Source organism: Poeciliopsis prolifica, unplaced genomic scaffold (assembly GCF_027474105.1).
Source record: "Poeciliopsis prolifica strain line A6 unplaced genomic scaffold, Auburn_PproV2 SCAFFOLD007, whole genome shotgun sequence".
NCBI classification, from domain to species: domain Eukaryota; kingdom Metazoa; phylum Chordata; class Actinopteri; order Cyprinodontiformes; family Poeciliidae; genus Poeciliopsis; species Poeciliopsis prolifica.
In genome coordinates this window covers 14,932,069-15,149,665 of record NW_026562382.1, presented here as the reverse complement: position 1 = coordinate 15,149,665, position 217,597 = coordinate 14,932,069, and the positions used below count along the sequence as shown (strand labels likewise).

General features: G+C 36.8%; 1 protein-coding gene across 3 annotated transcripts; it reads right to left on the bottom strand.

Moving 5' to 3' along the window:
• Window positions 1–16,744: 16,744 nt before the first annotated feature.
• Window positions 16,745–115,753, bottom strand: epha3 (eph receptor A3). 3 transcript variants are annotated; one of them, XM_055031568.1, is made up of 18 exons: window positions 115,483–115,753; window positions 106,277–106,341; window positions 97,835–98,495; window positions 57,933–58,088; window positions 54,382–54,741; window positions 48,965–49,089; window positions 42,426–42,588; window positions 40,968–41,073; window positions 40,471–40,535; window positions 39,573–39,698; window positions 37,495–37,680; window positions 33,200–33,261; window positions 30,496–30,705; window positions 28,061–28,210; window positions 27,357–27,550; window positions 21,934–22,089; window positions 19,142–19,260; window positions 18,207–18,317 (listed from the first exon to the last, which is right to left on the bottom strand). In XM_055031568.1, the coding sequence occupies exons 1-17, from the start codon at window positions 115,574–115,576 to the stop codon at window positions 19,179–19,181; spliced, it is 2,961 nt and encodes a 986-aa protein (XP_054887543.1). In that variant the 5' UTR covers window positions 115,577–115,753; the 3' UTR covers window positions 18,207–18,317; window positions 19,142–19,178. The 3 variants fall into 3 exon arrangements, with proteins under 3 accessions (XP_054887540.1, XP_054887542.1, XP_054887543.1); XM_055031565.1 differs by lacking the exon at window positions 19,142–19,260 and having other exon boundaries at window positions 16,745–18,317; XM_055031567.1 differs by lacking the exon at window positions 19,142–19,260 and having other exon boundaries at window positions 16,745–18,317; window positions 40,968–41,070.
• Between the last annotated feature and the right edge of the window lie 101,844 nt (window positions 115,754–217,597).

Genomic DNA, 217,597 nt, shown 5'->3' with positions numbered 1-217,597 from the left:
TTGTCCAGAGTTTAGCCTCCAGAATGAGAAGAAATGTGTTGAAGTTTAGCCCACAAGTGGGAAGCAGCTGCAGCCTTTCTGCTGCCAGGATTTCGTTTCTTTCGGCGCACATCGTCAAAAAGTTCAACAATTACAGCAGAAAGCAGATTGAAAATATGATTACCATGGATCCAGATAATAATGGCTTTACCATGCAATTACAACAAAGGGGGAATTAGACAGTGGATGGGAACATTGTTGCCGAGGAATTGAGTATGACGTTTATATTTTATATTTCGATGAGTCCTCATCATCCTTAAATTAGGTGAAAGATATATGAAAAAAATACATAGACATATAGTATAAATCAAAAATTTTATTTGATGTGAAAAGTTTAAATATAGCTATAAAAGCACTAACTAAAACAACTGTTTTAATTTACATTAATTTAACAAAGTAAGAACTGTACAATGCACTAAATTACAATTGATTGGCCACAAAATTCCATGTGCCATACGTTCAGACTTTCCTTGACACTAATATATTTGATATTTCCATTCTATGCCAAGCTGATTTGACATGAAATCATTCACTTATATCATCATCTACTTAATTGTGAAGATCCCGCCAAAGAAAAATAAGTAAATAAAAAAACATTCACAAAAATAAAAATATGTGAAGATATTTAAAGGTCTACAGATTTGTCAGGCTTCTAACAAATTTCAGAATTCTGTTAAAGCTTTTGTCAGTGCCATACTAATTTTAGTTCATAGTTTTAGTTCCCTGATTATTTTTGGGCACGTACGCTATTCACAGAAAGTAATGAACAGTTTTTAAAGTTGCAAACACACCTTAAATTAAATGCCTTTAATATTTAGCGTTGTACAATTTGTTTTTCTCATAACAACCTTTGAACCTCACTGTAATTAAACAGATGTTTTTAATGAATAAAATCTGAGTATAATATACTTTTATAGTTATTGCTCTCGTTATTGTAAAATCAATATATGCTACGCAAACCAGTGCACAGGGATTTTACCTTTCATTTTTTGATTAAATTATATAAAAAGTATCTGAACCTGTGAAAGTGATGCACATAATTAGCGGACTTATGGAATCTGGGTTTCACCAGCAGAACCTTCTTCTAAAATTTGCAGTTTGGTACCTTAGAATGACGGCTTGGGGAGCTAAAACATAACTTATGACTATTGCCCGGTAATGCACCGCATTTATATAGTTTTGTCAATTGTTTTCACCATCAATGCGTCTGCTCTCTTGTACTGGTATTCAGCTACAGGGCCAACCCTGAGTATAAGCTCTACAGCTTGTCTTGGTGTAAACAGATGGTCTGAACTGTGATGACTGGTCTCTGATTTCAGCCAGATAGGGATAAAGGCTGTCAGCCGAGTTTTCCAAGCTCTGCAGAGGTAGAATGAGTGAAACAGTTTGAAATATGTGACGTTTAAATAAAATCAGAGGTCCAGTTTCATAAGGGAAGGGATGTTTAGATATTTTCAATTCCACTGTGAAGAGTGACAAGCTGAAATCTAAGAACTCAAGGTTTTATGCTTGTGTGACTATCCACCATTTTGGCCACCATCTATGCACGGGCTAAATTCCATTCGTATAGAATTTACTTCAATTTCTACAGATATGACAAGATTATGTAAATAACTTATAAGTGCCTTTTAAGATACCCTAGTAAAATAATATTGTGTCATTCTAACATCACATTCTAGAAAAAAATTCTTGAAGTTTGTGACAAAATGTGAAGTAGTTCAAGCAGTATGAGTCCATTTCCAATGACCTGTAATACACAAGTTTACCCACTTTCTTTTATCTCGTATGATTTGAATAGCCTTCCAGAAATGTACCTTTGAAATTGTTCTTTAAGCCTCAGAGTTCATTTATTTATTTCATTGTTATTGTCTTGTAAAATATAATCGCTCGTCATCCGAGATGAGAGTCCATATGATCAGATATCTCTGGCCTTGGTTCAAAATGTCCTCTTATCATGACACACTAAAATGATTCTTCCATTTTCTGATGTCAGTGTGAGATTGATTTTCATATCATAAATAACACAAGAACTCTTTCCAAGTGGGATGACGTGATGAAATTTTAACAGAGCTCTGCAAACCTGCTGAGAACTAAAGCTATGAAAAGAAGCTGCCTAACATGAATTAAATGTTCCTTCTGATGTTACCACCTCCTATTTCAGATGGCAGGTGGAAGCATGCAGTTTATGTGGGTTTCATTTGAACAGATTGGAACTTTACAAGAATGTCTTGTCATATTTTCCATCTGAAAATGCTGGGGAGTTAGCAGACCATCACATTATTACAAGACCTTTGATAAGTATACCTCTGTTATAAGGGAAAGTCGGCAAGATGCCCTCAGTCAGTGTGAGATTTTCTGTTCCTCATTTGCCAATTTATTCCATGTCGACTTGCCAACATGCGCTCATGAAGAATTGTAGTTTTGGTCATGATTAAAAAAAAAAAATTACATTCATGCCAAATTGTTATTGCATGTTAAACAGACAATCATTTGTTCTTACAATGACATAAAGCATGCAAACATTTGATGTGAACTACAACTTACACAACTGTCTTATATAGGTCACTTCACAGTCCTTTGTTAAAGCAAACTTATTTTCATGTACCTGGTCAGTGAATGTTTTCTTCAGCTGCTATTGTTTAGTTTACTTAACTGAATTAATTGAGATAAGACTGAGGAAAGAATTTTATTAAAGGTAAAAATATTACATTTGAATTAGAAGTCTAGGACACTTTGAAATAATATGTTATTAGCTTTAAAATGATTGATTGCTGAATGTGTCAATAGTACACAGTGAACTCTGTGTACTATTAAATTAAGTGAGTATGTGTTTGAGATTACAGGATTCAACCGTCGTCTAAATATGGGAACTTCACACCCACAGACATGCAGGATGGATCTACAAGAGCTGAAACAGCAATAACTCTAACCTGAAGTGAGATACTTTGTTCTGTTTTATTGTGTTTTTTGCCCGATATTGACAGAGTGTTCATTTCTGATTTAAATAAATTACACAAAAAGCAAATACTTGTAGCTTTTCAAATTTTGCATTAAGATTTTGTCTTTTTTAATGGCACGTTCAGCATTTCTTGGCAATTTAATTAAACTCAAATAAAACAAATACACCTGATATGTGAACCATACAGAGTTCAATTAATACATAATGTGAAATTAACATAGAAGCAAAGACATACAGTATGTTTGTTCATCCTTTGGTCGATTAACAATAATAATGTGCCATTTGGGCACAGTATGATGTTACAAAATCAATACAAAATGTCTGACAGTTCCCATGAGTCAGTCTGTCTGTCTGTCTTTGACTTGCTCACTGTTCATGTAATTAGTACATCATGGCAGTCGCTTCCCTGAACTGCTTGGCCAGCTGTAAGTGGAGAGGAAGTCAGAATCACAGAGCATGAAAACCCAGCCCATACAGCTTGACTTATAAATGTCTTTTTCCCTCTTATGACAATCATCGGAAGTGGAAAGGTTTTATAATTCCTAACACAATGAGTTCCCCGTGGTTTTATGTCAGTCCTCAACGGGCTGGCAAAGTGTCTTTCAAAAAGCCTGCAGGTGTGCGTGTTGACAATGACAAAAAAAACCCACCAAAGTCTCCTTCACAAGCAATCTGGGCCCTGCTAGTATTTGTTTAAACCTGTGAAATGGAAGCACAAGTTTGAATTGTATTTCTGCACTCATACTTTTCTTATTCTGCACACCCCCTCAACCATACACACACAATCTATAAGGCCCCTGTGAAAGCAGGACTGAGATCTAAGGAGACCTAAACTAGGCTTGACAGTCAACAACGCTATTAAAGCAAGACTCGGCTGCAACCAAACACTGTGGTAATTGTAAATGTCAGGCAGGATTAACGCAGAAATAAATACCTCACTTTCCTTGCATGTTTATGTGACGCAACAAAAAGAGTACAACAAATGCCAGACGAAGAAAGTCAATCATCAGCTAAAATCAGAGCATTCATTCAAAATTTTAATGATAGCCAGAATATTAATACGCCATAAAAATGGTAATAAAACTTGAACCCTGCCACATTTATAACTTTTCATCATAATACATTTGCCATGAGAAAACTCTACACAGAGGGCCTGGAGCCTATCTCCAGGTATCTTTGTCACCACGGGGCCCTGGACCAGGCACACCCCCCACCCCCAAACACACACACCCACACACACACACACACGCGCACACACACACACCCACACACACACAATTCAGAGACCAATAAACTGAACAGTCATGTTTTTGGACAGTGGGAGGAAGCTGAAGGACCCTTGAGAAAACCCACACGTGTACAGAGAGAAGAGCAGTTTGTTCTTGGTTTCTATTCACACTGTAATAATAGAGGATTTAGAGTAATTTTATGCAGCATTACTATCATCAATTCTGATAACAGTATTGATCTTGGTCAAACTCCTTTCAGTGTTGGGTGGAGCATACTCTTGCTGTTCTAGCCTGGTGAGTCATTGGACACTATTTGGCATCTTGTTGATGCCTCTTCCTTGGTGTGCTCATATGCTGATGGTTTCCAGATGTCTCCTAGTCTACCTCACATTTTCCAAAGTGAATGTCATCCATTGCTTTTCTTCATCTCATTAAGCTACCTTTTTGATACATTCATTTCTTCAGATCCAATCCATGAAATTGGCTGTCCACACTGTGGGAAATCAAGTCTCAAAGTTTAAGATTTTCCATCATTTTATCAGTTACTACATAGTTTTTTGGGTGACTCTCATCTTGAGAGGGCAGAAATTAGCCAACAGATCTAGTAGCAATAATCATCAATTCTTTAATCTCAGTAACATACTGTAGTTTCTTGTGTGTTTCGAGTCATTCAAGTGTTACGGAAATATATATTAAAAACATGATTAACAGTAACAGTAATAATATAATAGAAGATTATAACTTAAAGAAAGTGTGGAGATTTTACAATAGGGATATTATACAATCCAGAGGATGTGCAACTGGGTGAAAACTGTAACAATTCATTGTATTGTCTTTTATCACCTGGAGCACCTGAAAATGAAGTTGCAACAATATTGCAACCTACTTTCCGAAAATATGAGCATGCCTTATTCACTGTAGCAGCTGGAAAGGATCGACTTCAACATCCTATGCAATTTAGTTGTTTAAGGAAATGGTGACACTAACATGTGGCCTTTCCATTCACTGAGGTCAAGCTGAGCGAGAAGGCAAGAAAAATGTGGGGAATAACAGTGGTCAAAGCAAAGGCTTGTCAAAAATGTATCTATGGTCTGTGACAACGCTCATAAAACTCTCAGACACAGAGGAAGCTCCCAAATAAATCGGCCCATGTGCTGCGTCTTCCAGACAGGGTTTGATACAGGTGATATATGGTTTTAATAAATTGACAGAAAGATGAACCAGTGAAGAAGATGAAAAGCAGAAGTAATAAATAAAAATAAAAACTATTTAAGTTCTGTGAAAGTTTGTCTCAGGAAAAAAAATTATCAACAACAAAAAAAAAATAAAAAATACAAAGGTAATTTGGCTACAAATGTTCATCTTGATACAACTACAGTGAAGCAATTATTTGCAATGAATTTCAACCATAGATACATTTAAGCATTTCAAGTGAAGTAGTGCAATCCTAAAAATCTTTAAAAAAAAGAATAAACAGCACATGAAACTTTTCTGACACGACTAGACATTTCCAGGTGAAATTGGTTTTGTTGCTTTTGATTTTATCCTGTAAATGGACTTGAAAAAGTGAAACGTACAAGCTGTTGACATCAATATGTCTATTAATGCCAAAATATTCTTGGAAATGTGGTCATTGTTCAGATGTGACAAGCAAGCCTAACTTTCAATGTCATAGTTTAGACAAAATTTACAAGGACTTAGAATATATAACTTCAATTACTCAAAACATTTTCTTTGTTTTTTTTTTGCAGATTTAACATTTGTGTGGACGGTATTCTAGCGCACGAATCCAATTAGCAGCCCTACATTTATTCATTCACTAAGTCATAGATGCTGGATTTTATACTTTATTCTGATTATAAGTTGGCTGGTTCTTCAACAGTTTTTGTTATTTTTTTAATTTGCCTAAAGGTAATAGCATTTTACAAGAACTTACTTGACAGAAGTACTGTTCACATCACGGTAATATTAAAGAGACTTAGCTCAGACATGATGACGTGCGTTCTTTATGTGAAGAAGGCAACACTGATTTGTGTTCAGTGAGTCCTTTCAAAGCACTTCAGCTCATGCTGTAATTTGCTTTGAGGAGGAGGCAGAACAGCTATTCAAGTGGAGCTTTGTAATTTGACCAAATGTTAAGTGAATAAACCAGATTTATTTATTTTTTTCATTTGTACTATGCATCATGACTCTTTAAAGTTCTGTGCACACAGACTTTTATAATTAAATATGCTGTAGCTTGTAGTAATCCTTTTGGCAGTCTTAGCATAGGTTTCTGTATTCAATTTCAGAAAAGGTATGTATTCGCCAAATAAAAAAGAAGTAAATGGACAAAATTTCTCATGCTTTTTACAACACTCACAAACACGCATGCATACAGATAGTGATAGGCTAGGCTGTAAAATAGTGTAGTCAAAGGTCCTCAAGGTGAACAAAGAAACAGCATCACCCACCGGTTTCGGATTCTTCTGATGAGTTTTATTTAATACATTTGCCTCAGACATCCAACCTGAGCTTCGAAGAACTCAGTGTTTTCATAGCCAATTGGCAACACACCTCAGTTGAGTGGACCAAGCCACAATTAAACAGGTCAAAATAAACCACAAAAAACAAACAAAATCTAAAAAACAAGAACATTATTAATCTGATTTACAAACTCATCTACAAAATGAAATAGTCTGAAAAATAATAGAAGATAACTCAAAAAGTTACTTCAAAGAAAAAACAAAGCAATCCTTCAAAGAAAACTCTCTAATTGGTAGAATCCACAAAGGACAAACAATGGTGAGAAAAAAGGAAACCAAATACCATGAATATACTTTGAAACAAAATAAACAAATTTAACCAATAATCCAGAAGTAGTCATTTTAACCTAAACATATAAATAGATGGAAACTGCAACATAATGCTAACACAAACAAGCCCGGGACAGTAAGTGAAGCAACGTTGCAAAGTAATGTTTAAATTTAAGCATTATGACCAGCTACAGAAAATAAATTAATCAAAACTAAGATTAAGGGACAAGTGGTGAACACAAACTGAGCCACTTTGTCACATTGGCTAAGATCAAGTGCCTTGCCCAGGGGCACATCAACGTGTGGCAGGAGGAAGCTGGCATGGAAACATAACTTTGAGTGAGAATGTGAATCTCTTCATCAAGAACAGCATCCAGACTGCTAATTTTCACGAAACTAATTATTTTGTCCTAAAGTTTCTTATTTACAACCTAAATTTTTTAGGTCATTTTTGTAACCTGAAATGAAAAAATATTGATGTGCACATTGCATTAATTAATAATGTCCTATTATGAAACATGTCACGTGAAACTAATGCGCCTTGGCTCTTCCCTTTATAAACTTATCATATTTTTTATATTCACCTTGTGTTCAAAGTTATTCAGTGTGCAAATTTTTAAACAAATCAACAACAAATTATTCTCCCTTCAGCAGCAATCTGAGCACAATCTAAAGCAGTGCTGTAATAAAATAAGGGCCTGAATATTTAATGCACTAAATATAGACAATTCCATTCAACTGGGGAACAATAGGTGAATGATGCAAACACGCACAAATGGAGGAAATGAGTCTTTATCCCCTTTTCTCTGTAACTAATTTTCAAGATTTAAAAAGCATATGTTTGTTTGCTTTTCTGCTGAAAGTAAACTGTTTTCATTTGGCATATTTCTTCTGATGTTAATTGGTCAAAATTAACATGAACTGAGAAACAGGAGAATGAGAAAACAAAAAGTTAAAAGTTCCAGGCACTGAAGTTTCAGGGAAAGAGACAAAAACTTAAAAAAAAAAGATTGCCGATAAAAGAATAAAAAATGAATTGAAGACGGTGTAGAACAGGGGGTTCAAATGAGAGATGCCAAAGTGCTGACATTACATTGGCAGCAGTCCCACTGCATTACTTTGCTATACTTTTATGGAAGTTGTCAATTGTCCTTAAAACAGTGCCAACAACAGCTAAGAAAAGCCTCTCCATCGCCTTTTTATTAAGTAAAAAACAACAATCTTAACACCACTAACAGAACTTTATTATCTTTATGAGATTTTGTCTTTGTGATAGTATTTATAGCCACATTGCTTTCTCTATGTTAGTATAAATGCTGTTTATCACATTGTTTTCCACTTCACCTCTTTTGTCAGAAATTTCGGCAACAGTTTACTTGACAGGTTGTGAATAAGACTGTCATGACACCATCAGAAACATGACATTAAATGAATTTTTTTTAAATCATCAAAACATTAAAATCAACCTTTTCTTTTCCTCTGACCAAATGTTTTGTGTCTATAAATGAGTTTTTGTCATCTACAGTGTTTGTTTTTAGACGTCGGGTGCCTCAGATGTCTATTCTACGACCCTTTCTTTCCTCTGGTTTTGCTGCCCTTTCATTTTGAGGACATTTGGAATTGTGTTTCAGTGTTATGCTGATGATTGTCAAGTCTACATTTGAAAAAACAAATGTCGACCGCCTGAGTGAAATTAAAGACTGAAGATTTTGATCTACAAAAGTGGCCCTTGCAACACCCAACATTTGAATCATGGCTTGTTGACTGTATGTTTGCGATCCACTGCCATCAATCTGAGTAAAAGCAAAGCAGGATTTTGAAACAATCATTCACATCTTTATTACCACATGCCTTAACTATTGTAACACAGTTTACTTTGGGATCAAACTGGCTGCACTCTCTTGCCTTTGGCTTGTCCAAACCGGGACTTGCTTCACCTGTACTCTCCTTCTCGGTCTCTAAGTTCAGATGACTAACTACTCTTGGATTTTTTTTAAAGACAAAGCTGAAAATCAGAAGTGATCAGGCCTTTAAGGTTGCTGTTATGGAACAGTTTGCCTCTTTTTAGTCTTCTTTTAATTCCTTTTTGAAGACTTTTATCCCTGGCACTCAACACAGTGTCAGATGTTTGTTCTCTCCATAACTTACCACACCAAAATATAAATGCTACTTCCAGTCAGTTCCTTCAAATGAGAAAACATACGGGTAAAATATGTGGTTTACCACAATAATTTGGAACAGTGACTTTAATCTCATTGTAGCCACCTAAACAGCCACTCATTTTGGAGGAACTCCCTTCTGGTGTAGGAAATTTTCCTTCAAGCTATACCAGAAATTAAATCAGCTCTGAGTAAATACTGTGCTTTTAAAACTATAATCATGACATAGAATTTAGGTTAAATAAGCTCACAGTCAAAATTACAGGTTTTGCATGAATTGCTTAGACTGACACCACCTTGTTCACCAGTGTCATTGTTTCACTCATGCCCACATGGAAAATCAAACCAGTTTAGGACATTTTTAGATGACTCCTGAGCATCTTGGCCAATAAAAGAAATGAATACAATTCTTGGGTCTGGGACCAATTGGTCATGAGAGAAAACTTACATGAAGCTTTAGTGTTCCCACACTTTAGACTAAGACAAAGCTGTAATTAAAACTTTGGGTCTTGGTTTTGTGCACAATCTGGATTTCTTCCTGAAATGAGGACATAATTTCTCTATGAGTCTCTTTACCATTTAGCATTTTATGACACTCTAGTTGATGCAAAGCCATTATTGACCAAACGAAGGGATATTTGAGTTTTTCAATATTGAAACGTTCATCGTATTTACTTTATTTATTTCACATGGTAGTCCATCAAAGATTAAATCCACTGAGAGAGTTCCTATAAAGAACCCAAGCCAAAAGCAGACAGTGTTTGATCTTTAAGTGTTTTCACATGTACACAGTACCGTGTAGTTTAAAGCTGTGACAGGTTGGTGCCCCTTGCAATGTACACAACGAAGTTATGTGTTTGCACTTGCGTTCTGCACCACACTGGTAAGGCAGAACCATTCTTCCACAATTTGCCACTGCAGTAAGACTAACATGGTTTGAAACATAGATAACCAGCAGATGACATCTTGGCCCTTTATCAGTGAACTCTATTTGCAGGAAGTGATTTTACAAGACTGACATCCTCACAGCAGGCAACAGGACTTGCTGAATGAGGCATCAGAAGTTTGTCATCAAGCCACGAGCAGCAGCTGCACACAGCTTGGGGCCACTTTTTACTGGAAACCTAAAGGAAAGAGCAGGGAGATAGATGGACGAGACCACAGAGCGTGCTTCAAAGACAGGAGATGAATCTTCACAGGGAGGAGATGAACCTTCACAGAGAGGACGGGATGTGGGTATCTGTCTGCATAGCTTTTTAAAAATAGATTACTTCTGTCATTGTGTGTATGTAAAAACTGTGCATATTCTCAATAATATACTCAAAGCTTTTTCAAATAAAAACACTGGCCTGCAATTTACAGAAAATATAAAGTTTTGCCACAAGGAACTCACATCATTCATTCATGAAGAGCAAACGGAGGAATGAGTAACATTTATGCTCTAGTATCTTTCAAATCTAATCCCACTCCTGGAACTTTACCACAGATTTCAAAAGTACAGCCACAAACAGTGAATTTTATAGAACTAATAAACACAAGCATGTCATAATTTTTGACAATACACATCTGAAAAGTTTCTAACTTTGTTTCTTTGACATGAATACTGATTTTTACACGGTCTCCAACCAGATTGAGTTTTAAATATGTAAAACTTCTTCATTGTATATCTAATTGCAGGGAAAGGTAGTTGAATCAGAGCTAAATACAATTGCACAATAAAAAATAAATAAATTGCATTACATTCAATTTAATGCATTACGATCAATTAAATGTAACGCACCACCTGTGAATTACATCAATAAAATTACAAGTTGATTATAAAGTGACAAAGTTGGAATATTAAATAGGCGAGCAAGCTTACATGGTTACCTTATGCATACAGTCTCATTGCAAAACTATTTTAGTTGGTAGCATATCTTGCATGGGTATTATCTATTACTTTCAGTTAAAAACATGTTCTCTGTTTATGCTGCTGTATTAAGTGTATGGAAAAACAAAATAAATGGTGCTAGGCTTATATTACTCAGAAAAGTAGTATATATATAAAAAAGAAGGTTACCTTCTGCAACAAGAATTACCTCTCCAACATAGAGTTCATCATTCTTTAAGTTTCACATTTCCTGGACTCTGGAGCCACCCCTTCAGCTAGCCTTCTGTTTTTCCTATCTCTCCAGTGGTTTCAGTGCTGTGAGGTCTTATACGTGAAAATAAACCAAAGTGGTGGAGGTAAGCATACGGTCTTCATTGTTTTCTGACTTGAAATGGCTAGTACAATTTTTCCCTTTTTTTTTCTCTGTGCACATCTGCCTCAGAACATCTGGTTATTGTCAGAATTTGGACATTGGGCTGAGTCATCACCATTTTTTCCCCTCACTTGTCTCCCCAAAGGAAACAAAAATAAAAAGAAGAAAAAAAACCCCAAAAAAAACACAGATAATCTACTTTAAAGTCAGACAACAAATCAACTTTAACCATGGATGATCGGAAACAAAATGCTTTATTAGATTCAGACAAGGAAACAAGGAGCAGAGTGGGAAGGTTTAGCAGTAGAGGCTTAACTTGGAGCAGATGTCAAACATTTGTGAAAAAAGGAAGGTCTTGTAGAGGTAGATGAGTTGTGGCATAAAATGTCAAGAAATGTGCTGTGGAGATGCTAAACAGTTTCTAGGAATCTTTTAAATATTTAACATTGTGTCATTTTCACATGTATATAGTTGTATTAAACTGATTAACTATTTGAAGTAGAAACCAAGGACTTACCTTTGCTCAAATTTATTCAGACCAAGTATAACAATGGCTAAAAGCTAAAGAGAAATCAATATTTAAAGGTGCCGTTTGTCAGATTTAGCATACCCTATTCAGAGACTCTGCAGTCTTAAAAAATATGTAATATTAGCTACACATGTACATCAGAGTCAACATTAGCAAAATGTGTTGGGTTTCATTGTCATCTTTGGTGTTTTGCTTGTTTGCTTCATATAAAGTGTAGACATGGGATTTTTCTGAAACAGCCAATTGAAACAATTCTGTAGTAGTAGAGTGAAAATCCATTTATATTGGGCTAAAATGATGTCAGCTTAAAGTGAAACTGAAAAGAAGTATTGGAACTGAAAAATATAATTTTAAACAACCCGGGATACTTTGGATCCAAAAATACAGCCAACTCACAACATTTCTGGTTTAGTCTTTATTTAAAAGGATTATTGCAGTTCTACACACTGGATTGCTGGAACCATTAAGAGATCTGCAACAGTGAGGCGAGTAACTGAGACAGGATTGTTTAGCAAAATCTTGCCCAGAATGGGAATGACCAACCTGTTGAGATTATTGCATATGTGATGGAGAAATCCCAGGAGAGATGTGGCTGAAGTTATGGTCCATGTTTGGTGACATGGGCACCACTCTTCAACAGGCTTAAAAATCCAGCACAAAGAGAAGAGTCAAAAATCAAATGAGGTTAAAAATGAAAGAGCAAAACCTAACCAGACAAAAAGCCAGCAAAGAGCTGGAGATGAGATGACAGAAACAAAAGTTGACTTACTTTTAACTTGGCTTGAAAAGGCTTAGTGCATCTAGATGCAGGTTCTGATAATTTAGCACTACTGCTGCGGCTGGGAGAGGCTTATATTCTGAGCAGCACAGGTGGAGATAATTAGGCACAAGTGAGCTGGGTTTGGAGTGGGGACTCAAAGGTTCTGACTTTCTCGTTAAAAAAAATCAGCTGGAATTTGACTTCCCATTGTGGGACAAACTCAGTCTATCCCCAGTCAGAATTTATAAACGCAACTTTGCGTTTCAATATGGCTGTTCTTCACATCAAAATCAATAATTTGTGGTGAAAGCATATTTATCTTGCAAGAATCTATCTAAAATATAAGCTGCAGAAACATCTCAAGGATGATCAGTGAAAGAAGCTTAATTTTGAGCTTCATGGCAAAGGCTATAAATACTTATGTAGGTGTGATTTCTAGGTTTTCCATTTTTAAAAAATTTGAAAAAAATCTCAAACATTATTCACATTGTCATAATGTGTGTGTAGAGTTTAGGGGAGCAATCAATTTAATGCAATTAGAAATAAGGCTTTATCATAATAAAATGTGGAAAAAGTGAAGCACTGTGAATACTTTCCAGATGCACTGCACCAGAGAAAAGCTTGGTTTGTTCAATGCAAAATCTATGACAGATTTTCCCATCAACACTGGAATAAAACATTAAAGTTGGCACAAAGCTCTTTAAATAAGTATGTGAAAGAGTAGAATCTGTGTATCAGGAGACCTGTTTAATGGATACCTCACTCAGATCTTCAAGAGGAAGCACATGCAAGCCCACCATCATTGTTTGCAAGGAATAAAAACATAAATACATGTTGAACAGCCAGTGCTGTCGGCGTTTACATTCTTGTACATCAAATTCAAGAACAAAGTCAAAAGAAAATGATCAAAGCCATTCTTTCCCATGTTGTGAATGAGGAAGTTGATATATAAAAAATCCATTTGAAGTTAGCAAATTAATACTTTTATTCTCTGTACATTACTGTTTTTGTTCTTTTTAGTTGAAGATGAATGTAAATGAAACTGAAGAAATGTAAACACATGAGATTTAATTTTACGGAACCTCCTAAAAGTAAGTCTGGAAAAAAATATTTTTCCTAAGGCAACGTCATACATGTTGAACCATCGGATAAGAGAGATGCTTATATGGTTCTACACTGAACCACATTGACGTTTTCTTTTTTGTTCTGTTGATTCCTAAAAGAAACTTGTTAGTCTAAATGTTCGTCATGATCCCCCATCCTCCACACTCTAATTTCACAGTGAAAAGCAGTCAGTCTCATTTTTTCTCAGTTATTCAACTGCAATTCTGCCACCACAAGTATCAGTAAAAATGTCCTAATGTACTATAGCATTCTGAACTCCTTCCACTGGAAATAAGCAGCTGAGCCAGCGTTTGAAAAACAACACACAATGATGCCCTTTGCACCAAACTTGGCACAGTGTAGCAAAACAATTACTGATCTACTGAGACCTGCCAAATCCCAGATTTATTGCACAGGTGACATGATGCTACCAGGCTGGAGTTCCTCAGCGTGGTCCATTCTTTCACAAATGTTGGTTTCAAAGAAAATTTGGAAACGTTGTCGAACTTATCATCAACGTAGAGACGATCAGTTGTTGCTGGTGCCAGCCCAGTGTTGACGTGATAAACTTGTCTTGGCCAGTAACTCCTGTAACTGTATGGCTGTACTCACTGTTTAATTTGAGATTTTCCTTTGAGTAAAAAAAAACAAAAATTTTATAGTTCTTGGATTTTTTATTACTTTCCCCCTTTACTATTAACAAAAATCTTGGGGCAAAAATTGTGCATGTAGCCCACATCTTTTTTTACATCTGTGGGAGTGGGCACATGTACTTCCTAAACCTAAATGTTACTGTTCAGTTTACTTTTGTTTTTTTTGTGGTGTGGCGCTCTCTTTGTAAGTTAAATGTGGCTGTGCAGTGAAGCTAGCTTCCACTTTTGTTGCTGTGGCTTATTTGTGAGGTTTTCAGCGCCACACACACAATGCAAGTTGGGGATGGAGATGTGCTCATGTGGGTCAGGGTCGAAGATAGTGTTGTGTGTGTCCGATAATAACCTGCAGGCGCCCCTGGTCATGGCATTGATCCGGTATGGACAGTCCTGCTTCAAATTTTCTGATGACCAATTCATGTTTGGTTGAATGTGGGCTAGATACCATAAGCTGGTATATGGAGTACATTCTCAGGACCTAAAATGCTGCCATCAGATAAATAAATTACAGTTACTTCCTTCCAAAAGTTTTATACATCCTCAAAGCAGTTGGGGAACTCTCTTGTATAATTATGGGACATGGGGAGAGCGCTCCATTTATGATACACCCCAGAGGATAACATTCTAACAGATATTGATGCCTTAGCCCAATGAGACAGGGCCTGGATTTTGTGAGTTTTATGTTAATCATCAGCTGTTAAGAATAGCATTCTACAAAAAAAGTTTTTTTTTTTTTCAATTTTGGTTTTCTAGAGTACATGTGAAATAAAGCACAGGAGCATTTGTGTAATCATTCATTTTTTTTGAAAATATTTTGTGAATTATTTATTATAAAAATATAAATGTTTTCACTACAAACCATTTTACATTAGTAGACAAGGCCATCTACATTTGCAGACAAACTCACACAGACACACATGTCAGTCTTTAGACATAAAATTAGGGATCTGTATAGGGTCTGTAACAATATTGCTCTCTCCGATGTCTCAGGTTTATGAAGTTTGTGTTAAAATCATATCAAGACATCACAGACACATAACTTAATCTACGCTCAAAAATCATCAATGCATTGTATAATGTTAGCAAATAAATAATGTAATCATAATTGCCTTTTTATTGTAGAAAAAACTAACAAGTATGATTCAAAGTAGGATAAAATATAATACAGATGATTTTTTTCCTCAATTTTAATTAAAAATGTTGCACAATTTTTATTCAATCATTTATACATACAAACATTTGTACAAAAAAAATGGATGGCCAGGTATATAGTGAGATCTGGAGTGCTAGTTGCTTTCTTTATGATGGTTTTACATTATGTACATGCTAATTTCAAACACATATCAGCAACAGCAGCATCCACAGGTAGACCAAGTAAAGGAAGACAGAATTGACACACTGAACAGGGCTGGGTTTCCCAAAAGCACCAACAGCACCCCTGTGCTTTAATCAAGCTTAGTCTACAGCCAAGGCAAAAACGTTGTCATTCAAAGTGCTACAGTAATGTGTACCAAGTGCTTAAAGAGGCATAAAGACAGCATCTTCATTGTAAATATCACGCGTTCAAGAGCACAAAGTACCAAAGTGCCAGTTCAAAAATACTGGGTAAGTGTTGCACTGAGGGACCAGCTGGGTGACATCAAAGCAGAAGACTAGCATCGTTAAATATGTACTCAATTTACATAGATATTTTAAGGTGCCTTTAGGAAATCCCATGATGGACGTGGCATATCGGGTTACTATTTCAGAAAGCAATAACTTATTGGATGTATTGCATTGTTAACAGAACATTTTAATATTGAGTCAGACTGGGGCAATTGATGATTGAGCTACACTCTAAAGAAAACACGAGAAACACTTACTTTATTACATTAAACTAAAATAAATGTTTTCTTGGTGATTCCACCATAATCAAGACCAAGTACAGGAGGCACTCTATTTTTTTGCTTGGAAAACAACAAGATTCATTAGTTCGAAGTTAGTTTTCTGTATTTTTTTTCAGTGTCGTTCAAATTATCTGAAACCAAAATTTAAAAAAGAGAGAGCTTTTTCACATGGCTTTATTCAGTGAGTTATTGTGTGAAATCTTCAGATTGACCACCTTGTTTACATACTTACTTACTTACTTTACCCATCCTAAAAATAGAAAAAAAAAAAATCAGCTGTTTTGAAGTCTTGGCGCTAACTTGTCTTTCTTAATCTCACAGTCATATTTAAAAACAACTCTGCATCACAATAACATTTCATACCGACAATTGGGTTCCGGGACTGTTCATACCGACAATTGGGTTCCGGGACTGTTCACCCCTTTGCCATTCTGTACCTCCATATCTTAGCTATGTATTGCTACTTAGTTCTTTCTACTTCCAGTTCATACTTGTAAACAAACCATTTCTTATCCATAAAATTCAAATATTGCTTATCAGTATTTTTAGTACATTTATTAATTAGTAACATAATTCCCTCTCAAGACATGAGGAAATCTCCAGAATAATTAATCTTAACTGTATATTTCATGAAAAATATTTGTACTACACCATATCCCCATCTATTTATCACCCCTGATCAAGCTACAGTAGCTCTGACTAATCTCCTGCTGGGTGCCATTATAAAGTGAAGTCATAAGGGATCACTTTAAAATAAAAAAAGTGAGTATTACTTAATGGATGATAGGTGCGAAGAGTCAAAGAATAGATAATGCTGTTGTGAACCCAGAACAGCTAGGTTTTGAACAACCACAATTACAAAGGTATGAAATGGAACAGGGTGAAATGACCAACAACTGACAGATCACTTTTTTTCTGTTTTGGGCTCCTTGCATTTGCTTTGCTCTAAGTATTTCCTTTTCACCTTCATGTCATTAAATTCCTTCCATCTCAGCTTTCCACCGGTTTCCTGTTGTAGGAAAAAAAACAGGATATACTCATCCTGAGATTTCACATGAAGGTGGCGGGTAATAGTAGGTAACATTAGCACATGGAACAAAGATGTCACAATAATGAAAATTCTGGGTGTGCAGTGTTATGGCCAGTCTGTCTTCAAAGCACAGCATTTAACACATAACACATGTAACATACCCATGGCTTCACCACGATGAATGGATTTGATGGATTACAACCTTATTGCTTTTAGTGGCATGTCTACTGAATGCAAATGCTTTATGTTACAGCTACAGAGTCAAACAGTTGGTGAGTCCATATGAGTTTGGCCATGTCTTGGACTGAGTACTGAATGTAGGTAGCTGCAACTCATATCCCAGCTTCAGACTTCATCAATCCAGATGAAGTCAACTGTGGATGTCTGCCATGCTCTTCTACACATGGCATATCAGCTGTTCTCTTCCCTTCGGAAGATGCCAAGGACAGCTCCAGCATTTTGTCTGTCCCTGCTATGTTTTCCAATAACGACCAGGCTTGCGTTCCTCGTAATGTCTTTCTGACCTCCTTACCTTTTGTTTTCTCTCTCCCCCCTCGACTAGTCAGTAAGGCATCTCGATGTGGGCATGTAGGGAGAGGGGTGAGCCAGTCAGCTTACAAGGTAGCAGGTCAGTTCTGAACCCGTTCCCACTTCTCTGTTAGAAAGCTTTCAACAATGCGTAAAAGACATCACATGAGATATTTCTTTTTTTGTTTTTTCCATCCATTTGCATCTCCATATTATTTAGATATGTAGCCACTGTGTTAGTGTGTGTAAACACAGACCAACAGAAAAGTCTCTGGTGGTTTTCATTTCTTGTTATTGTTTTTAAACAGGTACTGGACCATTCTTGGTATGGGATTCTAGGGCTTTCAGGCTGCTCACAATCTTCTTTTGCGGTCCTGCAATAGTCACTCCAACCTTTTTCAGATCCCTGGTGTTTGAAGAACATTAAGAAAAAAAAAGAAAAAGAAAACAATCAGATAAAGAGAAGAGAGGAGATAAAGATTTAGATGAAAACAGTCATACCCATCCACTTTTTACATTTTATCTGACTTTTGTCAATTGCATCACATTTAGCTCCATCCATTCTCAAGAAAAGCATCCCCATGACTAAGTTGCTTTAATCTTTACATACACAGTATGTATTTCTAATTTTTGATCTTAATTATTGATTTTATGTATAATAAATACATAAACATTTGAGCCTGCAGGACAACAAAATGTAAAATATGCAAAGGGTATGACTTGCACAGTATAAGAGATTGTGAATGCAGTAGTTGTTAAATTTGACAATATGGCAGAGATGTCTGGTTAATATTTTTTGTTGCACATGCATTCAGTGAAAGAGCAATTATCCAAAAAAATGTTTGGGACACTTAGATTATAATTGTTAGGAGCGTTAAGTAGCAGAGACCTGAAGGAAAGAAACACAATTAATTGTTGTTAGCAAACTCTGTAGCGACTGGCAATAATTTTGAAATACATAAATTACTAAAACTACACAAACAAAACCCTTAATGTGACAACAGTACACACAAGGCAATGCTACATGTCAAAAAAGTGACTTTTTTGTTATGTTTTCCAGAGTAGGGAATTAAATTAGTAGAATCAGTGCAGTTACATACAACATTATTGCAGTACTACAACACAAACTTTGCCATTATTAGATTGCAAGTTGTGAGAGGAAGCCCAGCAGCAGCTCTGGAGGTAAAGCTTTGCTCTCAGACAGGGCCTGGGCCTTAGTCCTTAACCCACCATCCAGAGCCTTTTTAGGGTGGAGAGGAGCTGGGCGTTAGAGGGTGGTGATTCCCATTGATGGCTCCCATTCTGGGCATGTAGCTGGTGTGATGTGGACCTCCGTCAGAACCACTCTACTGAAAAATAGCCAGGCCCATCAACATGTTATACAAGGTATCAATACGTGTTGGTACATCCGGGATAAAATCCAACACTTAGTGTATTTTAACAGATTTTGCAAGAGATTCACTTGAAATGAGTTGATTGCTATTAGACTATTTGTCTCTTTCAGAAATTCCTTTATTTGTTGAATTAACTCACATGACATTACACAGTATTTTAAATTTAAGGCACCCTAGTTAAAGGTGTGTAAAAGACCTCAAGTTAATCCTTTTTTCTTGTGGCTGGATGATTTCACATTTGAAATGTGTCAAAAAAATCCAACATTTAACTTGAGTGCATTTCAAATATTTAAAAACTAAAATTGTAAGCTAATTACTGGCTGTTGGTCCATCTACAATCTTCATGACATTTAACTTTTTACTTAAGCATAAAACCAACTTAGGTTTACTATTTTCAACTAAGTCAGAGCTAATTTGTGACTTTCTCTCTTCCCAACATATGAACATGATCTTGACCTGACACAAAAGAGGCTTTTCTTTTTTTTAGATCTTCTCCAGAACCCACATTGAGACTGCCATCAGGCACAGAAAGCAAGGTGGTGAAGAAGTAAAAACTTTATTTTCTGAGACTAACTAGAACTGTGAATTACTCAAGCTAGCCTAAGATTGACATTTTTGGAACCAAACACTTTGGGTGGGTCTCGGTTTATGAATTCATGGGCCTGTTTTTCCTTCTAATGGCCTGGGAACCTTAATAGAGAGCATGGCATCATGAACTCTTTGAAATACTAGGAAATTTGTCATACAAATCCATTAGTCTCTGACTTGAAACAGATGACAATTAGTTGCTACAGGATAATATTACAAAATATATGCAGGACTCAACACAGATATGGTTGCTCCAAAAAGCTATCAACCTTCTTATATGACTCTTTCAACTTCTTCAAATAAAAAAAATGGTAAAAGAAATCACTCTTTCAGTGAATTGTTATTGGAGAGGCATAATCGATTTCTGTTCTGTTGGCGAAAGGAGGTTAGACAGTACTGAGGGCCAATGACTCACTAATTTCATGACACCGATTTCTTCCCTATTTAATAGAGTAACACAAATTAATTTAAGAGTTGATTTTATGATGTCTGAAGTAATCCCATTTATGGCAAACAATTTATTGTAGAATTTCAGTCCACGGTGCAAAATAAAATTTTACACATCAGTATGCTATTTCGTGTGCTGTGCAGTTTAAGTAGACATTTTTTCACACTGACGTTTGCTGATGGAAAATATGCTGTTCCAAAGTGGTCAGTATTTTTTCATTGGTCTATCCCATTTTTGAAAATGGGTTAATCAATTACTCCAGCAGATGAGTCAGCACAGTGTGCAGGAGTATGACTGTTCATCTAAGGTCAGAGCATTGCCAAGCCTTGTGCTGAATGTCAAGGACTAGATTAAAACTGTACAAATCAATAGAGTAATCTATATTGAGCAATACATAATCTGAGCCAAGGCTCTTAGCCTTGTAGCTGAGCTTGGTGTCTTAGATGGAGTCTTCAGTGGATGAATACCACACTGATCCAATCAGACATTTACCAACAGGAAAATCACTGAGGACCAATCCAGTTTTTTTTCTGTGTGAGATTATTATTTCCATCCACTGCCAAAGAAGATGATTAAAAAAAAAAAAAAAAAAAAACTTTCAATATTTTAACAAAATCTATTGAGTAAATGGCTATAGATAGCAAACCAATGAGGTTTTACAAACCATTGGAAATGGATAAAATTAATAGAGGGGACAAGAGCCAGACACAAAAAGACTTCTTCAGAATAATGATGGCCAACTGGTGAAATCAGCTTCATAAACCAACATTATCTAATTTTTTACAAACTTCTTCCATCTAACATGTTTAGCTCAACACTAACGACTGCCTGTTTTTAGAGGACTCACTGAAACCAGATTCTTTAAAACTCAGTTTGAGTACAAGTACTTACATTTAAGTATGTATGTATTTGTTATTCATTTTTTATGTATGATTGAAGGTGTTTTACATCACAGACTTAGTTTTAAATATTCTGCTATTAATGTAGAATGGTCTAATACAGATTTTGGAGTATTTTAATTTGATTAAAGATACTGAGTGTTGTGAAAAATTAGGTGTATTTGTCCTTTAGCCATTTCCCAAATCAGAGGCTACAGTTGCAGGCCCACTTCAGATTTATGCAATGTTATGTCTGCCGTGTGAAGATAGTAAGGAATCTCACATGTCAGCATATAGAGAAGGCATCAAAATCCCAAATTCTCATCAACAGATAAAGTTAATTGTCGTCTTCTTGTCATGTGACTCATGTTCAGTTGATGGTGCGATACTGTTGCTTGCCGGGTTAGAAAAAGTATATGCAAACTAAAACGGTATCAGGGCCTGTATTGTCAGAGGACACACACACGATGTCAAACAGATATTTGTAGTGACATCTGTGAATCTCTGAAGAAAAAAAAAGAAAACAAAGAAACAAAACAAGTGAAGGACTGGGTAATGGCATTTGTAAAGGATGTCATGACCTATACTTTTTAGACCCTAAATGGACAAGAACTAGCTCAAGTCAGAGCTGTGAACCTAGTACAAAATATTTTGGTGATGAACTATGAAGATGAATCCATCTGGATAGTTTATCTGTTTGTTTTGGAATCTTACTCTGTAGATGTCTTGGCCAGGGTGTCACAGGAGCTGTAGCTGACCCCTGAGAAGGCCTCCTTGCAAGGCAAGGTCCTCATGGCATCCATCCAGTCACCCATCGTCCCCACTGAGGGAACTTCTGCACTGCTCCTGTCCAACAACAAGTTCGCTGGTCTAAGGGACAGAAGAGACACAGGCGGATGACCAATAGAGAAACAAATACACAAAAATGCCACATGATCTGTAAGTTTTCATAACATTTAATAACATAAGAATTCAGAGCATCATTTCAGGAAAACAGGTGGATAAGCATCACCTCGGTCATGAACTGACAAACTGATATACTGGCTGACAGGTGCTGTCTGGCTACTATTCAACCACAACTTGTGCAAAGCAGCTTCTGCTATGTGATTTAAGTGTGTACATAGTTTATATTGCTGTCGTGGCTCCAAGCTAGTCCCGTAAAGCATGTGCCATGCAAGCAAATATTTGAGTGGGGTGTGATTAACAAATATTTCCCAGAAGGGAAGACGAAGTTCAAAGGTGAAGACAATGGGGGCTCCAAATCTCCCAAAATCTCACTGACACTTATCATCTATTTTCACAAGGGTACTGTAGAAGATAGAAAGATATACATATATGTGATACATTTTGAGTGGTATAGAAACAATGACATTCAGAGGGTTAATGACGATGCTTTCAGAAACCATTTAAATTCTTGATGCAAAAATCTACAATCCCTTTATGACACCTAGTAAAGAACATATGAAATGCCAGTTCTTTCATGGAAGTTAACCAAGAGGTTTTACATTTTCCATGACTGATGGTCACCTTTACACAGCATTACATTATAGCTAAGAAAAACCTAACAGTTGTGCATGCGTGTCTGTGTGTATTTGTGGGAGTCAATTATTTTCATTATATATATTTAGAGCCAAGATTGCCATCAAAACCAGCATCCTGTTTCTGTTTAACTTCGTTACCACTTCCTGCTGAGCATGTACTCTGTAGCAGAATGCAAAATTGGATTTTATTACAGTGGATGGTTCAAATTAGATCAAATGAAATGTACCATGTTGGCTGGTGCTCAGTACAACAGCCAACTAAAAGATACGGAAAGAGGAGAGGAAGCTGAAGATGACAAATGAACACAAGTTGATAGGACATCACGTTTTCAATGTCACTCACGATGCTAAAGCGGTGTGGCTTCGTTCGCAGTTGGGGAAACTGGATCACATCAACGCAGTGAATATGAAACCAGGTCAATCTATCTAGAGATCAAAGTGGAACTAACGATAACAGCAGAGCACTTTGTGTCCTTTCTTACGTTTTAAGGACATGCTCCACCTGTCTTCCCAAAAAGGCATCTGTACCGAGACAGGACAAAAAAGAGTAATGGAAAGCAGGAAAGTACAGCACCAGAGAAAGAGGTAGAGTTCCCTGGGGGATACTATTCATAGCAATGTAAACAAACTCATTAGAATACCAGGAAGTCCACCTCTTTCTGACAGACATAATGCCGCTGAGGGGTTTGAGGCAATATCAGTGGTAGTTTGTGTGATCTGGGGAGATGCAGCTCAGAGATAAATGCCATAATAGAGATCATAATAGAGACGTTTGAAAAAGTCAAGAAGTTTATCATGTTTCAAACAGAAGGCCTTTACACAAAATGTGTTTTAGTTTCCATTCACTTTCAACAAGAACTCCCAACAATTATGCATGTTCTCTGCAGTAAGCGTGATGCTGAAGTAAGGATGGCTTTAAGAGATTCAAAATATAGTCAAGAAAAATTTACCAGTCTGCTATTAGACAACGCCATCAAAAGCACCACACTGAGGCGAGGCAGTATACTGAGAGAAGAAAAGAGACATGGGATCCTCTAACGGAGACAGTAGGAGAGAAGAAAACGGTGGAGGGAAAAAAAAGATGCTCTTGAGGTGGTGGAGTGGGTGTTTTTACAATGATTGAGTCTTTTCCTGCCAGATCAGAGGCCTGTCAAAGTGCTGAGGGCCCCCCAGGACTCTCTGGAAACACTGGTTTGCCTGAAAGGGAGGGACTTTGTAGCTGGATAGAGGGGGTGGTTTGCTTGAGAGGGGAAAAGACAAAAATATGAATATTTAATTTTTAAAAAGTTTGTTTGTTGTTCTTTTTCTTTTCTTGCTTCTTTTTATTTAAATAGATTGATTTTAGTTTGCTTTATATTGTGTAAAAAGCAACTCAGTTGCAAATTATATATTAAATTCTGCCAAATTATGCTGTTATAAATTATGGAGCTTTGTCTTTCTTGCAAGACTATTGATCTTTTCCTCCATCTTCCACCTGTACCGATTGCCTTCGTGTTCCTTTATTCTCTTTCTATATTCTGCTTACATTTCCCCCTCTGCTGAGTCCACTGGGAAGTAAACTGCAAATGACCTTGTTTCCTCCCTCTTATCATTTTTTTTATTTCCTATGTTGTTACATTTCTTGCGGCAACTCAAGAGACAAGATTATTGGTGAGGAAAGAGAATGATGTGATGCAAGGGGATAAACAAAGAAAAAGGAAAAGAGAGCATCTGTTTGATGCCAGAGGATGTTTTTAAACCCTCTTGTGGATTTAGCAGCATATAGAAATGCACAAAAATCCCCTGTTTGAGCAGAAGTAAGCATAAAACCACTGCAGAGAATTAGTCTGGCCCCTTTATTGGTGTCAGTTCTTGTGCTTTGTAGTCTGTCTTTCAATTTTCCAGGCTTTCAAATACCACAGTTATGTAGCTTTTTTTCATGGAGCTCACAGAAGAAAGAGAATAGCTGGATGAGTGCAACTTTAACAGATAAAGTAGATGTGGAAAGGGCAATGAAGAGACAAATGACCTCACAATAGGTAGCAGCGAAGGGAAATCTGAAAGTTCAGAGATTCAGCTTAACTGACATTTTTAATGCAGGATGTATATCTGTTTAAAAAACTGTGAAGGAGGACAACAATTCAGAACTATTCTGATTCCTGTAAAGCCCACTTTGCTAGAATTTGGACAGCCTCTGCAGAGAGATTTCTTGAGAGTTTCTCCCATTTATGTGTGAGGGACTGTGAGAGTTCACACTGTTCTCTGAAGGAAGACATGTGGGAGAATGAGAAGTTATTTATCAGTGATGTGCAACCAGAACATTCTATTTAAGAGAATCTGAAACAACCAGCCTGGCTGCATTACCAAACTTCAGTCATCCTACAACCACACCAGCATGGTGGCAATGAAGTATTTCTTGTAATACACAGATTGGTGCAGCTGCTATGCATGTTGCTTTGGTGTCCAATAAGATATCCAGGCAATGGAATAGATAATCAACCATACCCACTATTTATTTACAGAGCTATGTTTATTCCTTTGCACAAACAGATTGCCATGCTCTTGGTTAACCCCTTAACTGTCATGACATTATGTCGCTACCAAACATTCTTAGGAGCTTTGACTGAGAAGTAGTTTGGATGATAAGCTCAGCACAGTCCCACCAGGTGTTTGACAAATGCTGCTGCTACTGCTAGACTGGAAGAGCTGATAGGTGGAGGAGAGGGCTGCTCTGTGAAGAGCTTCGTGAAAATAGGCGGCACTGGTTCTGTGTGAACCAGTGTGTAGACGCCCCTAAATAGCTCCCATGGGAAATTCAAGAATTCCTCAAACATGCAAGAAAAAAAGCAATTCTCAAGGTATGTTTTTGATTAGGCTATAGCTTTATAACATGATGTGAAATTTTAAAAAGTTGAGGTTTTTGCTTGATGGAACAACTGCAGCAGATTCAAGGTGGCTTGGCAGTCTCACCTAAACAGGGACGATAAACTTTTCCAAAATCACCATCTGAAAATACCAGCTGTTTCCAGACAGTGGTTTTGTGTAAACAAAGCCTCAGCTCGGTTAACGTCACGCAATATTCGGATTGAAAGAAAAAGCACCTGCAGAAAATATATAAATACATGAGGGCAGCGTGACAGACTACATAAAATGAGATTTGAACATATTTTTCCTATCAGGCAGTATTCATATTGCACTACAACCTTTCAACCAATTATATCACTAGGTTAGATTTTTTTGCCACTGCCACACTTTTTTGATCAAAATGAACAATGTCTTTTCTCAGAAAACACAAAAACCTACAGTTTCATGTTTTAAACACCTTGAAAAGCAATTTTGACAGTGACCTCCAACCCTGATTGGACTCCTGTTGGCCTATAATTTGTCTCTGACAGCCAACCTTGGCCTAGTGACCCCAACTCTTTTTCCATCCACATGCAGAGACAGTAAACTCTAACCAACTTCCACCTCCCAAGTCTCCAGATGCTCGACTCTGGTCGCAGGCTTCGGTCCGGGGTTGGGAGGGAGGGGGGGCAGCCTGCCAGGACAGCCCTGAGACAAACGAGGTGTGTTGAGCTGAGAGCAGCTGCTCCTGCTGTGCAACTGCCGCTGCCACCACACATTCTCTCCCTCGCTTCCACATACACACAAACAGATCCGCACTAGCAGTTCTAATAAATCACCAAGCAGGACTCAGTTGGCCAGGCCGCGCTCACCCAGTGTTAAAAGCCAATCAAGAAAATTACATGCAAACTCCAAGGGACCTATTTTCACTTTCTTAAGAAATCATTAGTCAATGTTATGAGCTCTGACATCTCCATAATACCGTTGCCGTCTGCTGTAGACCCAACGCCCGTCTCTCTCTCCGCTCAGAACTGACAACTGTACATGTGCTGCCCTGCTTCCCCACGGCCCCCTGGGAGAATTGTCGCCCAAACAATAGAGACAAGCCCAGTGGAAGAAGAAAATAAGAAGGAAAAAAACACAAGGAGAACAACAAAAGGGGGCAGGAGGATGAAGAAGTGCTGTTAAAGTCAAACAAAAACAAAAAGTAGTGTTTTTATATATATATTTTTTAAAGTTTTGCCAGTTCTTCTCCCAGAAGAGCCTTTCTTTACAAGTTTTGCATTATGCACTGTCAAGGTGAAATAAACTGAAAAGAAATGTTTTCACTTTCACAGATTGTAATACTTTCTTTTGTATGTTTATATTGATTAATTGAACCTTTATTCACAAACAGTAAACTTTCAGTTACCTTTAAATTGATCATTTAAATGCCTTTGAGTCTTTCTCAAAGGCAGGAGGCTTAATATATTAGTAGAGAAAAAATATGATTCTGTACATTTAGGCTGGAGCAAGAAATATCACCACAGCTTATAAACACGTTTGACTGCAAATCAAAGCTGAAGAAAAAAAAGAAGAAATATTTCTTTTGTTCAAACTGCATTCACATTTCCCAGAATTTACTCACGTAGATGATTGTAAAATATTGTTTGTTTTGGAAGATCTGGCTTAGCAAATGATGGTATATCCTTTATTGTTTGTTTTTCTGTGCTATTTTCTCTATGTGCAAAATCCCGAATGAAGGAAATCAACGATTCAGTGTACTGTTGATACCTGGATGTAGTGTTGGCTGTGATTTTGAGGCTGCAGGGGTTGCGGATGAGTTTGTCAAGGATGCTGACAATTTGGTCAAACTTCGGACGGTTATTCCGCTCCTTCTGCCAGCAGTCCAACATGAGTTGATAGAGAGTGGCAGGGCAGTCCATGGGTGGTGGCAAGCGGTAACCCTCGTCTACAGCTTTTATTACCTGCAGGCAAGAACAAATTAGAATTAATTTATGTAAAGTTTCCATAAAAGAATTGTTTTCAATTGTTCTGGACTAGAGATGGTTGAGTTATTAGGATCAACAAATCTATTCTTATAGTACATTTGAAATCAACAAAAGTAGACCAGATAAAACAAAAAAATATAAAAAATCAAACAGGTTTTTTTTTGCATATTGATAACTGGTTTATGTTTTAATAGAAATATTTGTTCAGAGTTTAGGTTGCTTTTTTGTTTCATATAAAACTCTCCAACTGTGGGAATGTAGGTCATTCAGTTTGTTTCACAAAACTAAACTCAATCTTTCAACAGGGGTAGCTGGTTTTGAATCATTTAGTTTTTGCAAAGGTTCTGAAAAGGATGCGAGAAAATCTGGATGAAGCTTGAGCGAAGCTGCCAACCCTTTTGGTGTCGTGGTTGCCCCACACCACACTAATAAGAGGTTTAGTTGTCTCCCCTTCTTAAAAAAGAATAGAAAATTGGCAACACTTACATCCTGATTGGACATCTCCCAGTATGGCCGTTCTCCATATGACATCACCTCCCAGAGAACGATGCCATAACTCCAAGCATCGCTGGCTGATGTAAACTTCCTGTAGGCAATTGCCTCTGGGGCTGTCCACCGGATGGGGATTTTTCCTCCCTGTGATCAGTAAGAGAAAGAATTATCATATCATATGATTTTGCTTTAATATTTTGTTTTGTGGATGAATCCTATAAACATAAGTCAGAAAATATGTAAGACAAAAAAAGAAAAAGTGTGTTGCAGACATTGCTGGCTCTTGGAGGCGTCATGGAATCAAATCTGGCGCTACAAAAAAGTGTTAGTCAAGTGTTGTTTTGCGTAATTTGTGACCTTCATGTGCATAGATAAATTACTTGATAGCAAGACAATTTTCCATCCTAGGCTGCAAACCTATGCCTTTCCTTTGCCTCCCTATTATCTCCCTAACACTACTGTGTCTGTTGTTTCAATGGCTGTGTTAGTTCATAAAGCTCCATCACTGCCTTCCTACACATTGTTGGACAAATTAAAAAGTTAGACAGCATGAGTTCTGTACTGCTACAGCATTTACTTAACTGCAACTAAAATATGGTGGAAATTGCCCAACAGCAACATTTCTTAACTTCATGCAAGAACGTACAGATGCTCTGTCTGCAGCGATGAGACAACTTATCAGTTGTCTTAGCATGCCAGATCCTTAAAACTAAAAGTGTAACTGACAAGATGACTGTCTGATTCATGCAGCAAACTATTATCTAAAAACTTAGAGGACTCACAGAGTATTGACATTTATTTCCAAGTATGGAAACATTTATGTGTTAATGTGTTATACCCACTCGCAATTTAAGCCTGAAGCACAGAAAAAAAAATACACGTACTTAAACATTTAGCAATACTTAACATCCAAAAAATCTACCTTTTATCCCTCACATATAGACCAATATGGCAAATGTTTTCCAATATACAACGATAAAAAGCAAATTAGAGATGTTTTGAGATTTCTAAAATTATTTCTTATTAATGCAAGTGTACTCAAACCAGTTTAAAGTAGAAGATGTTTGAATCTAAATTTATAATTAATCAAAGAGAAGCTAAACCAAAATAAGCCATCCGGTTTATAAAAACTTGAAGCAAAAATATTGACTAAGAGAATTAAATTATAACAAAAATATTTGAACAGATTTAGTCTTAATCAAGATTAATTCCCATCAACATTAAAGAAAGGAAGGGAAATATAAACCAAATTATATTCCAATGTTTCCTTTGTGCAACAAAATTTGTTTTTCTTCCTGAAAAGCAAGACAAATGAAGAAAATAGTGCTAAAGAAAGGATGTTGATATTGGCCAATCATAACAGAGACAAGCCAAGTCAGTTCGCCTTTGCTTTGGAATGCACAGTAATACAGACTGTTATCTAAAAAGATCTAACATATTATGCTGTCTACTGCTGAGGGAAACACTGGAAAATGCAAGACAGTGAGAACACAGACAAATGGTTGCACGAATAAACTTATAAATCTCATAAATATGACATCTTCCTAAACTTATGCTCTATTAAACTCTCAAGTGGTGGCAAAAAGACAAAACAAAAAAAGTCTAAACATGCATATACGAAAATCAAAAGTTTATTCAAGCACAGACAAGAAACAATATAAAACACTTCTAACAAGCCTTTGAGTCTCATGGATGATGGAGTCGTGAATCTGTGTTATTATTCCACTTTATTCATTTTCTGTGAGAAAGGCAAATGCCACACAGACTGTTTATTTGAAAAGCAATTCTCAACCAGCAAATTAAACCCTGTTTTAAAGAGTTGCATGCATAGTTTAGACCAGAAGACGCTATGCTGACCACTTATGCACATACACAAGAGAAAGAAAGACAGATGAACGTCTGGAACATGACACGGCTCCTGCTATGTTTCAGTTTTTGACAAGAGCATCTACTGAAGAAGTAAATCAAGAACAAAAAACACAAAAATGTTAATGAGGTAAAGACATTATTTTCATCACAAATCCTCTTTTATGTTGCTTTTTTGGAAAATTAGTACGTGTCTGCATGTAGAACTTGTAGATCTACAAATTTCCAGAGTAATCTCAAAACTGAACGAAGAAAAACAATATCTTCACGATGTTTCACACTTTTAAACAACATATTTTGAAAGAAATAAATCTGCTTTAAGAGAAGAAAATTCTGTTAAACCTTAGTGTGCAGTTTGATGACAAAACACTACATTATATCTGTCAATACTATGACGTGCAAACATAAAAACGTACGCTGTGTATCTTGCTATGATCTTGGCAAAGTTGTTTTTATTTTAACAGGCACCTAACAAAGAAGAATAATGAGCCGCAGGACCTTTCTCAGTGCAATAATTCATGTAGTTTATTGTGTTCTTGATTTGCCTTTGTGGCCCGTCTTACCCTGGTGGTGTACGCAGCCTCCGGGTCGTCCTCCAGTACTCTGGACAAGCCAAAGTCTGACACTTTGCACACCAGATTGCTGTTGACCAGAATGTTTCGGGCTGCCAGGTCTCGGTGAACATAGCCCATGTCTGACAAATATTTCATGCCCGAGGCGATACCACGCAGCATGCCGACCAGCTGGATTCCTGTAAACTGGGCATCATGTTTCTAAAAGAAAGAAAAACAGGAAAGGGAGAAAGAGTTATAGGAAATGAATGGACAAAACTGCAAATGCTGTACTTTTTGAATATAAATAAGAGAGGTGGAGTCTGACCTTTTCTCATTAGCATTTGCAAAATTTTCATTAACCTTTAAAAAACACCTCTGACATTCCTGTACTCAATTTTAAGCTTAACTGAATCCCAGGGCTATAAAAATGACTGGATGAAAGTTAAATTTAACAACTTGAAGAAGTATTCATACACCTTAAACATGTTTGGCACAATACAACCGCAACCATTATTTGGATTACAGACAAGGAACCAATGGACCTCCATTCTTGGCTTCCTGTAGCCAGTAAAAAGAAATGACTACAGTATCTTCTAGAACCAAATGTGTCCAACATTTCTTGTATGTCTCTGTTTTGTATCAGTGGTCATCTGCGGGTTTCCTCTTGCTCTGCTTCACCCTCTGCTTGTCAAACACCACAAGGAGAACTAAGAGTAAGATGAGTTTGTATGATGAGCGTGTTTTTCTTTGAAAACCAATCAGACCCACTTCTTCTCTTATTTCATCTGGACCCTTTATAGGCCAGGCCACCTGGTTTAGTCACTTCAAAGCTTTGGTGGATGCAGTATGCTGACATAAGCTGTGATGCATAACACAGAGAACATGAATGTGCGTGTATTTGTATGTGCGCCCCCGTTCTTGGTGATGAAGAACAGGCCTCCGGGAAAACATGAGGAAATAACAGTTATAGCCGCCATGGGTCTGTTTGGATACAGTACAGACATGGAAAAAATGTGTAAAACAGGCATTGGCACTCATGCTTTCAAGCCAGTAATGCAACTTGGCTGATGCACTTTAACTAATTTCAGTGAGTGGATCAATTCTTCAGCAAACAACTGAGCCATGAAAACAGTAAAATTCCAGCTGAACTGCAAAAGCAATGAGAATACAACTGAACAAATACTGATATTTTATGAGATTGATTAAAAAAAAAACATATTTCCAAAGTTTTTTTTCTTCTTTTTTTAAGGTGTGTTGACAATTTAAAGGCAAAGTATGTGAAATATGGACATGAACCTTATGACAAATTACACAATATTTATTTGGAATCAGATGTTTCAAATAGCACAAAGGAAAACAGAAGTAGTTTGCACTACAAAATAGAACTTGTGGCATATAATGTGTGAACCTCATCAGACAGAGTAGAGCTAAAAGTAAAAAAAACAAAAAAAACAAAAAAAAAACAAGATAGGAATTAAACTGAAGGGATTCTGAGTTCATAAATAGATTTAAACATATTTTGTACATTAAATTATTATGTAGGTGTACATTTTGTATTCCTTGTGCTTTGGTAATTAAAATAAATAAACATAAGTACTGAATTTCTAACTGGATACCTCCTACTCCTGATCCAGCAACAATTTCATAAAAAAGAAAAAAAAAAGACAGCAAAATCCAACCAAAGTATTCTCCAATGTCATATGACTCTCTTTTAATTTTTAGAAAGATTTCCCACATGTCTAATAATAGGTTTTTGTATGATAATGGCAACTATGACTGGACCGTATGGCGTCTGCAATCATTCCACTTGCATGAGTTTAGTTATGGATCGATTGTTTTTTCTTCTTACATAGCAAAGAAACGGATCAGAAAGTGCCCAGGAAGAAAAAATTATTGTTTTCAATAGAAAATAAGTTGTTTCAATTAAACATATTGAATACATAGATATATACTATTTCCCTTCCAAAAAAAAAGAAACATAAAAGAATTTGCCGGCTTGTCTGTTCTTTCTCAACAACTGTTCCATCCATCAACTTCGATTACAGCTGCTGCGTTGCCGTCATTCAAAAGAATGATGGTTTCATTTTTAGAATAGCACTGGAAGTTATTTAGAATGTTGTTAGAAACACAAACCATCGCTCAAACAATGGTCTTGTAGATCAGTAACAATGTTTTAAAATGCCATCTTAGATTACCAACATTACTCCATCACTTTGTCCCTTAACTTGTCCGGTTAGGTAAAATACAGACATGATGAGTCTAGTTTATTGTGCAAATTCATGAAAAACGTCATGTCCAGGCACTTTACAAAAGCTAAATAATTAACCTAAATATAATACTGGATTTAGCTACTCAAATTCAAATTAAGTTACATACATTCTAATTTGATTCTAAGACAAATTCAATTTATAAAATTTAGATGCCCAACGGATAGAATCAGGTCAATGACTTTACAGCACTACCACCTAATAAGCAAACATGTGGTGACAGTGGCAAGAAACAACTTCCTTTCAACAGGAAGAGACGTCTGACGGAGCCTGGCTCTGCTTGTCATCTGCCACACTCGATTGGGATTCTTAAAAGAACGCAGATGCGGACAACAAACTGTTGAACCTTTGCAACACAGATATTGCTTCTTCATTTTTAGTATTTTTATGATTCATCCTTCTAACATGCATAATAAGTGAATCCATGTGTTTGTGTAATTACTTACTCTTAGGAAGCTGTCGAGGGATCCGTTCTCCATGTACTCAGTGACAATCATCACGGGTTTACCTGGAAGTTGAAAAGTTCTGTTTATGGTTGTAGTGTCTACAAACACAGACTGCCACACTACCATGAAACTTACGGCAAGCATTTATTAGCAGAAATGAGAAAAGTCTAATTTATTCAACGGTGTGGTGAGTTAAACTAAAGTAAAACTAAAAGCCCCATTATAGGGACTGGACTGAAGAATATTTTTATTTTTTAATTCAAGTCTCGGTTATGTCTTGTCACAGGTTTCCTATAGGTCAGATGTCAAATAAACGTGTTTATTTCTTTGGATCATCTGATTGTAAAACCATGTTTCCTTGTTCCATCTGTATTTGATCAGTCATTGGCCAGGGAATGATTGGGAATTGCAGGGAATGTAAAAAAACAAATCTTCAGATTACCCAGATGTTGACTGAAGAGAGTCAGAGTAAGGACTTGTTTGTGTCCCAGATACGTTCTCTGCACGTCACTCTTGACTTAACTGTGGTTTGTGCTTCTTCTCCAGTTTGATTCTGATTTATGTGCCCTGCTTCCCCCTGTCCCTTTTTATTTCTGACCTACCTTTCCTTTGTTACCCCGTCCCTCGATCTCTTCTCTAACTCTCTTTTCTATATTGTTGAAAATATCTTTTTTTAAAGGACTTTTCTGTCAAAAAAAGCTGAACTAAAATAAGAATCTAAGAAAATCACTGTGATAACATTATTTAATCCAAATAAAGCAATTTTGAGTAAATTGATATTCTATTGGAAAATACTACCCATATTAAATTTAATGTAGTAAAATTGATCTATATCTACAAATGACTTCAAATTACTGTGGAATTTCTAAATTGTACTTTTATTTACTTCCCATAAAACCCTTTGAATTCAGACATTTGTGCATTTTTGTTTCTGTGACTATTTAATTAGGAAGCATGGATTTTGCCAGAAATTTCAAAACTTTCAACAATAACTATAGTAAAACATCTCATCATTCAACTAAAGCTGGTGTAAAACAACCTCCGCCCACACCCACTTCCTAAAAGGCTGTGATGGATTGTTCCCTTTACCAACAAATGACTTTTATAGTGGCCGACAGGAACACACACACACACACGCACACACGCATACTATCCTCCTGCTTGTCCTCCGCCCTCTTCCCTTCCCTCTTTCTCTCTATTCTCAACTTTGGCAGTAAAGATAAAGGCCCCAAGGCCCCTTTGTTCCGACAGCTAAAGTGCGAGAGTATGTGTGCAAATGCAGATGTGTGTGAAGCGGTTTGAAAGAGAAGAAAGCACATGTGAGCATGCGTGCGTGTGCGCGCGTGTGTGCGTCTGATCCTGCAAACATGCAGCCCCTGGATCAGCCAAAAGCAGCAGCAAGGTAAATGGGGTGTGAAAGTCTCAGGATTATTAAGAATTAACAGGAGCAGCTTAATAAATCACCCTCCAGCTGTGTGTGTTTGGGCGTTTAGGTGTGTGTCTGCGTAGGGAAGCATATCAAATGGACCCTCTAAAAAGTAGGCCCTGCACTTGTGCTGCTCTGACTTATGCACATGTGTTCAGAACATCTCTACAAATGTCATATGCACACACACGTGCACCCGATGTGTCTTCCAGTCTTAGTGCAACGACTGAAACTAGTTGTGACAAAATTCAATGCTGGTTCATTAACTGCAGAAAGAGAGGCATCATTCTCATCATACATTCGGCTTCAACTTAACATAAAAAGATCATCTAACATAAAAGTGTGTTTCAGTTAGTTAGAAATCATTGAAAAATCAATCTGTTTCAACAATTCAGTTAAAAAACGTGGTGGTTATGACCATTTCTTTTTCCCCAAATATAAAACTACACAATACCAATAAAAAGCATTTTTAACATAGTAATGTTGTGATATTGCCTACCCAGTCATAGATGAGACAGTTGACTTGATAGTTTTCCAGCAGACAGTGATGCCCACCAACAGCAGGGTAAGCCACAAAAAGTCGTGGTTTGAGAATCTGGCTGTTCACATGGTGCGCTATCTTAAAATGTTAATGGAAAGTTGAGTGGATTAAAAAAATGTCCCATCCATGATTCTAAAGCAAAGCGTATTCAAGATTTCGGGGGCAGTTCATGAGCCAGCAGTTTATCAAAATCCAGATGAGTAAAAGCCGACCACAGATGCTTCACAAGCTTTTCATCTTTATGTCACACCACATTGAAGAGAGTGCATTTCTGTATTTAAAAACACTTTTCATTGACCTGATATTACGTTTTTACCAAAATTAACAGAATTAAACACTTGACATATCACTCTGTGTGTAAGTAAACGGTTTGAGTGGTGCAGTTGACCCTGTCATCAAGAAGGTTTCAAATCAAGCTCATCGTTTTGCATGAAGTTTTATTTCAGTGTTATTCTTGCAAAAACACATGCAGACGGAGATAAGAGTGATAAGAGTCAAGTACGTGAAATCAGTCTTGGTCCCTTAGCCTTCAGCCAAGGCAACAAGATTTCTTTTAGTTAGTGAAAATCAGGGAAAGTAGAAATAAGAAATAAATGTGAGATAAACAAATCTGAGAAAGTAAAGTCAGAGAAATTTCTTCAGGTATTTTAAGAAAAACTGTAGAGGTTGAACTACTTAACTAGGCAATTGCCGCAGGGATAGTAAGAGGCCAGGTCTTTTTTTTAGCGGCAAAGTTCAGACTCATTATTTTCCTCTTTCTTCAGTCGTTCCCTTTTAAAGAGGTCTTGTGTGTGCTAATGATGGTCTTATAAAGAGGCCCAGAGGGGTGCAAGTCAGAGATATGGATTTATGGATTTAATGCTTGTGCCTGACACAGACTTTGATCAGAGCACATTGATCTGCAGAGATTTATACCACAGCAGCTCAGTAAAAGTCATTGCTTTTTACACAGAAGTGTCAGGCATTTGTGGAACCATTTGTCATAGACAATTGCAAATCCACAATTGGTCTAAAAAAATAACAGACCAAAAAAACAATAATCCTATCCTTGTAAGGAAAATATAGAAACCGTGTCATTTTCTGGTCAATGTGTTTTCTGTTTGCAAAATGTTTCTTTAAACAATAAACAAAAACATTTAATTGACCTGAATTCTGGGAAATCCTACATACTATACCTTATAAAAGTATTTGTTACCTGAAATATTTGTAAATTTTGTAACAATGCAACCACAAACTTTAAGTGTATTGCATTGGGATTTTTTGTGATGTATGAAAGTTGTGTATAGTAGTGAAGTGGACCATTCAGCCAACCTTCTGCTGCAGTTACAGCTGCAAGTGGAACTTCATATTCAGTATTGAAGGTTTTTCAGCTCATAATTTTTTTTGTTTTGTTTTTGTCATAATTTCTTTCCAATGTTGCGTCAGCTCTGACCAGCTTCTCCATATCATGATGCTGCCACCACCATGATTTGTGGTGGGATGATCTATTCAGGGAAATGTGCAGAGTAAACTTTCTTCCTAGCAACATTTTGCACGAGGCTAGAACTTTTGAATATAAATGGACCAATGGATCTTCTTCTACGGGTTTGCTCTGTTCCCTACTTGGCTTAAAAGCAAATGCACAGCCATATATTATTTTACATTTGGAACAATTCACTCTGAATTTTTATTTATATTTTTATATATATGTGTGTCTTTTGCATTCCTTGTTCATGTGTGTAATTTTAAACTATTATCACGTTCGAAAAAAAAAATATATATGCAATATATCAGGCTTATATTTTACATGTTTCCTTCAATGCTTTTTTTTATGTGCATCATGTGCACACTAGAAAATATTTATGGAAACACTATAATTTGAAATAATTTACTCAATTTCTCAAAAAAGTTTTTTAGGTCACTTGAGGTGGTTTTTGGCTTTTCTAAAAAAAAAAAAAAGAGTTAACGCACAAAAGGGAGATGGAAGACGTAGGAAAGTTTCCCCTTCAGAGCGCGGTCCAAACCAAAAGCTCGGGGGTGAGAATTCTCTCTGTTTTTCTGAGACATGAGATCCACACTAGTTTGCAACCTCTACTTCTTGTTTACTACAGCCATGTGTAACGTCAACATCTAAGAAAATTATCCTGTGTCTAGCCTGGTTTATTTGCAAACGGTAAAATGTCTTTGTTTTTTATCCCTTTTTGAAACTTGTCAAAAGTTTGCTTTAGATTTGTGTGCCAATATAGCCAAAGACTGACACTTTAGATATTCACTGAACAAAATTATTTTACTGAGAAAAGAAATATTTCTGTGTCTATAAATGTTTACATGGATTATGAAGGCACTTACTGCGTGTCACTACGCCCTCCAGCCTGATGATATTGGGGTGATCAAACTGTCCCATGATTGATGCTTCTGCAAGGAAGTCCCGCCTCTGCTTGTCTGTGTATCCTCCTTTAAGAGTCTTGATGGCCACACAGATCTCCTTCTTGCTGGGCAGTTTTAGGCGACCACTGCAAACTTCTCCAAACTCACCTACAGTTAAGATAACATATACACAACACAAATCACTTGTTTGAATGCATATCATTTTTGATTTCTATCGTCATATAACTTCTACCTATATTTTCAATAATATGTGTTTCAAACCTTTGGTTGTCTGGAGTTAAATCAACATTTTAAGAGCTTATGGAGCTTTATTTAATCTTGAGGAGATGGCTGTGTTTTGTCCATCCTAAGATAAACTGAGAAAGTCTGTGGAGAATGTGTATGTTTTTGTAAGGGAGTGCAAGCTTTTTAGGTAGTCCAGCCACTTCATAGACCCAAGTGACAGACTTCTGGCTAGACTATACAACAACTGTAGTCTGGTCATACTTCTTTGTGTTGTGTTTGAATGTGTGTTGAGCCTAAATGCATGCACACCCTAAAGAAGTTTAGGCGAGGTGATGTCAGAGCTCAGACGTGCAGATCTTTTTCTTAATCCAGTACACTTGTATCCAAAAGCAGCTCTGGATCAGAGAGTGTGGGTCAAACAGTGGACATGAAGCAACAGTCTGGAATGACTTAAACCAGAATAATTACAACCTGTCTAAATACCAAAAAGTGTTTCTGGTCTTTCCTGGTTTGCTTCATTCCCCTGGCCTTCAGCTATGCACAGAAAAAAAAGAAAAGAAAAAAAAACAGGCAGAGGCACTTTCTTCATGTGGTCACTCTCAGAAAGGGGATCCTGCTCTAATAAGGCTTAATTAGGAACACTCACTCCTTTCCTGTTTTAGGAGAACCATGGTGTTTAGATTTGATGCTGAGGTCTGAGCGATCTAAGAGGACTGGCAAACTGTGTTGTTCTTGCTTTATAACACAAGTTCACAAGTTGCCAACAAGATCAAAGTCGACTTAACAATCAGAGGGGCTGAGGCAGAGTCAAAGAAATATGCGGTTTGGTTTTGTGTCCTCATTAAAGTTTAAAATTTGGATAGTTGGCAGGATACAGTTAACAGACAACAATGTTTGCATTTGGTAAATGTAGGTGTAAATACCAAAATCAAACTCCACTTCCGTTTTTTTTTTTAAACATCAAAGGAAAGATCTGACAGTTACATCACATATTTATTGGAGACTATAAGGTTCTTGTTTTTGGAATCACCCCTCTAAATAAAAGCAGCGTCTCGTCAGCCACTATTTTCCCAGGTCATCCCATCAGTTTTGCAGTGTGAAAGTCTGATGGGACTGAACTTGTGTGCTAGAGGCTGAATATATAGATTCTGACTGAACTCGACATGAATCATAATTGATCACTGTCCAGTCTTCACTACTGCTCAAGTTATCAGCTTTACCATATGGGAAGTGACGGGTGGAAAAATAACAAGACAGGGATTTTATTTTATTTCTACAAAAAGGCCCGTGGTATTTGCTTACGGGTAGCCTCACATTACTTTCTGTTCTCCTGTACTATAAGTAACAAGTAGAAAGATAGATGGAAGTAAAACCAAAACATAATATTTTTCTTATTGTTGTATGTAGCACAGATATAACTCATCCAGACATTGCTTTGAAAATGTTGATACATGTAGAATTTAATTTATTCCTCATAAAGTACTCTTGTGCCGTGTAGATTAATTATAAAGAAGTAAGAAAACAAATGGCATTAATGGTGATGTAATATTGAGAACTTTTTCTGCATTATTAATCTTAATTAAATTGCTTCAACAGGTCATTCTGAAATCAGGGTCATGAGAAAATTTCTAAATTACTCATTGATGCAATTAAAAATATTGGTGAGTACAAAGGGGGTATATTTTTACAAGTCTAATTAGAACCTAGGAGATGATTATATTCATTCTTCAAGTCCGGTATTACTAAAAACCTGTCCAAAACAACCCACATCTTGCATGTGTGACTAATGCAACAGTGTGTTTCCTCAGCCCTACCTGCTCCCACGACTTTATCAATAGCAATGCAGGAGGCGTCAAGTTCCTTGGCAAACTCATGAACAGCCTGGCTCGGATCCTCGTACGTGTGGGGATCCACATAAGTCCTGATTCCTGGCAGGCGCACTGCAGAAAAAATAAGGAGAGGGGATCAGGGATCAGTAAAATATAAAAAAGTAACCTAGGGAGAGGTTTTAACTTTAGAAAAGGGTCACCGTATATAAAGCTCTGGAAAAAATTAAGAAACCACTGCACTGGACCCCATTGGTTATTTCACCACATATTCACTTCTGAACTCTTCCTAAGTTAACACATTTGTATTGCTGTTTCTAAATGAATATATGTGAAATTTATGTTTAGTAACTGACCCAAACAAATTATTCACAATGTCGCAGAGTCTGATTGGTGCCTGGGAAGTTAGGGGCTGATGCTTGGATGAACGTTAAAGGTACAATAATGTCAAATAAACATAGTTGCTTTAAAACGCTTTGAGAAAAGCAAGAAGCAAAATGTAACCCCCCCCCCCCAAAAAAAAAAAAACTTTTAATAAAGTTAATTTTAGTTATTATCAAATGGTATTTAATAGAACTTTATTAAAAGCTAAAATCATTAACTGTAAGCTAATTCTTGTGAAGAAAGAGAAAACTGTAACAGATTCTTGAACTTGTGGTTTCTCTGGACACAAAAACTTTTCCATTTTGTAAATTAACACATTTTTATAATAACATAAACACATCCTTTTTTGTTAACATTTAAAATAGTTAACATGGAATGAAGTTGAGCTCAGCAATAACTGGGCTTAAGCCAGCATTGTCCAAGACGTAATTCTGCAGCTACATTTTCAAGTTCATGAAACGACAGGAAATGACATGAAAAAGACAGTGCACAGCATACTTACAGTGGCCATTGCCAAAGTGAAGTCTTTTCTCATCAGGATGTTTGGATTTGCTGCGGCAACAAAACCTGCCAATTCAGAGAGAAAAATCCAAACTAGAGCCACAATTTCCAGTAAGACTTCACCCAATGGCTCAGCCTGGAGGCTGGTGAGAGCTTTGTGTGTGTGAGAAATCAGCTCTTATAAGCCTAGTGAGGATAAGTAAGTCTTGTAATGTGCCATGGATTTACAGTGTGGTCTGTCTGAAGACTCCTGTCAGCCAACTTGAGCCACACGTCTGCTTGCAACCACCACACACACAAAGACACACAATATATGGACAGCTCAAGCGCAGATGTTTTGAATATAAATTTGTATTGTGTGATGCATGAGGTAAATAAATTGTTTTAAAAAGACTTATTCAATTAGTAATCATTTCCAACTGAAAGCAGAGAGTAAACAAACGGATGTGATTGAAGGAGACTACAATTTAAAATCCAGATGACTGATTGGGGACAGACCTTCCAATCAGGACATAGAGCAGCACGGTGAGCAGAATGATGGCCACCGCACAGGAAATGGCAATTAAGACAACCTGGCTGTTCTCACTGGAGATTGAGAAGGCTGCTGAAAGAGAATCAAGCATGTGTTCAGGAACATCAAAAGACATATATCATCTGAAAAAAGATAACATAAACAGTGTATTGTGGTAGAGTTTTTTTTTATATTTTGTTGCACCACAACCATAAACATTGATGTATTCTTATTAGACTAACACCACCTAACAGTTACGCGGTGAAAGAAAATTATATTTGGATTTAACTTATTTACAAATGAAAAATTCAAAAGTATTACTATCCATTTTTATCTAGTTTCCATGAATCATTATTTGTGTAATTACCTTGAATACAGTGGTTCAAGCATCACACATCTAGAATCTGAAATTGTTGCCTATTCTATGCAAAGCAACTCAATCTGCCCTATCTTTTGTAATTATTCTTTTTAAAATTTGGGTGGAAATCTTACCACAGATTTTAAGTGATGCCTACTGATATCAAATGAGCCACACACACATCAGTGTGACTTGACCTAAACCTCATTCCAGTTCCAGAAGTACGTTCAGTATTATTTTCTTCTTGGAAGGTGAGCCTCCACTAAAGTTTTAAGTGTTTTTCAGCTTCTAGCAAGTTTGTCTTGTTTTTTTCGGAAACTGTCCTACATTCAGTTCTGCCTGTATTCTCTGACTTACAGATGCCTGATGCTGCAGCACCGTGGTTGACTGTAGAGACTGAGTGTTCAAGGCGATCTCTCGTTTTAGTTTTTCACCTCATATTCTATTTTGGGTTGAAACCAAGGCGCACAACCTGTTTATAGCTATTCCTTCAACATGTTTGCTCTGTCTCCTGCATGGTTTGTGTCACAGTGCAAGCAGAGCTTTCTGGGGCTCTCCTGCAACAATGTAATCCTGTTGTCTTTCTTCCATAAAAGGCAGATTTATGGAGCACACACCCAATAATTTTCTGTTTTACTTGTCCTGCCATTTCTTGGTATTTTCTAGATTTTTAATTACACAGTGGATTGGTATTGTTTTATAACCTAACCCTGCTTAAAAGTTTTCCACAACTTAATAAACTTCATGTTTGGCCTGTACTCTCCAATGTCCAATATATATAAAAAAAGGTGATTGAATTACAATTTACTTTCAAATACACAGTTGGTTTCATTGGATCTTAGGTGTATTGGAGTAAATGAGGGTATATAAATGTGTCTGTCAAACTTTTTAGACTTCTATTTGTACAAAAATAAATAAATAAAAAACAGCTAAACCATTAGCTTCCACCTCAAAATTACAGACTATTTTATTTGTTCTGTAACTTAAAATTATGTGTTGTTGTGGCAACAGAAATGGAAGAAAAACTATTCTTGCACAGCACAACAGATTTTCAGTTGGAAAAAAATCCTCTGCATGCTGAGCTTACAGTCAGGGCTGGTTTCAAACTGGAAGCTGGGGCTGCTGGCTCCATATCCAGCAGCAGTGCGGGCTCTGATCTGGAGCAGGTAGGCTGTGTTGGGCTTCAGACCATTCAGGGTCACATTACAACCCCGAGCTCTAAGAATGGTATAGCTGGTCTCCTGTTCTTCCTGGAAGACAGTAGAAAATGGTTGAAAATTCTGTATATATAGTAATAATGTTCTATACTCTCTTTATGTTGGTGCCATAATGGAATATAGTTCACTTAGTACACAATGTTTAGTACTGGACACACCATATGCATACCCAGTTTTGAATACATGCACACATATACCGGAAAAGGGAGGGTAGAGGATTTGACAGCTTCCTTCTAAGGTTGATGAATTATCCTTTTTATATTTTATGACTTCTTTCCTACTGATCTCTAGTGATAGGACAACAGGTAGATTTACACACCAGGTCTGCATTCGATTCATTGTTTCCAGATGTGAAATGGAAGAAAGGACGGTGGAAAAAAGAGAACAGAGCAAAGGTTGGATGAGGAAGAGAGGATATACAACATATCCATGTGTATATTTCACTGAGTTTTCGTAAGGACAAGACGAGACTCAATTTAGATGTTAGAAAAAGAAAATGACTTTAGACTGAAACTATTTACTACAACAACGAAAAACCAAAAGCTCAGAATGCCCCAAAGGTTCAAATTCTTTAACTTTCTTTATGTCTAAGATTATGTTGTCAGTGCATGGCCAACACAAAATTGCAAACACACTATTGTTGACCCAGTTCTAAGCAATGAAACATGGTTTTACAGATAAAAAACAGCACAAGCCTGACTTTAACCCTAATAAAAATCTGTTGCAGATGACTTCATCATCAATCCCAAAACTGAGTTATGTTTGGAAATGTTGACAAACTCGTAAAAGTCAGTCGAGACCAGAACATGTCAAAGACTCTTTTTATTGACCCAATTTAATGCCAGATGTTTATTTGAACAGGCAGTCATCATAGGGTCTTCGAGACATACAGAGATGAACACACAAGCCTGTGTAGTCAGTGTCCAGAGGAAGCTTCACGCTTCTTCATGGGGAAGAGCTTTAATGGTACGCAAAGCTTTTCAAACATGTACGTGTCTGAGGAGGAAACTGATACACCAGACCTGAGCTGAAACGACTTTTCATCACGACTATAAATCTTAGGCAGCCTGTCACAGGGCAGGCGATTGAGACAACATGTGATCCCCTGAAAATAAAACACAGGTGTGATGAAACAACAAGAGAGGGCGGGAGACTATTTGCATCACACAATATAGCCGTTTCACTAAAACCCTGTTTGGTTTTAACAAGGCCCCTGTGTTCAGCTTTGCCTTGATAGTCCAAACAAAGCTGCAGCTAATTACAGCTCTTATGTGTGCACATGCAGTCATGGATGCACAACAGAAGTCTTGTAAATATCTGTTATAACAGACATTCCTTATGTTTAAGGAGTCTTAAGACTACATAAACAGCTTCAACTCGATTGGTTTTTAATCTATCCCTCAGCTTTTTACATTAGAATAATAAAAAGTGCAGAAGCAGTCAGAAAATTCCACCCCCACAAATTATGTTTTCACAAAGTGCCCTTGTGAATGCCTGAGTAGCTGCAGAGCGCCCCTTTTCGCCAGTGGAACCGACTGACAGATCATATAGATCATACAGGTCTACTGAAGATGAAACATCTCTTTTCTTCTGGGAAGCTTTCTGGTTGGAAATTCCCAAGAATATCACCAAAGCTGTGAGGATCTTGCTACGTATGGGATAGGAAATGACCAACACGAGGGCTCTAACACGTAGGACATTTGAGCTGGTAGTTCCATAACTGTGTGACATATAAGTGAGGTATGTAGGGTTGGAAGTTATTTTAGAAATTAAAACATGTCACAGACTGATGCTTGGCCGGAAGGATACCGCTTTTAAGTTTGATGCCAGAAATTCCTGATTAAACGTCTGCAGACCAGAAATGCAAATGCGTTACAAAGATAATCTTTAAAAAAAATCCCTATGAAATGTTTCATTTATGTCCTTTGCTGTGCCAGGTGTTCCATTAACAATCAATCACTTTAATGAGCATTTTGTAAATTTTTCTCATGAACTGTTGCTGCTTCATTAACTTTTCCAAAATTTATCAAATTAGAACCACAATTTTTAATGCAATGTACTGGAATTTAGAAGTCATTAACATTGCAACATGGTGAAATGGAAAGGCAATGATAAAAGGCTTACAAATTCAAATTCAAATGAAGATGTGAAAATTATGGTATCTGTATTAGTTCTGCTTTGTGTTGGTTTATCATATGAAATGTGTGGTTATAATGTAAAAATATTTCAGATTACACTACTTATTATCTATGCATATTATCTTATGTTTATTTTTTTCTAAAGATCATATACACACAGGTAAAACTAGATATTTGAGACATTTAAAGTTTTTCACAATATAACATGAATTTAGACAAAACCTTTAATGTTCTAGGACATGCTATGATAATCAAATTTATTGCTAAATGCTGAGTTAATCCAAAGAGATACAGAGCAATCATCATTGCAATATTCTTATCACAAAGGACAGCTGACAGTGCAATAAGCACTGGCAAAAACAGTATAGTGCCAGAGTTATGAGTTTGCATTTTACATGCTGATGAAATATTTAGCCAGGTGGAGAGCCTGGCAGAAGCAGGTACTCTTACCAGACACACATGACATTGCTCAAAAATGCTAAATGTCAAAGAGTGATGGAAGCACTGAATAAATAGAGAGGAAATCGGCACATATTACACCTGATAACATCACAATATCTACCAATACTATCATATCACAAAATTATCTAATATCCTTCTACCTTAAGTAAATCATGTAGAGAAGCCCAGATGATGATGTTCTGATAGGTTGGTTGAAAACATGTGATTTAAATGGGGGCATGTATCTGGATAAACTTTGACCTTCAAATCTTCATCATGAGATATCATGATACAATAAAAAGAAATCACACAAAATAATATGTTTCATTCTTGTGCACAATTTCCTGATTGATACAGGTGCCATATTCATATGTTTATCAATTCTACATTGTAGCGCTCAGAAAGGAGATGGATTCTTTGTATTGGTGGATAAGCGTAGATCAACCTTAGAAAATCAATAAAAAGCTAAGTGCAGATGCTGACTGATACTGGAAAGAGAGTGTCATTATCTACAATGAAATATGTCCTGAACTGACATGGAATAAAAGGCCATTTATATTGGAAGAAGCCATTACTCCAGGAGCAACCTGGAAAGCCAGCTCACATTTTGCACATGTTGTGAGAGACAAATACCTTAACTTATGGAGAAAGGTCCTGTGGTCTGATGAAAGTGAAAGTGAAGAGTCATAATAACCATAATCACATTTAGAGGAAACAAGGGGGATGCTTTAAAGTCTGATAACACCAATAGATCTGTAAAGTCTGATGGGGAAAGCATCATATCATTTGAGAGTTTTGCTGCAGGAGGAATGGGACTCTTGACCTTCCCAAAATACCTGGAGACACTTGAAAAGAACATAATGAGGAAATGTTAAAGCAGCATCTCAAGACAGCCAGGAAGTTGCAATTAGCACGCAAGCACATATCCTGATTGTACATTGATACTGATCACAATGTAAAAGTGGTGCAAGAACAACAAAGGCAACGTTTTAGAGAGGCAGTCAAAAAGTCCTGATCTCAATCTCAAATAATGTTTGAAAGTAACTTTAGATGGTATGAGAGAAAATGATAACATTTACACAACTTTACATGAATTCAAAATAAAACAGTACCAACTGCAACAAGAAAAGGCAAAACTGCAAGTCAGCAATCAGAGGAAGCTTGATGAAGAATACAGAGCATGTTTGACTCAATCGCACAGTTTAAAAGGCAATTCTAGAAGAAAATCAATGTACTCTTCTAAATTTGAAGATTGTTAGAGTCAAAAAACAGATTTTTCTCATTAAGTTTAACCTCATTTAATATTAAATATAAGGAAAAGAAAGATTTTGCCTTATATTAGATGTAAACATAGGATTTTTATCTCTGCATTTCTATAAACTTCAACGCTAAATTGAAGTATAATTTTCACAAAGAAAACTTTGTGTTCAGATTTATGGACCATGGGTCCTAATAGCTGGTATGCTCAGTCAAAATCTGCATGCTACACAAAAGGGCCTCTCTCTTTCAGCGATCTAGGAGGAGTCTTGTCTAGTGGGTTGAGTTCTGGTTTTTGGAAGGGAGAGCTTTTTGACAAGGGATTAAAATCCTTGGGTTGAATATTTATTTTTCTTGAAGGTCTTCAAATACTTGGACTCGGTGCAAAAGCGTCAAGATTCTTCATTCCGTTTATCGTCTGAACTCCATAACAGTTCTGCTTTTAATTATCAAGCGTTTGCCATGGCAGCGCGTATGATAGAATTTCAGCAATCCCAGTTTACAATTAGACATGCAAAGAGATTTGACCCTTTGTTATTAACTTTTTCTTGTTTTAACATCTAAGAAAAACATATCAAAGAAGAGAACAGAGTTCAGGAACCAAAGAGCTTCTGTCAGGTTACTAATCAAGACATAAAGGGCCACCATTGGCATTCAAGCAATATGATCCGAGTTACACTGATGCTCACACATACACATGCATTAATACACAGAGAATAGGCCAGACTGATTAAACTTGCATCCACGGCTAATTACGCCATCAAATGTCAACCTAGCACAGCATCGGCGCTGAAAGCCAGTGTAATTCGTTCTGCACTAATTTCCCTCACAGAGAAATGAGGGGCCCCACAGATGCATTTACTGTCTGCCATAAAACTTGTCTCCATTAAGGAGCTAACTGCAGAGGAGAACAGCATGAGAGATTAAGGAAAAGACGGAAATGAAGGATGAAAAATAAAAATGTGTTCAATGTAAGAGGAATTTGTATAAGACATAAAAAAATTAAAGGAGGACACAAAACAACTATGCCATTTATGGTAAGAAATTGGTTGTTTTAAAGTTTGAATTAAAATGCAGGATCTCTCTTTGAGCTGAAAGCCATTAGGCTGGATAGTGAGACTGCCGAAGTGCGGCAAATATATTTCCAAGCTCAAATGCTGATACAAGACCGAGAAAAGTATGAGTACAGATTCAGCTCAATATTTAAAATGTTATTTAAAAAACAGAAAAAGCACATTCCTTGACATGTGTTTAATGAATTTAGTTAAACTTTGTGGGATGGAAAATGCTGAGCATTAAATCTTTTTCAGACATTAATAATAAAAATCACTATTTAAAAAAAAATAAAACACTGACACAATTTCCCTAAGGACAGAGCTTAAAATACTGCCATTAAATAAAGCTAGTACTGTTCAAGAAACACTTCCTGCTCTAATTGTGCTGAATCTGCAGTGTTGTCTGCTTCACTTTCATCCACTTCCTCAGTGAGTCACTCTTCTTGTCAAGAAGATTACATTCGGGAAGCTCTCTGTCGTTTTAATTATATTATGTCATTGCATCCTGTTAAAGACTGTTGTGTACCAATGGATGGACAAAGACATAGTCGCCTTTTGATCAGTATCTCATCTCTGTAAGCTGGAATCAAGTGGTGGTCTTTGAAGTGGTTGATATTCACTCTGAGGACAGAACACCCAAACCCCCCCCCAAAAAAAACAAAAAAACACATAACATTTGTATCTCAATTTTTTGCATCGATTGTTTGTATTGATATTTGCCATGATACTGACTCAAAGTCAAGGCAAACCACATGCTCGAACATATGACAAATGTAATTTGATTAGATGTAACAAATTAACTCCATTTCTTATAGTTGGAGCTTCATTCTCTTTTTCCATTGATGTTATGAGTATTTACTGTGTGCATATAGTCATGCGATGTGTCTAGTGTGTGACAAAGTCTCATGGTGCTTCATGGCTTTGTTATTGTGTTTGAAAACTCTTGATTTCTAAGCACACTATTTCATTTTGCAGCTAATTGGTCGTCATCATTTCATGGGAAATGCCATAAAGGAGTGTTTTCATACCTGAGGTGTTCTTTTAAACAAACTATAGTTAGTTTCACTCTTTGGTGCAGATCATTTATATAAACGTGACCACAGCAATAACACTAGGGTATGGAGAAAAACAACCACACCAAGATCGTTTGGATGAGGTGATTTCAGTTCGGTTCCAAAGTTTAGAGAAGTTCGTTTGTGGTGTGAATGGAATCTGACCTCAGTCAAACAGAGCTTTCAGGTGTACACTAAAAACTTGAGTCAATGCAGTAGAATAAACAAACTCATAAACAACAGTGGAGTGTCTTTTTCTTAAAGCATACTAGTATGTGCTATATGCATTTAATTGCTTCCATCAGCTCTGAGTAGGAAAAATCATTCAACATATTTTTGACAATGAAAAATGTCAAAAATATTTTCCACTTTGCTTCTGGGAGGGAAAAAAGAGGGTCTATAGATCACCCTTCCTTCTTCGAAGACACATGGACTAAAGGTTTACGTTATTATGACCTCCACCAACCTTTTCGTAGTATTTAATCTCATAGTCCAGGATGATGCCGTTGGGTCTGTCTGGTTCCTGCCAGGACAATGAAACACTGTTTCGAGATGTCTTCTCCTTTCGGATCACTGTTACTGGAGAGGGAGCTGGGCCAGCGACATGGACAGACACAAGGTGTAGGAGGGAGAGAGAAGGTTCTGTTAATGTAAGGTTCAATGGAAGTTCAGGTCCTGAATACTGGAAACTGTCTGTAGCCCCTATTAGCCTAATTCAGTTTGCTGAATTGTAAGGGTGAAACATGGACAGAATCAAGACAGATTGATTAGATAGATAGATAGATAGATAGATAGATAGATAGATAGATAGATAGATAGATAGATAGATAGATAGATAGATAGATAGATAGATAGATAGATAGATAGATAGATAGATAGTATAATTAAAGTTATTATACTTTGAAAAACAAAGAACATAACCCACAGCTCTGCCTACAGTTTTTTATACTCTTACCAGTACCCTGTTTTATATTAACATTCTTTCAATTGAGGGAGTTATTAGAATATAGAGTATGATAAAATGAACAAGGCTTTAAAGACTCAAATATACTTCCAAACATTTCAGGAAAAAAACAAAAAAAAAAACAAATAAATAATACGCCCAAAACGGTAAAGATCCAGCAACTAGTTAACTAAATAAGTTGCACATTGTTTTTTAAAGTATAGTAAAAAAATATTCATCGTCTCATTGACCAAACTTTTACTGCAGTTTCTTTTCTTTCAACACATTTTTGGAGGGCCCGAGATTTTTTTCTGTGGAAACATTGGGAACCTTTTACTTCCTTGTCTCCCTCCACTGTCCTCGTCTCTTTTGGTTTGTTGAGCTCTTCTCCTTGCCAATTTTCCTTGCCAATCCTTCACCCATGCATCACCTTGCCTCAGGGAGTTCACATGGTCCCAATCTAGAGATTCTAACACATCTCTCCCTTTATCAAGCATTGCTTTCCTCCCTCATTCTGCTACTCTTTTTCTATCTCCCCGTCTTTTTCTTTCTTTCTCCCTCTCCCTCTGTCTTCTCACTCCCTCTCTTATTTCCCTTTTTACTGCTCTCTAATTGCCAGGCAGCTTCGGGCCCAACTCAGCATCTGAGGCATGGACTTTTAATTTTATTAGACCACAGGAAAAAACATGTTTGTCTTTGAAATGTTCAAGCCTCTCTTGATTATGATTATATGGCCACAGAATGCGTCTGAGTGTGCATATGTATGCTTGTGTGTATTTCTGTGGGAAGTTATTTTTTCTCCTGTAATGAATCCAGATGGGTAGAATCTGTTTCTATACCCCCATGCGCCTCCTTCCCTCCTCCTCACCCTTTGGCTCCGACAGCGGGGTGAGGCTGTGCTTTTTATTGGCTCTGTGGTTTATGGTGGTAATGATTTACTGAGTCTGGGTCGCTTGGAGGCAGCTTCAAGTTCCTCTCCTCCTTTTTTTTTTTCCACACCCCTCTTCTATCTCTCTTTTAATGTCTATCGCCAAGCACTTAAATTCCTGTCACTCTCTTTTTCTGTGTAAGGCAAAACTGTAAAAGTGACAAAGCATGGATATAACGGCTTTCAAAACTGGCAATTCATGTAATTCACGTGAGGAAATAACATACAACAATCAGGGGCAGTGGGTAATGATTGTTGATTGTGCGTACTTTTAAAAATTTTGTTACCATTTTTAACTTTTGCATATTTTCTCATAATGATACTGTAAAAAAGTAGGCAGTGCAGGGTATGTACCTCATACATGTGAAATTAAATAAAATTGTTTTGCAAATAAACACCTGAAAAGTGGGATGGTCATCTTTGTTTGACCTTTGTTTACTGTGGTAATCCTATGATCATACTGTGCTAGTGTTCATGTATGCAATTTATATCTCAGTATTAAAACTTGCTGTTATTTAAAAGCCTCAGAGGAAAAAAACAAGATAAACAGCTGTTTTTGAACATGCAAGACAGGTCAGTGTTCGTTATGCAATGATATCCCAAACGTTCAACTGTACAATCAATCATCTGAAGAAAGAAGTAGAGTACATCTGCAAACCTATCAAGACATGGCCATCTACCTAAACTGACTTGCTGGGTGAGGAGAGCATCAATCAGAAAAGAGCTCGGAAGGCCTATAGTAACTCTAGAGGGACTTCTGAAAACCACAGCTCAGAGGAAATCTCTGAGGATCTTCACTCCGTAAATGTGATCTACGAGGGTGAGTGGCAACCAGAAAGACAATGTTGAGGGAAAGCTTTAGGAAGTGCACAACATGTAAGAAAGGTGATTTGGCAACATGAGATCAGATTCAAAGTTTTTGTATATGATGCAACAAGCTATGTGTCAAGAAAGGCTAATGCTAAACATTGCTCCAAACAATACACTGAAACATGCTAGTGGAAGTGTCATGTTGTTGGAATGTTATTCAACTCAATGAACATGAAAGCTTGTCATGTTTTTTTGGAGTGATGAATGGAGAGAAATACATGGCAATACTGGAATACCTGATAGAGACTGGAAAAGACATGAAACTGAGGAGATGATCGCAAAGTGAGAAAACTTTGAAGGAATTTGACTTGTGAAGGTATTTTTAGTCTTTAAAGTAATCAATACAAAAGCTGTGACACAAACAGCCATGTTACGTCAATACAGTAGTTAAAATTAGTTTTCAACATGTATCAGTCCAAATATGATGCTCCCATGCTTTTTTGTAACAACCCTGCGTGGCCAAGTTCAACTGCAGTTACGTCTCACCAACTGTATTCATGTGTGGATCACAGTTACTGTGTTGTTAGCATACTTATGACTGCAAGTGGAGGGCAATGGAGGAGAGAGGAGGAGAGCTATCTGACAGCACCTTGACAGGCCAGCCAGGACACACAGCTCCTTCCCAGGGAAACACTTAATCCAGCTTTTAACAGCTTTGGCATCTATAGTTGTGTGTGTGTGCGTGTGCACGCATGCATGTGTATTTGAGAAAAACCAACAGACGGATGGGGCTGGTGCCCTGACATACCTAATCCTTGTAAACTCTCAGGGTTGATGGAAGGTGTGCAGCTGCAGTCTGAGATATTTGTTAGAGAGCAAGAGGTCTGTGTGCGTCTGTTTTGAACCGTGGGCACAATGTTGAGGTGCGTGCTTTGTGTTTTTATGTATGTGCTGCCATGTAATTTAACTCTGTGTTTGCTAAGTACTGATAAAGGAGCTGATCGCTCAAACATTGGGTTGGTGTTTAAAATTCCTAACACATGCAGGCCCCTTAGTAGTGATAAGCCTTCTCTAAATCTAATATATATGCACAATGAGGAGAATACCCTGACTAACAACACGGATTATGAAGCTTGCTAAAGAAGGTTTTAAAGCTTTACTAAATTACCTCGTCATTCTCTGTTGAAGTACTTTTTTATACTTGATTTTTAAACCCAGCTGACCTTTATCCTTGTACCAATAAACTGTTTGTCATTTCTTTGAACTCATCTGCACTAACACAACTACACACTCAAAATATATATATTTTTTTCTATGACTCAAAAGAACAGCTAATTGATAACATGTTCTAAATCCACTTGCAGCAAAAAAACAATGAATATAAACTTTTCCTCAATGTCAGCTACCAGGAATAGGGTTTGTTATTGTTTTTATACGAAAATGAGGGGATGGACAGCAGAAGTTTGCTTTTATATTTTGTTATCAGGTAATTTAAAAATAAACAATTGCAAGCATGTCCTAAATTGCAGTGAAGATCTCCAAGAGCCTTCAGTGTATCCATCTTTAAGAGGACCCAAATATAAAAACAGAAAAATAAATTTAAGTTTCAAGTTCCAATTAATCAATGTAATAGTGTCAAACCAAATTGATTCTGAGTTTTAAAGCCATTTTGAACAAGGAAAAAAATGCCAGTCATGAACTCATGAGATGATGATAAAGCAGAATATTCTGCATTCTGTTCTCAATACTTTCAGTCTCAAAATAAATCACAGCAGAAATTCTAATAAATGTTCTGATCAATTCATGGGTGTTTTTATTATCTGCAATCAATCTGGTCTACAGATGGTTCACACACATTAAAAAAGAAACTAAAGATTGAAACAAAAGCAAGACAAAAATAGTATTAAGCTTCAATGTAACTTTACTCTGTACATACAGCTTTATAGCAAAGATCTTGCCTTTTTCCAATGATTTTTATTATGATGAGTTTGATGTCTGTGCATACTCGATCACCTGCCGATTGTTTCACAAAGAATTCCTTTGTGTGAGAAATGTCTTTAACATGTCTCAAAAATAAAATATCAGTGCAAAGGGACAGTTAGAAAGAAAAATCACTTCGAACAAGGGAGGAACTTCACCAAGAAGGACCAGAGGCGTGGGAGAAGAAACTATCAAGCTCCTGGCTGCACATTTAAAGACTGTCTGTACAGAAAGAGGGAAGAGGAAGTAAAAAGGAAATACAACGTAGCGAACTAGAGCTAGATCTTTATGCATTCCTTGCTCGAGTCAAGGATTTCTGAGGTTTGGCACTAGATTTATTTCATCCGTGGAATTTCACAACAATGGTTCTCTTTGCCTCCTTGTTCTTCAAAGAATGTGGATAGAGAAAGATGTTTGTATGAAAAGATTGATGGGAGATTTAGGAGGTCATCCTCATGGTATTAGAGAAAAGACAGTTCTTTAGAAAAGAAGGAGGTTATATGATGCTAGTCGTTAAACAAGAGAAATGCAGTTGGGGAATAGGCTTGTAAATGTCCGGATCTGATGGCTTGAGTACATATGTTTGGAGCGTATCAAATTTAGGTTGTTATTATATGATAAGAATCACAGGATATACGGTGAAATGTTCTTCTGTTCGTATATAATGTCCTGCAGCTGTTAAACATTCCTTTGTTTTTTTCAAGAATCTTGTTTTGTTTTACCTTAGAGGATTAAGAGCAAATCCACAAAAAATGTGCCAGATATCACTTCTAGATTTCCTTATGAAGCAATCAGCTGAGCATGAAATCCTAATCTATAAAGCATCTTCTGATGCTTACGTCCAGCGGCATAATTCATTATGTCCCAAAGTTCAGATCATCTCAATTTGTTTATTTGAACATGACAATGAGTTCACTGTATTCCTCTTGCTTCCATAGTCTGAAATATTTCACTTCACTAGATGAATTTGCAATGTGGTGGAAGAAAACATCTTGTAGCTGTCAAATATCTAGCAACTGCTTGATGCTTTCATGTCAACATGGACCAAATTAAACACATTGTTAATTATATGCCACAAAGAATTAAGACGTTTCTTTTTTAAAACTGATGCAGCTCTAATGGCAAAGGGAATCCAATGAGGTACTAGCAAAGCGTCCTTAATACAATGACTAGTGAGTGGTTTAAAGAAATTAGTCAGTCTAATTTTTTAAATCATTCCTACCTGCTTGATTGGTGGTAATGGTAACAGCAGCATATTGTCTCATTTTGGGTGCCAGTGATGATACGCCATTCTGTGCTTCAATCTCAAAGGTGTAATTGGTATGAGCCAACAGGTCACCCACTGTCACGGTGGTGTTGTGAAGACCAGTCGCTCTTGGCAGAAAGCGGACGTTGCTTCGACAAGGCTCACAATTCAGAGTACCGCTGGTGCTCCCATTGGCAGCAGCACCCCGGCAGCGTTTGCACAGGACATTAAAAGTGATATCCCTACGTCCTCCTGTGTCCTCCGGCCAGCTCCAGTCCAGGATAACTGAGGTCTCGTTGATGGAGGAGATCACATTCCGGGGAGCAGAAGGAGGTCCTGATGGGAGGATAAAGGAAGAGGTTGTGGCAAGGTGGAGATGTCAATTCGATTTACAGAAGGGAAGAGAGTTTGGGGTAAAAAAAAAATGTATTACAAACAGCATGAGGGGAGTAAAATTGTTCAGTATGCACCAGCAATCTAACTATATAAGTTAATGTTTCACTAGCAATTTTATTTAAACAATGGTAATTAGATTTATGACAAATGCTTTGGCAATACAAGCGATGACAATGTTTTGTTCATATTTGCATGTTTTGTCATTATTATCCTCTTTTATTGTTTTGCTTTAAGACACATTATGTCTCCCTAATAAAAGGATTAAAGTGTGTACAATAACAATACAGTCATTTCAAGTTCCCTTTTTGAAAGCCTGACAAATATAGTTTGTAGTCATACTTCAGCTGGAAGTGTGAATACAACAGAAAATAACTCATATCTTCCTTCAGTTCCACCTATGCGCAATCTGGAGTTGTGAGCCCTATTCAGTGAACAGTGAACACAGCTTATTATCTCTCTGTGCAAGATGCCTGAAGATGGCACTGTGTTTATTGTCATGGAGAGTGAATTTGGATTTGAATTTGATTGTTCATTTCAGTTGGTTGATAAAATCCTTTTGCCATTTCAGCAGGAGCAGTGGTGGGAAACAATCCTCAAAGAAACTAAGCCTCCCAGTGCTTTACACTGAATAACTCAATCGCTGCAAACCTGATGTGAAAGGTATTGAAGCCTTGGAAGAAGGTCAATGTGGTCAGTTCTATTTAAAATTCCCTAGAGACCTGTCCACAGCGGTTCACATCTGCTACCAGGTACTTTCACACAAGACCAAGGACTAGACAGGAACCAGACTTTAAGCTTTAAATCTCGATTTAAATCAGAAGACATTTTAAGAAGATTTTTGGAATGCAACCGCCATGTTTCAGATGTGGCAAAACACATCTTTGAACAGTAAATCAAATATGTATTTTGTCTCAGAAACAACATGCATTAAATAAACAAGCAAAAGTGTTTCACATTTTAACTTTTGAATTAATACTGGTCAGTTTGTGCCAGTTTTCTTCTCTGAAACTGCAAAAAAAGCAGGGTATGTCACAGCATCTGAAAAAAAGCAGTCATTCTTGACGGACATACAAAAGTACAACGCGCTATTACAAACAGATTTCCAGAGCCTCAGATCAAATCTGTGAACAATGCACAGAAGACAAAATAAGACTGACATATAACTCAGTTAAATAGTGTGCAGGCGGGGGAAGAAAAGGGAAGGAAATGAAACATTTGGATTTGGATTTTGAGGTAAGATAACGTCCTTTGTTTAAACAGTTTAAATAAATTCTCCGGCTAAATTCGGTTTCAGATTATTTATTTTTTGATAGTTTACTTTAAAGTAAACATATGGAAGCTTAAAGTGAGCCTTTTCAGTATTTGCAAGTCTAATAACAATCATTTGTGGTGCAGGTGTTACAGGAACTCCAAGATAAACAAAAAAATATAAAGGCAGATTCCAAATATGATAATAAGCAAACACTATTAAAAATGGGCCAAAAGTGTCAGAGCACAATATCTACAGTTTAGTTCGACACAGACATGCATATTTAAAGTAATGCAAAAATGAACTACTTTGGGTAACAAAGCTGCTAAGACTCACATGCCTAATATGTTTGATATTAAACAATGAAGAATGGTACACTTTAGTATTTCTCCTCATCTGCCTGCGCTAACAGTTTAATTTTCCCTCTGCCCCTGATTTTTTTTTCTTCCAAGAATGTACATTTAATTTTCCGAGTCATCTTGAAACAACCTCTAGAAGGCTGCTAACAGTAAATTTCCTCTCCTGAGATAATCACGATCATTATCTCTTAACAACTCATCAATTCATTTTCAGCTCTTGCGATGCTCCAACTGTCCCAGTGAGGTGAAATTTGCGTAGTTGACAAGATGATGTTGAGATAATCACAACGGGGACCTTGCGTGACTGTCTTTCTAATTAAGATTCTGTCTCTGACTGTGGGCTCTGATTTATACTTTCTACTGTTCTCCGCAAAGCCCATTTTGTAACGGATGCATTCATAATCTACCATCAGGGAATGGGGTGATTTATAGTTTGGAAGTGAAAGCATTTTGGAATGCTTGCAGGAGGCACCTGCATCTGTTAGCCAACCTCAGAAATTTCTATATTAATTTCTCACTTAACTTGAAAATACTTGGATATTTTAGAATTTCACAAATTCATAAATTTGCAAGAAAAAATCTCTGATTTTTTATGATGAATGACACAGATTTTTAATAAAAAAAATTGCTAATAATTTAATAAACTTAGCATGTTGTCTGACATTGTAAAGTCAGAAATTTGTAAGAAAGGAACTCATACATTATGGTTTTTAGAAATAGATCATTTCTAAAACGCATCACAGCTGGATTTGTTTTCTGTATCATCACATATCATCACTTGATGAAGTGATGTCGCAACTCTGTCTGGATCTGTTTGAGGTGTTCATGGCAAATGTTCTGACACAGGAAAAGACCCAAGATGGACCGCTCACATGTAGAAGATATTCTGATGTGCATTTCATAATTTTACCAATTCAATATTACAGGACATTCGGGATCATTCATCACAAATTTCAATAAACTTCCAAGTTTTAATTGAAATGTAAAATTTTTTCAATGTCAGAGAATTAATTTTAATTAACTTTTAATATGATAAATGCATGTTTTAATCATGTTAAACAGTTTTTTTCTCACATTTATGGCTTCTTGACATACAATATAAAAGTTTTGTACTGTAATTATGTGAAATTAATCTAGAAATGTCTGAGGTGTTTTAGGTAGAAGTGTGGCCACATTATTTCTGCTTTTATTTATATTGGCCGTTATACTCCCACTTCCATTACTGTTTTGAAATACTTCCACAGCTGGGCCTCCAAGTAACTCAAATGTTGCAATTTAGCTCCAGGAAGTTTGCAAACCCATAACATAATCATCTGGGGTTCCCAAAATGTTTAAAAAAATTAAAATCTTAAGAGTATGTGAAACTGAATTTGAAGGCGGTAATATAAAATATTCATGTAAAAAATGCTGATATCTATGTACTGCTAGAGTAAAAAGTGGCTTGTTCTGGAAACTACACATATCAATGTGTTTTATATTAACCAAAAATGTTTATGCTAAGAAGAGTCTGAACACACACTTACGTGTACATGCCATGGAGGCAGGATCCCCTTCAGCCCGGAAATAATTTTTCTCACAGCCACAGTGCAATGACCCCTCATGGTGGGAGAAGCTATGAGGCGGACACTTTGAACACTCTATGTTGCCGTGGGTAGATTTGTAGAAGCCAGCTCTGCACACTGGAAACAAAAGAACACAGACAGATACGTGAGCATCATGCTGAACCAGCACATCGACAGCTATATAATAGCCTGATTCTTCTGCGGGGCAACTACAACAATAGCAAGTGCAAAATGAAAGATGGGGAGTGTTTAATGCAGTTTGTCTGTCACACACGCACATAAACATAGTGTGGGAAAAATACTGAATGTACTGTAAATCTGCAGTTATTGAACCAGGAACCTGCTGAATCCTTGTAAAACAATATTTTTCCGAAACATCTTTGTCTGAGTAGCTCTCAGAATGCACAACATGAATAATGCAAATTGTCCCCTTAGATGAAAAGGATGTTCTCTTTAAATATCTGTGGTATTAAATTTGCACTCAGAAGCTCTTTTAACTCCTACTCAACAAAAAATATGTTGCAATCCGCCCAACTGGGGTGACACTTCACCAACCTATATTGAATTTGAAATTATATGGGTGACGGTAGGAGGGAGAAATCAAGGGGAAGTGGAAAAAAATAAATCAGATGTTTTATTTTTTTTTCCCCCTGTAAATTCTTCTCCGGCTTTGTTTCACTTCTTCTTGTTCTCTGCTTCTTTCTTCTTCTCAAAAGATTTAAATCCCTATTATTCTGTGTCCTCCCACTCTGAGATGAAGAACTTCTTACTGACATACCTAAGCTGCTCTGTTATGTTAACCTCAAGATCACTATGACTCTAAAAACTAAAAGCAGGCACTCAATCCTTTATAATAAAACCATGTTAAATCACTTAATGATTTAATAAAATTAAAGTGATTCAATCACAAGTACTTAACAGTGATGTATGTTGACAAACAAGCATGTTTTCTTTCTCACAAACACACACACCCGTGTACCTGCACACAATATTAAATAAATGGCTAACAGCAAAAGCAGCAAGCCAGCAGAATGTGTGGGCTCAGCAGAACAGGCCTGACAGATCCCAGTGGTAGACAGCGCAGTTCTGCAAAAGCCAACACTGCTGATATTACTCCCATATCCATCACTGACACTGCCACGCCAAGGTCCCCACGCTGCACTAAATACTCAACAACGCATACATGTGCAGGGCTGCGTGGCAGCAGGTATGCTCCACTGTGTGCAGGGTAACAGAAGGAGGAGTGGAGTTTAAATAGTTCTGTGTGCTCCAGCAACAACAAAGCTCCCTGACAAATGCAGGACAGACCACCGTGATTGGAAAATACAGTGTGAAATTAAAAATGACAGCCAGCATTCCTGGCCAATCAGGTAGTAGAAACTTTAGTAGATGCTGGGTTGTGGACGTAATGTTCCTGGGATAGGAAAAATACATCAGAAGAAGAAGGTCAAATAAGATGTCTGAAGTCCAAACAGCCAGATAAGTTCAATCTAACAAATATTCAGAAATAAAATTTGACATGACAAGTCCAGCCCAAGCATTTCATCGCTGCATATCACTAATCAAAATTGCCAAATCTATTTTAATGAACAATAAACCACTTGATTTAGCTTCAACTAAACTTATTGTAACACTACGATACGAGGTAAATCTGTGTTACCATGAAATAGGAGGTTTGGGTGGAGAAAGAGCAGAACACTGAGAGGGAATAGCATAGCTGTCCAGACAGAATCTGCATCTGCCCTTCCTAAAAAAGAAAAAAACAACAAAGAAGAAAGAACCCTAAGGCGCAGCACAATTCCTTAGCTATGGATCAACTTTAGTACGTAACCCATCTTGTATGTTACCACATTAATTGAAGGGTAAAATAATCATCTTACATTGTCAACTAATTTAAACTTTTTGTATAAAAAATTGTAAGCCACTCAAATGGAAACATTAAGATTTAGATATTGACGTTGATAAAAAAAGTAATTCAGATTTGTGTTTTAAATTGTAAAACGTTTTACTTTCAACCCACATGGTAATGGCCTAAATAAATGTGCATTTTTCCACTTCAGCTTTTTGGACTTTAGCAATCTGGTTTTAGCTCTGAAGCCAAACTTACTGGCTCCAAGATAAATTGAAACAAATCTCAAACACAAATGTCAACATATGGAAAAACATCACAGATAGGAATATGTTGCTGTTGTCTCTGCTAAATTGTTACACTTTTGGAGGATATTAATGTGTTTGGCTAAAAATACCTAAAATGTATCTATAGACCAGATTATTGCTTTTACTCAATGCTAAACATTGGGAATAGAGGGATGTCCTTTTCTTCCATCAATAGCTCTTAGAAGCGTTATTTGTTCCAAGAACACCTCCTCTCTTAACACTTCAAACATGCCAAACTCACACATAGTTTCCACTTTCAGTTGTTATTTTTGTACTCCTGATTTTCTTTTGGAAATATAGCAAAACTGAAATGGGAAAAAAAAAGTTTATTTTCTTTCTTAGTGAACAGTGCCTAGTAGAAGTATTCACACTACCACATTTCAACACCAGACTTTTTCCAAATTTTATTAGGATTTTATGTGACAGGCAAAGACAAAGTCATCATAGCCATAAAGTAGATGGAAAATATCTGGTTTTGAATTTTTATTCAAAAGAAACTGGAAAAGTTTGAATTTGCTTTACTCTGATATTTTAATCAAATCCAATGCCTTTATAATTTATCCATCTATAATATAAAGTCCACAACTCTGTTTACAAGACAACAATTAGTTATGCATTCCACAAATTCAGTCTTTATGGAAGGTCCATCTATTGATTGTAAAGGTGGTAGAGTGATAGGAAAAAGTAAACCTACCAAGTATTGACAGAGGGAAACTGGGTTTCAAGTGATTTTAGCATAAAGTCACCTGTGACTGGTAGCTCCATTCACTAGTTAATCAGTATTCCTGACTTCCATCATAGCATAGAGACAAAAGACACAGCAAGCAAATTAAAGAAAGGTTATTGAAAAGTATAAGCTAGGGGATGGATACAAAAAAATCTTTAGGGCACTGAGCATGAAGTGAACTCCTATGCGTAAATCTTGCAAGATCAGGACATTTTCACAGACTGATTGACTGTGCAAGAAGGTCACATAGAAGAAGGCTTATCTTTAGTCAAATTGATTACTTCAAGAGTGTCGTCTCAGATCTGCCAAAATAGGCAATCAGACAGCTGCAGTTGATCCGGAATGCTGCTGCATTTACATTTGAATTAATGGAAATTAAAATAGCATAAAGCATAGCAGGAAAAAGATATTGTTTGAGCTCTCAGATTACTTATAAAGTTGATAACCAAAACTGGTGTTTTTTTGTGACATTATTATGGTTTATATGGGTTTTTGTTACCACAGACCTGAAACTCTTTTTACAACTGTTGGAAATGGATATTATGGCTCAATTTGAAACAGCCAGGTTTGTCAGAGTAAAAAGACTCTGACTTATGCTGATGGTAAAATCAGATTTTGCTTGCATAAGGTTTACTCTTCATCTTGTGGAAAGTCAAGATGCTTTGCCGTAACATAGCAGTGTGGGGGAATCTGAGCCGAGAGTACGATACCATTTGCAGAAAATTTTTGTTTTGTGTGTGGCCCTCTTCATCATTAAGGGTGACAATTTAAAATCTGTTCCTTTTTTTCTTTTAGTCAAACCATTTGATCTAAACAGTCACAATTTGGGAATTAGTCTTTTATGCAAAGCTATTTTCAGTCTTAATGCCGTGAACAAACAGGAAAATAAAAGAAAGCGTAAGCCCAAATAACACGTGTGGACCGTCTCACTGCCACTGCACGTCCAGGAAGCCTATAACACAGTGATCCATTACCAACTGTACAATATAACATGTAACATGATCGTTTCACTTAAGTGTGTGATGTACAAACATATCTGAACACATGATATGGTGGTTGTAATATAACTGGGGTTGCAATTTGCTCAATCAATGACTTGGGACATTGAACACCCTATCAATAATTAATATTGCTGCAAGGTGCTTTAGTGGTAACATGAGGTCTCTCTTTTCAAGACATATAAGTGATGACCTTATCTAAAGCATGATATACAAAGTACATTGTGTGTCTAAGATGCTATTCTTCCAACAGGTTTGATCATAAGTTTATATACATTCAGCATCTGCATGAATATCAAATTAATTTAAAACGTTTTTAGAATTTGAGGGTGACTGACATACAACGATTTTAAAAGCAGCAACATTAAGTGTTTGAATATATTTTGTATTTGGTCTGATTTATGTAGATACTTTTTGTAGCCATCAACGGGCTTCTGAAATAACCCTGGCTGGATATTTAATCATTTAAGAAACAGTAAAGCCCATATTAATTGGTTATTTTCCTGATCTGGACTTGGCTTTCTGCATAGTCTATAAATTTTTAATAGGGATCTTTCTAGAAGGGAGACTGCTGTATGTATTATAAAACCTGTTTTGATGTGTTTGGGATAATTATGCTTGACTGAAAAGTGAACTGGACCCGTGTTTCAATCATCTAAATGTCGATATGAGGAAAAGTTGATGAATTCGGAGGTAGTCCGCCGTCTTCATTGTGTTGTCCACCACTTACTGTGAAAAAAGACTATCAAGAAGATCCTGTTGGTAGCCTGTGTATAATGTATGCACCCACATATTCAATTAATTAGATTATGTGTTCTAAAGAGTATTTGTTGAAAATAATACAATCTCACATTTCTATTTTTTAAAAAAATGTTTTTCTACTGTAACTGGAAGTAAACGGTAATATCAGTTGAAAGGAGAAAAATAACATCATAACTGACAAAAATAAAAGCTTAAAAACATCAGTCTGTGAGTAATTACTCTGCATATATTTCACTCGTGAATTGAGCTGCTGGAATAAATTAACGTTTCCGTAACATCATTTGGTGAATGGCTGCACATTGCCCATGTATGCACATTTTTTATCCTGCATGAATTCGAGAAAATCAGATATAATTGAAACTAATGTCCCAAATTCTTGCTTGTGAAAATCACCAAAATTCACCATATTTTTCTGGACAAAAATAAAAATAAAAAAATACATAAATGCTTGCATTGCTGTTCAGACATCAGCATTGCTATTTGAACAGCAATGCTGCAAAAAAAAGCCAAACTTTTTTTAAATATAATTTAACCCATCTGCTTTTCTGCACTTTTTGCTAAGCCACTCAGCAACCAGTCATTTTGATTGTTTCAGTGCATTTGCGTTCTGATTGGGTCAAGCATGACCACGTCAAAGGAAGTTAACATAAATGTTAGAATTTGTCAGCCAAATGGAAAAATATTGCAGGCTACATTTGACCCAGCAACCACAAGATAATCACTGAATCACAATCTAATTAGAAAACTATATATATATATATATATATATATATATATATATATATATATATATATATATATATATATATATATATATATATATATATTTTTTTTTTTAAAGCATAGTAATAAGGGTCATATCAGCCCATTAATTCTCACGTGACTCTTGTCCATATGTCATCATCACTTGTTGACTGACTGATGATGCAAAAACATGTCTCCTCTGTTCCTGATCTTGTTCGTATCTGCTTGAGTCACACAGTCAGGCTTGGTCTTGATTTTCTTTAAATGATTTTCTTTAAACACAAAAGGTTTAGTCTCATAAAAAACTGTGCGAGAGTAAGGCTAATTTCCTGCTTCCATTCCTCCCCCTGCCTGTTTTCTCTTTCAACCAGCAGGCTTGCGATGACTTTTTCACTTTCCTTCTCCGCCCCTTCTATTTCACTCCATACCCACCTCCTCCTTATCCTGCTATCCCACTTCCACTTCTTTTCTGTTTGACTCCCCCTTCTCTTTATGTTGCTCCGTCCTTCTTTTCCTAATTGAAATCACTCTCTTTGAAATGGAAAACTTATGTGCTTTGACAACTCAGTCTTTTGGCTGGCAGTCTTATCCGGAGCCACTTGTAACAGTGTTGGAAACATGGCAACAGTAAACATCAGACCCCCTGCAATGAAACCGCTGTTGGGGACCGCCGGAAATCCATTCAAGAAATCTAAAAATACACATAATTGTATGATTTCTGTTTATCTTATAATATTTATGCCATCACAATCTCTCACTCATATATAATTTGAGCAAATTAACAAAGTTAATTAAACAAGAACACCCATAAAAAGAGGGAAAGGTATCATTGGAATGAAATATTGTCACACTTAGATACACTGATTCATGATGACAGGACTCTAGACACAAAGTGACACCAACATCCATTATGCTGAATTACAATCAATTTGGTGAAGCTAATATGTCGACAACCCAGTAAAATAATTTTTGATTTGTTAGAAGTATAAATGAAACCAATAATCAGACTAGCTGGATCGTGTCTTGGGGCAAATACCCATGTTTCCATCTGAGTTAAGTTTATTATGTCATTTTCCATGACAATCAAGCTGGAAAACCAGTAAACCCACGTGCCAGTATTAACTAAAGCAGACCAGTGCGCTCATGCCTGCCACTCACAGGACAAAAGTTAGCCTCAAGTACCCTCTAAGTCTTAAATTCGTCTAGTGGAGAAAACATTAAAATTTCCAAACTCAATCCTCAAGTTTCTTTTGATGAATGTTATGACATGCAGTGAAGCAAATTGTAAAATAGTGATACAAAATAGAGCCTTGGCATTGTATGGTAAAAATTCCCACATCTTATAATGGAAAGTGTGAACAAACAATCTTTTATTTTGCTTTATACGCAATCCAATACATTTTTGCTTCCCAAGAGCAAAGCATTTTTTTGCTCTTGCTTCAGTTTGAATTTATGAAGTCAAAAACTTATCACACACTTTTGAACGTCATAGCAGAAATTTAAATGCATACTGACACTATAAAAATACAAAAGACCAATAAAAAGTGAAAACGTTCTTACAAATAAAAACCTGAAAACTCATTATATGAGCCACAGTTAGGTCTTCATTCTTCTGATACCTCTAAACAAATCAAGTGCAACTCATTTATAAACAACTTCTATCATGAAGACCAAAAAAACCAAGAAAAGTCTGCGAGAATGTTACGGAGAAGCTAAAAAAAAGTTAAATTCTAAAACAATATCTCAAGCTTCGAATAGGACACAGAAGATTGTATAATCCAGCGTGATAATTGTGGGACAACTGGCTGTCCAACCAAGACATGACACTGTACCAAATCTATGAACGGCCAAGTACAGCATTGACCAGAGAAGCAGCACAGAGGCTTAATGAAACCTTAGAGGAACAGCAGAGATCCACATCTCAAGAGAGAGAGAAAATCTTTTTTAGCAGAACTATTGGTCATGCATTCCACAAATCCTTAGAAGAGTGGCAAGAAGTCATAAATGCATTTGGAGTATCCAAGACACTGTGATGGAACTTAGAGGTGGCAGCATTATGCTCTGGGGGTACTTTTCTCAGTAGCCATAGCAAATTTGAACACAAAATGTAAAGTCTTACACATAGGTTGAACAGAGTACATCAAATTAACATAAGTGTCTGGATGATGCGTTCTTTTTAGCAACATGAGTTCTCAAGTTGTATTCTTAGCAGAAATATAAATAAGTTATAGAGTTGGCTTGATTAAATGAGTGTTAGAAGGCTTAAATGCCCAGCATGCTCTGCGAAACCCCTCTGACTGCTGCATACATCATGATGTTTTGGCAAAAATAGCTGTGGTTTAAAACAGTATAGTAAACACAGTCATCATGGCAAAGAGGAACAACATTAATGAGTTCACCAGATCAAAAGAAGGAGGAAGTAATGATCGGCAAGCTGATTTTTCTTTCTTTCAATTTTATCAGAAGTCAGTAAAAAGATCTGTAGGCTGGATGTTCTTCCGTTGCATCGAACCAGAACCGAGCTGGGGAAGTTTGATGTTTTGGTCCAAAAGTTGCAGCAGATGGATTGAGAGAAGTACATCGTCTACTTTCGGGTGACTGACACCCGTTTTAATGACCTCATTCGTTAGATTACCCCATTCATCCAACTCACATGCTTGTCTTTGTTAGCTTCTGGGAGCTGACAAACTGCTGAAGCTGCGAGTTAAAATTTAGGAAAATGTCACTGCTGGGCCCTGCCCTGCATAAATAAACCTCCATAAAATTCTAGCCAATCCCATAATAGTTTCACATTCAGAGGGAGGCAAAGCGTGGGCCAGAAGTGTCGAGATAAGAAGAGGTGGACGACAAGAGGTTGAGAACAAAATTACACGATTTTCATCAAGTAAATGTAGTAATGAGAACTAAATACAGCATGTTGGCTAAACCACACTGGGCTCTTTAGCTAACTGCAGACTAGCTATCCATCTAATTGAGTTTGTTTATCTTAACTGGTTTAAATAAATTCTTCTGTTCCCTAAATGCCTTGTTTGTCTTAATGTGGGCCGCAATGCAGACGTCCATTTGCTAATTGTCACCACAGCACCATTAACTGTTTCTTTCTGCACAGGTGGGGAACAAAAAACCTTTCCATGATTATGTGAGTAGTCTGCGTTCCTTGTGCATCTGTGTGGGTGATCCTACACACACACTGGCACAGTAAAGCTTAATTAAGTGGTCAGATCCACTCCTGATTTGCATAATAAAGCAGCCTGATGAGGAGCATGCTGCAGAAAGAGGAGCCTAAAAGGAGGGAGAGGGAGATGAAAAGAGCTGGAGAAGAAGTGGGAATGTTGAAAGAGAAGGGAAGTAGGAAAGGAGGAAGAATTAAGTAGGGCCATCATCACTGACACTATAGAGACATGAAAGCAAGAGCCATGAGTGTTGTGGCAGTTAATATGAAATAACAACAAACGCGATACTGTTCTCACATTTCTTCAATAATTCTGTTTAAGTCCATGTGGCCAGGCTTTCCAAATCCACTCAAACTGTTAACAAAGGGTACATTTTCAGAAAAAAATTATGATACAAAAATAATTTTAGATAAAGGCAAATATTGACCATCATATGAACATCTAATTTGCATATGGAGCAGGACTGGATGAAAGGAGAGACCTCCCATTTTTCTTCTTTCCTTTTTGTCAAAGCTCTCATGAGCTCAAGAGGAAATTACTAGAATCAAAACAGCTGATCCTTAAAAGAAAACAGACTGACTGAAAAGATGTGCTACAGCACTTGGCATCTCTCCAAACATGAGAAGGACTAAACAAACTTTAAATCTGACATGTATGCATGGGGTGCTTCAAACCCAAACATATCTCTTTCCTCTCTATTTATTGCAAAAATCTGCTTCTGAATGCGTCAAACTTCTTTTGTTTAGTTTCTCTGCTTCTTCTTTGGGTCTATGAATGGCATCAGATCCTTTTGCCTCTGTCCTTTTCTTGTCCATCAGCAATATGTATGTACAAAGCAGAAAAAGATAAAAAGAGAGAGAATGAAGGTGTGGATTCAAATGAGAATCAGGTGTTAATAGATCAGCTTTGCTACCTGAGTTGAATTAAGCATAAACCATACTAGTTATCAAACTTTCTTCCATAAGTTTGTTGTGTCCCCTGCAGGGACTGTGACAAACTGAAATCAAAAACCAGGTTTTTTGTGGGCTGTTTGCAGAATTGTTTTATTTTTGCCAGTCTTTCATAATGGCTCGATTAAAAGTGCAAAACTAATAATATTTATGTCAGTAAATTTCCTGCACCTGAGTTTTGTAACTCCTCCTGAGTCATTGTGGCCTGCTTCACTACCTCTCTGATTTACTGTCTCTTGACCTGCTACATCAGTTTATGAGGAGAGCAACCTACTTATCCACTTTAATCCATCTCTCTTATGGTAGCTGTAACAGGCAAATATGTGATTAATGCTTCACTGAGATCAGGTACACTTGCTACCAAACTCAAATCTTATTGGGTAACATTGCTGCTATCTATCTACTATCATATCTCTCTCCTTCAAATCTCCTTTCAAGTTCTGTCATACTTGAAAGGGCACTTCAAGCAGGTTACAGAACATCATTCACCAAATAATCTCCTTTGACCCAAAATCTGGGTTTTAATGCATCCTAATGCTTTTTTTTTTGTCCTCTAGCAAACATCTAAGGCCTTGTATTTGTTTATAATTTCCCTAATTGAATATCTTTAAAAAAACACCCCAAAAAAAACAGTTATAGGTCCTGCTCTTAACACATAATTAACAGAGAATGGAAAGGTAAAACAGCATCCAAATGCATGTGGGCATCTGTGTGCATGTGTAAAGCTGCTATGGCGGACAATAAATTGGGACAAAACATGGCAAGAACTGTGCAAACCCCTTTCACAGAGAAGCACAGATCAACTCCCTGTTGTACACATTAAGGATGCAATTACTGTTTCCTAAATACTTCACACTCCAGAGATTAGTCAGGTCACCAATATCCAGGCCATCCAGCACACATGTCTAAATTCACTTTTGGCAAACACACACAAAAGCTGGCATAGATTTAATTGTATATGGAAGACGTCAAAGTACATGGGACTAAAGTATAAAGACTTGGGAAGGAAATCCGATGATTAACACTATTTCCAAATAGAGTTATGGCCACTGGTTTAAATATCCGCTGAGGGTTTTCTACGTAAAGTTACCTTGTAACATTAAAATCTCACATACGAAGGCAGTCAGTGTCCCAAAGATATCTTTGCATGCCACTGATCTGATACATTCAACATACATGAGCAGAAATACACATATGTGAAACAATATATGTCCCTGTTTCCATCTATGTTTAACATAATGTGATGTGATGCGATAGAAATATAATAAATATGGAAGAAATAAGAGAAAATATTGAACCTGAATTAGAATTTTTAAAACACTATTCATCAAACAGCTTTGTATGTTATTTCCAGTATAATGAGGCTCAGTGTAATACAAAGCCTTCCATACAACAGATGTAGATAAATAAATGCAAACTATTAGAGAGAGATGTCGACAACAGCTACAAGATGGGAAAATATGAACTTACTTACACTGAAAGGATGCAAAATCAGGTCACACCTTAAAATCATAAATGCGAATAATTTATATGTTTTACCTATCATAGTGAGCTCTCAAACTACTTTCCACTAGATTTATTTTCACCCTCTTGAATGTGAATCAAATGAATGACTTTGATTCACCCAGTTAGCAACATAAAAGTGCATATTTGTGTGTAACACAGGTGTGCACACATTTATTCGCTGGCACAAAACGAACTCTTCCCCCTGAGCCATTGTTGCCTGTTAGGCGTGTAGGGTGTGGCAAAAAATTGTGAAGGGACAGTGTTTGTTTTTCCAGGCACATAGTGCCACTTTATAGCACAATAAACATTCAGTTGTTATTAAAATGCTATTTATATAAAATTTGACTTGAAAGAAATTTGACTTTGTAATTTAATGCTTGAAACTGGGCTTCTGTCTCTTCACAAACGCCTGCTATTTCTGAAAGTCCATCATCAGGAAGTGATCACAACTTCTCTCCTCCATCAACCCTTCAATAATGTATTCAGCAGAAGCTCGAAAGTTTAGAAACTGCAGCTCTGAGGAGGAGCTGCACCTCAAAGGCATTTCTGGGTCCACAGGAGAATAAAGAATTTCTCAAACATTCATGAAAGAATCAAGGCAACACTCCAGGTATGATTTTGATGGAGGAATAACATTATTACATGACGTAAAGCTAAAAATTTTATGATTTTACATAACACTGTCCCTTTAAAAAAGACACTAAGATATTCTGAACATGATAGGACCCTTTGACAAGTCAGAACAGTGGTGATTTCATGCTGCAAGCACTACATCTAACCCACATTCCATGCCATATGGTGAAAATGGACTAAGTTGATTAATGCGTGAAAGGTGACCTAAACTGGTTTGATGAGGTCATTAAATAGGTTTCAATGTTTGCTTTGCTACACCACTACAGTTCTCTTCCCAAACCTAGCCACAGCAAGAATGTCAGTATAAAAGCAAAAAGTTCATAAACATAATTTTCATCTGACTGACATTTATTTTAGCACTGAAGAATTCTTTGAGGTCTGTATCTGGTCACGTTGTACATATAGACGTCCATGAATCTGTTTCGTACAAAGATGTGTCAATCTTCGCAACTCTGCACTGACCCATTGCCAGCAGCATTGTCTGTGTTGAAAACACATATTGTGTTGTGATTTCACTTAGCATTGTGAAGAAGCCACTGACCTATTAATGGACCCTGACATCTACTAGAGCAATCACATTCCTGAATTTGAAACCCAGGATACAGCACACAATCCAAACCGACTTTACGCCTCTTTGTCTCTGTCAGTCCTTTACACGTCTTTTATCTTTCTCTTTACTCAACAGATAACCAGTCATGTACACCAGATGCCTTTTCACACAAGGACATTAGCTGCCTTCAAATTGGGGATTTAACAGGCCAGACCATTGTCCCATAATCCTACATATGACAAAAGTATCCAAAGGCAACCAGCTAACACTTGATCAGCTCATGCTGATATGAGAAAACTAATAAGGAATCCGTTTTGATTCATATACTTTGCTAAATATTTCTTTCACATGTGCACACCTGCTAATTTGTAATAAATATTTAAAAAGTTAGCCAGTGTCAGAGGAGATATGTGAATATTATTTATCGGTAGAATATTCCTAAACTACATTCCATGTCATATGATGGCAGTGCATTCCTTCATGTTTATTCCTTCATCATATCATAAAAAATTACAATATGATGGCTCTATCTGTACTACTTTTGATATACAATATTTTAGCATTTGTACAGAAATAAAAAATGCTTAGAAACAAATAAAGTCTTTTGAACTTTCAAAAATCAAATCAAAATCAAATCAAATTTACTTGTATTGCACATTTCAGCAGCAAGGCATTTCAAAGTGCTTTACATCATAAACACAAAAACACAAAGTCATGCAACATAGAATAAACAATACATTGTTACATATTACATTTCAAATACAATTCTAAACAGGTGTGTTTTTAGTTGAGATTTAAAGGAAGTCAGAAGTTTGTCCCAAATTTTTGGTGCATAGATGCTGAAAGCTGCTTCTCCTCTCTTGGTTCTGGTTCTGGGGATGCAAAGCAGAACCAGAATACCTGAGAGGTCTGGAAGGTTGATACAACAACAGCAGATCTTTGAGGTATTGTGGTGTTAAACCATTCAGTGATTTGTAAACTGACAACAGTATTTTAAAATCTATTGTTTGAGCTACAGGGAGCCAGTGGAGGGACTTTAAAACTGGTGTTATGTCTCTATCTTCCTGGTTCTAGTGAGAACGTGAGCAGCAGCGTTCTGGATCAGCTGCAGCTGTTTGATTGATTTGTTGGACAGGCCCGTGAAGACGCTGTTGCAATAATCAATGCGACTAAAGACAAACGCATGAATGAGTTTCTCTAGATCTGGCTGAGACATTAGTCCTCTAATCCTGGAGATGTTCTTCAGGTGATAGAAGGCCGACTTTGTAACCATCTTTATATGGCTCGCAAGGTTCAAGTCCGAGTCCATCACTACTCCCAGGTTTCGGGCCTGATTGCTAGTTTTTAGTTGTAATAACTGAATCTGTGCATTGACTTTGGATCGTTCCTCTTTAGGTCCAAAAATAATGACTTCAGTTTTGTTTCTGTTCAGCTGGAGAAAGTTTTGGCACATCCACACATTTATCTGCTCTAAGCATTTATTCAGTGATTGGATGGGTTCAGTCACCTGGTGACATCGTAATGTAGAGCTGAGTATCATCTGCATAGTTATGGTTGCTAATATTATTTCCTGTTATGACCTGAGCTAGTGGGAGAATATAAATATTAAATAAGAGGGGTCCTAGGATTTAACCTTGGGGTACCCACATGTGACCTTTGACCTCTTTGATGAGAAGTTTCCAATTGAAACAAGAAATCCCTGTTCTTTAGGTAGGATTCAAACCAGTCGAGCACCGAACCAGAGTCCAACCCAACTTTCAAGTTGATTCAGTAATATGTCGTGGTCGACAGTGTCAAAAGCTGCACTGAGATCCAACAGAACCAGCACCGTGGTTCTCCCACAGTCCGTATTTATATGGATATCATTGAATACTTTTACGAGGGCAGTCTCCGTGCTGTGGTGAGCACGAAAACCAGACTGGAAAGAGTCAAAGCAGTTGGTCATCATGAGGAAACTTTTTAATTGTTTACACACAGTTTTTTCAATAACTTTGCTGATGAATGGGAGGTTTGAGATTGGCCTGTAATTCTGCAATAGTGATTTGTCCAGATTGTTTTTTTTTAGCATTGGTTTGATAACTGCTGTTTTCAAAGTCTGGGGGAAAACGCCTGATGTGAGCGATGAGTTTACTATTTGGATCAGATCAGTAGCAATAACAGGCAGGACTTTCTTAAAGAAATGTGTGGGAAGGACATCCAGACAGCAGGAGCTTGAACTTAATTCACTTATAATTTCTTCTAGGGTTTTATAATTAAATAGTTGAAAATGGGTAATTATTTCTGTATTTGTTTTGTTTGGGTACAGCAATGGTTCTGGCTTTGAAGTTGATGTGCAGATTAATCCTCTTATTTTTTTTTTATTTTCTCTGAAAAGAAGCTGGAAAACTTGTTACAGGCAACATTAGATTGGAGTTCAGGTGGTAACGTCATAGGAGGGTTTGTGAGCCTGTCAACTGTTGCAAATAAAGTTTGAGCATTGTCATTGTTTTTGTTTATGACATCTGCAAAGAAAGCCTCCCTTGCATGTTTTAGTGTTGAGTGATAGTTACGTAGTCTTTCTTTATAGATGTCATTATGAACGTGAAGTTGAGTTTTACGCCGTCTTAGTTCTGCTCTGCGACAGAGTTGTCTTGCAGATCGAACTGTTTGTGCTTTTCTCCATGGAGACTTCTTCTTACCAGTCACAACCTTTACTTTAATTGGGGCAATAGAATCAGTGATATATGAAACTTTAGACTGAAAATCATCTTTGAACCTCAGACTGATCCCCTGCCTAAATACAAAAGTGCATTTGAAGCCATTTGAAGGCATATTTTAGCATTCCAGGTTTTTTTGTAGTGTAACGGATATGTTTTTGTGAAATATTTTTCAATGGCTAAAAGTATTACAGCCATGTTTGAATCACATTAAACTATCACAGTGTTCTTGAATATAACATGGCAATTTTTGGGAAATTATTTATCATTTCAGTTCTCATCTTAGAAGGGAACAAATGGGTCTCTGACTCAGGACTGAAGGTCAGAATGTCTGAGTGGCACACAACTTAGATGGCTAAATGGATTTTCTTACACGCCGCTGGGAATACAATGAGAGGCAATTTGATCATGGCCCCATGTAACTAAATAATATTAATAAAGTTCACAGCTTCATGCCAGTTTGTAGTTTCCTACTCAGCTCAGTCAGATCAAATACCTTTGTCCATTTTCTCATGTTCAAGAAAGAAAAAAAGAACAAACAGAAAGCAAACGATGCTGATTTTTGTGGGTGACTTGTGTGTACAAAAAAAAAATCAAAACTTTCTATAAAGTTTTAGACTGATTGAATTTGTTATTGTTCTATGATGAAATTTCACGCTGTCTGTGCACACTGACGAGTTTTGATCAAAAAAGGCTCCTGAGATTGAATCTGTTATTTCAATGTACTTAAGACCATTTCAATTTTACTTAAAGACAATCATTTGGTGACTGCTGTATATGTGTGCAAATATTTTATGCTTTTATGCACATGTGTTTTGTAGGTAACAAATATTATTAAACTGTTTAGCAATATTAATATTGATTTTAATATCTTCTTTTTACAGCTATGCTATAGTATTATTTTTGCACATTAGCCTTGTGGTTCTGTGTAGACTCCTGCTGCAGTGAAGGGGTTACCAGCAGGGTATCTACAATTACTTTTACAAGAAATACATAAGTGATTCATCCTTTCAGAGAAGATGTTGTAAAACCTGTGTTTTGGTGAAATAAATCATATTTAAAATTTTAGGATTATCATAGGAAGAGACATAATTCCATTGGCTAGATTAACATATTTATTGCTTTTTGACTATTTTAGAAATTACCTTGACACTTAGCTGATAGAGTAGAAACACTGCAAGAACCATCATCCCTGAATAGAAGGACGAACTCTGATATCAGTCCTCACAAAAGTCAATGATGAAGTGCATTTGCTCTAAAATGGATTAAGTGGCTTATGAAACTTGTGGAATTTATATCTAAATGCTTTAAACGCTGAGCTGTATTGCTTTGCTGAAACAGATAAATGGAGTCTCATGTGCAGGGGAGTGATGCATGAGGTGGTAATAGTAGTGCTAAACTACTTTTTGCAAATGTGTCCATCATATGCGTGTGTCCTTGATGAGCAATGCGTGTGTACATGTGTCTATAGGAGAGAGAGCTGCGGGATTCCTAGGGCAGGTGTCTCAGCAGTGGTTAGGGCAAAACAGCACTAAATCACTCCTCAAATGACACACCTCTCCACGGGTGTCCTACCATGTGTTGCTGCTAAGAAAAAACCCCAGAGAGTTACTGTTTCATGCAGCGACTGAGAGATATAAAACTCTCTATAAATCAGCACTTTGTGATTCTGGTGACAGGCACAGATTATGTATGAATATATGCTACCTTTGCCCTTGCTGAATGCAAGTGAGTGCAGATTTCTCTCAGTTTATTTGTAAATGTATGTGTGCACATATGTTTATGCGTGTATGGATGACAGACTGGCGCAGGTGAACCACAGACAGGGCCAGACATCCTGGCACGATCCAAATACACATCAAGACTCTCGCCTTACACCGTGCTCCCTACCTTCTTGTTCGCTCCTCCTCCTGAGACTGAGATTGGCCACAGCAGCAGACGCGCACACGGAGGTGTTTAGACAATTAAGTTACTGATTAAAAGGCATTAAATTGTTGTTTGCATTTATCATTTATGACTCATGTTGAGCAAGTAATCTATATAATGCATTGGTCACAAGAATTTTGAAAAATAAATGACACAAAGAAGACTGCAAATAAAAACAAAGGATTCCTTTAGGATGCATTTACAACATGTAGTCTGTCTAGCCTCTGTTGTGTAATAACTCATCACTGATGACAGAATCATAGATGTGATTCACATGGGTCTATTAAACATAAACTCCCTGAACTAATTTTAGAAAATGCCCAATCACTAGAGATGGTGAAACAACAAAAGTGAACCAAAATAATAAAAACTCAGATGACTAAAATTAATATATGAATATGCAATAACTGAAACAGAGATAAATAACATGTAAATATATATAAAAAGTGAAGCTATACATTCAAATAATTGATACAAAGGGTAAAGGACTTTTTTTGTGGTTTCAAAAACACAATAAAAGTCATCATCAATGACGTGGTGTTTTGCCACTGATAGCTTAGGAACTATTACATTTTATCTTTAGATTATACATTAATTTCATACTAAAATTTTGAGAAATAAGAAATAGTAAAATGTATGAAAAGTATAAAGTGAAAGAGAGCAGTATAAACAACCAATATTTTATCAAAATCTCAAATTGAAGCATATTTGTAAAAAAAGACACCGATGCACAGCATTTATATCATCAATAAAACCTTTCACAGAAACATGTTGTTGCAATGACTGGGTGTTTGGGACACCTAGAAAAACACACATTCAGCAGAAGTTTATTTCCAGAGTAGAACCCTGCAGAGCTAATGTTAGTGTAGTCATGTCCGAAATGTCCCAGCTCAATGTGGTGGAACAAAGATGTTAAATTATAGGGTTTCTTCTTGTCCTCGAGAAGCACCACTCACAAATTTCACTTAAACTTGTTCCAAGAGCAACCACCCATTGTTCTGCTGGCAAAAGAACCACTTAAATGGATGGACAAACTGATCCTCTCAACACAGTCACAATTAATTTGGTCCAAACTTCATCGAAATGCAATGCAAAAAAAGTAATCAATTTACTTTACATGTAGCACAATTAAAAGCTATCCCTCAGTATGAGCAAGCATGTCATTACAGAAGACAGTTGATATTACAAATTATTGTCTTCTGCTTTATGTCCTAAAACATGCTTGAATTTCTCACTCTGTGTGGAAGATGCACTTTTGCCCTTGAGTCCATTTTTAAGTGCTATTTTATGACCAATTTTATTGTTTTGACATTAGAAAAGGACAAATTTAGTTTTTTCATTCATTTTCTGAGATCTATATTACCTTTATTCCTGGTCCTTTTGTCTCTCCCACTTTAAAGAGTTGCTGAAAGAAACCGCTAAAAGTTTTGGCACAGACATCTTTCTCAAAAAATCTGTTTAATAATCAGACTTTTCATACATTGTGTATAAGTAAAGTAATTTAGTTTTTTTGAACAAGCCTTTCTTTTCCAATTGTAGTAATAATATCTCATGGCCTTTTCCACAATTTAACCAATTCACATTCCAATAAATTTAACAGGCACAGTACATGCTGTAATAGCTGCAATATTAGTTTAGTTGTGTTTTGTTTTTAGAATAATTAAATTGTATACATAGGATTTTCACATACTTTGAAGCAAAATCTCTGTCTTATAAATGAGAATCTGGTCTTGATCTGGTCTTACTTCTTTGTCAACCGCAGTGAGTGAAACCAAACGTGATACTCTGTAAAAACCGCAATGAAACCTCCACTACTCTATTATAAAAAGAGCGTTATTGTCCCACAATGGTCTAAAAACACTTTAACAACATTTTTTTTCTGCCCTAGGTGGAGTCGTTGGAGTTTTTTTTTTCTTTACAGGTGTGTAAAACATTTTTATTAAATTGTAAGAAATCTTATAGGTTCTGGCATGCTAGTAAAGACCAACTATGCCCAGGCCACCCTGGGCTAGATATAAAAAACAGAACAATTAATCAAGCTCCTTTTTTTCCACAGTTCACATAGTTTGTTGACACTGTCACTGTTATTAACTGTGAAACTTTCTATAAGAACCAGACACCAAAACATCCAATCAATTAAGTCTCACTCAAGGAAACTCTGTTCTCTTTGGAAACACTGGTTAGCATTAATTTAGGTTGTTGTTACGAGGAATGGCAAGAGCGAGAAAGGCTTTCACTGTCGTCATTCATCGCAGGAGAAAGTAGACATTCATCATTAGGGCTGCCAATGCATGTTGAAAAGAATGAGCTGCCATGGCCCATTTAGGTTCAAACCACAATTTGAAATCCTTTGTGTATTATTTTAGTATTAGGCATCAATTATTAAGACCTAAGTGTATCATTCTTTCCTATTTGGGAAATTATTTGCAATTAAAGTAAATGTGATATTTGGAAAATCGCATAGCTCCATGGACAGTCTCTTTTTCTTTGTATCACTTGTAGATACATTGGAGTTTCTCCCCAACACTGGAGCCAGTGTCAGGCTGAAAGGCGAGAGTGATGGATGGGCAGGGCTTAATCACCTTTAATCAGCTCTATCCCTGAATAATGATGAACAGCCCTTTTTATGCACGTATAATGAAGAGAGAAAGAAAAGCTTTGAGAAGAAATGCGTATTGTGTATATTTTATTGGACTCATGACCAGTGGCAGATGCTGTTTTCCTCTGTTTTGTGGTCACTACGTTCTTCTCCTTTGGAACCTCACACAAGAATTTGTCACATCGCAGATTTACTAGTGATGTGCCGACCAGGATTGTTTTTCTCTTTTTCCCACAAAGCCCACTTTGACTGAGTCCAATTAAAAGATCAGTAGGTTTTAAGTAAGACAATCTATTGCAACTTTTTTTTCAAGTTAATGATGTGCACAAGTAAACTTAAGCTTTTAGAGAATAAAATTACTTGATAGATTAACAAAATAATGTGCAATTCTTGTAGTATAGTTTCACAAGTTTGGACCACAAAATAGGTCAGGAATTAAAAAAAAGAAACCGATGTCACATGATTTATTGAGGGTTTGCCAGGCATTAAATCTCAGGCAGTACCCAACATCTTTTAAAAATGCATGAAATGGGCCCCACTAAAACTTATTGGAGTTGGAGTGAACTTTTGGGAACCTCACATCTGGTTCTCTCTGAATAATATACAGTTCTAAACATGTAGGGGTACTGGGATAAAATCACAACATTTAAGTTGACCAGGACAGGGTGCACTGCTTTTCCAAAGTTCATTTGATGCCAAAATCTATTTTTTTCCTCAAAATGTAAGAATCCACTGAGTCGCATAAGTTCTTACAACTATCAAAATGCATTACTTGAAGAAATAAAGTGAGTCACACTGTCATAAACTGCATTACATAGCTTCCTTTGTTTGAGCTGTTTTGCTACATGCATGTTGGCCATACAGTAGTGATTGGGAAAATTAGATTAAATTGATTCTCAATAGCCAATAGTCCAGACCTTCTGTAAAAAGCAAGTGCTGGTTTTTAACAGGTTTGAAGTCCAATAGTGCAATAAGGGCATTTACTTACCTCTCAATGTCAAATACAAGCTAGCAGACAAACCAGTTATTACTGAAGATACCAACTATTTTATGATAAATGATTCGTAAATATTTTCTCTTCAGGAAGATTCTAGAGCATCTATTAATCTGGATACACTTTAATCCAGAATGTGCAATATGTCTTTCAGTAGCAATCAGTGTTTGATTAGAAATATCCACTGTAAAATAGCATGTGTGTAAACAGCAGTTGCAAGTGACCACTTAACAGTGTTTGCTTCATCCTCGGCCCCATTTCCCCCATTCCTCCCACTTTCCAATCACCCTCTGCAGCCTTGGTGTGGCTGACAGGCAGCTGAAGGGCAGCGCTGTCAGGGAGGCCAAAGGCTGAAGCGTGGGGGGCCTGGTGGGGTATCTGAGCCCCAGCACAATGCTATTACAGTGGGAAGAGAGCTGAATGAATGACCTGAGGAAATCATGGGGCCAGCAGGAATGTTCCCCTGCTGAGCAAACACATGGTATTGCACTCTGCTGCAGGGCGATAACCCTCACTCTGCCAACAAAGAGTAGTCCATCATCAAAAAGAAACCTGGTGAAGAGCTGTCATTGCAGGCAGATGTAGGACGTGTCGTGGTTACATGTAAACAAACACACAAAAGTGTCGGAAAGTTCATGACCTTTGTGCTCATCAAACTTTTAGATGGACACATATCCACAGAATGCAGACTCTTGTTTGTGCTGGCGCTTCTAAGTTTTTTTTTTTTTAATGTTCGTAACCATATATGATTTTGTAATGATTATTGTACAATTATACATAATTCTGACACTGTCAAAAGATTTAAATCTACAGCTTTCCTTTGCATTATTTGTGAGGTTAGCAATCAGTGAAACATTCTTGGTTAAGTGGAAGCTGGAGGCAGTGAAACATAGTTTGTAACTGGCCTCCAATTCAAAGTCCAGTCACAACATAAATAATGTTATTTACCCTGTGCACAAATAAGTGTCAAGGTTTATGATTCTTAGAATCTCAGCAGCATAAGTGAGATACATATTATTACTGCTACTCAGGGATAACAGTAAGGCAGAAACATAACAAATCTCATTAGAACTTGATAGCCATAAGCAGAAATCTGTGACCAAATGCATAGCATGTAACTAATGCCCTGAACTGAATTAAATTAAAGAACTTCACTGAAGAAAGTACATGTATATCCTGCTTTTTTGACTGAGGACATGAGCTCAGCTTCTCCCAAGAAGGCTTTGAGATTGCTTTGTAGCTCTTTGTTTGATAAAGTCGGAGCATATGTAGGCATTGACACCTGTGTGCCATGTGTCTACACTGCCAGTTCACAGCAGAGTTTCTGCTGCTGCTGAATACAATGGCAACGGAAAACAAATGTTTTTTTGTTGTTGTTTTTTTTTTTTTTACCAATACTGGCTCAGCAGAAATAATGAAGTGATGAGAATTGCCAGTCAGTGAAAACAGTAAGGTGAGCCTTTACACAGAGTGGCAGAGCTTTGAAAGTGAGGAAACACCATAGCAGCATATAGCTTCAGGCGTTTTTTCAACTCAAATCACAGAGAAACAAACGCATATGGAAGATGTATTTAAAACTCAGCAAGTGCCACTTGACACTGCGAGTCTGAAGAACAGAAATGGCCATGAGAAGTTACATAAGGCTGTGCTGCTCTTGGCAAACAAAAAATGCTTGTATTGTGAAAATGACAATATTGTTGCATGTCATTAGGTAGCTTTGTGTATCTGCAATCAGAACTCAGATTTAGCATTATGTATATTATTTCAGGATGAAGAAAAAAAGGTTTCCTCATTAAAGATTTAAGAAGGTTATGGTTTCACCAGAAATCTGGGATATCATATTGGCATATCAGATGCTGATTTCTAGGACAGCTGTCAGTCACTGAGTCACCTATAAAATTCTTAATTCCTTTCCTCTTGGAGAGAAAAAACCTGCTGTTTGGCAAACAATGTAAAAAGTAAAAAGAAAGAATAATGATAGAAATAATCTATTCATTTTACTGACAGTCAAAATTAGACCAGCTTAGATGTTAGCTGGTAATGACCGAAAATCAGAAAAAAGCTCAGTGAAGCTGTTATAGAGCACTTTTTGATTTTTACGTATACTGCGTAATTTTGGCTGTATTAATTGAAAATTAGTCAGTGCATCATTTGTGTGTTTTTAATCTGACATCAAATGTACCTGATTTTAGAATTTGGAGAGAAATAATGTTTTTTTTTGTTGTTTTTTTTTTTTACTAAAACCTGATTTACGAAATGTAAGAGTGGAGGGAAAGCCTCCTTAATCTTTTCATGACTGTACATGAAACTGTTCACCAATGATAAACATATGTCTGGGGTTGAGTGCAATTAACTGAAATCAATGTGGTGTGCTCCCTCTAGTTCAACAAATCCTGAAGTCTCCCATGCATTGGAAGTATCGTTTGTGCCAGTAAAACCCTTCTTCTTTTTCCCCTATTGTTTTTATGGGACCATAAATAGTCCAACCTAAATTAATGAGGCCACAGAGACAGTGATGGAGGACTGAGGGGATAAAGGAATGAAGACATGAAAGAAATGATAGATTGCATCATTATAATGCAGCATATCTTACTTAACAGTAACTGTTAGCTTTGGAAGTTGCATGTTTCAGCATGTGCTAGTTTCAGCTTCAAAATGTATGCTATTACACAAACACAAAGACTGACAATGTTTTCGCATCACATCGCCTTGGTGAAACTTAAATATGCATTCACAAATGAACACAAACGCTAACTCAAGTGCAACACATAAAATCCTGCTTAGATTTAGATCCAACATCACCTGCAGTTGCAAGAAATAAAAATAGAGTCAATTTTCCCCACCTGTGGACAATTTATTGAGTATTTTGTTTAAGCTAAGAGCATCTGTAATCAACACTAAACCTCACTTAGCTGACAGCAAATTGCTCACCACTCCGCTTTGTTTTACTTAAAAACCACACAGACCTTTTGTGAATACAACAATGAGTTATTATTTCCTAGCGTATCCTCAAGCTTTGTTGAAAACCTAAATTAGCAAGGAATCAAAAGTAAAATACACTTAATATGATTGCTTCACATTGAATCAATTTCTGTGCCACTTTGAACTAACAAAAAAAAATTGCTTGAATTATTATAATGTTTTGGCTTTTTCAATGAACTCTAAGAAAACTTTCCAAAATCTTTCTTCGTTTTTACTTCAACGTCTCTTAGACCGCAATTTACTGACGACAGTTTGAAATGGGAAAACTACTCTTTACACCTAAAATTTCTCTGTGCAGAGTGCTCAGATATAACTTGACAACTAGAGCGAAACTGTAGCGAAAAATTGTCTGGTGACCAGAAACAGCTGAGTTTATAAGCTCACAATTCCTCCTCATGAGGAATTACAAATCTGTGGAGGGCTGTTATTTTTACAGGATCTTCAGCAGCTTTCCACACCAAATTATTATAAGAGCCTTTACTGACAATGAAATAAAAAAAAATTATTAATAAAATGCAGCAATACAAAAACAACAAAACAAGAAAGAAACACTGATGAAAGACATTTGGATCATAATTACATGTGTTCACCTGCGGTTGAGTTGTGGCGTAGTAATTTACACCCTGTTTAACTGATAATGCAATGCAGTGCAATCTATCAACCAACAATCAAGCAGTCTGGAGCTATATTTGTCACACAATCCATCACACCTCCTCCCCTTAAAATCTTTATGTGTGTTGATTTGTCACTCAGAACAGCATTAGCATGGTAAGTACATGCAGATCCAAACCACAACCAGTAACCTTTCAGGAGCAATTTACATGTAAATCGATGGATTAATTGGCTAAAGCTCATTAGAGTTGAGCTCTCATCAATACCTTACAGCTCAATTAACCCAGACTTTGAACTGTAATTTCCACCTGGCCAAACACGCGCACACACGCAAACACAGGCAAACACAGGCAAACACAGGCAAACACAGGCAAGTAGAATTTATGACAGAAAAACCACAATGGATATATTTATTGGTAAACTTAATACTGATGTTTTGAAAATACACACGGACTCTTTTTTTATCTAAGCTACCATCCTCTTTGTCAATGCACCCACAAGTGACACAAATTACAACAAAAGTGCTGTTGTTCTTTAATAAGCAGTGGTGTAACCACCACACATTCAGTTTGTAAGACTGAATTTTATGGCTTCATGAGGAGAAGACAAGATCTTAGTGATATTTTTGAGAAACTTAAAAACTGTGAATCATTGTTTCATTGTCAAGTTTTAACACAACTTTTCTCAAAAGTGTCATTATTTACCGAATAATGCAAAGTTGACACTTTTAATGCAACTTAACAAAAACCATTTAACAAATATTAATTACACATTTTTTCCCTCAATTATAACACAAACCTATCTAAAGTGACCTTGAAAAACCAAAAAATGGGTAGTTGTGGAATTGTTTTAAGCAATTTTTTAAGCATTTCTCAAGATTCTGAACTTTGACCTCACCTTCAGGCTCTGAGATTGAACCCTAAGAGTGAAAGACCAGCAGAGCATAATGAATGGAAAAATCAGTGTGTTGTATCTCAGGGCGTGGACCATGCTCCCTTCACCTTGAAAAATGTCTCCTGCCACCCATTTGAACAGAGAGGGGAGGAGGGAAATGAATAAGTGAAGGTGGGAAATCTGTGGATGATGAATACAGTAATCATGTCGGACACTGCTGTCTGCCATTTTGGCCGGCTAATCTTCTCACTGCCTCTAACCTGCCATGCATATATGCGGGATGGATATGTGAATGTGTGTGTGTAAAGAAAGGTCAGTGCTCATCTCTGAAGCATCCTTCAACCTTTAAAGGTTGGGTCCTTTGTCCTGGTAGAAATGACACTTCATTCAAGCTGTCGTAAGAGGAGAGGCTGAGACAAAGACTGATATTGAGGGCTTCAGTTTGACAGAAGAAGCAATTTTGTCAGTGCAAATGCTTTCTGCTACAAAGGCTCCTATTAATGAAAATTGACCTTAAGGGTTGATGGGGTAACTAAAACTACTAACCTGTGTCAGACTAAAGGCATGTCAAGAAAAATAATTAATTTTGCAATTCTTAAGACATAAATATGGCCACATATGATAATAATTTAAACATATTTTTAATGTTTTTCAAAGCCAGGAAAGTAGTTATCACCTAAGACGAACACAAAAGAAACATCGGAATAGGAAAATATGCATGCACAAAAACATCTGTAGGACGTTTAGGTGGTCCTCTGTGGTCTTAGGCTGGAATGTCCGTATTTGGCTCTACTGAGAATGTGAACGGTTGAAGAATGTACCGTGCAGGGAACGCTAAAGGTTTGACCACTGAGGCCTGACTGCGTTTAATCAGCACTTGCAAACTGATACACACATGCATGTCCGCCCCCAGCAGAACATTTATCACAAGCAAATAACCTACTCCTCTCTCACAGATTGTACACACGCAGACACACCAAACCGCATTTTGTTCCATCTGACATCATTTCAAAGTCAACCGACACAGATGAAGGTAAAATGTCACCACTTGGCTCCTCGTGGGTGGATAAGGATCACTCAACTACTCCATTTCTGAGTGCAGAAACCTTTTACTTCATCTCTATCAGCTGTGGCAGCAGGCAGGATCACGGATGCATGGAGTCAGAATCTATAGATCATCTTAGAAAGATCGGTTGAGATCTGGGAAATCACAGATGTTTGAAGGGGTAATATCTTAAGTAAAATACAGTGTGACATTAGAAAAGGGAGTGGATTGTGTGTCTTAACTATTACTCAGTAAAAGCGGCATTTTTTTTTCAGGATTCTCTCACTGCCAAGAAAGCAGAGATAAATTTTCTGTCTGATGCACATTAAGTACAGTTAAAATCAGATTAAAGTATTCAAAGCCAGTTATCAAGCTCTCATCTCTGAGATTATGTCAGACTATTTTGTCATCCTTTTATTACCTGATAAAATGCTTGTTACAGCAGGCATATTTTCTAAAAATGACTCTTACCCAAAACTGCTTTTGTAGTGTGCATGGGCGTGCACACTATTGCATTCAGGCTATTTAAGGACCTGAAAGTCTGAGAAAATCAGTTGTGCAAAAGTGGGTTGTAAAAGCTTTTCTTTTTTTTTGTCAAAATTTTCTCACACCCACAAAGTGTTTGTATTTTATGTGACACACAAACACTAAACACTGAATAGTTGTGAAGTGAAAGGAAAATAAATTAAGTTTCTCTTTCTTTTTTAGCAAATAAAAATCTAACAATATAATGTGCCTTTGCATTCTACCCCTGTTAGTCCATTGCAATCAGAACCAATAGTTCTAACGTGGCTTGATGTCTCTTAATTAGTAAGCTGAGTCAAAACTCAGCAGCAAAATACTTGAGAATGAGAGGGGAGGTAAACAAAAACGTGGAGTTGTGACAGAGCAGTTAGGATCGAAGAAAAATGTGTCTTTAGCTAAATTAAACTGAGAACACTTGGAAAGATTTTAATATTACTATTACCAGACAGTTTTAACACAACTTGAACTTATTTGTAAAGAAAGTAGTAAAAATGTAAACCTCTACATATGCAAAGCAGGTAGAAACACCAAAAGACTCAAATAGGAACCACAGAAATGGAATTTATTGTTTTCAAAAATAATGCCAAAAACCATATACTCTTTCCTTTTCAGTTCACACTTATTTTCTACTTTGTGTTGGCCTATCCCATACAGTTCCAGTTACATTTCTATTGAATATCAAAGCAAATGTTTAAAAATTTCATTATCAGAACATGCAATAACTATGCCCATCTTTTGCACTCCTCAAAAGTCAACAAGGATCCCAGAACACCCAACAAATAAACTACAATACACCATATTCAAACAGCGTCTCTACAGGAAGATCAACAAATAAACCATCAATGAAATGAACACATTTGCAATTGCAGAGTGCAAGTCAAGGCTAAAGTGTTAGAGCAAAATCGAAGTCAATGCTCAAGTTATTGAAACATGAATAAATGAATGTACGTCTTCTGAATGAACCGAAGATGATGTGATTTTATTTTGATATTTTCAGCTGGATGTTTCCCTGCAATGACAGATGCATACTTTCACAGTAAAACATCAGCTGAATAACAGACACAGGCCTCCTTTCTCTAATCATTGCATGAGGTAAATCTCTTACAAGACTAAATCAAGCCTGAATTTGCATGACTTTATTTGGATTTACAAAAATGAGCAAACTTGGCCAAGTCCTAAAATACTTCAGTGAAGCAATTAACATTGACATTAATACATCAGCATTGGTCCAATAAGTAAAACAGGGCAAAAGTGAACGAGCAATGTTTATTTAACATCTAAAAGTGAAATAATTGGCTTTACGGTTCGGTGGCCAAGCTATAGATTTAAGTATTTAATGATTACAGAAGTATATTTAAATTGTCCTGTATTTATTTGGTTACAGTTTTAACATGCCACTTGTTGATTTACACAAGTGACATAAAACATTATGTTAAACATTGTAAATGTTATTTTACTTTTTTACCCCTACCATATATTTTATGTTCAGTCCCACTTTAGTGAGCTTCCATCTGGCTTTAATAACCACAGCTTTGTACCCTCTAAATAGTGAAAAGACCAGTGGAAACCTGTGTGTGTCATAATTGTTGCAGCATTTCAACTGAAAAAAAAAAAATACTTTGCTTATCAAATGAAAAGCTTGTAAAATACTGACATCTGTAATGGAGACGGCCATTTTAAGAAACATTCAAGTGGTGACACAAAGACTTTTCATGACTCTGCAAGGTCTCTTTTCACAGTGAGTCCATAATGATTCAGACAACTATATGCATTATTACACATGCCTGTAGGATGTGTTTAGATTAACTGAGACACTTGATAGCAGCAGCCCTAGAAGCACCTAAGGTTACAGCTTGGGCCACAACTGTGTATTTTACACCATGTATTTCACAACATATTGAGTACGTGATAAAAGTATTACGTCTTAAATGCATTGTTGCTTATGAATATGACACTAATTTAACCTTAAAATGACACAGTCATTTTAGTCCAGAATTGTTATTAGGATGATTGAGTAGTCTTTGTGTGCTGGCGCTTCCTCTGAGAGAAGAGATCAAAGAGATCCACACTAACTAAAAACTTCAAACATCATTATTCAATGACATAGTCATGATTAAAGGTGCATTTTCTGACAATATGTTACGGTGTATTAAAGCATAGCAGACAAATAATAACAGTAATCAAATCAGTATTAGTAAGGAAGAATCAAAGCAGCAGAGAGACAAAGAAGCCTTTTGATTCTTAAATATCAGCATACAAAGAGAACAAAACCAGGATGAAGAGTTTCTTGAGTTGAATCATTTGGTTTGAGTAGAAATGATGAAGTGTGTCTCCTGGCTAACAGATGCAAATCTCATCAAAGTGAAAAAAAAAAAAAATCTGTCAGGAGAGAAAATTTAGAATGATTTCCAAAGATACTCCACTGACCACATCTGACAGGCCAAATCTTCTATAAATCAAAGTACCTTTGCAAGGTAAAAATGTTTTTTTTAAATTTTTTTATTGTTATTTTATGTGAAATGAACAAAATGATTCCTAGTGTTAATATATCAATAACGTTGGCAAAAAGAAAACCTCACACAAAATACCTGGTTTTCAGCATGAGCAAAACAACAGACATTTGTTTTGTTTCTTGCTCAGATCATGTCAACTTTTTCCTTCGTCTATCCAGCTTGCCTTCTCTCATTTATCACAAATGACAAACTAACTCCCATGTTCTGCTCCGACGTTTCTCCTTCCCTGGCTCTTACATTACATGTGTATCCAAACATTCATTTTGTGACAAGGAAGACGTTTCCTACTGTTTTCATTCTCCTGTCCCTGCCTGTCGCAGAGCGTGAAGAATCCAGTCTCAACAGAAAAGGTGCAACACTGTCAGATGTTGTGATGGACATACTCTAGTGGCAGATCCCTGAGAATGTAGAAATGAGGCAAGAAACATGGAGGTTTTTGTGTGTTTTACACAGTGGACCAATGTGGCTATTACCTGTTTCGGACGGAAACATGCGACTTGAAGCACAATTGAGTTATATCAGCAACAACAAAGTTATGAATGATAAGTGAACACAACAAATAATTTCTTGAATATATGTAAACATAAACATATTCAGGCCTACTGGACTGTTTTTCTCATTTTCTAAAGTATTTTAAAGGGCCAGCATCATGTATTTTTCAGGCACATTGTGCTATTTCTTAACACAATAAAGTAACTATGTAACTATTATGTTGTCACCACAATGCTCCTCTGTGAAGCTGTTTTCAAGGATTCTTAGGAGCAATGGACTGAAGGAGTCCATATGATGAGCTCAGCAGACTCACAGTTTGCTAACTGCTGCTGCCGCTAGTCTGAAGGGCTGAGAGGAGAAGGCTGTGCTCTTTGAGGCAGAAATTCAACTGAGGACTGCAGTTCCAAGGAGGATCTTTGTGGAAATAGGAAAATTTCCACATGAGATTCAACGTTAAAAACGTTACTCGAGAAAAACGTTACTCGAGGCTGAGAATCAGATGACTTATTTTACACACTATTAAAACTACGTCACATAAATGTTTACACTACAGGGCAGTTTCTCCTGTTTGAATCTGCAAGGACAGGGTGAGATGTGGCTTAAAGAAAGAAAGAAAAACCAAACGTTGATTTTTTTACTCAAACATGCATGAAGGAATCAAAACAACAATACAGATATATTTTTGAAGGGGGGGGGTATTTTACATAATACCCTCCTTTTACCTGATTAAAGCTTAACTGCAGACTGGTCATGTGGAGCTTCCATGCATACATTGAGATGTCCCCAGGGGAAATAATTTTAAAAGCACAAACTTAACTTTTTCCCAAAGTTTCTGGAAGAAAATCTAGAAAACCTAGTTAAGGTATTAATTTATTCGTGGGGAGGGGGAAATTATGTTAAGAAATACTTGCTGAAACTTAATAACCAACGCTACAAGTTTTGGAAACCCTGCAGGTAATTATTTTCATAGCTCTATTCCAAAAAGGGCAGCACTTAGTCTTCTGACATATTTCACAAGGCTGAATCATGGAGAAGGATGGATTGAATTTTTCTATTATTTCTCATATTTTTTCAAATCAAGAGGTCCTTTTATGCTCATTTCCCTTCTGCGCACCCTATAGATTTTTAGTAGTATTTTGTTCTGAGGAAGTAGGTTGATTTTGTGTCTGGTGAACCATTTTCGTGTCGTGTTATTGAGTATCACAAATCCTCCAGCATGTTTAACAGCTGGCATGAAGAGTTTTTACACATATTCCTCCTGTGCCACACTAGATCTTAATGTAGTGTTTGTTGCTGAAAAGTGACACATGTTCAGTTATTGTCACACTCAAGTTTAGCCATGTTCACAAGTGTAAAATTGCAATGGTAAGACAAAACAGTTCTTCCTGCTGTTACGCTAAGCAACTGTTTTGTATGTGAAAAGCGTTTCATGGTTGTGATGGAGACTTGGTGACCCCCACAGTGAGCGTTAAAGATTTTGTTTTACCTTCTTCACCACCACTTTCACTGTGTGTGGTGGCAAGATAAATGTGGGTCCTCGTCCTTTCTAGCAACCAGCAGCTAAGTGAAATATGCCTCTGTAATGCTGTATTTCTACCCTAGGGAAACAGAAAGCTTTGCATTACTAATAAGTTCCTAGTATACATTAAAATTATGTTTCTGTTACATTTGTTTCAAAAGGATTTGAGTGGTTAAGGGTCCCAATAATTGTACCACAGGGAATTTAGTTAAAAACAAGTAATTTCATTAAGGTTTATGTTTATTCCACCTCAAATAAACAGACACACATTAAAGGTTGGATTTCTCTAAATTTGTATGTGTGCAGTTATGGAGCTATTTCTTGCAAGTGTTTTTAAACAACTATAAAATGGGTGCCAATACAATTGTTTGTATCTATCAATTGATTATACATTTGAAGAATCTACTGAAGATATACATGCAAAGACACACCACACATACACACATAAACCTATAAATTACCTACTGTAAAGATGCTCAGTCAACTAGCAGGGCCTCTCAAACAAACAAACGCCCCATGCATTCAGACCTCCATCAGTCTCCTGGCATCATTCTGTTTCTATGCATTGGTGTATATGCGTGTGTGCGCGTGTGTGTGTTTGCGTGTATGTGTGAGCCTCAGAGTTAAGTTGAATTCCTGAGCCTGTGGTTACCAACAGCTTTGAAGTCCCAGCAGCACCAGGGCCCCGGGGTGACAGGCTTTACCCGCTGCCCCCAGTCTGCATTGGAAGGCCCACAAAAGAGAAAAGCAAACAGGCAATAATACTCAGAATGAACAAACCTTTTCTGGGTCCCTGGCTACAGCTTCCTTTGCTATCCAATGCCAGAAAGACATTCACACACACTCAGAAGCACTCACAAAATCCAGTGGTATGAGCCACTTTATGTGTGCAAATACAGATGAAGAAGAACCTAGTAAATTAAATGGGGTTGACATACATTGTATCAGAAAACATATGAAACATTAATCTCATATTTTATGTGGTAGTGGTGGCTCAATTTGTGATGGGTAGATTTCAATTTTCTCTTACTAATGTACTGTATTTGCTTTAAGAACATATGAAATGATTGTTTGTTGTGCACTGTACTACTTTAGGCTGAATTTGAAAGTAGTATATAATCATACTCTATGTTTTGGTTATTGGGACTTCTTTCCTTTAGAATGACCACATAACTGTTCTGCTGCTTTACAGAGAGAATAAATATGATTACTGTTATGTTCTCAGCATGGCAGCCCTAGCTCCACTTTTTATTATGTACATATATATACACACACACAAGTCTAACAAATTATAACAATCTAACAAATCCTGTTAGTTTTAGGGCAAAGTTGATCCAGGACACACTAGACAATATTGGTCAGTGCCATCGAGTGATGTTTTCTTTTTTGTCTTTAGGCCAGTGAAATTCCACAAGCTTTATATTGATCAGCACTGATTTTAGGCCAATCAATTGGTGCTTCCTGACAAGTTCAAACCACTTTGACCATGAAATAAAAGCATCATCAAAATATATGCTGAGACATCATTTTTAAATGGTCATTTGCTTAGTCGTTTTCAGCTTTGGGCTTGCAGAATCATGACTTTAATCTGCTACATTTAAATTCATACATTATGAAAATATATATATATATTTTTTTCTGTCACATTATAGTCAAATCAATCAAAGTGACATATACAATGGCATGTTGGAAAACAGAAGAAGTGAATAAATCTAATCTGTTACATAGCTTAGAATGACAGGAAGAGAATGTTATTTTTAAATGCAAATCAAAAAAAGTATGAATATCGGCAAAAGTTAAACTAATTATTACTGGGAGTTAATGTAAAATTTGTTCTTTATATCATAAACTAATGAAAAATGCACAGTAGATCATGTGATTATTGATTTGCACAGACAAATGATGCAACCATGTCAACCATCCCAACATATTTGTGAAACAATTCTTCTTAAAGGTCCAAGCATGACATTTTTCTAGCACTTTCAGAGTCAGGACTGCATCTCTTATTTAGATTAAAGGATGTTTAAACAAATCGCGAATCATTTTTTTTCTGTGACAAACTTTAAGGTTTGAAACAATTTTTGGTTGCTGATCTAACCCAAAAGCCCTGTTGTTTTCAAAGCAGGAGGCTTTACAGTGCAAATAGATCCGACACAACTTTAGACACAGTACCATGATTCCTTATGAGATCATAAAAGTGACTTTTAATCTATGAAACATCTGACCAATGCTCTAAGTCGAAAGAAAACTTCTCCAGACTGAGGTCCTATAGATGTCATTGCAAATAGAATACACTGTAAAACCATTTCTGTAAAATCTACAGAAGCTTTCTGGCAGCTGGAGGCCAGGAAATTCTGTAGGTAATTTTTTAAATTTGTACGACTGTATGTATGATTGATTAAAGAATGTTGTATTTTAATGTAGATGTTTGCACATAGTTTCCGAGGGGCAAATGGCTCAGGTTTTCCATTCATCCATTTTCTATACCAATCTAATCCTGTTCAGGGTCGTTGGGGGTTCTGAAGCCTTTCAGCGGTCAATGTGAGAGTAGTGGAACCCATCCTGGACAGATCACCAAGCTATTATGGCAAGAGGGCCCAGGTGTAGATTTGAACATGGCAAATATACTGTTAACAATCTGGTTCAAGACCTTTCTTATGAGAACACTCAATTCAGGGCTTGTCCTTCTTTTCCCGCCTCTGTTCTTCTTTTCAGGTCCAAGAGGGCTAAATGCCAGGGAGCACACAGCCAAAGAGCTGCAGCAGCAAAAGCCTCCACTCTAAGCTAAACTGACAAGAGAAGAGGAGAGGAGACTTAAGCAACAGAACACCAGTGTTACAACAGAGCTCTGTACTGTATCCTTGGTTCACCCAAACAAGCACGCACAGGAAAGATTGAATTGATCTGACTGCCTGGATTCGGTTTAGAAATTTGTAGCGGAAGTGTATGATACTCAACCGTAAAGAGTGAAGGTGCCCTTTAACATGGAATTTCCACTAGGAACAAGCTTGCATTGCCTGTCTTTCACCCATTGCGAGTGCAGCCAATACAGACAATGCAATGAAAAGGGTAACAGCTCACATATATAAATGTACAGTATGCAAACACATGCTTGGGTACAGAGCCAAAGTAACTGAGTCTTTTTCTTCAGTCCTGGACAAGAGGAAGACATTGTGCTTGCTGCAACTCATGGGGGATAGACAGCACCACTGCTGTATGTGTGTGTGGATTTCAAAGGGGTTTGTGAGTGTGTGTGGAACTGACGTGTTTTTGTGAGAGCCGGGTGGTTATATAATGGCCAACAAAAACAAACAGAGTCCTTCCAAGGGGACAAGAGGAGAGCCAGCAGCCCCATGTATTCACAGCACTCGATCTCAACAGTCTGGCAGACAAATATACAAAAAAAATGAAGTTCAAAGAGCAATGTGTTTGATGAAAATCATGAGGAAAAGAGTCAGCACAAATGTGGGAGCACTGCAGTGACGCATCATTTTAATTTATTAATTCGAGTAAAAAAACACACCACATTATAATGATATTTTCATATTTTATCCATTATTGTTAAATGTACTATACTTTAGATCTCTAAAAAGGAACAGTGAGTACAGTAATAAAGAAATCTTTATTGAATCATAAAATAGAAGTTGAATTATATAAATTTGATTACTTCAGACTCAAGAGCAAACTTTTTTTTGAAACATCTGTGAGAAAGAGAGCAAAAATCTATCTGTGTGCTCTCACCAGATTCTACATCGAGGCAGACTCGCTGCCACAATGTCATTACAGAAAATCATTTAATTCATTGCGTGAGCGCACAATATTGCTGAACAGAGCTTTGGTTATTATTAAAAGCAAAAATAAATCAGCTCAGGCCCAGCCTAAGTATATGATTGGTCAAGTTGATGGAGGCTCGCGTGACAGCCTCAGTGGAAGATGTATAATGCGAGTTCAAAATGTCTGCTTGAGAGCGAAGCAATTCTGTGCACAAGGGCAGCCGCTAAATCACTTAAGCCAGAGAGTGAAGAGTGATATAAAACATTTGACGTGATATGGACCAAGTGCTTTGAACTCGGCAGCCAAGACCATCAGGCAGTGGGATGAGAAGAACGTGTGGGACGAAAGAGAAGGAGCAATCGCTAGACATTTTTGTTTGATTTTGGACAGCTAGAAACTAACACACACACGCACACACCCCAACACACACACACACACACACACACACACACACACAAAATAATAAAATCTGAGTGTTTGTAGATTATTTGTGTTTGTGTTTATATCTTATGGATGATGTCTAGCTAACATGTGAACCAGAAAATTTGATACATTTATATTAATATTAATAATAAATTAGAATGTTTATTTATTTACAGTTATTTGTTACTTTTGAAGGATATATAGAAAAGCACTTTATATAATATTTAATTTTATTTAATCAACTATTTTTTAATTAGGTTTCCTTTTTTATTGCTGAGAGGAAAAACATGTTAATCTGAACATTTCAAATTTACTACAGTTTAGTCAGAAGGATGAATTGTAATTAATGACTGAGTAAATTTAAAAGAAGTTATTGGTAAAGTGCCTCAAGATGACATTTATTATGAATTCACACTATATAAATAAATTGCATTAAATTAAATACTAATTATATTATTCAATTTCCAGGTAAAAGTCTTGTTGAAATTAAAATGTTTTTTCAAGACTGATTTAGACGTGGCTGATGTAATAAATCAAGTCTGGGTCATGGAGGTATGTTATTTATGTCTAAAAGGATTAAGAAAAATAGGAACAATATTGAAAGCGGGAAACTGACAAAACAAGACATTTGTGTATAAAGCTAGACGCTTCACTTCAAATAAATGAATGAACAATTCCAGGCAAGTGATGCATATGAGTTTGAAGGAGATTCGATAGTGTGTATTTGTACAAAGATTTTTTTTTCTGCAGTACAATGAATATTGTGGAGCTGGCTAGTTTCAGGGCTTTGTTTCTTGATAAATCCAGCAAGAATGTAAACCTGGATCTCCTCTCACCGTACAGCAGAACAGCTGCTTGCCCATGCAACACATAGACGCACACATCGACACACAATCCTCTTTACACACACATGCACACACGCAGTTTTCACAAACAGGCCGCCGTTAGCTGTTTTAGGATCAAATTAAGGTTGCAGGAATTTCACACTGATGGTAGATACGAGTAGGTTCACCTGCTCCATTTTGTTGTATTGACAGATGAAAGACGGACTTAGCGAGATTAGATCATGCTTCACATTTGTGTGGAAAAGCTGAAGGCTTCTTGCAAGATATACAGTAATCCAGATGAGTGACACCACTATGCATGTTGGACATTTCTGATTACCCTGCATCAGCGCTGAATTTCTACATGACGAATAAATCAATTGACACCAGATGCTTTGATAAGGATCATATAACTAAAATATGTTCACATAAATACTCATTGAATCGTTTCAGTGATGCACTCAGTCTTCCACGAAAACAAATATAAATTTAAAAAATAAAAAAGCACATGCACTCTCATATATCTGCAGCTTGGATATGCACTCTCACGGCCTCACCCAGGCAGAGTGTGTTTTCTTTCAACGGCGCCACTGAAAAAACAGTCTGACATTTAACCAGCAACTCTGGCCTTGTGCACAAGCAAACAAACACGAACCCAGAATTACAGCCCAACAACACACTAATTGTCTATTACTAGTGTTCATAATTAAATAATTAAGTTAAACATACTTTAGAGTCTCTGGAAACAAAAACAACTATTCTCACACTCCCACAATCCCACTAATAAAATATTTTACTGAAATAGAAAAAACTATATTAAAGTAGTGAAAAAAAACTGTTTTAATAATTTCACCACTTTTTAGTAAATCGCTCTCCTGTCTTCTTTCATTTGAAAATATACAATGATGTGAAAAAGTATTTAACTCTTTCCAGATTTTTTTCCATCGATGCTTCTTTGTTTTCAGATTATAGAAAAAAAAAAATCAAAGACACCCTGAGTACAAAAAAAAAACTGTTTTTAAATTATGATTTCATTTAATGTAGGGAGACATTTTATTCAGACCACCATGACATTTTGTGAAAATATGAATGCGCCATAAACCTAGAAGACATGCGTTTGAATAAATTTGGGACACTTTTGATGAACCGAAATAAATCTCGGAATAGTTTTGGAAGGTCACTCTGTACAGATTTTTCCCCGGATCATGTTTTTTTTTTCCAATTGTAGATGGTGCCTCTCACTCATTGGACTCTCAAAGCTTAAGGAAATGCATGACATGTGCCTTTTTAAGATAATTTAGCCCACTTTATGTTGTCAGGGAGATTGTTTTGAGTGATTCTTCAGCACAAATAGCAACCAGATCTAGGTGTGGCTTGTAAAGTTCAACAACAACGTCCAAGACATAAAAGTTAATTTGCAATTTAAAATGGGGGAAAATGTTATTTTTGTGGAGGCTTGTGTGGACAGGTTTTTTTCTTCTTAGCAATAAAAATGTAATTTGAAAACTTACATTTAAAAAAACAAACAAAACAGAAATCCAATGGCAATGGTCCAGTTAAATTTTTACAGCTGATTTTGCGGGTTTAGCTCAGAAATAATAGACATTTTTAATAGATTTCTCAATTTAAAATCACAGTAGATTGTGCAAATACAATTAAAGGTTTTCATGTCCACTTACAATTAAATTTAAAATAGATCACAGACTAATGCGATAAAGCATCACACAATGTTCCGGCTTGAGCATCTGTAACATGTCTACACTTGATAAACCATCTGTTTCGATCATTTTTCTCCATGTGTGCAGCCTTGTAAATATGTTTTCCTCCTCTTTATGGTACCAGCATATATGGTGACCTAACGCCATTTGGCCATCTATCTGTTAACACAGAGGGCCTGGTGAGCGTGCGGCATGATGGGGGCCCCTGACGGCTGCTTGCAGGGGCCTCTTGGTGCAGCTGTCCCACTCCGTAGTAACACAAGACCTTATTAGAGTCCATTAGAGCACTCTGAAACTAATAAGAGATTGTCAAATACATCCAAACATTCACACAATTCACAGAGACGTAGGAAGCGAATGGAGGGTGACAGCGAAGCGGGAGGGGTGAGGGGCTGCATGTGTGCGCACGCGTGTGCATGTGTGTGGTTGTGTTGATGGGAGTGCAACCTATATGTCCATATCATCATTCCATTATGTCTAACAAACTTGTTCTTTTGTTACATTTTTGAAAAAAAAGCCTGAATAACAGAAACAAAAATGCAACAAAAATATGACAGGTTATGTACTTTTTCTAGGTTTTGAAATGCATATTAATTTGATGTGCATTTCATTCCCGGTCTCTTGTTTATTACGTTGTTTTTTTTCTGACTTTATCCAGCCATGCTGACTAAAATTATCCTTGCATCTGGGCGATGAGAAAATGCTTGTCTGGAGTCCAGAGTTCCAGAAAAAGAGCGTCCCCTGGCCCTGACAGCAGGGGCTTGACCTAGTAGACTGCCTTTGATCTTTAATTAACACCGGGCATGTCTCTGGAGAGAAAAGCACTGATGAACAAGGAACCGATTGGGACAAGCTCCAAAAGCCGAGAATGCAAAATGGAATATTCTTTGCCGGGATCCTCAGTGTTGTTTCTGCTTTAAAGCATTGTAGGAAGTTTTTACTGTACTTGCACATCCAGAGACAGACATTGGAAAAACCCCAAGATCAGTAAGATTATGTTCTCTGTCTGAATCTCGTCTTTTGCAGCTTCTAACAAGTTTTCTCTCACAATTGCCCTGTTTTTAGCTCCATTTATCTTCCCATCAACTCTGACCAGTTTCTCTGTCCCACAACAAAACATTGCAACTACCATTCTTCACCCTGAGGATGGTGTAATTAGGGTTCCGTGTGGTTTGTTTCACACTCTACATAGCATTTGGCGTGAATGCCTAAAAAAATATGCTTATATCACTAAACTAGAGAAGACATTAGAGCTATGTGGCTGTGACCTCTACAAGTTTCTTCCAGGTTTCTTGTGTATCCTACATGGACTTTGACAAACTGCAAACAAAGCTTACTTTATGGCTTTCTTTTATACATTGCTTCTTATTAGCACATCTCTGAAGACCGGATTGTGATCCACATCAAATGACAGATGGATATCTGCCTCTGCTCCAGAGTTTTAAACATTTAAAATTGATAAATTACATTCTCCTGCTTCAAATCTACATTGTAGTTTGTGTTGGTCTGTAAGACATTTTTCCAAGGAACTACAACAAGAACCAGTTCCCTTTCAAAACATGTGTGAAGATTGTGCAAGCAGCAGAACAGTCATGATGACCAGACATTGATATACAAATATATTCACATCAATCTCAGTTTAACCTCCTGCCATACTTTCACCCTCACCCACAATCATCACCACAGCTATTTCGTTGTAATCCACTCCAGTCTACTCCCTTTATCGGACCTGTCTTTGCAGTTCTAGCTAAAATCTTCCAAAGATAATGATGTGTCAAAGAAAAGGTTACTACCAAATCACTGCCGGCTGCACCCGCCTGCTGACGCACCTGGATAACACATCGTCTACATATAGAGACATACATGTGTACAGCTGGACAACCTATCCAAAGACACCTCAGGAGCCTTGGATTTGTTTGAAGGTTTTCCAAACAAAGACCAAGTATTTCACATTAAAGCCCTTAAACTGACAGATATGAAGTGTAGAAGTCTTTCCATCAATTTGTGTTTTTGCAGCCTTGGAAAGTACTCAATAAGATCTCAATAAGCCAATATCTCTTCCACATACAGGAAGAGAAGAGACATTGGATATTAAAGTATGCAAAACATTTTTAAAAAGTTTCTTACTTTGGCAAGTGCTGATTCTCTCCTCGTATCCTGGGTTACAGAGACACTTCCCAATAGGGACGAGCCACTCCCCCTCTGTGCTGCAGTACATTCGTGGAGGTTCCTCCTCTTTTGAGAAATTGACACACAAGCCTTTGACCTCAACCAGGGACTGGGAATCCATGGGCACAGTGTCAGGGAAGGAGGCCAAATTCTTCACAGTTTGTGGACACTTTTTAAAGTAAACTCTGACTGAAACTAAAGCCACACAGGCACCCACGTCCTGGAATGCCAGGTAGAAACCTTTCTTGCTCAAAGGGCCCACCTCCCGCACCTCAGTGTTGAGCTTGAGGATGCGATCTCCAAGGTCTGTTTGGGTAAAGCTCTCATCGGCTGCAATGGTGTCAATCTTCTGAAACTGATGCTCCCTGAAGTGGCTCCCCTGGTCATCGTCTGTCTCCAGGTAGAGGAGGTTAAAGGTCTCCTTACATGTGCCAAGGACCAGTGGGATGGAGTTGCAGTCCCGCAGGGTGAACTTCAGCTCCACGTAGATCTTCTGCGCCGACTGGCGAGGGATCCAGTTGGTGCGAAGCCAGTTGTTCTGGCTGTACTCTATCACGTTGCAGACCTGGAAGGTCCTGATGGGGGTGTAGTGCTCGTCCACGCCGCTGATCTCCTCCCACTGCAACAAACGAAAAGAGGGAGGGGTCGAAAGGAGAAGCAGAGGGAAGCAGGAAGGAATAAAAGAACAGGAATACAGCGAATAAAGAAAGTAGTGAGAAAATTAGGAAGTGAAAATGGGAGTAAAGAAGGTGAAAAGAGAAGAAAATAGAGGCAAAGAGATTCATATAATGTTGAAGACAATTAGGGGTTTAGAATTAGAGGAAAAAAGAGGGAAGGAGGGGAGATAGAGAGAAAAATAGTTATCTCCACCCTGTAACCATTTAATGATGAATTATTTAGATCCAGTTTCATTCTTTCTGAATACTAAACATCTAATAAACACTTAAGGGTGAAAAATATCACACTACCAGATCTTTTGTAAATGATTCAAATTAATTAAAAGCAAACTTGCTGCCATAGCCAATTTTTCTCTATTAGGATGCTGTGAAAATATCTCTAAGATAAGCCATGAAGTGTGATGTTTCCATCTCAGTTGCTCTAAATTTGTGTGAAGCTGCATAAGTAATATCAAATATTAACAAAAATCTCATAGTGTTTTTTTCACCCTTACACTAACATGATCTCTTTAATTTCTCTAATAGTGAGGAGTTTCAAGCTGTAGTCTTTGTTATTTGCATCACAGAACTACTTCTACTTAAAAAAGAAAACGTGCTGAATCCACTAAAAGAAACAAAAAGAAGCTACGAGGTATAGACAGATGTGAGTGTATACCAGGAACGTTCGTGTCTATCTTACATTTTCCCTCCACTGGGAGAAAGCAAAGAGAGGAGAGGAGAAAAAGAGAGCTGGGTCATTCCTTTTGAATTCAACACAGCGGGAAGACTCATTGATCATGCTCTTCGGCTTTGCTGTCCAGGCAAATCAACATTGAGTCACAGCAATGAGGGATGGACACCTGTAACAGTGGGCTTATAATGGTTAAGATGAGATAACGGGTGTAAATGAGGAAATGGTTTTTCTTTTTAGTAAAATTTTAATAGAAATTTGCCTAAATTATAAGTCATTTTGTTGTATTCAGATATGAAAGAGTTCATTAATTCATGAAGACTTGAAAAATTATTAGTACCGATGTAACTTTTTCACATTTTGGTGCATTTAAGATTCTATGCAATAGACCAACATAAAGAGAAACTATTCTTATGCATTAACAATTCAGAACTGTACTGTCCCTCTCAATCATGATGTAAAACTCCATTCCACATGCATCTATGGCTGCATGTGTTTTGGGGGTAAAGTCTGATATTTCTGTCCATTCTTATTAGAAAAGTATTACAAGTAACTGGATTCTACCTCCATTCTACCCATTCTACCTCAACTCTGTGCCTACATTTACACAATTTCAAATGTAAATCTTGCTGTATACTTACTGTGCATGTTCCCTAAATTTAGCTTGATCAAATGTTACATCAACTCTGAGCATTCATATCCATATTGAGATTAAAATACATACGCAAGGACTCTATTTCATAATTATGCAACCTCTGAAATCTATTGGTTAGACTGGACTAACGGTGTTCAGAGTAAAGAGGGCAAAATAAAAAAATTACAAAACTGTCTATGTTAAAACAAACAAAAAAAAAAAATCATTGAAGACTTTGCATCCTTTTTCTTTGCACTTCGTGGTTGAACGTTGTGTTGGTCATGTCTCATAAAATCACAGTAAAATACACAGAGGCTTTTCAGGCCAAATAAAAAAAAATTAAGGGGTATGAATTTTTTTGGAAGGCACCGTAGACAAAAGTAAAAGCCTTAAAAAGTAAAAGCAGAAGTAGTAAAAGAGAGGGACATAATTAAAGGAAATGTCAGAGGGAGAGATTTCGTTTGTGTTTAGTCTCTCCCGTCATGGTTCCTTTGGCATCGCCTCATTCATCTCAGAGCAGTGAACGGTCCCTGAAGCTCTTGCAATAACAGGGAAATGATGGGAGAATTCAAAGGAGTTAAATATAGAGGTGAAACTAAAGTTAACATTTCACCTGACTGTACTCACAGGTTTAAATGCTCAGCTATAAATACAAGCACAAAATGATGTGATGACAAGCCAAAAAGGGTTGCTGACAGACTTTAACAGAGCAGAAACCAAAAGGAGGACTAGCTTTGTCACAGTGATTACTGACTGCTGACATTGTGTTTGATAAGAAAATCTACTTGTTTGAACACACTGACAAATGTGCATGCTTAAATGTGTTTTTCCATTATCATTAAAGATTTTGGTGTTCGTTTGCATTTTTAGGTCAACTTATATTGATGATTTTTTTTTTTTTACAGAGCAGCAGGTTCCCAATTTTTCCAGCAATTCACAAAAATATGTTTACTATGTCAACAAGATAGTGGTACTAAGTGAACAATATACTAATTAAACTTTAAACAAGAGTCTGGATATTTAAATATTTTATTATTTACAACTGAATTTTTCATTTATTTTAACTCTAATTTTATGTGTTGAAGTTAAATTTGTGAATAACTTGTTCCAGATGCATGTCACCCCTGTTAAAACATGTTGGTTCTGATTCATGAATCACTTTGTGTAGCATACAAACTTGAGTCTACATATTCACTAGTATTGAAGATAACTATTTTAATATTCATAAATATTGCAAAACCTGGCTTTAAATAGATTATCACCAATTATGGTGATTTAACAAATCAATGTTTCATTTGAAGGAAGTCATGGCTGTCCTATCTGGTAATTTTGATAAAAATCAAAGAGGTTCCAAGATGAATGCATGAATCAAAGCATAACTTCTTCCTTAGAGCTTCAATAGACTATTACTGAGTTTGAGATTTTACAATTTACAAACACGATAAAATTAGTTTGAAACTGCCTCCACAAAACAGAAAGATTCACGATGAGTTAAATTTGACCACAACTTTGAGGTAATTATCTTGTTCTGCTGCATTCAGAGCATCTGTTTTTCTGTTTGAAATGCTCCCTGGATTTTCTACTCTGACTTCCTCTGCATGTGTGCATTTGTAAAACATCACAACTGTGTGCTGACTCTAGAGCTCAGACCTCAAGACCACATAAAGGACTTCATTTTGACAGCATACTCTTACATTTCACTTCACTCTGCATGTCTTCATGCATCAGTCCCACATTTTAAGACAGTCTACATCTCAATATGTTTATTGTGAACTATCCAAGCGAGTTCAGACTGAGACATGTATTTCTTTAGATAGGCCTATTCTGATTCAGAAAGACACAAATGATAACACAGATAACACGGATAACACAGTAGGTGTTATCCGTTGCAGGTAATATATAAGGTTTGAATTTAAAACTAAATACCCGCTTTAAACATGTGTCAACCTCTTACTGAGACGATGAAACTTTTGGACAGTTCCAGGTAGAGGAAATAGCAAGATTATCCATCTTTCCAAACATTATTAGTTTTATTTTATACATCTTTAATATTTTTTAGAAAACTAAAGGTGGATTATTTGCTAATCAGGAAAAAGAAAGCCATCACCTTATACTTCTTCAGCACAACTCTCCTCCTCGTTGTACTCTAATTGATATATAACAACATAGTGACCCTACACTAGTCTGTTTGACCTCTGACCCTGACCCTTAACGGTCGCAGCTGAGGCACAGGTTGGTGTGATGCTGCCCTGGGTTCTCTGATCTGTGCTGTAGGTGAAGGCAAAACGGACAGTAATGAAATGTGGTAACTTGAGCTGATCAACACATAGCTATGGCGACAGGACCTCCTCAAAAGCACCTAGTCAGCACTCTAATTCACCTAGTTCAAAGATGTTAGGGCCTTTGGTAGTTAAAGGGGGGCTATATAGGGTGACAAAGCACTTAGATGTAACAGTGACTGACAGATTTTGGAGAAAGTAAAATAGATCCACACCTGCCAGGAGTATAAAACACATTTTTTTCAGAATTAACTTCATCATTGAAGAATATTCCACATTGGTGCGTTCAGATCTGAGTTAAGAATGTATTTTGATCAAATTGGCCGTGAACCAGCTTAGTGTTGGGTTTGAGGATGATCTGACGAAGGGTGTTCTTTTTATGGCTTAGGGTTATAAAAGAGCTTGAGTCATGCATGCATTTGGCATCTCCATCAAAGACACGGCCTTGGCCTGAATGCAAGATTTGTGCAATCATATATGATATCACTAGTTCAGAAAACATAACCTGATGTGCCAGATGGTCTGCTTCATGGAACCATCTGGAAAGTTCTTCTGGAGTTTTAACTATGCTCAGAAAAAAAACATAATTGTAATCATTAGTAAAACAAACAATGTTGCATGAGTAAAGTATTGACTGATGATATTGCTAGTGAGGACTGCTCTTAAAAGCTGAATTACCTATGACAGGTCTGCACCTAAAAACAACAACCGGGCAACTGCGTGGCTATTTCATCAGCCGAGCCTCGAGATGAGTGGATGACTCTTAATTTGGTGAGCCTAGTTAATGCTTTTAGAAATATTAAAAAAAAATTGCTATGGGATGCAAAATTTATCGGAGTTCTCTAAAAGTTTGTGTTAAAACAGTTTTTGAAATATTAATATAAGTGCTATCATTCTGAAACATATGGATTATCATTTTTATTTTTGTAGATTGACTATTTTCCAAAGCCAACTCATCTCTTTACTTTAGCAATAATGATAATAAAATGAAAATAAATATTGACTTTCAAAAGCCCAGAGTTCTAAATATTGAATCAACAGCAGCGGCCCAGCCCAGATCGGCTCTTTTCTTTTGAATCTAAGATATTGAACACATAAGAAAATAAACTTTCTGACTTGTGACTCAATGCAAGAAAATTATGAAAACAATGTGAATCCCTGGTGTAATACTTTCCTTGTCATGTCTTGTCAAGCGAAGCTCCTCAAATGTACAAACACATTTCCATACCGCACTGCATGTGTGAAAGCAGCTACCTAAACTTGCTTCAAACAAATTAATGTTGGTAGCCATGAATGATGATTTGACATACTGCAGCAATAAGCCAAGTTCCTGGCAAAGACAGCCACGTTGTATCCCCCGTTGCTTTGAAGACTGTACTTCACTTTGTATGTACCCATTAATTCTATTCTGCATGCAGAGCCGGTGTCTGGGGTCTTGGTTTGTTGCTGAAGAATGCTTTCAAAGCATGCGAGAATGTAATCTTTAACAGTCTTTAGTGATGGGTTAAGCCCCCCGGACACTGCAAAGCAATCAGCCTGCCTCCCAGACAGATAACAGTATATCTGGATCAAACACACTCAAACACACAGACGCACAGCCATCAGTCCATTCGGTGGCTCCCGAGTGAACATCCTGGGGAGGCTAAGCTCTTAATTTGTTCTGACCAGAGCACGTTGCGTCTCCGTAGGCCAATAGTTGAAGCTTCTCTATCAGTGTGAATGAGTTTGTATCTGCGTGTATATGCGAGGGAGGTAGAAAGGGTTCTCCGCTGTAGCCACACATTTGGAGAAATCATTTCTGAGCAGCGGTCTCCGAGGGGCATGCTGCTTATCAGAGCGAAGTCAGTGGATGACGTGAGTAATTACAGATGATTCACCTTGAGGACCTGATCATCAGCAATATTTATCTGTGTCTGTGTCTCTGACTTTCCCCCCTCTGAGCTTTTCCTGCTTTCTTCACAGCCTTCCGTTCACCCTCCTTACTCATCTTTTTCATCTCCCTGTCACTCATTTCTCTTCCAGTCTCAAAAATGAAGGTTCTCCGGTCAGACGAGACAGGCAGCATCATCCTGTGGGAAGTCTTTCTCACGAAAGAAGAATGGGTTTTACTCAAATAAGATGAAAACTGAACTTTTTATTCAACATACAAAGTGCTATGTAAGATGGAAAACTCACATTGGACATCTCCCTCAACACATATCTAGTGATATATCACAACAGAGGCAAATACTTTACAACATAAGCCTGATTATTGCCAACATTTATCTGTCTACATCTCTGTCATTTACTCCTTCTCTCATTTTCAACACCCCTCCATCTATTCTTTCTCCTCATCTTTTCAACCCTTAGCTAATTCCCTGCTCATTCTGCTTGGAAAGGTTCTCTGTAGGGAAGCACACCAACGGTCATTCTCACAGCACTTTTACAAGTTGAATAACCACAAACTTGTTATCAAAACTAGTTCAAAGAAGAAAATGTGAAATAAAACGGACATTTCTCTGCAAACTGCATAACCTTTGTCGCACATTCCAATGGCCAGGGCTGTATCACGTACCCGTATCAGTGCTCATTTTCCTAGTTGCTCTCACGCAAATAACTTTAGCCAGCACATCCATCTCTTCCCTCAGTTAGTCGCACAGTTGCAATTGTGTAGTCTGCAATCGTCTGTAGACCAAATGGATTTTAAAGTGCATGCAGTTTTTTCTGTGATTCTTATTTTTTATTTTTTTCATTGCGGTTGATCCTCTTTGGAGAAGCTCGGCATACTCCGACAGTGCCAGCGCTGTATACGGCCGAAGGAAACTAGGTTTGGCAGTCCAATGGAACAAATGACGGGATTACCTTAAGCTACTGCCAAAGAGTAATTCTAACACTTAATAAAGGAAAAACAGGGAATTGTGTATGTGTGTGTGTGAGAGAGAGGGGGAAAGTTTGTGTGAGTCTGTGTGAGAGAGAGTAAAAGAGAAGTGGGGGTGGTGGGTGACAGGAGGCCAGCCCAGAGGCGCAGGAGTCTAACTAGTTAGACAAATAAACACTGAACAAGAGCCCACTGGAGGGCTTTGGTGGAGAAAGACAGACTCGCAGATGATAGAGGCTGCATTTTCTTTTATATTTCACAGCTTTTTCCTATATCTTCTTTACATGGAGTGTTGCACTATTTACAAAAATGTGATGTGTTTTGAATTTAGTAGGAAAAAAGGACAGTTCAAGATTTTTCAACATATGTCCGAGCTGCAGAATGAGCAATATGCTATGTAAACTGTATTTTACTCTCATTCATACATCGGTTTCATGATTGTAAACCAGAACTCAAATTTTTAAAGGGTGACAATGCATGGAATTTTTTTTTGAACCACACAGAATTCAAAAAAATCTTCAAGAAAATAAGATTGTGATTACTATTTTGTGGATGTTGCAATTAAATAAATTAAATTATTTTACATTTTACATTTTATCTCTTCTCCTAATTGATTAGGAGTACCTTACATTGGTTTCCAGATATTTTTTTTAAATGATTTTATAAGAATAATCAATACTCGTTCAATTCACAATAAAAAAAACATACTTTTTATTCTATGGTAAAACCTTGTGAACAATAACATTTGTTTTAAATTATGTGCTAAACCTTTTCCTACAAATGCAAATGTGGTGAAAAAAAAACGTTTGATATCAAAATAGAAAATGCTGTGATTTGAAGTAACTCAAATAATGTCCAACAAATGAGACTGCTAAGTTTGCATGCATTATATAAACACCATCAATGTTGTTCTTGTGATATTTTCTTAGAGGTAGTCATTTTATATCTCTTAAAAGGATCATCTAGGGCCAACAATCTGAAGCCCGTTGATTCTTTAATTTCTTTTTAAACACACAAATATTCAAATGTTCAAACAAGAGCACATGAATGCCGTACAGTTTCCCTTAAGTATCTCAAACATATGGCACACTGAATACTTAACCTTTGACCTGCAAGATGAAAAACAGGCAAAAACGTCTGAGAGAGTGGGTTAATCTACACTTGATTCTGTTTTCCAATAAGAGGATCAATGGAGACTAAACATCATGATTTTTGTGGTTTAAGTCTTCATGCAGTTCAGGCATGATTAAAGTGGTGAAGGTAAAAGACGTAAAGATACTCACCCCATGTGACGGGTAGGAAATCCATCCTAGCTCCCCTTGGCTTGCTTTGGAGTCTAACAGGTTAACTGTGGTAGGAGAGAAAAGGAAAAACAGACAGCATATGAGTGACCAGTTCTTGTTAGCCCCAATTAGCCTTCATTTAATCCCAAAGGAGAAATCTCCAACCTCAAGGACTGATTATTTACTCAGCTGCCACACACTGTGACTCACACGATGGCATTAAATGGCTCCATGGCTAACTTCGTGAAGATAGTGATTCAAATAAAGACTCTTTGTTTCTGTTTTAAGCCTTTACTGTTATTAAGACAGTATAATGCTGTGGAATATTTTGTTTTCAGGAGCAAGAGGCTGATTGAACAGAGTTGACTGGAAGAAGTTGAGTCAATTCAAGCCAACATCTGAAAATAGAAAGATGATAGGATGAGATCAAAACTGAACTTTTTGACTTACATGCATGATGGTCTAAGATTTTTTCAACACATTATCCCCACGGGAAAAAAACCCCAACACAAAACATGGTGTTGGCAGCATCATGATGTGGGGATGCAAGAACAAGTATGCTGGTCAAATACAATGGTTTAATACAATGACTGGGTCTAAATCTGTTTTAAGACATTAAATTGTAATAATGTAAAAAATGATGTGTATAAATTATGAAAAATTGGAACTTGTAATTTCATTATTTGAGTGAACTGCAATATAAACTTGATCAGGATATTAAAAGTTTCTAAATGGATATGCGAGTGCTAAAAGTTGACTTTCACAGTAATAGAAGGAGCAAACCTCTTATCCATGTGAAAGGGAGAACCCAATGCTTCAAACCCGCAGAATGTTTCAGGATACTGACAGAGATGCTGAGATGTTAAGATTGTTTAAGCTTATATTTAGTAACTATTAGGTTCTAGGTTAATGATCTTGACTGTTTGATTGTAAGCCTTGGTAATAGGTTTACATGAAAGAATTAAATCATGCATCTCTTAGCATAAGACTTTGAAAATTTAGCATCACTCCTCAGACATTCTTCTGCCTCTGTGGAGTTTAAGCCTATGAATATGTTTTACAACTAAAATAACCCTCCTTTTTCCATTTAAGGCAATTGCTGGATTTTAGTTTGTATTAGCTGAATATGTTTTCTCAACTGTGAAAGAGGTTTATATTGCCTGGAAAACTACAAACACCCTGCATAAGACACAGATAAACACAGAAAGCATATCTTTCCTTGCAGGTATTGTGAAGGTGGTGAACAAAAAATACAGCCAGGATTTAAAGAAGCCGAGAGACAAGCTTAGTTTCAAAGAGTCATGCTTTTGACCCATTCAAGCACCAGCCTACCTTGCTGCACACTCATTCATGGTGACAGAAGTGTAACCAGGTAAAGCAAAAGTGCTTCAAATCAAAATTTAAATGCAATCACCACTTTCAGAGGTTGTCCAAAATTCCATTGGCCACACTATGACCAAAATATGAATCCATTTAGAAAGAATGGAAATGTAGCCTGCATGTGTGTGTGTGTGTGTGTGTGTGTGGTGTGTGTGTGTGTGTATGTGTCTGTGTGCTCAAGAAGCTGCTCTTTTTTTCAAAAAGGCATTCAACAGCAGATAGAGTAAATCCATGTCTAATAGAGGAAAAATGACATGGGACAAATAAGACAAGGAGCTCAATGGTGCTGTGATGGAAGCTGGGACACTGGAAAACAGTTTTCTGTGGTAAGTTGATGTCATAACCTTGTCAGTGGAGCAGAGAATCAGAGTTTTATTTTATTTTCTTAATTCTCCAGCGCTGATAGAAATTCTATGACCAGCAGTGCAGGTAAATAGTACTATTGGAAAGTGTCGTTCCTGCTGATGGATATGTTGAACAAATTACCTCTGACATACAATGTATTCCTTGAGCTCTGAATTGAATTGGAGCATTTTTTTTGCTGTTGTATTCTCGCAGAGTGAAAGATTGCTATTGAAGCAGGCTGTCAGTATAGATCACGCAGAAAGAAGGATATTGAGACGGCTTATTTGCTTAACATAAACTTGACTTCGGTAGGCAAACTGTCACTAGCAGAAACACAAACTTGAGATACAAATCAAACATCCAAGTGTTGGACCTCCAGCCATGAAGGAAAATTAATCCCACAATGCACTGCATCAACCCACTTTGAGATTCAACAGGAAGAGGAGGAGTTTTAGGAAGGAAACTGTGCGGGGTCGAGGTCTATGGTACACCTTTGGAAAGGTTGATGTAATGCATCCGTTGCCAGGTAAAAGCCACAGATCACCGCTTGATGCTGCTTTACCATTGCTGGAGAGCCATGCCAGTCTGATGCTGATCTGAAAGCGCCAGGTTGTGAATCGGTAGTACAACATGCTGCAGCTGCTGGCCGATATTTTTCAACATTTATTTAAAAAAAGTTTCCTCATTTGTTCAGAAGCACAACTGAGAACCTCATCTGAATTTGCAAGTGTCATGCAGAAGGCAGAACTCTAAGCTGTAACTCAGTTTGCCAATTTTTGGTTGAGAAAATGCTCATTAGTTTAATGTTTTTATTAGTGAGCTAAAAGACTTTCCAAAGCAGGTTTTTTTTCTTCTAAAGCCACAAAAAATCACAAAGCAAAGCAAAAGAAATCCCTGAAAGGTTACTCTTCCCACAAACTTGACTCATCTCTATAGTTCATTTCCTTCCAAAAGCAAAGCGATTTAGATCCAAGCACGTACAAACAAGTAATGTGCACACACCCATAGCAGAGTGAAGCAGCAGTGCAACTAGACCTTACAGCTGTGACCTCAAGCACTGCAAACACACACTCCCTGGATCCTCCTGGTAAAACTAGCATTCTGGATCCAGTGATGATTTTTTTCCAAATGTCATCCCAGGATAGCTGACAACAATCTAATATGTACTAATATAACAATTTTCCTTAGAAATATCCGCAGATGTGGCAACAAAGGAGTTCAAAAAGGAAGAGACAAACAGAGACTTATTATTTACTTCTGGTTTTTCAAAGCTTCTAAGTCGAGCCACAGCAATGCAGCAGCACTCAAGCAGTTGAGTGGCAGAATACACATTACTATTAGAGTCTAATGAAGCTATCTGTTCATGTCAGATAATAGCAGCTCTGCAGCCAGGCCCATTGCTTCCAATTTACATTTCTCAACAAGCCAAGCCCACATCTCAAATTGAGCTGAGCGAAGGAATTTGAGTGCAGAAAATTAGACAGCTCTCATATCGCAGGAAGAGAAAAAAAGGGCCCTTCAGCTGCACTTCGCTTGAGGAATCAGCACCGATGCACATACAAATAAACGCAAATAAATTTCCCCATCAAGGAAACAATGGGAATACACAAGTAGAGATGCACAGATACCAGCTACAAAAATACAATAAATATACACATAAATAGATAAAATGATGCACACAGCTTCATTGTTGTTGTGTTTTGTGGGTGTGTCCTTTGTTCCTGTGTCAGTCAGTTAGTCTTTGTTCAACAAAAATTAATGAAAGTGAGATATTTCTCATGTTGTTTGATTTACTTAAATGTCTGAGTCAAATGACAAAGTTGAAAGGATTTAAATATCAATATATATTTTATGAGGTGAATTTGAATGGAAACACTCAGATTTTATAAATTTTTCTCACTCAAAATTCTGTATTTGAAGCTCTTTTCTGGTCGTACAAATCTTGCTGGAAATAATAAATGCACTCACTATCCATCCACCTTCATGAGGGATGGCATGGAGGCAATCAACTCGCGGCTCTGATGTGACGTTAAGGAAGCCCAGGTTGTTTTAATAGTGGTTTTCAACTCCTCTCAATTTCTCTGTATTGCTGGTTCTGATATCTCTTATCTTCCTCTTCCCAAAACTTGACAGATTATGGGTTTTGGTGAAGTTCATTCAGGTTTTCTGGCCTTTCAAATAAAGCTTTGCCTAAGTTCCTCAAGCAGATGTCTGAACTTTGACAGTGCCATCACGTGTCAAGTCCTTCTTAAAAATAAACATCTGAAAGTTTGTCAGCAAAGGTACTCTTGAAATGTTTCAAAATGTTCTGGTTGGTAGCTGAGCTTACTTTGGACTTGATACAAAACTATGAACCAACAAAGTAGATTATGTTCCTCCACAAATAATTATTAACTTCACAACTCTTCATTGGGTGTGCTTCAAATCTTTTTAAGTTTGATTATCCCTGCCCCTTGTGCACATTTTCTACTCTACTTCTTTCCTCTATTTAACTTTTTATTGATGTGTTTTGATGCAGCAACCTGTGATCCTGTAGGTATAACTCTCAAGTCAGTGGTCTTCTGTATGATTGTGCAGACCAAAATTTATTTTTAAAAATTATGTCATTATTATTTTTCTTATATACTATTACTGTTTTCCTAATAAACAAGATTTTTGGGCATTGTCACATTTGAGCCATTGTCAAATTTAAACACACCACTGTCAAACACATGAGTTTCCCTGCTTGAATTTGGTAATAAACATTGAGAAATATTCAAATACATCAAAATGTACAAGTAAATATGTGTGTATATTGTTACCATTGGCAATCAGGTACTAGATAAAGTTCAAAATTTATAAGGTACATATTGTATGTTCTTGTATGCAGTTGTGCCCAGAGCTACATGTGCATAAATTTCGCCACAAGTTTTCTGCTATGATTGTGCATGAACCCTCAAACTAACACAAAATTAGACTGTACACAAAGATTTGCTGACAGTCTTTGCGCTCTCTCTCTTTCACACACACACACATAGATCCACAGAGTCAGTTAGCAAGCTAACGTCAGCCAAGAATATGGCCCCTGCCCCATCAGGGAATGCTTCTAAACGGGAGTATTAATAGCAAACTCAGCCAGCCTGTCTGAGAGGGCGCAAAACATCAGAGGTGGAAACAGGTGAATCAATATATAAAAAGCAAACCAAGACCACTGTCTAAAAACCCACAGTGTGTAAGCTGAACCTGACAAATGGAGGCGGTCAATGACACTAGATATATGATGATTGTGAATGCTGTATAATCACATATCTGGTATTGCCCGGCGTAGCATATGTTGAGCAGGGAAGCGCAGGCACGTAAAGGGGGAGAGGGAGAGCTCATTTTGATGTTCTCATAATTTAGAGCTGCTGATTTTTCCAGCACACATTTTAATTTGAGCTTCCCCTGCAACTAGTGCACAGCTGATGAACATGCAGAGGCAGACTAAGGGCATCAAGATGTTGATCAGGCGCATAGATTGGAATAGATTAGAATAGAATAGAACAGAATAGAATGTTTCTGTGTAGGATGTGAGGGCTGGCAGGCCGCACTGCAGGCAGAGCAAGGCGACTTGTGTCTGTGTTAAAGGGTGAAGTGTTCACCTCCCATTATGAATTATTCAAGAGCAAAGTCGCTCTGTCTGATGTTGTTGCTACTTGCCCAGCCCCTCTGTCCCCATTCTTTCTTTATTTCATATTCTTTCCATCTTTCTCTCTCTCTCTCTTTCTTTCTTTGATCCCATCTGTTTTCACACTTTATGCCTTATATTTTTTGGCCTTACTGTGAAAACAAAACCACTAGCACTGACATAAGTATGTTCCTCTGCATACTGTGTACAGCATGGGGACATGCAGTTTCTACATAATCGTTAAGTTTCACTCTGATGTTAAGCTGACGTTGCCAGTCTTCCTCATTTGGTGAGCACACACAGTGGCTTACAGCACACACAGAGAAGCTGGAATTTATTTATTTATTTATTTATTTATTTATTTATTTATTTATTTATTTATTTATTTATATTATTAGCCTATTATTATTATTTTGTGAGTGCACTAAAATTTCCTGCAGTTCTGAAAGGTACCATAGCTCACAAACGTTCACGCGTCCCAGAGGGACCGCAGCTCTGGGCTCTTCGGGGCGAGCAGCTAAAAATACCCGCGGCCTCCAGGCGTCCCGCAGCGGGCCTGTACCTCACACCACCTGAGAGGACAAGCTGCGCCAATTCACAACTTTTTCTTTTTTTGTTTCTTCTTCCATCAGTGATGAAAGAAAGAACCGCGACAATCAAACGTGGCCTACAACTTGCATTGTTGAAAAATAGATAAATAGATATCACCTTACAACTACGTCGAAAGGTTTCAAGGAGATCGTCGTGACCTACTAAAGGCCACACGAGTCCATGAAACAAACCAAAAAATAAAAAAAAATAAAGAAAGAAAAAGTAAAAAGCGGTCGAGCCAAAGCGGGACATGGGGAACGAAATTAGAAAAAAAAAACTTACATTTTCTCTCAAGGAGGAAGAACTAAATAAATAGAAAAGGTTTCATTATCGTTTGCTTAATCTGTGATTACATGTGGCTTCCTGCATAAACATGTGTATTTCATTTGGAAGTAATACTGCAACACTTCGTAAAATCTGTAAAAAAAAAAAAAGGCATTTTCTAAAAAAAAGAAAAGGTCCATCCCTTCTAGACCTTTTGTTTTTATTTTTATTATTCTCTACCAGCTAAATTGCTCAGTAACTGAGAGATCGCGGAATATTGCTGTATAACAGGCATATTTAAATGAATATCCAATCTACTGCAGGCAGGATATGTAATTACCAGCGCGATGACTAAACACTAACTGCCCAAATATAAAAATAAACAAAAGCACCTCCTCACAGAGGCACACGAAACAATAGAAAAGGAGAAAAAAAACTTTCTTTTGTGATATGGCAAAAGTGAAATTTTAGAATTTCTTCATCATATTATTCAAAGTATTCATAAACAAGGTTTATATTTACTAACATAATTATGTTTTTTAATTTGCAACACTTTCCACCTCTATCTTACATGGACGCAGCCATAAGTAAGGTGAAGCAGCTTGTAGTGGTTTTGTTGTGACTTTGGACCATGAGTTTGGTTACTCATAATGTTAAGTCAATGCTGATCGTGTGCTTTATGAATCAGTGGCATGCGTTCATCACCTCTGCTGCGTGTTTTTGATCGCTGGGCAGTGGCCAGATCCGTCGTAATGATGGACGCTGTTTTACATTTTGCACTTTCACTGTCGTGAGCTGCTTTTCGTGTTGAAAATATGTTTTCACCCAAACCATCAGCTCCTGATGTCTGCGTGTATTTCTGTAAGGACGCAGCAGCTCCACGCTGACTCGCCCTGGCAGATTTATGAGATAGAAAACTCTGTTAATTGACGTAATTGCCTAATTTCTGGCATGTTGTGCTTTTAACTCTCCACACTCTGAAGGAGTTGGCTTTGATGCGTTTATGTGTATGCGGTTTTTTCCACGAATACCGAATGCTAAAAGTGTCTTCTCAGGAAAAAATAAATATATAACACACACACACACACACACCCCTCCCCCCACACACACACACACCCACACACACACACACACACACACGCCCTCCACTGTGATATATTGTTCTTATATTTTGTGGAGTGTTAACTCAGTTTCACTAACGTCAATACATCTCATGAACACATTTCAGTACTGATATCTTGCGCCATTGAACAAAGTTCCTCGCGGAGTCTGAGCTGTTTGCTGTAGGTCTGCACAAGCGTTTGGTTTTTATTCCATTTTGTCACGCAGCATATTCTCCTAACTCACGCCGTCAAGGAGCGACCATAAATTACATCTAATGCTCTCTCCTCTCCTGCACTGCTTCATACAAACGAACCAGAGTCCGATCGCCCCTGACTCTCTTTTGTATTTTCTAAAAAAAAAAAAAAAAAAAAAAAAAAAAAAAAGTTTTATGACATTTCAAAGCGTTCAAAACCAAAATCAGTTTCGGCGAGATGTATCTGTCTTACAGACTAACCTCGGACTTCACAGGGAGACTTTGCCCAACTCTTGAAAAGTACATTTTCAAGTTCACTCACTTCACAGTGATCTCAAATAGGGAGACCACTGCGTGGCCTCAAACTGGAGTTTTCAGAGAGCGACAGAAAAATAAAACATCATTTGTGAATCTCTCTAGATATGACTCGTATATCTGATACATTTGCTTTTTTTTGTCTTTGATCAACCACTTTCCTATAAAAAGTTGAAACTATCTGCACTCATTTGAGACAACATTGAGTTAACTAAACAAAGCGGTATAAATACAGTGCATAATTACAGTATTTAAAAACTCTTAACCAACTATTATACGTTGTCCTGCTAAGATTGCTTTCCGACTTTAAAAGTGCTGCGAGATGAGCATCTTCAATAGTTGTCTGACTTTAGCTTCTCTGCTCGGCACAGATAGACATCGGACCAAAATATAGCATTTTTGAGAATATACACTGTTTTAAGAATTTTATAAAGCTTGCCAATATAGTAAAAAATCAGCAATTGACCGTTTTCAAAGTCTTTATTTTTGCTTATGAGCGTCGTTTTTCAGACATGGGGATGAGACAGTGCAGACTTATAGGACCCGTCTCATAACGGGCGATAAACTTTCACAGGGACAACTGAGCATTAACGAGTTTGATGAGAAGGTAAAATCCATGTGAAAATTTTAATTGTTGCAAAGCCTTTTAGCTGTTATAATGTATATGTTCACAGTGGCTTGCAAGTATATTTTGGGATCAAAATATGCGTTTTTTTGTCTTTTTTTTTTTTTTTTAAGAACAATCCTGTGCGTTTTTACGCACACTGCGACTGTGCTCATCCTCTGCTTACTGTCCGAAAATGAAGTTCGGCTCACAGTTACCCTGTAACTGGGGCGTTTACCCCAAATGGATTAGTGGGTAGGCAGTAACCGACAGTTAGACACGAAGAGTTCCCTTGTATCTCCGTAACAACTCCCAGAGGTGCGCATTGTGAGCTTTTTCAAAAACTGACCTTCAATTCATGTCGATTTAAATCGACATGAATTGTTATTAGTTTTGAGACTAATAACAGTCTCAAAACTGCCTTTCACGCCCCCTGGTCGAGATCTATGTTCAGTTTGAACGTCCGTACACAGTTTGCGAGTTAAATGACGTCTCGTGTCTGTTGATGCCACACTGTCACATCCGTGCGCTTTGGATCATCTTCCTATTGTTGTCGCAGTTATTTGAACAGTGATCCGCGACGGGCGCATGGCATGCTGAGATCAGTGCCGAGGGAAGCGCACCATTTAAACACACACACAACACACACTCTCTCTCTCTTCCTCTCTCTCTCTCTCTCTCACACACACACACACGCACACACAGACTGACTGACAGAGTAGCGAGCGCTCACGTTGATTCAAATGTCCGCAGAGTTGCCTTACCTTCATTGGGGGGGTAGATGATGAAGAAAGCAGGGACAACGCAGGACATTAGAAGGTGTAAAATGAAAAGAAGTGATCGCGGATTGCAATCCATGGCGGCGGATCAGAGGTACAGAACTCCATGAAGCCACTGACTGGTCTGGGAACGTCTTCTCTCCACTCAGCTTTCCCCCCTCTCTCCTGCTCCGGCTCCCTTCAGCAAGAGCAGTTTTCCGCTGGGTCCTACAGAGTCAAACCGACAGCAAAACACAGCGCTCAAGTTCATCACAGGTCAAGCAGAAACTGAAGTCGAGAAGGAACGTTTTTTAGTTCTTGGTTTTATTTTACATTTTACCTTCATTTTGCATATTATGTTTTTTTTTTAAATGTTTGAATCGACCTAATAAGAAATACAACCTGGGATTCAGAGACTAGCTAAAAAAAATTGGAGTGACATTGGGATTGCATGATGCTGTTTTCTTTTACTGTAGCATCAATTTGGTGAGATTAGTGAAATGTTTAGTAATTCTAACTATGCATTTATGTTATATTATAGCTTCATGAGGTTAAGAAGGTTAATGCACAGCTAATGTCATAATATTTTGTGACAAGTGAGAACAAAAAGTCAGAGGTGGACTGCAGAAAATTATCATGAAATGTATCTGTCTATAAATGTAATGTTCAATCTTCTGTATCATTTAAAAAAATAATTCTAATAGTAAATATCAACACTCTAACTGAACCCCTAAAATTTTGGTTATTTACTTTAGTGAATTTCTGTGTGATTATTTGTGGCTACCGTCTTAATACCCCTTTGGAAAATTTCTGGAGGCAAAAGATCCAATAACCCCTGGATCTTTTGCCTTGATATAGGAATATTTTAGTCTGGCCTCATCAAATACATTAAGCATGTAGAAATGATTCTGACTTATAAATTAAGTTTACCAAAGACTAAATCTGCATAGAGTTATTAATTTATTTTTATTCATTTACTGGTCTTTATTTTCTTAATTCAAGGAATTTACCAACACTAGGCAGCAATGAAAAGGCAAGGGTGAGGACCTGTCATGAGGGTAGTGGTTGGTAACATTTTTGCATTATAGAAATAAGTTTAATTTGCTTAGCAACAATGCCAAAACTAGTCAAACCATGACGCAGATAATAAAAAACGTGTTTGCAATGGTGACTGTAGAAGTTCGCTAATATTTTAGTCCAAGTTAATGCTTTAGCTTAGCAGCTAGCTACTGTTAAAGTTAAACTTCCTAGCAGACTAATCAGGTGATATTCATAGTCATTTATGTCAGTAATAATATTTTGTAGTCTAGGGGCCATTTAAAGGCACAGCAAAGCAGCAAAAACATAAACACAATCACAGAACTGAACTTAATATTCAAAGAACAACACATATTAGCTGCTGTAACGCTTTTTTTAATTGAAATTCAGATATTTCACTGGTGTATTTACTCTGTTAAACATATTGATGCACTTCAATTCCTGCATTATCAACAACAGAATTCACAATCTTACGGTTAGTTTTTTGCAGTGACTGTCTGCTTTACGTTTTTCAACCCAATACTTTAACTTCTGTACAGTTGAAGGTTAAAAATAAATAAAATCTAACGAGTGGCTAAGGACTAATTTTAGGACTTTTTAGAAAAATAAAAACCACTATGTTATAGTTGTTAAAGTAACAACTACCTGTAATAAAAGTGATCCCAAAAAGTTCTTAATACATTTATTTACATTGCTATTTCATGAGATGTTTTGCTATGTTGAATCTGTGATATAAACTAAATTAACAAAGTGAAGCTGATATTTTAATTTTGTATTGGATGCATTTTTCTTACTACCAAGATAATATCTTTTTACTTGTCATACTAATTTCATGAAGGAACAACGTTTTATTCATTGCTATGGTGAAGGACATGTGATATGCATGTGGTCAGGTCTACTGTGGACAATTCTTTGAGAAGACCATTAGGGGCCCCCAACATCACAAAGCTTGATGTATCCTGAAAGGCTTGGGTGGCAGTATAACGTCAGGGCCCTTGCTGAGACACCAGCTGTTGTGGTTGGGGGTTGGAGCTGGAGGTTAAGGCAAGGCATGTGATCTATGGGAAAAGTTAAAGGACACAGCACACTGTGAACACAACAATATAGCGCCATTTGGACTTTGAGAACTCACTCCAAAATTCAAATGATTTCATTAGCTTACATATGGACAAAGACCACATATTTAACCACATATTAATCAACATTACATAAAGGATATTTTAATATATATATATATATATATATATATATATATATATACACTGTGTTATAAATATATATATATATATATATATATATATATATATATTTATATATATATATATATATATATATATATATATATATATACACTGTGTTATAGTGTTATAACTTAACACAGAAGTACATTTTTATGCTTTTCTGTCACATGTGTAGCATGACTGTGTGATAGATGCAGACTACTCCATACATCTAATTGTGCTGCGACAAATCTTATACTAACCATTATATTATAAATTATTTAAGGCTTCAAACAAGTTAAAAATCCATCCAATTTCTTGAAGATGATTGCTAAACCAGTTATGCAATTTTAAGCAAACAGTCCATGTTTTGAAATGTTCAGTTTTTTGTTCATCATCTGTGTATCCTGTGAGGTCAACATGTTCAAGCATTATTTATTTTTAACTGCAGAATTTTTACAGTGTATTTACTGTAAATCCTATAGACCAGCTACCTTAATAGCCAACAAAGAGCACCGACTGAAAGATTCACAGCTCTTGAGCTTGTGGTGAATGCAGAGAAGAATGATGCGAGTGCTCTCCTTGCTACATTATTAAAAGACTATGGCATGTGGATTTACAGCAGGTTTTAGACACGCCAGCCTTTGTCATACATCATCCTCTACATCCTACTAATTCACTTATTACACAGAGAAAAAGATTAATATGAGAGGCCACACAGCTAACAATCAATTCAGAAGATTGACATTCTGGCAATGAACGTGCCATGATTTATTTTTACAAATATATTATAAATGTAAGCAGAGAAAAGATCTCGATGCCATTGTAAGGAAAGCTATAGTGCACTGTAAATAGTTTCACACTTTAAGTTTTTCGCCAAATAGCTGTTATTATAATTAGATTATACAACATTCGGATGATTTTTTATTCTTTAGCTTTGAGATCACGATCGACCCTGTAGGTCGATTGCTGAACTGGATCTTGTTGGTAGGAGAGTAAAGGTGGGCTGAATACAAATACACACTCTTACTTTCTTAGTTCTTGTTCTTTTAAACTCATCATTTGTTATTACATTAAAATTTTGCACTACGTTGTATTTTGTTCATAGTAATATACATAAGTATATTGATATGTGGCTTTATGTCAAAATGTTAACATAGATTAAAGGGATGTGATTACTATTGCACTGTTCTTTAATTTAGATTTAGTGATTTGTTAGGATAGTTTTACTGTTTAGTATCACAAAAAGATTTGAGGTAGTTAAGTAACTGGAAATTGTGATTAACTACAATGTAGAAAATCTTTTTGTGACTCAGTAGGAAAGATCATCCCCAGTCATTTCTGATAATACCATACGAGTGACGTGGTGTGGCGCTGCTTTGAAAGAACTTTGAGCTGACAGCCAAAGATAATAAATTGTAATTGTTTTTCTTTGGTTGTCTGAGAAGCTATATCAATGCTTTTAGTCAATAAACCAAGTCAGTCCCAACTAATTGCTGAAAATCTGTTTCTTATTGCGGTGAATCAGAAGAATGTGATGGGTCACTCCCATCTACATTCACTCCAACATTTTCTTTTTCTACTTTTCTCAAAGAATGCTTGTCCATCCTGATCTCCTGCCAGTGGAACAATCAAGTACGAGAAGGAGGAAAATATTGATTTACAGCCACAATTCGAAGTCGTGGTGTGTCCCGACAAGGCTGAACAGCGCTCCAGACTCATGGAGCAGATGTTGTTTAGAAGCAGCTTTGAAGCTGCCATGTCCTGGCCCTCTTACACAGTAACGCACAAACAAACAAACACATAAGCTGAGTGTGTTTACTGCTCGCTGTCAGTGCTCTCTTCCTCCCTGCGGTTCTAAGGGCAGTGCATTCCTCCATACTTGCGGGGTTGCGAAGGAGGAGAAGCCAGCAGGCTGCTGGCATGTAACACTATCCCCCCACAGCAAACATCGTACTAGGAACGCTTTCATATGTTTGTCAGCGCCACAACTCTTCACCCATTTTTCATCTTTTCTTTTCCTTAAAGCACTATAGGAGATTCCGAATCTAAACAAAAGTCTAGAAACCATCACACTATTCAGGACTGGAACAATAAAACTGCTATAATGCTTTATGGGGTAATTTCATGGGAACATGTCTTGGTTAGATAAAAATACAAGTTTACTTCCATTTGACATAATGTTAAACTTATCTTGTTCAAAATCAGCTTGACTGAGTGTGACCGTTTATACGGAAAAGAAAATATTAAGTGCCCCTCTGTTTTTTGTATTTGGACCAGTGATCAATTAGGTTATGGTTCATGAGCAAATCCCCTCAACTCAGTCACTGAGAGATAGTCTTGACAGGACTGAACAACCAGCCATATCAGGGCCGGACGCAGCCAACTCTTTTCCTGCGACATCTCATCTCCCAAAAACCACATCGTATTTTTACACCTCGACTAGATTTTAAAGTTATGGGACTATTACTTTAATAACCAAAGGCTGACGGAATGGATTACCTACGCCAAAAAAACCCCAGCAAGGATAATCAGTGAGTGTTTGCACTTTTTCCATTTAGTTAATTATTGGCTTCTTATGACTCAAGAGGCAAAACACTTGTTTACATTGCATACGTCTTTTTTTAGTCACCATGAAATGTTATTTCATGTTAAAAAAATTTATTGACTTAGGTGCTACTTTTATCATGACATATTTATTACATGAAGGAGCCTTAAAACCAAATGTTAGAATCTACATTTAGTTACTATTTATTTTTAATGTCACTTTATGGTGTTATTTTAAAAATATATATCTCAGATCAGTGAAAGCAACTATAAAACAAAAATAATTTATGCTTGACCAGACTTTTTGTGAAATAATGTCAATTTTTCTTTATTAATGACCAGCATGAAACAGCATCAAGTGAAAAATTGGAAAAAAAAAAAAAGAAAAGGAAAGAGAAACACAACTACAGCTGTTGTAGAATTTCTGCTACTTGTATAATGGTCAAGTTAACAACAGCATAAAACTTTTTTTTTCTCTCTTCAGTTTGAAATGTTGAAATGTTTTTTGCCGTCCTTTTGTGAAATTTTAATAAGGTGTTGTTCTACTAAAGCTTGCTTGAAGTACAATAGTAACGCATCTTCAGAATAAATTCATGGTAACATTGAATATTTTACTGCTCTGGAACTAGGAGGTAGCTGGTAAGGGGTGCATGGCGCACAAACAAAGCAAATGACTCCCACCCAAGAAACCACAATTTCATTTTAGATTCCTCTGTGTGATGAGGTTTAGGTAATAAAGCTTTTTTTTTATTATAAAAAGGAGACATGAATGAAAAATATCATAAAAATCCAAATAAAAAAATGTCCCTTGACTATCTGAATTTATAGAAGACCGCAACTTAACCTCAACAAAGTTCTGCCAATAGTAAAGTGGAGCTATAAAAAATAGGCTCATTAATGGCTTATACGAGGAAGTGGGCAAAACACTGTAATGCAGGGGTGTCAAAGTTATTTTCATTTTGAGCCACATCAAGATCATGAACATTCTCAATGGGCTGGTTATGGCAGAATGCATTGATAAAACTACCTTAAACAAACTGTTAAAATGTCATAACTTTATTTCCATTTGAAGTAGTTCTTAAAATTAAATACTTAAATTCTTTTCACACTGTTATAATTTGGCTCTACACAAATAAAAACTGATTTGATTTGACTGGTGAATTTATATTCAGGCACACGACAGTTATCTTAAAGTTTATTTATGTGGCCTTCTAGACTCTCGAGAGCCACATAAATAGTTATGGTGGGCTGGATTTGGCCCGCAGGCCTTGAGTTTGGCACATGTGCTGTAAAGTGAAATCATATATTTCAAGCTATGAGAGGAAAAGCAAGACACATTATGAAATCTATTGCTTTTGAATTGCATAGGGTGAAAATGCAAACCGTCATCCTGGTTAAGATGAGTAAAAAGTCTTTAAAAAATTACATTGTGGAGCAACAGTGTAGTTTCCCTTTTAAAAATCTCTACTAGCTTTCTATGAATAACAGACAGATGCTTTTAATATTGTGACTAAACAAGTGGGAGACAGACTTCTCTTGTCTTTGTGAGTCTACAACTCAAACCAATTAACCAGCAAAATGACAAACAATCTACTTTGTTCATTGGGACACTTGATTCGAAAAAGCAGTCATGAATTCTGCTCACTTTTTATTTAAAGTACATTTCCTCAATGAAATCACATACAGAAAACATTTACCATTTCATCTGGGAACATATTAGGTTAACAAAGCCTTTAACTAAGGATTATGTGAACCGTAATCAGACAAAAAGTTTCTTTTAGTGTGGTAAACAAACCAATCTCAACCTCACCATAAGAGCTGGTAATTACCAGAAACAGGGGACAAAATTTGGTCTCCTTGATGGTATTGTGGCTAAAATTTACAAGCAAAACTACAAACATTTCAAAAGGAAGTCGTATTTTATTTTTTGTACACTCACCCTTACACATGCAAACACACACAACTGAAAAGTGGGAAATAAAGTTCTGAGACATTAATTAATTAGCAAATTCTGAGTAAATAAATACAACTATAAATTTTTTTAGTTATTAATATGAACACAGACATCATTTTACTCTTTAATCGCTATGCTGTTTTCTCTTTATTTTAAATAAAACTGAATGAACCAGTAATCTGAGCCTTGAAATGTGAAAGCATCGTTCTTTCTTGCCTAGAAATGCAGCTGCTTGAAGCAAATGGAAGATCATTAGTTTTCCTGTGTTTGTTTCGTAATTTCACAGATTTGTGATATGGGAGTCATGGCCAAGTGCTGCCAAAGATAATCAGCAACAGTAGAATGAAGGCATTGTGTTGTGGTGAGGACATTCTCCCTTCAAACTCTGACATATAATCACTTGCTATCTATCTTTGAAGGTTAGCCTCTGTACTCTGATGTCACCTCCTTTGCTGTTCCTGTTACCAGACTAGAGCAGGATACATTCCTTCCGCAAAAAGATTAAAGTTATCCAGTCCACCCAGATTTCAGAACAATATCTGACACATGAAAATGGATATTTTTATACCCAATCACATTCCAAATCCAGTATATTTGAGCTGTAATAACAAGCTGTTGTAGACAAAACAACTTTTTGATTTCTGTTAATTATTTATATATATATATATAATTTATTTATAAGAATGGGCTTCTTGCAGAATTTTATAACCCTTAAAATGTTTAGATAGTTTATTTTCACATTAAAAACACAAATGTCAATGTGGTTAATTTTGACTTTTTTTTTGGAGGATTAGCACAAAATAGTTTTAAATATATGTATAATTTAAACTATTAAAATTGAATGCTGTGGCCTTATGTTTAGGCTTTGTGTCCAGCCAGACAGTGAATCTATTCCTCAGTCTTCAGTGCTTTCCAGGATCTGACAGGTTTTCTTCTGTAGTAAGCTTATATTTATCTCCAAGCATCAATCTTTCCCTGCAATTGTTCACAAAAGTATACCGACACCGTGATGCTGCCACCATTTTGTCTGAAAAGGAGCATCTCATGCTAAATGTACTGCATGAGATGCTCCTTTTTTGTCAATGTGAAGTAATGTAATAGCACTTTCTATTGTTTTTTTATCCATGCTCGGGAAGGAAGCTTGGTGAGTTGCTACACTGTTGCAAACACATTTAGCTAAAATATTCAGAAGAAACATACCATAACCGTACAGATAATGGAGTGCAAGCCCCGAAGTAGAGTGTGTTAATATCACAAAGCTTTCACATAAGCAGCCAACTGGCCAAAGGCTCCCTGGATCGCTCACTCTCTTTGCAAGCATCTGTTCTGACTTGATTGTTGCTGTTCTTTTCAACTATACATACTCCTCAACACCAGCGCATGTAACCAGACAACCTGCATGTATGTTTATTTCCATATTCTACATTTGTGCAACATATTCTATATATACAGATGCATGTATACAATGAAACTGCTATTCATGTCCAGATAAACAAAGTCTTTCCTTCTGGTCTTGCAGGAGAGGAAGACGACACAAAACAGAAGACGTTTTGAGTTCAGGAAACACACAAACATACAAGCTCACAGACAAACACATACACATGCAGTCATAGCCTGAAATGTACAAGTTAAATTACATTTAACTTTGCTACATGTACTGCATTAGATTAATGCAGTACATGTAACACTCTGCTGTGAACAAAGTAACCCTCTGAGGAAGAGAGGGTCTTAGGTCAAAATAGGTAATGTGAATAATTTGCATTATATAATTTTAATGCGTTAAACTTTTTAGATTAAGCACATGCATTAATATTGACAGCCCTATGTACTAAATGTGTGTTCAGCCAATGATTTGGCCCTGAGCAACAGTCAGGGTTGCTTATGTGGTCCTTTTGGAAAAATTATTTCCCAGCCCTGCTTTCATTGTTTTGCTCTAAGCATGTTTTTCACTGAAAGATCAATGGTAGCACACTATTTCTGTTGGTGTGCATATAATAAGAGATCTCAATGAAAATAACTACTCAATACAGATTAATAATAGTTTAAGATTAATAAAATAGTTTTTGTATCAACTTTAAAATTTTTGAGACTTGGATTATTGAAGATGGTGGTCTGATTTGGTCTTCACCCTTGTGCTTTCTGTTAACCTTATTTAAAGACCAAGTTAGCCAAATTTACACTAAATTAAAAACTGATGCATTTGTTACAGTTCCCATATGTTGATTTGAATTGTTCAGTCATTGCCTTTTAGTTCTGCTTTTGCAAGCTTCAAGCAATTCAGCAGTCATGCTGAATAAAGAAAACCATGGGTGTGGTGCATTACTTCCAGTCTTAAATCCAAGTACTTTAGTAAAACGCTCTATTGAAACAAACAGAGTCTGGGTTAAGCTCAAGAAGGATGTTTCATTCTTACTGGAATGCTGCTTTGTTTGTGGCGACACTCTTTAGGGTGCTGCTATGCAAATTATGAAAATTACAAGCACACTGAAAGCACAAGTAAGCATTTTCTACAATGCAGTTATTCATTAGTCACTTCGTGAGTCAAAGCGTTCAGCCGCAAGGCAGTTTAACTTTAAAACCATGCTCAAAAGTGTTTTCCTTTGTATTATTTTTAAACTGACTCAATTAAGAAAATCCTTCTTTTTTTATTGGCCAAACAACTGCAATTTGTACTTTTTAGGTATGAATGAACTAAAGCCTCAAAAAGATACATTTTACGTAATGGGAGCAGCTATGAGAGCAGCAATAAACACAATTTTACAAGAAGCTTATGGGAGCTTTAAAAGTTTATAGAAACTGAAGTTGATCATGGATAAGCAGGCAAGACTCTGTCGCGGAGCTCACAGGAGAAAATGATCAAGAAAAGTGAAAAGCTGAACTGCTGATTTGAGTAAGTGAGCCACTGTGTGCCTCTTAGACTGCACGTGATTGTGTTTGCTCAGTTGAAAATAATCGCATCAACTCATAATAAGAGGTTGTCACGCTAATGATTATACACTGTTGCTGATGTTCAAGATGCTTGCTCATCAAATTAACTTGCACACATAGACAAAAAGTAGCTAAAAAGAAAGGTAAAACTATTTTGATGGTTTCCCAGATGTAGTGTCGTGAGATGTGCTTGCTATCTTCTAGCCAAAGCAATGGGTACAAAAGTATATGACACAGTGGCAAAGATCTGATCGTTTTGGTTGTGTTGAAGGAAGAACCTGAACTCATTAATTTCAGCACCATTCACCATAGGTAGAAAATAAGTAGCCAAAATCATCTCAATAACAACAGACACTGAAAAAAAACAAAACAAGAAAATCCAAAGAAAATGGTTGAAAGCGGAAAGCTAAAACAACCATGCGATTACTGAATGTGCTACAAGTGCAGATGGAGCATGAACTGGGGTATTGAGGGAGTATGGAAACAGGGACCACACGGAAAATTAAGTATTGAAAACAGTCACAGACGAACACGGATACAATTAACGATAACTGGAACCACAGAAATCTTAAAAAAAAAAAACAAGAAAACTATTTAAAACACATTTTGGGTGAATGGCCAGGAGACTTCCCAGATCCCAATAAGGTTCTATGAATGCTTTCGAAAAGTCAAATATATTATCCCAAGAAAAACTGCTTGAACTTCGAAGATACTGAAATCATCATCATTGGACTTCAAAATACGATAGACACATTTGACAAAAAAACCCAAAAAACTCTCTCAGCTTCAAAACATTTGGGCACAACTATTGTATTGACATTTGGGCACAACTATTGTATTGACAGTTTGCTTGTCCAGACGACTGAAAACGTGAGTAAATCCTATAGAATTACAACAGCTCTTTAAAGAAGGCAACAGCAGTTGATCATTGCTCACCATTTCCAAACGTTGTTCCCATAAACCCACATGAAACTCCATCATAGAAAAGGTATGCTGGCATTCATTAGCTCATTATTTGTCAGCATCATCTGAGAACGAACATCCTCTGGAACACATGGATATAATCAGAACAATCCGGGCCACAAAACCACAGTGTTAGTCTAATCTCTAAATACCATGTATAATGGGCTGTGTGTCATTATGCTGCTTCCTTTTATGACACACATAATGTCCACAAAACAGCAGTGTGATGAATTGTATGTTTACGTAGAATCCAACCAAAACAGTGAATAACACAAACCTCATCAGGTGTCAGAGAGGGCGTCTTTCAAGCCAAGGGTATTTGATTCGTTTCCTAACATGTTTTAGACGTTTTAAAACACACTTGAGAGGGATTCAAGAATTTTTCTAAGAAGCAGAAGGCTCGCTGACAAAACGCTTTGATTTGTTCCTGTAGGTTGTAAGGTTGAAAAGCCTAGACATTTGGAAAATTTTGATTATCCTGTCTTTGCTGTCTTAATCTCTCTTTCTATGTGTCCCCCTCTCACTTTTGCTGCTCTACAGGCTTCCTGAGAGCAGAGGGATTACCTCCATTTGTCTTCATTAGCATATTAGCTAACAGGGTTTCATGCCAGAGCCCGTGGGAAACTGCTGTAATTGCTAAGATAGCTGTGGACTAAACCACTGAGCTTGATTCAGTAATGGAGAGATTTTAGAGAAACGCTTTACCTTGATGCTTATGTCTCATACTCTTTTCTGTTTTCTTTCCATGTGTGTTCTGAAGAACGGGGATGAAACAACTGAGAAAAAGACGGCAAGTCAAAAAATTACTCTTTGCAGCCAGCTGGTTCCAAAACTTGTCACAGGAATTCAAGAAACATAATCGGGGTGCTACAAGCATTTTTTATGAAGAGAGTCATCACACAACTGTCAGCCATGCTTTTGGGATCCAGCTGCTTTATGATGAGTATTTTTAACCTTTCATTTCATCCAGATGAAAGGAGCAATAAATTATTAGTGCAAATCTGAATCTCTTTTGGAAAAGAGCTTGTTTGATCCATTCTTGCATATGGATGGTTTCAATACACTTTGATTGCTCTCACTTCAAAAACTTCCTATACAGCCAAATAGGCTGACGAGATGTTTTTAATTGCAAGGCACAAACAAACATAAAAATTACAGCAACTGAGCCCAATTAGTGCATGCTTTTCCATTGCTTTCTATACCTTTATGGGGTATTATGTGCCTGTTTATTTAATTAGTTGGCACTGTATATTGTGGAATTTCAAAAGCTGGGGTCAGAAGTTGAATATGAATTGAATCAAAATTCAAATGTTGTAACATTATGATCACATAAGCTGGTTTAAAAGAAATAATGAATGTTTATTAATATGAATGATTACATTGTGAAAAATGTGAATTTTAAATAGTGAGGATTAACAGTATTGTACATCACTAAACAGTTTTTCTTCCCTGCAAAACATCTTGTTTGTGTGAACTCAATGTATTGTACTTTATGACACAGTACTGAATTCAATTATTAATGCTGGATTTGAGCCAGATAAGCCTTTTTTTTTTTTTACTTCAGTTTAACCATGCACAACATTTGTGTCTTTTTAATTGAAACAGGTCAGTGGAGAGTCTAATCAGCGTCTGTGAGATGCTGATGCTTTGCCAAAATTCATGTAGAGCTGGCATGTTTATGTAGCTCCTTTAAAAAAAACAGAAATAAGTAATTGGACAACCCAAGACATATTTTTATATGAACAAATAATAAACTTTATTTAAAAGGGGACCGTGTGCAGCTCAAACAAATGTCACAAATTGATTAATTAACTAATTAGCATCTGCAATCCCAATTAATAGCAATACCATTGTCTAAATATTAGTACCATGGACAGATTAAAAAATGCATTCATATTAATCACACTCTGTCTAACTGTAATTGCCCATTTGGCACATGTCAAAAACCACCATTCTATGCTTCTTTAGAAAAAAGGAAAATGTTCTAATGTCTCAAACCAAACATGTCTGAATATTCTAAGTTGTCCAGGTTTTTAAATTCAGGTAGGCTTCAAGGAACTCATTTTATTTTAAACATTAGTTTCAAAATGTCCCTAGCCATTCATTTCCTATGGAACTTGTGCAATAAGACAACCGTCACTGTCCTCATCCAGCCAAGCGACTGGATTTTCAAGCTTATACATGTAGATGTTCAACTTTGGATTCGGAAAACTTCACCTTTTGTTGTTTTTGTTTGTCACTCTCCATGTGTAACAAAACTCATAATGTGCTAGTGTGAATTAGGTAACTCCCAGGTGGAGAGAGGTTTTTAGGTTAAGCTTTAAATTAGGTGGGTTGAATAGTTTTAACACCTTCAAATTTTCTGATGTATGCGTTAATGTTGACAGCCTTACTAAATAATCTTGACATGTATGAAGCCAAAGTATATTCCAGAAACCTGACAACAGTTCCTGGAATATATTATTACCTTGTCCAGAAGCCTCATGTTTTCTGGACAACATAAGCTTGAAATGTTACTTAGTACGTTTCAAGAAGATTTCAGAGAATAATAACTTAGTTCTGGGGGCATTTGAGTTGTGGTATATACTAACAATTATACGTAAAAATATAAATGTGTGAGCAAATCAATAAAAATTCTGTCTGTCCATTTTTATATTTACAAAAAGCAACTTTGTGCTTCAGTTACATCAACAGTCATGTAGACCATGGTAGTAAATTGAAAAGTGATTTGGTTCTAATATTGCCCCTGGTGGTACTCTTTGTGAAGAGGATTTGCTATTGAGAAATGATCACTTCCTGGAGGCATGGACTCTGTTGAAGTTTTAAATGCTACTCAATCGCTAATGTATCGTCATTGTGTATTTAATGCATCAGTTAGACACTATGAAGCTTACAGAAAATGCACTGTAAAGAGTCATCACTGCAAATAGATTAATGCCGAGTCAAATGAGGTAGTTGTTAATGTTAATAATTGGAAGTGTGGCCGACAGACTCAAGGGGTTTGTTCCCTTCCTCCACTTACATTGCTAAAACTACAGGCAGACTACAATTCTAAAACAGCACACAAAATCATTGTCAATGTTCACAACTTCTCCTTCTGTTTGTGGTTTAGAAAACTTACTTGAGGGAATCCAAGTGAAGGGGAGAAAGCCCAGACTTAGCTGTAAGCGAGAACTAAATAAAACAGAAAAGTGCAGGAAGGCACTGGCCAGGCTCGTTCGACCAGGTAAGAAACCAATGGATAGAAATAATGTGTTGAACTGACTATAGAGGACAGATTGAATGTTAATGGATATGCCTACATACCTGCAGGAGTCCTTAGGCCTCATTTAGATTCTGCTCTAATTGCCAATATGTGCAAACTTGGACTTACTGTCTATCCCCTTGGTTATGGGGCATACCAAGATGGGCATTTCCAGAAAAAAACATCATTGCAGCTGCACTAAACGAGAGGAGATTTTAATTAAACTGTCTTTTTTTTAAAAAAAAAAAAGCTAGTTTGTTAGTTAGACTACTCTTTTATTATGTCTCTTTTGCTTTACTTTTCCAACTCTCCCCAGTCTATTTGTCAAAGCCATGGTCATTAGAAGACATGCCTGGTCAAAGAACTCTGCCGCAAGTTAGACATAACACTCCTGAAAACCTTTTCTCATGTTCTTTTTCTGCCAGCCACTCACTCACTCACCTTGTTTTCATGGGAAAGCTCCCAGAGGCTTTCATGGGAGCTAGTGCTGTTTTGCTGTGCCAAAAGTTGCATCTTTGCTCTCCTCAACTGCTGTTCTTCTTGAGATATAGAAAGCTTGAGGAGATATTCCAGATGTATTATTTTACTTCTTACTCGAGTAATAAATCATTCTATGGATCACGCAGAGGGAGAGCTGTACATATCTCGCTACTTCAAAATGACAGTCAATATAATTAGCTTTTCAAGGATTCAGTGGATTTTAAGCAGGAATGGGCTCTTGTAAACTCGCAGTAAAAAGTTCAACTGAGATTCAGTCACTTACCAATACAATGCCAAAAGTAATAAGCTTTTGCATTTTGCAAAAGTCAAATCTGAACAAGCTCTTTCATCATAAACATTTAATCATTTCAGAAAAAAATAATAGAATAGATACAAAAATAGAAGTAAACAATACATGCTCCAAGACAGTGGGTTAGTCTTGTCATTCTTCCAAATTCAGATTGAGTGCAGCTCATACTTGCCCAAAATTATCATGCTACGATAATATGGAGCCTCGTGCTGGAAGAAAAACGGCAAGTGGCTGAGGGACATTGCGCATAACAGAAATTCTGTAAATTCTAGACACTAACAGACATAATAGAATTGCACAAAAATCCGCAAGGGACGACGGAGTCCCTGCTCAAAATTCAGTGAAAAATTTGCACGGAGCCTCGTGCTGGAAGCCTGTTGAAAGGCTTCCAGCCTATTAACACCGTTGTAAACTGCATGAATGGGAATAAAAATAAAAATAGGTATTTTGTTCCATATAACACAGTAGGAGTGTAACCAGTAAACCTTTTGTGGATGCAAGGCAAGAACCCCTCACTTGATAACTTTGTGTTTTTGTGTTTGTTATGATATAAAGCCCTTTGAAATGCCTTGCTGCTGAAATGTGCTATACAAATAACATTTGATTGATTGATTGATTGAATCCAGGATGATCAGAGTCATAATGGAAACTATCTCATTAAACTAGAACATAATTGAAAATATGCAGTTGAAACCAGATATATATCAAATCAAAATACATGAAAAGAGATAAGCAAAGATTTCAGAAAAAATAGGATTTGACCATTGCTCTGGTTGCATGCTGTCTTTTCCTGAGGATGAACACAAAATAATAAAATAGCTATAAATCAATCATGACTTCCATTAATACGGAAATAATAGGAATATTAGTATTCCACTTGTGTTCTTATATTTTTTGGTAGAGACTGTGAACATTTTTTTCAATTCTGCTTCGAATCATAACAGTGACAAATGTATAGTACAATTACAAAGTCTAGCAACTAACTTTGTTTTTGTATTTGTTTAATAAAAATATGAAAGTTGCCTAATGTTTTTGCAAACTCATATCTAATCCGAAGATCTTTGTACTCACAGTACCAAAACAGTGGGTCAATATTTAGACACTTTTCAACAATAGACTTGCCTGACTCTCACCTTCACACTTCACAGCCATTGAAATTGTGTTTGCTTTTCTCTAACTCCTATAGATTTACAGTGAACCACCTGTGAAATGAACCAAGCAGGCACACACACACAGGGAGAACCCTGACACACAAATACAATCAGCTGGAAAGAAGCAATGTTGCTGTAAAGGAAGTGTGATGATTGATGTCAAAACACAGGAACAAACGAAAGTAATCAAATCTAATCAAGAACGGCAGCTAAATTCAACAGAGTATGAGCAAACATACGGAACATGGCCGTAGGTCGACAAGGATGCAGCTACATCCTGATTACAGTTGTGGTACGTTGTACTGTATACAATCTGCTCTGCTGTTTGTCCCAGTTTAGTGCACAAATGTTTACCTAGAGGAACAGTTAGAAAAGAATGACTTTGTGAGGAAAAAATTCAACTATTACTGGAACTATTCATATGTACAATGGTGGCAATGGCTCTAATAGATCCACAGCAATTCAAATAATTTTAAGTTTCCCATAACCCTGCAAGAACAAAATGAGGTAGATTTTTTTATTTTTCATTCCTAAACTGCATCTTTTGTACCAAAAGTTTGGCATGAAACTGATTGAATATTTACCCCCTTTTCACCTCTTTCTTTAGAGCTTATTTAAATGGGTTGGTTTCCTGGAAACAGCCAGGCTTTTGACCATAGTCCATTTCAGGGATAGAATCAAGACTAGTTATTCCTAGTACAAGACCAAAGCTCTGGATCTGGTGACCTTATGCAAACTACTTCTCAGTCTCCCATAAACGGTCAACGGCATAAAGAGAAGCATTGTTGTGATAACAGGCTGAGGAAACAGCTGAAGCTTTTTAAGAAGACAGGCCAATTTCAAGCCATCAAAATATGAAGTCAAACTTTTTTAAATCATATTTGCGATGTACAACTTTTTTATAACAAGTGAAGGTAACACAGTGAAAAGACACCATGTGCCTGAAAATTTAAAGGCTTATTGTTTCAGCCAGAATGCAGACACTGGATGCACAAAGAGTGCAAGTCACTTGGAGGAAGCATGTCTCCCTTTCTTCCAGCAAAGAAAGAGGTCCCTTCCAAGGCAGCAGAAGAGAGAACAGGGAACAGCGCTCTGCTAATGAGCTAATATTGGAGCCAGGTGTTATGAAGCAGAGTGACATCTAAAAGATGCAGCACACTGGCCCCTGAGAACTGGAGTTTGAGACCACTGTTGGGGAGTTATATACACCCTATGATATCACAGAGTTTCCTCTCCTCAATCGCCTCCTCTTCCTCCTCCTGGAACCAAAACTAGGTTAATGCAGTGTATTCTGGGATTAGTCATTTTTATACCAGACTCCTGCTTAAGTTTATCATGGCTGGAGCCCAAATTTAATATTTTCAAGAGTCAGGATCAGTCAGGTGGAAATTATGACAATATCACACCAGGATTAAGGTCTACTAATAGACAAATAGCACAATGACAACAATATGCTGAGCTGTAACAGATTTTACAAGCATATTATTTAGCTTCACTGCAATGGACTGATCAACCGGGTGCCCAATAACTTGACAATTTATTTAATCTTAACATAATCCACTGACAAAGGACTCTTAGAAAGAGTTTCACCCCCTAATCTTTCTGCAGTGTGTGCAGGTTCTGATCCTATTTAATGACTGATGATCACATTTTTATTCTCTGGAAACAACATAGGAAAGATCAGACTTAAAAGTTAACTAAACCAACATAGCATACATTAGATTCAAAGCACCAGCAGGGAATTTTCCTGCGGCGTTATTTACACTTTAGGACTTTCTCCAATTTGCATTTTATGTAGCTTTTTCCACTCATACAGACTTCCACACATGTTGACAACAGATGTGTTTTGTCGTCCCCAGTTACTGGCATCACTAACTGGCAGTAAAAAAAAAAATACATTCACAGCAACTGTACCATCAAAATTACTTTTGTGGTGAACTTAAACATACACACATAAACATTAACACAATACACTGGAGTCGCTACACAGTCTTAATAAGGCCATGATGGTTACCTAAGTGGCCACAAAAAGGAAATTAAAGTTTTTTTTTCATCCTGGTGTGTCTGATATGCACACGCCCACACACCCACCCGCTCTAAATACAAAAAACGCAAGTGACAATAAGGACAAGCACATTCTGGTTTAATTAAGAACTTCAGTCATTAAACTATTCTACGTGCAGGACACATACATATCACATTGCAACTAGAACTGCAAATGTTGGGGGCTAGGTCTCTACAAACTGGCTCAGGTTCTGTCCAATTTAATAGAACATTTCTTTGAACAGACAATTTTAAGTCTCACTTTTCACGTATTGTTTCCAGTTATCGGCTCTGGATTTTTCTGGCCAGGAGCACTGTTTTTCTGCAGATGGCAGTAGGGCCACAGCAGTTGAATTTTTTTCAAAGATTATCTGTCTTATCTTATACTATCAAGAATTAGGGTCACAGCTTTAATAATTATGCAAAAAATATACAATAAATGTTATCTACAGCAACTTTAATGATCAGTAGCTTGTTTTCCTGTCACCAAAGAACATTATTATCATCATCACTAATCATTTTCCTTCATCAGTGGAATTTTAAGGTCCTACAATAGCAAAACAACTCAGAGGAGCATCACGACTGCAAAAAAAAAAACAGTCAAATGCACAAGTGTTGACATCAGATCACTCAGCAGATCTATGCCGTTCTGTGTTTCCATATAAAAAACTTCCATTGTTAACAAAAAGCTTTTCATAACAGGATTAGAGAACATTTACTGCTCTTCACACTGATGCCAGAGAAAGTGAAGCTGTAAACAAGAGGAGAAAACACAATCCCACAGAAGTCAATATATCCAAAACAGAAAAATACAAACCCAATCATGTTGACAATCATTGTATTGAATTTTTCTCTAAACTAGCCTTTCGTCTGTTGCAGCAATGTTAAGTGATTACACAGTGTGAGGACGATGACGTCTCCCCGGGAGGTAGTAAAGAAGTAAATTGGAAGTGAAGTGAGGGGGTCTATGTCCACTGAGCACAGCAGAGTAAGGACAAACCCTGGGGTCTTCAGAGCCTTCGTTAGCAGACGGGACTGCATGTTTTCATTTGCAGGCAAACTGCAGGAGGTCAATTGCCGCTAAATTACTAGCTTGGCTGGGAAAACAGCATGCAGATAATTAGTTCACTCTGCCCGTCCACACGATTGAGTTTTCTAAAAAACTGTCTAAATGATGATTCAGGGCTCCGGTCCTGCAATTAGGCCAGTATTAGTCTAGCATTTGTGCTTGTCTGTGTATGTGTGGCTGACGGGTGAGTGGCCAGGTTGAGAGAAAAACAACATCAAAGAGGATTTGGTGTTAAATTTCAATTGATTTTCAAATTTACATCAGGTTCTGCTCTCACGCTGATGAAATATATACTTTAATTTTCAATTAAATTTGGCAGTTATTTTCTTAAAAACTGGGAAGACAACATGGATTAAAATGGATGAACATGGATTAAAATGGATGAATCACTCTAATGAATCACTAGAACTCATCAGAATATAAAGTAGTCTCTTACATATTCTAAGTAAACACACCTTCAAGCACATTGTGCTTCAGATAAAATCATAAATGTAGGAGTTGAAGTATAATTGAAGTAGTTGAAGTATAACCCTCGTCATCTTGGGTGAGTCTTCCACTCATCCAAAATGAGACTGAGGTCGCAACAGGTCCAGGAGGGAACCCCAGACATTGTTCTCCCAGTGACATCTTCCGACTTTTGGGTTTTCCCAAGATTTTCCCATGCTAGACGAGATATCTCAAGCAAATACGGTGAGGTCTCCTCCCAGAAATTATGAACTGACTGTTTAACGTGGGAAACTTGTGATTCAATGACTTGAAGTTGTCCTTTTCCCTCACACCCCTCCCATGTGGTCATTGAAGATTCTAGAGGTACTGGATGGAATCCGATCCAGGGCACCAACCACAGACTCCAAAACGAAATCTGAACTGCTGCTTGGCGTATTTGGCACAAACAATAGTCAGAGTTTTAGTAATCTATCTTGAAACTGGAGCCCAAAGAAGCAACAAGAATCAAGGCACACGGCCAGCGGCTTGTGACTATCTCCAGCTCCACAGCTCGACCACAGAAGTCTACAGAAGGGTGCCCAAGTCTCACTCCAGTTCCCCTCTTATTGTTGTGCAGCCATGTCATCTGCTTGTGAATTGTAAATTATGCTTACCTCAAATACAAAAACATTCAGTCAGCTTCTAAAGTACTCATAAATCAATGTTCAGTATTGGTGATACATGTTTTGCCAAACTATTTAATGTATCGATCTATGTAATTGATCTATGAGAAAAGATATGGTCAGTCACTGTAATTTTCCAGCCTTTCTACTTATTTCAGATCTTCTGTTGGCTAGATGTCACAGAATTTTACAATCTGATGTGAAAGCCCATGCCAGAGGCTTGTGTTTATCAAACATGACATTTTATTTCATAATACATGTCCTGTAAATTAATGGGCAGTTAACCACCATCTTCACATGTCAATGAATGTCTCACAGCAGCATCATGTCTTTGGTCTGGGCTCTCGTGTTTGCCAATAACAGTACAGTAGAGACAATTAAGTTTTGGGTCATGAGGCCCACAATGAACCTCAGTGACCTGGGATTACTTGGCATTGTCCTGGGTCTTCCCTCTGTGTTTCCTAAGCAACCTAAGACATTCCAAGGCAATGAGATCTTTAGACTCTGGTCTCGTTAAGGAGTATTGAAATAGTTCATGAAATTTCACACATAAGACATTTTGTAAGAAAATATCAGTCTTGATACGCAGAATGATGGCACATTTGATGCCAAAATTGTATGTAGAAAATAGTTTGCACATGTTATTTGATTTAATAGTTGTGATTGCAGAGCCTCGGTTCATTGTCTAAATTGGTAGACTTTCTCTGCTAAAGAAATAGTTACCTTGCACTTAAATTACTTTCATAAGAAATCTACTTTTCTGGGTCCCAGTGTTTTGATTTTTGAACACAGAGCCACAAACAAATGTTTGCATTTGAAACTGAATAAATAAGAAGATGACTGAAGCAATACTGACAGCCTTTATAAGCAAACCTGTTATCTACAATTATCTGCATTATACAGACCACTGGGTAAACAAAAAGTAAAATCTGAAATGTGTACACAAGGATTTCCTCCCGTACGTGTGGCGATAGAGATGCAAACACAATTATCTGCTGCACACTCAGTACGCTACTGGCAAGCCGCACAGCTTTCAGTGCTGAACCGATCATTACCTATGCTGCACACACAAGTCATCAGACTAAGCAAACACACTGGCATACTGAAATGGCTTGTTTTCTTACACCAAGTGTGCAAACAAATTGACTCTGTGGATTCATGCATGTTTTTAGCACAGGTGCATAAGCACAGGAAAGAAAAAAAAGACACATACTAGAATTTCCTTTTGAATTCTAGAGTCTTCTAGAGTTTTTGAGTTCTAGAGTTTTTTCTGGTATCTTCATCATGCAGGCCCTCGGTGCTCCTGCAGGGGTCAACATTGGAAATTTGTTCTCTGACACAATGACTTTTGTTGAGGCTTGTATAGGAAACCCTCAAGGTTAACTTTTGTTCATCACACTGCTGAGTTCAATGTGATTTATGGTATTTCATGAGATGGATCAATACAAAATAGATCATAACTGCAATGTGAATAGAAATATATAAACTATTTAAAATTTTTACAATTAAACATTTGAAATGTGGGGTCCACCTATATAAAACTTTCTTTTCAGGCAGGCTTTTCCTAAAATCTTTTGCAAGACATGTAATTGGTAAATTAAGTAAATATAACAACAGCTGTTTGGTAAGGGCATCATAGGTTTGTCAGAGACAATCAGTGAAGAAACAATTTCACATTTACCCAGGAATACACCAGACAAATAGTGTGTTCCTGTTATGAAGATATTTAAAGAAGGGTTAGGTTATGAACTAATTTCCTAAGCTTGAAACATCTCAAAGCACTGTAAAGTCTATCATCTATCCACCTTGACTCTGTGAGATTGTTTTTAAAATAAATAAGTAATAAGATTGTGAAACTATGTGTTTATATTACTGACCTCTTGCCCAGGTCTATTTTTCAAAGAGGTTTCGGTCTTGAATTGATTTATTTGAACAATTACATACATTAAATGGACGATTATAACAGTCAAATAATAAAATAAATTGGAAAAGTCTAATCCAAATATAAAGCTTCTCAAGACATGGTTAACTACACTGACAGGCCAAGTAAAGAAAACACAATTCAAAGAAGCAGCTGGAAAGCTCATAATAACTCGAGAGGAGCCAAGAGATAATTTATTGACACAGAAACTCAACTAAGTGAAGCAGCCTTATTATATGGTCTTTATGGTCTTTAAACAGGACACATGGCAGATATGTGGCAGAAAGTGCTCAGGTCAAATGAAAGCAAAAAACGTTTTCTGTCTACATGCAAAACACTGTATTAGCAAAGCACTGCACATTGCCCTGAGTGGTGTCGTGTTTGCAATACCATGAAATTATGATGTTTATCTTTAGTATGGACATGAAAACTCAGTGTTGATAGGAATAGAGATGGAGCTTAACTGGGAAATCCTGAAAGGAAACCTGTTACAGGCTGCAAAAACACTTGAGTCTGGGGAGAAGGTGACATTATAGGAGGACAGCAACCCTAAACATAATGAGAGTTACAGTAGAATGGTTTATATCAAAGCATAATATGTATTAGAGTGGCCCAGTCAATGTCCAGAGTAGAAACGTCAAGAAAACAGTTTTCAGAAATGTTTTCTGTTCAATCTGAGTTTGAGCTTTTCTGCATCAAAAAACTAATATTTCACTCTACAGTGATTCGAAGCTCATACCCCAAAAGGACTTGTGCTATATACGCAGGTTGAGGTGTTTTTGCAAAAATACTGACATCTTTTTTCCTTCATATGCACTACTTTGTGTTGGTCTATCACACCAAATTTCAATAACAACATGAATGTTTGTGGTTGTAACATAATAATCTAAAAGGTTTAAAAGATATAACTACTATTGCTCGACACTTTATATGTTAACGGACATATTAATCCTAGTTTCAGTTTACTAACACACAAAACCTCACTGAATGAAGTTCTGTACAAGATTAAATTTACTGTTTCCGTTGTTGTACATATCAAAATAGTTTGCAGGAGTTCAGAAGACAAAACATCTCCTTAATTGTATTAAAAATAATGTGGTTTTGAACACATACATATTCTTGTATATCATAACTAGAAAAAAGTTAAAAAAAAATTATTTGGAAAAAAAAATTAAAAAACCAAGGTATGTGAACATTATGTAGTTTATACATTTTAGATTGTTATTAATGAAGACGGTGAGACTAAGTTAATAAGAAAAGCTTTCTGAACAATTAGTGACAAACATGTCCCGAATAAGATTTTTTTCCAGTCTGAAGGAAATAACTGCTCTCTTTCTTACCATGCAAATCTATAGGACATCATTTGAAAATCTCTTTTCTATAAGAGATTGGCTTTCAGTTAATCCACCTATTGTTATTCATTAGGTCTGTCTAGATTTGTAGCTTCATCTATGACCTTTGACTCCTCTGTCGAAATAGATTAGCTCATCGACCCTGATTAGGACATCATCTGCCCACCCTGGGGGTCAAGTTCATTATGCATCATTCTAATTACAGATCTACCGTGCATGATAGGATTCGGGTAGAAAAAAAAAAAGTGAAGGGATTAACAATTAAGATTACCGTAAGCAAGGTCTCTCAAAATCAGTGGAAGTTTTAAAAATGTGCCATCCTGTACCGATCTGCTGATTTTAGAAATGCTGTGCTGAGGTGGAGAGTCTTTTGTAATATATATTTTCTAAGTCCCCCGAGAGGACCGATGAGGCTGTAAGTGTCATTAAGAAACGTTTTCTGAGACCGATCGTCAAAATAATTGAACCGTTCTTGTTAAGGCTTCTCACTGACTCTCTCATCTATTTCAAATTCTCATTGCAAAGGTTCTTTTGTCCTGCCGCTAGATGTTAGAGGTGGCTATAACTCAAGCAGACGTAGTATGGATGAGAAAAGGGAAGAAATTGGTTCAGCTCTCATATGTGAACAGTAAAGTGGAATACACACCTGATGTTCAAAGAGGGACATTTCTTTTTCCTGAATCCAGTGGATAGAAATTGAATTTATAATAAGGCTATATTTAGAGCTTAATAACATGACTGCACTGAGTAATGAAATACTGAAGGTGGGGATTCATTACCTGCCACATTGTAATTTATTCAAAGTGCATAGAATTGTATTAATTTTTGTCTGACCAAGAGCTCCTTTATATGTGGCCTTTTCATCTTCTTCAATATATAAGGTCAGGGGACAAAATGGGTTAATGCCGAAAGGTTTACAGCGAGAATTCAAAAAAAAATTACGCTACTGTTATATTGGTTTCTGATTTTAACATATACTCTGTTAGTATAAAACATATCACACACAGGTGCAGCAGTGAGGGACTGAAAAAATGAGTTACTGAACATCTTGTCACTTTGTTAAAGAGTTTTACTGCTCTACGATTGTAGTTTTAAATGGACTGGTTGTGGGCAGGTCTAAATCTGATTATGTGACTGCTCTAGTAAATACTGGACTAATACTAAATAAATTGGATTCATCCAACACACACATTCAGACCAAAAGTTGAGAGGTACAGGGCACAAACAATGTGCGATTGCTTATTGATAAAACTTATTTGCCATATACCTCAAAAATCCTGTGTCCAATGTAAACGAAGGTGAAAAAAAAAGAGAAACTGTAGTAGGTATACAGCATGTGGACATTGTAATCTGACTTCTAAAACAAAGTATCAAAAACCAGTACGGACAGCTTAGGCATAGTTTGTCTTTGTGGTCTCTAGGGATGCAAAAGAAAGCAATATATTTTCATAGCTGAATGCTTTGCTGTATCCAAAATCCTGTTCTGGTCAAAGTTCTGCAGTTACTTGGCCGACCTTGAATGTGGAAATGTCTCTTTTATTTTAAATCATTTGCACAGCTACACATTAGATATGTATAGACATGAACATGTACTTAGCCAGTAGCTCCTTGTAGGGGTCAGTGGGGCTGTACAGAGGGAAACTGCAGGAAAATGGCTCTCAGTTGTGGTTATAATATCTTGTTTTTCAAAAGGTTAATGAAAAACATCAGTTGTAAACATTTTAAATCTGAAAGGTTTTTGATAATCATTGAAATTTAACAGAAGATACAACTCCCGATTCTTGCAGAAAAACATTTTCTGATCCTTTAATGTAATGAGGTGGTAACAGAACCTGTCTGTTTTTATCAAGAAAAGCAGTCCTTCCTTATTTCTTCATTCAACAGAAAATTGTTGGAAAAATATTTCTCAGGGGTTGTTCCAACATGAGCATTTTTTTCTCATGCCATTGTAACCTTAGAAAAATCTAAAAAGCATTTTTGCCAAAGATAAACAATTTCCATTGGCTGATAAAAATCGTTGAATAACAAGTTTGACTGAGGCTCAATAAATTTTTTTGTACAGGCACTACACTTGAACAAAATATACGGTTCTATTTATCTCTTCTTTCAAGAACATTGATAAATCTTGACTGCGCTGATTCATGATGTATTTTTTTAAAATTCACCTTATGTGGATTCAGTATTCTAAGAGCTTAAATTATAAGTTATCCAGTTGTATCGAGTGACTTTGTTCTTCTGCAAGTGCCAAGTAAATCTGTTCTTAGGAAGATTATTTGATAATTCCACTGAGTGTGTTATGTTCTCTGTCATTGCTGTAACTCATTGGGATGCACACTTTGCAAGGTAAACACTGTTCTAAAGGATCCTAAATGAGGTAATCCAGCTGTGGCCTCTCCTCCTCCTGCCTAAGGCAGGATTTTGAATGCGAGAACTGTTACACTCCCTCTTTTATGTTAATCTACAAAATGAGAACCACATGTTTGGCAAAAAGTGCCACAGAGAGCACTGACAGAATGCTCTTTCACAGGGTGGATGTTATAGGACCTGACAGGACAGCTAGCAGACTGGCTTAAAGGCAAGAGGCATAGAGTCTTGGCACGATCTTGTCGGATCTGGGGTGGTTAGATACAGTAATTTCATAAAGTCGACAGTGGGCAATCTTAATTAACTGGAGCATAAGACATGAGTGTGCTTAATAACTATTTATGGTTGCACTTCAACAGTCATTCACTCAAATTTTCTCCAACTGATTTTCCTGTTGCATTACAATGCTAACCAAAATCGTAATTTTATATGCTCTGGGTTGGGTCTCAGCAAAATATTTTAATGTAAGCTCCCATTGCTACTAACATTTTAAGAGTAACAGTTAACCATAAAGTTCGCCTTCAATTTGGTTCGAAGCCTGGACACCATGAAAGTGTCGTCTTGGGAGAAAGGAATGAACTATAAATGCTGCAATCAGTCTGTGGTCCCAATCAAGAAATTTAGAAACTCGACTTTCAAAATCTGGTGCACTGTTTGTAGTTTTATGGCAGCTGTGCCTATTCACTGTAGTGGCTAACACCGTGAACACATTTTGTGCAGACATGATTTTAAACAATGGCCTGGTGTCTCACGTGCAGCATTATAGACATTATGTTTAAATCTAATTGTTGCCTCTAAAAACAAGTAGTGTTTTTTTTCACTTTCTGTATTTGGAGTGAAAGAAATATTGGATTGGCTGCTGGAGCTTCCTGTGGATAAGGCTGTGTATATGGTTAAGTTATTTTTTCTACCTCGTCTTTATGCTGTACCTTGAGTTTGAGTTATTAAGAAAGGAATGAACTATGGATGCTACAATCAGACTATGGTCCCAATTCGGCACTTGCAGAAGAACAACTCGACTTTCAAAATCTGGTTCACTGTTTCTGATTTATTGGCAGGTGTCGCTATTTAGTTCAGTTTATCTAACACAGATTGACAAATCCTATTGTGATTTCAGGATTTCAAATGCCAACTTCCATTTAAAAACTTTGACTTTCTGTTTGTCTACCTTCCTTACCTTGTTTGTCAAAGTTTTTTAACACAGCTCTTCTGGTCAAAGCATTGATTTGCTGTCTGACGGTCTATTACAACACAGCCTTTTTAACGCACCAATATGCTCCCAGATGTGTTAGTCTAATTAAATCTATAGTGTGGTTTACTTCTTTGACAGCCCATTCTTTGACTTATCAATCTCACCCTTGAAGCACGTTTGTATTCACTTTGTGTAATTGAAAGATTTCTCTGGAGGTTCTCCAGACTTTAATGTGTCTGGTATTTGCAGCTCAGGGTTATTTGCCTATTTCTTTTGCACTTCTATTACATTAGCCTTGTTGTTGTGATTCATGGCAGCGATAGATCTTTTAAAAGGCCAAAGAACCAGCTATTACAGTTATTGTTTCCCTGAATACTGTGCAATTTCAGTTTAGTCTTACAGACTTATGATGGGAATAGGTATATATACTTTTGAATGTGTGGGAAGTTGATCCTGAATTGAAATTGTAACTGAAAACACCAGTTAGTGCACATTAGATTACGTACAATGGTTCTTAAGGACAGCTCCTAAATAAACTTGATTTCTGTGTACGTATTGGCAGTACATGCTGAGTGGAAAAAATGTTTCTTGTGGATGACAACTCTGAATACGATGGAAAAACTTCCACAAACGTTGCACCTTTCCTACTGATTACAGAAATAAAGGTACATGCCCTTCTTTTAGAATGTTAATGGTAATTTGGTAATACAAAATAAAGAGACCCAATCCCACCATAAGCTTATTCAGCAATTCATATGACATGACATAAATAGAAATGGTCACAGTTTTGCATTTGGTGACCCTTCCAGACATCTTGATAATAGACAAAAAATAAACAGAGTAAACAAAAAGAGAGGTCTTTTAAATGATGTTGTAATTCATGAATGGGAAAGGAAGCTATTCCACAAGTTTACTGAAACCAACTACATTTTTTGGATTAATTTCAGAAGGACTTTTTGAGCTACAAATAAAAAAAAAGAATATATTTTTGATGGAGATTACTTGGATATTTATAAGTGTGATCAGACATCAGTTTACATCAACAGAAAGCACAACAGAAAGTTTTGGCTTAAAAGAAAATAAAAAGAAAGACAGAGAGGCCTAGTCAAAGTCCGGACTCAAGTTCGATTTACATGCAGTGGCAATAACCTTAGACAGGTCATTTGTGTTGGAAAATCTTCTAACGTGGTTCAAGCAAAACTATTCCAAAAATGATGGGTGTCTCAAAATTACTCCACATGAAAGAATTATGACCAATTATGGCAAAAACTTTATAGCATTTGTTGCTGCCACAGCTAGTTATTAGACATGGAGGGAAAATACATTTTTGGTAAATTTGTTTGAAACATTTAAATGTGACAAAAAAGGCCAGAAAGAAGAAATGTGCAGGAGAGCAAATACTTAGACACATAGCTGTACCTACTTTTGTAGAATTTAAATTATATAACTAAACAGACAACTTTAAGCAAGAGCATTAATGCTATGTATCTAAATTTGTACCAACCACGACCAACTGCAAGTGCAGCAAATGGACAACCAGATGAGAGACGAGTGAAAACTAATTGAGGAAGGGTCTCCTAACCGTAGAGGGCAGCCACTGGTTGGGAGTAAACATATGTAACCCATTTAACAGAGCCACACCATGGGAAACGTTTATTGTACGCTTGGCTCCAATTTCCATAAGATGAATTCAGTATGAAATAATAACAAAACTGCAGCACTTGTTAACAAGATCGTGTTTCTCCACTTATACATGTCTGTCTATTAATAATACTAAAAGACTCAAGAGCAAAATGTTTTCTTACAGCGGATCTCGCCCACAGAAAAAGTTGGTGTTTAAGAAGTTGTCTTGGATTCAAAATAAACCTTGCTTAAGCTCATAGGCCTCAATCTGATTCAAAGAGTCATTTGAGAGCATTGTTATCTTTTTGAGAAAGTAAAGTATATAGTGAATGGTTTTTTCATTTCCCCTTATTTTTTTTTCCCATTACCTGTAATGCCTGCAAGCCAGCCAGTGTCTTTGTCTGAATCTGAGTAGTCACCACAAGTGGCAGGAAAAGCAAAAATATATTTGCTTGATCATAATTCCACGACCAAATGACAATTTCCATTTCACCCCTGGATGTCCTCTTTTGCATAAGGTATTTTCCTAAATTGCATGTAAAGAAACATTTTATAGTTCATAATTTAAAATAAAATCTGTATATGTGGTTAGATATTTAATTAATTACTGAAAACTGCAGAAAACAAGGTTCATTTTTAATTAAAGAGAAATTATATTTGATGTGTTGTGCATTCTTGTCTAAATTTAATAACTTTCACTCACTGACTGATGGCTGGCTAAGATATTTAAAGTTACATACGGAAACAAAATTGTTGGTTACAAAAATCTCAGTATGGGTTTAGATATATATAAACATATATCACTTTGGAAATTTCAAAAGCAGTAAAAAATATCTGTATTTGCATTCTTAAATTTTTTATTGGTTGATTTATTTTCTCTTCATTTCAAAAGAACTGACTGCATAATAGCGTGAAATATGAAGTTCTGAAAAGGTAAATGTTTCAGGTAACATCATGAACCTAATAACCTTTTCAGTTTGTCACTTCAGTTTTCTCTTTAGCCCATGTTATTTTAGAGAAATTTTGTTTTGATAAAAAAAAATACCTTGAGTTTCTATTTTTATATTTTGAGTTTTAAATTTCCTCAGTCTAAGTAACAAAGTGGTTCACATATTTTCAAGATGGTTTTGGAAAACACACAAGCAATGATAAGCAATAATGCTGATCATTGTATCAATATAACTGGGGGTAATAAGCAAATATTAAAACTTAATATACATATTTTTCTTTTGGTTTATTGCTAACATAGACTACAGCAAATTAGCAGTTGCAGTCTATCAAATGATGGAAAAAAGAAAAAAAGTAATCTCAAAAACATGGTTTTCCTACAGAAGATGTATGTGGCTCCATCTGTTATTTTAGAGGAACATCGGAGCTGCACAGAATATATCACTGGCATAAAAAGTGTAAAGAATGTAAGCACATTTATTTCACAGATTTTTTTCCAAAGTCCAAGCTGATATTTTAAATCATGAAATACCTTGGCTACCCCAGGACTTTTACTAAAAAACATATTTCATCTTAAGGGACAAAATAACATTGTTTGACTCACAATAACCTTTTAAGAAATCCAAAACATTAGTGTATTATTTTTGAAGTCTTAAAAATGTTTCCAGTTATTGATATTTAGTTCTACACACTTTTCCACAGTATAAATTGCAAGTACGGTGAATAGGACGGCATGATTTTGCTAAACTGATCATCAAAAGAAAGACAAATGTTAATCTAAACCATGTAAATGAAGGAAAGCTTTTGTGTTCAACCTCATATAAAAACACTTCAACCCAAAATGAAGCGCTTGGGATAGTCTTGAAATTCAAAGGTCAAATCCATTGGAAACTTGAATAAAAATGTAGTCATGCAAATCTAATTTACACATGTTGACTCTTTAATGAGAATAATGAAGCTGGAAGTTTGCTCAGCCTTTACCCTTTCTGGACCCATCTTCATTTACATTTCTACATCAACATGTATTGCACAGCCCCTACACTGCAGGTGTCTTTCTGTTTGCCTCCCTTCACTGTAGCTTGCTTTACCAAAGATATTGTCCAGGCTCTTTAAGTATTTTTTCTCCCTGCCACCGTCACACAATGCCCTTATACCAACAACTGTGTTATGGTTGTTCAACTGTACAGCCACCTCTATGCCAGGACCGATTAAGACCATGCAATAGGAATTAGACACACACAAACACATACCAAGAAATGCATGCACACAAGTGCACACAAGTTGCACACATACACACAAAGAAAAGTATGCTCTTAGTGCCAAGTGAATTGTCGGATTTGCATCTCATTTGACCGGTGTGTGTGTGTGTGTGTATTAGTTTTAGTGTGTGTGATTTTTTTAATAGCTCCCTGAATACCTTGGTGCCACACAAAAGCTTTCCCTCATTTACTCTAGAAAGGCCTGAATCATTGCAACAGGGAACAGATTTAGATGTGCAGTGACAGCTTAATAAACGGTATGCTTTCAGAAGCCTTGGTCTGTGGGGGTGGCAGGGGTGTCTGGGAGGTTCAGGGATCTCCTCTGGATGCATCAATAGAAGGTGGATCTTGCTTTGGTGGTGGTAAGGCCTGCACAAAGCCCACAGTGCCTGACCTACAAAATGGTGGTCAAGATGGGGCTTTATGTTTGGGGGACTGGCAGGGAGGAGAGGTCTGATTAGCAGGTTAGAGAGAGTTCAGTGGCTCTGTAAGGCTCTGGAAGACCTGCCGACTGGGGTTTGAATAGGCCTGGTGGCTTGTAAACACTGTGAATAGGGATCCGAGGCAAAGGGAGTGGAGCAAATGCACAAGGTGGGAGGGGTAGCACTTGTCTGAGTTCAGGGAACCCTCACAGGAGTTGTGTAGAGGGCACTGGCCCTGGCTATGGGGCTCATTCAGGCAGATGCTCTGCAAAAATGGGGCACCATGGCGAGGTGTTAAACCAATCCCACTTCACAGCTAACCTTCCATTATTCATCATCAAAGAAGGCCCATGATCACAAGAGCCTTAGCATAAACTGGTCCACAGAGTGAACATGCTCAGTATATAAAATGAAGATATTTTTCTCGTTCTTGTTCTTCATACAGTGGCTTTTAAGTTTATGCGCCACTGCTTAAATGCTAGTTAAATTTTTGTGAGGTAATCAGACAATAGTAACTAATTTGAACACTTCCCCACAAGTAATTGACATCAATCAATGTCAATTACTGAAAAGCAATTCTGAAAGAAGAAAATCGCAAGAACAATAAAAATATGTTGCAGATGATTGCAGAATTGCATGCATCCATGAATTAATATTTAGTCAAGGCACCTTTTGTCTTTGTTTCAACATTTAGTGTTCTTTGATAGGATTCTGTAGGCATTTCAGATTCTGACATGGTGATATTTACCCCCTTGTATCCCAAAATTTATAGAAGTTTGTGAGAACTTTTTAGATAACCTGACAGGTTTTCTAAATTAGATCTGAACTCTGCGTCGGTCACAGGAAAACTTTAATTTCCCTCCCCTAAAATGACTGTTGTGAATGCATGCTTGCATTCACGACAATAAAAATGAAAATCTTCTTCATATTCAACTTTGTAGAGGAAACTTCATGGTTATGGCTGACAAGGGCTTTGTATTTCAAACCAGTTCCATCTTAAGAGCTACCCCAAAGCATGACGCGGTGCTTTGAAGTATATGAGGATATAATACCCCAAAGAACCCAAACCTAACACTTTTATTGTGGGGATGATACATTACATCATCCTCACAAATTTCACTGTGGAAATGAGGTCATTTGGCCATGCACAGTGTTGTTTTTGCCATTGTGTTGTCATTTAAAATAAGATCCCGAAAGTTTAAATTTTGCTTCATGATAGAAATATCAGCCTGGTCAGGTTCTTTTCTTTGGAAGAAAAGAAACTACTTTCTTGCAGCCGTAGTCCTTATTTCAGGCAAATAGAAAACACTGCAGACTGATGTCACATATACAACCTGCACTTGTCACAAATTCCTACAGCACCTTCAGTGTTGCTGCTGCCCTTTTAGCAGACTTCCTGTACAGTTTCAGTCTTGACCACTTGGAGAAACGCCTCTTTTTATTGCATGAGTGCAGTTCCACATTTTCTAAAATCACTCATGGATATTATGAACAGACAAACCACAAAATTATTTCTAAAAATGCAGACAGAGGGAAAGTCAAACTGCAATCAGTAGGAAAACAGCTTCGCACAAATTTTCTCTCCTCAAATTTCTCTTTGCACATGGAGCTATATTTGCCCACTGCCACTCTTATAGCAGTACCTCCAGATTTGTTTTGTTTTCTTGGTTCACATAAGACTATGCCTTTCTGCTTAGCAGTTGAAAACAGACAGAATTTGTTGACGTCATCTATAATCTCTCTATTTCCTCTCATAAGTTATTTTGGACTACCCTGTTTACTCAGTCTGTCTGTTATCACTGTGCTTCATTTGCCTGCACGCAGAAACACAGCACTAGATCATGCTTTAACTTGTATTCCTGCCACACAAAGTGATCACATGCTACTTCTGATAGCTACTGGAATAAGTCTGTGAATAAAACCGAAAGCCCTGATCCCCACAGCACAAACATTTTAAAGATCTAATGCATTGTAAATTTTTATGTTGAGATTGCAGAGTTGACAACACAGCAAAGTTCACAGCAATGTTTTTCAGTTTGTTATTCCTACTCAAATTTTAACCTCAATTTTCTTTTCTAAGCGCTGTTATTCTGCTGTTGTAGCTTATTTACTTCAAGGTTTGACATGTTGTGCATTCAGAAATGGATCGATGTAGATCTTGGCTGTGGTTATTTGACCTACTGTTGCCTTTCTACCATCTCATGCAGGTCTGTCCATTCTCTTATAGGAAAAGGCCTCTCCTAATCATTTTATGATTTCATCTTTCTTACTGGCTATTGATCCCTTTTTGATCATTCTTTGTAAACTTGAAAGACCTGGCTTGTCTGTAAATTTGCAACAACTGTAATTGCACTTGAAGAGAATCTTCTGAAAATCATATTTTCTCTTTAATAAGATTAAAAAGCAGATATACTTGTTCTCCATACTAACTTTGATAATTTGCCTTTATTACTTGCTTTTGTCTTCTAAACTGATTTAGTGATGTACATTTATTGCAGACATCTAGAAGCAGGGGTCCCAACCTTTCTAATCATTTCATTGGATTTTGTGGGCATCTGTTCTCTTTCCATGATCCTTGAGCTATTCAGAGTTCAGCCCTGGTTCTTCCAACTCAGTAGAAGTGAATTAGGGGAGGTGGAATGGGGAAAGGCTCAGTGCCTTCTGCACTGGTGTCCAGTAATTATGCTAATGTGGCTGAGTATGCAGAGCCCATAGTTATTGAGTGGACCACTCCCCATTCAAGCGCTTAACCCCAATCTAATGCTCCATTATAGTTACAAAACCCTACTGTTTAGTCAGAATACAAACTGTCTGCCTTTTTTGAAGCAAGATCAAGAGATTCAGCCTTTAATTTTCCAAATGGAATTGATTGACCAGGACCCCAAAGACTGGAATTAACAATAGTATCCAACCATACAACTCTGTTTGGTTGTATGGTTGTGCATGGATAGATGCCATAATGAATCAGAATTTTAAATGAAGGCTTTAGATTAGAACAAAATCACAAATACTGAAATTAAATATTGTTTTTAACAAAATTACATCAGTAAGGTGCCCCGCATTGTTTCAATAAAAACAGCCATACATGTACTGACCTACTTCCAGTATATTGAGAAATCCCTTTAGAACTAATATGTCTGTCCCAGATGCAGAAAGCAAAGATAGTTAAGGTTAATTATCTCATACCCCCCTTTCCTATGGGGGGCAATGAGGTGAAATTTACTTTTTTAAGCTTTATATTAACTTTCTTTCTTTTTTTTATTTTCCATACATGTTTGAGAATCCAATAGCAGCCATGCTATGGGATGCATGGCATCCCATAGCATGGCATCCCATAGCATGTTTTTGTTTGCACCAAAGTGCTTGTTTGTGCAATGCACTGTCTGTTTCTTCCTTTTGCCTGGAGTGTCCAGCCGAGCTTCTGCCTCTATCTTCAGCCACAATTTTTTAAATCATCGCTTTGCCGAACCTGGACATTGTCTTGAATCTGAGTTAGCCCAATCGCCTCACAAGTAATGCAATTTCCGTTAAGGTCTGTCTGATAAGGTATGACAATTTAGTCGTCGTCCACTTTTATATGTTTGTTTAATCCCTTGAGCTGAAGAGTTGCTGATTGTCTGCTGTAATGATTATTGTTGTCTTTGTCAATCTCGATGTTGTAATGTTGCGATCTGTTTATAACAATTTGTAAACAAAGCAGAGTTTGAAAAACGCCCTAAAATAAAGCTGGGTATTTATATCTTTGCCCTCTCATTCCCTCTCCCTCACAATCTTTTTTTCCCCCCTCGTACCCATTCAACTTGTTGCCATATAGACACAGATCAGGTCTAGTTTTGTCTACCTCAAAACTAGACCTGAGCTAATGGTCAAAGTGGTACATGAGTCTTTATCTGGAGAGCTTCTTCAGATCTGACAGACTTTCTCACCCCCTTTTGTTTCCACCACCTCATCCCAGCAGGTTATCAAGGTCTGAGTAATTTAAAAAATAAATCAGGGCACCATACCAAGACACCAAATCTTCAACTTTAGATTAGAAACATTTGATCTCATAGAGATGGGATTTTACCATTGAGTCATTTTTTCTTTCAGTTCACAACATGTCACTGTCATAAAGCTCAATAAAGAAAAAAAAAAAAAAAAAAAACATGAGTTGCTTCCTATAGTACATAACATTCATTGTTTCTGTGAATTTTTGACCCAGCTTCTTGTGTTTGTTGGATTTTCATGAATATAATATCTTACCCAGTGTGGACACCTCTTAATGAGTCTATCTGGAGCTGTTTTCCCATAATAACCTTGAACGCTACCCAACACTATGACAACACTACTCTGAAGATTGTTCTGCGGAGGAGAAGCGAGTGGAAGCCATTATTAAATTCCAACAGAGATTCTCAAATTGCACCATACTTGCCTCATTAAATTAAAATGAGGAGGGTCTTTGTTTGGTGCAACAACAGCAGAACCCGCTAATTGCCTTTTTCTGATATGTGGAGCTTTGGACTTAAAAATAAATTAGTCAGAATTTTTAAATAAGCTAAGGATGCTGCAAGACACTGATTTTGAGGAACATTGTGTGAATTTTTTGCCATACTGAGAAAATTAATTGATTATTTTGAGTAGGAAAATAAGTAAATAAATGTAAGTGTTTTTGGATGCTGTGACTTTTTTCTTGCTGCCACTAATTTTGCGTTATTTCCAACATATAAAACTGAACAGAAAATCCTCTTCCTTTCACATTTAAAGAGGGCAAGAGGTAATCCTTACTGCTACGCCAATGGAATATTTAAGTCTGATCATGCTGGTTAAAGCCTTGTTCCTACACGGCCTTTGTTTGTTTTAGACAAACTAGAGTTCACTATGGTTAAGATGAACTCTCTAGCCCACATTACTTGGCGTGGAGATGGCTCTTGTGTATGTGTGTGAGTGTGGAAGTGCATTTGTGCCTGGAAACAGGATTTATCTATCACATTGTACAAAAGGCTGTGGTAACTGGCAATCTGGATAACCACAGTGGGAAACTAAACCTCACAATATTGAGTCTCCCCTCTCTTTCTTTCTTTCACTACACACAAACACACACACACGAGAAAAAAAAAAAATTGTGAAAGATGCCAGAAAATCCTATTTGCTTGGTGCTTGGACATGGTATTCTAGACCAGTACAAATGCAATCCTAAAAAACACTAAGCCAAAGTTCTATTGTTTTGTCATGGACATAAAATCCTGAACATATGCATGTATATATATAGTCATGGTAAAACATACATACATCCTATTCAAATGTTATTTTTCTATGAAAATATAGCATATCAGAATATGAGAAGTCTTTGAGTTAATTATATTAGCAAAACCACATTTTACCTCCTGTCAATAATAAGTACACCCATAGAATATTTTCTTTATCTCCTTCAGTACCAAAATAGATGTGAATACAATTAATTTCAAAGTCAAGCAGGTAGTTATTTTTTGATGCACACAATTAGTGATAGTAATATTTAACAAACTATAATTAAAACTTTGTGTGACTACACTGTCATATTTATTATTAACAAAGTGACTGATTTTTTCAAGCCCTTATTTATATTAAAAGTTTGTCATTTTCTGTCTTAAAACACTATATTTAATCAAACAGTTGTTTTATTACAAACCTCAAATATGTTTTATCTTTTATCTTCACTAATGATACATTCAATATTTTTTCTGTATTAAAAATAATGTATTCTGTTTCCTGCACTTAGCATGAAATATCAAACTCATTATCATCAAAAACTACTTTATTCTTATTGTGGTATTTTCTTTGCATTCATCAGGCAGTCTAGTATGAACTGAACAATGTTTAGACACTACTATCTCACTAAGTATTGTTGTCCATCCATTCAAAATAAAGTCGGTCCAAGTCAAAAGCCAAAATCAAGTTAATATGATTTCTTGAACATGAAAATTTCAGTGTACTCTGATACCATCCAAAGTCAGGAAATAATAGACCAATATGGCACATTTGACATCTACTAGAACATCTATACACTACCGACTTCCTCAGGAATGTTTGTACAATGGAAAATGCTATGCTAAATTAACACAAATGACTGGAACACAGAAGAACAGTTCTTTATGGAGCCTGGCTACACTGACTGATGCCCAGTACAACAGGCAGATTGGAAAAAATGAAATGTATTGTGAATAAATAAAAATTTAAACCTAAAAGTATTTATTTATCTCTTTTATAAATGTCCAGAGCACTCGCTTTGCAATTCTAAAATTAAAAATAAATTTTCAGAGAACCTCATGTGCAGTCCCAGGTTCCAGTTCAAAAACTCTGTTCAAATCTGTTTCAGAGTTATTTGTGGATTTATTTGTTTCCAAAGTTTCTTGTGGTTCTCTTTGTTTTTGTAAGTTTAACCATCTCTTCCCAAGACTACAATCCAATCCAGAATAAATCAAAAGGGAAGAGGATTAAAGAAAAAGTTCCTACCAGCTTGCCATCAATTCAGTTTTCATTTGAAGGTAGAGAAAAAAAATCTGACCTGTAAACTGCCAGAACAATAATCAGCAACAATTGAAATTGATCATTAATTCAAATAAGTTCACAATAAACGTTTAAAATAAACAGTTGAACTGAACAGAATTCACTTGGGGCTTTCAATGTTGTACTCCTTAGGAAACCTCTTTAATCACAAAATGAGTCAAAAGTACAAAAATAAAATCCAAAATCACATTACCCACATTCAATTTGACAATGAAGGTTTAAATTAAAAATATTTACTCCATTTGCTCAATAGAGTTCCTTAATTTCAAGAATGTGTTCACCCTCACCAGTAATAAGTGTTTTTGACTCTTTCTATGTGGCTTCCTTTAGTGTCTGTGGCAGATTTGTGGAGTTTAAGAATAAAAATAGACCTGTAAGAAGGCGTGTTGTTGACGATTTGCATTCATTGTTAATGCTTCAAAATGAATCATGGCCGCTATCATTGCCTTACTCCCCTGACCATATACACACTTGGAGACAAACAGAACCACAGAAAGCACCTCTTTTTCTCAATTTCTCACCCTCCATTTATTTCTTCCTTCCTTAATTCTCTCTAAGGAAGAGACCATTACAACTGTCACACAGACAGTTAGAAACTATTAATCAGGCTGTTAGTCTTCTGGGACTTGTAGCCACACAGTTCACAGCATGGCTAAAGAGAGGGTGAGCTGAACAAGCTGCACAATTAGCCCCAATAACAGATGGGAAGAACCACAGAGAAATACAAATGAACACACCAAAACTATCAATGTAAACTTTTCCAGATGGATAACAAAAAACCACAAACAAATACACACAAGAATGCAAAACATAACAATAAACATTTCCTACAATATGAAAATTCAGTTTTCTTGCTTTGTTGATTTTTCCTTTAAATGTTTTTTGTAGTGAACAAAAATGTCACCCAAATGTAAATGCAGTGAAGATGTCTGTTCATTCATAAATTCTGTTTAAAGTGAATTAAGTTTGTCTTAATGGACATCCCAAGCTTGACTTTTCATATCTTTGTTTCTAATTTCTAAATGAACTGGAAATAAACTATAAGATTATTCAATTTGATTGATACAGCTCCATCCTCCTGTACAAGACATGATGTAGGGCAGATCAGTATTAAAGGTCACAATGGTTTGATTAGAATCGTGCAATGAAGAAGAACAAAATGAGAACTAAATAGCCCCTGTGATGGAGTAAGCCCAAATACCATCAAGTGGTCAACTAATTGAACAGTAATGACTCTCTCTGAGGTCATGGTCATAAGGATTAGGAATCACTGAGCTTTGCAGGATTTATTCATAATTCTTCATTTTTGATTTATTAACTGCCATGCCAGATTCATACAAATATTCATCCATACACAACTTCCAATGAAGCTCTGAGTTGGTGTCATTTTACTTGGAAGTACAAATGTATCGAGTAGCAAATTTGTCCATGTAGTGAAAAAATAATCCCAGATTTTTAAATTATTGTCCATGAATGTGCTTATTTGAGTTTTTTGACACACAGGTTCATTTTTTTTTTTTTTGGGGGGGGGGGGGATGGTTGATTAATGCAAATGCAACACAAAGAGGGATAGAGTGGTTAGCTTAAGAGTTTCTGTCGGTCTTCTGTTTGCTAGACAAGATTTAGAAAATAAGTGGTCTGTGGTTTTTAGACCCAATGAGGTAAATTGTTCAATTTTGATCTCTGACCAACTGAGGGATCAATCTCTATGATTTCTCTTTTTGTAGAGATTTTTAAATTAAAGGAGCAAATTGATGGTGATGAGTTATTTTAGAAATTTTAGTATCTTTAGAATGTGTTTCAATGTCAATTTCAGTGGAAGTGCAATTGCTCTAGTTTTTTTTGTGTGTGTTGAGAAATATAAATTAGGCACCATCTTTTTAAAAACTCTTTTTTAATTCTGTTTTTTTGTTTGCTTTCTTTTAACTCAGTTAAGTGTTATCCTATTTTTCTAAAATATTTTATTTTCTTCTTTTGCCACTTAAAACCCTCAACATCTCTTTCAGTTCTATTACTGAAGCAGCATCTGCTTTCCTGTGCATATTATTGTCCCAGCTGGCAAACTTGAGGGTCATTTCAGGGTCTTATTTCAAGGGATATAATTCCTCACTGCAGATGAAATTCACTAAGCTTCCCTCTGGAGACTGAGGACAACACAAAGGAAAGGGCATCACTAGATTAGAAGGTAATGACTCCATTAATTAGAAGGTTTTTCAAAACTGTCTATGGTCTCAGCCACAGAGTATCATGCAACCAAGCATATAACCAATGTTCAGAAAAGGTAACACAGGTGCCTGGTGTAATTCTAGTCTCCTATGATTTATACATCTTCCTGGTCAGCTCTAGTGTGGGCCAAATTATATTTGGTAAAATTCTTCTCTGTGGGCAAATAAATTAAATTAAATGCATATGCACAATTGATGCAGGTTTCCAAATCAACAATAATCTATGGAAGGTACTATATAACACTTTATAAGTAATGGACGTTGAAAACCAGTGATGTTCATTCACTCATCCCTTTAATCCAGTAACTGGTGTTTCAGATTATGCATGGACCTTCATATTTAGCATCTGGTCACTGAGCTTTGACTTATCTGCCTCAAATACATAGGTTTGGCAATGTGTCTACATATTTGTGTAATTAGCAGATTAAAGTGCACATCAATATCTAATCAGTGTATACAAGTATAGGGAAAATGGCTAAATTTCTCCTGTTTATCCATGAAAATTTTGAGAAAATTTTATGAATCATTTATAGCTGCATTATGTTACTTTAAGTAATCATTTTTGTCACAGATCCTGCAAACTGCCCATGTCCTTTAACTGATCAGATTATTTTCAATATTTTCTGTTTATTACAATTTGTGTTTTGGTCAACATTACATTTCTAATAAATAAATAAATCAAAGCTATCATTGAGTGGAGCTGTAAATTGGTGGAATGATGGAGGAGGGTTTCCAAATATAATCTTGCCGAGGGACTCAAGGTGGCTATGGTGAACCATGCCAGTTAAATTACACACTCATGCAGAAATACACACTGCATCGATCACTCTGACATGCACTCAGGATGACATTCACTGACGGTAATCAGTAAAGAATGTGAAGAACTTTCTGAAGAGCTCACCAGTTTATTATTGGCTGTGGCCCAGAGATCCAGAGATGGACGGATTGACATACTGATGGATGAAGACAGGTAAAAAGATGAAAGCAAAGTTGGGGGAAGACAAAGATCAGACGGGGCAACATGGAGACATGTAAGCTTGACCGACAGAGCCTGCAGACAGAAAAGGTGGAAAATGATGCCTGCAGGAGGTCAGACAGGAGCATTTCCCCCAATTGGTCGTATTCTTCATCGGTGTATAGTTTCACACTCCATCTCACCCTTCTCCCTTCACCATACACATACACACACAGACCAGCACTTATACATTCTCCCCCCCCAAAAGGACTGAGATTGGATTATTGATTGCATTGAGAGAGACACATCTCAAAGGAAAGCTGAGGTCTCTTATGGAAGGACCTCTTTAGCAACAGTCACAGCTAACAGGAAAACAATAGGTGACCTTAACTTTGGAAAGATCAATGATCACCTACCCTCAGCTATACAAAACTGTTACAGACCTGTGACATTAGATTTAAGACAGAAATTAAATTATTTTGACAAATTTATACACAACTGACAATACTCTATCTGTATCTCAGTCAGTCTATTTATTATATAAAAGATCTCGACAGTTTAATAGCAGATGATGTTCATTTGGACTTAAGGTGAGTTAAATCTCTGACCTCAGAGGTTAAGGTCAAAAGTGAAGGGATCCTACCATGTAATTTTTCTTTTTTAGATTTTATACAATATTTAGAAAAAAAAACATAGTTTAAGTAATTTGCCAAAAGTAATTTTTGCGGAAAAATCATCTTGTCTTTATTGTCATGAAGAGATTTAGGCTAAAAACAACAACAACAAAAAAAACACTTGGCAAAAACATGACTCAAACCATCATTTTAGGAATTTAAATTCTCACCTGGAGTTAGTTGAAAGCATGAAAAACTGGCTGTAAATCTGTACTCTTTTAGCAAGTTAGTTTGAGCTGCTTAGGAATATTTAGTTTTTTTCTAAAGAGTCCCGACTTTCACTGACAACTCTTCATAAGTATGAAGATCATTTGCACATATGTGGTAGTGTCAGAACATAATATCCAAAGAAATCTTAAAACTATAACACTTAAGACAATGTAAGACACATTTATGAAACAGAAATATTAATAAAATTGTGTGTCTGATGAAAGGGGAATGAATGGTTTAAGAATAAATATACATAGAAGGTACTGCTTCATAATTTAGTCTACATTGAAAGTTTATATTAAAGAGGACATTCTGGACAGGAGGCGTTTCGTCTGCATCAACCAAATCACTTAGAAATAACCACTCAGTCAATTTCACTTCCTTCAATGCAAATAGTCTTTAGCTGTTATTCCGTTTGACTTGACTTCTTGTCACTTGATTTTTAGCCTTTTCCATCACTGACTATGAAAAGCAAAAGCAAATTGACAGAAAGATTTCTTGCCAGTGAAATTGACTAAAGTGGTCTATTGCTACAAGAAACTTTAGGTACAATGGTCATCATGGGAGTTAAACTTTTTAATAAAGCACAAAAAGCAGAACTTTCTTAGAGGAGAATTTGTCAATGCCATTGAGCAAACAACACAAACTAAAGAAAGACTGAGACAATATGTTTTTTATACTTTTTCTTCAACTCCAATAGTGATGTTTTGTTAGGCTGATTGAAAATGCCCAGTCCTTGTCTATATGTTGGTATAAAAAAAAAACAACAACAAAAAAAAAAAACATGTCACAAATGTGACTTTTTGCAGTTGACATCTGTATTGTGGACATCTTCTCACCTTTTTGGCTTTCGATCACATTTCCCCAAACCTTTACTTTGGAAATAAATTATTTTTAAACCAAATATCAATAGTGAAATTAGCTCCTCTTCCCACTTGGTATTTCCCAGTCAATTGCATTAGCCTGAGGATATCTTCTTAACCCCTTGAATAAAAACCTTGACCTTCTACCACAGTTCAGCAACCCCCTCCGAAAACAAACCAGCATACAGATTATCTGATGATGGGGCATTCTCATCATCCCCTGCTTGTGATGGAGTACCATTTATCAGTACATCAGGATAGATTTGTTAATGTTGTAGCAACCACATGCCATCTGTGAAACCTCTTTTCTTCCTTTCAGTTTCCCATCACATCGGTGTGAAGATGAGAAATAGGATGTGAAGATGCAGCTGAATAAGACATGCATTCCTGGGCTGAAGCCATGAAAGGTCTGTACAAACATGCTCCATGTGGTAAGAATGATTAGACTGCAAGAGGTCACTGTTTGGCTGTTTGGACAGGAGTCCAAAAATCACACTGATCTCAGCTCACATAGACAGTTAAACAATTGCCTTCCATGACAAACCTGCGACACACATTTGTTAGGTATTACCGTGCCATTAGAGAAGTTCTTAACCTTGTGCTGCATAAATATTTTGGAGATCTTTGAGACAACTGGTGATCTCAAAGAACATATTGGATGAGTTTTAGGTTGTGTATTTTGTTCAGAAACTGTTGACCCAAGATCATGGAAAGATTGTCAATGACAAATTTTTCAGTGCTCCGTCAGACAGTCAGTTGCTATATTCTGTTAAGGTCATCATTATTTGATATATGAAGAAAGTTACAGGTCAAGGCTTTGGTTGTTATGATTATCTCTTCTTTCCTTTCATTACTTGGAATCAACAAGTTTTTAATCCTAAGCATTTCTTGTAGTTATTTTAATGTATTTAACATTTTAAAGTAATTCTCTGTATATGTGTTGCTTTTTTTCCTCTAAAGGACTTTAAATTACCTTGAGTATGAATGGTACTACATAAATAAATTTGACATGTCTTGCATCACCTGGCATAGCATTTTAAAAGTTATGAATTTCGTAAGCATTTCTTTGAGAGATGTGAGGTAACAAAGGCAAATCATGAAAATAATTTACATCATTTGAGACAGTCATTGGTCTGACCTTTCAACAAGATGAATTAGCTTGAAGCAGAGTGAATCTATTTCTTTTTAAATTTGTTGAGCTCTAGGCATGGAAACTTATCAAAACAAAACCAGCACTTATCATTGACTGTAAGTGGTTCTGTTTGTTTGTTTGTTTTTCTTCTAAAGACTGTATTATGCCTTGCTTAAGGTGTTCAGGGATTCAAAGTAAGATTCTGGTAAGACTAGCAGTCATAAATTATCCACTCTCTTTGCACCCTCATAGCGTAAATTGCACCCTCATAGCGTAAATTCAGATTAATTTCACTTAGAGGTTGAGATTAATCCAGGAGGAAGCAAGTCTATTTCAAACTTCTCCAATCAATATTCAGAATAAAAAACAAATGAAAAAACATATTTGTAACTCATGGAGTTTCTTCTGTATATGTTTATTCAAGCTATTATCCCTGAGTCCATCAGTCTCTGGAACCATGTCCATCTGACATTTGATTAAAAAATTGCACTAAAATAGAAATTTGGCCTAGATTGTTCTACACGTTTCATTCTCAGTACATTTCACAAAGGAAGATCATTGGTGATGGACTGCCTCGTGCCTCTATTTCCTGTGTAAATAATTATTGACTAAATAGTTGTGGACACCTCACCACAGAGGTACCTTGAAAAGACCGCAGCACGGAGTTTGATCCTCTTGTAGTTGGAACACACTCTACAGGTCTCCTTTTTGAAATGCTCTGCCAATGCAGGGAAAAGGGCCCCGATGTCCATGCAATATTGCAGAGGCGCATCAATCAACACAACCCTGCAAAGTAGTGTAGCAGTAAAGTGTTTGTATGAATTTCTTTGAGATTGGAGCTGTTGAGGGCAAGTAGAAGTATGTTTTGGTCACGGTCCTCTAACTGTTAGGCTCAGCAACCAACTAAGCTGAATTTATAAACATTTCTATTGCAGGTAAGATATTAAGGTCCTGTACAAATGAACAGAACCTCACTTAAAAAAAATCAACATCACTTCCACATTAAAGGGAACAAAGCCCAGTAGAGATAATTAATACCCAAGTGTAGAAATAGGGTTTGACTGTGAAACATAAACTTGCCCTCCTGCAAATTTTCCCTCTATTATTTACTATAACGCTTGTCTTCCTTGATTGTTTAAACCCTCTCTTTTTCACATTGCTCATCACTGTGTCTGGCCGCTCTTGGCCAATCACAACTCTCACTTTGTGCCAGGCGCTAGCTCACTCTCAGCCAAGCTACTTGGAGAGGAAGCTCATGAATCTATTTTACTGTTTCTATCTCCTGACAAAAAAGGTGTGGATGGGTGCTGAAGACTGGGAACCATCAGTGTTCTTATTCAACCATTCATCTGTGCCTGCAGCATCCACTATGTTCAGTCCAAAGACCTACCCTGCACTGCTCAATGATTATCACCGCATAGAAAATCCCCACCAAACAGAACAGATGGGGGAGAAGGAGATCTTTGTTTGCAGCAGGCCCTATGATGTCAGTGTTTATGTGTTAGAATGGAAAACCACCAAAACAGACAGTTGACTGGAGAGAAAATTGCAAATAAGATTCTGGATTGCAGTCATTTTTTTGGCCAAAGTAGAGGGAGGAATCTTTAATTAGAATGCGTTGAGAGATCATAGTTTCCCTTTGAGCTATCGGGCCTTTTCATGTTTATGTGATGCATATGCATGGACTGGAGCAATCATCTGAAACCAGATACCAAATTCCACATAGTGTGACTGAAAAATGTTTTACTTAGCAATACATTTGTGGACCTGAGACATCTGCATTGAAAGGTGATGGCTAAGGTTTCAAACAGATGTGTAGCATCTGATGTTTGATGGCATGCAATATCTATAGAATATGAACAACCTTCTCCCTGAAAACAGTGAAGTCCATGTTATTGGAAACTGAATCATGGCAGAATGCAAGACGAGATGAGAGCAATCCACACAACAGCACTTTGTCTTTTAAGAGACAAGTAAATGCACCACCGCTGGTGTGAAAAAGCGCGTCATCTCACAGCCACGAGCCTAAGAGCTTTGACGTTTGCAAGCATCGTCAGAATCAGAGCAAGTCCCCGCAGGCAATCTGACAGAGATCACAGTGAATTACTCCCACACTCTCTCCCCTCATCTGAACTAGCAATAATATGCGGCTGGATTAATTTTTGCCCCTTTTAGTAAGATATGAAGATGATGGAGAAAAAAAAAAAAAACGCTTAGTGTCCAAAATAATGAAACATTTCATGACACGTCCTTATCAGCTAAATGAAAAAAAATCACATTATCTTCAAAAGGAGTTTTAAATGCCTGCCCGCTCGTTTGCTCACAACCTCAAGCTTCATGGGGAATATCAACTAAGAGACAGTAATTCGCTCAAGCGCTTAATATTCAGTTCTCAGCTATGTAATATGCAAATTCGTAGGGGTCAACCAGAAGTCATAAAGAAAAAAATCCCTTTAACTTAATTTGAGAGGCAGTTCAAGATTTTTCTGAGAAAATCAGTCAGTTATGGATAAGGTTCAGTAGAAGTCAAACTGTCAGATCCCTCCAGAGTGCTGAAAGGTCCCTGCAGCCCTGACATGAGCTGATCTCCCAAGATTTACTGTGCATGCACTCTTTTAAACCCCACAGCCATCATATTAACACTGAGCATCTCTGTCAACTTCTGCATGAGAATCCCGAACAGCAGTAAGTAGGATGTTACACAAATGAGACCATTGAGCTTTCAGACTTTAGAGGAAGAAAAACACTCGTGCACTTTGCAGCACGGACAAATTACTGTTTACATATGCTAAGTCATCTGGAAACAGTTTGGCCATCCTATTGTTTATGCCTCCATAAACATACAAAGCGTATACACAGCACCTAACATGTTACCAGAAATAAAACAATATGCACGATATTGTATATACAGAATCTTGAACAAGTATTCTTACTCCTGGAACTTTCTCATATTTTGTAATGTTGCAGCATCAAACTTTAATAGATTTTATTTTATTTGATCTGAATCAATCCATTGTTGAGTTGGGTGTATTCACTGGCTGTCTGCTTAGGGTGGTTCTACCCTCGGCAGACAGTATCAGGTCTTTTGCCCCAAACATATTTTCTTCCAGGATTACCCATAGCTCTATGGATCTTCCCATCAGCTTTCCTCTCATGCATGTTGAAGAAAAACTTAAAAATAAGCAAGGGGAATGTTGAGGGGAATGTGCATGTATGGGCTTTTCACACGGTGATTTGACCATATGCCAAAATGTTCCAAACTCTGGTTCCAAAACTGAGCAGAACAACTCTTTTGCCATCTTTCTACATAGCTTGTGGCAAATCTACAAAAAGGACTTTTCTTATTGCCACTTTTCCAGAATGGCCATATTTGTAGACAGCCAAAGGTTACTGTAGATCTCTGCAACTCAATCTGCTCTCCTTGTGTGTTTCTTAACACAATTTAGCAATAAACCCAACTCTTGTTGAATGAATGCTGGAGTCAGGATGTAGGTTCTTTGCTTCCACTTTATTTTGGTGACCCAAGTACATGCATAACATGAAGTAAACTGCAACATATGAATAAAAAAGTGCTGTGTTTAATTTATTAGCATTAGAAAAATGTTAAACTAAGAAAATTATAATGCCATGCCCAAAATAAGTCAACATGAACCCATAAGCACTATGCTGCTATCAAATTGCACATTTACTTGACATATTCTTAACAAATAAGATCTTAAATAAAATCTACTCAGGAATATAGAATGAAAACTTACAGACGGTAATGTCATTGGCACAAACGAAAAGCTGACTAAACAGATGCACCTCTTAATGTGTGACTGAGTGCAAAACTAAACAAGGTGGCTGATTTCCTGTCCCATCTGTGACATGACCTTCAAAATAAAGACTCAATGTACTGTCACAAAATTAACACTAAAAACCTATTTTACAACAAATTAAAGTCCAGAACATGGTCCCATTAATCGCTCCTCAAATTAATGATCTCACTGCTTGAACTGTCAGTTTAATTGGACGGCCATGACTTACTGGTTTTGTCATGGTTAAATTCCCTTTCTATTTTCAGATTATAGATTGAACAGTTCTCTGTGAGATGTTTATAAATTTGGCTATAGTTTCGTAACCAAATGCCGCATTACACTTCCACATAACTCTATGACTGGCATGTCTGCTGTGTTCCTTGGTCACTATGATGCTATTTGATGTTCACTGAGTTTCTCTAACGAGCCTCTGAGGGATTCCCAGAAAAGCTATGAAAACTGAATCCCACACAGAGTCTGTTTATCAACTAGGTTACTTCTAAAAGCAATTGGGTGCACTGGATTTTATTTAGGCATAACAGAAAAAACGAACGTGAAAAAATAGGTAAAAGTATTTTCTTTAAATAAAATATTGTGTAAACAACATATTCTTTGCTTTCTATTCCCAACTAAGCAACCCTTTTAATTGGTCTTTAGTATAAACTCCCATAGAGATACTTATTTGGTGGTAAGGGGACAAACTGTGACAATTTTCAGGAGGTAAGAATACATTTTAAAAATCTACCTCACTTGGCATCTTAAAAGGAATCTTACCACAAACAGAAAGTAAAATGTACATAAATATGTAAAACAAGCATTTGTACTTGACAAAAATGTTGAACTGCCCACTGAGAGTCATGACACTACCAAGCTACTCTCACTGTGGGACCTGTGAGTTGGTAAGAGTGATAGGGCCTCTTATAAAGCCTGATACCTTTGAGAATTGGATATTGATCTATCTGCAACGGCTCCAGATGCGTCATTTTGTTGTGGCTGCAAATTTTGTAAGCTCCATTCTGGTGCGATATCACATGTCCGGCAACAAGCAGGAATTGCTGTTATGATGATAGCCTTGATCAAGCAGAAAATGGGCCGAGGAGGCTACGCCACAGGCCTTGCTTGTTGCTGCCAGAGAGGAAGAATTAGCCATTTGAAAACAGGCAGGACTGATAGAGGGATCATGAAGCTATTAACCTCTAAACAAGCTGCTGAGAGCCCAGCAGATGGCAGGGCTGATGGCAAGTGTGTGCCAGATTGGGCAGTAGGCAGAGCAAGAGCCCAGATTTCACATAGATGCTGATATCATGGCTCTCCCTGGTTGTGCTTCCATGTGTTTTCACAATATGTGCATTTATGTTTGTGTGAATAATTGCAACAGTTTGGTTGTATTTGCATACATCAGTATTTCAAAGTTTAGTTAATTTACACATATTTATGTCTCTTGTTTGCTGTTGTTCTGTCAGGTATTGACAATATTTTATAGGACAATGATATCTGCTATGTCATATGTGTTGCAGTTTCAAATATGACATTCTGGGACATGTTTGCTGATGTAAAAGATTGTATAAAACTTCCCCATTCCCATTGTATTATTTTTAAACCACACATTTCTGGAAACCGTGCACATGACAACTGGGACCACCCAACCTATGGTGTCAGCATGACTGTGTTTGACGTTTGCCTGCGATTTGTATATTCATCATAGTGGAAAAAAGTGCTGAACTTGACAGTAAACCAAGCTGGAAAACCAAAGAAGCCTAATATTTGACTCTGAGACAGACATGAAAGCTCAGTCAAGAGCTGCGTGGAAGACAATTTTTCCCAAATGAAGACTTCAAGCTGGAAGCTGTACATGTGTTGTCTTCACTCCGTACCACAGAGCAAACCTAAGCAGACATGAGCAAAGAGCAACTCTGAGCTATTAAGTGTTTGTTGCAGTGTGTTGGGATTCTAATTACTCTTCCTTTCTGATTTGGGAATTCTGTTTGTTGTCATGTACATGCACAGCCTTCATGTTATCCACCAATACAGTGTCTTCATAACAAGAAAATGCATGGCATCCATTTAGTTTGCAAAGGATGCATAAATTTCAATTCAGAAGCACTGCAGAAAGAAAAATAACTATAAAGTACTTTTTTACTTCAATTAAAGGAAAGAGGGATAATTCATTTAGCTGGATTCTTTTTAGATGAATAAAAGAAAAGGGTGTTCAATAAACAAAAATAAAAAAGAGTAGAAGGTGTTGATTGAACGTTCGCCCACTGCATGCTCCTATGAATGTTGAAAAAGGCTTACTGGAGAAATGTGATGATATGCTGAAGGTGGAGTGTCGTAAAAAGCAGGAACTTCTTAAAGAGACAAAGGCCCAATTTCAAGGTACTAAATAAAGTAAATTTTCTTCAAAGTAATGGTTGATATGTACAGCATTTTTAGAACAACTGAAAGAAAAATAGTTACTTGATTGTACTACAAAAAGGAAAACGCATAATACTGCCCTCAACCAAATGATGCCATGAGCGATGCCTTCAAATACAGTATTTGTGACAACGGAGAAGTTAATGCAGGTAAGTACTTTTAAAATTAAAAGCTCATACTGAGATTGCTCAGCAGGATTTCTAAAAAAGGTCATGGAACAAATGAATGGGTTAGAAGGGCAGGGAGTTAATTAGTTCATACTTACTTAATTCCATGTGGAGATCTTATTCATTTATATCCCTATAGAGCTTTGGCCAGTACCAGCAATCCTCAGAATTGGAAAGTGAGCTACAAGTTAACACAGACATTCACACAAGTTGGGATTCTGGAACTTTGCTTTCACTTGTCTAATGAATCATTTTTAAGAATATTTGCCAAAGTGAGCAGATGATGAGAATAATAATACAGAAAAGGTGGTTTCATCTGCTGCCTTTATGTATGTATGGTCGGTCACATCCATCCATCCATCCATCCATCCATCCATCCATCCATCCATCCATCCATCCATCCATCCATCCATCCATCCATCCATCCATCCATCCATCCATCCATCCATCCATCCATCCATCCATCCATCCATCCATCCATCCATCCATCCATCCATCCATCCATCCATCCATCCATCATGGAAAATATTAAATGAGATAAATTACACATTGAATGATTTACCTGTGAAACTAAATGATCAAGACTCTCTTCATAACTTTTCCTCTATTATAAGTGTATGTTAGTGTTGGCCTACATAAAACATTCACAAGTATTTTTATGTTCAGCCCTGTGCTTGCAAGCACGGCTGGGATCTGCAAATTGGTAATAGAGTAAATATTGCTGCGGGTCCCTTTAGGGTAATGGTCCTGTTTATCAGGGTGGACCAAACCGGTTAGCCACTGACTTCACCAATGAGATTAAGATAGATTGAGGGGAAAAGGTGGAAAAGATAAAGCCTTATGGTTGGAGGAGGGGAACAAAACAGAGCTCTATAAATGCAAAGATATGTAGTATATATTTTCAGATGGTAAAAGTAAATGAAAGCTGTCTATGGGATGAATCCTCCTGACAGTTCTGTAGTTGCTTTGAAATCATATTTGCTTCACCAGGAAACACAAAGGAAACCAATTCTATATTTAAGTACTTCCAAAAGCCATTTTACCAAGCTATTAATATTTACAAAGTATGATGAGATTACCTACAAAGTAAATATCACACTTCACAACAACTGAATTTTTGTATTCTACCATACATGCACCTTATAATTGCATACAATGTTAAGTCATGGTAAAACAAACAAAAAATAGGGGATATAGGAAGGCTTGAAATATATGTTGTTTCTTTAAAATAATTTTTGTAAATGCCAAACACTTCACAGGAAACACAAACATCTCTTATGATGAAGTCCAATACAAGACAAAACAGCAGAGAAATGTTGCTCAACCCACTGGGCAGGATGGTTCAAGGACTTTGTTCTCAAAATATCCATGTGCTGTCATTTAGGCTCTTTATTTGATGCTGAGGCTGTGAAAAAGAGGCAGGCTTTCCATCTATATAATTTAGTTCCTTTTCTACGAGGCAGTTCTTATGTGGTGGTAATAAACTTTATGGAGTATTATGTGAAAACATTTACTGTGTAAAGTGATCGACATAAACAGCTTTCCATGGGGAAATGCAATATATTCATGTGTCATAGTGTCATGCCAAGTTTAAATGAATTAAATGTCAAATTAATCAATACTTTGTCGAACAAAGGGTAAAAATAGCAGTGGACAAAGAGTTGTTGCTTTGTATGTGTTGCTAATAATTATACTGTAATGACATTATATTGTTTGAACAGCCATGTCATGGAGTCATCTTGCTTTGCAAAGACTTAAAACCTGATCTGGTTTTTGTTGTTGCATGTTTAAAGTTTGCTTGAACAGTAGCTGAGTCTTTTTTTTTTTTTTTTTACCAGGCTATGTGAAGAGAGGCTTAAGTGTCCCAACTAACAGATCAAAGTTTGCCTCGTTTAGCTGTGACTTGGCATATACCCTTTCTGGTTTGTCTAAAAAACACATCATGTGCCAAACTGGGATCTGCCATGCTGTCTGCACCTCTATTTGTGTGACTGCAGACTGCTTAATCTCAACAAGACAGCTATAGCTACTTTTTATGGAAAAGCCTGCTGACTCTTACATTTTTTTTATATATATATTTAGCTGACTCTAAGTTTTAAAACAGAAAGGTCTAAATATAGTGTTTACATAGACATATCTTGTATAACCATTTTGTATTTCTTTCACTGAATTACCATCCTTAGTTTTTAATAGTCAGTTTTCTATGTTCTGGCAGCTCTTGTTCCCTATTGTCCTTTGCAGTTAACTTTGCTTTTTGTGCATCGTTGTTCACCTCTGCCTGCAGCATAGTAGTATGGTAATCGGTTGGAGGAGGGGTGGAAGGTGAGTTGGATTTAATCATCATGGGGGCTGACTGGATTGCTGCTGGAAGTTTGTCTACTGAGACTAATTGGAACAAAATGCTTTCCTGTTTTCAGAGAGGAAAAAAGAGAAAGAGATGGATAAAGACTAAACCATGTCTGAAACTGCAGGTAATTAAAAGAGTATGCTAGAGATAGATGTAGAAAAAGCTAACATTTCAATACCCAAATTCTCTGGTTTTTAGGCATCTCTGACAATTATTGAACAATAAATAGGGAGCAGAGAGATGACCCAGGACAACCACATGTGAGGACTACAGCCTCTGCATATGCTGTGTGCATGCTCTTCCAACTGATTTTTCACTGTTTTATTTTGCACATTTGAATGCGGTGTGCACATATTTCTTAGTGAAAGACAGTTATAAGTTATGGTATAATCATTTTTTTCTGAAATGCGTATTGCTCTTATTTGTAATGAATTTCAAAAACAATAATATAACAGAAGAGAAAAGAAAACAAGAATATCCTTTATTGTTCCACATTGGGAAAATTCAGGAGCGGCAGCAGTTAGTTAAGGTAAGTGGGGTAATGCATATTAACACAAAGGTGAAAAAAAACATATTTAAAAATAAGAATGAAAGACTGTATATAAAGGACAAACTTATAGCAGAAGAAAAATAATATCACACAGCTATTTTAAAAAAGACTATACTCACATTAAAAGTAATGTGCTGCTGAGAAAGTTCATTTTGTGAAACAAAATGTACAGGATGTGGACGGACGTATAAAACTCCAAACACAACTATGAAAATAACAGCAGTTATAAAAACTGAGTTTTTTGGAAACAGCGGTGGTTATAAAGTCTTAACAGCTGCTGACAGGAAGGATCTGTGGTAAAGAAGCAGCAGACTGTTAGTAAAGTTCAATAACAGATTCATTCATGGCCTTCCCTCTTAAAGCTGCAGCAAGTAGTTTTTATTAAAAAAATGTTTTTCATATATTTGTTTAAACAGTTACTGTGTCCTGACAGTAGAATGTTAGTCAGTTAATGAGTGAAAAAATAAGCCTCCATCTGGAGGGTCTACTGCCATTTGCAGAAATACTCCACTTTGCCTTAGCAGTGTCAATCATTCTTGTGTATGCGCTACTGTTCTGAGCAGGTTTTTATCATTCAAGCTCTAGATTGCTTTTTTGCTGCAGCTGTGGTAATGGCTGCCATCTGTGACCGCGTTTTGCTGTTTTGAAAAATAGTTTCTAGAATTAAAAAGGAAACATTTCTCATCAGACGCTCAATTTAAAAGCGAAATAATCCATCCAATTTTATGATATTGCACCATGAGGTCAGACAGACATGCCTCAAAGTGACACTAAGCTTTCAGCTGGTAACCATGATTGAAGGTTGTGTACTTTTGTTCTTTCACAACTCTTTTCTGCTTTCTTCCACTGCTGACACTTCATCGTAAGATGTCACTCTTGTGTCATTTCACCCTTGAAGATGTCTGTAAGTGGATTTTGATGAAGTGAAAAACACATGGGTGATCACTGAGTTGTGAAACTCTATAAAGGACAAAGACTCCCATCTGCACAACTGCAACACACATCAGATCAGTTTGTCCCTTTAAAGTGCAATATAGTGAATGTCAGTTTATTGTTTGGTGCTTTTCTTTGTTTCTCTTATATCACTCAGGGTACATCTGGAAATTGTTTATATAATATTGTCCTCCTTTTACTTCAAATTAAATAATCAATATTTATCAATTTACTTCCTCTTCACAATTATGCACTACTTTATGTTATTAAAAGTTTTTTTTTTTTTTTTTTTTTCTAATTTGAGCATTGTGTTATTCATTTTACTGGGTTTATATAAAGTTCTGCTTCATGTTTACGTTGTTAGGTTAGACAATGCCAAGCAAGAGGATAAACCCTAATGATGTTAGTATTCCTTGATTTTGGTGGATGTCCATGATGTTAGAATTCCTTCAAAGTAATAACATGGGCACATTTTTAAATGTCAGTGAGAACTTTGGTGTTTAGTTAAAGAAGAATCTGAGTGCATAAATCTTGTTCTCTGTGGTAATAGCTTGTTACTGGAGATCAAGTCTTATGACATGGGATTAAAGGTCTTGCTTTTAGAGAAACAAAGAAAGATTTATGTGACTTTTGAGAATTTCAGGATCCATGCCCACTCTTTGCTGAGACCGGTAGCAGAAACCAAGTTAAATAAATAGTATTTTTAATCCAATTGGGTTTGACTGACTGACCTAAAACAGATTAAGTTTTACTTGATTTAATGTCAGACATAAAGAAATATGTCACATATCCAGTGCAGGTATGGGTTTTGCTTGACCTGCATGGCATAAAAAATCTAGAGGTAGCTTTATATTTCCCCCATGGCCACTGATATGGCCACCTACAATCTCTGCCAGTCACCTGCAGCACTTTGCTGCTCTCACAGCTGTTCTTCAATCCTCTGTTGGCCTCACATCAAATATCTCTCCGTGCAGAGATTTGAAAACATAAACCAGCAAAATAGAAGCAAAAATGTGATGAGTCTCCCATGACAGGTAATTTAATTTCTACATACATCTCCTCAATTAGGTGCTTGACATTCTCATGTGGGACACTTGGAAAACATGACTCCTACTGCACCTGCTTGTGTAGCTCAAGAATTACATAAAAAAAAACATGCAAACACACTACACACACACACACACACACACACACACACACACACACACACACACCCACACCCACACACACACCCACGCACACACACACACACATCATGAACCAATGCCAAATCTTACAGATGTTTGAGAAGAAGGGGATAACATTAAAAGAAGACATGATTTTAGCTTCATGAGCATAAGACAATAATTTCTGTAAAATCTTTTTAAGTCTATGAATTTTAGCATTCCAAATATTAAAGCTTTAACAACACACAAAGAAAACTTTAAATCTGTAATGCATGGAGAATATTTCAACATGAGGTTTAACTTCTCCATTTATAGTCAAATGTCTGGATGCTCAGGTCAAACATTTATTCTAGAATTTATGTCTCCTAATAAACTGAAATGTTCTTTACTTAGAATAAGAGCTTTAAGTTGACCCATCAATATAACACACCACTTTACCTCAGGAAATATTCTCCATCCATTACTGCTATGAACTGTTACAGGGTATGATGTGAACAGAACAGAGGTACCACAAGTCTGTCTGGTCTATCTGATTGGAGAGACATTCTGTGAACAGAATATGATTCAGATTTTCAGACAGTCTCCATGTCATTGCAGGTCAGCCTTGTAATGACTGACAGAGTTTTCCCATTTTGTCTTGTGTACATGTCTTGTGTTTTTTTAGATACCTAATCCCAGCTGCATAATCTGAAAGCACAGATGGCCCATGATCCTTGTGAATAGCCTTGTATAATTTGAAAAGACAAAGTCATATATCATGGCGATTTGTGGTTGCACAATTACTTCATCAGATAAAGTCTAGATACGACAGAAACTAGATAATGCCTAAGGAGAAATACTTTGACAAGAAATATAGTTTGATATTAACAATTTTTCACCCTTACTGAAAAAACAGACAACATGCTGGTTAAACTGTGTAAAATACTGAAGCATTATCATATTCTGGTCCACCTGCATTGGAGCACCTTGAACACTGACATGACACAACGGTGAACTGTGTCACATCCTCTCACTGCTCATAATTGCTCTCCACTTGCCTTTAATTAAAAGACATAATCCCATTAACAAGCTGAAATAGGATTAATACTGCCTCAGAATCCAGCTGCCGCTCTGTAATGAGTGTGATCGTGTACATGTATGTGTGTGAGTGAATGTGTCGGGTCCCCAGAGTCAGAGATATCACTAATACCACATGGGTAATGTGGGCGAGAGGAAAGAAAGGAGGGCCAGTCAAAAACCAAAATGGGTGATTTTTCAGCTCAATACGTCAATGAAAAAACACAAACTTCACTTAATTTTACTATGTATCGTTGATCCTTTTTTCATTTTATTTTGCAGGTTTTAAAGTAAACCAATATTCAAAGTCCATTTTGATCAAAATCACTCTTTAAACAAAATGGAAAATGGATTAACATAAGGAGAATTTGAAACACAATTAAAAAGCATGAGACAGAATGATTCAATGACAAACAACGAGAGGTCACATCTTCCCCTCAGAGACGTTCCCTCTCTGTTGAGTCGAGGTGAGAAACAATGACCGTGAAAGGATGACATGCTCACACAACACCACTATTGTAAAAATAACAAAGACTGCCACTGAGCCACAAGGATAAGAGGACACAGCAACAGGGGAGCCTTCAATGTTCCTGAGTCGATTATGTCGTTGCTACCTCACAGTAATGCCTCCCTACATCTGTTCTATTCTCTAACGTAACTCTTGTAAGCCATCTTTATTCCCATGCCTGCTCTGGGATCAACGCATTTTCTGCATTCCCCTAAGGAGAACCCATTATTCCCATCATTTGGGAAAAAAATCAAAGACTTTATCCTCCTGTGGTGTAGGACAAAAGGAGAGGATTCAATTTTTATTATAGTTGAAACTTAGCTAGACATTGTAAAATAAATGATATCTAGAAAATCACACTCAAATCAGCCACTCTTGCTTCCAACATGGTCATTTACCCAGGCCTTACCAAAACAATCATACCCTTAGAACTTTTTTTAGACCTTGTTAACTAAAATCACAAACCAGATAGTGTGCAAAGGCTTGCTGCTGTGTTTTTCTGTTTCCATTTTTATTTGATAGAATAAGCAGTGCTCAATGATATTTCTAAAGTCTGGGAAACTGTTTTTACACAATTTTTGCTGTAAAGTCAATAACACGATGAGTACAACTGTGTTGCGCTGTGTGATCATATAATTGGTGTTGTATAAATAAACTAACTTGAATTAAATTTAATTATTTCAATTAATTAATTAATGTTGTAATTTATATGTTTTTTTTTATAACTGCACTAATTAGTTTTTGTTTATCTCATAAAAGTATTTGAAGTTCAAATAATTGAAACTGGGAAACTTTACAGTTGCGTTTGAATTTCACTTCTTGGACAATTTTTTTTCTCCTGTTAGTTTTTCAGGATGGATTTACCAGTTTATCACACAATTCTTGCCATTATGTGCCTACAAAAAATTTAAAAAAATAAAACTGCAAAGAATTAAAAAATTGGCCTTACTATATACAATGCAGTCTTGAAAATATAATACAAAATAAACAAGAGAAAATCAAGGGAATATTTTAATTACTAATATCAGTCTCTTTAGGTTGTTTTTTCTGCGGTTAATTTTTCAGGTAAAATGATGTGCAAGGGCTGGCACAAATCGAGTGACCTTGATCATTTTTTGATGGTCATCTGCTGGTCAGTATTCTTGTAGCCAGCTCTGTCAGTCTTACGTTTGTGGGTGTGGGTGAGTTTGTGCGTGTGTGCTTGATGTGTCAGGGTTTGAACCAGTGAGTGGTGGAGTTCAGAGGGCCTGTCTGAGCTTTCTCTGTGGGCTTCCCTCTGACAAGACAGTAATGTGACAGCGCCAACAAACAGACACATCACTGACATCTAAGGTTAAACTGATAAATGAAGCAAAAGCTGCTTTTCACGTACATATCGGATACACCCAGTTACTGGCGTCTTCCACTTTTATGGTATGTGTGATATATTGAGATTCATTGCAACTCTGATTTACTTGTGAAACATTTTATGCTTTATGAATACTAATTACTATTTGTTTAGGATATTGTACCCTTAACTTAGTCGTTTTATTTATTTATAAATTTTTTTTAGAAACGTGATCATAAAGTTCGAAATCTCAGTTATCATCTCCAGGTCAGAAATCTTAGTATGACTCCTCAGGCTTCAGGACATCAGTGGGCACCATGAAACCGAAGCGTCAAAGGGTGATCAAAAAGACACCATATCTGTTCCCATGGAGAAGAGGGATCAGTCGTCAAGTTTGGAAACCAACCAAAACGTCATTCAAAGGCAGCAGTACATCAATCGTACTTCACAGATGGATGGCTATCACCTGAGAGAACAATTAAAAATCACATCACTTATTGACATCCTTAATGAGAAAACTTGATTTGGAAATGTATTTGATTGCATCATCTCATGGACAGTCATGAATAACACTGATTCCCAACATTAGTTATAATTAGTGTGTTAATTAAATTAGCACATTAGCAAGAAAAAATGGCATTGAATTGGGGACCCAATTCATCAGTTGAACCTTAGATGTCAGTGATGTGTCTGTTTGTTGGCGCTGTCACATTACTGTCTTGTCAGAGGGAAGCCCACAGAGAAAGGCCCTCTGAACTCCACCACTCACTGGTGGTGGAATGCAAACATTCCATTATTTACTTTATAGTACACATGCATGCTCTACATTATTTTAATCAAATTAACATTCCGATTGAATACATTGAAGTTTATTTTAAAATGAAAATCTCAAAAGTCCAAGGGATATGAATGCTTTTGCAATAATGTAAGATTAAATGGGTTTTGAAAAAGCAAGAAACCCAGTGATAGGAAATTAATGAATGAGATTATGCAGAAATCATTTCACCAATCTGCCTGTATTCTAGATTAAAGTGATAAAAACATTGATAGAATTATTTACCAAAGACCTCAGGTTTGGTTCTAACTGAGACAAATTACCTTTCTTGAAACAGTCTTTGTTTTGAACCATCACAAGATTAAACTATAAACCTACACACAACTCCCATTTGAAAAAAACTGTTCAAGTTCCATACTGATGTTAAAATGTATCAGATTATTGCTTTCTCATGCAGATCAATTACATGACACTGTTTATTACACTCCTTCAAAGACACTCAGTAATGTGGAGAAAGAGTTTCCTCAAATCCAGTTGTAAAGAAGCCTCAGTAAAAAGCAAATGAAATCAGTAAATCTCCCAGTATGAAGTGTCATAATATGTAAACTAAGAGCTATTACCAAACCCCAGGAATTAACAGCACAGAAGTATGTAACTTTGTTAAAAGAAACACTTTTAATCAAAGAGCCCAAGGTCAGGAAATACATTTAGTAGTGATGGTGAATAAAATGAAAATGAGAAAAGTGTGCAGGAAATTAAATTAAATAAACCAGCATCAGATGTTCCTCTTGACTTAAATGTTGGAGCTTTCTGACATGGACATCCACCAAAATTAAAATGGAAAAATGCGTATCGAATAGAAACACCATGTGTCACAAAACTAACAGCGCACATCACTATGAGAAACTCCTCGATGTGGCAGCAGCATGTGTTAGGGATCATTTTTCTTTAACAATGTAACATTATTTATATGAATATTAAAATAAATGAGTTAATGAAATCAGAAAAAAAATGATCAAAATAGTTCATAAAATCCAAGATGTCTTTTTCCCCCTTTTATCCAAGGAATTTAACCAGTTCAGCTCCTGATGGAGTCAAGAGAAAAAAAAATTAAAAAAGATCCAATTCAGTTCAGTGGAGTGCGGTTCAGTCCAGAGTGAAGATGAAGATTTGGCTTGAATGTTCCCTACCAGATGGGAAGGAGTGGACAGAGTGTGATGTTTCACTTGATTTGCTATGTGGCTTAGCTCGCCAGTCTGGTCCACTCGGCAACAGACAATCAGAATCCTGGATCTGGAACTGAAAGCAGGAATCTGGAACAGGAATCTGGAACAGGAATCTGGCGTGTGTAAAAACAGGCCTGATTGATCAACTCTGAGCTTTGTCAACCAATTTGACTGAATTCAACCCATTTTTAAAGATAAATAGGTTAAAGTGTCAGTTTCTGCATTGGAAAACTAATGGAGTCACTCCAAAAGAGAAAATGTAAAATAATTTGTTACAAACCCTCCCTAAGACAGCGAAGGGTAAACTCTGAAACTGTAATCACTAAACAGTTGATGTGAGAAGCAAAAGAAACTTATTTTACAATTTAGGTAAAATCTCAGTCACAAAAGAAAAACACATGAAAGCTTTAAGCTTCAGGATCTCCAAGTCCAAAACTAAACACCCTCATTTAACTGTAAAACAAAACCTCCGTGTTCTAGAGGAGAACTGAAAAAGGCACAGAACCTGAAATCCCTGGCTAATTATAAAACAGGAGAAAAACAGCTTTGAACAAACAGCTGGCTTTTGTTCAAAAAACCACAGCTTCCACTGTGAAAAGAAACACACCATTTTAGTCAGACACTTAATTCCTCACAATATTGCTCACACGATCACTTAAATCCTCACAGACAGTCAGCAGACAGACAAGATCAGCGCAGCTCAAGTCCCAGGGAAAAAGGGACCTGGTATCTCTGGAAAAGAGCTCGTTATGGAGTGGCTGACGAGCTCCAACACATTCACCTGTGACAGCCAGGTTGAACTGAAACACAAAGAGAGCGCTCGCTCATGAAGAGAGCCCCTAGAGGCCAATGGCCGTAACAAACTTTTATTTGTAAACATCTCAGACAATTCTTCCTTATCTGTCCACCACTAGTTGGTCTCAGACACCAAATTCCAGTGTTTGAGTTTGTGATGTCACAAAATGTAAAAACACAACACCCTTCAGCTTGTGTTGTTTATAGTTTTTGTTTAAATGAACTACATAAATAGCTAGATAAAACCTTCATGCATAAAAAAAATTACATTTATTGTCGTCCTGAAAGACTCTGCCTTTCCGTAAATTATACTGTTATGTATGCCTAAATGGAAGAAATGAATTTTATGTCAGCTTCAGTGCATTATGAACAACTCCAAGTCAATTATGGGCTGCTTTCATGTTAGATTGCTGTTCTTTTGTATCACTTAAACAGACTTATCTGCTGTAAGTGGCACAATGGAATATATATCAGTGGATGTAATGCCCAGTCTGAAATACGAAATGGGGAAAGTGCCTGTGCTGTCTGAATAGAAATGCAGGCCGACTGTAAGGCCTTGACACAGAGATTGCATAACACATCATACATAAAACATTCAGCTTTGCATATGCAACGCACACAGGCAGGAAAGGCAGACGGGCAGGCCAACATATGGTGTAACCTCCTATTCCCTTTTTCTGTCCAGCCAAAGAACCACAAGTCCATCATGGGACAGTGTGTGTGTGTGTGTGGGAGGGGCGGGGGGTACGTGTGTGTGTGTGTGTGTGTGTGTGTGTGTGTGTGTGGGGGTGTGTGTGTGTGTGTGTGTGTGTGTGTGTGTGTGCGAGCATTGTATGTGCCTGCGTGCACTTGTGTGTTGCAGGGCGCATAGCTCTTGTGAAGAGCTTCTAATTGGAAAAGTTTTTTCTCCTTCACTTACCGTCTCCTTTATTCTCCCACTCACTTTTACTTTCCACCACCTCATCCTCTCTGCAGACCGGAGAGGAAGTCCACAGAGTCAGTTCCGCACATGTTCATCAAGCTAAGGTTTGTGGAGGACTCATAAGGGAAGGGATTAGGATTTAGCAGGCTCCAGTCCGGAGGCAACAAAGGAAAAAGACACATCCAGGATCATGTTCCCTTTAAGCAAAGCACGTGTGAGCTGATTAAAAATGAGGAGAGGAGTAGCACATTAAAAGCAGCTGCAGTTTCCTTCAAGTGTTTTATTTGAGTCACTTTGGTGTATCTTTCAAAGATAACGATGGGACACAAAAAGGCCAAGAGAAGTTTGAAACTCCAGGCCAATTGAGCTGAAATCAGTGATGAGGAGATGTGGAAAAGTGTAACAATCCTCAAAAGAGAGAGAAACTTCAAAGTGAAACTTTTCCAAAAAGAATAGTTTAGGGGATAATTATTAAACATAAGTGTGAAATTTCTCTTTTTTTCCCCCCATTTCTTTGCTCCGCCTCAATGTCCTCAAATTCACCTCTCTGGCTTGTTTTTCCTCAAAATGTCCTCCTTGTTACCTAGCTAATCCCAACTACTGTCAAGATTTAAATGCTGCTTTCAGCATGTGCCATATTTTCAGCATTCAGCATCATTTCCTGGAGCCTGACAGACAAGGAGAGAGAGTGAGAAGAAGGGGGTAGTGGGAAGGAGATAAAGAGCTTCACTCTGCGGATTACACGTGCACATATACACATAAATATGCATATAAACATTGTGTGGGCCTCCATTTAATTAGCCTGTCGGTTTATCAGGGTGATCAGGAGTTCAACACGGTAAAGTTTCCTGTGGATAAAACTGTTTGGGGAAGTTAGGCCTAATGAATACTGGAAAACAGAAAGGAGAATGAGGAGGAGGAGGAGGAACAGGAAGAGAAAATGATGAGCAAAGAGGATGCTTCGGTTTAATTGCTTACCTGATACTTTCGCTTCCACCGGATCATCCCCCTTTATCCAATACAACGGATGAGAAAATTGATTCTAACCGATGTATCTGACACATTCTTTTAACTGGTAGGAAAGGACTTGAGGATTTATGATGACATCTTAACCGGGACGGTATAGGATCGTTCTTATCTCCACTACTTAGACATTTAAGAGCTTTCTGTACTGATGGATCGACCAGTGCGACTTAATTGAAGCCAGTTTTGTTCATGAGAAATTCAATTTACCCTGGTTGTAGTAACATTTACGAGATTAAAATTTTGCGTACTAATTTCTGTTATTTTCAGTTTTACGTCGAAGCTTTACACATATTATTCTGCTGTTGTAGTTTGAGCAACTTAATTTTAAAATCTGATTACCTGCTCAATAATTTTTGTCAAATAAAATTCTTTATACCGTTCATATTTGCTGTGACTAAAAGAGTCTCGCTGTCACTGGTTTTTCATTATCTACGCCATGGAAAAATTGGAAAACATTTTGCATAGTATAAAAACGCGTTTATAAAATCAACATTCTTGTTTTACGGTATTTCAATTTTATGATGGACTGATTGCATGATTTATAGTGATCCAGCTGGATCCTTTCATTTGGTCGGCAAAAAATCCAAACACATGACATCGATACGCTCAGAGATCTAAATGCCAAAAGTTATATAATCAGACAACATGAGAAATTTTTCACTTATACAAACACTGTCTGCAAATCATATCTTCACACCATCACTGTCGTTCTAAAGTTTCAGCTTTATTTAGAATTTAATAATGGGTAAGCAAGAAGACCTGGATGTACAAGGTATATTTATAAGAAATTATTATTTATTGAATTAATTCTATCTATTTCTACTGTTCATTTACACTTGTGTTTACATTTACTGCATGGATACATCAGAATATTTGGCATGTGGGCTTGAGATCACTCCTCTGGTGAATGACCCATTTTTTTCAGAGCTTCAGGTCTTGAGCAGACAGTCTTAAGTTTGACTATAAGTTACTTTGGTGTGCAATGGAGTTCATGGTCAGCTGAGTGACTTCAAAGTGCAAAAGTCTAATGGCTTTAAGTTCAATTTTTTGTCCTTTTACCATTATAATCTGAAGTTGGTATGAAGCATTTGCATGGATTAGTTGTGTTTGTGTTTTACCAAATGTATTACGACACATAGTATTGCTTTTTATCGCTGATGTTAGTTGTTGTACAATGTGCTTTAAAAGATTTTGGTTCTTTCTGTAATTTTCTGCAAGTTACTTGTTCAATGAAACCCTGTGAACATTTATTAAAGGATGACTCTCAGCTGAACTTGACGACGAGGATTCGAAGAACTTGGCTTGCTCGACTGACAAATCATTGCTCAAAAATGGAGCTGCCATACAGTAAAGCCTTTCTGCATTGGCTCAGACTATGTATTGAATACTGGACTGATTTAGTAGATAAATCTAAACAATGGCTTTCAAACCACTTGATGGTGGTGAAATTTCACGTGTCAAATGAATGTTGAATACTAATCCAAACTCTTCATGAAAAACTTAAATGATCAATAAATGGTGCATTCATTTCAAATCTTTCTAAACATCCATAAATGTGGAAAGTATTGTATATTCTATGTGACATTTTGATTTTAATCTCAAAGTGTTTAAACGGTGTAAGTTTTGACAGAATGTTGTGCAGCAAATATACTTTCTATTTTGCAATACAATCAAACATTTAATCAGGTCAGCTTCTCAACCAACAAAATGTAGTTTTATGTCAGCCTCTATAACGTTATTAGTTTCAATTTTTGTGCATTTTTTCCCACCAACCTTCCAGAATTTGGTTAAGCAAAACATGTTGCCATTTGATATTAAATGAAATCACAGTCGATGTTTTTCTATTTTTTTTTTTTGGAAAGAAAATTAATTTAATAGGAGGCTATTAGTGGTACATCAACCACACAATATCAGCCTTCCCAGCAAGTGGAATCATTCTCTCCCAGTAAGAACACAGTCATGTCTAATTAGGGAGACTTCATCGTTCCAGCTGGGAGGGGAAGTGTTGTCTTACCTCCCTTCTATTTAACCTAGTTCCGTCGTTCCCCTGTAGGCTTTGCTGGTGTTTTTCTTTCTACCGCCCAAGAGTTTCACTTTCCCATCTACCACTGGCTGTCCAATCATTGTTTTCAAAGTTCATGGGTGGGAAAATTTGATCATATTTGCCGTCCTTCTCATGCAGAAGAATGTTGGGTAAAAAAAAAGAGACAAATTGGCCAAACATTTATATTGGCTCTACGTTTAAATTAGCTGTTTTGTTTTCATTGTTTTTTTGAATCTTTGGTTACCACATTGTTTTTTTATATTTAACTTTAATTTTGCAATACAGAATAATTGACATAATATGTATTATTATTGCACATTTTGATGAGGCCACTTATCAAAATACAACAATATCAACATTTTGCCATTTCTTTCACTATAATGGCTTTTTTTTCTTAATCTCTTCTTTGCAAAAGATAGTCAACACCACATGTTGTTTTTTATGCAAATAAAAGCTATGCAGTGGTCTAAAAATTAAGAAAAAGAAAATTAATAAAAAATAGAAAAGAAAAAATAAAATCAAGGCAGTTGTCCATATCGTTTATAACATCCGATAAAAATCAATATCCTACAGAAATAAAACGACCTAATTTTCAAAGCAGCATGTAGTGCATATAAATATTAAAAACGCAGAAGAAAGAATGATAATACCATAACCAGAAAATCTATTCGCAACAAAAAATGGCATATTCACTTCAAAACCAGCGGTATATCATTGAGTTCTTTGATAAGCAGTTCACAAAAAGAGCCTTGAAAGGCAGAGATTCATTTCAGAGGGAGAACTGACGAACAGAGCCTGGAGAGAGACGCAGCCAACAGACACAATCTGGGTCCACCAGCTCTGGAGAAGGCAATGACTGCATACATGCAAACAATAATGCAAACACATACACAAAACATCTCAGAGAAGCAAAACATAAGAGTAATATGCATTATTCTTCAGTGGTCTACAATGTAGCTGGACAGCTTGTATAAAACATATTGACCAGAGCACATGCATTGAATCGCCTTCCTGTATTATTGATGTCCATCACTTCTCTGCTCTCACTGGCCAATAGGGGTGGTGTTGGTGAGACTTTAGTGACCCCATCTGGCAGAGGATTGGTTAAAAGGCTTGAACCAAAAAGAGAGGAGCATGAAAGTACTCAGACCACCCATCAATAACAACAGCCTGGATTGGTTAATCCCAAAGCTCCACCTCAGTCCTTTAAGCCATCATCCTTGTTCCCAGAATGTGGCCTGTGTTGACTGAAGGTAGTCTGGCAGTGTGTGGCAAAGAGGAAATTAAAAATGGCTAATCTGTGCATGGCAAATAAAGAGCAGCAGTGTTACAGCAGGCTGTCTTCTTGGCTACACCTCCCACCCTGACAGCTCGGCCCCGTCAGCGGAGCGGGAAACTGAATCTGAGGCCTTTCTGCAGGATCGGATGTGAGCTTGCTGTGTGCACGTGTGGATATGTACACATATGAAAAAAGAAATTTGGAGACGCTTGTCTAATTTTTTTTCCTTCAGTGCTCATTTGTTTTGAATAGTAGTTCTATTTTCTTGAACACAATCCTGACCGAAATTGATAGCATAAAAACAAAGAAATCTAATACTTTAAGTGTTTAACAGCAAATAAATTACATATTAGACTTGGACAGTAAATCAGAATACAACATACTAAAGATTACAAATATTTTAAACTGAAATTGTGCGTGCTACCAAATTTAATGAATTCGAACAGTTCAAATCTTATTTTTCGATATAATTTGGAAATTAATTTGCAAGCACAACTTCTACTCTACTGTAAAATGTGAAAAAAGATCATTTAGATTTTTTTCAAGGGATGGTCTTTGTTGCTATTACGAGTTATAGTTTCCTGTACCCATAGAAGAGATTACTCAGATAGCTGTCAGTCTACATAAAAGTCAGAGTTGTGGATGCTTAACTACTTTTCAGCCTTTTCTCTTCTTTCTTTTCAAGGTGCTGCAGTCGTTTGGAAAACCCACCGGATTGCAACTTGGGATTGCACAGCCGACACCTATTTTCAACTGTAGAGGCACAGATGTTGTTTGGCTGAAAGAACAAGGATAAATTAAAGAGTTTCCTCTGGAAGCGGGGATGGTGAATAATTTGCTATTATAGCATTATGTCCCATAGACATAAATATTTTCAGTTTGACGTGATATAAATGGCAAAACCATATTGTATGTTGAACGAGCTATTTGCATTTCACTGTTTCACAATACTCAAGTAACTGTCACTGATTAACACACGACAGCATAACTTCAAATAATCTGCAATACCCAAGAATGAACTTTTAGGAGTGAAGGACTTAAATAAATAAACAACAAAACTATGTGTATTTTTTTTTTTTTTATATTTCAGAACATAGAAATATTTAACAATGGTGTACCTGTACAAAATTTTCAAAAAAGGCAATGAAAAGGCAATGAAATTGAGAGGAAAAAACATTAATTGAAAGTGAACTATGTGCACTCACATTCATTTTTAAGTCTTATAGAACCACAGGTCTTGAAATATTTTATGTGCATATGTACTAAATGTATGCATTAGTATTAAATCTAAATTGTACGGTCCGTCCTGTCAGAGCAGTTAGCAGGCACTGTGACTTTGCTGTGGATGAGGAAGGGTTGTCTGAAGGTAGAGGAAGGATTAGAGCACTTCAAAGCAATTCTCACTTCTAAGCTGTCTGATGCAAAATCCGCTTTGTGCAGATGGACAGCCAGCACTCCAATAAATTCCAAGCCTGGAGCCGAGGACAATTTGACTGTATCCTCAATTTATTTATGCAACCTTAAAAGGAACTAACTTGATATTATGAACAAAATGTGTTCTCATGTAGGATTTCTGAATGTAAATAATGATTCAAATTGAAATATGTCAAAAATACTGATTGCAATATTTGTTGCTACAAGCTCTTAACATGTTTGAGCCTTTAAAAATGACATGAGCCCATGTTTGCAGGCAAAAGGATGAGTAACAAGCTGTTAATATGCAGTATAATGATTATTGCAACTTCTTTAGAAAATCCTTAAAGCAAGAGAAAACAGACATGAGTTGAGCTATTGGTTGTTCTGCAACATTACGATGTGGGTGGCTGATAGAATGGCCGTGGTCAGAGTACATTGGCCAGAAGGGCCACCTCAGTAAGTCCTAAATCACTGGAAAACCAGACTGACTTAGTGATGTATGGACATGGCACGCCCCAGAAAAAGAAATCCCACTATCTGTCTCTGAAATCTCTGATATATGCACACACACAGTTGTTGGCATACTAACAAACATGAGCATAACGGTGCACAAAAATACACATACTGTAAAATGTGCCAGCAAGCAGAAGCAGAAATTTATATGGGAAGAGGTGCTGCGGTCAGGTGAATAGATGAGCTTGCTGGCAAGGTGGGTGGGTTCTGTAACATCCGTGGCCAAAACAAACCTTCTAATCACTCTGACAGATTGGTAGATTTATGCAGATAAATTATGGAGGACTCCAGCCTCAACAGCTCTGGTCAATTAAGAGATACCTATAGTAAAGTCTTAAGTGTTTGTACAAGAACGAATAAATAGGAATCAAAATTATGAGTCTTGGAAACAGAAAATTGCAAGCTTTATTTTTCCTAATTGAAAAATGTCTGCTGACTCTGACTCAACATCAATATATACATATTGAATTTTTTCTTCTCTTTTTTGCACAGCAGTTTTCTACAAATTTTTTTTAGACTCTAGTTTAGAATTTTAAAATACATGTGTATTTTGAGCAGAAAAGCATGTGTCATATAGTTGGTGGATAGGAAATAAATGCAATGAATGAATAAATGCATCATAGAAATGACACATGGTGAAATTAGCTTTTACTTAAATTTTTTAATGAAAAGGAAATGTGACTCTCTTCAGTCAATTTTTTGAATTTACATGACAATAACCTTCAGCTAAGTCTGGCACTTACACAAGATCCATGGAAATCTCCGATGTCCTCTGTTGTCAGTAAAAAGGTCCTTATTCTTAAACTTAAACTAGAAATCCTTACCAGCTATATATATATATATATATATATATATATATATATATATATATATATATATATATATATATATATATATTTATTTTTTTTTTTTTTTTTTAAATGCGTGAGAACATCTTTGTGCAGCAAACTACCCAGGAATGCTCCCATCATTAGCTTAAAACCACAACAAAACGGTTCTCCACTGCACAAAAAAAATTCTTCTTTACCGCAAATGAATAATCATAGTAATTTTTATAATAGTTCTCTCTCTAGCCACCATATTTTGTGATTAATAAACACATAAAATGAAACCACAAGAACTTGACAAGCCTCTCATTAAACGTAAAGGGAGAAATAATTCACAGGAAGTGATTTTGCAGACATGAAAATGTTGTACCACAATGAACGCAGCAATTAAGAGCCCAACACTTGAATTAATAGCTAGTAGGATTTTAACACTGCAGTATAAATCTGTATAAATATTTCATGGTACATTGCTGTAGTAATTATGTTATATTAGCAGCAGTCATCAAATTGTTGATTTTCCGATTAACATAAATTGTATTTGATCATATAAATTTGGTTTACTGTGAAACTGTTATTTTTACACAGAGTTACATAGAGATTTCTGTGTATTAAAAGTATACAGAAATCTCTGTGCAATTTTAAAACCTGCTTTGGTACAAAAAATGTGCTATTATAGCATTAACAATGTTTCTGTAGAAGGAAAGAGAAACATTAGTTATAATATGTTCTATAAAGAACACCTTTCAATATGAAGTATCAAATTTGTTAAACCCCATAACGTAAACACTCATTTGGGTTGGGTTGTGTGTGTAATGGAGGAGTTACCCCAATAGCCCATTCATTCTGCACAGATTTATTTTGCTCGTTCAAAAGACTTTTGGAAAGTAGGGAACCACTTAAAATTTTTCAAATGCCAAATGTCACATCCAAGACAGTATATCAAAGACTGATTACACTAAATGTGACTTTAAACGGTTACAGATGTCACTTTGTATGATATTGATCCGCGGTACTGCTCAGTGTTCTGCGCCTCTGCCAGCAGGTAGGCAGCACCAGCCTTGCCCCGAGTCAGCATGTGCATGGCTGCATTGATTGGGTGTGACTATTCAGGTCAGGGGCCAATTTGGGCTAGCTAGAAGGGTCAAGCGTGTTGTCCAATATAACAGCGGGACCTCCAGACTGGATCTAGCCAGTATCCAGGCAACATGCAGCCCCCTACTCTTCTACCGCCTCCACCCAGAACCATGAAAGCACTTGTCCCGTGGTGATTGAAACTGCAGGATTCCATTCTCTTTTCATCAGCTTCACTTCATCTGCTCTTATAACTTGTACCAGATGAATTAACTTGAACAATAGAAACAAAGGGTCACTAAAGCGTCTGCCATTGTCAAAGGGAGCAATCAAACTAAGTGTTCAGTTTGTACCATTTCAGGGTGAAAACAGTTTAAATGGCTACTCCTTTGAGTTCGTACTGAAAGGCTTGAGAAAACAAAATCCAGCAAGGTTTTATTTGCTGCTAAATTGTACAACTTGCACGTAAATGTACAAGGTGCAAAAACAAATACAAGCGGCACATTGTAAATATCTGAATTTCTTTTGGTCTGCTTGGTAATTGCAGACTTAAATGTCAATGGACTTAATGCATAAAGAGCCTGTCATTTCTCACAGGAGATCGCTAAGCAAGCACAGTGCTGCGCCATCAAACTACCCCAATGATGTGTTTCAAAGACAGACAAGTAAGTCATTATATTAGAATAACATGTGTATTAGTATCTAATAATGTCAAGTGAATTACAAAGTGGTTTGAAATAAAGAGGAGTCAGCGATTCCAGGATTACATGCTCAGATGAATTCAATAAGCTGTTGAATACAGTAATAGGAAACCAAAGAAAAATCCATACTGAACACATCATCTGATGAAAACGTCTGCTCGCTGCTCTGCAGGATTCTGCTTTATCTATCACCTAATTCCAAAATAATGTGCAGGTTACCACACAACGATAACAGAAACCACATCATATAACACAAGCCATTTAAAGTATGTCTGCCGGGATTAAAATACAAGTAACAGAAAAAGGAGCAGTCTTCAATGATATTTCCATACAGCCGGTTGTAAAATTGGAGAAAGCTTCAAGTTAAACTTCACATTCTCAATGTCGCACACATTTGAAACTGAATAAACTCTGCGGTCTGTGAATAAAGTATTAAGCTGTGGAAACTCAATGACCAGTTTACAGTATTGACCATATTTATTGGATATGTTTTTTCTTCATCAGTATATTTTGATTATCTTCTATTTTGTCTTTTTCCATATTGTGGTATTAGTCACTAAACTAAGCTAAGCCATACTTTAAAACTGTTTTAACTTAAACTTAGAAGATATAATCATAAAAAGAAATGATACTCGACAGTTTAGTTTGCATCTCTGCTCATGCAAAAGACAGCCAAGCTAGGTTATCATAGAACTAAGTAGTAAAGTTTTAAATTATGATCTAATTTGTTGGATTAGAGACGAAACGAGAAGGAGTCTCGTTGTTCTTATATAGGCATTTGAACTTTACGACATTCTGGTGATATTTTATTGAACCTCTTCCACAAAATGAAATAAGGAATACTACAACACTGTATCATCAAATGAGTGTCAGTGGGTGGTGTCAATGACTGTACCTCACATTGATGAACATGGTTTTGCACTTAACTGCCTTTAACTAATTCAAATTATTGGTTGTGATGTTCAACATCAGGACCTTTCCTGAATTAATTTTTTGAGGGTATAGACGTTAATATACTTGCAGAAAAAAATATCTAAAACATATTTTAAAAACATTTAATATTCAGTAGAGCTGAATATTAAATTCAGCACCCCTTAAAATTGCTTTTCCAATCTGTCCTACTTTCTTTCAAAATAGATTTCAAACATGTTCCTGTGTGATTTAGTTGGTGTCTAAATCACGCAGGTAATTGTTAAAACTATTTGGTCAGATATCATACTTTTAAATAGGATTAATGTACTATTATTAGAATAGATTGTGGGTTTTGGATGGGATCTTTCCAGGACTCTGTCTTCTGCCTAGCATCCAAAAATATAATTAAAATCATGCATGTAAGGTTCACTGGCCACTGAAAAAGAGTAAAACCCAGTTTAACATACCATGGATTCAAACAAGGCAAAGCCAAAACAAAAATAAGTTACTATTTAAAATCAAGGCTGTCCAAGACAGGCATAAAAACTAAATAATTCATAACCTTGATTGGTAAAAAAGAAAGTGACATTTTTTAAAATGCAAGTATCGTTTTTACTTATTTGTCAATTTGCTGTACTTTCTTTGTGCTTGCAGAATTGTAGGGGGCTGACACATCTAGCAGTAAATAGGCGAGAGGAACCATAGATAACCAAAGATAACCATATTAACCATATTTGATCCTTAACTGATTATCAAAACAACAAAAACTCTATTTAACAAAGCATTTTTAAGATCCTAAAAGAAGTTAATCAATTTTTTTCTCCTTAGTTTTGTTTTTTTCATTTCAAAACAATACAAAAAAAAAAATCTCAAACATTAAGCAACATGCAGCATGGAGGTATGTCAAGTTTGTGAATTACTACACCCTTGTTGTGCGCTGCTGTTAATGGACTGTAACAAACAGTCCATAGTGAGCACTTCCAGAATCCCTCCAATGATGCCCAACTGAGTGCCCGTCCCAAATCTCCACAATCAGGAATCTCCATTTCCTGGATAATGATACTCGGGACTGTAATATGTGCCAAGCGGTTTACACATGAGTAAAGATCAACTTATCCATCCAGTCCCTTCTTGCAAAACTCATCTGCAGCTGTATGGTTTTTCCTCCCTGGTGTCCCCTTGAAATCTCTGGAAGAGTGTGTATGCGTTGGAAGAATCGCTGTGGTTTGCTGATCACAGTTCCAAATATTTGCTTTTCCCCATATCTGATACAAAGATTATGTCCTTGCATTTTTTTTCCCCCAGATTGAGAAAAAAGCTTGCGTGACCAAGTCTGTAACATGCACATGTCTAAGTGTATGTCCATGCAAGCTTTAGTAATTGGGACAGCTATGCTCTCCCATGGAGCCCCCCGGATGTGAAAGAGAAGGGGAAAGAATCTCAACATGCCATTGCATCCTCCTCCTCCTCTCTTCCTTCATTCAATCTGTCACACCTCTCCTCATCCCCAAGTGCAGGAGAGCGAGAGGGTGCACCTGTCTGTGTGCATGTACTGTTTATGTGCTGAGGAAGTGTTTGGTTGCGATTCTGTTTGGGCTGTTATGAGATGATGCATAGTGTACGTGTAGGAGGATGTGTTTGTGTGCTCCTCATCATGAAGCCATATGGCTTGTCTGTTAGTATGCATGCTGCCAGCACTGGGAGCTGGCAAAAAGTACCGAGATGAGACGTGAGAGACATACTCCTGTCTTTTTCTTCTTTTGTTCTCTTGTCTATCCTTTCTTCACTTCATTTTTTTTTATCTTCCAAAGTCTTTTTTATGCTCCTCCTTCTTCTTCCTGTTGTCTTTTTACCAAGTCTTCATCTTGTCTTTTGTGACCTCTCCTTTCGTTTCTCATCCTCCGTTCATATTTGCTATTCCTGCTCTCCCCCACTTCTTCTTAAACTGACATCCTTCTTCCATCTTAATTCTCTTGTTGTCTTTTTTTCTTGCGTTTTCCCTCTCTTGTCAGTACTTCTCCTTCTTTTCGCTTTCTTGTTCTCCCCATTAGTAACTTGTTTTTTTAGCTTCTCCCTTCCTCTCTCCCAATAAGATTAACTGGTGTGAAACGATCCATTTCCACATTTTCCTGTGTAGCCGCGAGAGGAGAGTGCAGCCTGACCTAAATTTACATGTTAGCAAGAGAATCTAAATGACAGCACATGGAGGGAGTTGGAAAACGAAAAGATCGAGGAGTAAGCATTTGTCCGACTAAGTGAGGGATTTACTTTTGACAGTAAGAAAAGTTTTATGTTTTTGTTTAGAAATGAATAAATCCAGATACTTTTCAAAAGTTTATTTTTCTCTAGGGATTTTATTAACACACACAATATAAATAAACTAGCTGCGAGATAGATAGAGATAGATAGATAGATAGATAGATAGATAGATAGATAGATAGATAGATAGAGACAGACAGACAGACAGACAGACAGACAGACAGACAGACAGACAGACAGACAGACAGACAGACAGACAGACAGACAGACAGACAGACAGACAGACAGACAGACAGACAGACAGACAGACAGATAGATAGATAGATAGATAGATAGATAGATAGATAGATAGATAGATAGATAGATAGATAGATAGATAGATAGATAGATAGATAGATAGATAGATAGATAGATAGATAGATAGATAAAACTAATCTAATTTATTCTCTTAATCTATTTGAAACCTTATAAAATTGAATAAAAACACCAAAAACTAAAATTGAAAACAAAGTGTGACATTTCAGAAAACACAGCAAAGACATAATTAGAAAAATATATGTAATTTATGTGGCTAGTTTCATATTTCAGTCTATAATATATAAATGTGTTTTGGGAATTCAGTCTCAACCCAAGTCAATAGTGTAGATCAGAATTGGGAGTAAAATAAGAACAAAATAAGAACCATAAAATAAATAATTTAAAAGAAATGAAAAAAGCAGATGTTTTCTTATGACAGAAATAGAAATATGTTCTCCCTCTTCAACTATATTTTTCTGTGCACGTAAATGCAAAATAATTTAATGAATGAAAAAAATGTGTCCTGTGTTGTGATTGAATGTCTTGTTCAAATTAGGGCAACCAATATTAAAACAGTAAATCTACACAATAAAGACTGTTTTATTTCTTACTGCTCTACAGCTGCACATACTGTTAGGTTGCACCACTGCATTTCTAAAACTGTTTCTGATTTAATGGATGCATAAAAACATGAAAAATATACTTTGTTTTGCCTTATTAATTTTTATTTATAATAATTTTGTTGTGTCATTTTGTGATTAAAATAAATGATTGCCACACTGAAACAGACTATATGAAAACAGGAATACTTTAATTAGGTCATTACTACACTACCTATTTTTATTCTCCAAGTCACAATAACTCATTATTGAAAAGCCTCCTCCCTTTGTAACTTTTTTAAATGGAAAAAAATGTAGGATATGGTATTTATTGATTTAAGATCCCAACAGACAACCTTAATTTCAAAATGTTATTTGCTGTAAATTATATTTACATATATTACATGTATTTTTTAGATTTTTCTATGTTTAATTTTGCTGACATCGACCTGAAAAACAAAATTAAATTTCTTAATGAATAACGACCATTGTTTTATCGCACAATTATAAAGATTAATTGATAAATTTAAGCCACATATACATTGTTGCTTGTATTATTTTATAGTTAAATCTTAGACTCTAAAGTATGTTCATCTGTATTTTTTTAGCATACTGGAAGTGATGCTTCATTTCAGAACTTAGAAACTTTATTCAAAAGCTCTTTCGATTTCCTTACTCTTTTCATACACTGACATTTCTCTGCTTTACTCTTTCTCTATTTTACACACCGCATGGTGTGAGAGAAACATTTAACACCCTATGCTTGCAGGGAAGTAAAAGTTAAAAGCTGACTTAGTTTAAATGTGGTTGTGTGAAACGCCATGGAGAAAGTCCCACAGTATTTCCAAAAAAGGGATTGGGACTTCCCCTATGTGTCTGTGTGCGTGTGTGTGTGCTTTCAGTATTAGCATGACTGTTCTTATGCGTGCCCTTGTATATTTCAGCATTCGATGGCATGAGTTAGCCTTATTTGTTCCTCCATGTGTTCCTCCATGTGGGATAGCAGCAGATTGCGTGATCAGAACAAAGCAAAAGAGCATGCCAGAAAATCCCTCAATACCAGCCCTTTAAAAAATTCAGGAGGCCAATGCACGCAGAAGCATGTAAGGTAAATGTATAAATTATAGACCAAAAAGTCTGCCTCAAAAAGAGGGAGAGATCCCCCACATGAGGCAAAAAACTTTACTGCATGTGAAGGTGGAGCAGCTTCAGCTGCTGCGAGCTTGCTGGATTCCCTTCCTCCGTTTTTAAATAATGAGTGAGCACCTTTCTAATAAACGGAGCGTGCAGACCGCCGCTTGCAATTTTTGGCAACAAGCCAGGCTAGTTCCTGTATGCACAGGCCTGCATTTGGAGTTGAGCTGTCAACTCACTCTTTCAATTTATAGTCTTCTTTTTAACATTTCAGAGCTTCATTAGTTTAGCCGCTGATTTATGTTGAAGAAAAATGAACGCTGAGAAGTTGACATAATCTAATAAATAACATCCATTATGATATTAAATGTAACTTCATTTACAATGGAAAAATAGCAGCATTCAAAAGGAAAAGATAACTGAAAAGAAGCTTAAAAACAATCTTCGGACATGTAGAAAGAAAAAAGCTCAAGTGAATAATAGTTTGATGTTTTTTAATTCACTTTTAAGAGTTTTAATTACGTTAATTAGTTAGTTTGTGTTTTCTTTTAGATCTTTTTTGTTTAAATAAAAATAGTTTGACTAAAGTTTCTACTAAAATTTTATTTTTTTCTAATCAAAGATTGTGAAAATCTACTTAATAATAATGACAGAAATACTTTCAAAAAAATGTTGATAATTTTGCGTCAAAGAATTTAACCACCAGTTTATAGCAGAAGTTTTTTTTTTTACTTCATTATTTTGATTGCTATTAATTGCATTTTTAAACATTATTTTTTATTGTTTGGTTATTTATAATCACAGACTGTAACTTTATTAATCAGGTAAAACTCCATCAATTACTAATGGACTTAACTAATCACAAATAAAATGTTGGAATCTTTTCTAAATTCTGGCCAATATTTATGACAAAACTGTACAAAATAATCCCTGCACTTTCTAAAACTCTTGCTTAGTATTACTCTTAAATAAGTCCATGCCATTGCATCAAAAGCCACTGCCATCTTTAATGTCTGAAAAATCAGAAAAACACAGAAAGGCTTTTCTTTTATGCTCAGAGAGACTTTTCTTTTTTCTCGAAATATGAAAAAAAGTATAACTTTTCCATCTGTGAGTTGGCTTGCGCATGTGCAGGAGGCAGGCTTCCAGGAGTCCTCTTTAAACTGTGCATCAAAGCATGACTAACGGGTCGACACACAAGTGAATCCTTGTGCGCCGCAACACAGCAGCATCATCACTGGGGCTTAGATTTTGCCTATCATCACTCAGATATGGTCTGAAAAATTTGTCGCTTCTCTGAATTTGCACGTTTACATACTGTATGAATTTGCAGCTAGTACTGGCATTGCTGATGAGAATAATATTATGGCTGTTGATCTCAAAGCAAAGTAAAACAATCCGTTGAACTGGTAAAAAAATACAAATGACAAAAACACTCATTTTGGAATTAATGAATTTAGATGCGTATGTCCTTTAGAAAAATCTGTCCTCTACACAGTGTCCTGTTCACAACCATCAGGATATGACAGTAGTTTCTCTGTCTCTGAATAAATGTAAACAGTTATCCAAGAAGCAGCTATATGCTGGTTCAAATTGCAAAATAGGTATTTATTTGATCCGATAGTGATTGAATTATTTAAGATTTATTTAATAATGCAGAGCAGGGAGGATGGGAATCTGAAAACCATAGCAGTGAAAAACAGCCTGCTAGCGCCAGCCACAAATACAAAACATACCATATGTATAGAGCCGTTTGTTTCCCATTTAAAGCAAGGCTAGTCCTGCCTGACATACAGTTTTAATTTGTACTTTTATAGCTACACATCTGTCCTATTACAAAGGAAAGAAATATAAATATAATCATTTTGGATGTGACTTTCAATATATTGGTTTTTTACAGGACATTGTAAGGATATCACTAGCATAATATATGCTACTGAGATATTAAGTGAGCAGATGTGTACTAACTTAGGTGTATGTACACGTAGTGGTGCTTGTCACTAAGCAGAAAAGGCCCAGGCACAGTAGACCTAAAGCAGAGACAATATAACGTCCCATGTCTCTTGCACACATGCCCACGGTGCACTGGGCTATCTGTTTAGGTGAGTCACCACTTCTTAAAGCAGCCGTGGGCAGTTATGGCAGTAGCTTTAAATAGCATACTGCACGAAGTCAATCTGAAGAGTAACAGAGACTGAGCAAGAGAGAGAGAGAGAGAGAACCTGAGTGGGACAGAAAAATGGAGAGAGTCTAGAAGAGAGTGTGCGAGTTGTGCTGAGTGTGTCGTGCTGAGCTGGAGGGCTAAGAATCATCTCACATCCGTCATGGAGGCTGGTTGCAGGGTCAAACTCAGTACTGTGGCGAATGGCCCTGTTATCACACAGCTTTACATTCGCTGCGCTGCCTCTTCTCAAAGGCAGCAAAACACGGCTGGAAGACAACCAAAAATAGAGACGCCCAATTAGAACTGTTCCCAAAGCTTTGATGGAATTAGCAGTGAAAGAAGGCTTGCATAACCCACCCTCTCAGTGAAACGACAAAATGAGGAGAAAGCATATGCAGCGTTTGTCCTATTTACAGGAAACAAGTTTAGGGTCACATTTTTAGTGTTTGAAAATAAATAGAAAAACTTTTGAACAAACTATGCTAAGTGTTAGCTTTCCGTTTGGTGTTGCTAGACATGTGTTTTATGACTTGTTGCATTATTTTATAAATTTTTTTGTTAGTTTATTTGCATGGGAACAAGTGTTAAGTCTATGCAAAAACAGAACACTCTTACACTCTTACATGGGCCTTTAGAACAGAGCACAAATCCTAAAATTAACTTAAAACAGACCATAAAGGGTCATCATGGAGCCAGCATGAGCTGGCTGTTAACCGTGACTTCAAGACTGGTCGTCTTTAAGAAGCTCCTTCAATCTTAATCTAAAAATGTGCCAGTCTGGGATCAGTTTCAAGTTCTTAGGTAAGAAATTCCACATAGTAAAGGTCTGTACAGAAAAGGCTGTTTGGATCCGCCACAAGTTCCTAAACCAACGGATCTGACAGAAACTATGAGATCACTGAACACGCGAAAGGGCCTGACCTTTCAAGCGTTTTAAGAATAATAATACCTTGTAATATTTAACTAAGTTGTCAAAGTTATCATATTGAGAGCATGGTGTTAATGAAATCTAGGGCTCACATTACTACATTAAAATATGTAGAAAGAAGAAAAGGTTTTAGCACTTCTTCTGTCTAAACAGCTGCACAGAAACAATGACTGATAGTAGAATAAGCATGTTTTATTTTTATTTTTGCATGATAGTGCATTTTTACTCCCATTGCAAAGGCTTAATATATTTTTTTAATCTGAATACTAAAAAAAATATAATGTTTGAAGTTCTGACATATATCTTAACAAATATATATATTTTTAAGATTTTAACAAACAAATACTAATATGTTTGTTCATAAATGAACATATTAAGTTTGTTAAAACATTACCAAAGTTGCTTTTGTTTCATTTCATTTTTTAATGATCAATTATTGTTTGTATCTACAAAAAAGTGAATGTTTTATCATGACAGAAGCAACATTTTTGTGCCCACTCAACACTTCATAGTTACGGGTCAGGAATTTTTTTAAGTTAAGTTTTTCTAAAATAAATAAATAAATAAATAAAAATGAAGTTCTTCTCCTATTATTTGCACAATATAATTATAACACTGCAAAATGTAGACAACCAAAGAACTTCATGATAAGAAAGAAACATAACCCTGCTCTCCTAATAACATGAGATGACATCTACTGGTGAATATACACTAATCACAAGTTTAAAAATGGAAAATTAGTATTTGTGGACAGCTAATTTTTTTTGCTTTGTTCAACCATACAACTATATAAAATATTATTTTCTGCTTGTAAGTGTCACTTAACTCAAGTATAAATCACAGAATAAGAAATAAAGGTGTAAAAACAACACTAAAGGGAACACTAAAGCAAATAATGGGTTAAGTCTGAGAGGGATTTCCTTCTCCTGCTCAAGCACAGAGAGAGAGAGAGAGTAATGAAAAAATGTTAAGGTTGTTGGGAACCTCATTCTACTCCTGTTATTAAATAGGAATCGAATGGAGTTTGGCCGGGTTGAAGTGAGTCGGGGGGTGGATGCCGCTGAGCATGCCTAATCAGGCAGGACAGTTGCTGCCTATTATAGAACCAAGAATAGATAATAAAATCTGTTAGCTGGGATTTGTTGTTAGCTGGGATTTGTTAGAGAAGCACCTGTTTTCTTTATTTTTAACATTGAGGAAACTCGCACAGAGGTTCAGATATCAGCAGTTTGTTTGGAAATATCTGTTTAGTGAGCCAGCATGGTGCTAATCTGTGCAGGTGTGTGCAACTGCAGTGCCAGCTAATTACACCGGAGGCCTCACAAGACTGAGCTCTGCAGCAGCTCAGAAAACACTCCTCTCTCCTGCAACAACAATACATAAACTTGAAGAAACACTTCCACAACTTGGCATAGTTGACTTCCTTCTTTCTTTCTGAAAGTGATCACACTGGAAACTTCATGTTCTTGCAGATGGAAACTGGTTGCAAATGTGGAAAAACTAAAATACCCAAACATACAGTAGGAAGACTGATGTAAGAGAGAAACCAAGAAGAATGCTGCCAGCTTGGAGTGAGCAGCATGCCAACCATTATCTCTTTCAAATTACAGTCATATGCACATAATTTGTCTGTATTTTGAGGAAAACATAATGCTTCCCGGATGGAGTTATTCATATTGTGCATCCAAAATTTGCTCTGCCAAAGCCTCTGAATTGTTTACGCATGCAACATGATTTGTGGGAACTTTGCAGTGCTTATAATAAAGTAACATGAAATACAACTCAAATTTACCAATTACTAAAGTAGATGATTTTTGCAGAGGTCCATTGGATATCACATGTATTACCAATATCTTTACTATTTTTGTTAAACATTTTATTTTAAAGTGACTCACTGAAGTTGCAAGTAATGACTCCAGCTTAGAATCTGATGCCATTTTAAACTTATTTTGTAGAATGGGGAAGTATCTGGACAGACCCCTTGTTTTAACAAATTTTTCCGATTTAACTTAGTTTATTTTAGGTGGTACTTATTTTTCGACAGGGACCATATGCAGGACCATTAATCAAAAAGATGGTTTCTGCCAAACTTTAACTATTTGGGGTCATTTCAATCAGAGGTCCTTCGAACGTACAGCAACATTATACATAAAAACAGAAAACTTTTAAATTGATAGTAATATTACTCAAAATGTCATGTTCATAGCTCTGGGATATGCCATATTAAACAAGAATACATGTGAGAGATTCACAACCAACTGCTGTTATTTTTTTTAGCCAATCTATGTCGATCTTACCTCATAAAGTTGTATTGGTCAAAGCTGCTTTTTCAGATAAATCCACATTGGTTGCAATTCATCAGTCCGCTCTAATTTCATCAAAAGTGAAGTAAACTTTTGAAGCTTGAGTCAGAGTCTCAGTCATTCGATTTAATGTTAATCCTTTGTCAGGTTTTGCTCTATACATACTCCAAAGAAATGTGTTCTCTCTCTTGTGCTGCAAGATCAAAATGACATCATTCTGTTCTTTCTGCTTGTTCTTAACACATCATGTGGGCAGAACCTGTTCTTGTGAGGTTTCTGACAAGTATTATGCACAATAGGGGAATCTATGAGAATTTATCAGTTCTTGACTTAAACCTTTACTAAGGCTAGAAAGAGCTTTTTTTTTGTTTTGCCCGACTTAAATAAAGAACAAATTTGTTAGATTTTCTCTTCCCATCGTGTTTTGATTGGAAATTATTTAGATGATTTGCCAATCTTTGCCCCAATAAGTGATCGAGTATATTTATACAGTCTAAACCAATTAAACTTTGCATCATAATAAAATGCATGACTAAGAAAAATAACAAAAAACATTATCCTCTGAAACTGTTTATTGCGCTTTATCCCACAGATATGAAATGGTTCACTCTAAATTGTTTCAAATTGCTAAAATCTGCCATACTGGGAGGTCTATCTGACTATTAACTCCCCTCCTTTATCCCAACAACATACTTTAAGGAACCTCCCTTAAATTATCAAAAAATGCAAATTTGTCATATTTTACAACCTCATTGAGGTGCCTACATTCCCTTTATGAGTTACAATTTTAAAAAGATAATATTCACATATTTGAGATTAATGTCCCGGTAAGATTAATGTCCCGGTAAGAGATGTGTTGAGGAACTCAACCACTTGACCTTTATTTTAAAAATTATAGACTAGAACAAGCAAACACACAATTAATTAGCACCAGCAGGGCTTCCATAAAACAAGACAGATATGCTGCAGCCAATAAATCTACAAGTGGTTGTCCTCCTTGGAACTCCTCATGGAAGGAACCCTGAAAACAAATCATCTGAATGGCTAATGGGAGTAAAAGTAACAGGAAAAACTCTGCAGCCTAAGATTTGTGATGCCACCCACTGATCTGAAACGCTATCCAAACAGAAACCGTCCGCCAGCCTGGGGTCTGAAAGAACTCAACAGTGAGTGACTTTCAAAGGACCGACTATTGCAAACATCATCAACAACCGAGTATCTTGCTGAAGAATACATTAGGCTCAGTAATGCAGTACCCTCAATATTTGCCTGATGGATTGGGTGGCCATTCATCTTCAGGCTACAAGGGGAAGTGTGGGAATAAATCAAACATCAAGAAGCCTGAGACTATGACTGTGAGAAATTTTACTCTAATGGGTGCAAGAAGAATATACTGCAAAAACATTAAAGTGCTTTGACCAGGACATGGCTTCTGTCTTATCACACAGAATTGGCATAGTTAAAAGTTTTGGGGGACCACTAGTTTGTAGGACTTGCTGTTCATTATTTGTCTTACTATCTCATTGAAAGTTCCCTCAGGAGTCTGAAAAGCAGTTCAGAATTTTTGTGAGAAGCCCATACAAAGCTCTTATGTCAGGACTGCTCTCATATAGCAGTAATAATTTTTAAATCAAGCCTGAATGACCTTCTTATTTCTGCTGAAGAAGATTATCCCCACAGCATGTTAGAGCCATGGCCATGGTGCTTTGTAAAGGGGACTAAAAATATCTGCATATCACACACAATGTTTGAGCAAAATGTAAAGCATTTATAATTTTCCTTCCACTTGACCATTATCATTAATTTGTAGTTTTTTGATTTCAATAGAAAATTAATTGAAACAATTGTAGATGTGATGTGTTAATATGTGTGTTCTGTTAGGAGTGTCAGTGTATGGTCTATGCTGCAGTAAAACACATTGTTGCAAATTAAAGTCACACTTTCCAAACAAGAATCAAAGGACTTAACTGGCTTTATAAAGCAATTAATAAATGGTAACAATATATTTATCTTAATTAAGGTAGAAACACTGTAAAAAGTGACATTCCATAACAGTGGGATGCCACTAGACGAATACCACTGCCTTTTTTTTTTTTTTACAGAGTGCCTCTAGAGCCATTCCTGTGGAAATATATATTGGAGACTTTATGCATGTTTATCCCATGAATAAACTCATTAGTTTCTTAAATGTGACACAGATTGTTCTCTGTTTAATTCTCTTAAAAAAGCAACACATTGCAATTGCTTGTTCATGGGAAAAAGATCACTTGGTAAATCGTGTATGTTCTCTGTTTGTGTTCTTGACTTTATGCAGGAAGGGGACTTTGTAGTAACCAAAGCTTTAATTGTTTATTGTAGCATGTCATGGATGGTTGGTCGAGTAAAGTTTCCCAGCATGCTCAGCACAGCACAGTTTGTTTGTTGATATGAGCTTGGGAGAATTGTTTGTAGTCCATTGTAGAGTATACACACTGTAACAAATGCAGTCACAGTTAACCAGTAAGCAGTGCACATTTGCTCTAGGCGGTAATTTATCAGTACAGGATGAAATCTGGAGGGCCAAAATGACATGAGAGTAAAGATGAGCATCAATTGTACAACACAGAGAAAACCAACAAACGCGAACAGCAAGAAATTAAGACATTATGTCATATTGTGGCAGAATCAAAAATGCAGACTGGAGAACGTAATTGTGATTGAGTTCATAGTTAATGGAAAACAGGCAAAACTGCAGCGTAACGGGATGGGAAGTAACAACAGGATGCAACGGGTGACCAGTGGAGAACAATGAGACCAGGAAGATTAATGTACAGACGAGAGAGAAGAAATTATAAAATAACTAATTACAGACAAATGAATGGAACTGGGGAAGGGAGCAGGTAAAGCTAATGAGAAGATCACAAAATGCTGAAAGGGGAGCAAATGGACATATCAACAGTACTATGGACTGGTGAAACTGAAGCTGCCTTGTTGGACCAAAATGCAAATCTCAAGTACATATTGCCAAATAGCTGTGACCTCTTTTAACAGGATAATGTGTTTGACCACAAAGCAAAATTGTTGAGAAATTGGGGAGCTCAAAAACAAAACTGATGCGATGATTTTGCTTCCAAATACCTTAGATCTCAATCTAATCAAGCTACTGAGGGAAATTCTGGACAAACAAGATCCATGGATGCCACTCCTTGCAAAAGAGAGAAGATTTCCACACACAAATATATCAAATAAAAAAGCAAATATGCAGTGTATACTGAATGGCATAGGCAAAAATACAAACAAAAAACTTTAATCGCAGGATAAATTTTTGGAATGGAGTTTAAGGACAAATTGAACAAATGAAATTGGCTAGCAAAAGTTCCCTTTGCATAAAATGACTTCTGTTTTCTCTTAAGCTTCATTTATGTCATCTCATCTGCATAAATCAATTTATATTAGCCAAGTAAAGATGGGAAGGGATTAAAACAAATTTGAAGGAAGCAAGGCAATTTTTTCATTTCAAGAAGTTCTCAGAAGACAATTTGAAAAGTGATGGGCCTTTTGTTGATGAAGTATGAAAGCAGTTTGTAGTTTCATCCTAATTAAAAGATTCAAAAAATAAACTAGATTAACCGAGGTGAAATAGGAAGTAACACATGATTAAAAAAAAGACTTCACTTCCCTTGTTCCCTACTAAGAGAACAGAGCCTCCAAGACACAGGCAGATCCTTATCAACAAACTGTGTCCTGTTGCCATAATCACTGAAGATGTGATAACTGAATTATCTGTCTCCTCTGATCTTTCCATCTGATAGAAAAACTACACTTCCTGCTCTCCAGGGCATAATTCAACTCCAGTAAACTGCCATCATTACCCTGGCTCACATCTGCAGCCCAGCTCTGATCGTATCTGCACAGTTCAGCAAGAGGAACATGCAAGATCACACGGAGTCAATTGCCTGTCGTGATACATTGGTTGAGAGCCAGCCGTGAAGATCGGTCGTTGTAATGTGTATCATGGATCATAGGCAGCGCATGTTCAGAGTTACTCAGTGGTAAATGGTCTGAGATCAAAACAGAGCATGAAAAAAACATGCTTTCAAGTTGTTTCAGCGGATGAACAAAAATATGTGAGGAATAGTTTTATGTATTAACTGAGTTTACATTGTGTGGAAACAGGCTTAATCAATAAGACTATAATAGGGGGATTCATTGAGTCAGTATGAAACCAGTTACAATTACTGGAAACTGTGGTGTACATATGTATTCTGTATTCAGCTCCCTTGACTTTCATTCCTATGAAAAGTATCAGTGCAACCAATTGTCCTCAGCAGTCACCTTAAATAAATACAAACGCATGTCACACTTTTCAGATTTGTATTTGTTAACATTTATCATTTTCCTTCAGCTTTACAATTGTCCACTACTTTGTTTTGGTCTGTCTCATAAATTTCCACTAAACACAAAGAAGTTTGAAGACGTAATGTAACAAACTGTTACAGAATGGGTATGAATTCTGCTTTAGGAACTTTGTCAAGATGAAAAGAATTAGATATTTTGACAAAGCAGATAAACTCAGTTTCCTCAGAAACGTGAATTTATTCAAAGTAAATGGAATCATGTTATGGTAATCACTCAAATGACCAGTTGTATTTCCTCATGTGATGAAAATAGTGAGGTCCTTCATGCTTGAAGCAAGTATTTTTCAAAACATGCAGCCAAGTTCTCAGTTGACTCAACATTAAAATCCACTGCCATTTCAAATTATGCATATCTCACATTTGCTTTCTTATAAAATAAATCCTATAGTTCAGTATTTATTTTAAAGTGTATCATGTAATTGTTTTTCAGAAATGGAAAACATTTCCAGTTTGACAAAAACATGGTAAACTTCATATTACTTCTACAGGGTGTTAGGTTTATGCTTAGGTCAAAACAACCAGACAGGAGTATTTCACATTGTTCTTTTAACAGAACTTTGAATTAGTGAGTCCAAGTTTGAGTCAGAACTTTCATGAACTTGACAAAAAATATCTGCAATCAAGGACTAGAGGAAGTAAGGTCATTGCTTTTTCACAGATGTGCCATTGTACACATTATGCAATTACTGACAGGAATCCATTCATTGGTTAAAAAAAAAATCTCAGATCCCATGAATCTAACTTTAAAGCAACATTTTTTTTTGTTTTAAGTATCTGCTTTTGTAACTTCCTTTGGCAGGTAGCTGTGCTGCAGTGCTAGGAGAAACTTGTATATTATCACAATAAACAAATGGAAATCTATTTTAATTTCTTTTTGCAATTTTGCTCATATAAAATTACAATTGAGTTAAGCAATAGCTTTTAACCATCATATTGTAGACTACAACCCTGGTTGCAGTATATTTCCCAGAGTCAATTCTTTTTTTTTTTTGTTTTGTTTTGTTTTTTTATCAACAAACACATGCAGTTCAGTTTATGATCAAATTTAAATAACAGAACCTATTTGTTTTGAGGATATGTTTATAATAGTAAAACCCCTCTTTTTTGTTGACATATGACTGTGGTTAAAAGTCTTGTCATATTTCAAACAACCTCTAATCTGCTTTGATCCAAACCTTTTATCACATATTACTGATCTAGACCTAATCTAAATGCCACTCTTGTGCTAGAGGAAAATTGATTATTGCCAAATAGACCTCTACCTCAACCCTTCAAAAGAGAGCTGCAAAATAATAACAGATACCCAGTTAATGAAGCATGGATGATTAAAGAGAGCATCGGGAGAGGTTGTCAGACACTGCAGACAGTAAACCTTTTCCTCATCTTTTTTTCTTCAGTCACCCTCTTAACTTTTAGCTGCAGGCAGATGAAATCTGCACGCCACATGAAACGAGAAAGGAGGGGGGTGTTGTCCTACAGGATGAACTTGAAAAAGAGAAGACATTTGAAAAAATAAGATGAAATCAGGTACAGAGCATTGATAAAATCTTCTTCCATAGTCCTTAAGAACTGATCAGTTGCTACTGTGATGTGAGACAATATCAGAACCTTTATGGATTTTGTCTTTGTTTTTGTCACACTTGAATATTTCTTATCAAATCTATTTTGATACCAGACGAGAAACTGAGTAAATATGAGATGTAGTTTTTGAAAAAGGAGTTATTTGTGTAAAAGCACCATTTAGATTCATGATTTTCTGTGAAAAAGTAATCCCACTTGAACCTAATTACTTTTTCTGCCACTGTTTTTCTGTAACAACTGCCAGATTTCCAGTCTGGACTTTGACTAGGTCACTTTGAAAGCTTCATTTTGTTCCACTTTTGTCTTGTCAGTTCATAGAATATTTTTCGAAAAGTCATGATAATCAGAAAGATGTTTTTTTTTTAAAATTTGGGATAAATCTTTGTGTTTCTTTTGGGCAGCTGTGCGTTTTGTCACCGATATCTGCCAGATCTAAACAAGAAATCAATTTAAAGGCTACGTTTGTCTGTAAATATGTCATCTTTGATAGATATCAAAATACATTATTTGGAACACAGAAGCATAACAAAGCAAAAACAGCCAAATACCTGCCAGGGTGGAAATAATTTTAGTAGAGTTGTACATGAGCTTAAAGATATCCAAACAGCCAGCAAATTAAGATCTTCTCAGTTTCCATGAACTCTTCAACCCCAGTGTTAAATGTATCACCCACAAGAATAAACTATTAATTTGTCAGTATCTTAAGCACTCCTACACTGACTCAGCTCTGCAACCTTTTCCTTTATTTCATGTCTCCCTACGCAACCCTCCTACTCTCACTCTTTCCTTTGATCATGAAACCTCAGTAAACAGGGGCAGGATTTACATGAGTGACAGCAAGCTGCTCTCATCACTTTCCCTTGGCAGAGTTTTCCAACAGCAAAACATTTGAAGCACCCAGCATTGTGGAGAATTACATCAGCTCTAGGATTGCAGATTTTTTGTCAGCCAGACTATGACTGTGTCTTAGAGCTAGTAAATAATCCTTAAGTGCTCCTTATTTGACCTCAGATTGATTCGCTGGATATAAATCTCGTTACCGCACACAGAAAGTCAAACACCATAATGAAAGTGTGAAAACAGTCTGTTGTTGCATACCAAGATGGTCTCTGCCAGCAAATCAAACATGAAAAACATAAGCATGAATCAAACATCAAAACAATACATTATTCTAAACTGCCTTGCCCAGGTTTTTTTATTTAAGAAATGAATGTCATCCCCCAGTGATGCCTAAATATTTCCTCTCATGTTCTGCTTCAAACTGTAAGCTTGCATATACAGAACATCGTGTGGGTGGAATTTAAAGCCTCTTTAATCCCGACAGTGTTTATGATCTTATTCACTTTAAAAAATCATTAATTATGTAGAGTTGCAGACATTTTTCTCAAGCCAAACTGCCTTTATAGACAACATGGTTTCATGTCTTGTGGAGCCAACTTGAGCATTTCAGTTTTCACAAAGTTTTCATTTCCTCTATTTACAAGACAGTGCAGTTTTTGCTGTACTATTCTAACATTGAACCTTGGAGCATGAGGTGAGAAGATAAAATATGGGTCAACTTACATCTGGCTTTGGCCTGACAATCACAGTTATTAAGAACATTATTTTGAATGTGTCACACAGCATGAGCTTGAGGTAGCAAAATTATATTTCTTACTTCCTCCACTTATTTGTTAAGAAAGCTGCTAAACTGAAAGGTTTGCTGTTCTAGCAGATTTAATCAGTGAATTGACAAATGGGTGGCTTGTTTGAGGTATGTATCCTGTTTTCATTGGATGCTGAAAAGAAGATGATGGGGGATAAGAGACAAGAGAACACTCAAGAGGAGGCTAAGGATCCGACGTCATTAGCAGCTGATGATCTATGTTATTGTTGACAGTTCGTCTTTGGTTTTGATTCAGACAGAAATGTCCTTACATTTCTTTCACAGACTTCGTCTAAGACATGGGTGTCCAGCCCCAGTGTTGTGCCAATTTTAGATGTGTCTCTTGTCCAACACAGCTGATTCAAATGATACGATTACCTCTTCAATGTTCTGGAGAGGCCTCCTAATGCACCATCATTTGATTCAGGTGATTTGAACCAGGGAAAACTCTAAAATGCAGGATATTAGCACTTTAGGAGTGAATATGGACACCACTGGACATAGAAAATTACTTGAATGTCTGCTCGTTTTTCCATCTCCTCTGAGTGGCTCCGAGATATTATACCATGTTATTGTTCACTGCTTTGGAAAACAACAAACACAGAAGCTGATTTTATACTTAAAAATTGTTTGAGATGCACAAATTGTGTTGGAATTGTTTGTAGGGTACTTAACAACTTTGTCACTGGTAATTTTCCTAAAACTGCTTGTTTTCTGAACAACTTTGACCAAAATAATCATGCAAGATTCTGTTTTGACAGAAAATAAGTACTATTTACAAGTTCTCAACAATTGTATTTTTAACTAAAACAAAAGGGCTCATCTCCTCATTTGAATATCGAATGATCTCTACTTCATCAGGAATGTTCAGAATGTGTTCTTAGCAGAGCAGATGGTTGCAATTCTGGCCGTCCTAACTGGTGCAGAGCGATTATGTGTGATGATAAGTTGCTTCCCAGTTGAAAGCCTACCATTAGAGCTTTAATTAAAGCAGTAGCCAAGGCGGGTGACACGTCTGTCACTGATTTCTCATACCCATGGGAGAAGAAAGAGGGCTGTCTCACATTCACTCTCTTTTTGTCAGAGCCACGTGGTGCACATGTGTGCGACATGAATCTCTTTTTTTTTCTGAGTAGTTGGGAAAAACAGATTAAGCTGTATGAACACACGCATATGGAAATATCTAAACTGAGGACAACCAGTGTCGCCTTGTGTGGTCAAACGTCTAGACTACTGTAAGTGTTATTTATAAAAGAGATGGTAGGGGGGAGAACAACACAGTCGTGCCGATTAAAGCAGCTTCTTAACCTTGTTTGGATGCAAGAACCCCTCAGACTATACATAAACTTTTTTTGTATAACACAGCTGAAAACACCACAATGACACTAATGTGTACACAACAGGGACAATAGACCTGTTTGTGAGATTTTTTCTTATCTTCCTCTGTCATCCAAAAGCAGTTCTTGTGCAAGTCTTGACCTCAAAGCTGTGAATTGAGTAAAAGGTAACCTACACATTTAACTGAAGGGAAAAAAGAGCCTAAAAATATCTGTAGGAGGACATGTGGATAGTCTGGGCTCTGTGTGACTGGCCTATATTTGGATGATGCAGAACAATTAATGAAACATGCCAAGGAATAGATGAAACTTGCTATGTCTTTGATAACCCTGAAGAGACAAATGGGAGTAGAGTACTGGACTCCAACTGCAATCCTGAAGACTCAGGGTCCTGCAACTGGTAGATCTGTCTCTGATGTGACACACTTGAATTGAATGGTAAAACTGCATCACAGAGCTTTGCTAATGTCCTAATATTGAAGCAAGTTGTGTTAAAAGAGAAAGTTGCAGGACCCCATGCTTTAAGGATTGGAGTCTGTGACCACTTGTGTAGAGAATGAATAGATGGATAGATGAATGGATATTTCAAAAACATGTTATGGTGTTCAAACATGACAATTAAAGTGTAGTAACATAAACAGTATATAGAATGAATGACTCACTATTCGCATTTTAATTTATAATACATTTAGAAAACTGTGTATGTGTATGTTTTTTTTCCTGATATATAATTGCCTAATTGGAGTTTCCATATAAAACTCAATGGTCCGAGTGTCTCCTCATACAGAAGTAAACTTCTCTCCCCTCCATCCAATGCAGACAAAAAATGTGGTTTCTGAAAGTTCAATCATAATAAGTGATAACGTAAGTTAACATGATCCCTTATCAAAACAAAGCATGATTGATGGATGTCATTTCAGACATCTAGGGTGTGTTTAGTTTGACTGGAGCGAGCTATCCAAACACTTTGAGCTGTTTGAATTAATGTTGTATAGCACAATAACCACCAGGAGTAAATGAAGATGGATGAGGGAGCCTTGGAAAACATTCCTCTGTCAGAGGTCACATGTCACCCCACAAGCAGCAGCCTCCAACTAAGTCAACTCAGTGTTATAGTGCCACATTAAGTTTAAGGACCCTTCCACCAGTAATATGATACTGTATGGGACCAAAAGTCAAAATGTCAAACACAGCTGCACATGTTCAACCTGCAGTTAAAGCGTCTTCTGTGTCCTGAAGCCAAAGGACACTTTTATTTTTTTGCATCTCTTGGGAAGCATTCTTATTGCATCTTTGATTTGTGTCTGCCTGTTTACTGCTACTGAAATGAAATTTCAGAGTCATCCTGTTTCCTTAGCTGTGCACACCTACAGCATAACTCAGACAGGATACAGGCATTACAAAGCTTGTTCTCCGTGTTATTTGATGACAGAAATAATTCCCCATAATAACTGCAAAGGATTGGAAAATCAACATTATTGCAAATCTGTTTCACTTCTATTATTTATCTTAAGAGAGTAAAGTATGCATAGCCCTTGCATCATTTTGGATTTTGTCACTCAAAAATATTAAAGTTTTGTGCATTTTATGTGACAGATTAACACAAAGTAATATAATTGTGAAATAGAAGGAAACTGACACCTGGCTTATTACCAGCTCCCTCTTGTGCTAGCATAATATAGCCACAGCCATACTTCACACAACGTGTGGTGTTTTCAGGGTGATGTACAGCTTTTGATTTTGGAAGACCAAAGTTTGATTTTGTCCAGTTTCTCATATTTTCTGTTTTAAGTACAGCCTTTCTGTTGGTCTTCAGAAAAAGTTTACCTCACTGATGCTCTCTGACAAAACTCGAAGGTCTTCCCAGAACAGCTGCATTTTAAAAAGATTAACGTAGATTGAAATGGTCAATTTACTATGAAACTGAGCTACTAAAAATCTTGGTAGCTCAAGATTTTTATTTCGACCTAGCAGAGTAAAGAGTGCAAATTACAAATACATTTGCAATCTGCGTTTATTTGTAATCTGCAAAAATGTATACATTTTTTGGATTGGTATGTTCAGAAATAAATAAAATGATCCATCCTTTTCCTTCCATTTCTTAATTACACACTACTTTCTGTTAGTCTAACATGCAATATCAATAAAATACATTAAAGTTTGTGATATTAACATCACAAATTGTGGCAAGTGGGCTAGGAGCAGAGGGGAATCTAAAAGGATGTAGACTTTTGCAAGCAATACTTTCCAAGTGGTAATGATGTTCTAACAATATGTTAGTTTTTAAAACAAGTATCAGCAATGGACAATTTTGCATGAATGTTGATGCTTGGTTTGCACCATTTGAAAACAACCTGTTCTTCTTAAAACTCTGTTAATACTGTATGTATCTGTACTTGCTCTGTAATGTTACCTTCTCTTGAAGGATTTTACAAGGCCATTTTTTTCCTTTGGCAAAAAGGAGACTTATAAAACATTTCTTTATAGTCAAAGAATCACATTTTGCCTTTGTAGCTCCACTTACACAGATAAAACTAAATAATTCATATAGGACACATTTGTATTGAAAGTGTATAATCCTATGAAATGGTCAGTTTATTCTCCAAAGACACTATAACAGTTTTGTCAACACAGCCAGGTTGGACGAGAATTGCTTATGCTTGCTTGCATATAGCTTCACCCGGCAAAGAGTTCCCCTCTTAAACTAAACAAACGCTCCCACCACGTGTCTGTTCATCATCACAAATAGCTCTCCACCACAAGATCGGGAGCACATCATGAGGAGCTTGAGTGATGACCTACAGTGAAAATACAGAAAAGACAGTGCCCTACAATGGATATTTAGTGGAAAGAAATAATAACAAAATGGAGACTGTTTTGCTGACACATCTGCAGTGGGTTATACAGGCTGCCAACTGGCAGCTATGACGATGATGACATATTGACAGTGGCTCTGCGGGGAAACTCCCAGCTCCATCACTTTGTGAAGCTAGGGGCAAAAAATTTTTTCTGTGGGGTTTCGTCGGGGGAAATTTCGACAGTCTTGATGACGCCTGCGGGCCTCTTGGATGAGGATGGATGAGGACATTTGGCTGTCAGTATTGAGGATCCCTATCTGGCTCTGTCAGAAGCCCACTGGGGAATGAGAAAACACCAGGGGCCTGGTCTCAACAGGCATATGCAGCCATGCTCTCATGCATTTCTCCCATCATCCTTATCTCTCATGGGACGGAATTTCTGCTACTTTTCACTTGTCTGCGAGTTGCTATCTTAATGCACAAATGCTTACATTTTTGGGAGGATTTAATCTTCTGCAGTCACTACTTGTTTCTTTAGTACAGAGGAGCATATGAAAGAACACTCTATGGAGCTGAAGGGCTCGTAATGAATCAAGCTTTTTTTCCAGTGGAGGTAAGTGCAAATAGAGGTGCCAAGAGAGCCACTTTAGATGATTGGGAAGAACCTACAAGAGTCTTTTTGTGAGACAGCCATTGATTTCACTGTCTTTCTCTGCCTGCCTGCCTGCATTGTTCAGGGCCTTCAGGCAACTGTCTGGTATCCCACAACAAACATGCTTTGGGGATTGAGTAAGTCACAGCACAATCCACAGGATACTTGATTATCAATCAATATGACCTTCTAAAGCACTGATTTTTTTTCTACTTTTTTCTTCACTCTTCTGCACCTCGAGACCTGCAGGCTATCCTGCCCACTGGGTAATGAAGACTTTAAACACCCACAGAGTTCAAGCATAATCAGAGTGTCCTTTGGAAAAAATCACAGCAGGTAAATATGGTGGATTGCAAACTTATTTATAACACATGAACCTTTTCAAGTTTGTTTTGACTACAACCACAACAATTCAATCTATTACTCACAGGACAATAAGACCGTCCTGTGAGGCATAAGACATTTGCCGTGGAATAACATTTTTTGGTCAGATGAGATGACAATTGATGTTGATCCAAATATTGACACCAAGATTGTTACTGTCAATACTAGTGTGATGAGACTGATACTTTTGTCCACAGTTTCTCTTTTACATGTCCAGCAAATTACTCAAATTTCCTCAGAGTTCATGCCAGTACATATGCAGGAATTAAAAAAACCAAGAGCAATTAGAGCAATTCAGATTAGGATTTCATACCTCTATGTTTGCATTCCAAACATCTGCTTTCTCTCAAACACAATCTGTTTAATTCCTCCTTATGTGCAGCTTTACTCCAACATAGTCTTTGCAAACAGCATACTCCCCTCTCTCGGCTCTCTGCTTTCACAGTGTGATCTGTGATCAGATTTGCAATTTTAGCAGGCCGATTAAACTATTGTTATCCATTTAGAGAGCTGAAAAAACATCTTACTCTACTTAAAAAGATACACTTATGTAAAGAGATCTACCTTAAACATGAAATATTTATATAGCTGACGAGCATTGCAATTCTGTATGAAAGGATTACAGTTAAAGAATTCATTAACCTTACAAAAAATGTGTGTACAAGAAGGTAATGGGAATTATTTTATTTCTACTCTGCTACATGTTTTCATTGTGTAATAAGTAATACAAGTAAAGTCAGTGATTTGACTTTCAACTGAAGTCAAAAAACCAAATGGTAATGTAATAACATTTTGAGAAAAGTATCTGCATTGGAATTGGTATTGGTGTTACTAACCCTGTGTTTAGTTAGCATAGAATCAATACCAACTAACCCATAATTGCACGTCTCTGGTTTTTGGGAAACATCACATTGATATGTGTGGCACAAAAGTAACACTGCACATCACCCAAAACACAACCTCCATGCAGTGACACGGGGCGGTCGCAGTCTTATGAAAAAACCTCTTAAAATCTAAAACAAGGCTGCACAATAACAGCACAATAACACCAAACAAGCCGCAAGTGGAGCTTGAAATATCAAACGCCAATGCTCTCCATCCAGTATGAGTAAGCTTAAGTTCTTTTGCAATGGAAAATGTATATAAGAATCCATCATTGGAGGTTTAATGCTGGTAGAAACATAAACCACAAGACTGACAGATGTAATTGCAGGAAAAGGTGGTCCTATGAAATATTGACTCAATGTCATACATGCCACATTTTCTGATTTTCACTTATCACTTTTCTTACTCGACAATTATACAATTTGTTGGTCTTTTTGTGTAAAATTATCCCCAAAATATTGAAGACTGTATTTGCAAATAGACAAAACTCAAAAGAGAAAAACTGCAGTGTAGTGTAATAAAGTAGTGTATTCAAATATAAATATGTACAGTATGTGTAGCCCATTAGTGTGATATCATGTTCTTGGGCAACTCCTTGGTGAACCACTTAAATCAGTTCACAAAATCTCAGGAAGAGTGTGAAAAAATGAACTTGTGCTTAATAAACAATTACTATCGTCCTGGGAAATTGAGACCGGAATGTTTTCATTTTCTCCAACTCAGAACCGCTTCCCTAATTGGGTCACGTGGGCTCAGCAAGGAAGTTGTCAGGCTTCAGAGGCTTTTATGTATGCCTGGCCGCCACATCACAGTCCAGGGCAATGACCCTCACTGTGATGCCCCCACGAGGCCCTTTATGGTACAGCTGTTTGACAACTCAATCCAGAAGCCCCACTTTCCCAGAGAACCCTAAACTCTGAGGTGAAAAGGTGACAGACAGCAAAGGGCTGCATAGCTTGAAATTATGGTAAAGTTTTACAACTCTCTATAGATCTACTTAGTGGCTGCTAAAAAGTAGCCATTTGGTATATCATTTTGAAAAAAGAAAAAAAAGGGAAGCCGAAAACAGTGCTGTAGATTAAATGTGCTGTCACACTGAAACATGCACCTGGATGCAGCAACATATTATGGAACGCAGTAACATTATTAGTTTTTGGTAAATTGTGCTTGAGGCTCATGTCCTAATTACCTTGACTGGCCGCACCTGTGAAAGTATGGATATATGGTGACATTTGCAAAGAATTTCACAACTCTAGAGAGCTGTGTGCTCATGTTTATGGAGCATTCCTCTGTTTCTAAGTATTCAATATAAGCTGTGTTATCCCACTTTTCAAGTTTTGTTACCAGTTTTGTTACCGTTTAGTTTTTGAATAATTTTACATTCTTATGTGCGTCATATGCAAACTGGAGGAAAAACCACGTTACTGTTCTGACTATCTAAAGTCTCTGATTTATATATTTTAAATAAATAGTTGACTCATGCTTGTAGGTCAAATTATGCCACACCTTTAGAAACTCAGTGCTGGTTTATGAACTCAAATGAGGTGAGATATATTTTTCTGTCCTAGCAATATTGACCCGAAATATGAACCTTAAGAGGTCAGCCCACCATTCTTATCCAGATGTTGAGAATTGACCAGATGTGGCGCACCTGCTGGGATGGGAAAGTTGATTAATGATGAGAAACAGCAGAGAATGACTTCTGTTTCAAACAAATTCTGCACAGTCATTTCACACTTTAGAATGAAAAAGAACTGCAAACATGTTGAAGTCTACCAAAGATGTTAAGATAATACTACACAATTACACATACATTAAGAAAATGCAAATGTGTACAATGTGTTTCATCTTAGTGGCGAAAACTGAATTCAGCATGTGTTTTCAAAGTATGTAAAATTTTGAAAGTGTCCGAAATACAATTTGTGCTTCTAGCTCATTGTATTCATTCACTGTGTGTAAAAAATGCAAACTGCTCATAAAGTAGAACATAATACTCTATCAGCCCTGTAAAGGTATACTTTTTTTTTCTTAAATTGGCGAAATAGATCAAGCTGTGTTATCCCACTTTTCACGTTTTGTTACCAGTTCATATGTGTATTTAGAGCTAGAGAATGAGAGGACTGTTTTGACTTGCCGTGGTAACAGATGAACCTCCACATCAGCCATTGTATCTCCATTCTGACATTGAGATACAAGAAATTTCCATGTCCCTTTCTCTGCTGAAAAGTATCCACACAACATGACACTGCCACTACCATATTCCACTGTGGGGAAGATGAGTTCTGTGTGTGATGTTTGTTTTCTCCTTGTATGGGGTTTTGCCATTTGGCAAAAGTGATCAAACCACAGTTGCTGAGTTTTCTCGGCTTACCAGTGCATCTTGTCCCATGATTGCTTTATCCCCTTCATGGCTCAATGCAAACTTCAAACTGAACTTCTTATATATTTCTTTCAACAATGGCTTTCTTGACACTTTTCCACAAAGGCACAAGTTAACTTACTGAAGGATTCTCCCTCCTGGGCAGTCAAACTCTGCAAATCCTCCAAAGCTACAAAGGAGCTCCACGTTGTATCTCTAATTGATGCTTCCAATGATGGGCCTGTAAGTTTAGGTGAATGGCGATGTCTAAATTAATTTGCTTTGTCTTACTATTTTCATTTTGGATGATGAATTGAACATTGGCCTGCAAGATCTTCAAAGCTTGGGCTATTGTCTTACAACCTAACCCTACTTTAACCTTCTCAAGAACTTTATTTTTTATTGTCTGGTGCATTCTTTGGTTTTCAAAGAATACACCACTTATTTCCTCGAATAAGCCCTGAGGCCTTGACAAACAGACAAAAATCTCCATTTACACATTTTACACAGGTTGGCACAGTTTACTAATCAGGTGATTCCTGAACTTGATACATCTTATTTAGATGTTCTTGACTGAATGGGGTTAAATACAACTGAACTTTCTTAAAATCTCTTTCTACTACCAAAGAGCCATTAACATAATATAAAATTAAATAAATACTAACAGACCTTTCTGGTTGTACTGTAAGAAAACAGCTTGTAAGGAATATGCATATAAGTACATCTGAGATAATTAGAATATCGCATTTTGTGATATTACATGTAAATGTACCAAAAGAAGAAAGAAAGACAGCACCTTTTCTACTCAGTCAACCCTGCTGTTGAGATATGCATGTAGCATCACACAGCTGTAAGTCAGGAAAAGGGGTTACATCTGTTTTCAAACCTCTTTTCTAACCTGCCAATTTCAGACTCCTCCTTCTTGCTCTGTTTAGCATGTTAGAGTTAACCCTTCTCTTTCTCTTCTTAATATATATACATGCACATGTGAAAGAGTGTGTATTTGTGCTTGCCTTAAGGCAGCTCCGGTGGCAGTGGCTTCCAGGGGAATTGAAATTAATGACTGTAATCAGAAGCAAACAGCGAGCCATGCAAGGGCAATTAATACAAGCAATGTGAGCAGAGCTGGTGGTTCGGTCAGCCAGGCATGGCTGGAGCTGAAGAGATGGAGGATTAAGATGCAACCACAGACAAATCCCACCATTTTTTTCTACACAGCAGATGTCCATGGAAGGAAAAGCAGTGGGGGCCTGGCACGGACATGCATCCACCATTCCGGCCACTTGGTCGGCCCAACCCAACGCAAGCTGACAACCTCCTGGCAGCTCTCAGATAACACCATCTTCACTGTTTAGTTTAAGAGCCAAGGGACGGAACTCACAGGGGCCCCTGCGTTGCATACGAAAGGGACTCATTGCAAAGCTTCACAGTGGAGCCACTATGTGTGAAAGAGAGAGATAGAGGGGGTAAATAAAGAGATGAAGAGAGAAGTGGGGGGAGGGAGCTGTGTGCAGGCTCTTTTCAAGTACATCTCAATGTGAGAGAAATTTTTGTAAGCCCATATTGTTGCATCCATGTTTTCCCTCAAAACCACCCCTGAATGCATGAAGTGCCTATAAATAAAAACCCTCGATCCAGTAGGTCCTCCCAAAAAGGAGGGCTCTGCTTGTTGTTTTCTTAAATTGACACTAAACGAGACTGTCACCGCCCGGGATCTTTTCAATCAGGCCCGTCTTTGTTGCTATGAGTGGCGTCCGCTTCCCCGGCAGTCTCGTGTTTCCAGTGTTTACGTGAGATAATGATGCATGTGTAAGGAATACACCGGCAGGCACAGAGAGAGGCTGATTTCAGCTGCGGTGGATGCCTCACCGGTCCAAAACAATTTGCGTTAAACCGGAGCGATGATGTCAGATTAGACAAAGGGAGCTGCAAGGAAAACAGATGCTGTAGGGTAAATCTGTGATACACGTGCATAATATATGCTCAGGCACGCATGAACCAAGTGACAAGAAGTTGAAACTGTCAAACAAACACCACGGACTGCCATGTCTTCAGGAAACACTTGATAAAGAGGAAGATCTCATGTCTTTTAGCTGCAGCCAAAAGATTATTTCTAATAAAATGTTGTTGATATGAGGGATCATTGCTTTGCACTGAAGCAAAGCCTCGATTAGGTTCAAACAAAAACCTTAAGGGGTGACACAGATGCTAGTCAGCTACATTTTGAAGAAAAGAGGAAAAAAAAGCAGCTGGAGTGTTAGGTTAGAGAACTTTAACACCAGACACAGTTGACCTCGTTTCCTCGTCAGCGCAATTCCACTGCGTTCATGTTTATGAAACACTGCTGGGTTGGAGGGCAAGTCGAACAAAATGACAAAACAACTTTGATTGAATTGTCCTATAACACGTTTCTTTCTTTCTTTTTTTTTTTTTTTTGTCTTTTCTTTCGGCAGGAGAAATATCACAAGCCATACTGACTGAATTGCTTCCCACCCATAAATCCCGCTCTTTGTTGTCTGGATAATGCAGCGTCTGGAGAACGTTGTGCTAAAGCTGCCTCTCACACCCTCAGCAACGCAGATGAATTACTGACACTTTGGTAACTTGTGAAATGCGCACTCTTGTGCTTACAGAAGCCAACAGTTTAACATGTCCGTCTTTAAGAAGCTCCATTACTTTAATGGAGGACAATTCAAGCATGAAAAATTTACAGTTTTCCTCACGGACGTGGCCAGATAGAGATTGCCTGCTAACATCAGCTCACTGAGATCCCTCTTATAAATTGATGGGTTTCCTCAATAGTGTTAAAAGGTTTTTTTTCTTCTTTATTTTCTGTCTGTTTTTTTATGGATAGGGATCAAAGAGGTTTTTGTATATGGTGCAGTTTGTCTGCCCTCTTGTGGCGCCATGTTGTCAAAGGGTCACATCAAGTTGATTCGAATCTCTGTCTATACCCCTACGTGTCAATTTTTTTTTTACATGAAATAGTAAGTGTCAATACCCTGATGAAACAACTCATTGTGCAAAAAATGAAAGGCCTATATTTTAGAAACTTAATTTTTTCAGACACATTAGACAAAATATCTATTGAACAGTTGTACTGTAAACATATTTACATTAATAAAACAGGTAAACAGTTCTTTACAGAAGTCCCAACTGTAAAATCTTAATTAATGAATCATTCCAGTTAATTCAAATCTAAATTAAGTTAGATTTGTGACAAAATCTAACAAAATCTAACCCTAACCCTAACCCTAACCCATTTTACGGTTTTAGTTTTTGACAAAATAGAAATCAGGAACTCTACAAAAAAAAAAAACTGATAAACTGAACCCCAAAATATACATGTATACCTAGCAAATCATAGCTTTTGCTGTGAACAACAGTTTTTAAATACAATCCTTAATATCTAAAGGCCTTATTTACTGTATTAAATATGCTGAAAAAACTAAATTGCTTCTAGACATCAGAAGTAACGCACTTCATTCTGACAAAGTGTAACCTTTTGAATATGACTTGGAATTCAATAGATTACACTTTATCAGTACGAAGTGCGTTAGAATTTAAAAGGCATATTTAAGCTCGAATTCATTAGGTATGCAGGTAAATTTTAGGGGTCAGTTTATCACTTTTGGTTTTTGTATGTTACTCAGGTCTAAATGACAGAAAATGGCACAGGTGGGAACATCAAGTCATTTAGAGCTATGTAGACCATATTAACATTAATAACCCCCAAATTGATTTTCTGTGTACTTGGAGGTAGACGCTATTTGACGCATTATTCCTACAACATTCATTGTTATTTTTCTTCTATTAAAAGACAGTTTTTTTTCTAACAATTATTTCAGCCATGTTAAAATGTTTAATAGCAAATATATCAAGGTATCCGGCTGTCAGCATAAAGTGTTCAATAACATCCTCTCACGAATGGGGATTTTTTATCATTTTTTTTCTTTCCATCAAATTAGACTGAAATCAAAGGGAAAAGTAGAAAAATATGGTTTTTAAAATTAGCCATCCTCTTTCCATGATTCAACACCCTCAGCCTATTTCAAAGACACATGAGTGTAAGTTTTAGGCACGTTTCTTAATGAGAAACACACTTCCCTATTAGGGGAAAGAAGAAAAAAAATAATAATCTGAAGACAAAACCATGACCAGACGCCACTGCCGTGGTATTTTCGAATCCGTGCGTCAGCGCTGTGCCCATGCTCCAAACCGCTTATTAAAACTAAGAGAAGCCAAGTGCCATGAAGACAGAATGCAAGCAGCATGTTATTCTTTCGAAGAGGTGAACAGGCTGAGATCAATGGCGGCAGCGGTTTTCTCTCACCACAACTATGGTGCTGTAAAGCACAAGGAGGCGTGTGGCTCCGACCCACAGAGTCACAGAAATTAACTATTCCAGAGCCCTTTAAATGAGGCTGCCAAGAATAATTTCCCACATGTAACAGTTCCCACAAAAGCCACAGAGGCATGCTGGCATACTGTACTCTTCACAGACCCTGCATGCCCTCCCTGGGGTGACTCAAGAGAATCAATAAAAGTTCAGTGCTGCTGCATCAATAAAGAGTTATGAAAAAGCTTGCGAAACAAAGATGATTGTTTTTATATGTTACTTCATTGGTATATGTAGCGAACTGTCTTCCTTGCAATATTCTGAATTCACCTAATTGATAAATATGCTGCATCTGTGTCTTTCAATTAGTCAACCATGGATGTTGCAACATCATTCAATGGGAGTGATTTTATTTAAAGGAAAAAGGAAAGCTGGTCAGAACTGGTGGAAAACCGGAGAGAGCCAAATAGAGGACAAGAAAACCAGACGTTCAAAAATGCTTTCCATCCAAGCACGATCTATGCTTGGACATATCTAAATGTCCAAATCTGGTAGAAAATTACCCC

Bases quoted from the DNA above. Each gene is read 5' to 3' on its own strand.
- epha3 (XM_055031565.1), bottom strand. From the start codon at position 115,576: ATGGATTGCAATCCGCGATCACTTCTTTTCATTTTACACCTTCTAATG. The intron at 54,742-57,932 runs GTAAGTGTGTGT...TCCTCCCATCAG, and splicing joins TGCCTCCATGGCATGTACAC to GACCTCCTTCTGCTCCCCGG. The intron at 30,706-33,199 runs GTAAGTAATTAC...TCTTTCTTTTAG, and splicing joins CCCTCGACAGCTTCCTAAGA to AAACATGATGCCCAGTTTAC.